Raw genomic sequence first — 288358 nt, 5'->3', positions numbered from 1 at the left:
ATTAGATGCCAATCGATTAATTGAACTTTTTAAAGAGTACCAAGATGTTTTTGCTTGGTCCTATGCTGATATGCCAGGTTTGGACCCCAACATTGTAAAATACACATTGCCTCTCGATCCTGCCATTCCGCCTAAGAAGCAGAAGCTTAGGAGGACGAAGCCGGAATTATCCAAGAAGATTGAGGAAGAAGTCATGAAACTGTTGAAAGTCGATTTCATTGAAGTTACTCATTATGTTGACTGGGTTGCTAATATTGTTCCAGTCATGAAAAAGGATGGGCAAGTTCGGGTATGTGTCGATTACCATGACTTGAACAAAGCAAGCCCCAAAGACTATTTCCTATTACCCCATATTGATGTATTGGTTGATAGTACGGCATGATTCGAATTATTCTCCTTCATGGATGGTTTCTCTGGCTATAACCAAATTCGGATGAAGGAAGAAGATAAGGCTAAAACATCTTTCATCACCCTATGGGGAACATTCTGTTACAAGGTTTTGCCCTTCCGCTTGAAGAACACAGGGGCAACTTACCAAAAAGCCATGGTGACACTATTCCATGACATGATGCATAAAGAGATTGAAGTTTACGTCGATGGCATGTTCGCTAAATCAAGACAAAGTGAAGACGACGTCGAAGTCTTGAGGAAAACTGTTTGATCGACTTATAAGGTTTAAATTGGGCAAAAGGACACTATAAGTGCCATAACTTGTGTACGGTGCTCACTTTGGTGCCATAACTTTTTTTCGGATCACTTTGGTGCCAAGTCGGAGGAAAAACGATTACTTAAGTGTCATAACTTTTTTTTGGATCACTTCAGTGCTAAAATTTTTGAAAAACAATCACTTAAGTGCTAAAATTTTTTAAAGACGATCATTTAAGTGTTAAAATTTTTGAAAAACGATCACTTAAGTGGCAATCTCCGGCGAGACTCCGGCGAGCCACGTCAGCTTCAGAAATTAATAAAAAAAATGCCACGTCAGATTTCCGGCGAAAAATTGTGTACGGCATCGGAGTTGGCACTTAAGTGATCGTTTTTCAAAAATTTTAGCACTTAAGTGATTGTTTTTCAAAAATTTTAGCACTAAAGTGATCCAAAAAAAAGTTATGGCACTAAAGTGAGCGCCGTACACAAGTTATGGCACTTGTAGTGTTCTTTTGCCGTTTAAATTGAGGCTTAACCCTGCAAAATGCATATATGGGGCAAAGTTTGGAAAGCTTCTTAGATGCATGGTCAATAATAGGGGCATCGAGATAGATCCCTCCAAAGTGAAAGGCCTTTGAGCTGCTTTTGGATTGAATCCGAGCCACTTTAGGACATTTGTATCATGCATCTGATGCATACATGACATATTTCCATATTTGTTCATTTTGCAGGTACTCAACTATGCCTCAGGGAGGCTATTCTAATTCCCAAGGAGTCAACCTCAAAAAATAGTTCCATGAAATCAATCTTCTCCCTAGAGCTTAGGAAGTAGATCCTATTTGTGAGGGTCTTTTCTGTCCAAAAGATATTTTAAGTTTGAAATTTTGTCAAAAAAAAAAAATCCCCAGAGGAGTTAGCGAATCATTATTCTTAAAATCATTTCCAAATGATTTAACCAAATGATCTTTTGAAAAAATAAAAAGGGACTTCTTAAACGTGCCGAATGGAAATGCCTTGGATGATAAAAGGCAAACCTTTGACCAAACACGTCCCTATACACATTTTGAGAGAATTGAGCGAAAAAATCATGTCCTAGGACGTAGGGTTCGTTCACGCTGAATACATGGATTGAAGTGATAAAATGCATTTCACTTCTCTATCCTAAACACTCACTTTATCCTTTGCTAGCCACTTTGAGCCAAATAAGGAGAACTTTCAAAATACCCATGTCAAGAACCACCCCACAATGGAGCAAAATAGGAGGTTTTAGTTGATCATTTTTGGAGCAGAAAGGTTAAGAAATATTTCATTGCTTTCACTTGCATTAATCTTCTTGTGTTAGCTCCAGGTGAATTCTGGCGGAAGCTCAAGAGCTCCAGGTGAATTCTGGCGGAAGCTCAAGACATCCCAAAGTGAGGAAGAGCATTCATTTCGCTACCCTAAATACAATTATCCATTGCTTAACCAATTTGAGCCTAATGCAATTCTTTTTGAAACCTGAGTGGTGATTATTTCCCCACGCGCTGGGGCAATGCATGTGATTTTCCACCAGAATAAAGTGCTGGTAAAAAGATAAAAGCATCTCAAGTGTCTTAGATACTCAAAAGAAAAGCAACGAATTCAAGAATAAGAAGTCTTTCCCCTTCTTCCAAGCAATAGCCAAGGAGCTTAATCAGATTTTTGTGCTGAAGTCTGACCAACAGAGTGACCTCATTCTTGAACTGTTGCAGACCTTGATTAGAACACCCCTTAAGCCTCTTCACAGCAATGTCTTGTCCATTTTCAAGTTTGCCCTGCAGTCAAATTTTCATTTGCAAGAAACAACGTTTTTCTCCTTGTAGTGATGTAATTCCCAAATAAACATTGACAAATTGTTTTTTTTCCAGCTACCCGATACACTTTTCCGAATCCCCCTTCTCCAAGCTTATTGCCTTCTGAAAAGAAATTTGTGGCAGCCCTGATCTCGCTTATTTTGAACCGTAAGCTTTCAGTTTCGACCTCATCTTTTGCTGAAGAAAATGCAGAGCAATCAACATGAGATCTCCAGGATCCGATAAAAAAAAAAATCAAAATTTTCTTGTTCTTGACATGCCATTTGGGCTCTCTTTATTATTTAATGTTTCAATGCCAAAAGGCAAAGACTCACCTTCATCTCTTTTCGCTATCAGGAGTACGAGGACGCTGATAACAAGTACTGCAGACACACTTGCGGAGACCGCAATGATCACAGTCGTCGTTGAATTGCTCTTTTCAACTGCAAGAGCAAAGCCCATAATGTTTTTTGATCATTGCTCACTGATTTCTAAGTAATATACTGGAGAAATTACTAAAGCGCCAATCTGAATGCGGCAACGAAACGCATGTTGCAAACATATAACAAGAAGAGAGTACACACCACAACTTATGGAGAGTATTAAGATTCGAAATTTATCACATTATGTTTTTTCTTCACTGCTCACTGATTACTAAGTAATACACTTACGGCGCCAATCTGAATGCGGAAACGAAAGGCAGGTTGCAAACACATAACACGAAGAGAGTACGCACTACAAGTTATGATGTGAAGTATATACATCACGCCACTCTTCGATAACTCAAAGGAGAGTTATTCGGATATCTGGATTTTGTCATCTTACCAAGTTTCGTCTAATGGAGAGTATTGAGATTCGAAATATATCACATCATGTAAGCAAAAAAAAAAAAAATATATGCAAACACCGTGTACCTAACTCCTAAACAAGAGCAAATGTTTTTTTTTTGTTTTTTTATCATTGCTCATTGATTACTAAGGGCGCGAATGACAACATTTCTCTTTCCCGGCCTATTTCTGGCTAGAAATTAAAAAATCTATTTCTTTTTCCCGGAAGAGTTTCTAAGCAAAATGTAGCGTTTGATAATGATACAAAATTTTTATTGCCGGAATAAAAATTGTTTGATAATGACGCAAAATTTCTATTCCCGCCGGCCGTTGAACGGCGGCGACGGCGACAACAAGAGGCTGCCAGCGAGCGGTGGCGGCGGACGGCCGGCGGACGAGTGGCGGTGGCGATGGGCACTGGCGGATGAACGGCCAGTGAGCGGTGGTGGTGACGGGTGGCGGTGGATGGGCGGTGGGGGGTGGCGGTGGATGGTTGGACGGCAAGCGGCGGTGGCGGGCGGCGGCGGCGGCTGGCCGGCAGCTAGCGGCGAGTGGGTGGCGATGGGCGGCAAGGGTGAGCAACGAAAGAGAGTTGTTATTTCTATTTCTGTTTCAGAAACAGAAAAATAAAATATTTTAACTTCTTATTTCTGTTCCAAATCTATTTTTGATCCAAAATTTGTCCCAGAAATAAAACAATGAAATTATTTTACTAAACGGATTTCCGTTTCAAATCTATTCCCAGAAACAAAAAAAAATAGAAAAACAAGGAAACATAATAGTTATTATTCGCATCCTAGTTAAAACACTAGAGAAATTACTAAAGCGCCAATTTGAATGCGGCAACAAAACGTGTGTTTCAAACATATAACAAGAAGAGAGTACAAACAAGTTACGATGTGAAGTAACTTGTGGAGAGTATGAAGATTCGAAATATATAGCATCATGCAACAAAAAAAATATTTTTAAATTATTGTTATCCGCTAAACAAACGAATCCTAAAATATTATTTCAATAAGTATAAAGGAGGACTCTTAATGAAATAAATGTACTATGTCTAAGCTAATAAAATTATGTCACCGGAAAAATACAATCATTAAAAAATTAATCACATGAGATTTATAAGAATATCATCATCCTATATCAAGTATCTTTGCCGAGAATGTTCCTTTAGCACCGTGAATTGGATTTTTGCCAGTGTTCCCCACACTATCACCGTCCCCACAATATCGTATGTAACGATTCGAACACGGGTTTTGGGGTATATGGTTTAGTGTTTTAGATTTAGGGTTTGGGGTTTATGATTTGAGTTTTGACATTTTGGGTTTAATGTTTTGGGTTTGGGGTTTTAGGGTTTGGGTTTTGGAGTTTGGGTTTTGAGGTTTGGGGTATAGGGTTTAAAGTTTAAGGTTTTAGGGTTTGGGATTATGGGGTTTGGCGGTTTGGGGTTTTAGGGTTTGGGTTTATGGCTTTAGGATTTTGGGGTTTAGTGTTTCGGGTTTTGGGTTTTAGGGTTTGTGGTTAGGGTTTTAGGATTATGGTTTTAGGGTTTGGAGTTTATGGATTTAGGGTTTTGGGTTTAAGGTTTTAGGTTTCGGGTTTAGGGTTGAGGGTTTAAGGGGGGGTTTGGGGTTAATGTTTAGGGTTTTAGTGATTCGGATTTTGGGGTTTAGGGTATAGGATTTATAGTTTAGGGTTTTAGGTTTTGGGATTTTGGGGTTTGGGGTTTATGATTTAGGGTTTGAGATTTTACGTTTTAGGGTTTGGGTTTATGGTTTTAGGGTTTGGGATTTAGGGATTCGGGGCTTGGGGTTTAGGATTTTAGTGTTTTAGGGTTTGGGGTTTAGAGTTTAGCATGATAATATCTTGTGAAAGAGAGAGTTGATCTTGTTTCTCTTTTTGTTCATGGGAACAAGAAGTAGATTTTTTTACTTCTTGTTTATGTTTCAAATCTATTCCCTGGCCACTTTTTTATTCTGGGGAACAAAAAATAGAAAAAAAAGAGACGTTATTAAATAGGCCCATAGACTATTTGATCGCAAGAACTATCATCTGTTATAGTAACAAGATCACTATCACCTGCAAACTCCACCGAAACTCATTTACTCTTGTACTTCAGATAGTCTCTCTTGTAGTGCCTTACCTCATCATAACATCAACCATTCTGGACATTGGACCTCTATATAGAACAACTCTTCCATGTGCTACTTTCAGACTTTATATGTTTCTCTATTTCTAATAACCAAACCTTGCATCGTATGTCATGCCCCGAACCCCATCGAGTACATGACATCTCTCTTCGGTTGAATCAGTGCGACGTCCCAGGAAACGTCGCCGACCCAAAACGAACCCATCGAAGTTTAATCGTGGCGGCAACAACAAACACCCAGATAATGATTTACCAGGGGTACTAGGGAGAGTAAATTGCCAAACCACCAAATCTTACGATATACCTCGATTTAAGTACGATATCCATTTACAATATAAACTTATGCCACAACCGCCATGAACAAACCACAAAGCAAAATATGCACACTGAACTACCAAACTGCAAACCACTGATATCACAGAAAGATCAGTAGCCTGGGTAAGCACTACACCAAAATGGGACACTTCCAAACTCTTCCTCAGCTCCAAAACTAATCCCTACGCCCTCTAGATGGCGTCCACTCTGACTCACTCTCTTCGGAATCCTCATCCGAATCTTCATCAGGCACATGCTCATCCGATGACTCCGAATCGGCCTCAATCTCGATCGGGTATTCAACAACATCATGATCAGTGTGCATAACAATCCCAAAACGCTGCGGCGGCGGCGACGGAGACGGAAGGTTCATGGCTCGGGCGGGTGCTCTGAAATAGTTTGGTTGATACAACCATGAGACACTTCTCAATAAGTACACAACCTAAACCTTATCTAGGCTACCACGTATTCCAGACAAGTCTAGACACCGAATCAAGCCACACACAAACAACGTCCACACAATCGTACTTACCTGATTCTCAATACACGCAACCTGCACATTAGTCTTACAATATCACTATTCCACTCACATGCATGTTCTAATGACATTTCATGCATTTGTTCCCGTTTCATCACATCTTTTCCACCCCACTCGCTAGTGACCCGTGTAATGGTACCGCCTCAGGTTCACTGCGACCAACTTATCACAACACTCCAGGGCCCACGTAATGGTACCGCCACAGGCTATGTATCTTGCCCGCGTAGTGGTACCGCCTCAGGCTCAACATCCGTCACCTAGTGCACAACCCGTGAAATGGTACCGCCTCAGGTTGGCTATATTCACAACACTTCTCGGCCCGCGTAATGGTACCGCCTCAGGCTGTGTATCTTGCCCGCGTAGTGATACCGCCTCAGGCTCAACACCTACTACCTACGACACAACTCGCGTAATGGTACCGCCTCAGGTTGGCCGTCTTCCGATAAAACCGGGCATCGTCCCGCGTAGTCATACCGCCTCAGGACGGATCAATTCCTCGCGTAATGATACCGCCTCAGGGATTTCCATTATCACACGTACCGCACCACACACGATTTCTCACTCATTCACATGCTCAACACTCACATGCCAACGTATTGGCCATTCACACTTGGCCCATGCACGCATCAAACCACGTATTTCTCATGCTCAATAAGCATCCAACACGGCCAATTGACAATCAATTCAATTCGGCCCGAGCATGCACATAACAAAGCACATTTCAATCCATCAAATCACGGTACAATAAACACACAAGGCCACTCACGGGCCCACAAACACAGCCACGTTCATAGGCATAAATTCGATATTTCCAAGCATATTAAACACCACAATCCAGCCACACTACCACACACCAAACCGACACCATTTGTCCTTAAATCGAGCCCTAAGCTCGTCAATTCCATCCCACAACGTCCGACACTCTATTCAGTCTCACTCCAGCCTCGAAACATCCTCATTTCATCCTCAAATCAACTCATATAACACACATTCAAGCATAAATTCCAATCACGAGGGTAACAACTATTCAACCTCGACACCTCCACCATGCCGCTCATAAAAAATGAACATCCATAGAATCAGGGTAAATCTGGGCAGTTTACACAGTGACCGAAATCCCATCAAAATAAATAGTAAACGAACTCCGAAAATTCTAAATTTTGAATATATCATAAAAAACATCTTGATAATAATTTCTTATGAAAAACACGAAATCCGGTTCAATCTGCAATCATGCCTTTTTGTCCCTCGAAATCAGACCAGAATTAGTTCGCTCTAACAGACTATTTTGTCCTCAAAATACATTTTTTTCAACACCAAAATCACCTTGAAAAGCATTTAAATTTTTATATGTCATAGAAATGAAAGTCACCAAAAAATTTTGTGAAGGAAGTTTATTGAAAATAGATCTGGAAAATTTTATAAAAATTCGGCAAGACAAGAAGGTCGGGATGAACAGTGTTCCGAGCAGTTTTAATACGGTCTGAAAATGGGTTTTCGTGCAACCGAAATGACCTCCAAAATTCCAAATTTAAAATATGTTATACGTCAAGATGTTGGGAGCAACTTTTATGAAGAAAACTTCCTCAAATTCGGCCCACAAAATTTTCTACAAAAATAGCAAACCGGATGGGTACAGTAGTCACAAATCCGAGTTTTGAACCAAATAACCAAGATTCAAGTTCTAGCTCACACCCATGGATGTCCAACCCACAAAACTCATTCCCAGATGTCTAATCCAACACGCAACAGCCATGATTAGCCACCAACAACCACGATCAACACCCTAATCAACCCCTAAACTATCCTAAACCACGTCTAAACGAGTCTGATAATACCCGATGTCCTAGGCAAGGGTTAGATTGCGACTTACTTGGACTTTAGGCTAGCTTGGCTAGAGTGAAATGGGGTGGCGGTCCGCGGCCTCCTGGCGGCGATCTATGACGGCGAGCGGTTCGGCGACGGCGGACGGCGATCGGGTGGACGGTGGCGCGGCGGCGGCGTGGCCAAGAGGGAGAGAAGGCAATCGGTGAGGGGGAGAGGGGAGAGAGAGAGTTTGCCGTGAGGGAGGGAGAGAAATAAGAGGTGAGAGAGAGAAAATGGGTTTAAATAATGCACCCAATAATTGAATTCCCTTTATGGCCAAAATGACCATCTTGCCCCTCTCTGTACTTTTCAATCAATGGCCGAGATCAAATCTTTTCCAAAAATATCCAAGGGTAATTTGGGAATTTCATAAAATTCAAAGGGCAAAATTGTCCAAAAATTGTAATTTCTAAAGTTAGGGTGAAATGACCAAAATGCCCTTCCCCAATAACAGTTGGCCTTAACAAAGCTCCAGGGGTAAAATGGTCATTTTCCATCCTTCGCCGAAATTCAGTTTTTTTGAAGGATTCGAACAATTCCAAGACTGAACATTCCAATAACAATGTCGTCCAAATGTCCTGTAGTGACTTCCTAAATTTTTGATGCCCAATTTGGTCTTTAATTAAGAACTGAATTTTATATAACGTAACTTGAGCGTGTCTCATACTAACGGATGGCTTTTGGGGAAATTCGCATATTCAGCCCGTGACTGATACTAAATCAAGTCACGTGCAAGTTCATTCGGATCGTGACGACCTCAGTTGTCAACGTAATCGCGAGTATCGATCGCTAGTTCCGACGGGCGCGATCGTTCGGTATAGGTTCTTGATCGTTCGTCAACTCACCTCGTGGTCAAACGGAATCACCCGTGATCAACTCGTATGACAATGACGAACCGGCCCATAACTATCCTAAGATCGGCCTACATTGGCTCAAAATGTCACCTCGACGATTCTATGGTCGAAAGTCAGTTCACGATCGAATTTCTTTAGTCGCGCGAATTTAAATCCCTAATTAGCCCTTCCCTAACGGTTAGTATCCCAGGAATGATCAGTTCCGAGCGAGACCTATCTACAAGTACGTTCATAAAACCACTCACTTCATAAATCCCAAATTGGCAAATTTCAGGATGTCACAACTCTTCCCCCTTATAAAAATTTCGTCCTCGAAATTTACAATTCAACCTACTACTCGAACAAATGGGGGTATTGACGTTGTATTAGCTCCTCACTTTCCCAAGTCGCACCTTCTGTCCCGTTATGTTCCCATACAACCTTGACCATCGGAATCGTCTTGTTCCTCAGGACTCGCTCTTTCCGATCCTCGATCCTTATTGGTCTATCAACATATGACACCCTGTCGTCAACTTCTATTTCTTCATAGTTTAACACATGAGTTAGGTCCGGTTCATACTTCTCTCTCCAACTTCATCCCAACATACGGGCGTTCTACATGCTCTGCCATACAGCGCTTCAAATGGCACCATCCTAATACTCTGCTGAAACTGTTATTATAAGCAAATCCTACTAAGGGCAATTGTTCTTCCCACTTACCTTGAAAATCAAGCACACATGCCCGAAGCATATCCTCTGAAGTCTGAATCGTCTTTTCAGACTGTCCATTTGTTTGCGGATGATAAGCTGTGCTAAACTACAGCTTTGATCTCAACGCCGTCCGCAGACTTTTCCAAAAATTGGCGGTGAACCTAGGATCACGGTTCGACGTAATCGTCACTGGTACCTCGTGCAATCGAACGATCTGATGCACATACAATTCATCATATCGATCCTATGCGAAGTCCCTTCGCATTGCTAAGAAATGTGCTGACTTGGTCAATCCATCGACAATTACCCATATAGAATCATGGCCTCTTTGGCTCCTTGGCAATCCCATCACAAAATCCATAGTGATATGCTCCCATTTCCACTCCGGGATTTCCAAAGGTCGCAACAACCCTCCGGGTTTACAATATTGCGCTTTCACTTATTGGCACGTCAGGCACTTAGCCATGTGCTTAGCGATGTCTACCTTCATACCATTCCACCAGTAATACTGCCTCAGATTCGAATACATTTTTGTACTACTGGGGTGGATGCTATAACTACTACGATGCGTTTCCGATAAAATCTCTTCCTTAAGTTCCGCATCGTCAGGCACACATAATTGTTCACGAAACTTCAGTATCCCATCTTCGGATACTTGGTAGTCCAGTTTCCTCTTAGTAGCATCTATCTCCAAAATCTTCCGAGTTTCTAGGTCCGTAGACTGCAAAGCCTTAATCTTTGCTGGATCTACTGAGATTCCTTCTCCAGAGATCACATGCTACTCGATTGAGCCAGAACTCGCACTTGCTAAACTTAGCATACAGTGCGTTTTCTCTCAAAGTCTGCAAAACCTTACTCAAATGAAACCCATGCTCCTCCAGGCTCTTCGAGTATACTAGTATGTCGTCTATGAAGACTATGACAAATTGGTCCAAAAACTCTTTGAACACCCGATTTATTAATTGCATAAATGCAGCAGGGGCATTCGTTAACCCAAACGGCATTATTGTAAACTCATAGTGTCCATATCTCGTCCTGAATACCGTTTTCGGTATATCCTCCCTTCTAATCCTCAACTGATGATATCCCGTTCTCAAATCAATCTTAGAAAAAATCGAAGCCCCTTGCAATTGATCAAATAAGTCATCAATCCTTGGCAGAGGATATTTATTCTTAATCGTCACTTGGTTTAACTGCCGATAATCAATACACAACCTTAGTGACCCATCCTTCTTCCTCACAAACAAGACTGGCGCTCCCTATGGAGACGCACTTGGACATATAAAACCTTTGTCCAGTAACTCCTGCATTTGCACCTTTAATTCTTTCAACTCCGACAATGACATTCTATAAGGTGCCTTCGAGATTGGCTCAGTCCCAGGTGCCAATTCGATTACAAACTCTACTTTTATTTCTGGTGGCAATCCCGGCAATTCCTAAGGAAAGACATCGGGATTATCGCACACCACGGCTATGTCCTCTAGCCTCGGCTCCTCAGCCGTCGAATCAACTACAGTTGCTAGAAATCCTTAACATCCTTCGTCCAACAACTTAGTCATTTCTAGCAACGAAATCCATGATATCAAGGTTACCACTCGATTTCCCACAAATTTGAATTCCCGATGTCCAACAGAATTAAATTGGATCACCCTGATACAACAATCTATTACAGCCTTCTGCTTAGTCAACCAATCCATACCCACTATCACATCAAAATCATACATCGCTAGAACCGCTAAATCAATTCTCTCTTCCCTATCACCAATTACAATCTTACAGTTTGGGCACCCCAAAGAGACTAAAATCTTGTCATTCAAGGGAGTAGTAACACATAATACAACATCAAACAATCGCAACTCCATACCAGTCAATCTAACAAACTGCTCAGACACGAACGAATGTGACGCCCCCGGATCGAATAAAGCATATGCAGCATGATCACAGAGAAAAATTGTACCTGTGACCACGCCTGGCGCATTCTTAGCTTCCCTTCTAGCCATCGCATATACTCGTCCTTGAGCCGGTGGCCTATTCTGGTTCGTGGGTAAGGGCGGCCCAACTTGATTTCCAACTCGGGGCGGTGGCGGCAGCACAGACGGCCTAACTTGTCTATTATTGGGACAGTTCCTTACTTGGTGGCCCACTCCGCCACACCTATAGCATATAATACTCCTACTCGAACAAGGTCCAGTCCCATGCCTTCCACCACACAACTGGCACACTGTGCCCTGATAGCAGTTCGATTTTCCAATCTTCCTCTTAGCGGAAGGAATAAAATGCTGATTTCCCGATATCGGTCTCTTCCCAAGATTCTGATTGTCCCTAGCCGAAACATACCTCGACCCAGAAGCAGCGGCTCTATCCGCTAAATCACGCTCAATTGCTTGAATCCGCTAGTAGATCTCATTATTATCCTTTAAATTCAGAGAAATCATCTGGCTGCGAAGGTCCGGCTTCAAACCATCCCAGAACCTCCGAGCTCTGTCCAATGGATCCTCCACCATCCTCGGGGCAAACTTAGATAACCGAGTGAACTCAGCCTCATACTGGTCCACTGTTCTCTACCCCTGACGAAGCCTCATGAACTCCGCCAACTTCTGTTCCCGGGCACTCTTAGAGAAATACTTACCATTAAAGGTTTCCACAAACATCGCCCAAGTCTGGACGGTATTAACCGGGAACACTCTTCCTCTGGTGGCTTTCCACCAATCATTTGCATTTCCTTGCAACTGATACACTGCTAACGTTACTTTCTCCTCATCCGTACACCCCAATACGTCGAAAGCTTTTTCTAATTCTTCTATCCAAAGTGATGCAGCCTCAAGGTCGCCTCTACCATCAAACTTAGGAGGCTTTAACTTCAAAAACTGCTCGACTAGCTGATGCATTAGTCGATTCGCATTTACCTGTCCCTGTCCTTGATTTCCATTGTTGCCATTAATGGCAACAGCTGCAGCGGCCTCAACCGCTTGGGCAATAGTGACATCTCGCTCCTAAGTCTGCCTGCCCATCAAAGTCCCAACTTCCTCGAAGGCCTTTAAAATTCCATCCACTCAGGGGTTTACTGCAACTCTAGCATTAAGTCCGAGATCCTTTACAGCTCTAACATCAACTCTGGGATCCTCTATAGCTCTAGCTCGAGCACCACCTCGACCCCGTACTCCTCTTCCTGCACCCCTTCTTGTACCCCTTCCTGTTAATCTCTTCCTACACCTCTTCCTTCGCTGCTCATCGTCATAATTCTACCACTCTCCCACCTGCTATAATTCCATACAGGAATTAGAGACCTATGCCAACTATACCGGTCTAGTCCTAGGCAGTGAATTACGACAATAATCCACTTAGCAGGCAATTCACCATCACAATACAAATCACAGTCAATAAGTTTCGTGTACATACCTCAGGTCCAGACGCACCTGCACTTCAATCATTACAACACTCAAATCAATCAGCAATCACCACAACAGTCTGGCAATACGCGTAGCGCTAGACAAACTTATGGTTCACTAAGGTCTCCCTAGCCAACTACCGCTACCCTAGATGGCTACCCCAGGGTTCCCACTCCTTATCACTCCAGGCTTCTACCGACTTAGATCGAGCTGTCCTCGCTCAGATACCAATTCAACACGTGATGTCACGCCCCGAACCCCATCGAGTACACGACATCTCTCTTCGGTCGAATTAGTGCGACGTCCTAGGAAACGTCGCCGACCCAAAACGAACCCATCAGAGTTTTATCGCGGCGGAAACAACAAACACCCAGACAATGATTTACCAGGGGTACTAGGGAGAGTAAATTGCCAAACCACCAAATCTCATGCTATACCTCGATTTAAGTACGATATCCATTTACAATATAAACTTATGCCACAACCGCAATGTACAAACCACAAAGCAAAATATGCATACTGAACTACCAAACTGCAAACCACTGATATCACAAAAAGATCAGTAGCCTGGGTAAGCACTACACCAAAATGGGACACTTCCAAACTCTTCCTCAACTCCAAAACTAATTCCTACGCCCTCTAGATGGCGTCCACTCTGACTCACTCACTTCGGAATCCTCATCCGAATCTTCATCAGGCACATGCTGATCCGATGACTCCGAATCGGCCTCAATCTCGATCGGGTATTCAACAACATCATGATCAGTGTGCATAACAATCCCAAAACGCTGCGGCGGCGGCGACGGCGACGGAAGGTTCATGGCTCGGGCGGGTGCTCTGAAATAGTTTGGTTGATACAACCATGAGACACTTCTCAATAAGTACACAACCTAAATCTTATCTAGGCTACCACGTATTCTAGACAAGTCTAGACACCGAATCAAGCCACACACAAACAACGTCCACACAATCGTACTTACCTGATTCTCAATACACGCAACCTGCACGGTAGTCTTACAATATCACTATTCCACTCACATGCATGTTCTAATGACATTTCATGCATTTGTTCCCGTTTCATCACATCTTTTCCACCCAACTCGCCAGTGACCCGCGTAATGGTACCGCTTCAGGTTCACTGCGACCAACTTATCACAACACTCCAGGGCCCGCGTAATGGTACCGCCTCAGGCCATGTATCTTGCCCGCCTAGTGGTACCGCCTCAGGCTCAACATCCGTCACCTAGTGCACAACCTGTGAAATGGTACCGCCTCAGGTTGGCTATATTCACAACACTTCTCGGCCCGTGTAATGGTACCGCCTCAGGCCATGTATCTTGCCCGCGTAGTGATACCGCCTCAGGCTCAACACCTACCACTTACGACACCACCTGCGTAATGGTACCGCCTCAGGTTGGCCGTCCTCCGGTAATACTGGGCATCATCCCGCGTAGTCGTACCGCCTCAGGACGGATCAATTCCTCGCGTAATGATACCGCCTCAGGGATTTCCATTATCACACGTACCGCACCACACACGCTTTCTCACTCATTCACATGCTCAACACTCACATGCCAACATATTGGCCATTTACACTTGGCCCGTGCACGCATCAAACCACGCATTTCTCATGCTCAATAAGCATCCAACACGGCCAATTGACAATCAATTCAATTCGGCCCGAGCGTGCACATAACAAAGCACATTTCAATCCATCAAATCATGGTACAATAAGCACACAAGGCCACTCACGGGCCTACAAACACAGCCACGTTCATAGGCATAAATTCGACATTTCCAAGCATATTAAACACCACAATCCAGCCACACTACCACACACCAAACCGACACCATTTGTCCTTAAATCGAGCCCTAAGCTCGTCAATTCCATCCCACAACGTCCGACACTCTATTCAGTCTCACTCTAGCCTCGAAATATTCTCATTTCATCCTCAAATCAACTCATATAACACACATTCAAGCATAAATTCCAGTCACGAGGGTAACAACTATTCAACCTCGACACCCTCACCATTCCGCTCACAAAAAATAAACATCCATAGAATTAGGGTAAATCTGGGCAGTTTACACAGTGACCGAAATCTCATCAAAATAAATAGTAAACGAACTCCAAAAATTCTAAATTTTGGATATATCATAAAAAACATCTTGATAATCATTTATTATGAAGAACACGAAATCCGGTTCAATATGCAACCATGCCTTTTTGTCCCTCGAAATCAGACCAGAATCAGTTCGCTCTAACAGACTATTTTGTCCTCAAAATACTTTTCTTTCAACACCCAAATCACCTTGAAAAGCATTTAAATTTTTATATGTCATAGAAACGAAAGTCACCAACAAATTTTGTGAAGGAAGTTTATTGAAAATAGATCTGGAAAATTTTATAAAAATTCGGCAAGACAAGAAGGTCGGGATGAACAGTGTTCCGAGCAGTTTTAATACGGTCTGAAAATGGGTTTTCGTGCAATCGAAATGACCTCCAAATATTCCAAATTTAAAATATGTTATACTTCAAGATGTTGGGAGAAACTTTCATGAAGAAAACTTCCTCAAATTCGGCCCAAAAAATTCTCCATAAAAATAGTAATCCGGACGGGTACAGTAGTCACGAATCCGAGTTTTGAACCAAACAATCAAGATTCAAGTTCTAGCTCACACCCATGGATCTCCAACCCACAAAACTCATTACCAGATGTCTAATCCAACACGCAACAGCCACTAACAGCCATGATCAGCCACCAACAACCATGATCAACACCCTAATCAACCCCTAAACTACCCTAAACCGCGTCTAAACGAATCCGATAATACCCGATGTCCTAGGCAAGGGTTAGATTGCGACTTACTTGGACTCTAGGCTAGCTCGGCTAGAGTGAAATGGGGTGGCGGTCCGCGGCCTCCCGGCGGCAATCGGTGACGGCGAGCATTTCGGCGACGGCGGACGGCGATCGGGCGGACGGTGGCGCGGCGGCGGCGTGGCCAAGAGGTAGAGAGGGCGATCGGTGAGGGGGAGAGGGGAGAGAGAGAGTTTGCCGTGAGAGAGGGGAGACAAATGAGAGGTGAGAGAGAGAGTTTGCCGTGAGAGAGGGGAGACAAATGAGAGGTGAGAGAGAGAAAATGGGTTTAAATAATGCACCCAATAATTGAATTCCCTTTATGGCCAAAATGACCATCTTGCCCCTCTCTCTACTTTTCAATCGACGGCCGAGATTCGTTCTTATCCTGAGATCGACGGCCGAGATCAAATCTTTTCCAAAAATATCCAAGGGTAATTTGGAAATTTCATAAAATTCGAAGGGCAAAATTGTCCAAAAATTGTCATTTCTAAAGTTAGGGCGAAATGACCAAAATGCCCTTCCCCAATAACACTTGGCCTTAACAAAGCTCCAGGAGTAAAATGGTTATTTTCCATCCTTCGCCGAAATTCAGTTTTTCTGAAGGATTCGGACAATTCCAAGACTGAACATTCCAATAACAACGTCGTCCAAATGTCCTGTAGTGGCTTCCTAAATTTTTGATGTCTAATTTGGTCTCTAATTAAGAACTGAGTTTTATATAACGTAACTTGAGCGTGTCTCATACTAACGGGCGGCTTTTGGGAAAATTCGCATATTCGACCAATGACTGATACTAAATCAAGTCACCTGCAAGTTCATTCGGATCGTGACGACCTCGGTTGTCAATGTAATCGTGAGGATCGATCGCTAGTTCCGACGGGCGCGATCGTTTGATATAGGTTCTGGATCGTTCGTCAACTCACATCGTGGTCAAACGGAATCACCCGTGATCCACTCGTATGACAATGATGAACCGGCCCATAACTATCCTAAGATCGGCCTACATTGGCTCAAAATGTCACCTCGACGATTCTATGGTCGAAAGTCAGTTCACGACCGAATTTCTTTAGTCGCACGAATTTAAATCCCTAATTAGCCCTTCCCTAACGGTTAGTATCCCAGGAATGATCAGTTCCGAGCGAGACCTATCTACAAGTACGTTCATAAAACCACTCATTTCATAAATCCCAAATTGACAAATTTCAGGATGTCACATCGTATCTTGCGTGAAATCATCTTTTTCGCCACTTCTTTTGCCACTTCATAGAAACAAGGTGGACTTTGTATCTTCATGTAAATCGTAGTGAGCCCCCTTAGAAGGGTATTAGTGAAGTTTTGGTGGAGATGCTAATAACATCATGCCTTATTTCTCATCGAGAAAGGCTTTATTGTTGTTCTTCAAGTCCATCATGAATTTGTTAAACTCATCCAAATGGGCTCTGATTGATGTACCTTCAGCCACCTGGAATTGAAACATCAATCCTTCTCTTTGACCACCTCATCAACACCTCATTTGACACATCAAACAAGATTATGCTCTTCCACTTCCCCATCAACTCTATGTTATCGATCCCTTTCATCGTTTCTGGTAACTTATCCTTACCGTCCAACGGCTTCACCAAACTTTGGATTGTTAACATGGCACATATCTTAATGCTCCACAACCCAAAATTGTAACTTCTGATGAGCTCCTCAATCTCGCCTCTTGCTCCGTACATAATCATATATATAGTATTCCAGACAATGATCATACAAAACTCTTAAATCAATTTTAGAAATCCTAACTTTAACTTTGATACCAAATATTGTGAAATAGTGCAGTAGTTAATGGATCTTGCAGTTTAATATCAAACACAAGGTAACAATATTGTCGGGAAAACTCTATATGGTATTTTAATGGATCTTGCAGTTTAATACTTACTAGATAAATGCAGATGTTTATTCTGATTAAGTGGTGATAATTTCAGGAAGGCTGTGATAATATCGTTGATCTCCGTTTAGTTCAATTAAGGACATTTACAAGGATGATAACCTTAACAAGAGCAAAATAAGTCTGATATAGCAAGTATTTCGTAACGACTTGGAGCTATCAAGATTAGGTGGTCATCCAAGTAAAGCCTCTGGATACTGATATGCTTAGGAAGACCATTGGATAAGAGATCGCAAGTCATTTTGAAAGAAATATGTTGAACACCAATGGACTAATGACAAGAGCACGTGCCATTGTCAAGTGCTGAGGGGCAACATATCATGCAAATATCAACTCCTAGAATGTGCTAATAATCCATTCATCTTAAGGATGATCGATTATAGCCGTTGACAAGCTAGGAATCTGTAGCAAGAGGACTACAGATTAGTCAGAGTAGAGTTGATTGTTTTGGTCGTAAGTTAGAATGAACAGCTGACATAAAAATACCAGCGGATTCTATTTTGGGGAAACCATGCTTTTGCCAATGAAAACAGACTGTCGGGCAGCTTGAACCTTGGCAACGGCCCCTATGAACTCCCAACAGCTTTTAAGTCATGGGACAAGTTTCTTGAGTTTTCAAGCAATTTATTCACCCCCTCTAGATTATATTGTTAGCTCTAACATGAATTATTAGAGAAATCAACAAGTTATAAGGACACCCGAGATTTTACACAGTCCACTTCGAGTATCAAAGAATGGATAGGTTGCTATCAGACTGGATCAGATTTTATTAGAAAAGTGATGGTGTAAAACTCGGCTTTGTCCCCTTCTCTTACCCTAAATAAATATATAAATAAACTTAAATCCAACAAGAAACAAGTTCAAAATAACTAAGGAAAAAAAAGTGCATTATTCCACAATATAGAACATGTCTTTATCGATAAAAACAAGTGGTATTACCATGTGTGACCATATAGATTTTAATAAGTGAATATTACCATGATAGAATCCAGAAAAATTTGATCATGAACAACTTTCATTAACACAGTCAAAATTTTACAAATTTTTATTTTTGTTGTGCATATCACCGTTAAACTATTTCTTATCATTTGTCTTTTACATATAAATAATGAGATTACTGGATAAAAAAAAGCCCTCATCGAAGATTTGCCAAAATGAAATCACAATTACATTTCTCATTGCGAAAATTTAAAAGATGAAATTTAATTAAATCAAACTGTTGATTAAACTAAGTAAAAAAATTAAAATGTCAGATAAATTTTGTTTGTTTTAGATTGATAAAAATTAATATCATTCTAAGTGTTTACGAAAAAAATAGCAACATGCGCCAACGTGCAAACATTTTTTAGGTTGCTTTTCTTAGTGTATTTTTAGATATTCCCATATCATTAAACACTAACTTGGTGGATAGGTAACATTGTTACGTCGAAAAGAGTTAGAGACAAAAAAACATACGTTAACTCGAAAAGTAATTATGCTAGAAATAAAGAGAAGACAAGACAAACACGAACAGAAGTAAGACTATTCTTCGGTGCAACATGGAAAATTCGTTTAGACTCTATTGAAAGCCCTCGAATTTAAATTCACAATATAAATACTACAAACTAAATGATCCAATCAAAATTCACCAAATTTATCACAATTTGAGCTATAACGCGCTTATTCAAGTCACTATGCGACGTTTGTGGGAGCATCATTATCCATGGATCGACAAAAGTTCATAGGTTATTATTGTTGGAGAAATTTAAGTAAAACTAAAGCATAGGTGTAAAAGAAAATTTATACAAGTGGTTTAATCCACTCTTAATTTACGGATTATAACTACTTGCTCTCTCAAATCAATGATGTATATAGCCACTTGTGCAAAATATTTTTTATATAGAGTTTGAGTTATTATTTTGGCCCCAGTCTTCGATCTAATAAAAAGGAGAGTTGCACGGAGGAAGACAAGCAATAAAAACACAAATGTACCTTTACGTCCGGTTATCGGAGCGGGAGGCGGAGGCACTGGCTCCGGCAGGAGGCTGGCGTAGTAAAAGGCGTATAACTCGTACCTCACGTTGCAGCTCGGAGTGACCACCTTCCCACCTTGCTTCTCCTGAACCAGATTGCTGATCCCGAACTGGAGGCACGTGTCACAGTCTGAAGCTGTCAAGTCCGGAGTGCATTGCGCGAGTGTGTACAACTTCTTCGAGTTCGTGAAGTCCGCCTGTGCCACCGCAACCGTCTTCGCTGACCCGCCAGCCGAAGCCCTCGTGGCGACGTCATTCAGCTTTTCTCCCAGGAGCTGCGCGAACCGAGTTGAGTCGATGACATTCTCGGTGTTAGACGCATTCGCATACGGCTCTCGCTCCATGACCGAGAAGATGGGCTGGTTCGAGTACCGCAACATGCACTCAGCGTACCAGATTACGGAGACTCGCTGGTTGGGGCATTTTTGGAGGATCTCCACTTTTCCAGTGGCCACGCAGTCACCGCACATTCTGGGGCTGAGGTCGCCGCGGCAGAGGAACAGCCCGTAGGCCCGGTCCGGAGGGCTTCGGCCCACGGCGGCGCTGTCGAAGCCATTGGAGCTGTTGATGGCGGCGGTGGAGAGGGAAGAAAGGAGGGTCTCGAGGTTTGACTGGTAAGTGGAGTTGGGAGTGAAGAGGGCGGTGTTTGAGCAATTATGACCAACGTAAATAGGTTTAAGTTCAGTACTGAAAATTCTGATGACGAAGAAGGAAAGAGAGAGGGAGACGGCGAAGCAAGATTTCATGGTTGGATTGATGATTGTATTGGCTTAGCAGGATCGGCACAGAATTATAGGAACAACAACGTTTGAATTGTCGTCCCAAAAGTTTTCTCCATCCTACAGGTTCCATGAACTTGCACGCCATGACTCCATCGAAAAGTCTTCTACAACTTTATGACGGGTGTGTAGTTTCTAGACCCCACGTATTTTAATTAATTAATTAGATAAATAGAAGCAAAAAATCTAAGACCACTTGTACGCAGAGAACCCAACTTGATTGAGAGCGATTTTGGAAGTTGTAGATGGACTCTCTGGCGATGAGCAAACCATGGAGGATCAAGGTGGCGAATTTGTAAATACACAACTTTTGGTGATTCTAGATATTGGGTGCTCTTTTCTAATTGACGCGTTTTAATTCCTTTTCGAGTTTATAAACTGTTAGATAAGCGAAAGATAAAAGATAAATGAAATTGACAAAATGAGGAGTTTGATGTGAACTTTTATTGAGAAAACAATCAATTTGAATTTGTGGAAAATTTCCAGCAAGAAAAGAGAGAGAGAGAGAAAGCTGATAAGTTTTTCCTTGTTCCCACTAGGCTCTTTCTCTAAATATACGGAGCAATCATCTAGAGAGAGGCGACATCCAAGCCTATCAATGACACGTCCACTTGGATTCACCTCCACTCAAAGTTTAAACCAATGAGATGTGAAGCCTGTGAACCAACTAATATAATATTAATTCCTCCACACTCTCAAGGACAGAAACAAATGTTAGAATAGGCTTAGAGATAATACATTACTCCGCTAAAATTATTCTAGGACATGAATATTTTTTCAGCTGTTATCCTATCATTATAGATTTTGGATTTTGCACAACATTACAATTTACCCAAATCAATGCTAGTGTATCCCAAAGTCATGTTGATCTAGGGAATTATGCTTGTGCGAAGTAGATATCACGGCTCTGCATCTATGAATAATCATGTTTTTATATGAATAATCCTGTCCTCATGTACTCGCCGTCTTATTTTCTTGTTATGGCTAAACGGAAATAACGAATGCACTTGACGTTACTATGGCTAGATAGCAGCACATTACTAGACTGTTCGCCAATAAGTGCGACATGCAACAGAATTCAGTTTCAAAGCCAACATTTGTAATCGTGTTAATCATCTAGCGGTGAGTACAAATATCCTTTATACAAGCGATGAACCTGATAATTCAGTGTAGTCGTGTTTGTTCCTTAATAGGAGAAGCCACTATGTACTTCATGCGCACGATCCCATGGCAACTAGCGGCCTTTAGGTGCTTGTTGATTGTTCATTAATGATCCCTGTGGAAGGCCAAAGATCTCAAACTCTCTGTGAGACTGTCATGAAGGACTTTCACTCACATACCGATTCACTGAGGGTGCACTTCAGTAACTGACATTTCATTGATGGACCACGGCATAGACCTACCGGTGGATTCATCTGACTTGAGTTTTTTCAACTGTCTTTCCATGCTTCTTTGGAGGAAGAAGGCTGGTTGTCGAGGCCGTGGAAGCTTAACAGAGTGGCTGCTGAACATAAGGACTATGCTTGCCATGGTGGGTCTATCAGCTCGATTTTCCTGAACACCTAGTAAACCAATGTGGAGGCATCTAAGCACTTCATCTATTGAAAATGAGTCGCCAATGAACGAATCTAACACTTCAAGTGGCATGCCGGCTCTCCAATGCTTCCACGCCTGTAAAATTATTTCAGTGCAGGAATTTAATAAATTCCTTGAAAATTATATAACTCCCATCGAAAAGTCTTCTATAACTTTATGATGGATGTGTAGTTTGTAGACCCCTCGTATTTAATAAATTCATTAAATAAATAGAAAGCAACGGTCTAAGATGATTTCTGATGCGGAGGATCGGTCCCACCCCCTCCTGACTGGAACTCGTCAGGTTTCTAGTAGAAAACGCCTTTTGCGATGGCTGGTCAATCACTCAAGTGTCACGGTCCAGTCAATTTTAATTTAGTTAGTTCTTGAATGAGAATCAAAGGTCACTTTGGTAAGCCGAGAACCCAACTAATTGAGAGCTATTTTGAACTCTGTAGATGGACTTCCTGGCGACGAGGGGAACCATGGAGGATCAAGGTGGGATTTTGATCAGGCAATAGGTATGCCTATAACCGAAAGGTTAGCAGATATCGTATAATTGTTTATGCTACTGAGCGACCAAACAGCCCCTAACCGACCAAACAGTACCCGTTTCTATTTTTTTGTTCTTGGGAACAAAAAAGAACATAAATTCGTTTGGTAAATTTTGGGTGCGAATGATAACTATTCTGTTTCAGAATGAATTCTTGAAACATAAATAGAAAAATTCTATTTATGTTTCAGAAGGAATTCCTGAAACAGAAATAGTTTTTTTCTATTTCTGTTTCTAGGACGAGTTTCTAAGAAAAGAAACCCGTTTGATAACGACTAAAATTTTCTATTTCTGGAAAAAAAACCCATTTGATAACAACATAAAATTTCTATTTCTTGAAACAAAAACCCGTTTGATAACAACACAAATTTCTATTTCCCGGAACAAAAATCCATTTTTTTAGAAATGGAATAAAAAAATAAGAAAATCGGGAAAATTCCTAAAAATCAAAAAAAAAAAAAGAAAATCCATAAAAATTGAAAATTTCCAGAAAATAAAAAACAGTCGGATTTAGCGAAAATAGGAAATATGTTGAATTTTTTTAAAAAATGAAAAAATAAAAATATAAAAAAATTTCAAAACTTCATAGAATGGCTTTAGAATACCTGTGGCCACCTACTTTGAGTGAAATTTAAATTTTTTGAGGTGTCCAAAAAACTCAAAAAATAAAAAATTTCAAAACTTCACAGAATGATTTAGAATACCTTTGGCCACCCACTTTGAGTGAAATTAAAATTTTTTGATGTGCCCAAAAAAATCAAAAAATAAAAAATTTTAAAACTTCAAAGAATGGCTTAGAATACCTTTGGTCACCCACTTTGAGTGAAATTTAAATTTTTTGAGATGCCCAAAAAAATCAAGAAATAAAAAATTTCAAAACTTCACAGAATGGTTTAGAATACATGTGGCCACCCACTTTGAATGAAATTTACCCAAAAATTTAAATTTCACTAAAAATGAGTGGCCACAGGTATTTTAAGCCATTCTGTGAAGTTTTGAAATTTTTGATTTTTGATTTTTTTGACACCTCAAAAAATTTAAATTTCACTCAAAGTGGATGGCTACAGGTATTCTAAGCCATTCTGCGAAGTTTTGAAAATTTTTATTTTGTGATTTTTTTGGGCATCTCAAAAAATTTAAATTTCACTCAAAGTTGGTGGCTACAGGTATTTTAAGCCATTCTATGAAGTTTTGAAGTTTTTTATTTTTTGATTTTTTTGGGCACCTCAAACAGTTTAAATTTCACTCAAAGTGGGTGGCCACAAGTATTTTAAGCTATTTTGTGAACCTCAAAAAAATTTCCTATTTCCTCGAAATCTGACTTTTTTTATTTTCTAGAAATTTTTATGAATTTTTCTGGAATTATTATGGAATTTATGAAAAAAAATATTGAGATTTTTAAGACTTTTCCGAATTTTCTAATTTTTTTTACGAATTTTTTTATTTTTCTAAATTTTCTAAATTTATTTATTTTCCTGCCGAGAATGAAGCGGACTAAACCGGTTTGGATCGGTCTGACCAGGTCAAACCGGGGCCAAATTTAGGAAGAGATGTGTTTTGAAGTGAGAAATAGGTTCTTTTAGAAATGGTTCTGATTTTTGGTTTAGAAACATAAAATCTGTCACGCCCCGAACCCCAACGGGCTCGCGACACCCCTTCGACGTTCCAGGACGTGTTGTTGACCCAAACGAAACATCCAAAGACTTACATAAGCGGAAGCGAAATTTAAGCACCCAGACAATTAACAATGACAAAGGGATAGTAATAACACGAAACAATAATTGCATAACAATAGAAAGCAGTCACTTACAACATTCGGCCAAACAATCAGACATTAAGCTCCTAGGGTTAAAATCCACCATCATCATAAAAAAGGAACAAGTGATCGGGTAGGTTAAACTAACTACACAAAAAGCGCTTTACAACAAAAGATTTTAAGCCTAGCACCAAACACCCCTACGACGCCCAATCTGAATCAGACCCTGCAGACTCGGAATCCGTATCTGAGTTAATCTCTATTGACTCCTCTTTGGGCTTCGACACCATCGTCTCCTCCTCGGGCTCCAACTCCATGGGTTCCTCTTCAGGATCAAACTCCATGGGTTCCTCTTCAGGTTCTTCTTCTGGTTCGGACTCCTCAAATTGCTCTTCTAGCTCGGGATCCACAGGTTCTGGCACGGGCTCAGGTACTATAGGTTCAGGCTCAGGACTAGGGTTCTCCAGAGGATCTTCGGGGTCCAGGACTTAGCCATCAGGAGCATACTTGTCTACGGGCTCCCAATCCACAACATCCTCGCCTCCATGCTGTTGTCCCTTAAAATCACGGATTGGGCCGATCGTCTCCAACCCGTCACGATAGAACCACACCAAGTAAGTGTGATGCTGCAAGTCCTCTAAGCCCACATTTGCCTATACTATAGTAAAGTGCCTAATATAAGTCTGTTGTGGACATACATGGTACTCGGTCTCATCGTGCGCAGTATACACGGGGACCCCAAAATGCCGAGGCGGCATGGTCAAGGTCGGGGTTGGGGATCTAAAATGGTTTGTTATAATACAATGAGAATAAATCTCAATAAGCAGACAACCTAAACCCCACATAAGCCAATGCATATCCAGACAAGTCTCAACATGCAGTCTAACAAACAACATATAGAAATCCACATAAATGTACTTACCTCGCCATCAAATCATATGCCAACTCTGCACAATAGTCAAATCACGATAATGCAATAATAGCTCGAGAACATATCACAATCACTTGAACACTATACATACTTGCATTCAGCCAATCCAACCAAACATATTTCGCACACGTATCCAACCAACTAACCACGACCCGCGTCAACACGCCTCAAGTCCATTCACACAGCCCGCGTCAACACGTCTCAAGCTTAGCCCTCCGATCAATCTGGGCTCAGTCCCGTGTAACCACGCTTCAGGACATTTCTCTCGACCTGCGTAAACATGCCTTAGGTCCTTTCTCACAGCCCGCGTCAACACGTCTCAGGCTTAACTTTCTTTCCAATGACCCGCGTAAACACGCCTCAGGTCTTTTCTTGCCTTTCTCGCCACACCCGCATAACCACGCCTCAGGTTGGCAACCCTCCGATCAATCAGAGCTTAGTCCCGCGTAACCACGCCTCAGGACATTTCTCAAGCACATATGCCACAACACAAATCACCAAACTTACACCATTATCAATTTTAGCACATCATAACATCCAAATTCCAATCATAAGCTCACCAATCCGACGTTCAAGCCGGCCACAGTCAAGCACCCAATTTCACCCACAAATACCACAACAAAATATCCATTGAACCCACCATAATCAGCCACTAATTAAGCCCCAACATCATCACAATTTAATCTACCAACCGGCCACATTCAAACCTCAATTTTACCCCTAACTTAGCCACTAATTCAATACTAATCAATCCCTAAACAAGTCTAATAATATCCAAAGTACTAGGTAAGGTTTAGGGAGTCACTTACCTAAGTTCTAAGCCCAAGGGAAACCAAGCAAGGGGAGCAAAATTGACGTTTAAAGCGGCGTCGGGCTCGACGCGGCGGTCGGCACAACGGTTGGCCAACAAGCAAGGCCTCGGCACGGCCCTTGGCATGGTCCTTGGCCACGGGCGAGGCGCTTGGCCATGGCAAGGCAAGCGGCCAGGCGAACGGGCGAGTGGTCGAGTGAGCGGTCAGGCAACGACTCGGCAAGCGAGCGGGCGAGCGGCTAGGCGAGCGGATGATGGGTGGACAATGACGACGGGCGAGTGGCTAGTGAGAGGGCGAGCGGCTAGGCTAAGGCGACGGGCGAGCTGGGCGACGGCGACAAGCGGCTAGGCACTTGGCGTAGGCAAGGGTAGTGGCCAGGCGAGCGGCTGGGCCACGGGTGAGCGTGCAAGCGTGTGGCTGGGATGGCTGGCGAACGAGCTAGGCGAGTGGTTAGGCTGGCTGGCAAGCGAACTGGCTGGCGACCGGGTCGATAGGGCGACGGCGACGAGCTCGGCCAGGCACGCGGGTGAGCTGGGCAATACGGCGACGGCGACGAGCGGCTGCTGGGCGGCGACGGCAACAGGTTGCTGGCGAGCGAGCAGGCGAGCAGCGGCGACAGGTTGGGCGAGCTGGCGGCGACGGCGATGGCGTTAGGCGAGCGAGCAGGCGAACAGTAAGTTGGCTGGCGAGACTCGCAGCGGTGTGCTGTTAGACGAGCTGGTGACGACAGTGACGACGTGCGGTGATTGAACGGTGGCGACGGTGGTGGTGGTGGCTGGTCGAGCGAGCGGCGACGCAAGGTGGATGGCGAGCAGCGGTCGACGGTGAGCAACAAGGAGGAAGCAGGAGCAGCAGCGTGGCGAAGACGAAGGAGAAGAAGAGAAGAAGAAGAAGAAAAGGAGAAAAAGGAGGAGAGAGAGAGGTCTGCATGGGCAGAGGGTGGAGGGCGCGGCAGAGGAGAGAGAGAGAGAGAGAGAGAGGAAAAAGTCAACTAATGAGTGCGATCCAACGGCCCACGTTCAAACTTGTTGACTGATCTAACAGTCACAAAAAACCCAAATTATAAATTAAGAAAAGGCCAAAAGATACTAAATAAAATAAATCCAGAGGGAGGTCTACTAATCAAAATTCGCACCCGATCCAAATTTCTCTTTTCACTAATTCCGGGCAATCTCGAGGCTGGCCACATTAATATTGACACCGTCCAATTAAATTCGTCACGAAACTCCGAGAAATTCGACATCCAAGTTCGGGCTCTAAAAAACGGCCAAATTCGATCGACTATGATTTTAGCGAAATCTTAAATTTAAAATAACCCAAGAGTGATCAGTTCCGGACGAGATTTTATTATAAGCATACTGATGAAATATACGTTTTATAAATCCCAAAAATGGGTCGAAATTCGGAATGTCACAAAATCAACTTTTTTTTGTTCTGATTTCTTGTCCATAATCAGTTCTGGAATGAAAAGTTGTCTCAGAAATAGAAAAATGGTATTACGTTAGCAAACGGGTTTCTATTCCAAAACTGTTTCTGGGAATAGAAAACTAGTTATGGACAGAACCAGAACCGTTACCATGCGCACCCTTTTTGTTCCCGGACACAAAATTTGTTCCTAAAATCAATTTTGGAACAAAATAAAAAATAAAAAATAACAAGTTCATTCATGATTTTGGGAACAAGAATCATAAATGGAAAAGAAATTTTTTCTTCTTTTTCTTCTTCGTGGCCGGTCTTCTTCATTTTTCCTAGCTTGTGGCCGATCAATGGCCATCGGCCACAGGCTAGGGCCGGCGAGGGAGTCGTGGTTCTTGCCGGCAAGGGCGAGGGTGGCAACGAGGGTCCAGCCCTTGCGGTCGCCAGCGCCAGCGACCTAGCCATGGGCCAAGGAAGGAGAAGATGAAAAAAAGAAAAGAAAAAAAAAGGAAAAAAAAGAAAGAAATATTAAAAAAAATTCAAATATTACTATTAAAAAGAAATTTTGCGTAGTTATCCAATGCATTTATGTTCTTTTTCTATTCTAGAAATAGAAATTTTGGGCAGTTACCAAAGGTGCGAATAATAACCATTCTGTTCCAGAAATCAATTTCTGGTCAGAAATTGATTTTTCTATTTCTATTTTATAGACGAATTTCTGAGCCAAAATATGTGTTTGATAACGACACAAAAATTATATTTCTGAAATAGAAATTCTTTTGGTAACAACACAAAATTTCTCCCTCCCAAGCGGCCGGCAAGTGGGAGGCGACGGACAGCGGATGGCAGGCGGTGGTGGGAGGTGGCCGAAGACGGGAGGCAGGCAGCGACAGGAGGTGGCCGGCATTGGGTAGTAGAGGAAGGCAGCGGTCGACGGCGACGGGAGGCAGAGGACGACGACATGAGGCAGCTAGTGGGTGGGCGAAGGCGAGAAATGGGTGATGTTGGGCGGCAGCAGGAGGTGGGTGATGTTGGGCAGTGACGGGAGGTGGGCGGCGTTGGGAGGTGGCTGGTATTAGGCAGCGGCGGGAGGCGGGCGGCAACGGCAGGAGTTGGGCGACGAAGGAAAGTAGATGGCAAGCGGAGGATGGCAACAAACAAATGAAGAACGACGGCCGGCAGGCGGCAAAGGATGACGCCCGGCGGAGGTGGGAGGCGACGTGGGACCAGTGGATGGGCGGCCGACTAGTAGTGAAGGCGAGTGATGAGAAGAGTTTTTATTTCTCATTTCTGTTCTAGAAAATAGAAAAGTTAAAAAATTTTACTTCTGATTTCTATTCCAAACCTATTTCTGGAGTAGAAATTTGTTCCAAAAATAGAAAAATGAAATTGCTTTACTAAACGAATTTCTGTTCCAAACATGTTCCTGGGAACAGAAAAATAGAGAAACAGAGAAACATAATGGTTGTCATGCACGCCCCAAATGCCTTCAAATGCTTAGAAATTGTTTCCGGGAATGAAATAAAAAAATCATTTCTAAATAAAAATTATTTTCTATAACAGAATAGTTACTAAATGCACTCTTATTGTTCAGCCGTACGGAAAAGCTTTTGCTTTGGCTTGAACACACGGTGATTTGTACCGTGAGTTTTATATCCGTAAATACTTTGGATTTGTGCTTAATTTAAGTGTGAGAAATACTCGAGCGTGTGACTGATTATAGCTTTGATTATTTGATTATAGTAGATTATTTGTTGCTGGCTCTCTCCGTAGTTATAAGTACCGATATTCGGACCGAATCACGTGAATCTTTGATGTTTTTTATTATTCCTTGTTTATTTCTCAAGTGATTTTATATTGACTGAAATTGCAAAATCCGATATTTTGCACATTAATATACAATAGATAGTTTAAATCATGCAAAGCCAATAGGTAGTTTTTGTTTCTTCGGAAAGGTCAGAAGAGATCTAGACAAGTCAAGACAAACCGGTGTGAGATTTTCCTGAAAGTCAAGGAACCCTGAAGTTCATTAAATAACGTTGAATCGACAGGAGTTGGGGTTAGTTGGGCCATCAATATCCGGGTGTAAAGACGAGTAAGATGGACGGTGAGGATGGAAAATAGCATTTGTCCTCGTACGACGTTGATTGACCAAAGTCAATTGCGCCAGTTGCACTCTTCCTTGACTCGAACGCGGGGAGGCTGGAAGAAGAAAAGTCAACATATGTAACCCGGGGATGTCGTTGTAGAGAGACACAGAGAGAGATGGGGATGGAAGTAATTTTGGTGACGCTTGTAGCTTTGAATTTTCCATCAAATTATTGCAAACAGAGGAATACTTCTGATAGATTCAATTTGAATCATAAGATTTGATGCAACACGGCCTAAGGAAGGATCAGACCCTTCGAAAATATTTCACTCGAGTTACTCTTTTTAATTGGAAAAGAAAATGAAATTAATTTTTTTTTCTAGGTCGTTGTGACACTCTATTCTAATTCACTCAAGATATTACTCACTTTAATCCATCTTGTACCGACCCCATGGTTTTGTCTCTAGGAGACCACCCATCTTTATTTTTTTTTTCATTAGACACATTTAACATTGGATTTCCAATGCTAAACTCTGTCATTTTATTAAGAAGTGCCTCTTATGAGTTAGTTCCAGATTCATATGCAGTTCAAAAGTCACTTTTATATTGAGTTTTCATCTGATGCATAATCTAAAACATTCTTCTTATGAAAATTCTATGGCCTTGCTTAAAAAATGGGCATTTGACGTAAAGGAAAAGCAACTTTGTCCTGATCTCCTTGAAATTTGAAATGACATTGTCAAAAAATCTCAAAGAGTTCCTCTCCCTGTGTAAACTTTGGGAATCTACTTTACACAAAGGACGAAGAATGGTATCGAGCACGTGTAAGAGACAACGAAACATGGAAGTTAGTTGATTCGTAAAAGAACATTCAACGAAACATGGAAGTTAGTTGATTCGTAAAAGAACATCATGCTGCTATTTAAGCTTAGTGATGACCACTTATCATCCCATATAAAATATTTTTATGCTGCATTCACTTTTTCCCAAGGATATGTAATCGCTGGCTCTAATATAGCTAGGCTATGGAGCTTTAGGACTCATTAGTTCAACAAGGGAGAAACTAGCATTGGAAGATGGTGTTGAGTATGGCAAAAAGTTGTGGAATAGATCTTTGATCCGGAGGTTGAGGAGTCCGAATCAGTGTTATTAATTAAAGTGCATGGTTTGGTCCATTCTCTTGCTACCATTGTGGTACGAAATGATTGTTCTATTGTTGGCTTTGATACTGTAGACATTTCATAAGGAATTCGGTGCATTTTGTTCTCTAGCACTTCATCAAAGGATAATTCAAATTTCGCGTGCAACTAGATTTCACTTTAAAATTGATGATGGAATTATTACTAAAGAGTTTTCTAGACTATGCATCTCCAAGTGTTATCACTTACTATTTGGGTTTGATATATGGTCGTTTTGCGGAGCTGCCAAGTTCCAGTGTCAGTTGTGGCGCTGGTGCCAATGCTTTGTAGATGACAGTCTCATTATAGAACTTGTAAAGCGCAAGACTCTCCATTTTGCCTTATCGCTTGGAAGATTACCAGTAGCTGCTTGCAATCCATCACCATCAAGTTTGCCGTCCACTGTATGGACGTGTATAACCGCTTCGACCTCGTGATATCAACATCCTTGACTTGTAATCCACCGCCATCAAGTCTGCTGAACCCATCGGTCGCCATTCTCTTGGCCAATTCATTGGTCGTGTCCTTTGGTTTTGGGCTGTTGACCACATTCATGAATAGGGAAAATTATCAGAAAAGTTATAAACCTATTATACTTATGTTAATTTAATCTTGAATCTTTCAATTTGGACAATTTAGTCTTAAACGTTTAAGCAATTTGTCAATTAAGTCATTTCGGCTAATTTTGGTCGAAAATTATTGATGTGGACGTTAGCCATCCTTCGTAGCACAGTTAGCGCTGATATGGACAAAAAAATTGAAATTTTTTATTCTTTATTCTTGTATTGTTTTTCATTTTGGCACACAAAGGTTGCCAGCGACCCTCATTGGCCACTAGTGGCAAGGTTCATGGCCCTCGACCAAATCTGGCGATGGCCTTCATGCCCACCTTGTAGCCAGCGGGGCCTTGATGGCCTTGCTCGAGGCCTTCGCGGCCCCGCCAGTAGCAAGGCAAGGTCATTGCAGCCGGTGAGGGCCCTCACCCAATGTTGCCAACCACAAAGAAAAAAAGAAAAGAAAAGGAAAAAATACAAAAAAAAAATTAAAATTTGAAAAATTAAAAAATTGTTCATATTAGTGCGGGTCATGTCATGTAGAACGACTGGCCTCAACATTAGTAATTTCTGGTCAAATTTGGCCGGAAGGACTTAGTTGGCAATTTGCCAAAAGGTTTATAACTAAATTGGTTAAATTGAAAGGTTTAGGACTAAATTGACACAAGTGCAATAGTTTGACACTTTTTTTTTGTAATTTTCCCTTCATGATACGAAGGTGAGGCTTTTCTTGTTCAACGGAGAAAATTGATTAGTTCGAGTAATGCAACATGCACTTGTCTTACCAAGAGATCATGTCTTCCTCATTAGGGCAGGCACAGAGTGTTTCCTTGCTCGCATTCGCTATGTAGTCACCACAAGTGGTGGCGTGGACGTCACCATGGCAGAGGAATAGCCCATAGGTGCAGTCAAGTGGGTTTTTGCTAGTGGTGGTATCGGTGAAGCCGTCGACATCAGTGGCCGCAGCGGAGGAGGGGGAAGAGAGGAGGGTGTTGAGATTTGTTTGGTAGGTGAAGTTGGGAGTGAAGAGGGTGGTGTTTGGGCAGTAATGCCATAAATAAATTGGTGCAGCTTCAGTAGTGTGAGTGCAAATGCTGAGAAAATTGAGGAAGAAGAAGAAGATGAGAGAGAGGTGAATGGTGAAGCAAGAATTCATGTTTTGATGATTGGATGTCTAAGAAGAGACATACAGAAGACACTGATATAAGGTAGTGTCAAATTAGAACTTTGGCTATGTATGGATCATAAGTCTACCCCCGCAATTCAAGTAAATGTATGTGTGAATAGTGGAGGGTGAGCCCCCATTGCAAGACTTTGATTATACAAGCCATTTAGGTTGCTTGTACCATAAGTCAGTCAAGTCAACTGAGTTGGAGTTTCCCCTTTTTTTGTTCTGCAAGCGAAGACTTGCAAAGAAAATTGAAGTCAAGGACACGTTGGATCTCATTTAACGTGTGCAGGGTGATAGGCAAGGTCCGCCTCTCAAGCCCAGCACATCTTTAAAAAAAAAACAAAAGTTAAATAAGGAAAGAAAAAGAGGGCTGAACGTTCACAGCGGTATAGAGGCGAGAGTAGTGGTGTTTTTCTGTCGTAAAAGAAAGAAAGAGGGAGAGCGCACGCAGCTTCAGAGAGGAGTAGATTCGGTGAGACTTTGTTGGAATTGGCTGTAATTTTAGTATGTTGATCTGTTTTGTTAGTTGAAATCCTTCTCCAAATTGTCTCTCAATTTCTCCAACTGTGGGTAGAGTTTTCTTGCTCCTTTGTTGATCCATCTTTGTGGTGATGCTATATTGATGTATTGTTAATGTGTGGAGCCTCTAGCTATTGGCTAGAGATGAACTATTGTGTATCATGCTATTCTTAATGATTAGTGGAAGTTTTTAAGGGGTCTTGTGGTTTTTCCCACGTTGAATTTTCCACCTAAAATTTTTAGGTGTTACTTTCTACTTCGTCTTTAATCTACAGCGTTATATTTACTGGTTTGGGGTTGATATTGTTGGAATATTGTAACTAGTTGCTATTGAGGTTGATTTGATATTGGTTGGTTGAGTTTTGGGGAAGATATTGATTCTAAACAAGTTTAAGTTCTTAGTGAATTGTTGTCGTCTTTCTCCACCAAAGTGGTATCAAAGCTAGCGTTGATGGAGGAAACCAATAGGACCAAGTTAAATGCCTCAACTTGTTCTATTTGGAAGCCTTGGATTGAAAACATATTGTACTGTAAAAATTTGTATGAACAATGGGGATAAAGCTAAATGAGACAAGGAAGATAAAGAATGGGAGCGAATTAATCGGAAAATGATTGGCTTTATTCGACAATGGATTGACGATAATGTTTTATATCATGTTGCTTAAGAAACAAATGCTGAAATATTGTGGAAGAAATTACAAGATCTTTGTGAGAGGAAGATCTCACAAAATAAAGCATTTTTAGTCAAGAGACTTGTAAATTTGAGATACAAGAAAAGAAATAGCATGTCTAAGCACTTGAGTCAATTTTAAGATATTGTAAATCAATTGAAAAATCTGGAAATTGATCTTGGTGATGAGAGTTGGAGGCATGCTTATTGCATGGTACTTTCTCCAAAAGTTGGGATACATTGGTTGTGGCATTAAACAACTTTGCTTCTTACATTGTGCTTTCTATGAACATGCTCAAAGAAAGTTTTTTCAACAAAGAAATAAGGAAAAAGTTATTGCACTCAACTCTGCTCCTTATGGTATGCTTGTTTTAGGGCCATAACTTTTTTTTCGATTACTTGAATGTCATAAATTTTGAAAAACATTCACTTGAGTACTATTACTTTTTACAAATGTTGATATAACTTTCAATTGATTACTTCAGTATCGTAACATTTATAAAACATTCACCACAAGTACCATGCAAAGTCGGATTTTTGGCACTTATGGTGAACATTTTGTAAAACGTTATGATACTTAAGTGAATGTTGTTTAGATATCATGACACCCAAATGATCGAAAAAGAAGTTATGACATACAAGTTAACGTTTTTTAAGAAGTCACGATACTTCTTAAGTGATCGAAAAAAAAATTATGGCACTCAGTGAGCATTGTATGAAAGTTATTGCAATTGTAATGTCATTTTCTCCTTTTTTTGCTTTCATAAGGATTGTCTATTAAGTAATGGATTGTCGAAAAAGAAAATGATGACCCCGAAATTAAGGCAATACTATGCAAATGTTAATATCACCAATCCACGTGCAAGCCCACGGATTATAAAGAAAAGAATGGGAGCTGTGGCCGAGGACCTATTTTTAAGAGAGAAACCATGCTTTTTGTTTGGAACTTTGTCAAATCTTCACCAATTTTTTGTAGTTAAAGGTAATGAAGACGGTGAACCAGATGAAAATGTTGCTCTTGGCATATTCTTGCACTTGAGGCGAATTTTGCAAGCTCTTAGTGTAAATTTATTTGCCATTTTGGAATTCAGAGGTACTAAAGGTTGTCTTTTAAAACTGTGTTTTAGCTTGTGAAGAATTGTGGTGAAACTTGAAGTCCAGTGGGATGGAACTTGCTTTTGGAGCGCCCATTACATCCTGGTTGAGGGTAGGACATTTAAGACAAGTCCTAAGTGTTGCCTAAGCCAAAGACTCAATTGGACTAATGGAAATGGTGGAATTAGGGCTTTTGAAGGTGTTGCACGTGGGCGTTCGTTTCTGGATGAATTGTGGGGGCTGAATTATCTTGGAGACTAGAAACCTGGTGGTAAGCTCCTTTCAAGGTTCTGAGATTGTTTTAGGTTGGGTTGGTAGCTCGAATCAAGCTTAGTTGGTCGAATTTAATAATAATTTTTTACTTGGGCGGTGCAAATTGGGGATTAGCTTGCTGTGCTTGGTGGTTACAGCTTGTGCTTGGAAGTTTGGTAAGTGAAATTCTTGGTTTAGAGTTTGATTAATCACCTCAATAACCAAGGTATTCAAATTGGCTAAGTATAAATTGTTTTGGAATGGTCTAAATGTGAAAATTTGACATTCAAAGTTATGATAAATGACTATATAAGTGAGATATCAAATCTGTCAAATTTGATGTTTGGTTGATTTTATAATTAAATGAAAAGTTAATGCCTGGCTAGCGGGAAATTAATGTGCTTTAAATTGCCATGTGGTGAGTTATGCCATGCATAACGTTACTAGACCCTAGCCATGACCTTTTTCGCATCTTGATTGATGCCCCTATTGAGGGAGACTTGTCACCCTCTTGAGGAGAGATCTTGAGATGGTTAACGGATTACCAAGTAAGCACAAACAATCCCTCTCATGAGGTGGTGCTAGTTGTTGGCCCGAGTTCTCCCAAAGCTAGCCAAATGCAACTTGGTTTCCTTAATTAATTATGCAATGTTATTTTTAATTTAAGAGCTACCACTAATCTATTAAAAGCTTGTTAGAGAACAAGTAAAATGCGGAATATCGTTTTACTTTTGCAAACCAAAGACTCACGCCCAGGGACTTATTTACGCTAAATGTCTATCTAACACCTAATTTAGTACCTTTTTCTCTTTCTTGAAAGCATTTAATCATGCGATCTTTTCAAAATTTAAAATCCTAAGCACGCACATCTAGATGACCACACATTATCAAAGTCGTGTAACACAATACAAGTGCATTAACCATCAAAATGACATCATACAAAGTAAAGTACGACAATATCAAAATCAATTAAAGTGCAATAAGAAAATCCGATACAAGTTGGGTAAAGAACATACATCATCTTATTGTTCAGCCTCGAGCCTCGGGATAGGACCTTCGTAAGTTGTGCTGATAATTAAATTTGCAAATGCCCTAAATTAAGCAATGCATGTCTCCTAAAGCTAAATGAGATAACGAAGCATCAAACGAAATAACATATAATGAAACATTAATTAAACCTATCTCTAAAATGCAATTACTAACAAAATGCAAGTTTGATTTATTTTTTCACTATTTCATTTATCATTTCTCTTGTCATTCTCATTTCTATTTATGATAACATGATTAGATATCTAAACTATACTAAAAACGTGTCCATAAATTACAAATCAACAACCATGATGAAAATTCAATAAATATGAGGCGAACATGCAAATATGACTCGGGAATCATGCAATTAATGCAATGGGACCACCCGGGACCGCAAGGGACTCTTAAAGAAGCCGAATGCAAACTCAAACCCACTGTCCAGCCCATTAGGTATGCTGGACAGTGATCTAAATATGCTCATTTGCCGCTCTCCAAACAGTTCCAAACAAACATGGAATCTTGATGACAAGTGAATGAGAATGTGTGATTACACTCAAACGTGAGATTACAAGAAAATGAGCCTAACATTCTAGGGACCTCGGCCAAAGCATGGACCGAGACACACATGCAAGGTTTCAAGACAAAAAATCAAGGGAAATGGCTAGACGAAGCTACTAGGGGTCACGGCCAAGGGAGGAGGAAATGGACCGGTTTACCAACAGACTCACGTTTAACATAACCCAAAAAGGTTAAATCATATGTACTAGATGCCATAACCGTGTCGATTGACCGGTAGACCAAAGTAGTGGATTCGCAATGCGTGTGAGGGCTATGCGACCCGCCATACCTCACCTTTCGACTGCAATCCCATGGTCGTTATTCTTGACGAATGAGTTCGCACGCCTAACCCTTCAGTTGGAGAGAAAGTTTTTCTCTCCTCTCTCCAAAGAATACTTTTGAATTTTATGCCTTAGAGTTCAGGCAAAACAGTTTAAGAACATGCTCAAGTCCAATAACTTAAAATGGACGAAAGTGCTTTACGTTGAATACGTGAAGCAAGGTGGCCTAGGTTCTCACCCAACTCACAACACTTAGAACACCTAAATTTTGGTGATCCAGTTAGTCATTATTTGCATAAAAAATTAGGGATCAATCTCGGCCCTTAAAAAAATTAGTTAAATTGCAAATAGATATTAGGAGCATTTGCATCAGTAATTAGGTCCATATAATTGCATTTACACTGGACCGGCGGTGGATAAACTCAAGTGAATGGTTTTGAGCTTAAAGGGATTAAGCCCGCGGTGGCTAAAATCACGTGCGTCAAGTCAGAAAAATCTGATGAAAATTCAAGACATTAAAGATATTATATTATCAAGATTTAGCTATCACATGTGTAACATCCTCAATCCGACGACAATTAATTAAGTATCATTGGACCGTTTATCTTTGATCAAGTTGACTCAAGCCAAGCAAGAGGGTAAAGCCCGTTTCGCCACATTTGACCCTTGATTGATTTTTTTTAGAAGGTTGCACATTAGTGTGCTTTGTGCATGATTGGTGTTCTATTTTTGTTAACCTATAGTTTTGTATTTAATGCATCTTCTAGAAGCTTTGTTTGAGGTAAGACCAAAATTTGGTCTTGGCTGATTAGGGGTTGGCGCCACTTTTGGGGGAAGAGAGGGGAAGAGACCAAATTTGGTTGGTTTCTAGTTTGGTTCCCCTAGTTAATCCTTAACCTTGCACTTGAGCCTACTTTGCTAGCTATGATTACCTAAGAGTGAGATTTGATGGAGATATTTCAAGATTACTTCTTATTCATAAATTTGCTTGGTTGGGAGCAAATTATGGACTAGGGCTAGGCTTGGTGGTTGGGCCATTATTGCACCTTGTATTATTGGGGTCTTCTTGCAAGACCACTTAAGGGAAAAGCTTCTCACTCTCTCATTCACTCTCATTTTCACTCTCTCACTCACTCTCATTTTTCTCTCTTTCTCTCCCTCCTTCTCTCCCTCTCATGCCACCCTCACCGCCGACCGCCGCCGCTGCTCACCACTGTTCGTCGTGCCATCACCTTCCGTCCAGTGTTGCGCCACGCTAAGCCGTCCATGCTGCTCCGTTCGTCCGTCCAAGCCGCTCGCCGTTGCCATTCGTTCGCCATCACCGTTCATTCGTCTTTGTCCGTAGTTCAAATGGTTTCGTAAATAATTCTTCTAATCCATTAATATGACGTTATTCTACACGTTTCGGACTTAGGTTTAGTCTTGTTTGAGTTTGTCCCATCATGTGTGTTTTTTATGTTTAATTTGCTGTTGCATGTTGGTTTAGACCTTTTGGAATGAGTTTTGTGGGTTGAAGATTTATAGGTATCAACTAGAGCTTGAATCTTTGAAGTTTGGTTTTGAAACCCAGATTTGTTGTTACCATACCTCTTCGGTTTACTATTTTTTTAGAGATTCTTGTGGGTCGAATACGAAGTTATGTTCTTCACAATAGTTGTTCTTCACATCTTGAATTTTAACATATTTTAAATCTAGAATTTTTTGAGTTTATTTGGGTCATACGAAAGTTCATCTTCAAACCGTGTTTAAACTGCCCAGAAATATAATTTTTCTGACCTTCATGTCTTTTCGATTTTTTTATAAATTCTTCCAGGTCTATTTTCAATAAGCTTCCCTCACAAAATTTGTTAAGGGCCTTTGTTTTTATGACATATAAAAATTTCTAGGCTTTTTAAGGTGATTTGGGTACTGAAAGAGATATATTTTGAGGATCAAGTAGGCTCTTCTAGTGAGCTGATTTCGGGTCTGACTTCAAGTGACAAAACAACATAATTACAGATTGAACTAGGTTTTGTGCTCTCCATAAGAAATGTTTATCAAGTTATTTTCTGTGACATATCCAAAATTTATAATTTTTGGAGTTCATTTACTATTTATTTTGAAGGTATTTCTGTTACTGTGTGAAGCCACCCAAATTTACCCAATTTCAAAGATGCACTATTTTCTTTACATGTGATTATTTTAGTGTATTTTTATGTGAGCGGGATTTAAATGTTCTAACTATGTGAGTATTAAACACTCTTGCATTGGCCTAATGAAAGATAATAATTGGCCTGAGTGCTTGATATGCTTGAGTGATCACATAAATGGTTCCGTATCCGTATGATTGCAGAGAAAGATGCCTGATGGATTTTGGATGCCTGATGGATTTCGGTTGCCACTTAATTGAATGCCGTCTTCGAATGAGGTCGAGACGTTGCCGTGCCCGATGGGGCGGGATGATGCCCGGTTACGCCGGATGGCCACCTATGCGAGTGTCGGTCATGGCCATGAGTAGTCGTAACAATCGGAACACATGTGGATGCATTGAGCATGACTATGTGATATGAAGTGTTCTCGATTACTATGTGTACTTGTTGCATGCCATCTAGAAGCGAGGCTTCGCATGTGATTGTTTGGCATGTTTCCGAGGCGAGATACCTTCCTATTTGAGGCTTAGAGGTTCTACTTATTGAGTTTTACTTATTTGTTGTTGTTCGCTTCTTTTCAAGATTGTAGGTATAAGTAGTCCCTCCGTCCGTTTTGGGTACCCCGTTACTAGGGAGGTAGACGTTACCGAAGTTGTGATACCAAGGGGTGATACTACTTATTAGAAGCACACCACCATGGTTTGGGTCAATGAGGGCCTAGCACATCTTGTTCCTCACTGTTTCATGGCCCGGTACTTATGGTTAGGCGAGGATCTCCTCGATCCTCTTCGAGGGTGTGGCAGACCCTGGGTGATCTTGACGGAGCCCCATTGGACCCCTTGTGAGGGAATCCTCCCGATGGCGCCGTGAGTGACCCGGCTCCAATCCGGACTACGACCCCAAAGAGGAGCCATAGTATGCCTGAACGTGGAGGAAGCCATGTTCTTTTTGGTAGTTGCCCTTATAGATAGATGTTGCGACCTACCTCTCGAGGGCCGAACTCGATAAAGCAGGTTTAGAGATAAGTGTTCATGAAACGGTCCATATGGCACATCATAAAAGATGGTTTATTAAAGCATAAATCTTTTGGTCATCCATATGGTCCATTGATCATGAACGTGGATTTTCCCTAAATCCATACCTCGAGTGACAGCAGATTGATTTTATCTTTTTTAGGAGTCGCCACTAGCATAGGTCGGGGGTTGGCTAGAATACCCAACCGAAACGCGGGAGTTTTGTTTCGATTTTCACGAAAACCAAAGATCATGAGTTCGGGGACTAGCTTACGTTAATATTTCTATTAACGCCCTTTCGGTACTGCTAAACTTATCATGGTTGTTATCTAAGTTGTCATGCATTTATTTTTTACCATTTTCATGTCAAAGTCTTAGTCCCACTAGGTGATCATGCATTTTGTTTTTTGTGTTTTCATTTAAGATTCTAAACTAATCCTATCTTAGTCTAGAAAAAAAGAAAGAAACAATCAATTGTATTGAAAGACATTTCGTAAAGTAAACACTCAAAGTATTGAAAAGACGAACTAATTCTAAGTGCGAGAAAGTAAAACCCGCAACTCATCGGGTGTTTATTACAACACAAATTGAAAACCCGAGACATAATCGGGGATGAATGAATTGAATACAAATTGAAACCGGATCGGACATCAGTCTATTGACACCACCAAGTGAATATAAATTGAGACAGGATTAGACATCAGTCAATCGCCTTGGTCTTTTACAATTTTGGATCATCCTCCCATGGACCGTCTCTCGGGTGTCGGCGTTTACATTCACAACATACATTCACGACAAACAATATACAAAGGAATAACCAAAGAAAAGCAATGGTGCAAACAATTCATTAGTCAAGCACGGGCCTCAGGATCGGCCTTTGTTTTTCATGCATTTCGATTCACCACCCACCTAATCATCTAACATTACTTGATCAATGGTTAATGATAATGGGCTACCATTTGCATTCACAAAACGACAACTCATATCAATTAGCCCCTAGAGACGGGTTCTAAATGACCATAATGGGCTACCCGCCGAACATGCACCGGGCCTAACATTCATCTAACAAACACATGCATAGCAACGAAATAAGCATGCATTCAGGTCCATGGGCCTTATTTCTCAACCAATCAAGCAATGGGAAGTGGGCTTCATAAGGAGACCGCTCATTCAGTTATTATCTAATTCGGATTGCTTCTGTTCAGATATGATTAACTAACCTAATGATGTCCAAATGAAGTGATTCATGTGTCGTTAGAAAGCTTATATCATGAGGATCAAAAGTTAAGAAGACCATTTTTTTTCTAAATCCCCACCGATTTTCACGAAAATGACAAATTCACTCTCGGTGACAGACTGGACATGGTTCTGTTAGGGATTTCAAAATAATGGCGGGAAAAATAACAAACTTTATCAAAACCGTGTGAAAAATTTTATACAGTTAGGATTCTCCGTGTGTGACAACTTTCATGTTTTACGTTATTGCTAAAAAGTCCTCCAAATTTTTATAAAATTCATTTTTCACCAAGGACTCATTTGCAAATCGAATTTTAACCTGAGAAGACCTTATATGAAATTTTTAGCAAATTGACCCTCTAAAAATTGCTATTAGGCCCTCCAAATTTTCAGTCAACATAATGAGACCCCAAGGAACAACTTTGTAGTTTTGAGTTTTCGCAAAGGAGGAATCTAAATTTATAAAATTCGGAGAAACATCTTTTGAATTCCAAAGGAATGAAAATCAGATCTGAACACAGATACTGATTAGATCATAAAAATTCATTTTTGAAATCCAAATGAATTCCGATTTAGATGAAATTAGTATCACTGGAAAGATCTTGATCTCAGTGTGAACTTTCATGAAGAAACATTTTTCATATTTTGAACACATGAATTTATGAAAATCGAAGAACACATGAAGATTAGTCAGAAACTAGTCTGTCACCAGATCTATGCATATATGACGTTGCAGATCGTACAATCCTAACATGCTTGGAATTTTATGAAAATTTTATGATGAACAGATTAAGATGTGTCCTACGACTTTCATGAAGAAATTTTCTTCAAAAAACGATCGTAGAAAATCATAAAAATCATAGAACAGCACAACGTCAATCAGGAAATCATCAGAACAGACTTGAACATCACATTCCAGATTCTGATCCTAACTTCCGAAAGAGTTTTGACATAGCAAAATAAGTCTGATTGAGGCATGCAATATATCAAATCGAAGCTTGAGACGTTCTTTACGACTCTCTAGTGGCAAGATTTCGACAATATCGAGCTGAAATCAGCATCTCAAACATGCAGGTTTCTCTGTACACGAATTTACAGAACAACATCCAAGTGTACTTACCTTGTTTAATGATGCTTCGACACGCAATCGAGCGATCCGGTCTCCGTATTCAGATCAAGAGCAGCACGGAGAAGTCTCGGAAAGCTCGACAAACCTATGAGAATAGAGTGCACAAGCTATAGTGAGAACCGACTCGATTTCGCGCTAATGAACTAATAACGAAAAATCGAATCCACAGAAACGATCCGGTGGCTGTTTAGCAAGAAGCTTGCCACCACAGCCACGTGAAGACACCAAGGAATGCTGCTGGAGGTTCGCGAACGCCGGAAGGATCGCCGATCAGCCGATTCAGCCGCTTGAACCGGCTGATTCAATCACCGGCGACTATGCCGTGATGTTTCCGTGGAGGAGATCTCGCCGGAAAGATGAGTTTCGGCCACCAGCAAGGACAGCTGGTCTTGCGACCAGCCTTGTGCCGCAGTGGGGGACGGCGGTGAGGCGGTGACTCGCCGAAAAACAGCCGGCGAGAGGTGGAAAGGCCGGCGGCCGAGAGAGAGAGCAAGAGGGAGAGAGATACGTGAGCTAGAGAGAGAGAGAGAAGAGAGGAGAGAGAATTCAGATCTGAAAATGAGAGTCCCTCTCTCAATTTTGGAGGGAAAAAAAAACTATATACTCCCCTCAACTTATAATTCTAGCCCTTAGATTGATCCAATGGCCTAGAATGCATCCTTAATGATTAAGAATATTCCATAAGGGCTAAGGATTGGTGACATGGCATTATGGATGGACATGATCAATTCTAAATGAATGGCCATGATTGATTTGCTTATCCCCTAATTAATTTGCTTAATCCTTAAGGAAGGGCATTTTAGTAATTTCACTTAGGGCATTTTCGTAATTTTCAATTAAGGGCATTTTTGTCATTTTTGGGCTCAAAAGGATGTGGTCGGTCTTGGCTGGTCGGAATGGACCGCCGATTGCCGGATTTTCGATCGGAAAATGGCCAGTCCGATCGGACCGGTTCAATTCGAATCAAACCGGGTTGAACCGATTTGTCCTGAGTTTGGCCGGGTTGAACCGGTTCAATCCTCGGTTCTATTTGTTCCAATTTTGTACAATTTGATCTCTATCATGATTAATTGACCCCATTAATATTGAATTCAATCAAATTGGATTGAACCGATTTGAAATTCATGCACAAATTGATCCAATTTAACTTGTTTAGCTCAATTGTTCTTGAATTTGGGTAATTGCATGGCCAAGCTAGACTAACAAATTTAATTGAAGTCAAATTAGCAAAATTGAGTCTTAATTCATCAAATTGAATATTAGTCCAGAGTGGGTTACGTTGAATTGCACTAATTGGACCAATTACTCTTAGACTTCTTAATCATTGGATCACTAAATTGATCAAATGGGCTCAAATTCATGTGAATCTTCCAAAAATGATTTTGAATTTGGATTTGATATAAGAAATTAGGCTCATTCGTACCTCAATTGCGCAAATCATGAAGAATTGATCCACATCACTGATTATGCCCTAAATTGGGGGTTTTTTCTTTTGGCTTGAAATCACAAAATTGGTTCCAAAATTGAATATAATATGACCTCCAGATCAAATGTCGTGAAGAAAACTAACCTAAAAAATGACTAGAAATGAAGTAATTTCATTTTTGGCCGATTCGAACCAAATTCCGCAAATTGGGAAAAAGTTGATTCTAAACCGATTTTTGTAAAATTTCAAATGCCAAAGGCAAATTGAATGTAAAATAAGATGATTTTTGGATTTTTGTATTTTTCAATTTTTTTGATCAAAGGTTTGACCAAAAGTCAAACCCTAGTTGACTTTTCACTAGGAGTTTGATTTTATAATCAAATCTTTGAATTTTTCTAGAATTTTCACTTCTAAAGTGAAATTAAACTTGAAAGGAGTCTTTTTATGCGAAAAGCCCCAATTTAACCCGGGGTTGACTTTTGGTCAAAGGATTGACCAAAAAATCAACTCGAAAGTCAACCGTTTGACTTTTCGGGTTTTTGCATGAAATGAATAGAAAATTGTTTACAGAAGCTAGGCCAACAAACAGAATTAAAAAATGATACTTTTTGTTCAAGAAACGGGTTCCGTCGCAATCAGAAACTATAATCTCGAATTTTCTACTTTTAATGACGCGTCGGCTAAAAATTAGGTATCAACAGCTGCCCCTCTTTGAGTGAGAGTTCGAAGAGGTTCCGCTCAAAGATCAATTGGCACCTGCAAATTTTTAGTCGACTCCACTTAGGATATGAAAGAAAATAGAGACAAAGACATTTGATCAAAGTCTTACCTGAAGCACTTACCATTGGATTGTTAGGTCATTCACGTGTTCTTCTCTCTCTCATGGGGTGGAATGAAGGGAGAAAAAAAAAAGAGTTTTGCAAGAAATCTATGGCTTAAGGATAACCAAGAACCTAAAGGGCAAGGTTTAAGGATGACCTAGAACCTAAGACAGTTTAAAAACCAACGGAACGGTATGAAAACCGAAAGCGATGCATGGTTTAGGATAATCAAAAACAAAAAATGAAGGGTATGGTTTAGGCTGACCAAAAACCGAAAATGAGGGATATGGTTTAGGCTGACCAAAAATCGAAAATGGGGGGTATGGTTTAGGCTGACCAAAAACCGAAAATGGGGGTTATGGTTTAGGCTGACCAAAAATCGAAAATGGGGGGTATGGTTTAGGCTGACCAAAAACCGAAAATGGGGGTTATGGTTTAGGCTGACCAAAAACCGAAAATGGGGGATATGGTTTAGGCTGACCAAAAACCGAAAATGAGGGGTATGGTTTAGGCTGACCAAAAATCGAAAATGGAGGTTATGGTTTAGGCTAACCAAAAACCGAAAATGGGGGGTATGGTTTAGGCTGACCAAAAACCGAAAATGTGGGGCATGGTTTAGGCTGACCAAAAATCGAAAATGGGGGTTATGGTTTAGGCTGACCAAAAACCGAAAATGTGGGGTATAGTTTAGGCTGACCAAAAATCGAAAATGGGGGTTATGGGTTAGGCTGACCAAAAACCGAAAATATGGAGTATGGTTTAGACTGACCAAAAATCGAAAATGGGGAGTATGGTTTAGGGTATGGTTTAGGCTGACCAAAAACCAAAAATGGGGGGTATGGTTTAGGCTGACCAAAAATCGAAAATGAGGGGTATGGTTTAGGCTAACCAAAAACCGATCCACTAGGAAAAGATATTTTGAAAGAAGTTCCGAGATTATTTAATGACACATCAAACAGAATTGTTCACATTTTGGTAAAGGACACTGATTTCCTTAAGAGGAAATTTTAACAAAATGATCTTTGAATAACCATCTAAAGAGGTTAGATAAAAAAATGCAAAATTGGAAATAACCTAATCAAAAAGGTCTTTCGCACTGGCTCTCATAAAGGCTTTGATTCCCAACCATTGATGTGGGAAAGCTATTCAATTCTCACTTGTGATGCCTCACGAACCTATGTCATAGGTTTTCGGAAACGTTCACATTGAATACAAATTGATTAATCAAAAGGTCTTTCAAAAGGACTATACTATAGGCTTGGTCATGGGCTTACACAAAGGGTATTTGCTTTGAGGCCAAGAAAAGAAATATACCATCAACATCTTCAGCGGGTTTACAAGTCAAGAACCTTGAAGATAAGACAAGATAGGATTACTTCCACTCCTTCTAGTGGTAGCTTCTTTGTGAAATCTTTACGTCAACTCAAACGATCCCAATCGGAAGAGGCTTCGGAGAGGGTTGTAATGTCGGTTCGGGTTAGGCTCAAAAGGCTTGAAATTTTGTAGAAGGGGTTTGAAAGAGAAATGATGATTATCTTGACATCATTACCAATTCATCCAAATTTGACATCATTTGACTCTTGAAAACCAAATTGTCTCGAGAGTCCATTTTTCTTGCAACATAAGAGCTTTGCTCTTTCTAAGCATCTTTTGCAATGGGAATTTCGTTTTCATCATAAGCATGTTGCTTTTTGCTTTTGCTTTTGCTTTTGATACATTTTCTTTTTCATGGGCATTGGCCTTGTTTTTACTAGGCACACTACTTTTTCATGCCCCTTAATATTTATCTTTTGAGCTCTTTGGACTCTTGAGACACTCTATACATATTCACCAATTTTTCCAAATTTTCTTGGTAAATCATATGCATTGCCCCAATGTCGGGAGATAATCAACATTTTGGGCTTTGAAATGAACATGCTTAAGGCTCAATTTGACTAAGCAAGGGATAACTATGTTTGGGTAAAGGAAAAGAATGCTCTTCTTCACTTTGGGATGTTTCGAGTTTCCATAAAGATCCACCTGAAATTAGCACAAGAAGGTTGATGCAAGTGAAAGCAATAAAATCTTTCTTAATCTTTTTGCTCAAAAAATGATCAACCACAACTTTTTAACTTGCCCCCAATGTGGGGTAGTTCTTGACAGGGGTATTTTGAAAATTCTCCCTATTTGGCTCAAAGTGGCTAGCAAAGGATAAAATGAGTGTTTAGGATAGAGAAATGAAATGCCTTTTATCACTTCAATCCATGTATTCAATGTGAATGAACCCTACATCCTAGGACATGGTTTTTTTTTTTTTCGCTCAATTCTCTCAAAATGTGTATAGGGACGTGTTTGATCAAAGATTGGCCTTTTATCACCCTAGGCATTTCCATTCGGCATTTTTGAGAAATTCCTTTTTTTTTGTTTTTTCAAAAGATCATTTAGTTAAATCTCCCGTCTGTGGGAAATTCTGATGCATGATGTGTTTACCAATGCGTGAATGAACAATTTGAAGAATGTCATTTGAGATCTCTTGAAAAAAATGATTTCAAATTTCTCTTACGATTATTTGAAATTTGAACTTGGAACATCTTTTTAGTTCAAAACAATGTGTCTGAAATTCCGCATCTAGGACTTGATTGTTTTATAAAGCATTTGAAGACAATGCTTTCAAATTTACCTTGATCATGAAACCAAATTTTTTATCCAAGAGGTTTTGAAATGGAATGGCTTTGAAAGCTCATTTTTTAGAATTATTCGAAATATTTTTTTTGAAAGATCATTGAGGAAAAGGATACTTGTTCTGGGTTGGACAATTGATCCTACATGAATACAAAGGAAATCATGTCAATGAATATCCTTTGAAAGATGACAACTTGGAACAACACAACTTTACCCTTGTATTTTCCTTCCATTGATCGATGTCTTCCTATCAAGAGAAAGGAAACTGAGTCAATAAATGATATCAGAAGAGGTAAATTGGAACCGATACAGCTTTACCCTTCATTTGAGTCCATGTAAACGACTCTTTGAGCTTTCTTGATTGTTGACAACTTAGTTGATTGTACTAAAGCCATTTGCCCCAGTTGGACACTTTTGCGTTCAAAGAATCTGGTATGTTCAATGCTCTTCCTTATTTGATTTCCATTGTCTATTGTTTGAATCTTTTCTTTTATTCACCTTCATGTAAAGAAAAGATATGTCAATTTCGATTCTAAATAAATTTGAGCTTAAAAAAAGAAATGCTCCCTTTGATGATGACATCATCCTTTTGTCACGTCCATATTAGTCAACCGTCTTGACGCCTTATCTACAAGATAAACGGATGAACAAGTCAAATCAGATACGAGATATTCTCATTGGAATGAGTACTTTTACCTTTTTGAGACACTGCTCTTTGATATCATTTTGATTAGGTAAATAGAAGCCAAATTTATGCATGATTGTTTGGAAATCATTTTTGAAAACAATTCCAAAAGGCATTTGAAAATCTAACCCTCAAATCCTTTGGTCCATTTTGATTTAAAAATCTAATCTTCAAAATTTGTTGGGGGATCAACCACACATTCATGATATGCCCAAAAATTGGTTTTGAAACCATGCCAGAAAATGTTTTAGGAACTTAGTCCTCCCTCGGACATCCTTTGTCACGCCCTGTACCCTACGAAGCGCTAACATCCCTACCTTGGTCGGTTATGGTGCAACGCTCTCAGGTTGCGTCGCCGACCCAAACCCAATCAGAGAACAGACACAAGCGAAAATCACGTATATAAATATATATATATACACCCGTACATATAAACACATGAGACCACAGATAAAACATCATACAAACAGGAATGTACATTTCATTACTCACTGAAACCCCTTTTTTACAACATTTACGAAAACACCACATATATATATATATATACAGACCAAAAGGATCAGTGAACGGCCACTAGACAAAAAGGTGTAGGTGGCTGGGGTGAGTCTAACTAAACCTAAAAGGAGGACCATAGTCAAAAAGGTAACATCCTCCCGACCAAACTCAGGTCTTGCCTACGGCTCCCAATCAGGATCTGAGGAATCGGCAGACTCTTCCGAAGAGCTCTCAGAGGGTTCAGACTCTTCCGACTCCATGCCCTGTGCGATGATCCGCTCGTCCTCGGAGTCCAGCTCCAACTCTGGGTCTAGGTAAAGACCTAACTCATCATCCAATCCTAGCTCTTGATCAGAACCTATCTCGGCAACTTCTCCGTCCTCATCCGGGTCCTGGTCCATTGGTTCCGGCTCTGGCTCCTCATCCATCAACTCGGGGTCCTCATACCACATCTTCGATATCGGATTCACATTGACCTGCTCGTCTATGGCCTGGGGATCCACAATCTCGCCATCACCCATCTGAGGTATCATTACCCCACCTATATCTACCGGAACGTCGAATGTCCTGAGGGGTCGCCCGATATTTCCATCTGTATCTTGCAGGCACCACGCTACGTACTCCTGAGTCTGGTAAAAATACTCACCCACGTTCACAAACACTACGGAGTGATATCTCACATACGCCTCCTCGTTTCCAGCGGGGTACACTCTTGAAGTCGTATGGATCCGCGTCGGAATCCCAAAAAGCGGTGGCGGCTTCGGCATGCTCAAGGCTGGGGGTCTGAAAATGTGGGTTATTACAACCGTGAGACGAATCTCAGCGAGTACAACCCCTAAACCTAGGCTAGGCTAACATGCATTCTCCTGACAGGCATACACAATCAGCATAACAATACAATTCACAATCATTCTTTGACCTGGGCCCTCGGCCCAGATCACTTACCTGGTTGCCCCTGCAGGTTAGCATTACAATATAATGCTCAGTTCACATATGCGAACACGCTATCCACACATACGTCATATGCATGCTCACGCTCATCAGTGTTCGTATCACAAGTCATTCACCGAGTCCCGCACACTCACATACTGGCCCATGCATTTCTACGCATGCATATGTTATTTTCATGCCAAATTCATATCTCAGCCCACTGGCCCACACTAGCACACTGGCGAATGCTCAATTTATTATTACAACCCGAAGGCCATGACCCGAAGGCCCACAACTCTTCGCGGCCAGCGTAAAAAACGCATCACATGGCCCAGTGTCTCTCGCTTGCTACAAAGTGCATGAGGCGCAACACCGATCTCCTTACGAACCAAAGCCTGCTACAAAGTGCATGAGGCTGGTCGTCTTCCAGACATGCCGGGCATCGTCCTGCTACAAAGTGCATGAGGACGGCACGACCCGAAGGCCTTAAGTGATCACACGGCATACTGCCCATTTTTTATCTGAACCCGGCGTAAACGCATCGGGCAATTAGGTCATCACATGCTCATGGCAGGCGCGCATTTCCGCATAATTTCATCATATGGCCCACACTCGGCATACACAATGCGTGACCAAGACAAATGCAACATGAGCATCAATAAACCATAGGCACTAAGTCAAATCCATATCACCACACCATGCCCAATTCACAAATAGCATGCTCACTTGACCAATTAATACCGTGCGGCCCAATTTCCAATACACAATTCAAGCCATCAATTGGCTAATCACACTCCGCACGATTCAGCCACACGAGCACGCAACATGGCATTTCACAATTAAACACAATTGATTACCAATAAATCAACAGCCAATCATTCTGGGTAATCCTGGCCATTCAGCCTATAATTCTTGTTGTCCGATAAAATCCGGCACATTCCTCAACAATGCGGACAGCCACTATCTCCTCAATCCGGGCCCAATAATTATCTATAATAATCCCACTAAATTCCTCGAATTTTATTTCCACCAATCAGTCCTCAATCCAGTCCGAAATATACACCGATAATACCTAAACCAGTTCAGAATACGCACTATCAGTCCTAATCCGGGTTTAGGAGGTATACTCACTTAATTTCTAGACCACGACGACGAGGAACGGCGGCCGATCACTCATGAACAGTGGAACCGACGGCGGCGTTCCCGGCGACGGCGTACGGTCACCCGTACGTACACTGTACGGACCGTACGGACACTATACAGACGGTGACGTACGGCGACGTACGGACGGGCTGGAGGTCACAGCGGCAGCAGCTCGGCCGATTGAGCTCCGGCGCGGCGGCGGCTTGCTCCGGCGGTCCTTTGGCCGGATGGAAAGAGAGAGAAAAAGAATGGGGACGAGGGAGAGAGAGGACAGATGGGATGAGGGTGAGGCTAGGCGGCGCCGGCGTCCAGTAGCTTCGGCGAACGGCGGCTCCGGCGGTGCTCCGGCGTACGGACGGCGAAAATGGCCGAGAAAGAGGGAGAACGGCGGAGGAGGGGCTGCTCGGTGGTGTTATGGCCGAATGAGGGGGAGAGGAGAGAGAGTCTGGTCCAAGTTGGTCAAATAAAGCAGCCCAATCGCGCCACGTGTCGCCGATCCGGGAGTTTTGACCAAAATACCCCTAATCCGACGGTCCAAAATCAATCCAGCCCAATAATTGATGGGCAAAAGGGTCTTTAGCCCCCAATAATTGAGCTGATAATCCAGATTTAATTACCCCAAAATTATCCCAAAATTCGGAACTGAAAACGGCCCAGGGGCAAAATGGACATTTTTCCGGTCCCTGGGCGAAATTCCAATTTTTGGCTATACCAACTCCAAAAGGGTGTGGCCATCATAATATGGCGTCGAAATCGCGAAAATAGCTTCTTAAGCCCTCGAGAATCGATCGCAAAGTCTTGGGCAATAAAATAATATTATTTTTCACTTCCGAGCCAAAACTCCAATTTTTGACCGTAACAACTCCAAATGTGTGTGGCCACCCTAAAATGACATCGGCCGGGAAAACTAACCTCATACGGCCTCAAAATCGACATTGGTGACCAGAGGGGCAAAATCGTAATTTTTTGACTTCCGGGTCGAAATTCCAATTTTTGCCCGTACTATCCCCAAACGTATGTGGCCAGCGTAATATGACGTTAGAATCGTGAAAATAGCTTCTCAGGCCCTCGAAGTTTGATGCCAAATTCCGGGTCAAATTTCTTGACCAAATCTCGCTAAATTTCCAATTTTCAGGGTCTCTCACTAACGGGCGGCTGTTTAGAGGTTACGCGTATCGACCTAGGGTTATCCGAGTCATGACGGTCCCGACCATTGAGAAAATGAGAAATTATCACTAGTTCTAGAGGTCACGATCGTTCGGTTCAAGTTCAGGACTGGTTGGCCACGTGTACTTTCAGTCGTGCAGAATCACCTGCGATTTGATTGTACAACGTTTGCCTTGGCCAAACCACATCCATCACTTTTTCCTAAGATCGGCCCACGTTGGCTCAAAACATTCTCTCATCATTTCTCGTGATCGGTGTCCAATTCACGATCGGGTCCCTGATCCACGTATCATTTTTCTAGTTAGCCATACCCTATTGGTTAGTATCCCGAGAGTGATCAGCTCTAGGCGAGACTTACTAAAATGAAATGCGAAATAACATCAATTTTATTGGTCCCGGAATTACATCGAAATTCAGGCTGTTACATCCTTGCTCCACAAATATTTGAAACTAGGAAGCGTGCGGAAGTCTAATCCTCAAAGCATCATCATAGGACTAGTTTGGTGTACTTCCACACGTCCTTAATAAAACGTGCATATACCTTCTTTTTGAAATTCAAATGATGAGGCCATATTACAATATATGCTACCTTGGACCAACGGCTCAAGATCCAAGTGTCCATTACAAATCAAAGATTGAATTGAAAGAATCAATTGAACTAACAATTTGATCCCACGCAGGGGCAAACAAATGAAGCGATAACGAATGCAATAGACTTAGAAGAAGGGTAAGAAGCATCCCTATTCAGCAAGGTTGATAGGTGCTTTGGATGATTCAGCTTTATCATGGGTTAAGATAGCGCCAATAAAGTCTTCATTAAAGAGATATGCCATAAAGTCGAAGGAAATCTCTTCTTCTTGTAACATCATGGGAGGTCCGGAAAATGTCTCTTTCAAAGATGGAGATAATAGCCTCTCTCGACTGTTTGTCTTTTTATTTTGGTATTTGCGATCACCTTGGTTCTCATGTGTGACATCCTCAAATTCGACCCTATTCGGAATGTAATGAAATGATGATTTTAATCGACGCACTATTAGTAATTCTCGCTCTGAATTGATCACTCATGAGAGACTAACCGATTGGGAAATGCTGTTAAGGAATTAAGTACGCACGACCTGAGAACTCAATCAGGGATTGACAATTCGACCATAAGGATTGACGAGGGACAATTTTGAGCCATTATAGACCGATCAATGGATGGTTATAGAATGATTCGCCAATAGCATACACTCGGATCGCGGGTGATTCCGCTTGACCGTTGTATATATTGCGAACGATCCTAAACCCATTGACTGATGATCGCATACTTTGGAACTAGCGATTGATCCCTCGCAATTACATGACAATCGAGATCATTCATGGTTCGAGAAAACTTAAACGTGGTTTGATAGCGAATCAACCACGGGTCGAATTCGCGTAACTCCTAAAAGCCACCCGTTAGTTTGAGATATACTAAAGTCGCAATTGGTTGATTTTTACCAAGAATTAGAATCCGAATTTGGATGTCGAATCTCCGAGGATTTCAAAACTAAATTATTGGACATCGCTTCATTGATTTGCTCATTTATCGGTTTACTCAAAATTCTCGGAAAAGGATTTAGCGGGCCGAGAATTTGAGCCCACAAGGAAGTGGGCCGGATGAAGGCACATTAGGCCTCAAGCCCAATGTGATTCGGCCACATGGGCCCAAGGCAAACCCAAGTGGCCCAATTTAGCCCATTGAACCCAATTTCAAGCTCAATTTCAATTCAAGCCCAAGTTTGAGCCCATTAGCATTTTCAAGCCCATTCATAATCCGTTTGAGCCCAAATTTGATTATACGAGCCCGTACCAAATTCTAGCTCGTATAAGCGTATAAGTATTTTTATACCTTGTGAAATTACCAAAATGCCCTTCTTGCATTTATGACAAAGAAACCAAAGAAAATGATGAAGAAGACTTTGGGGGTTTGGCATTTATGTGGGGGGAATGATGATGAAGACTTATAGGGCATGCATTAAAGAAGAGAAATATCTCTCTTGTTCCCTCTCTTCTCCCTCCCGCGTCCATTCCTCTCTCTCTCCTTTTTCCTCTTCCACGGCAACTTCCCCTTTTCTCTTTTTTTTGTTGTTCCTTTGGCTGAGCAAACAGAACAGCCCCCTTGCTGTTGTGTTGCTGCTGTGTTGCTACCGTGGAGCAACCAACAGCCACGCCGTGACTCCCCGCCACCGTGCGCAACCCGTCCGTGCCGTTTTCCGTCGCCAAATCGCCTCACCGAAGCCAAACCGGTTCTGTGGCTGCTGTCCAGCCGAGACCCAGTCGTTGTCGTCTTTTCGTGTCAATTCCGGACCGTGCAAAGCGTAGCCCTCGCCGCCGCCGACGCACCGGTGTCTTCGGAATTTTAAACGGGTGAGTTATCGCCCAAATCCCTCGCTTAGTAGGTTAAACTTGATTAGAGCGGATTAGTTTAAGTTAATTGTGCTTAGTACTAATTGATAGGGATTAGTGATAATCTATTGGATTAATTATATTATTAATTTATTAATTTTCGGAAATTAAATAATAATATTTTATTAATTTTCGGAATTAAAAATATTATTATTTTATTAATATTTTTATGGAAATTCCGAAATTAAATTGTGTTTATTTTAGGCTTAAATTGTGATGCCTAAGCTAGAATTTGCCTTATATATTGGTTTGTATGCTAAATTGAATTGTTTGGTTAATTTTAAGTATAGCATGTCGGGTACTTAATTAATAAACCCTGAGGTGTCGGGTTTATTTGTTAAGTTTTATGTGAGAAATATGCTGTGGATACTTGAATATAGAAGCATGCCAAGTTTGGGAATTTATTGATATGTGCATAATCACGTGTGAATATTTTAGTACATTTTTATGTGTGAAAGTTGGATATTTCAACGAATTAGCACGGATTATGTTTGCATCGGCTATTGAAAATTATAATGATGGAACCTGAGTGTTGCTATGTGTGCATGATCACCTAAAGGTTCCTTTCGTGCCCGGTTATATCGGAAAACCGTATACCGGATGACCGCCAACCTAGGGTTTGGCCGTGGCCCTAACGGGTATCCCCGATTTGGTAATTGGAAGCCGTCGCTGGTAGCAGGGGAGACGTAGTCATTCGCGAATCGGATTCGGAATGAACCCATTTATGGGATATGCCGTCATTGTGGTTGGGTGAGACGATGCCGTGCCCGACGGGGCGGGACGATGCCCGGTTATGCCGGAAGACTGCCAACCTGATGCGAATAACGCAGGTTGTGCCGTAGCCCCTGGTGTGGCTGTAGTAATTGGAATACGCGTGAAAAATTGTGGAAGCATTGCGCTTGATTATGGAATGAAATTGTTAGACACGTTATGGGACGGGCCGAAGCGGTTTCACTTTATAATCAGGACACGTGTGAATACATTGTACTTGAGAAAATTGATGCGTATTCTGATTGTATTATATGCTTATTGCATTATTATGGCATACGGTGAATCATAACGTACAGGGCGTGTGCATGTGCTCAGGGCAAGGTAAGGTTGCCTGTGATTGTGTTGTGAAGTACTTGTATGTTCTATATTGAGTTGTCTGCCATCGATGTATCGTTGCATGTGTTAGGTACATCCGAGATGAGTTGACCTCCTAGTCGAGGCTTAGGTCGTGAACTCGCTGAGATTTATCTCATTCGTTGTTGTTAACCACTTTTCAGGTCATCCGATATGAGTACACGTACCGTTCCTTGGGAACCGGCTTTTTGAGGGAGAACACCTTTTGAGGTTATCCTCGTAGATAGAGGAGCTAGGTTAACCCCTACCTGTTATGGTTGTAATCGGGAAGGTCCGCGTGGTGGACTTGTAATATATTAACCCGATGTATTGCTGATGATGTTGTTTAAATTGAGGTGTGTTTTCCTGACTATTCCTGTTGTTGTGATTGGGAGTTTTTAGTTCGCTTCCGCATGCGTTTAATCGTTAGTAATTCGATTGGGTCGGCGATGCATCCTGGGATGTCGCATTTATAACGACCTTGGTGGGATGTTAGCGCGCTCGAGGGTCGGGGCGTGACATCATGGCTTCCATGGTAACCTAAACCTTTCTTGTTCTTCATAACAGCTTCAATTGGTTTCAAAATGCCTTGGGAATGCTTCCCCAAGCCTTTTCCGAGAGTGTAGCCGTTTTCAAGCAAAACTTTACTTGACATGATGGCGGGCTTTGACATTTGAGGAATTTGCATAATCGCTCCAACAGGCACATGTGCAATGGAGACCAACTCGAAGGAGTGGCAATTTGATTCTTCCTTGATTTCGGGCTCAACATATGGAATGGCGGTATCATGGAACACCTTGAAATTCGTCTCAGCATGTATGGTTATGAGTTTGCCATCTACCACGAATCTTACTTTTTGGTGAAGGCTTGAGGGCACAGCTCCAGCATTATGAATCCACGGTCTACCAAGGAGCAAACTAAAGTTGCTTGGTAAATTTAGTACTTGGAAAGTGAGCGAGAAAAGAACAGGTCCAATCATGAGTTCCAACTCAATTTCGCCGATAGTTTCTTTCTTCATTCCATCGAACGCTCGCACAGGTGTTTTGGCGGCTCGAATTCTATCTTCATTTACTCCCAATCGTCGTAACGTAGCCAATGGGCATATGTTTAGGGCTGAGCCATTATCAATGAGAACTCGCAACAAAATCATGTCACGATGTTTTATGGATATGTACAACGCCTTAGAATGGGAACGCCCTTCAGGGGGGAAGTCCTCATCAGAAAAAGATATTTGATCCTTCAAAAGGATTGCCCCAACAAATTCTTTGAGTTCAGCATTATCCATAGAGTCAAGCACATGTACTTTATTTAACACCTTGAACAAGGCATTCTTATGTTTCTCGGATGACTTGAATAAATCCAATAACGAGATTTGAGCGGGCATCTTCCTCAATTGGTTCACTACATTGAATTCACTAGTCTTCACCACGGCTAGAAATTGCTTAGCATCCTCTTCAATCACAGCTTTCTTTGCGACTCCTTCTTTGGGTAGACAACGACGACCCGATCGAGTGACAACATCAATTTCATTTGCTCCGTACTTCCATGGAACAGCTTTTTTTATCAAACTTGGGAGTAACTTCAACAGTTATTTCTTCGCCTTCCATCAATGGTGGTAATTCAATCACAACAGGCTCAAAATCATCCCTCGTGATCTCAATTGACTCAAAGTCTTTAACTAACAAATCAATAACCATAGGTTCCACACCCATCGGCTTGATTTCATAATACGCGGCTTCTTTAGACAAGTTAACCACTACGGGTTCAATACCCATCGGTTTGCTCTCATGATCATTCTCTTCGGAGAGGTCAATCGCAACGGGAGTGATCATAGCCACCATCTCTTCATCATCCATTCCTCCCCATTCGTCGGGAACAATATCCTTCGGGTCAATAAAGAAACTTGGCGGAGGTGAATATTTGACAAAAAAGTCGTATTTCCCACTTGGTTGACCTAGAGTATCAACCACTTCACCATGCTCACGAGCAGCTGTTACAAATTCACGATCCCAATGAGTCTTCTAGCACCAAGCTCGGAATCCGTGTCAGAAACATGCTCCTCGTCTTCATTAACGGGTATAGGTTCAAAGACTTTAGATGTGCGATCCACGTTTTCATCATTCATGCCTCCCCATCCATCGGGAACGATATCCTTTGGGTCAATGAAGAAGCTTGGAGGTGGCATGTATTTGACATAGAAGTCATACTTCCCGCTTGGTTGGCCTAAGGTATCTACTACTTCTTCGCACTCACGAGCAGTCTTCATGAATTCAAGGTCCCAATGGGTTCTTTTGACATTGAGGTTGGAATCCACATCAGAAACAATTTCTTAATCTTTTTCGAATAGAAAATCATCGTCAATAACTTCTAAAGTTTCTATTTCTTTGGTCAAGACTTTAACGGATCCATCTCCATTCTCCTCCTCTTCTAACTCATAAAGGAAGTTCTCGGACGATACATCAATCATAGCCGTCATCAATGTGGCATTTGATTCTTCTCCCATACACCGGATAACCCCCATGTCAATTAATTTGGAAATGCATGTCAACTTTTCTTCTTTCGAGATGTCACCTCCTTTTTCATAATGCCTAGCTAGCATCAAGATCTCATACAACTTTGGTACATCCACCATAAAAGACTTCTTATCTTCATTCATATCTACATATTCACACATTGGGTATGATCGGGTAATGGATTTTGTTGTATATTCGGTTCGGGATACTTAAAAGACAAGATCCCTTTGTCAATCAAACTTTGAACCTTAATTTTCAATACTAGGCAATTGCCGGTGCTATGGCCTTTCTCGCCCATGTGGTACTCACATGATTTCGTAATGTCAAACCCAACGAACTTTGGAGGATTATCTCGGGGGACTTCTTTTGCAACCATTCTCGTCTCAAGAAGCATGGGTAGAAGCTTTGATAGTGGTCTTGGTAAAGGTGTAAATTGACGAAGCGGGTTACGCTTACGTGGCTTCTTATTGGACTCATGATGTGGTTGAATATAAATTATGTCCATTTTCTCATCACGTCCTTGGTTACATTCTTCATTCCTAGAAGATTGCTTGATTTCAGACTTTTGCTCTTTGTATTTTCGTTTTCCCTCATCCTTCGAATTAATGTCATTTGTCTCCAATCTAGTACTAGATGGTAATTCCATAGCAATTTGATTCACACGATCCATGAGACGTATCAACATGCCACACATTTCGTTAACTTGACTCTGAAGATCCGCAAGAGTATGCATAATCTTGGTCGGAAGTAGTGGAGTTATGAACGCTTCAAAGTCTGCAAATGTGGCAGTTATTTCACCAATTCGATTTTCCATATCGGCAATTCGATCGTTCTGTTTTTCGATATCCATTTGAAGATCCTTCGCGCAAGTGGGGTTGGGCATTCTCCAAATACCTTGTAAACGAAATGAAGATCAAGTTAGTATGTGGAAAATAAATTGAAACGAAAATGTAAAACCCTTCAATTTTATATTTTCTTTGGATGAAATAGGAATAAGAAATATTCTCATGATCCCAATACCATGTGAACGAGCTCTCATCAAAATTTCTTCGCAAGAAATTATACAATTGAAGGGGTAACACGCGATGATTAATCAAGATGCCCCATCTATATTCCATTTGGAATCCTCGGGAAAGCACATAAAAGGGAAATTTCACTAATTACAACGAAATTCATGAAATATAATCCCTATACATCAATCTAGAAACAAAAGGAGAATCCTATTACATCATTACTAACATGAGTAAAAAGGAAACCCTATACATCAAATCTATAAAATGAAAATTACATGAAAGGAGATTTCCTCATGGAATATAACTAAACTCCTAATGGATCTTCTTTAGGTGCGAGGCGAATTTGTTTGTTTTCTTGGGTCAAACGTTCAATCTCGGCTAAAGCCTCATCCTTTTCCCTAAGAGCTCTTGCGGCTATAGCTTGTTGTTGAGTTGGCTTTTCGGGGACATTAGGGAGATCCACTTTAAGCTCGGGCTCGAGACGACGTTGTATGTACTCCGGCAATGCATGATGTATCTTCATTTCCCCTTCCAATTCTGACTCGTCGGTAATGAGAATCGGCTCCGGGTGGCATTTGTACCACATATCAATGATGGGCTTGATCATTTCCTTCAAATATGCTATTTGGTCCTTTTGGATGACATCTTTGCGATAGTCAAAATGATATAACTCCAACTTGAGGAATGGTGGAATCTTTTGAAGCACGTGATATTGACGGATCACCCTAAAAGGGTAATATGACGTAGACCCCGTTAGACCCAAAAGTGGGATTGGGTTGTCGGATCCGTTATTAAGGCGCACCTTGGGATTTCCAAGCCAATGAACATGCCATTGGATTTGATTTGGAATAAGGTTCTTGAAAAAATTAAACCAAGTTGAGAATGACCAATAAGGAAAGATTTCTTCCTTTTCTCGGAAGAGCGAGATAGGATGACAATCTTTGGACACATCTATGATTTTCAAGCTCAAACCGAAGTCTTTGAGGTGAGAGACCAACCAAATTTGGAGTAAACCTATTGGGGCTCTAAAGATACCATTTCTGTTTTGTTTGAACTTATTGAGTGATACAAAGGTCTCTAAAGATACCATTTCTGTTTTGTTTGAACTTATTGAGTGATACAAAGGTCTCACCTAGGATCATATTGGAGAATATTTTTGAACATACACACTTGATTGACAATGTGAACTATCAAAGGATCCATGGTCTTTTGGTGAATGGAAAAACCACAAAACCAAAGAATGTGAAGAGAAAGACTCGAGGAACTTGATTACTCGCTTCTTTTGGCAAGCTAGAAAAATGTTGTTCTAAGAATGTAAAAGGGAGTGCATTAGAATTTCCTCTAAGAACGCCTTTGATTTGGATAATGTCAACTCCTAAGAATTGGCTCAAAAGAGTTATAGGATCTATATCTATCGGAGGACTAACTAGGCCAAAAGACCCGACCCTTCCAATGGCAATATCGTACTCCTCAATTGTAGGGGTCAACTCATTTCGACCAAACACAAAAGTGGATGTCTTTGAATTCCAAAAATGAGACAATGCCTTAATCATGGCGATACGAGGCTCGACGTATAAAAGAGCGGGAAGATATCCGATCCTCTTTTCCACGTAGTCCTTGTGCTTTGGCTCAAGACTTTCCCACATGACCACGAGAGCTCTAGGTATGGGGATGATTCGAATCTCTGACATATCCATTTTGACTAACCCTAATTTGGGGCATCGAGATTAATCACCACGCATTATAGAAAGAAATATAACGTGGAATTGAAATGGCGTAATTGAAATTGCAGAATGATACAATCAACCTTACCGTGAAAAAAAATGGCAAACACATCGACACATCGCATAAGGACATGTGAGTTTTGACATCTAAGGGTATGATTCTAAGGTTTAAGGTCCCTACCTTAATTAGATAAGAAGAGTTTACCCACCTCTACTAACGTCGGTCGGTGCACTTCTTACTAATCAAGATGAGCGGTATTGAAGAATGGATTACCACATGCATTCACATGTGGATTCCACTCTTAATACCTCCTAAAGGTGCCCTAAAGCGATCCGGGGTTTTAGACCGCAGGATGTGGGTGCATTGTGTTGTGCTAAAGCAAGTAAACGTGCATTTAAATCTAAAGCAAACAACACTTCAACATAATCTCATACATTCGACATTCATCCGAACGCCACCTACAAAACAAAGGGTTTGCATTCACTCCACCCCTTATGTCTCCCACCTACAAAACCATTTAATACATTGTTAGTGGACTAACCTCATTTTCCACGTGACTTCGACATGCAGTCGATGCTACAAAATGTAGACAAGTGAGATAACAACCAACAAGTTTATTACGGCTTTAATCCATTTAGGTTTGTAACCTATTCCCTAGCGGAGTCGCCAAGCCTGTCGCGACCTACCTCTCGAGGGCCGAACTCGATAAAGCAGGTTTAGAGATAAGTGTTCATGAATGGCACATCATAAAAGATGGTTTATTAAAGCATAAATCTTTTGGTCATCCATATGGTCCATTGATCATGAACGTGGATTTTCCCTAAATCCATACCTCGCGTGACAGCAGATTGATTTTATCCTTTTTAGGAGTCGCCACTAGCCTAGGTCGGGGGTCGGCTAGAATACCCAACCAAAACGCGGGAGTTTTGTTTCGATTTCTACGAAAACCAAAGATCATGAGTTCGAGGACTAGCTTACGTTAATATTTCTATTAACGCCCTTTCGGTACCGCTAAACTTATCATGGTTATTATCTAAGTTGTCATGCATTTATTTTTTACCATTTTCATGCCAAAGTCTTAGTCCACTAGGTGATCATGCATCTTATTTTTTGTGTTTTCATTTAAGATTCTAAACTAATCCTATCTTAGTCTAGAAAAAAAGAAAGAAACAATCAATTGTATTGAAAGACATTTCGTAAAGTAAACACTCAAAGTATTGAAAAGACGAACTAATTCTAAGTGCGAGAAAGTAAAACCCGCAACTCGTCGGGTGTTTATTACAACACAAATTGAAAACCCGAGACATGATCAGGGATGAATGAATTGAATACAAATTGAAACCAGATCGGACATCGGTCTATTGACACCATCAAGTGAATACAAATTGAGATAGGATTAGACATCGGTCAATCGCCTTGGTCTTTTACAATTTTGGATCATCCTCCCATGGACCGTCTCTCGGGTGTCGGCGTTTACATTCACAACATACATTCACGACAAACAATATACAAAGGAATAACCAAAGAAAAGCAATGGTGTAAACAATTCATTAGTCAAGCACAGGCCTCGGGATCGGCCTTTGTTTTTCATGCATTTCGATTCACCACCCACCTAATCATCTAACATTACTTGATCAATGGTTAATGATAATGGGCTACCATTTGCATTCACAAAACGACAACTCATATCATTAACCCCTAGAGACGGGTTCTAAATGACCATAATGGGCTACCCGCCGAACATGCACCGGGCCAAACATGCATCTAACAAACACATGCATAGCAATGAAATAAGCATGCATTCAGGCCCATGGGCCTTATTTCTCAACCAATCAAGCAATGGGAAGTGGGCTTCATAAGGAGACCGCTCATTCAGTTATTATCTAATTCGGATTGCTTCTGTTCAGATATGATTAACTAATCTAATGATGTCCAAATGAAGTGATTCAGGTTTCATTAGAAAGCTTATATCATGAGGATCAAAAGTTAAGAATACCATTTTTTCTAAATCCCCACCGATTTTCACGAAAATGACAAATTCACTCTCGGTGACAGACTGGACACGGTTCTGTTAGGGATTTCAAAATAATGGCGGGAAAAATAACAAACTTTATCAAAACCGTGTGAAAATTTTTATGAAGTTAGGATTCTCCGTGTGTGACAGCTTTCATGTTTTGAGTTTTTGCTAAAATGTCCTCCAAATTTTATAAAATTCATTTTTCACCAAGGACTCATTTGCAAATCGAATTTTAACCCGAGAAGACCTTATATGAAAGTTTTAGCAAATTGACCCTCTAAAAATTGCTATTAGGCCCTCCAAATTTTCAATCAATATAATGAGACTCCAAGGAACAACTTTGTAGTTTTGAGATTTCGCAAAGGATGACTCTAAATTTATAAAATTCGGAGAAACATCTTTTGAATTCCAAAGGAATGAAAATCAGATCTGAACAAAGATACTGATTAGATCATAAAAATTCATTTTGAAAATCCAAATGAATTCAGATTTTGATAAAATTAGTATCACTGGAAATATCTCGATCTTAGTGTGAACTTTCATCAAGAAAGTTTTTTCATATTTTGAACACATGAATTTATAAAAATCGAAGAACACATGAAGATCAGTCAGAAACTAGTCTGTCACCAGATCTATGCATATATGACGTTGCAGATCGTACAATCCTAACATGCTTGGAATTTTATGAAAATTTTATGATGAATAGATTAAGATGTGTAATACGACTTTCATGAAGAAATTTTCTTCGAAAAACAATCGTAGAAAATCAGAAAAATCATAGAACAGCACAACGTCAATCAGGAAATCATCAGAACAGACTTGAACATCACATTCCAGATTCTGATCCTAACTTCCGAAAGAGTTTTGATATAGCAAACTAAGTCTGATTGAGGCACACAATATATCAAATCGAAGCTTGAGACGTGCTTTACGACTCTCTAGTTCATCACTTCGCAAGATTTCGATAATATCGAGCTGAAATCAGCATCTCAAACATGCAGGTTTCTCTGTACACGAATTTACAGAACAACATCCAAGTGTACTTACCTTGTTTAATGATGCTTCGACGCGCAATCGAGCAATCCGGTCTCCGTATTCAGATCAGGAGCAGCATGGAGAAGTCTCGGAAAGATCGACAAACCTATGAGAATAGAGTGCACAAGCTATAGTGAGAACCGACTCGATTTTGCACTAATGAGCTAATAACGAAAAATCGAGTCGACAGAAACGATCCGGTGGCTGTTTAGCAAGAAGCTGGCCACCACAGCCACGTGAAGACACCAAGGAATGCTGCTGGAGGTTCGCGAACGCCGGAAGGATCGCCGATCAGCCGATTCAGCCGCTTGAACCGGCTGATTCAATCACCGGCGACTATGCCGGTGATGTTGCCGTGGAAGAGATCTCGCCGGACAGAGGAGTTCCGGCCACCAGCAAGGACAGCTGGTCTTGCGACCAGCCTTGTGCCTCCGTGGGGGACGGCGGTGAGGCGGCGGCTCACCGGAAAACAGCCGGCGAGAGGTTGAAAGGCCGGCGGCCGAGAGAGAGAGCAAGAGGGAGAGAGATACGTGAGCTAGAGAGAGAGAGAGAGAAGAGAGGAGAGAGAATTCAGATCTGAAAATGAGAGTCCCTTTCTCAATTTTGGAGGGAAAAAAAACTATATATCGCCCTCAACTTTGAATCCTAGCCCTTAGATTGATCCAATGGCCTAGAATGCATCCTTAATGATTAAGAATATTCCTTAAGGGCTAAGGATTGGTGACATGACATTATGGATGGACATGATCAATTCTAAATGAATGGCCATGATTGATTTGCTTATCCCCTAATTAATTTGCTTAATCCTTAAGGAAGGGCATTTTAGTAATTTCACTTAGGGCATTTTCGTAATTTTCAATTAAGGGCATTTTTGTCATTTTTGGGCTCAAAGTATGTGGTCGGCCTTGGCTGGTCGGAATGGACCGCCGATTGCCGGATTTTCGACCGGAAAATGGCCAGTCCAATCGGACCGGTTCAATTCGAATCAAACCGGGTTGAACCGGCTTGTCCCGAGTTTGGCCGGGTTGAACCGGTTCAATCCTTGGTTCCATTTGTTCCAATTTTGTACAATTTGATCTCTATCATGATTAATTGACCCCATTAATATTGAATTCGATCAAATTGGATTGAACTGATTTGAAATTCATGCACATATTGATCCAATTTAACTTGTTTAGCTCAATTGTTCTTGAATTTGGGTAATTGCATGGCCAAGCTAGACTAACAAATTTAATTGAAGTCAAATTAGCCAAATTGAGTCTCAATTCATCAAATTGAATATTAGTCTAGAGTGGGTCAAGTTGAATTGCACTAATTGGACCAATTACTCTTAGACTTCTTAATCATTGGATCACTAAATTGATCAAATGGGCTCAAATTCATGTAAATCTTCCAAAATTGATTTTGAATTTGGATTTGATATAAGAAATTAGGCTCATTCGTGCCTCAATTGCGCAAATCATGAAGAATTGATCCAAATCACTCATTAGGCCCTAAATTGGGGCTTTTTGCTTTTGGCTTGGAATCACAAAATTGGTTCCAAAATTGAATATAAGATGACCTCTAGATCAAATGTCGTGAAGAAAACTAACCTAAAAAATGACTAGAAATGAAGTAATTTCATTTTTGGCCGATTCGAACCAAATTCCGCAAATTGGGAAAAAGTTGATTCTAAACCGATTTTTGTAAAATAAGATGATTTTTGGATTTTTCAATTTTTTGGGTCAAAGGTTTGACCAAAAGTCAAACCCTAGTTGACTTTTCACTAGGAGTTTGATTTTATGATCAAATCTTTGAATTTTTCTGGAATTTCCACTTCTAAAGTGAAATTAAACTTGAAATGAGTCTTTTTATGCGAAAAGCCCCAATTTGACCAGGGGTTGACTTTTGGTCAAAGGATTGATCAAAAAGTCAACTCGAAAGTCAACCGTTTGACTTTTCGGGTTTTTGCATGAAATGAATAGAAAATTGTTTACAGAAGCTAGGCCAACAAACAGAATTAAAAAACAACACTTTTTGTTCAAGAAACGGGTTCCGTCGCAATCGAAAATCATAATCTCGAATTTTCTACTTTTAATGGCGCGTCGGCTAAAAATTAAGTGTCAACAAAAGAGGAGCTGGGATTAACCCCGACGCCTTTCATTTGAATCGGAAAAAGGTCTGTAGTTACGGGTTTGTTTTTTTTTGCTAATGTCTGATTGTTAACGATGCGTATATATATATAAAGAAAAATCGAAATATAGAAGAGATTGGTAAATCTTAGAAAAGAGTTTAATCCAAACGTTTTCGCTTGTTGGAGCTATTAATTATATTAAAGAATTCAAGAGGTTCTATATCTCTGAAATAATCAAAGAATTCAGAAAGTTCTATGAAAGTAAATATAATACCATAAAATAAATGTATAGTTAAGGTGATGCTATATAAAAATCTTACTAAATATAAGAATGAAGTATATGTGAAAATTAGACTGATGACAAATTCAAACATTAAATAAAAGAACGAGCATTATAACTTAAGTAAAGACCATAAGCAACATATAAAATTAGAAGTAAAATCACTAAACCAACCTTGTAGGTGGTAAGGGTAAAACAGTAAGAAGAAGTAATGATATATAATGAATGCAGAAAATTGCTTTAAAATAAATAGCAAACCATCCACAGGCGGTTCAACCTGCCGTCTGTGGGGTATGTAAACTAAATTGCTGTAATATAAATTGTAATTAAGAAACGATTACTAGTATTTAAACAGTACTGAAAGATTACAACAATAATATTGAAAGATTATAGATGAAGTATTGAATACAAGTGCAATATAAGTAAAATCATTTGTATCCTCATATCATGAAGAAGATCTGGAACATAAGGAGTTTCAGGGATATTGAAGGAGCTTACTAGATATTCAAGGTATGCGTAAGCTTGGAAAGCTTCTTGAGATGTATGATCTCTTATTTCTTCCAAAAAGGAACTGCAGAAAGAGGTGGAGAAATCCGAAGGATTGAGAGGTTCTGAGAGTGTATCGAGGTTGGTAAAATTTTTCTCTGTCCAACTATGATGGATGAAGTTGGATTATAAAGACCATTGGGTCATTATTAGAAAAGGTTCACGGGTAATACTGTAGTGTACAGTAAAAAGTGAATAGTAGAAAGGGTTCACGAGGTGTACAGTGGTACAATGATTGTTAAAGTCAAAGTAGACAGACCTCTTTCAGCCAACATAATTACGAAAATTTTTGAAAATTTATAAAAGTAGGCAAGACTCTTTCGGCGTCTTTTGTCCTTATCTTCAAAATCTGGACAAAACTTTCGATGGCTCTTCTTCTTCGTCTTCATCATTCACAACCCCCCATGCAATGACTAGTATGCCAGGGATGCCATAACAATCATCTTCATTGGAATTTCCACTATGGTGGGAGTGCGAAGAGCTGGAGTCTTCTAATTAAGAAAGGGCTTATTTCAGCATTCCTACTAGTTATTGGTGAAACTTAGCGAATGCCAATTTTGATCAAACAAACCCTTTATCATGAAGAAATGGAGTGATATTATCAGAACTGATTGGATTGGCTCCTCTAGAAATTAGCCATTCTACAACAGCTTGTTTAACTCTATCGAAGAATTTGAAACCATCCCACCATTTGACCTTGAATCTTATGATCAAGATGGGAACTCCTGTTTCCATAGCTTTTCTATAATAAAAATGCCAACCAAGTACCCATGATACTCCGAAGTAATAGAAAAAGAGCATCAGTTTAGGAAAATTTTTCTCATATGGAAGGGGAGTGATTGGTTGATGAATATTTCATAGCTGGGTTGGACTTTGGGGTGAAGAATTTCATCAATGGGTCTAAGATGTTCCCATCATCTAATGAACCAGTATGGAATTTGTTGAATATCAAAATTTTCAAAGAAGAATAACCAAGTATGAGAATTGTTGGCATTCTTTCTTCAAAAAGTATCCCACCAAGCCTGTTGGTAATCAAAATATGAGTATGAAGACTTGTATGGAACGGGTTCAGTCATTTTGGTATCAAATTTTTTCAAGGTTATAGGATCAGGTTTCCATTGGGAAGGATGGATGACCCTATGAATTCTCGCAGTTGAGTAATTTATATGACCCTTATCTGAAAAATGTTGGAAGGTGACAGACTTGGTTTCTGTCAATATTTTTTCATAAAATTCCATAGTTTTGTAAGGATTGTGGGGAGTATAATTAAAATTAACAGAAAATAAATTTTTTGCAAATATATTTGGGTCTTCATGGTAAAACTCATTTTCAACATTGCAAATATTTTGAAATATTGTTTTAGCAAAGAACTTTGATTTTGGAGGGATTTCCTAAGTTGGCTGAATAACCACCTCGCTAGAAATCTTTTTTCCTATTACCTTTTGATTGGCTATAGGAGAGGGAGAAGGATTTGTGCTTACCACTTTTGCTGAAGGTTGTGGTTGGCTATTAAAGGCTTTATGAAGGAGTTGTAATGCTTCTTCATGGGATATTTTTGTAATATCAAAAGGGGTATTTGAAGGAGAAGCAGGTGCTTTTTTGACCTGATTAGAAATAGTGGTAATATTCAAAGATGAATCAGAGGGCTTGGTTGCTTGAAGCCAAGACCTGATATTGGTTAACTTTTTCTCCGGGACTTTGGCAATTTCTTTGCCTTTATCTCTGCTGGTTGGCTTGTTGGGAGGATGTATTTTTCCTGTAAAAATTCTTTTGTGAGAAAATCTGGTAGTGAATTTAAAGAGTCATTTATAAATTCAATATCAAAATGGAAAACAGATGGCAAAAATCTATTTAGAAGCAGTATTTTGAACATCTTTTTATAAAACATCTTTTGCAGATTTACAATCAATTCGTAATAAAAACTTTTGATTCAAAAGATCTCCTCGAAATTTAGAAATAGAAAGAACAATAGCAAGAATTTCTTTTTTGATAGCAGAGTAATTCTTCTGATAATCATTCCAATGTTTGGAGACAAATTGAACGATTTGTTCTTTATTGTCTTTTGATTGTTTAAGAATTCCTCCATATCTAATTTAAGAAGCATAAATTTTTACAATTTTGAAAGCAGTTGGATCAGCAAGATGTAAACAAGGAATTTCCTCGATAGTGCGTTTGATTTGTTTTATAATATCAGTTTGGACTTGAGTCCAAGAAGTAGGATCTTTTTTAAGTCTTTGGTGAAGAGGTTTATAAATGATATTGATATGGGGAAAGAAATCAATAATATAATTTAAACTTCCAAGAAATCTTTGTAACTGGGTTTTGTCTCTGATTTCATTAGGAAATTTTTAAGAAAATGCTATTGATCTTTCAATGGGTATGATAGTTCCTAGATGGATGTAGTGTCCTAGAAACCTGTGACATTCTGAATTTCGATCCATTTTCGGGATTTATGAAATGCATATTTCTTTAATACGCTTTCAGTTAAATCTCACTCGGAATTGATCACTCTCTAATAGACTAACCGTTAGGAAATGGCTAGTTAGGAATTAAGTACGTGGACCTAAGGACTTGGCCATGGATTGACACTTCGACCATAAGGATTGACGAGGGAATATTTTGGGCCGTTATAGGCCGATCCAAGGATGGTTAAGGAACAATTCGCAAATGTCATGCAATTGGATTGCGGGTGATTCCACATGGTCATTGTATGAATTTCAAACGATCCTAAACCTAATCCGAACAATCGTGTCATTCAGAACTAGTGATTGACCCCTGTAATTACATGACAACCGAGGTCACCACGGCTCGAGTAAACTTAGATGTGGCTCGATATCGAATCAGCCACGAGTTGATACGCGTAATTCCTAAAAGCCGCCCATTAGTTCGAGATACTCTAAAGTCGCATTGAATTTGGCCATTAATTAGAATCCGAATTGGGTATCAAAATTTCAAGATTTTCACGACTAATTTATCGGACGTCGTCTCATTAAAGTGTAGCTAATTATCGGGTTGATCGGAATTTTAGAAAAAGAAAATTTGTGGACAAAATATTATTGAAATAATGTTGAACCTTTCTCTCTCCTCTCTCTCTCCTCTCCTCCTCCCCCGCCGAACCCCCACGCCGCTGCTGACCTTGCTGCTTCTGCTCCCGCTGACTTCTCCTTCCTTCACGTGCGGTTGGAATGACGAGTAGTCGTCACGTGCGGTTCGGAGTTCTGGGGAGATGTCGGGCATTGGATGTATCATCCTTTTGGATGCCCTATTGTAGAGGAGTTTAAGTTAACATCCCTTTTGTATCTGTGGCCTCGTTAGGAAGTGGCTTCGTGTGAGGCTTGTAAATGTGTAAACTTCCTAGGGTTAACATTGTGAGTTTTTGTAAGTGACTTGCTGGTTTTTATGTGAAGTGTTTTCTTGACTATCCCGTTAAATTGTATGTTGTATGGAGAGTTTGTATTTGCTTCCGCTTATGCTATTCGTTAGTGTTCGGTTTGGGTCGGCGATAAGTCCCCGGATGTCGCGTACATTACGACCTCGGAGGGATGATTGCACGCTCGTAGGGTTCCGGGCGTGACATCCCCGTTTATTTGGTATCAGAGAAAGGTTAGCTCGATCCAAGTTTGGTCGAGACCTGGAGTGATTAGGACGATGACTTTGGGGTAGTCAGTTAGGGAGACCTATTTGATCACAAGTTTATAATGTTTAATGCATGCCTTGTGATTATGTGCTTGTGATTGTTGGGTGCTTGCTTGGTGATGAAGTTCTTAATTGCAGGCGTAACAAGGAGTAAGGTATGATCGAGAATTCTACTAGTTATATGCCTTTGATCCTTGTTTCTAGATTGATTGCGTTGTGGTTGCTCGTTTTGTGCTTATTGTTGTGATTCTATGCCTAGAACTGCTAGACTTGAGTAGATGGCTTAAGTCTCTAATTCCTGGACAGAATTATAGCGGTTTAGGTGTCTGGTGAGAGAACCTTGTGAAAATGAGCAGTCGAAGAAGGGGGAACAAGAGGCTAATCGAGTTCACGAGCTAGAGCTGTGGAGGATCACAGAGTGGATGAGATTTTGAGGGCATTTGCGGAGGTTGGAAACTTGATGGGTAGGCAGACTCAAGAACGAACTGTTACAGTTACTGCTGCTACTGAGGCCGTTGTTGCCGCTGCCAATGGGGCTAATGGAAATAATGGGAATAACGGAAATAACGGGAACAATGGCCAACATGAAAATAAAAATCGTCATATGTACCAACTGGTGGAGCAGTTCTTAAAGCTGAAACCGTCCAAGTTCGACTGAAAGGGAGATCTCGAGGCTGCTACTATCTGGGTTTAAGAATTGAAAAAATCCTTTGCACTACTGGGGTGCATAGAAGAAGAGAAAGTGACTCTGGCAGTGTATTAACTTCAAGGTGTAACAAATGACTGGCGGGAAGCCACCCGAGATAGGGTTTTCCCTGTAGGCACGGTTCCAAACTGGACTGCCTTTTTTGAGACATTAAATGGGAAGTATTTCTCTGAGATTGCACACGAATAGAAAATGGTAGAGTTTCTACGGTTTCGTCAGAACCAGATGATAGTGGATCAATACGAGGTAGAGTTTGCAAGATTGTCTAAATTTGCACCGAGTATGGTGGAAGATCTTGTGGACAAGGCGAGGAGATTTCGAGATGGACTAAAGTCGGATCTCTGTAGTTAGCAGATATTACTAAAATTAAGGGATTACAATGAGCTATATGAGAGGGTTCAAATGGTTGAGCGAGACATGATAGAAAGGGACTGCCGCTTCTGGATCGTGGTATGTACCGGTTAGGGACAATAGAAACTTTGGAAATAAGCCGATGATTGGGAATAGGTGATTTGTCCCTCCAGTAAGAAAGAATTTTGAAAAGCCGAACCACTACTCCAACGTCGCATGTCGGTCTTGTGGAAGGAGGCACGGGAATGGCCCTTGTCCAGGTGGACCTGGAGCGTGTTTTGGAAGTGGCCAACATGGTCACCAAGTGAGAAATTGCTCGAACTGACATATGAGGCCCCGATGCAACCACAGCAACCGCAAGCAGGACATCAAGCGGGAGCTGCCCTGCAGAATAATCATAATCGACTACGGGCATAAGGAAATGTGTACATTGTGGCTGGGAAGGAAGCGGAGGATTTGTCTTAAAGGTCTAAATGCGATGTGTGAGGATATTTGGTGTATTAGAAGTGATTTTTGAAATTATAGATTTGAATGGCCATGTAAAACATATAATTGCTCATGGTGAATAGACGCAATTAATTTATGGATTTTGGAATTATTGATGATATCCTTTGACAAGATTTGGATGAATAAGTTATCGCTCGGATGAATGAGTTATCGCTCAAGATTTCTCTCGGTGTCTCTCCTCTCACTCCCCCTTTTTTTTTCTTCCTCCCTCTCGCTGGCTTTATCCTCCCCGTTCTCTCTCCAGTCACTCCAGTCAAACTCTCTCTTGACTCCCCCTTTGCATGTGCAAACTGTAGTCTTTCCCTTTTCGTGTGTCTGTGGATGGAGACCAAAGAGAGAGAAAGAAAGGCCTCCCTCTCAGTCCATGGAAGAGTTCCCCCTTTTGTTTTTTCCTTCCTTTCGCTTCTGTGCGTGTGCAGAGGGAGAGCTGTCCATGGGGAAAAGCTCCTCTTTTGTCTTCTCTCCCCTCTTTTTTTTTTCTTTTAAAAAATTTTATAATGCTTTTTCTTAATAAAATAAAAATAGAATAAAAGGAAAACATGTTTCACCAAATTCTATTAATACAAATGTGCCTAGTATCTATGTGCTATGTAATTTAATGAAAATATTTTTGTTTAGGGGTTAAAAATTAATCCCTAGTTTTCTATACAATTAGACCTTAAATGACTAGGCAAAATTTAGGTGTTAACAATTGCTCCTCTTTGAAGGGGAGCTCGAAGAGGTTACTTTCAAAGACAAGAAACACCTAAATTTTCTTGTGAAAGGTAAGGGAAAGTTGGCTACACACAAGAACAAAAGAAGAAGAAAAATAAAATAAAACAAAACAAAATAAGATTAGAATAAAATAAGTAAAATGAAATAAAATGAATAAAATGTGGTTTAAAGTTGGACCACAAACATTTGGAAAATATGGTTTAATGATTGGACCACAAATTTTTGGAAAGCGTGGTTTAAGGTTGTATCACAAACCTTTGAAGCGTGGTTTAAGATTGGACCACAAACCTTTGGAAAGCATGATTTAAGGTTGGACCACAAATCTTTGAAGCGTGGTTTAAAGTTTTGACCACAAACCTTTGAGAAGCGTGGTTTAAGGTTGGACCACAAACCTTTGAAACCGTTGTTTAAGATTGGACCACAAATCTTTGAAAACGTGATTTAAGGTTAGACCATAAACCTTTGAAAAGCGTGGTTTAAGGTTGGACCACAAACCTTTGAGAAGCGTGGTTTAAAGTTGGACCACAAACCTTTGAAACGTGATTTAAGATTGGACCACAAACCTTTTGGAAGCGTGGTTTAAAGTTGGACCACAAACCTTTGGAAACGTGGTTTAAGGTTGGACCACAAACCTTTGAAGCGTGGTTTAAGGTTGAACTACAAATCTTTGGAAAGTGTGATTTAAAGTTGGACGACAAACTTTTGAAACGTGATTTAAGGTTGGACAACAAACCTTTAGAAAGCGTGATTTAAGGTTAGACCACAAACCTTTGAAGCGTGGTTTAAGGTTGGACCACAAACCTTTGGAAGCGTGCCTTAAGGTTGAACCACAAACCTTTGGAAGCGTGATTTAAGGTTGGACCACAAACCTTTGGAAAATGTACTTGGGTTTACATACTCGTAGGTCGGATTGGATTACCTAAAGGCTCTCTATCAGCTGGGCTTGAAAAGACTCAAATGATGAGCACTCGGGATTCTCGCCCAAGGATTTGATGGATTGCCTAGTGGTTCTTCGCCAGCAGGGCTTAAAAGGACTCAATGACTGAACATCCGGGGTTCCTCACCCGAGAATTTGATTGATTGCTTAAGTTACTCATGAAGGACTTAAGGTGCCTAAGTTTCTCATAAAGGGCTTGCCATAAAGAGCATGGCTCAAGGACATACCTATGAAGGCCTTTCTTTTTTTTTTCTTCCTTTTTTTACTAAAGAGGATAAAAATACTTACTTGATGTTCGCAAGAAAAAAAAAGGAAACTCCGAGCTGGAAAAGCTCATCGGGTTAATGAGGGGATGTCACGCCTCGAACTCCATCCAGCTTGCGCGGCATCACTTACTCAAGTCGAATTAGTGCGACGTCCCAGGAAATCGTCGCCGACCCAAAGATTTCATCATAGTAAATTCGCGGCAAAAACAAATCATATTATCCCGAACAATAATATTGGAGAACCAGGAAGAAGCAAACTACTAAACCACCAAACAGAATACTATACCTCGATATATAAATATACAACATCCAATTATGGTACACACTCGAACGGATAGTACACACCCGAACGGATTTCCTAATTACACCACCAACTATTCACATCAAACACTCACTAATTTAATATGAAACCCATAATACACGCACACTAACTGGCTTCTACGGATCGCGTCCTCGACCTAAAAAGGGATTAGCAGCCAAGGTATATTCTACTCCTGAATGCTCGGAATGCATCGGGATCCCCAAAACGCTGCGGCGGTAGCGGCGGAAGGTTCAAGGCTCGGGCGGGTGCTCTGAAATGATTTGGTTGAAACAACCATGAGACACTTCTCAATAAGTCACAATCTAAACCCTACCTAGGCTACCACGTATTCCAGACATATCCAGACACAACCAAGCAATAAACACAAACATCGTCATCTACACGATCATACTAACCTGGACTCTTGGCATAAACAGCCTGCACATTAGTCCGCAATCATAATAAACAACTCTCACACGCATCTCAACCACACGCACTATAAATCACTCGCATTCTCAAGCCCACGTACACATCGAACACACCACATTTCCAATCCCACATTCCACACTCGGTCACGCACCAATCACATCATTTTCATTAACTTGCCATCGCGACCCACGTAAACACGCCTCAGGCCCGATCTCACTTTCCTCAGCCCGCGTAAACACGTCTCAGGCCCACACGATCGCGCCCCAAACATCACACACCTCGGTCTGATCCCATTCCTCAGCCCGCGCCAAATGCGACAGGCCTACGTGACCAAAACCTGAGCTTACAATGCCTCGGTCCAATCCCGGTCTCACCCGAGCTGATCATGCCTTAGACCGATTTTCACTTTCCTCAGCCCACGCCAAATGCGACAGGCCTACATGATCGTGGCCCGAGCTTATAATACTCGGCCCGATCCCATAGTCGTATCACGACCCGCGTAAACACGCTTCAGGCGGGTTCAATTCCTCGCGTAAACACGCCTCAGGGATTTAGTGATCACACGTACACACCAACATACCGGATTTTATCTGAACCCCGCATAAACACGCCTCAGGGCCTTTTAGTGATCACACGCACGTCGCACATCACAAGTCTCACACGTGCACACACTCGAGCATCAAATACGCGCACTCAGATGCGCCCAAGTCAAACACTTCAATCCAGTCACACCACAACATACAACCAACACCCAAATCGGCATTTTTCACACTCAAAACGACCATATTTCAATCCCGGCCCTTCACGACACTTTCATGAAATTTCGAGCCGGATCTAATGGCGCAAACCACATGCCCAACAGCACATCACAGCACTTAGAACAGCAAATCACAGCCATCGATCGGCCTCTAAAATTCCACCAAAATTTCCCGATTTCCATCCTAAGGCCCGATACTCCAATCAACCCCTAAACTACACCCGATCGCGTCTAAACGGGTCCGATAATACCCGATAAACTAGGCGAAGGTTAGATCGCGGCTTACGGAGCTCTAAACTAACACGGTTAAAGTGAAAGCGGCGGCAAAACCAAGATCTAACGGCGGCTTGCGGCGGCGGTGACGATCGGCGGTGATCGGGAGGAACGGCGGGCGATGGTGACTTGGGCGGCGGCCGGTGGGAATCACGGCCAAGAGAGGGAGACCGAGAGGGAGAGAGAGAATCACGGTGGGGTGAGGGTGGCGTGAGGCTCGGCGGACGGGCGGTGCGGCGGCGCGGCACGGCGGCGGTCCGGACGGCGGCGCGGCGGCGACACAGCGGGAGAGGGAGCTCACAGTAGAAGGGGGAGAGAAGAGAGAGAGAGGGAGCCGTGGGGGAAGGGAAATGAGTGAGGAGAGAGAGAGAAATTTGACTTAAATAGTCAAATTTTGACCAACTTGGCAAATTACCAAAATGCCCCTCTATAATCTTTTCATCTGACGGTCCAGATTCGATCTTATCTTGAGATCGAGGCCCAGATCGAATCTTATCCAAAATATCCAAGGGCAATCTTATAATTTCTCAAAAAGTCCAAGGGCAAAATTGTCTTTTCCAAATTTGATGGCATAATGACCAAAATGCCATTTGCCCAAAAAACTAACCCTTTATTAATTCCCAAGGGTAAAATGGTCACTTTCTCCGTTTCTCGCAGAAATCGAACTTTTTTGAAAATTCCGAAGAAATCCCGAGTTGCACGTTCCAACTACAACGTCGTCCAAAGGCCTGCCGTGACTTTCCTAATTTTCTGATGCCCGATTTGGTCTCTAATCAATAATCGAATTATATATATAACGTAACTTGAGCGTTTCTCAAACTAACGGGTGGCTTTTGGGGAATTTCGTCTATACGACCCGTGACTGATACTAAATCGAGTCAAGTGCAATTTATTCAGACCGTAACGACTTTGGTTGTCAATAAAATCACAAGGATCAATCACTAGTTCCGATGAGTACGATCGTTCGGAATAAGTTCGGGATCGTTCGTCAATTCATTTCAGGGTCAAACGGAATCACCCGTGATCCACGTGTATGATAATGACGAATCGGCCCATCACTATCCTAAGATCGGCCTACACTGGCTCAAAATGTCACCTCGATGATTTTATGGTCAAAATTCAGTTCACGGTCGAATTCCTCTAGTCGTACGAATTTAAATCCCTAATTAGCCTTTCCCTATAGGTTAGTATCCCAGGAATGATCAGTTCCGGGCGAGAACTAGCTACAAGTACATTAATAAAATAATTCATTTCATAAATCCCAAATGAGCGAAATTTCGGAATGTCAATATCTTCCCCCCTTACAAAAATTTCGTCCTCGAAATTTACAATCGAACTAACTATCAAACAATTGGGGGTAATGACGTCGCATCAATTCCTCGCTTTCCCAAGACGTGCCTTCAGTTCCGTGATGTTCCCACACCACCTTAACCATCGGGATCGTCTTGTTCCTCAAGACTCGTTCTTTTCGATCCTCGATCCTTACCGGTCTTTCGGCGTACGACACCCTGTCGTCAACTTCTATCTCTTCGTAGTTCAGCACATGTGTTGAGTCCGGTTCGTACTTCCTCAGCATTGATACGTGAAACATGTTATGCACCTGCGATAGGTTTGGTGGTAACACAAGGTGATACGCTAATTCTCCAATCCTTTCTAATACCTCAAAAGGTCCTACGTACCTCGGACTCATCTTTCCCTTTCTTACCGAACCGAGATAATCCCCTCATGGGCGACTCCTTCAAAAATACGTGATCTCCTACTTGAAACTCCAAAGGTCTCCACCTTCTGTCTGCATAACTCTTTTGACGGCTCTGTGCTATTTTCAGCCTTTCGCGTATAATCTTAAGTGCCTCAACCGACTGTTGGACTAACTCTGGCCCGGTGATAGTCCTTTCTCCCACTTTGTTCCAACACACGGGTGTCCTACATGCCCTGCCATACAACGCTTCAAACAGCGCCATTCCGATACTCTGCTGAAATATACGCGAATTCCACTAAAGGCAATTGTTCATCCCACTTGCCTTGAAAATCCAGCACGCATGCCCGAAGCATGTCCTCTAAAGTCTGAATCGTCCTTTCAGACTGACCGTCCGTTTGAGGATGATAAGCAGTGCTAAACTGCAGCTTCGACCCCAATGCTGTCTGTAGACTTTTCCAAAAATTGGCAGTAAACCTGGGATCACGGTCCGACATAATTGTCACTAGCATCCCATGCAATCTAACAATCTGTTGCACATACAAATCAGCATATCGATCTAGTACGAAATCCTTTTGCACAGCCAAGAAATGTACCGATTTAGTCAATTAATCGACAATCACCCAAATGGAATCGTGGCCTCTTTGGCTTCTTGGCAATCCCATCACAAAATCCAATGTGATATGTTCCCACTTCCATTCTAGGATTTCCAAAGGTCACAACAGCCCTCCTGGCTTACAATGTTACGGTTTCACTTGCTGGCAAGTCAGACATCTAGCCACATGTCTGGCTATGTCTATCTTCATGCCATTCCACCAGTAATACTGCCTTAAGTTCTGATACATTTTCGTACTCCCCGGATGGATACTATAACTGTTACGATGCGCCTCCGATAAAATCTCTTCCTTAAGCTCCGCATCGTCAAGTACACATAATAGTCCTCGGAATTTCAACATCCCATCCTCGGATACTTGGAAGTCCGGTTTCCTCTTAGTAGCATCCATCGCTAGAATCCTTTGGATTTCTTGATCCGTAGACTGTAAAGCTTTAACTTTAGCCTGGATTTCCGGCTCAATCCTAAGCGTGGCTAACAGGCTCGAGACTCGACTCACCTCGAACTTAAACTCTGAGTCTCGCACTTTCTCTAACAAAGTCTACTCTTTGACCATCAAGTGCGCGATGCTTGACTTCCGACTCAAAGCATCCACTACCCGGTTTGCCTTTCCGGGGTGATATAAAATATCACAGTCATAATCCTTCAGCAACTCCATCCAGCGACGCTGCCTCATATTTAAATCTTTTTGCAAAAATAAATACTTGATGCTCTGATGGTCGGTATAAATCTGAAATCTCTCCTCGCATAGATAATGTCGCCAAATCTTCGGGGCAAACACTATTGCGGCTAACTCTAGGTCATGCGTCGGGTAATTCAATTCATGTGGCCTCAACTGCCTTGATGCATAGGCTACCACTCGCCCATGTTGCATCAATACACATCCCAACCTTTTCAACGACGCATCACTATATATCTCGTACCCTCCAGGTCCCGACGAAATAGTCAACACCGGTGCCGTCGTCAATCTATACTTCAACTCTTGGAAACTCCTTTCACATTTATCTGTCCATTCAAACCTCGTTTCCTTTTTCAACAAATATGTCAACGGTGTTGCTATCGTCAAAAATCCTTCTACGAAGCATCTATAATATCCAGCTAAACCCGAAAAGCTTCGAACTTCCGTTACTGCCGTTGGTCTCGGCCATTCCATTACGGCCTCAATCTTTGTCAGATCTACCAAAATTCCATCTCCTGAGATCACATGTCCGAGAAAAGCAATTCGATTAAGCCAGAACTCGCACTTGCTAAACTTAGCGTACAGTGCGTTCTCTCTTAAAGTCTGCAAAACCTTGCTCATATGGAATTTATGCTCCTCAGGACTCTTCGAACACACCAATATGTCGTCTATAAAGACTATGACAAATTGGTCTAAGAATTCCTTAAACACTCTATTCATTAAATCCATAAACGCAGCAGGGGCATTCGTCAAACCAAACGGCATTACTGTAAACTCGTAATGACCATACCTCGTCCTAAATGCCGTTTTCAGTATATCCTCTTTTCTAATCTTCAATTGGTGGTATCCTGTTCTCAGATCAATCTTAGAGAACACCGAAGCCCCTTGCAGCTGATCAAACAGATCATCAATTCTCGGCAAAGGATATTTATTCTTGATGGTCACTTGATTCAATTGCCGATAATCAATACACAACCTCAGTGACCCATCTTTCTTCCTCACAAACAAAACCGGCCTTCCCCATGGAGACGCACTTGGACGAATAAATCCTCTGTCCAATAATTCCTGTATTTGCACCTTTAATTCCTTCAACTCTGATAACGACGTTCTGTAAGGTGCCTTTGAGATTGGCTCCGTCCCAGGTGCCAACTCGATCACAAACTCCACTTCCCGTTCTGGTGGCAATCCCGGCAATTCCTGAGGAAAGACATCGACATAATCGCGCACCACGGCTATATCCTCTAGCCTCGGCCCCTCAATCGTCGAATCAACTACAACCGCTAGAAAGCCTTCACATCCTTCGTCCAACAATTTCGTCATTTCCTGTGACGAAATCCAAGGAATCGATGTCCCTCCTAGATTTCCTTCAAATTTGAATTCCGGATGTCCAACAGGATTAAATTGGATCACCCTGCTACCACAATCCATTACTGCCCTCTGTTTAACTAGCCAGTCCATTCCTACTATCACATCGAAGTCATACATCGCTAGGACTGCTAAATCAATTCTCTCTTCCCTATCACAAATCACAATCTTACAGTCCGGGCACCCCAACAAAACTAAAATCTTATCATTCAATGGGGTGGTAACATATAGCATAACATCAAGTAATCGCGGCTCCATACCAGTCAATTTAACAAATTGATCAGACACAAATGAATGTGATGCCCCCGGATCAAATAAAGCATATGCAGCATGATCACAGAGAGAAACCATACCTGTGATCACGCCTGGCGCATTTTCCGCTTCCCTTCTAGCCATTGCATAAACTCGGCCTTGGATTGGCGGCCTATTCTGGTTCGGGGGTACAGGCGGTCCAACTTGATTTCCAACTCTGAATGGCGGCGGTAATGCTGGCGGTCTAGCCTGTCTATTATTAGGGCAGTTCTTCGCTTGATGGCCCATTCCACCACATCTGTAACATACCGTATTCCTACTCGGACAGGGTCCAGCCCCATGTCTTCCCCCACATGACTGGCATACAACGCCCTGGTAACGATTCGACTTCCCAATATTCCTCCTACTCAAAGGGACAAAATACTGATTTCCCGACATCGGTCTCTTCCCAAGAATCCTATTGTCCCTAGCCGAAATGTACCTCGATCCAGAAGCGGCGACTCTATCTACCTGATCCCGCTCAAGAACTTGAGCCCTATCAAATATTTCCTTATAAGTCTTCAGGTTTACCAGTAACAACTGGCTGCAAATATCAGCCTTCAATCCGTCCCGAAATCTTTGCGCCTTATCATCAGGATGTTCTACCATTCTCAGCGCAAACTTAGATAACCTCGTAAATTCCGCCTCATTCTGATCTACCGTCATCTGGCCTTGGCGGAGTCTCATAAATTCGGCTAACTTTCTTTCCCTGGCACTGGCTCAGAAATACTTCTCATAAAAACTTTCAGTAAAAGCAGCCCAAGTCCATGCTGTACCTTCCGGAAAAACCCTATCTTTGGTGGCTTTCCACCAATCGTTTGCATTGTCCTGCAATTGATATACCGCCAGAATTACCCTCTCATTATCATTGCACTCTAATACCTCAAAAGCCTTCTCGAGTCCCTCTACCCATCTAGGTGCAGCCTCAAGGTCACATTTTCCAGAGAACTTAGGCGGGTTCAACTTCATAAACTGCTCGACCAATTGATGCATTGGTCTATTCACATTCACTTGCCCCTGCCCTTGATTTCCATTATTATTGTTGATTTCAACAGCGGCCTCGGCAGCTTGGGCAATCGTAGCAGCTCGTTCCTGAGTCTACTGGCCTATCAGATTACCGATATGTTCTAGGGTCCTCATGACCGCTTCCATTCAAGGATCCTCTGCAGGTCTAACATCAACTCTAGGATCCACTGCAGCTCTAACATCAATTCCAGGGTTTTCTATCGCTCTAGCACCCAATCCAAGGTCTTCTACTGCTCTAGCTTGAGCACGACCTCGACCTCCAGTTCCCCTTCCTGCGCCCCCTCTTGGGACTCTTCCTACACTTCTTCCTTCGCTGCTCATCGTACCAGCTTTCTACCACTCTACTACCTGCTATAATTCCATCAAGGAATTAGTAACCTAGGCCAACTAGATCAATCTAGTCCTAGGCAGAGAATTACGACAATAATCCACTTAGCAGGCAACCATCGTCACAACACCACAACACCATCAATGAGGTTCAAACACATACCTTAGGTCTAGACGCACCTGCACTCAATCATTAGAACACTCAATTCAACCAGCAACCACAACAAGCAGTCTGGAACTATGTGTAGCACTAGGCACATCTATGGCTCACTAAGGTTTCCCTAGTCAGCTACAACTATCCTGGGTCTCCTCTCCTTATCACTCCAGGCTTCGATCACCTTAGATCAAGCTAACCTGGCTCTGATACCAATTCAAACCGGGATGTCACGCCCCGAACTCCATCCAGCTTGCGCGGCATCCCATACTCAGGTCGAATTAGTGCGACGTCCCAGGAAGTCGTCGCCGACCCAAAGAGTTCATCAGAGTAAATTCGCGGCGAAAACAAATCATATTATCCCGGACAATAATATTGGAGAACCAGGAAGAAGCAAACTACTAAACCACCAAACAGAATACTATACCTCGATATATAAATGTACAACATCCAATTCTTTACAACCAAATACTTCCAACACTCATCAGATTTACATCAACTGATAGTACACACCCGAACGGATTTCCTAATTACACCACCAACTATTCACATCAAACACTCACTAATTTAATATCAAACCCATAATACACGCACACTAACTGGCTACTACGGATCGCGTCCTCGACCTAAAAAGGGATTAACAGCCAAGGTATATTCTACTCCTGAATGCTTGATGTGCATCGGGATCCCCAAAACGTTGCGGTGGTAGCGGCGGAAGGTTCAAGGCTCGGGCGGGTGCTCTGAAATGGTTTGATTGAAACAACCATGAGACACTTCTCAATAAGTCACAACCTAAACCCTACCTAGGCTACCACATATTCCAAACATATCCAGACACAACCAAGCAATAAACACAAACATCGTCATCCACACGATCATACTAACCTGGACTCTTGGCATAAATAGCCTGCACATTAGTCCGCAATCATAACAAACAATTCTCACACGCATCTCAACCACACGCACTATAAATCACTCGCATCCTCAAGCCCACGTACACATCGAACACACCACATTTCCAATCCCACATTCCACACTCGGTCACACACCAATCACATCATTTTCATTAACTTGCCATCGCGACCCACGTAAACACGCCTCAAGCCCGATCTCACTTTCCTCAGCCCGCGTAAACACGCCTCAGGCCCACACGATCGCGCCCCGAGCATCACACGCCTCGGTTCGATCCCATTCCTCAGCCCGCGCCAAATGCGACAGGCCTACGTGACCGAAACCCGAGCTTACAATGCCTCGGTCCGATCCCGGTCTCACCCGAGCTGATCATGCCTCGGACCGATTTCCACTTTCTTCAGCCCGCGCCAAATGCGACAGGCCTACATGATCGCGACCCGAGCTTATAATACTCGGCCCGATCCCATAGTAGTATCACAACCCGCGTAAACACGCCTCACGCCGCTTCAATTCTCCGCGTAAACACGCCTCAGGGATTTAGTGATCACACGTACACACCAACATACCAGATTTTATCTGAACCCCACGTAAACACGCCTCAGCGCCTTTTAGTGATCACACGCACGTCGGACATCACAAGTCTCACACGTGCACACACTCGAGCATCAAATATGTGCACTCAGACGCGCCCAAGTCAAACACTCCAATCCAGTCACACCACAACATACAACTAACACCCAAATCGGCATTTTTCACACTCAAAACGACCATATTTCAATCCCGGCCCTTCACGACACTTTCATGAAAATTCCGAGCCGGATCTAATGGCGCAAACCACACGCCCAACAGCACATCATAGCACTTAGAACAGCAAATCACAGCCATCGATCGGCCTCTAAAATTCCACCAAAATTTCCCAATTTCCATCCTGAGGCCCGATTCTCCAATCAACCCCTAAACTACACCCGATCGCGTCTAAATGGGTCTGATAATACCCGATAAACAAGGCGAAGGTTAGATCGCGACTTACCGAGCTCTAAACTAACACGGTTAGAGCGAAATCGCCGGCAAAACCAAGATCTAACAGCGGCTTGCAGTGGCGGTGATGATCGGCGGTGATCGGGAGGAACGGCGGGCGACGATGACTTGGGCGGCAGCCGGTGGGACTCACGGCCAAGAGAGGGAGACCGAGAGGGAGAGAGAGAATCACGGTAGGGTGAGGGTGGCGTGAGGCTCGGCGGATGGGCGGTGCGGCGGCGCGGCACAGCGGTGGTCCGGACGGCGGCGCGGCAGCGACACGGCGGGAGGGAGAGCTCACGGTAGAAAGGGAGAGAAGAGAGAGAGAGGGAGCCATGGGGGAGGGGAAATGAGTGAGGAAAGAGAGAGAAATTTGACATAAATAGTCAAATTTTAACTAACTTGGCAAATTACCAAAATGCCCCTCTATAATCTTTTCATCCGACGGTCCAGATTCGATCTTATCTTGAGACCGACGGCCCAGATCGAATCTTATCCAAAATATCCAAGGGCAATCTTATAATTTCTCAAAAAGTCCAAGGGCAAAATTGTCTTTTCCAAATTTGACGGCAAAATGACCAAAATGCCCTTTGCCCATAAAACTAACCCTTTATTAATTCCCAAGGATAAAATGATCACTTTCTCCGTTTCTCGCCGAAATAGAACATTTTTGAAAATTCCGAAGAAATCCCGAGTTGCACGTTCCAACTACAACGTCGTCCAAAGGCCCTACCGTGACTTTCCTAATTTTTTGATGCCCGATTTGGTCTCTAATCAATAATCGAATTATATATATAATGTAACTTGAGCATTTCTCAAACTAACGGGTGGCTTTTGGGGAATTTCGTCTATACGACCCGTGACTGATACTAAATTGAGTCACGTGCAATTTATTTAGACCGTAACTACTTCGGTTGTCATTAAAATCACGAGGATCAATCACTAGTTCCGATGAGTACGATCGTTCGAAATAAGTTCGGGATCGTTCGTCAATTCATTTTGGGGGTCAAACGGAATCACCCGTGATCAACGTGTATGATAATGACGAATTGGCCCATCACGATCCTAAGATCGGCCTACACTGGCTCAAAATGTCACCTCGATGATTTTATGGTCAAAATTCAGTTCACGGTCGAATTCCTCTAGTCGTACGAATTTAAATCCCTAATTAGCATTTCCCTATAGGTTAGTATCCTAGGAATGATCAGTTCCGGGCGAGAACTAGCTACAAGTACATTAATAAAATAATTCATTTCATAAATCCCAAATGAGCGAAATTTCGGAATGTCACAATCTTCCCCCCTTACAAAAATTTCGTCCTCGAAATTTACAATCGAACTAACTATCAAACAATTGGGGGTAATGACGTTGCATCAATTCCTCGCTTTCCCAAGTCGTGCCTTCAGTTCCGTGATGTTCCCACACCACCTTGACCATCGGGATCGTCTTGTTCCTCAATACTCGTTCTTTCCGATCCTTGATCCTTACCGGTCTTTCGGCGTACGACACCCTATCGTCAACTTCTATCTCTTCGTAGTTCAGCACATGTGTTGAGTCCGGTTCGTACTTCCTCAGCATCGATACGTGAAACACGTTATGCACCTGCGATAGGTTTGGTGGTAACGCAAGGCGATACGCTAATTCTCCAATCCTTTCTAATACCTCAAAAGGTCCCATGTACCTCGGACTCATCTTTCCCTTGCTTATCGAACCGAGATAATCCCTTCATGGGCGACTCCTTCAGAAATACGTGATCTCCTACTTGAAACTCCAAAGGTCTCCGCCTTCTGTCTGCATAACTCTTTTGACGGCTCTGTGCTGTTTTCAGCCTTTCGCGTATAATATTAACTGCCTCAATCGACTGTTGGACTAACTCTGGCCCGATGATAGTCCTTTCTCCCACTTCGTTCCAACATACGGGTGTCCTACATGCCCTGCCATACAACGCTTCAAACAGCGCCATTCCGATACTCTGCTGAAGACTATTATTATACGCGAATTCCACTAAAGGCAATTGTTCTTCCCACTTGCCTTGAAAATCTAGCACGCATGCCCGAAGCATGTCCTCTAAAGTCTGAATCGTCCTTTCAGACTGACCGTCCATTTGAGTATGATAAGTAGTACTAAACTACAGCTTCGACCCCAATGCCGTCTGTAGACTTTTTCAAAAATTGGTAGTAAACCTGGGATCACGGTCTGACGTAATTGTCACTGGCATCCCGTGCAATCTAACAATCTGTTGCACATACAAATCAGCATATTGATCTAGTGCGAAATCCTTTCGCACAGCCAAGAAATGTGCTGATTTAGTCAATCTATCGACAATCACCCAAATGGAATCGTGACCTCTTTGGCTCCTTGGCAATCCCATCACAAAATCCATTGCGATATGTTCCCACTTCCATTCTGGGATTTCCAAAGGTCACAACAGCCCTCCTGGCTTATAGTGTTATGCTTTCACTTGCTGGCAAGTCAGACATCTAGCCACATGTCTGGCTATGTCTACCTTCATACCATTCCACCAGTAATACTACCTTAAGTTCTGATACATTTTCGTACTCCCCGGATGGATACTATAACTGTTACGATGCGCCTCCGATAAAATCTCTTCCTTAAGCTCCGCATCGTTAGGTACACATATTAGTCCTCGGAATTTCAATATCCCATCCTCGGATACTAGAAAGTCCGGTTTCCTCTTAGTAGCATCCATCGCTAGAATCCTTTGGATTTCTTGATCCGTAGACTGTAAAGCTTTAACTTTAGCCTGGATTTCCGGCTCAATCCTAAGCGTGGCTAACAGGCTCGAGACTCGACTCACCTCGAACTTAAACTCTGAGTCTCGCACTTTCTCTAACAAAGTCCACTCTTTGACCATCGAGTGCGCGATGCTTGACTTCTGACTCAATGCATCCGCTACCCGGTTTGCCTTTCCGGGGTGATATAAAATATCACAGTCATAATCCTTCAGCAACTCCATCCAGCGACGCTGCCTCATATTTAATTCTTTTTGCAAAAATAAATACTTGAGGCTCTGATGGTCGGTATAAATTTGAAATCTCTCCCCGCATAGATAATGTCGCCAAATCTTCGGGGCAAACACTATTGCGGCTAACTCTAGGTCATGCGTCGGGTAATTCAGTTCATGTGGCCTCAACTGCCTTGATGCATAGGCTACCACTCGCCCATGTTGCATCAATACACATCCCAACCTTTTCAACGACGCATCACTATATATCTCGTACCCTCCAGGTCCCGACTAAATAGTCAACACCGGTGCCGTCGTCAATCTATACTTCAACTCCTGGAAACTCCTTTCACATTTATCTGTCCATTCAAACCTCGTTTCCTTTTTCAACAAATATGTCAACGGTGTTGCTATCGTCGAAAATCCTTCTACGAAGCATCTATAATATCTGGCTAAACCCGAAAAGCTTCGAACTTCCGTTACTGCCGTTGGTCTCGGCCATTCCATTACGGCCTCAATCTTTGTCAGATCTACCAAAATTCCATCTCCTGAGATCACATGTCCGAGAAAAGCAATTCGATTAAGCCAGAACTCGCACTTGTTAAACTTAGCGTACAGTGCGTTCTCTCTTAAAGTTTGCAAAACCTTGCTTAGATGGAATTTATGCTCCTCAGGACTCTTCGAACACACCAATATGTCGTCTATAAAGACTATGACAAATTGGTCTAAGAATTCCTTAAACACTCTATTCATTAAATCCATAAACGCAGCAGGGGCATTCGTCAAACCAAACGGCATTACTGTAAACTCGTAATGACCATACCTCGTCCTAAATGCCGTTTTCAGTATATCCTCTTTTCTAATCTTCAACTGGTGGTATCCTATTCTCATATCAATCTTAGAGAACACCGAAGCCCTTTGCAGCTGATCAAACAGATCATCAATTCTCGGCAAAGGATATTTATTCTTGATGGTCACTTGATTCAATTGCCGATAATCAATACACAACCTCAGTGACCCATCTTTCTTACTCACAAACAAAAGCAGCACTCCCCATGGAGGTGCACCTTTAATTCCTTCAACTCCGATAACGACGTTCTGTAAGGTGCCTTCGAGATTGGCTCCGTCCCAGGTGCCAACTCGATCACAAACTCCACTTCCCGTTCTGGTGGCAATCCCGGCAATTCCTGAGGAAAGACATCGGGATAATCGCGCACCACGGCTATATCCTCTAGCCTCGGCCTCTCAACCGTCGAATCAACTACAACCGCTAGAAAGCCTTCACATCCTTCGTCCAACAATTTCGTCATTTCCTGTGACGAAATCCAAGGAATCGAGGTCCCTTCTCGATTTCCTTCAAATTTGAATTCCGGATGTCCAACAGGATTAAATTGGATCACCCTGCTACCACAATCCATTACTGCCCTCTATTTAACTAGCCAGTCCATTCCTACTATCACATCGAAGTCATACATCGCTAGGACTGCTAAATCAATTCTCTCTTCCCTATCACAAATCATAATCTTACAGTCCGGGCACCCCAACAAAACTAAAATCTTATCATTCAATGGGGTGGTAACATATAGCATAACATCAAGTAATCGCGACTGCATACCAGTCAATTTAACAAATTGATCAGACACAAATGAATGTGATGCCCCAGATCAAATAAAGCATATGCAGCATGATCACAGAGAGAAACCGTACTTGTGATCACGCCTGGCGCATTTTCCGCTTCCCTTCTAGCCATTGCATAAACTCGTCCTTGGGCTGGCGGCCTATTCTGGTTCGGGGGTATAAGCAGTCCAACTTGATTTCCAACTCTGAATGGCGGCGGTAATGCTGGCGGTCTAGCCTGTCTATTATTAGGGCAGTTCTTCGCTTGATGGCCCATTCCGCCACATCTGTAACATACCGTATTCCTACTCGGACAGGGTCCAGCCCCATGTCTTCCCCCACATGACTGGCATACAACGCCCTGGTAACGATTCGGCTTCCCAATATTCCTCCTACTCGAAAGGACAAAATACTGATTTCCCGACATCGGTCTCTTCCCAAGATTCCTATTGTCCCTAGCCGAAATGTACCTCGATCCAGAAGCGGCGACTCTATCTACCTGATTCCGCTCAAGAACTTGAGCCCTATCAAATATTTCCTCATAAGTCTTCAGGTTTACCAGTAAAACCTAGGCGAAGGTTAGATCGCGACTTACCGAGCTCTAAACTAACACGGTTAGAGCGAAAGTGGCGGCAAAACCAAGATCTAACGGCGGCTTGCGGCGGTGGTGATGATCGAGCGATGATCGGGAGGAACGGCGAGTGACGGTGACTTAGGCGGCGGCCGGTGGGACTCACGGCCAAGAGAGGGAAACCGAGAGGGAGAGAGAGAATCACGGTGGGGTGAGGGTGGCGTGAGGCTCGAGGGATGGGCGGTGCGGCGGCGCGGCACGGCGGCGGTCCGAAAGCGGCGCGGCGGCGACACTGCGGGAGGGGGAGAGAAGAGAGAGAGAGAGGGATCCGTGGGGAAGGGGAAATGAGTGAGGAGAGAGAGAAATTTGACTTAAATAGTCAAATTTTGACCAACTTGGCAAATTACCAAAATGCCCCTCTCTAATCTTTTCATCTGACGGTCCAGATTCGATCTTATCTTGAGATCGACAGCCCAGATCGAATCTTATCCAAAATATCCAAGGGCAATCTTATAATTTCTCAAAAAGTCCAAGGGCAAAATTGTCTTTTTCCAAATTTGACGGCAAAATGACCAAAAGGCCCTTTGCCCATAAAACTAACCCTTTATTAATTCCCAAGGGTAAAATGGTCACGTTTTCCGTTTCTCGCCGAAATCGAACTTTTTTGAAAATTTCGAAGAAATCCCGAGTTGCACGTTCCAACTACAACGTCGTCCAAAGACCCTGCCGTGACTTTCCTAATTTTCTGATGCCCGATTTGGTCTCTAATCAATAATCGAATTATATATATATAACGTAATTTGAGCGTTTCTCAAACTAACGGGTGGCTTTTGGGGAATTTCGTCTAAACGACCCGTGATTGATACTAAATCGAGTCACGTGCAATTTATTCATACCGAAACGACTTCGGTTGTCAATAAAATCACAAGGATCAATCACTAGTTCTGATGAGTACGATCGTTCGGAATAAGTTCGGGATCGTTCGTCAATTCATTTCGGGGTCAAACGGAATCACCCGTGATCCACGTGTATGATAATGACGAATCGGCCCATCACTATCCTAAGATCGGCCTACACTGGCTCAAAATGTCACCTCGATGATTTTATGGTCAAAATTCAGTTCACGGTCGAATTCCTCTAGTCGTACAAATTTAAATCCCTAATTAGCCTTTCCCTATAGGTTAGTATCCCAGGAATGATAAGTTCCGAGCGAGAACCAGCTACAAGTACATTAATAAAATAATTCATTTCATAAATCCCAAATGAGCAAAATTTCGGAATGTCATAATCTTCCCCCCTTACAAAAATTTCGTCCTCGAAATTTACAATCGAACTAACTATCAAACAATTGGGGGTAATGACGTCGCATCAATTCCTCGCTTTCCCAAGTCGTGCCTTCAGTTCCGTGATGTTCCCACACCACCTTGACCATCGGGATCGTCTTGTTCCTCAAGACTCGTTCTTTCCAATCCTCGATCCGTACCGATCTTTCGGCGTACGACACCCTGTCGTCAACTTCTATCTCTTCGTAGTTCAGCACATGTGTTGAGTCCGGTTCGTACTTCCTCAGCATCGATACGTGAAACACATTATGCACCTGCGATAGGTTTGGTGGTAACGCAAGGCGATACGCTAATTCTCCAATCCTTTCTAATACCTCAAAAGGTCCCACGTACCTCGGACTCATCTTTCCCTTTCTTACCGAACCGAGATAATCCCCTCGTGGGCGACTCCTTCATAAATACGTAATCTCCTACTTGAAACTCCAAAGGTCTCCGCCTTCTGTCTGCATAACTCTTTTGACGGCTTGAAGGCTGATATTTGTTAATAAGTGTCTCCGCCTTCTCCTCTTCCCCCCGCGCCGGTCCCTTTCTTTTCCCCTGTTTTCCCCTGTTCGCGACGTCACGTCGACGCACGGCGGTGCCGCTCCTCGCCGTCGCTATCTGGCCAGAGGAAGGCCGAGAGAACACGCCGACGGGACTGGCAATATGCCAGTCCCGTCCTCCCTGTTTTCCCGGCTGAACCGGACCCCCCCTCTGCTCTGCTCTGCACCGGCCTGCCATGGCCGCGAAAGTCGCGGGGCAGGTAGGCCGGTGTAAGCCGTCGTCACGCCGACGCACAAGGGTACAGGGCCACCGTCGCTGCCTATAAAAGGCTAGAGAGAGAGAGGGAGCCTGGTCGGCAATTTCAAAGAAAAACAGAGAGAGAGAGAAACCGAGAGAGACTGAGAGAGAATAGAGAGAAAAAGAGAGGAGAGTGGGTGTTTACAGGTCCTCAGCCGCGTCGCCGTCGCCCCTCGATCAACCGGAAACCCCCAGACGCGCCGTCGACGGTGAGCTCTCCCCCCGGCCTGAACTGCCTCTATTCTGCTCTGTTTTTCTGCTCGGTTTGGCCGGGACCCACGCCGGCCGTTTCGCTCGAGTCCTGGCCCATACCGCCATCCTTCGCCGTCTGTGTGTCGCCATCGTAGGTGAGGTAAGTCGCCGGAGCCAACCGGCTCGTCGGAGGAGGTCAAGATTTCCAGTTTTTCACCGCCCCTCCACCTGTTCGACAAAAAGCCTCAATGAAACCAATTTTTGTTTTGGTCGCCGGCCGGCGAACGGTGGTCAGACGGTGACCCCGGGGGTTAGAGAGGCTTGGTATTGGTCCTAGGGGCCGAGTCGGAGGCGATGCCGGTCTAGGTCCGTCGACGAGAGGCCGATTTTCAGCTTCGCCGGCGGTTGCTCCCACGGGTTCGGCCTGACCCGGTTCAGCCGACCCGACCCGGGTCAATGATGGGGTCAGATCCGTTGACCCGGGTCGGTCCGACCGACTCGGTTCAGTAGGTTCCGACCCGGTCCGAACCCGTTTTTTTATTATTTTATTTATTTTTAAAAAAAAATTTAAATTTTTTTTAAAAAAAAATTAACAAAAATTTTCTTTTCTTTTTTCTTTCCCTTTTTTTTAAAAAAAAAGAAGTTTCGTATTTATTATTTTATTTTATTTTTTAAAAAAATTTTATTTTTAAAATTTTTTTTTGTGATATATTTGTTGTTTTAATTTATTGTGATATTATTTTGCAAGTTTTTGTCTTGTTTAAATTAGACAAGCCTGAGTTTGCGCAGTAATATTTTGCATGTTTCTTTATTACCGTCGTGTTTTTATGCATGTTTTTTTTTAATACAATTGCATGAGTTACTGCATTTTGAATGTCATCTGACTTAGTTAAGGTTAGAACCTTAGGCTGCATAAATTGCTGTGTTCCTGACTACTGATCGTTTTGATTACGCACTCGTTTGATCACCTCACATGTTAGGAGAAATGTCCTAAAATCAATCCAAATTGCCTGACAAATGTTTTCAAAATTGAACAGGGTAAAAAGGTACCGAAAGGGCATTAGTTATCCAACTAGTGTAACCAAGTCCCCGAACTCAGTTAATCTCTGGTTCGCAGGAATAGGATGATTCTCCCATCACCCTATTTGGGTTTCTAATCGACCCACCCCAAATTGATTAGTGGCGACTCCTCGATCTAAACCACTTGCATGTTAAAAATTTAAACCCTAAGTCACGATATGGTATGGGCTTGGGAGAGCTCGAGTTAAGTCCTAAACCTAGACTTAGCACGTACCAAGCGAAATCCCCTCTTTTTTAAATGTTCAAAAAAGAGACTCCGGGAGGTCGGTCGCGACATGGCTTATCAACTAGCTTTGCTGCCGAATTTGTCTCAAGTTCACAACATTTTCCACGTGTCCATGCTGAGGAAGTATGAACTGGATGCAACCCACATGCTAAATTTTGAAGAAATAGACGTGGACGACATGGTGTCGTACGTGGAAAGACCTATCTGGATCAAGGACATAAAGGAGCAGGTTTTGAGAAACAAGACGATCCCGTTAGTTAAAGTCATTTGGCAACATCACAGTACGGAAGGGGCCAATTGGGAAAGCGAAGAAATTATGAGGCGTTAACACCCTCATTTGTTTGAGTGATGTAGTTTAGTTGTAAATCTCGATGACGAAATTTTTATAAAGGAGGAAGAGTTGTGACATCCTAAATTTCGACCCATTTTAGGGATTTATGAAATGCATATTTCTTTAATGTGCTTTCAGTTAAATCTCGCTCGGAATTGATCACTCTCGAGTAGACTAACCGTTAGGGAATGGATAGCTATGAATCAAGTACGTGGACCTAAGAACTTGGCCATGGATTGACACTTTGACCATAAGGATTAATGAGGGAATATTTTGGGCCGTTATAGGTCGATCTAGGGATGGTTTCGGAACAATTTGCAAATGTCGTGCAATTGGATCGCGGGTGATTCCACATGGCCATTGGATGAATTTCGAACGATCTTAAACCTAATCCGAACGATCGCGTCATTCGGAACTAGTGATTGACCTCCACAATTACATGACAACCAAGGTCACCATGGCTTGAGTAAACTTAGATGTGGCTCGATATCAAATCGGCCACGAGTCGATACGCGTAATTCCTAAAAGATGCCCGTTAGTTCGAGATACTCTAAACTTAGATCTTGATGTATAACATAAATTAAAACTAGAATTTTTGGAGATCATTTAGGGTAATTCGAAAGTCCATTTTTGAACCGCCTCAAAACTACCGGAATTACTGTTCACCCGACCTTTTTGTCTTTCCGAAGTTTTTCTAAAAATTTTCAGGTCTCATTTCAACAAATTTCCTTCACGAAATTTGTTAAGAACGTTTGTTTCTATGATATATAAAAATTTCAGATCTTTTGAAAGTGATTTGGGTACTAAATAATATGTATTTTGATGGTCAGGCGGCCTGTCCAACCGAGTTGAATTTCATCTGACTTCAAGTGACAAAAATAAGTGTTTACAGTAGGAACTGGGTTTCGAGTTCTTTGTAAAAAAAGGTTTATCAAGTTGTTTTATACGACATATCCAAAAATCAGAATTTTTGGAGTTGATTATTATTTATTTCAAAAGGATTTCGGCGGCTGCGCAACTGCCCAAAATTGCCCCGGTTCTATGCATACTCTATTTTTCTCTCTCTTGGGGACGTTTTCAGCGATATTACCACATAGGAAAGGCATGACTTTTGCTGGCTGAGTACGGATTTAGTTAACATTTGGCTAATTCACAAAGATAAGAATTGATAATGATTGTTGAGGTGTGTGCATGGTCACGACACATTCCATCTAGGCGGGAGTTCTAGATGATGCCTGACGGGAGTTTGGACGCCATCTAGTACCCGGGGTTGCCGGGGGGTGTTCGATCCCAGACGATGCCGATCGCGGTGGAGGCCGGATCGATGTTCCTAAGTGGAATGCCGTTGGGTACCCGGCTTGTCGGGGGGTGTTCGATCCCAACGTTGCCGTCGCCGACGTAGCGGGACGATACCTGGTTACGTCAGAATACCGGCAGGAGTTCGGTAGTTAATAATTTGGACTTAATGAGTGCAATTTGCATTAGGGGATCCTTTGCCTGAGTTAATTGATGAGCACATCTGGATTATTAATCATGTTATGCTTGATTATGCCATGAATTACCTTTGCGTGCTTGATGGACAATTGGCCATGTTATGGTGATATTCTAACATGTAGGGGTTGTGTATGTGCCAAGGCGAGATAAGGACGCATGTGATTGTTTACGGCACGTTGGTTGTTAGAATTGCATGTTTAGAATTGTTCAGAGGTATGCATTAGCCTAAGTGAGGCTTAGGTAGTTGCTTATTGAAATTTATCTCATCCCCCGTTGTTAAACATTTTTAGGCTTGGAATGATGAGTAGTTGTCACGTGCGGTTCGGAGTTCTGGGGCAATGTTGGGCATTAGATGTATAATCTTTTTGGATGCCCTCTTGTAGAGGAGTTTAAGTTGACATCCCTTTTGTATCCGTGGCCTCGTTAGGAAGTGGCTTCGTGTGAGGCTTGTAAATGTGTAAACTTCTTAGGGTTAACATTGTGAGTCTATATTAAAACATCATCTATATAGACTATGATGTAATCAGAATATGGGTTAAAAATGTCATTCATTATTCTTTGGAATTCAGAAGGGGCATTTTTTAGGCCAAAGGGCATGACATTCCATTCATATTGGCCAAAAGGAACAGTAAAAGTTGTTTTATATCTATCCTTTTGACAAATTTGAATATGCCAAAATCCAGATTTCATGTCGAACTTAGAAAATATTTTTGCATTGTGTAATCTATTTAATAAATCCTTTTTATTGGGAATTGGATATCTTATGCATTTTAAGGCTGTATTTAACGGTTTATAATTTATAACTAATCTTGGGAATCCTCTTTCTAATTCAGCGTTTTTGTTGACATAGAAAGCTGAACAACTCCGAGGTGATTGACTCTTTCTAATGAGTTTCTTTTCAAGAAGTTCTTTTATTTCTTTTTGGCAAAAATTTAAAACTTCATGATTCATTTGAGAAGGCCCAGCTTTGGTAGGAATATTTTTCTCAGAAAATTCCGGTTCATAAGGCAAATCAACTATATGACATTTTCTTGACCAAAAAGCATTGGGAATAGTTGAACATATGGACTCCTCGATTTGATACTTAAGATTGGAAATCTTTTCTCAAGATTTGTTTCAGAAAGATTTTTCTCAATCTTTTTGTGCCCTAGATCTTCTTTTAAATATAAAAGATGAGTTTCCTTATCTTGAATAAGGCAATCGATTTCAGAAATAGAATGTTCTTGGAGTATTTAAATTTCTGATTTTGGGTTTTGTTATAAAATCAAAACATACTTTCTTTCTCAGAGTTTTAGTTTCAATACCTTTGTTTGTGACTTTGAAAGGCTATATTAATTCTATGAAAAGTGTTCCTACAATTACATTTTGTTTGAGACATTTGACAAGAAGAAAAAGGTTTTTGTAAGAAATTTGATCTTTTATATACTCAGCTTCTGGAATCTTATAATTTATTTTTAGTTTATTCCCTGATGCTAACTTGAGAGATTGAGTCATTTTTTCAAAATATTTCGTAGGTATAAGGCCTTCTTTTATACAATTGAGGTATGCACTTGTATCAAAAAGAGCTGTTGTTTCTAAAATAAATTCACTATTGATTCTTATAGTAATGTTAATTATCCATTTTCTGGAAGTAATTTCAGAAAGCATTAATAGAAAGGTTGGATCAGAAGGACCAGATTCTTGGTTATCTTCATCCTTTTCTTTTCCTTTTAAATTTTTTTTTATCTAAAATTTATTGTTGCATTATTGCTTGAGTAATTTTGAGATCTTGAATTTCTTGTTTTTGCTGATTGATTTCATAATTTAGGTCACTTATAGAAATAGGTTTAGAATCAATTTTCTTTCCTTTACTAAGGATAGTAGAAATATTATAAGGGGCGTCCGAATATAAAATAGATTTAGGGTTTTTGAAATTATTTAAATATTTGATTTTTGTTTTAGGATCAATAATTTGATTTATGATTTGTAAAAGAATTTCTTCTTCTTTTGTTAAAACATTTATTTCAAAATTGGTCTCTTCTTCATCTTCTCCTTCTTCTTCAAAAGAGAAGGTAGAGGAGGTTTCTATATCATAAATTTGAAGACCATTTTCAAAGTCAGTTTCATCAGAAGAGCTACTATTAGTCTCAGCCATGATTTGATTCAACTGATTGATAGCTTCTTTGTCTAAATCAAGTTCATTCAGTTTTTTGCTAATATTTGCAATATCTAGAGGTGTAACCTTTCTTTCCACAATTATAACATGTAATATTTCGAAAACTTTTCTTAAAATTTTTTGTTTTGTCAAAATCTTTCTTTTCTTTTTTCTTACAAAATTTATTGTTGAATTTTTTCTTATAAGGTTTCTTTTGATCCTTTTGTTTAGAAAGACATTTTCCAGAACACTTGGATTTAGATTTTTCAAATGATTCAAAGGAGGGATCATATTGAGCACAAAAATCTCCTAATCCTTTTTTAGAAAGTTTTTGTTCCTTTTTAATTTGTTTTTGAAGACGTATATTTGTACACATTTGGGTGTCTATTTTATAAACATAAGAGGTTAATTCACCATAAGAAAGATGGTTTTATGGAATTTGATTTCCATATTCTTCTCTTATCTTATTGCAAACTTGTTCTCCTATGAGTTTTAGTAAACCAGCAAGAAATTTTTTTCCAAAAAGGTTGGTTACAATCTGTTCTTTGGAAAACTCTTTGGAAAAAGATTTTTTTATATTCTCTAAATTCTCCTAAAGACCTGCATTTCATATTAGATAAGACATCATGATTCTTATCTCATATATGAGACGGGTCTCCTAGGAAGTGTTGGGATATGAAAAATATTAGAGTATTGACAGCATCTTGGATAGGTTGATCTTCTTCATCGACTATCCTTTGGCCAAAATCATCTCATTTGTAAGCATTGAGAATTTGGTTTCTTTGTTCTTCGGTTAGAAAATTATCCCACCATCCTTTGAGCTGACCAGTGAATCTTGCTATTAAAAGGTAGGCTACATAATGATCTGAAGTATCAGGAATGATTTTATGAGTATTAGCAAGCATAACCATTTGGGTTAGTATGTTCATAAGGTTTTGCTCAGAAACACCATCAATATTCCATTCATAAATAGCATTAGCAGAATAGGATTTGGGTTAGTACATCAGGAGGTGTTGCTCTAGAAAACTATAATTTTGGGGATCTTTCCAAGTGATTCTATTTATTTTAGGAATGGACTTCGAATCGGATTTATCTAAGACATTGATTTGATTAGGAGTATCTTTGACACTAAGATTTTGTATCTTAGGGGTATCTATTATTATTAAAAGATCATAATTTAAAACTGCTTTTCCTTTAATAAGGATTTTTCTTCTATCTTCTAAGGCTTTGGCAAAATTTAGACTGGGATTTTTTGGAATTTCAAAATTTTTAAAAAGAGGTGTTTTTAAATTCTTTGAATCAAAAACAAGTTTGGAAGAATTGTTTTGGACTGAATATTCTATTCTATCCAATTGTTTTCCTATAGTATTGAGGTGCTGATTGGAATAATTATTTTGTTCAACTATCTTTTTGATTCCTATGCCATCTATTTCTAAAGCTGTTTTGAAAGGAGAAGCTATAATTTCAGTATCTCTGTGCTGGAGTTTTATTTTTCTAAGAGGAGGGTGAATGGATTCAATAATTTGGCCATTTTCTAATTTCCATTTATAAAAATGATCTAAAACTGAAATTTGTTTTTCTTTTAAAAATTCATTTTCAAACCAATCAAAAAAGAATAATTGAATTTCATGTTGATACATGTAATCATAATAATCCTTTTTGATTTGGATTACTTGATCTTTAAAATTAGTGAAGAACCATTCTCTGATCTGTTTATTTCTGAAAGAATTAAACTATTGATTTGAAAGGATTTTGTTTGGCCCAAAAACAGATTCTAGGACGTTGATCTCAGGATCTTCCATCTCAGAAGGAGTGGGATCACGATATTCTGGATTTTGATGATAAACGGGTCTAGAGATTCCTGACGTGCTATCTATGCCACTGATATTTGGAAGAGGAGGAGCACTTGTTGAAGCTTCATCATGAATATTAGAAGGAATATTTAGGACAGTAGCCATAGATCTTCGAGAAGAAGTGGAATGCCATGAAGGGATTGATCCAATGTCGCAAGACCTTCTAGGGATGTCGACTGATCTTCTAGAAAACTATATGGTTACTCTTCCTTCAGGATGTTGGATAATATTAGTGGTATTAGAATTGTGAATAATTTGCTGGGGAATTTGGTTTTCTAATTCCCATTGTTCAGGAAAGGTTATTTGGTTCCAAGGAATAGTCTTGGGAATTGTAATATTGGCTTTAGAAATATCAATTTGTAAAAGAAGGGTTTCTCTATTGGAACTCAATTTTAAAATTTTACTTTCGAAAGCAAAATTCAGAACTTTGTAATAAACTCTATAAACAAGTGCAATGGGAATAGATCCTTCAGCTATGGAGTAATTATGAGTTTTTATTTGAAGAGTTAAAGATTTCAAAATATTTTTATCTGTCAAAAAAACAGTGAATCTTGGCTAACAATAGAAATGAATAGGTACACTACAAAGACTGGTTTCAACAGCTCCAAGAATGGATTCGTCATATTTTAAAAGTCTTGCATCTCTTAAAACCAGGAGTAAAGAAGTATCTAATCCTTCTTTAGTAAGAGGTTTGGCCCCTACTTGGACTAAACCTGTGTGCATATAATTCCATTTTTGGGAATGCTTCTTTATAGAATCCGTATTTAAAAGTTGTATAGAAGCAAAAGAGTTAGAAAGGGGAACATCTCTTTCTTCAGTAACAATGACATAGTCATTATGTCCAAAGAAGTTAAATTTAGAATGTTTATAAATTTGGTTAAGCTTAACTTTTGGAATAATCCAGTTTTCTATTGATTTATTAAAATCTTCTTGTCATGCCCCGAACCCTACGGACGCGCAACATTCCGCTACAGTCATTATTGATGCAACGTCCCAGGACTCGTCACCAACCCTTCATTTTATCTTTTAATTACGCATGCGGAAGCGATCACAACATTTCCCAGACAACAACAATAAATAGGGATAGTTAGGAAAATACATCATATAGCCAAACCAAAACACCATCTTAATATTCACTTGATTAACCCCTGGGAACATTTTTTACATGCCCACATCGGCCATTCCACGAAAGTCTACAAAATATATAAAGCTGGGCTAAATCTACTTCACTAAAAGGTCAATCCCAAAAATTAACTTCCAGGCACCTCGAACCGTACCGGGTGCGTCGACAAGCTAAGGTCCTGAAAATATTTAACAACCACAAATGAGATAAAGATCTCAATAAGTTAACGGCCTAAGCCTCATGTAGAAGGCCAACTCACCTCGGGGGTTCCTAATCAAGCGACCACACGAGGACAAGTCATTAATCAATCACAAACATTCTTACCTTACCTTGGCACACACATTATGCATGACATAGATTGTCCAATGCCACAACGATGCAACAAACATATCATAGAATCGGAACACTTACAGAAATTTTCCGTGCATCATGCATCCACACTGTCGTGTGTCTCGATTATAAGATAAAACCACTTGGGCATATCCCATACCATGCTTAGCAGTATTCACCCCATAATCAAGCACTATGCAACATGCGTGTTCCATTTCTTAATTTCTCATGACCCCTCAGGTCTACTGCAACATCAAGCGATACACAGCGAGATGGAAGTCTTCCGGGATGATCGAGCATTCGATGAATCGAGCGCGATCTACAGCAGACCCCGATAAACCAGGCATCCGATAAATCAGGCGCGATCTACAGTAGACCTTAACAAATCAGGCATCCAGTGAATCGAGCGCGATCTACAGCAGACCCCACTAAACCAGGCATCCGATAAATCAGGCGCGATCTATAGCAATCCCCAATAAGTCAAATATCGTCAAGCGGTATCCAACAAGATGACTCCAACATGTGACCACACGAGCACTCGAACATTCAAGCCAATTCTTATCTTTTCATTTAGCCAATACATTGATGAATCGTGCTCACATCAATGCCACACAACAATGCCAAGTGGTCACACATGCAAATGGTTAATCGACTTTGTAAACCTCATTTCAAAAACATGTTTTCTTTCTTAAGGTATCAAATTCATTTTGTAAACATAGAGATGAAAATAATTCATTTTTGAAAACTCGAAATCCTTTCTCTAGGCATCAAATTCATTTCTCAAATGTAATTATAAAATAATTTATTTTCAAAGATTCAAAATCTTTTCTTGAAATTAATCATTCAATTCAATTAGCCATTTACGCTAATTTATACGGTGAAATCCAACCTCGGAATCACAATCCAAGCATAAAACAATTGCAAATCGATAATAAAAATTATCCGAAAATATTAATATTTAATTTTCGGAAATTAAATATTTTATTAATAAATATATATTATTTTATTTTATTATTTTTTAAAAATAAAAAATTATTATTTTATTACGAAAATTAATTTATTTAATAAAATAATCACTAATAATAAAATAATTGATAACTTATCATCAAAATAGCGATAACTTATCGCAAACACAACAATAACCTATCACGCAAATAATCATAATTTATCAAATAATTACCGATAACTTATCGCTAAAAACATCGATAACCTATCGTTCCTTCACCAATAGCCTATCACTGCATCCATTGTAACTTATCAATCAACGATAACCTATCACCAAAAATTATCTAATAATTTTCCAATAACCTATCACCTAATCTCACTTAACTAACCATAATCTTAACTTAAACTTAATTTAAACTATCCTAAGCAAGTTTAACACCCTAAACGAAGAATTATGGGTTAACTTACCCGTCTAACTACAGCGATTACATGAGAACGACGGCGGCGACGATGGCTGTCCGCGGCGGTTTCCGGCTTGGCGCGGTGAGCGGCAAATAGCGACGGTTCGGAAGTGACGAAGGAGCGGCTGCTGTGGCTGGTCGGAGGCTGCTCGGGGGCTGTTCCCGGCGTGAATAGCAGCTGGTGGCGGCAGCTAGGCGGCCTGAACAGGGGCTACAAGCGGCGAGGTCAGACGCGGGTGGACGGGCGAGTGACGCAACTCGCGCGTGGCTTGGGCGAACCGGCGACAGCTGCTGGGGTGCGGCTGGTGGGGGCTGCTCGGACAGAAAGTGAGGCCGAGAAGGGTGGTGGTTGGCGTGTTGGACAGCAGCGGTGAGCGGCGAGGACGGGCGGAGGCAGAACCGGCGAAAGGCGCAACACGCTTGGCTGAAAAACAGCCGGCGACGGGTAGTTCAGGGGTAGCTGGGGCAGCGTTGCTCGACCGGGATGAAGCTGGGACGGCGGCGGCCAGTGGCGGAGACGGACGACGGACGGACCGGCGGCGTGCGACGGGCGGCGTGCGGCGTGCGGCGTGCAGCTTGTCCCGGCGAAGATGGGCCGGCGGGCATGCATCAAGAAGCAAGAAACAGAATGAAGAAGAAGCAGACGCACCAAGAAGAAGCAACGGCCAAGAAGGAAAAGAAGAAAGAAATAAAAAGAAGAAGAAATGATGGGCTTTGGTGGGGAGTTGGTGGTGAAGTCAGCGGGGGAGTCAGAGGCGTGGGGGTTTCAGCGGGAAAGAAGGAGGAAGAGAGAGATAGGAGAGAAGGGTGTGGGTTCATCATTACCCTACAAAAACTATTTCTTCCAATATTTTCTTTTGAAAATTTTCAAATTTTGTTCACCAAATTGGATTGAATTTTCAGGATATCACACTTCTATACTAATTTTTTCTCTATTTATTAGTCCTTGATCTACGGACATTTGTGATAAAGAACTAGAAGAAGATATTGATCTTCTTAATAAATTCATAGCAAAAGACTACTTTCTTCTTTTTGATAGATTTCAAACGATGCTGACCAACGGACTCATTACCCCTCTGGATTTTCCCGTCGGAACCACAATTGATAAAGTATTAAAATAATCAAAACTTTTAAATAAAGATTCTGAAGATTTGTTTCAGAAAGATTTTTCTCGATCTTTTTGTGCTCAAGATCTTCTTTTAAATATAAAAGATGAGTTTCTTTATCTTGAATAAGGCACTTGTATTTCAATACTTCATCTGTAATCTTTCAATACTTTTATTGTAATCTTTTGATATTGTTTAAATACTAGTAATCGTTTCTTAATTACTATTTATATTACAGCAATTTAGTTTATATACCTCACAAACGGCAAGTCGAACAGCCTGTGGATGATTTGTTATTTATTTTAAAGCAATTTTTTGCATTCATTATATATCATTACTTCTTCTTACTACCCTTACCACCTACATGGTTGATTTAGTGATTTTACTTCTAATTTTATATGTTGCTTATGATCTTTACTTAAGTTATAATGCTCGTGCTTTTATTTAATGTTTGAATTTGTCATCAGTCTAATTTTCACATATACTTCATTCTTATATTTAGTAAGATTTTTATATAGCATCACCTTAACTATACATTTATTTTATGGTATCATATTTACTTTCATAGAACTTTCTGAATTCTTTGATTATTTCAGAGATATAGAACCTCTTGAATTCTTTAATATAATTAATAGATCCAACAAGAGAAAACGTTTGGATTAAACTCTTTTCTAAGGTTTACTAATCTCTTCTATATTTTGATTTCTCTTCTATTTATCCCCCAGATCCTAGGCAAGTTATGGTTATAAAGAATATATATATATCAAGTGTGTTTTTGTATATGTGTTTTTCCTGCTATCCGCTCATTGTTGTTGTTGGGTGATTTGGATGTTTAAGTATGCTTCCGCATGTCCTTAATTGTTAGATAAAAAGAATGGGTCGGCAACGCCTCCTGGGATGTCGCAATACAATGACCTATGAAAGGGATGTCGCGCACCCAAGGCTCGAGTGGTTTAGGGCGCGGGGCGTGACAACATGGCAGATTAAAAATCAGAGATAATCTTCAGGGTATGTGTGCATACATGGTTATATCAATTATGTGGATTTTGGGAAAATTCGGTTAATATTGAAGGAAAGGAAGAAAGAGATTCGGCCATGAGGGGAGTATTTGGGCGTGTGCATATGCACGGTCCAATAGGGAAAGAAGCAAAAAGTGAAAGAAGGAAACTGTGATATTCTTGAAGGTGGCCCCACGATCTCTAGAATATTGGCAGATACAAGAAAAGAGAGTATAAGTAGAGGGGCTCTTTCACAAGACAAAGGGAGAGGCCATCAATATTGAATACACGGCCCCATTGAGAGGAGAGAGACTACGCAAAGAAAATTGGAAAAGGAGAGAACGACTACCTTGGGGTCTCTCTTTACAGGCTCAGAAGAAAACAGGAAAAAAGCGGGGAGCGGGGCCGCAGTCTTTCTAAATAAGAGAGGGCAATAGAGAGGGAAGAAGCCAAGGCCAATTCTTCATCAACAGCTCATCTTCATGCATGTGGAGTCTGGATTCAAGTGAAAGCTTTGCCTCTGTGCTCTCAACACCTCACGTTAGTGCACCCTCCCCAAGCTGCCACGCAAGGTCTGCTCAAATAGCATTGCATCTCAATATCCCAGCGAGTACTCCTGGGGCCAAGCAGTTGATCTTGACATAGTCCAACCTCGGTGATTTGGTGCTATTCCTCTTACGATTCCTAAGCCTACATCCAGAGGTGTCCTGCGGTTCTCGTGCCGGTCCAGCAAACTTCACCGCGTCTAGCGCCTTGCAAGCCCAGTCAAGTCCCTTGTGTTTTCGTTATTTTACAGGTGTTGCGAGAAGTCAGTTCACGACGAGCACCAAGACGACCCCCGTCGTCGTTGCATCAGCTGAACCGCGGATGATCAGTAAGTCCACAAGCCACCATCTCAGCCATCCACCACCGCAACCCACCATCTGTTGAGTCCAAGATCCGCAAACCCAATCCGGAGTCAAACTCAAACTTGGAAGTTATCCGAAAATTAGGTAAGAACATTATCCAATATTGTTTCAAATATTTAATTGCCTAATTTGATTGGTTTAGATATCTTCGGTGGATTAGTTGATATTTTTGAATAATGCATGATATATCCGCTAGATTTTAAAATACCACAAGTAAGGAAGCTTTCCTAAGTTAACAACATGTTTGGACGACAATGTGATCTCAACCATGAGATACGATACTCGGTAGCACGAAAAATCATTTTTCTATCCATAACCACTTGGATATAATAATAGATTTTATTTATTCCCAAATTTAAACAATAACTTTCCATCAATATTCATAACTACATGGATACGATCGTTGGTTTATATCATTTTCCTGATTCAAAGATGATAAAATAAATCTTGCGGATTGCGTGGGTGGTTGGCGTGCGATTGCTATCTTTGTTTGATTTATTTCCCCTTTAAAAAGAAAATCTAAAAAACACTAGTTAGGTTTTAAATTACAAATTTTGCATGTTTAGGGAATCCTAAATATATCTAGAAGAAAGGATAATTGCTTAATTTAAATTGGGATTTAGGGTAGTTTATCTCCTAGTTTGAATTAGGGCTTATTCTATTCCTAATAGATTATTAAGGGCATTTTAGAATTTCGAATTTTCATAAAAATACCCAAAAAGAAGTCATTTTAGGATAAGTTAGAGTGTCTTTCCAAAATAGATTGCATGTTATTTTAGGTGTTTTGTTGACACCTATTTTTAATTTGCCCAAAATAAATTGCACAAAATTTAGGAGTTAATTTTCTTTAATTCCTAAAACAAAAAAAAATATTTCTATTTAAATGCATTGCATATAGAATTTAGGCACATTTGTATTAATAGGGTCTATTACCCAGCCCTTTTCTTTTTCCTTTTTCTTTCCTCCCGCGCGGGCCCAGCCCATTCTCTTTTTCTTTTCTATTTCTTTTCCACGCGCAGGCCCAGCCCGCTTTTCTTTTTCTTTTTCTTCCCCGCGCGTTGCTGGGCCCGGCCCGGCCCAATCTCTTCCTTCCTTCTTCCCCCCTGCGCCGAGCGATCCCTTTCTCTCCCCTGTTCTCCTCTGCCGCTGACGCATAAGCGACGAGCGGCAGAGCAGCCCCGCGCTGTCCCCATCAGGCCAGATAATGGCCGACGAAGCACGCTGACGGGACTAGCGTTAATGGCCAGTCCCGTCCTCCCCGAAAACCCGGCCTCCTCTCCCCCTTCTTCCTCTCTTCTTCCGCGTCTGAACTGGCCCCCCCTCTGCACCGGCCTAAATGGCCGCAAAAGTCGCGGGCCAAAGTAGGCCGGTGCAGGCCGTCGTCACGCAGACGTAACGGAGCAGGGGGGCACCGTCGTCGTTGCCTATAAAAGCCGGAGAGAGAGAGGCCCGGTCGGCCATTTTAGAGAAAGACAGAACAGAGAGAGAGAATCAGAGAAAAAAGAGAGAGAAAGAGAGGAGAGTTGGCTTTTACAGGTTCCCAGCAGCGTCACCGTCGCCCCCCGATCAGCCGGAAACCCCCCCAGACGCGCCATCAATGGTGAGCTTTCCCCTGGTCCGAATTGCCCCTGTTCTGCTCTGTTTTTCTGCTCGGTTTGGCTGGGACCCGCGCCGGCCGTTTCGCGCGAGTCCCGGCCTATATTGCCGTCCCCCGCCGTCCGTGTGTCGTCACCGAAGGTAGGTTGGGTCGCCTGAATCCTCCGGTTCGCCGAAACAGGTCGGAATCTCCTGTTTTTGGTCGTGCACACCATCTGCTTGACAAAATTCCCCAATGAAGCCGGTTTTAATTTGGTCGTCGGCCGGCGAGCCGACGGTCGGACAGCGACTCATGTGGGTAGAGGGGCTTGGTATTGGTCCCAGGGGCCGAATTGGTGGCGGCGCCGGTCTGGGTCGGCCGGCGAGAGGCCGATTTTCGGCTTCGCCGGCGGCTGCTCACACGGGTTCGGGCTGATCCGGTTCAACCGACCCGGGTCAACGCCGTGGGTCGGATTCGTTGACCCGGGTCGAATTCGTTGACCCGAGTCGGTCGGACCAACCCGGTTCAGCTAACCCGACCTGGGTCAACGACCGGGTCGGATTCGTTGACCCGGGTCGGTCGGACCGACCCGGTTCAGCTAATCCAATCCGGGTCAATGCCCCGGGTTGGATCCGTTGACCCGGGTCGGTTCCGACCCGATCCGGATCCACTTACCTTTTTTTATTTTTATTTTTAAAAAAAAAAATTTAAAATTTTTTTTAAAAAAATTAAAAAAGTATATTTTCTTTTCTTTTTTTTCTTTTTCCTTCACCGTTTTTTTTATAATTTTTTTTATTTAAAAAAAATTCGTATTTATTTTATTTTATTAAAAAAAATTTCAAATTTTTTTTTTGTGATATATTTGTTGTTTTAATTTATTGTGGTATTATTATGCATGTTTTTGTCTTGTTTAAATTAGACAAGCCTGAGGTTGCGCGGTAGTATTTTACATGTTAGTTTTTATTACCGTTGAATTATTATGCATGTTTTTAGTACAATTGCATGAGTTGTTGTATTTTTGAATGTCATCTGACTTAGTTAAGGTTAGAACCTTAGGCTGCATGAATTGTTGTGTTTTTTACTGCTAATCGTTTCTGATTTTGCACTCGCTTGATCACCTCACATGTTAGGAGAAAGGTCCTAAAATCAATTCAAATTGCCTGACAAATATTTTCAAAAAATGAACAGGGAAAAAAGGTACCGAAAGGGCATTAGTTATCCAACTAGTGTAACCAAGTCCCTGAATTCAGTTAATCTCTGGTTCGCAGGAATAGGGTGATTCTGCCATCACCTTATTTGGGTTTCTAATCGACCCACCCCAAATTGATTAGTGGCGACTCCTTGGTATAAACCATTTGCATGTTAAATACTTAAACCCTAAGTCGTGATATGGTATGGGCTTGGGAGAGCCTGAGTTAAGTCCTGAACCTAGACTTAGCACGTACCAGGTGAAACCCTCCCTTTTTTGCATGTATTCGAAAAAAGCGGGGAGGTCGGTCGCGACAGACTGGTGACTCCACTGGGGACTTGTTTTTTTAAAGTGGACTTAAGCCAAAAAATTTTATCCTGTTAAAAAATAATATTTGTTTGGCAGCGAGGATTCCAGGTATGACCCTGACATTAAGGTGTTATTTGTTTTTGCAGGTTCAAATTAATTATTTATGAATTGGTGTGCATGCTTTAATGATTTAGCACTACACTGTTGCACACACAATCACGCTGCCGGACCTGGGCCGCGATAGGGCATTTTAGGATGGTGTTAAGAAAGATACGACCTCGAACGTGAGCCCGCAATGTAGAGGTTGCCTTTCTTTTCCCTTAAATTTATTTCTAAAAAATCGTAAAGAAATATCTTTAGCCGCTATTCGCATAACTATAAGATATTCTTTTCGATTTGACCGAGGTTAAAAGGACTTGACACCAACGCGAGACTGCAACGGTCAGGCACCCTTTTAATTTCATTTTACTGAGCCTGTTTAGATAGAAATCGAACCTTACTCCTCATGTGCATGTTGTTGTGATTGCCATGATTCCTAGTAAAGTAAGTTTTCTATTCATGCACTTTGCAATTTATTTATTTTTGTATATCCCGGTCGATCCATGATTAGTCTAGGTTGTGGATTTAATACCGTAATCGTTTTTGGAAGAAATAGTTGTTAAAACTTTTTCTGAATATTTACTTCCAATTCATGCTCTTGTTTTTATAAACATATTACAAATAATTGTTTTCCCATGCAATTTCTTGTCGTTTTCAAAAAAGGAAAAAATTGTGTATAAATAATAAAAAACGCACCCCGGGAACACTACTAGTACTTCGGCCTGGTAGTACCCGGGAGTGAAGGTGGTCCGAGGCGACCGGGGTTCGAACCCCGGGGACGCTGATTGTAATGAATATATAAATAAAAACCTTTTTTTGCTTCCCCTATTTTTTGCAAATAAAGAAAATACATGATAGACAGATGCAATACTAGACTAAGTCATAGACATATCATTTATAAGATTTTATACTCATTCGTTGCCATTTTTTTAACAGGTAATTACGAATTATACCAACCCGCCAAGTAAAAATGACTGAAAAAGATATGACAACTCGTGTGGCGGACATGGAGACCGAAATGAAGCAAGTCTTCGCCTTTCTTCGACAACTCTCAAAACAAGTGGAACATCTGTCAGTCCGCTTAGACCTCACCATGACTCCGCTTCGTTATCCATGACCAGGGGTGATGATTCAAATGGAGCCCTCCAGTGTCAACCAAAAGGGTAAAGACGTCATAGCTGACAATGTCCACAAGTCCCCTGATCCTAAGGAATTGAACACCCTATGCCTAAAGTTCACGCAACGTGAACAATACAAACCCAGTATCCCTCCACCCCAAAGGCGAAATAACAAAAAGCAGTTCATGCCACTCCCTTGGCCTATGTCTCAAATCCTGGCTATTCTCCTGGAAAAGAGGTTGCTTGCTAAAGAGCCAAAGCATGAAAATCCTGAGCGTTTTCCCAACTACGATCCCTCCAAGGCATGTGACTATCATTTGGGTGAAATGGGACATTCTGTCAATGACTGTGTTGTCTTGAAAAATAAGGTCCAAAAATTGTTGGATGCAAAGATGTTTTCATTTCGCAACGCACCATCCAATCAAGCAGGAGGCGCGGATGCCGTCATTGAGTAAACTGAAGACTCAATTTTACTTTCTTAGAATAGAGGCATATTTAATAGTTTGAATCCTCCTATGTGGGAGCTTTTCTTGCTTTCTAAAGTCTCAGCTGTTTTCTAAGATTCCCAGTTTTCTGAATTTTTTATTATGCTTGGAATTTTAGTATTGTAATTTCCATTCCAACAAATGTAATTCGCCTGAATCATTCAAAAGAATTACAAATGTTTTGTTTTGAGGGCCTGAAGAAGTATCCCAAACCGGCCCGTTGATGATATCCAGCCATGTAAAGGAAAGTGTTCTAAGGCCCGGGCTTCTTCATGCTTCCTCGTTTCTAAGCTTTTGAAAATAAAACAAACGTTTTATCATTTTTCAAAAGGTCAAAAAAGAGTGGTGATGGAAAAGTATGCATGCTCATAGCCCTATTTGTTTTCCTAACTCGCTCACTTCGTATCTCAGAGCATACTCCTTTTTGATTTATTATTACAAAGGGGACACTTGAAAATGACACAAACTGAAGAGCACATCAGACCCTGATGATGCTAGCGGACCAACTCATCTGATAGGGACAGTCCGAGCGAAGATCATCCAATCTTCAAATAAAACATGGGGCAAATCTTATTACTACCAGTTGGTGATATCAGCCCCAAAGAGTCAAAGAGAATGCTGAGCATTCCTTGATTCCATGATGAGCGAAACATCATTTCATACAAAAGTCGGGGGCAAATCAAGAAAAGATTACCCTTTTTGAAAGAAAAATGTATGTCTGATTCCTTAACAAATTTTGGAAATGACATTCCATCCCTTTTCTTTTGCAAATAATGAACTGGGGAACATGCTAGACTCTGACGTGCTAGCAAGCCGGATAGAGCACCAATATTGGGACCTCTCGAATGAAACACGACGAAGGAATGCTTAATTGGGAGAGTAGACTAAGGGGCATGCAATCCCCCAGTCCATAAAAAAGGGTGTATTTCGTTCCTAAAGTTCATCCACTTTAGCATAGAAATGACATATCTTTTCCTTTTACATAGGGCAAAATTGAGTAAAGAACACTCATGGTGCAAGCAGCTGGAAAGGACTTTGCATACGACAAAATGGCGTCAAGGCCGATCTTGACAACCACGGAAGTCTCGATGGTAGTCACGCCCACATCCATCAAAGACCTTTAAAGCAGAGATTAGCTTTGCTGCGAAGATCCCCATGCAAGCAATTGCACATGCCTTGTGCAGTCACGAATCAGAGCATTTACAAGAAACTCCTCAACATGTCGGGACTACATTGACACAGCATGCGCTGACAATAGAACCCTCTATTTGGAAGCACCCCTAACTATAGAGGATTTCATTCGAGCTTCGAGACCAAGAGTATGGAGAAGCAGACTGAGACAGAGAAGGCTGAACAAAGTAAAGAGGAAAAAAGACTCTGCTAGCTTTGAAGGCAAAAGGGAAGTCGGGTAATTTGTATCATTCTCAATTTACCCTCAATCTTCTCATTTCTAACATAAGCTCCTGTTTTTGTCAGAAGGGAATTATCAACATCCGAGAAAACTTAAGGAGCTGTCAATCTAATCTCAAATGAAGGGAATCACGAAGGGTAATGTTGTATCGTTCCCAATTCATGTTTTTCAAAGAACCGTTCATTAACATGGTCTTTCTTATTATCTTGCAGGTTTGCCTCACTGTTACAACACAAGTAAGTATTTTTTTCCCTTAAAAGCTTTAAGAGTTGAAAGAATCAAAAGAAAGAGGAAACATGTTAAAGTAGATGAATGCTTAACCCTCCCCCAAGTGCATCGCATATTTTTTGGAATGGAATTTTGCATGGTAATTTTACCTGTTTAATTCACCAATTCCACGTGAAAATTTTGACAATTCGACGAATGGTGTCGAACTGCTCCGATGTATTCAACGAGGTGTGTCAGGATGCTGAGAGGCAATCCTTAGTCTATACACATTCTCACATACCAAACTCTTGCAAGATGAGCGAAAAGGTTTTACTTCTACAAGGTAAAGAGATTTCTCGCATAAGGTACGGTAGCCAAAATGACGAGAGGCGGTTTATTTCTCTGCCCCATACACTACCATTAATCATTTGCTTGACCATTTGAGCCCATATACTTGGAGGTTCCTTTCAAATTGCCCCTGTCAAGAACCACCCCACATTGGGGCAGCTTGAGGCAAACTAGTATCACAGGGAGGATTCAAATTCAGAGGGAGCAAGAAGAGCGTCCCTCCCTTTCGATCACAGCCTCCTTGGCTTCGGCCTCATCGTCTTCACGGATCCGGCGGTCCTCGACAGAGTCCTACAAGACAAGCACACCATCCACGGCCGGACGGTCGAGGCTAAGAGGGCTTTGTCAAGAGAGAAGCAGCAAACTAAAGCCTGTTCAAAATGCCAACATCTTATTGATAACAGTGATGTTTTCACCTAGGAACTGAGCAAGACAAGAAGGATGAGGAGTTTGTAATATCTAAAATTTTCTATGATCATCAGCTGCAACAGCTCGCACAAGGTGAAAAGATGAATAGAAATTTTCTTGCTCTCATTTGCATTAATCTTTGAGTGTTTTTATTGCAGATGAACTCTCGCGATAATTTAAATGCCCTAGGATGATGAAGAGCAGCTCTTCTTCTATCCCATACACTTATATCCTTTGCTAGTCCAATTGAGCCAGCGATTTCATTTCGTATGAACCCAATTGGTGATCATCCGCCACACCGGGGCAAGGCAAAAGTCACCACAGTTTGAGCGTCAGGGTCCAAAGTATCAAATGAAGATGAAGACTCCAAGAGCCTAATAACATTGTTCTGTTAAAACTTGTTTAGGCTAGTCTTGACAACACCAAAAGAACAGCAAAAAATGTTGAAAACTAGGGGCATGAAAAGGCAGTGTGCCTGGTAAAAGCAAGGCCGATGCCTATGAAGGAGAAGAAGAAAAATGGATGAAAAACAAAAGATGAAGAGAAAGGAGTCCCTAATTTCTGGGTAACTGCTATGAAAAATAATGAAGTTTTAGCTAAGGAAATCTCAGAAAAGCAATTGGGACAGAGATTGAATGGAATCCAGGAAAATGCTCGACGCAGAAGCTCCTCAAGAAAAAGCTATCCAAGAAGTCAAAGCACGGGATTACCTAGGGAGTTTTCCAGAAGGATCCTGACGGCGGAGAAGAAGACTGGTGACAATGCTAAATGATCACCAATTCTCACCCTCACACATATTTTTTGAGCCCAACGATCATTTCGTTCCTCAACCTATAAACCAAGTCCACGCTACATCCCTCATGAAGTCTTTTCTGACTAGGGCACTTGATTTAACATGGAACTTCAAATGTTTATAAATAACGCTCGAGGAAGTGCGAGTAAGACTATTTTCATCTCGTTTTGTAGGGTTCTTGACTTGTAAACCTAGAGATAATTGCAAAATATTTTCTTTCATGGCCTTGACTTGGACAGTCACCTTTGTTAAGCCATTGACCAAGCCAACATTACGACCCTGAAGAAGACCTCTCAGATTGGCAGCGTCATACCGCTTGCGAGAAAACTCAGACCCTTGCGGATGTGATAATGGTCAGATTGAGTGTTTTCGATGTTCCTGCCTTAATGGTCGGGACAAGCAATCCTTTTCAAATGAGAGTGAGTGGAGAGTCCTTTCTGACTGAAGGTCCCTCATTCAGCACCTCGAGAAGTCCACCTTGTGAGCAAAAATTGTCTTGATTGACCCTCGGTGGATGTTTGGTGATGCAAACATGGCAAAATCATCATGCATGAACTTTCAAATACACATTCTGGAATAGCCTAGCTTGTCTATCCTTGATGAATGCACACATGTTTGCGCTCATCGTCTTTGACAGCTCAGAGTTTTAACCCCCAGTGATAGAACACGAAAATTCGAGCGCTGGAGAAGCCCTCATTATCATCCCAAAAGAGATGCCCCGAAAAAGGTCGGGTATTCAGCAGATGATGCGTTAAACCTCCGGGTAAGAAATCTCAGGTATTTCATCAGATTTCTTTTCAAACTACCCAGAAGGTAAACTGGGTGTTTCTTTGAAAAAGAAAAGCATCTTGACTAGCTGGTCAAGATATTTCATACGATGTTCCAGAATAGCCTTAGTTGTCTATTTCTCCGAGGAATGCGTATGTCTTTGCAAAAAAACTTGTCTAATAGGAGACACGCCCTTAAGAGGCAGGAACGTGCCCAGGTAAGTACAATTTACCCATGCCTGATTCAAAAAATCCATGTACCTACGATTGTTATGGTACCCTCTGAACATTGGATTGATCCCTTTGTTCACTCTTTGAACATTGGATTGACCCATTTGTTCACCCTTTGAACATTGGATTGACCCCTTTGTTCACTCTTTAAACATTGGATTGACCCATTTGTTCACCCTTTGAACATTAGATTGACCCCTTTGTTCACCAACTGAATATTGGATTGACCCCTTTGTTCACCAACTGAACATTGGATTGACCCCTTTGTTCACCCTTTGAATATTGAATTGACCCCTTTGTTCACCCTTTGAACATTGGATTGACCCCTTTGTTCACCAACTGAACATTGGATTGACCCCTTTGTTCACCCTTTGAATATTGGATTGACCCCTTTGTTCACCCTTTGAACATTGGATTGACCCTTTTGTTCACCAACTAAATATTGGATTGACCCCTTTGTTCACCCTTTGAATATTGGATTGACCCCTTTGTTCACCAACTGAACATTAGATTGACCCCTTTGTTCACCCTTTAAACATTGGATTGACCCCTTTGTTCACCAACTGAACATTGGATTGACCCCTTTGTTCACCAACTGAACATTGGATTGACCCCTTTGTTCACTCTTCTGAGCATGGGACTGACCCCCATTGTGACATCCTGAAAATTTTCTATTTGGGATTTGTGAAATATTTGGTTTTATAAATATACTCGTAGTTAGTTCTCGCCCGGAACTGATCATTCCCGGGACACTAACCTTTGGGGAAAGGCTAATCAGGGATTTAAATTCGTGCGACTAGGAGAAAATTCGATCGTGAATTGATTTTCGACCATAAAATCGCCGAGGTGACATTTTGAGCCATTGTTGGCCGATCCAAGGATAGTTAGGATCAGTTCGCCACTGTCATAGTAGTGGATCGCGGGTGATTCCGCCGGACCACGAAATGAATTGACGAATGATCCTGAACCTATACCGAATGATCGTACCCCTCGGATCTAGTGATTGATCCTCGCGATTTAAATGACAACCGAAATCGTCACGAACCGAACGAACTTGCACGTGACTTGATTTATAATCAGTAACGGGTCGAATATGCGAATTTCCCCAACGAGCCACCCGTTAGTTTGAGAAACGCTCGAATTGCGTTTAATAAAATTTAAATTATTTGTTTGAGCCCAAATTAGACACCGGAAAATTAGGAAGTCACAACGGGACGTTAGGACGATGTTGCAGTTGGAATGTGTAATTTTGGATTGTCCCGAATCCTTCAGAAAAATTCGATTTCGATGAGAAATGAAGGAAGTGACCGTTTTGCCCCTAAGGCTTTCTAAAGGGTTAGTTTTATGAGGCAAGGGCGTTTTGGTCATTTTGCCCTAAAATTTGGAAAAGACACTTTTGCCTTTGGACTTTTTGAGAAATTCCAAGATTGCCCTTGGATATTTTGGGCAAGATTCGATCTCGGCCGTCGATTTCAAGATAAGATCGAATCTGGACCGTCGGATGAAAAGTAGAGAGCAGGGTATTTTGGTCATTTGCCATTTTGGGTAAAAAATTTGACTAAGTAAACCTTGACCCATTCTTTCTCTCCTCTCTCTCTCCCCCCACCGTGAGCTCTTCTCCCCGCCCCCCTCTTCGGCCATTTCTCTCTTTTTGGCTGATCACCGCCGAGCCGCCGCCGTGCCGCGCTGCGCCACCGCCTCGCCACCCCCACGCCACCGTTTCTCTCTCCCCCTCTCTCTCCCGTGAGGCCGTGAGTCCCGGCCAAGGAAGCCGAGATTAGCGACGCTCGCCACCGCCGCGCCGAACCACCCGCCGTCTGCCGCCGCATATCGCTCTAGCCGAGATAGTCTAGAGCTCGGTAAGTCGCAATCTAACCCTTGCCTAGGACATCGGGTATTATCGGACTCCTTTAGACGCGGTTTAGGGTAGTTTAGGGGTTGATTAGGGTGTGGATCGTGGTTGTTGGTGGCTGGTCGTGGCTGTTAGTGGCTGTTGTGTGTTGGATTAGACGTCTCGGAATGAGTTTTGGCGGTTGAAATCAATTGTGGTTCGAATCCGGGAGGTTTGGTGTGATTCTCGGATTCGCGGTTATTGTACCCATTCGGTTTGCTATTTTTGTGGAGAATTTTGTGGACCGAATTTGAGGAATTTTTCTTCATGAAAGTTTCTCCTAACATCTTGAAATATGACATAATTTAATTTAAGAATTTTTGGAAATCATTGGAGGCCATTTGGAAGTCCATCTTTGGACCGAAATTAGTGTGCCGGAAATACTATTCCTCCGACCTCCGGGTCTGTTCGAATTTTTATAAATTTTTCCAGACCCATTTTAAAAATACTTCCTTCACAAAACTTGTTGGCGACATTTGTGAATATGACATATAAAAATTTCAAGGCTTTCCAAGGTGATTTGAGTACTGGATGAGATGCATTTTTATGGTCAGGTGGCCTGACCGGACGGGTTGATTTTCATTTGACTTCAAGTGATCAAAAGAGGTGTTTAAAGTTGGAACTGGGTTTCGAGTTCTCACGGAAAATGTTTATCAAGATCTTTTACGCAACATATCCAAATTTCAGAATTTTTGGAGTTCGTTTACTATTTATTTAAATGGGATTTCGGTCACTGTGTAAACTGCCTAATTTTTACCCCGATTCTTTGGATGTTCGTTTTTATGAGCGGAATGGTGGGGGTGTCGAAGTTGAATAGTTGCTGCCCTTGAGACGGGAATTGATCCTGAATGTGTGTTTGTATGTGGATGGTGTATTTGTAAAGTGGTTGTAGTTGTTGGTTGATTTCTGAATGATTGTTGGGCTGAATATTGAGTGGTCGTATGCCCTGTGTGTATGGCCGTGAGGTGTGTGGTGTGATTGCGAAATGAGCTCACGTGTCAAGCATGTGTGATTGTGTGGTGTTTGTGTGGCAAGGATGTGCATTTGCGAAGTGAGTGTGAGGCGTGAGATTGTGTGTGGCCGTGTGATACGTGTGAAATGAGTGGAACGAAATTACGGGAATGTATGATTGGTTGGAAAAGTGATACCGTGAGGCGTGTTCGTTTACGCGGGGTAAGTTCCGTCTTGAGGCGTGTTTGTTTACGCGGGACGATGCCATCCCTGACGAGGTGACGATGCCCGGCCCGACGGGGTGACGATGCCTGACGAGGTCAGAAGACCGTTGGCCTGATACGTTTTACGCGGGCGCGGTAGTGATGGAAAAGTTGAGAGTGAGCCCGATTTGGTTTGACGCGTGAGGTTCGTGAAAGTCGACGCATGGCATGAGTTAGTGTGTGAGTGTGGTTTGCCTCGCGTGATATGGTGCTGGATAAGTATGGATATAAATAAATTGGATGTATTATTGTTTGACATGCAGGGATGTGCATGATGGATCCCAGGTAGGATCGCATGTGATTGTTAGTACGATTGTGTGGATGTTGTTTGTGTGTTGCTTGATTCGGTGTCTGGACTTGTCTGGAGTACGTGGTAGCCTATGTAAGGTTTAGGTTGTGAACTTATTGAGAAGTGTCTCATGGTTGTTTCAACCAAACCATTTCAGAGCACCTGCCCGAGCCATGAACCTTCCGTCGCCGTTGCAGTGTTTTGGGGCTGTTGTGCACCCTGATCATGATGCTGTGGGATAGCCCGATCGAGATTGAGGTCGAATCGGAGTCGTCGGATAAGCATGTGCCTGATGAGGATTCGGATGAGGATTCCGAAGAGAGTGAGTCAGAATGGACACTATCTAGAGGGCGTAGGGATTAGTTTGGAGCTGAGGAAGACTTTGGAAGTGTCCCGTTTTGTTGTATTGCTTACCCAGGCTACTGATCTTTCTGTGATATCGGTGGTTTGCAGTTTAGTAGTTCATTGTGCATATTTTGCTTTGTGGTTTGTAAATTGGCGGTTGTGGCATAAGTTTATGTAGAAATGGATATTATGCTTAAATCGAAGTATAGTTGGTGATTTGGTGGTTTGGCATTTTATTTTCCCTAGTACCTAGGTAAATTATTATTTGGGTGTTTGATGTTTCCGCCGCGATTAAATCTGATGGGATCGTTTGGGTTGGCGACGTTTCCTGCGATGTCGCACTAACTCGACCGAAGAGGGATGTTGTGTACTTGATGGGGTTCGGGGCGTGACATCGTAGTTGAATTGGTATCAGAGCGAGGACAGCTCGATCTAAGTTGGTCGAAGCCTGGAGTGATAAGGAGTGGGAACACTAGGGTAGCCATCTAGGGTAGCCGTAGTTGGCTAGGGAGACCTTAGTGAGCCATAGGTGTGTCTAGCGCTACACGTATTTCTAGACTGTTGCGGTGATTGTTGATTGAATTGAGTGTTGTAATAATTGAAGTGCAGGTGCGTCCAGACCTGAGGTATGTGCTCGAACCTCATTGATTGTGATTTGGTGTTGTGATGGTGGATTGCCTGCTAAGTGAATTGTTGTTGTAATTCCCTGCCTAGGACTAGACTGGTAGAGTTGGCCTAGGTTTCTAATTCCTGTATGGAATTATAGCAGGTAGGAGAGTGATGGAAATTGGGATAATGAGCAGCGAAGGAAGAAGTGTAGGAAGAGGAACAGGAAAAGATTCAGGAAGGGGCGTAAGAAGAGAAGTACGGGGTCGAGGTGGTACTCGAGCTAGAGCTGTAGAGGACCCCAGAGTTGATGTTAGAGCGGTAGAGGGTCTCGGAGTTAACGCTAGAATTGCAGTAGACCCCAGAGTGGATGGAATTTTAAGGACCCTTGAGGAAGTTGGGACTTTGATGGGCAGGCAGACTCCGGAGCAATATGCCACTATTGCCCAAGCGGTTGAGGCCGTTGTAGCTATTGCCATTAATGGCAACAATGGAAATCAAGGACAGGGGCAGGTAAATGGGAATCGACTAATGTATCAGCTAGTCGAGTAGTTTCTGAAGTTAAAGACCCCTAAGTTTGATGGTAGAGGCAACCTTGAGGCCGCATCACTTTGGATAGAAGAATTAGAAAAAGCCTTCGAGATATTAGGGTGTACGGATGTGGAGAAAGTAACGTTAGTAGTACATTAGTTGCAAGGAAATGCAAATGATTGGTGGAAAGCCACCAGAGGAAGAGTGTTCCCGGTTGATACCGCCTAGACTTGGGCGATGTTTGTGGAAACCTTTAATGGTAAGTATGCCTCTGAGAGTGCCCAGGAACAGAAGTTGACGGAGTTCATGAGGCTTCATCAGGGGCAGAGAACAGTGAACCAGTATGAGGCTGAGGTCACTCGGTTATCTAGGTTTGCCTCAAAAATAATGAAGGACTCATTGGATAGAGCCCGGAGGTTCCGTAATGGATTGAAGCCGGACCTCTGTAGTCAGACGATATCACTGAGTCTGAAGGACTATAAGGAGAATTATGAGCGGGCCAAGGCAAATGATTATGAAGTGATAGAAAGGACTGCCACTTCTGTGATCGATGATAGAGAAGAAAGGATAAACCTAGCAGTTCTGGCTATGTATGGCCTCGATGTAATTGCGGACATAGATTGGTTAGTTAATCAAAATGCCGTGATGGATTGTAATGGCTGGGTGATTCAGTTTAGTCCGGCTGGACACCCTAAACCCGAGTTAATGGGGAGTTGAGGAGGAACCTCGATACCATTAGTTTTACCAGTAAAAGCAACTAAATGGTTGGATGAGGGTTATAAAGGTTACCTAGTAAGTGTGGTTGATTTGACGACAGAGGAAGTGCGGCTAGAGGACATAGCAGTGGTGTGTAATTTTCTGATGTCTTTCCTCAGGAATTGCTGGGATTGCTACCAGAAAGAGGAGCAAAGTTTGTTATCAAGTTGGCCATAGGGTTGAGCCAATCTCGAAACTGCCTTATAGGATGTCATTGTCAAAATTGGAGGAATTAAAAGTCCAAATGCAGGAACTACTGGACAAGGGTTTCAGTCGTCCTAGTGTGTTTCTATGGAGAACGTCGGTCCTATTTGTAAGGAAGAAGAATGGGACGATAAGGTTATGTATGAATTACCGGCAGTTGAGTCAGGTGACGATTAAGAATAAGTATCCATTGCCGTTGATTAATAATTTGTTTGATCGATTGCAAGAAACCCCAGTGTTCTCTAAGATTGATCTACGTACCGGATTTCATCAATTATGGATCAAGAAAGAGAATATTCCGAGGCTGCTTTTAGGACGCGGTACGGGTACTATAAGTTCACAGTGATGCCCTTTGGTCTAACCAATGCCCCTGCTGCCGTTATGGATATAATGGGTTTGGTGTTTAAGGAACTTCGAGACCAATTCGTCCCCGTTTTCAGTAACAATTTACTAGAGTATTCGAAAGAAATCCTGAGGAACATGAAGTACATTTGAGTATTGTGCTACGAACCTTAAGAGAACACGCGCTCTGCACCAAGTCGAGTAAGCGTGAGTTTTGGCTTAGCAGGGTAGCGTTCATTGGACTCGTAATGTCGGAAAATGAAATTTCTGTGGATCCGTCAAAGGTTGAGGCCGTGACTAAGTGGCTAAGACTGGTATCAGTGATAGAGATTCGAGGTTTCTTAGGCTTGGCCGGTTACTATCGACGTTTGGTAGAAAGATTCTTATCGATAGCCAGGTCATCGACGCGACTGTGTATGAACGAAACTAAGTTTGAGTGGGATGAAAAATGAGAAAGGAGTTGTCAGGAGTTGAAGCATAGGCTGACAACTGCCCCGATCTTGACTATGCCGTCTGGATCAAGAGGATTTGAGGTTTATAGTAATGCGTCATTAAGAGGACTGGGATATATAATGATTCAGCTCGGAAGATTAGTTACATATGCGTCGCGCCAGTTAAGGCCGGATAAAATGAATTATCCGATGCATGATTTAGAGTTGGCAGCGCCGATGGATAGAACTTCTTAAGGACTTCAACTGCGACGTCCTTTGCCATCTCGGGAAAGAGAATCGAGTAGCGGATGCCCTAAGTCGAAAGTCGAAGTATAGCGCTCATGATGGCTAAAGAGTAGATCTTGTTGGAAAGGCTAAGAGACTCAGGGTTTGAGTTCGAGGTGAGTCTGATATCTAATCTAATGACTGCATTGAGAATCGAACCGGAGATCCAAGCAAGGATTAAGGCGTTGCAGTCTACAGACCTTGAGATTCAGACGAGTCTAGAAATGGATGGCGCAAAGGGAAAAATGGACCTTCAAGTGTCCGAGGATGAAATTCTGAAGTTTCAAGGACGATTGTGCATACCTGATGATGCGGTAACATTATCGGTGGAGTGATCTGAAAAGGAATGTGGCCAAGTGTTGTCGTGCCAACAAGTGACAGCGCAAAGTTGTAAGCCCAGAAGATTATTGCGAACCTTGGAAATCCCAAAATAGAAATGGGAGCATATAAATACGATTTATGTGACGGATCTACCAAAGAGCCAGAGAGGACACGATTCTATTTTGGTGATAGTAGATCGATTGTCCAGGTTAACGCACTTCCTGGCAGTGCGAAAGGACTTCGCATTGGACCAATATGCTCAATTGTATGTGCAACAGATAGTTCGATTGCGCGGAGTTCCAATGACGATTACGTCGGACCGTGACCCTAGGTTCACCGCCAATTTTTGGAAAAGTCTGCAAACGGCATTAGGATCAAAGCTGCAGTTTAGCACAACTTATCATCCGCAAACGGATAGACAGTCTGAGAGGACGATTCAGACTTTAGAGGATATGCTTCGGACATGTGTGCTTGATTTTCAAGGTAAGTGGGAAAAACAATTGCCCTTAGTAGTAATTGCGTATAATAACAGTTTTCAGCAGAGTATTGGGATGGCGCCGTTTGAAGTGCTGTATAGCAGAGCATGTAGAACGTTCATATGTTGGGACGAAGTTGGAGAAAGAAGTACGAATCGGACCCAACTCGTGTTAAATTATGAGGAGATAGAAGTCGATGACAAGTTGTCGTATGTCGAGAAACTAGTAAGGGCTGAAGATCGGAAAGAACGGGTTCTAAGGAATAAGACAATCTCGATGGTCAAGGTTATTTGGGAACGCCACGAGACAGAAGGCGTAATGTGGGAAAGTGAAGAGCAAATGCAACGTCAATACCCCATTTGTTTGAGTAGTGGTGGGATTTGTAAATTTCGAGGACGAAATTTTTATAAGGGGGGAAGAGTTGTGACATCCTGAAAATTTTCCATTTGGGATTTGTGAAATATTTGGTTTTATAAATGTACTCGTAGTTAGTTCTCGCCCAGAACTGATCATTCCTGGGACACTAGCCTTTGGGGAAAGGCTAATTAGGGATTTAAATTCATGCGACCAGGAGAAAATTCGATCGTGAATTGATTTTCAATCATAAAATTGCCGAGGTGACATTTTGAGCCATTGTTGGCCGATCCAAGGATAGTTAGGGGTCAGTTCACCACTGTCATAGTAGTGAATCGCGGGTGATTCCGTCGGACCACGAAATGAATTGACGAATGATCCTGAACTTATACCGAACGATCGTACCCCTCGGATCTAGTGATTGATCCTCGCGATTTAAATGACAACCGAAATTGTCACGAACCGAACGAACTTGCACGTGACTCGATTTATTATCAGTAACGGGTCGAATATGCGAATTTCCCCAACGAGCCACCCATTAGTTTGAGAAATTCTCGAGTTGCATTTGATAAAATTTAAATTATTTGTTTGAGCCCAAATCGGACACCGGAAAATTAGGAAGTCACAACGGGGCGTTAGGACGACGTTGCAATTGGAACGTGTAATTTTGGATTGTCTCGAATCCTTCAGAAAAATTCGATTTCGATGAGAAATGAAGGAAGTGACTGTTTTGCCCCTAAGGCTTTCTAAAGGGTTAGTTTTATGAGGCAAGGGCGTTTTGGTCATTTTGCCCTAAAATTTGGAAAAGACACTTTTGCCCTTGGACTTTTTGAGAAATTCCAAGATTGCCCATGGATATTTTGGGCAAGATTCGATCTCGGCCGTCGATTTCAAGATAAGATCGAATCTGGACCGTCGGATTAAAAGTAGAGAGTAGGGCATTTTGGTCATTTGCCTTTTTGGGTCAAAAATTTGACTAATTAAACCTTGACCCATTCTCTCTCTCCTCTCTCTCTCCCTCCACCGTGAGCTCTTCTCCCCCCCCCCCCTCTTAGGCCATTTCTCTCTCTTTGGCCGATCACCGCCGAGCCGCCGCCGTGCCGCGCTGCACCACCGCCTCGTCACCCCCATGCCGCCGTTTCTCTCTCCCCCTCTCTCTCTCGTGAAATCGTGAGTCTCGGCCAAGGAAGCCGAGATCACCGCTGCTCGCCACCGCCGCGCTGAGCCGCCCGCCGTCCGCCGCCGCATATCGGTCTAGCCGAGATAGTCTAGAGCTCGGTAAGTCGCAATCTAACCCTTGCCTAGGATATCGGGTATTATCGGACTCGTTTAGACGCGGATTAGGGTAGTTTAGGGGTTTATTAGGGTGTGGATCGTGGTTGTTGGTGGCTGGTCGTGGCTGTTAGTGGCTGTTGCGTGTTGGATTAGACGTCTCGGAATGAGTTTTGGCGGTTGAAATCAATTGTGGTTCGAATCCGGGAGGTTTGGTGTGATTCTCGGATTCGCGGTTATTGTACACATCCGGTTTGCTATTTTTGTGGAAAATTTTGTGGACCGAATTTGAGGAAGTTTAATTCATGAAAGTTGCTCCTAGAATCTTGACGTATGACATAATTTAATTTGAGAATTTTTGGAAATCATTAGAGGCCATTCGGAAGTCCATCTTTGAACCGAAATTAGTGTGCCGGAAATACTGTTCCTCCGACCTCCAGGTCTGTTCGAATTTTTATAAATTTTTCCAGACCCATTTCAAAAATACTTTCTTCACAAAACTTGTTGGGGACATTTGTGAATATGACATATTAAAATTTCAAGGCTTTCCAAGGTGATTTGGGTACTGGATGAGATGCATTTTTATGGTCAGGCGGCCTGACCGGACGGGTTGATTTTCATTTGACTTCAAGTGACCAAAAGAGGTGTTTACAGTTGGAACTGGATTTCGAGTTCTTCACGGAAAATGTTTATCAAGATCTTTTACGCAACATATCCAAATTTCAGAATTTTTAGAGTTCGTTTACTATTTATTTAAATGGGATTTCGGTCACTGTGTAAACTGCCCAATTTTTACCCCGATTCTTTGGATGTTCGTTTTTATGAGCGGAATGGTGGGGGTGTCGAAGTTGAATAGTTGCTGCCCTTGTGACGGAAATTGATCCTAAATGTGTGTTTGTATGTGGATGGTGTGTTTGTAAAGTGGTTGTAGTTGTTGGTTGATTTCTGAATGATTGTTGGGCTGAATATTGAGTGGTCGTATGCCCTCTGTGTATGGCCGTGAGGTGTGTAGTGTGATTGCGAAATGAGCTCACGTGTCAAGCATATGTGATTGTGTGGTGTTTGTGTGGCAAGGATGTGCATTTGTGAAGTGAGTGTGAGGCGTGAGATTTTGTGTGACCGTGTGTACGTGTGGCCGTGTGATACGTGTGAAATGAGTGGAACGAAGGTACGGGAATGTAGGATTGGTTGGAAAAGTTATACCCTGAGGCGTGTTCGTTTACGCGGGGTAAGTTCCATCCTGAGGCGTGTTCATTTACGCGGGGTAAGTTCCGTCCTGAGGCGTGTTCGTTTATGCGGGACGATGCTGTCCCTGACGAGGTGATGATGCCTGACGAGGTCAGAAGACCGTTGGCCTGATACGTTTTACGCGGGCGCGGTAGTGGTGGAAAAGTTGAGAGTGAGCCGGATTTGGTTTGACGCGTGAGGTTTTTGAAAGTCGACGCATGGCGTGAGTTAGTGTGTGAGTGTGGTTTTCCTCGCTTGATATGGTGCTGGATGAGTATGGATATAAATGAATTGGTTGTATTATTGTTTGACATGCAGGGATGTGCATGATGGATCCCAGGTAGGATCGCATGTGATTGTTAGTACGATTGTGTGGATGTTGTTTGTGTGTTGCTTGATTCGGTGTTTGGACTTGTCTGGAGTACGTGGTAGCCTATGTAAGGTTTAGGTTGTGAACTTATTGAGAAGTGCCTCATGGTTGTTTCAACCAAACCATTTCAGAGCACCCGCCCGAGCCATGAACCTTCCGCCGTCGTCGCAGCGTTTTGGGGTTGTTATGCACCCTGATCATGATGTTGTGGGATAGCCCGATGGAGATTGAGGCCGAATTGGAGTCGTCGGATAAGCATGTGCCTGATGAGGATTCGGATGAGGATTCCGAAGAGAGTGAGTCAAAATGGACACTATCTAGAGGGCGTAGGGATTAGTTTGGAGCTGAGGAAGACTTTGGAAGTGTCCCGTTTTGTTGTATTGCTTACCCAGGCTACTGATCTTTCTGTGATATCGGTGGTTTGCAGTTTAGTAGTTCATTGTGCATATTTTGCTTTGTGGTTTGTAAATTAGCGGTTGTGGCATAAGTTTATGTAGAAATGGATATTATGCTTAAATCGAAGTATAGTTGGTGATTTGGTGGTTTGGCATTTTATTTTCCCTAGTACCTACGTAAATTATTGTTTGGGTGTTTGATGTTTTCGCCGCGATTAAACTCTGATGGGGTCGTTGGGGTCGGCGACGTTTCCTGCGACGTGGCACTAACTCGACCGAAGAGGGATGTCGTGTACTTGATGGGGTTCAGGGCGTGACATCGTAGTTGAATTGGTATCAGAGCGAGGACAGCTCGATCTAAGTCGGTCGAAGCCTGGAGTGATAAGGAGTGGGAACCCTGGGGTAGCCATCTAGGGTAGCCGTAGTTGGCTAGGAAGACCTTAGTGAGGCATAGGTGTGTCTAGCACTACACGTATTTCCAGACTGTTGTGGTGATTGTTGATTGAATTGAGTGTTGTAATAATTGAAGTGGAGGTGCGTCCGGACCTGAGGTATGTGCTCGAACCTCATTGATTGTGATTTGGTGTTGTGATGGTGGATTGCCTGCTAAGTGAATTATTGTTGTAATTCCCTGCCTAGGACTAGACTGGTAGAGTTGGCCTAGGTTTCCAATTCCTGTATGGAATTATACCAGGTAGGACAGTGATAGAAATTGGGATAATGAGCAGCGAAGGAAGAGGTGTAGGAAGAGGAATAGGAAAAGATTCAGGAAGGGGTGTAAGAAGAGAAGTACGGCGTCGAGGTGGTACTCGGGCTAGAGCTGTAGAGGACCCCAGAGTTGATGTTAGAGCGGTAGAGGGTCTCGGAGTTAACGCTAGAATTGCAGTAGACCCCATAGTGGATGGAATTTTAAGGACCTTTGAGGAAGTTGGGACTTTGATGGGTAGGCAGACTCCAGAGCGATATGCCACTATTGCCCAAGGGGTTGAGGCCGCTGAAGCTGTTGCCATTAATGGCAACAATGGAAATCAAGGACAGGGGCAGGTAAATGGGAATCGACTAATGCATCAGCTAGTCGAGTAGTTTCTGAAGTTAAAGCCCCCTAAGTTTGATGGTAGAGGCAACCTTGAGGCTGCATCACTTTGGATAGAAGAATTAGAAAAAGCCTTCGAGATATTGGGGTGTACGGATGAGGAGAAAGTAACGTTAGTAGTACATCAGTTGCAAGGAAATGCAAATGATTGGTGGAAAGCCACTAGAGTAAGAGTGTTCCCGGTTGATACCGCCCAGACTCGTGTTAAAATATGAGGAGATAGAAGTCGATAACAAGTTGTCGTATGTCGAGAAACCAGTAAGGACTGAAGATCGGAAAGAACGGGTTCTAAGGAACAAGACAATCCTGATGGTCAAGGTTATTTGGGAACGCCACGAGACAGAAGGCGCAACGTAGGAAAGTAAAGAGCAAATGCAACGTCAATACCCCATTTGTTTGAGTAGTGGTGGGATTTGTAAATTTCGAGGACGAAATTTTTGTAAGGGGGGAAGAGTTGTGACATCCTGAAAATTTTTCATTTGGGATTTGTTAAATATTTGGTTTTATAAATGTACTTGTAGTTAGTTCTCGCCCGGAACTGATCATTCCTGGGACACTAACCTTTGGGGAAAGGCTAATCAGGGATTTAAATTCATGCGACTAGGAGAAAATTCGATCGTGAATTGATTTTCGATCATAAAATCGCCGAGGTGACATTTTGAGCCATTGTTGGCCGATCCAAGGATAGTTAGGGGTCAGTTCGCCACTATCATAGTAGTGGATCGCGGGTGATTCCGCCGGATCACGAAATGAATTGACGAATGATCCTGAACTTATACCGAACGATCGTACCCCTCGGATCTAGTGATTGATCCTCGCGATTTAAATGACAACCGAAATCGTCACGAACCGAACGAACTTGCACGTGACTCGATTTATTATCAGTAACGGGTCGACTATGCGAATTTCCCCAACGAGCCACCCATTAGTTTGAGAAATGCTCGAGTTGCGTTTAATAAAATTTAAATTATTTGTTTGAGCCCAAATCGGACACCGGAAAATTAGGAAGTCACAACGGGGCGTTAGGATGACGTTACAATTGGAACGTGTAATTTTGGATTGTCTCGAATCCTTCAGAAAAATTCGATTTCGATGAGAAATGAAGGAAGTGACCGTTTTGCCCCTAAGGCTTTCTAAAGGGTTAGTTTTATGAAGCAAGGGCGTTTTGGTCATTTTGCCCTAAAATTTGGAAAAGACATTTTTGCCCTTAGACTTTTTGAGAAATTCCAAGATTGCCCATGGATATTTTGGGCAAGATTCGATCTCGGCTGTCGATTTCAAGATAAGATCGAATCTGGACCGTCGGATGAAAGCAGAGAGTAGGGCATTTTGGTCATTTGCCTTTTTGGGTAAAAAATTTGACTAATTAAACCTTGACCCATTCTCTCTCTCCTCTCTCTCTCCCCCCACCGTGAGCTCTTCTCCCCCCCCTCTTAGGCCATTTCTCTCTCTTTGGCCGATCACCGCCGTGCCGCGCTGCACCACCGCCTCGCCACCCCCACGCCGTCGTTTCTCTCTCCCCCTCTCTCTCTCTCGTGAAATCGTGAGTCTCGGCCAAGGAAGCCGAGATCACCGCTGCTCGCCACCGCCGCGCCGAGCCGCCCGCCGTCCGCCGCCGCATATCGCTCTAGCCGAGATAGTCTAGAGCTCGGTAAGTCGCAATCTAACCCCTGCCTAGGACATCGGGTATTATCGAACTCGTTTAGACGCGGATTAGGGTAGTTTAGGGGTTTATTAGGGTGTGGATCGTGGTTGTTGGTGGCTGGTCGTGGCTGTTAGTGGCTGTTACGTGTTGGATTAGACGTCTCGGAATGAGTTTTTGCGGTTGAAATCAATTGTGGTTCGAATCCGGGAGGTTTGGTGTGATTCTCGGATTCGCGGTTATTGTACCCATCCGGTTTGCTATTTTTGTGGAAAATTTTGTGGACCGAATTTGAGGAAGTTTAATTCATGAAAGTTGCTCCTAGAATCTTGAAGTATGACATAATTTAATTTGAGAATTTTTGGAAATCATTGGAGGCCATTTGGAAGTTCATCTTTGAACCGAAATTAGTGTGCCGGAAATACTGTTCCTCCGACCTCCAGGTCTGTTCGAATTTTTATAAATTTTTCCAGACCCATTTCAAAAATACTTCCTTCAGAAAACTTGTTGGGGACATTTGTGACTATGATATATAAAAATTTCAAGGCTTTCCAAGGTGATTTGGGTATTGGATGAGATGCATTTTTATGGTCAGGCGGCCTGACCGGACGGGTTGATTTTCATTTGACTTCAAGTGACCAAAAGAGGTGTTTACAGTTGGAACTGGGTTTCGAGTTCTCACGGAAAATGTTTATCAAGATCTTTTACGCAACATATCCAAATTTCATAATTTTTGGAGTTCGTTTACTATTTATTTGAATGGGATTTCGGTTATTGTGTAAACTGCCCAATTTTTACCCCGATTCTTTGGATGTTCGTTTTTATGAGCGGAATGGTGGGGGTGTCGAAGTTGAATAGTTGCTGCCCTTGTGACGTGAATTGATCCTGAATGTGTGTTTGTATGTGGATGGTGTGTTTGTAAAGTGGTTGTAGTTGTTGGTTGATTTCTGAATGATTGTTGGGCTGAATATTGAGTAGCCGTATGCCCTGTGTGTATGGCCGCGAGGTGTGTAGTGTGATTGCGAAATGAGCTCACGTGTCAAGCATGTGTGATTGTGTGGTGTTTGTGTGGCAAGGATGTGCATTTGTGAAGTGAGTGTGAGGCGTGAGATTTTGTGTGACCGTGTGTACGTGTGGCCGTGTGATACGTGTGAAATGAGTGGAACGAAGGTACGGGAATGTAGGATTGGTTGGAAAAGTGATACCCTGATGCGTGTTCGTTTACGCGGGGTAAGTTCCGTCCTGAGGCGTGTTCGTTTACGCGGGGTAAGTTCCATCCGCCGCCATATATCGCTCTAGCCGAGATAGTCTAAAGCTCGGTAAGTCGCAATCTAACCCTTGCCTAGGGACATCGGGTATTATCGGACTCGTTTAGACGCGGTTTAGGGTAGTTTAGGGGTTGATTAGGGTGTGGATCGTGGTTGTTCGTGGCTGGTCGTGGCTGTTAGTGGCTGTTTCGTGTTGGATTAGATGTCTCGGAATGAGTTTTGGTGTGTTGAAATCAATTGTGGTTCGAATCCGGGAGGTTTGGTGTGATTCTCGGATTCGCGGTTATTGTACCCGTCCGGTTTGCTATTTTTGTGGAAAATTTTGTGGACCGAATTTGAGGAATTTTTCTTCATGAAAGTTGCTCCTAACATCTTGACATATGACATAATTTAATTTAAGAATTTTTGGAAATCATTGGAGGCCATTTGGAAGTCCATCTTTGGACCGAAATTAGTGTGCCGGAAATACTGTTCCTCCGACCTCCGGGTCTGTTCGAATTTTTATAAATTTTTCCAGACCCATTTCAAAAATACTTCCTTCACAAAACTTGTTGGGGACATTTGTGACTATGACATATAAAAATTTCAAGGCTTTCCAAGGTATTTTTGGTATTGGATGAGATGCATTTTTATGGTCAGACGGCCTGACCGGACGGGTTGATTTTCATTTGAATTCAAGTGACCAAAAGAGGTGTTTTCAGTTGGAACTGGGTTTCCAGTTCTGCACGAAAAATGTTTATCAAGATGTTTTACGCAACATATCCAAATTTCAGAATTTTTAGAGTTTGTTTACTATTTATTTGAATGGGATTTTTGTCACTGTGTAAACTGCCCAATTTTTAGAGTTCGTTTACTATTTGAATGTGTGTTTGTATGTGGATGGTGTGTTTGTAAAGTGGTTGTAGTTCTTGGTTGATTTCTGAATGATTGTTGGGCTGAATATTGAGTGGCTGTATGCCCTGTGTGTATGGCCATGAGGTGTGTAGTGTGATTGCGAAATGAGCTCACGTGACAAGCATGTGTGATTGTGTGGTGTTTGTGTGGCAAGGATGTGCATTTACGAAGTGAGTGTGAGGGGTGAGATTGTGTGTGACCGTGTGTACGTGTGGCCGTGTGATACGTGTGAAATGAGTGGAACGAAGGTACGAGAATATAGGATTTGTTGGAAAAGTGATACCTTGAGGCGTGTTCGTTTACGCGGGGTAAGTTCCGTCCTGAGGCGTGTTCGTTTACGCGGGACGATGCCGTCCCTGACTAGGTGACGATGTCTGGCCCGACGGGATGACGATACCTGACGAGGTCAGAAGACCGTTGGCCTGATGCGTTTTACGCGGGCGCAGTAGAGAAGGAAAGTTGAGAATGTAGGATTCCGTTCTGAGGCGTGTTCGTTTACGCAGGACGATGCCGTCCCTGACGAGGTAACGATGCCCGGCCCGATGGGGTGACGATGCCTGACGAGGTCAGAAGACCGTTGGCCTGATGCGTTTTACGCGGGCGCGGTAATGGTGGAAAAAATTGAGAGTGAGTCGGATTTGGTTTGACGTGTGAGGTTTGTGAAAGTCGACGCATGGCATGAGTTAGTGTGTGAGTGTGATTTGCCTCGCGTGATATGGTGCTGGATGAGTATGGATATAAATGAATTGGCTATATTATTGTTTGACATGCAGGGATGTGCATAACGGATCCCAGGTAGAATCGTATGTGATTGTTAGTACGATTGTGTGGATGTTGTTTGTGTGTTGCTTGATTCGGTGTCTGGACTTGTCTGGAGTACATGGTAGCCTATGTAAGGTTTAGGTTGTGAACTTATTGAGAAGTGTCTCATGGTTGTTTCAACCAAACCATTTGAGAGCACCCGCCCGAGCCATGAACCTTCCGCCGCCGTTGCAGCGTTTTGGGGCTGTTATGCACCCTGATCATGATGTTGTGGGATAGCCCGATCGAGATTGAGGCCGAATCGGAGTCGTCGGATAAGCATGTGCCTGATGAAGATTCGGATGAGGATTCCAAAGAGAGTGAGTCAGAATGGACACCATCTAGAGGGCGTAGGGATTAGTTTGGAGCTGAGTAAGACTTTGGAAGTGTCCCGTTTTGGTGTATTGCTTACCCAGGCTACTGATCTTTCTGTGATATCGGTGGTTTGCAGTTTAGTAGTTCATTGTGCATATTTTGCTTTGTGGTTTGTAAATTAGTGGTTGTGGCATAAGTTTATGTAGAAATGGATATTATGCTTAAATCGAAGTATAGTTGGTGATTTGGTGATTTGGCATTTATTTTCCCTAGTACCTAAGTAAATGATTGTTTGGGTGTTTGATATTTCCGCCGCGATTAAACTCTGATTGGGCCGTTTGGGTCGGTGACGTTTCCTGCGACGTGGCACTAACTCGACCGAAGAGGGATGTCGTGTACTTGATGGGGTTCTGGGCGTGACACCCATGTTCACATCAAATCCTTGGGCGAGGACCCCCAGGTGCTCATCGTTTGAGCCTTTTCAAAACCTGCTGGCGAGGACCTACCAGGCAAACCATCAAACCCTCGGGCGAGGACCCCCAGGAACTTTGTCAAAATGAAATCCAGTCAAGGCGACCGAAGATAAGTTCGGGTCCTAGGCAAACGATTTCCCCAGTCAAGGCGACCGAAGAAAGGTTTGGGTCCTGGACAAACCAAATCCAGTCAAGGCGACCGAAGATAGGTTCGGGTCCTAGACAAACCATTTCCCAGTCAAGGCGACCGAAGAAAGGTTCGGGTCCTCGACACACAATATCAACTATCTGGAATTACTCTACCCTTCGGCAAGGTAAGTGGCCCCAGGTATGTTTTTATTTGCTTTAGCAAGCATCATCTTATCACATCAAAAATGGGACTCACGGTCTCGCCAAAAATAGCATTCATTGAGCATACATGGGCCAAATTTAGGTGTCATTTTATCTTTGAATGTAACCTCTACGGGCTCAACCTCTGCGAGCTCACCTTCAAAGAGGGGCAGCTGTTGACACCTATTTTTAATTTGCCCAAAATTAATTGCACAAAATTTAAGAGTTAATTTTCTTTAATTCCTAAAACAAAAAAATATTTTTATTTAAATGCATTACATATAGAATTTAGGCACATTTGTATTAATAGGGTCTATTAGAGTTTTAAAAAAAAAAGAAGAGAATTTCCGAGTTGGGCCGGGTCGGGGCCGGGCCGACCCGGCCCTTTTCTTTTTCCTTTTTCTTTCCCCCCGCGCGGGTCCAACCCATTCTCTTTTTCTTTTCTTTTTCTTTTCCCCGCGCGGGCCCAGCCCGCTTTTCTTTTTCTTTTTCTTCCCCGCACGTGGCTTGGCCCGGCTTGGCCCAGTCTCTTCCTTCCTTCTTCCCCCCTGCGCCGAGCGGTCCCTTTCTCTCCCCCTATTCTCCTCTGCTGCTGACGCAGAAGCGACGAGCGGCGGAGTAGCCCCGCGCTGTCCCCATCTGCCGCTGACGCATGAATTTCACTTGAATAAAGTTTTGCAGACTTTAAGAGAGAACGCATTGTATGCTAAATTTAGCAAGTGCGAGTTCTGGCTCAACCGAGTAGCATTTCTCGGACATGTGATTTCTAGGGAAGGAATCTCAGTGGATCCAACGAAGATTGAGGCGGTAATGAAGTGGCCGAGACCGATGATGGTAACAGAGGTTATAAGCTTTCTGGGTTTGGCAGGATATTATTGACGCTTCGTGGAAGGATTTTCAGCAATAGCAACACCGTTGACACATTTGTTGAAAAAAGAAACAAAGTTTGAGTGGACCGACAAATGTGAAAGGAGTTTTCAGGAATTGAAACATAGATTGACAACGGCACCGGTGTTGACTATTCCATCAGGACTCAGAGGATACGAAATTTATAGTGATGCGTCGTTGAAAGGATTGGGGTGTGTACTCATGCAAAATGGACAGGTAGTGGCTTACGCGTCAAGATAGTTAAGACCACATGAGCTGAATTACCCGATGTATGATTTGGAATTAGCCACTATAGTATTCGCCCTTAAGATTTGGCGACATTATCCATGCGGAGAGAAGTTTCAAATATATACAGATCATCAGAGCCTTAAATATTTATTTTCTCAAAAGGAGTTAAATATGAGGCAGCGTCGGTGGAGGGAGTTGTTGAAGGATTACGACTGTGATATATTATATCATCCCGGGAAGGCCAACCGGGTAGCCGATGCATTGAGTTAGAAGTCAAGCATCGCATACTTGATGGTCAAGGAATTGACATTGTTGGAAAAAGTACGAGACTCGGAGTTTAGATTCGAAGTAAGTCAAGTCTCGAGCTTGCTAGCCACGTTAAGGATTGAACCGGAGATGCAGACTAAAATTAGGACTTTACAGTCTACGGATCAAGAAATCCAAAGGATTCTAGGGATGGATGATACCAAGAGAAAGCCGAACTTCCAGATATCCGAAGATGAGATACTAAAGTTCCGTGGACGTTTATGCGTGCCTGACGATGTGGAACTTAAGAAAGAAATTTTGTCAGAAGCGCATCGTAGTAGTTATAGTATCCACCCAGGTAGTACCAAAATATATCAGAATTTGAGGCAGTATTATTGGTAGAATGGTATGAAGGTAGACATAGCGAAGCATGTGGCCAAGTGTTTGACGTGCCAGCAAGTAAAGGCACAACATTGTGAGCCCGGAGGGTTATTGCGACCTTTGAAAATCCCAGAGTGGAAATGGGAACATATAACTATGGACTTTGTGACAGGATTACCAAGGAGCCAAAGAGGCCATGATACTCTTTGGGTGATTGTCGATAGATTGACAAAGTCAGCACACTTTTTGGCTGTGCGAAAAGACTTCACATTAGATCGATATGCTGAGTTGTATGTGCAACAGATAGTTCGTTTGCATGGGGTACCAGTGACGATTACCTCAGATCGTGATCCTAGGTTTACCGCCAATTTTTGGAAAAGTCTGCAGACAGCATTAGGATCAAATCTCTAGTTTAGTACAGCTTACCATCCACAAACGGATGGCCAGTTTGAGAGGACAATTCAGACTTTAGAGGATATGCTTAGGGCATGCGTATTGGATTTTCATGGTAAGTGGGAAGAGCAATTGCCCTTAGCAGAATTTGCATATAATAATAGTTTTCAGCAGAGCATCGGAATGGTGCCCTTTGAAGCGTTATATGGCAGGGCTTGTAGAACGCTTGTGTGTTGGGATGAAGTAGGAGAAAGGACTATAACCGAGCCAGAGTTAGTTCAACAATCAGTTGAGGCTGTTAAGGTAATTCGCAAAAGGCTGAAAACAGCTCAAAGCCGTCAAAAGAGTTATGCAGACAGAAGGCGAAGACCATTGGAGTTTCAAGTAGGAGATCATGTATTCCTTAAGGTATCGCCCATGAGAGGACTGTCCAGATTCGGTAAGAAAGGGAAGTTGAGTCCGAGGTACGTGGGACTTTTTGAGGTTTTAGAAAGAATTGGAGACTTAGCGCATCGCCTTGCACTTCCGCCAAATTTATCGCAAGTGCATAATGTGTTCCACGTATCGATGTTGAGAAAATATGAACCTGACCCAACTCACGTGTTGAATTATGAGGAGATAGAAGTTGATGACAGGGTGTCATATGTCGAGAGACCAGTAGGGATTGAAGATCGGAAAGAACGGGTTCTAAGGAATAAGACGATCCCGATGGTCAAGGTTGTTTGGGAACACCACGGGACAGAAGGCGCGATGTGGGAAAGTGAAGAGCAAATGCAACGTCAATACCCTCCACTTGTTTGAGTAGTTAGTTTGATTTGTAAATTTCGAGGACGAAATTTTTATAAGGGGGGAAGAGTTGTGACATTCTGAAATCCAACCCACTTGAGATTTATGAAATGAATAGTTTATGGACGTGCTTGTAGTTAGATCTCGGCCGGAATTGATCACTTCGGGAATACTAACCGTTAAGGAAAGGCTAATTAGGAATTTAAATTCGCACGACCAAAGAACTCGATCGTGAATCAACTTTCAACCATGAAAATTGTCGAAGGGACATTTTGAGCCAATGAAGACCGATCCAAGGATAGTCAGGGATCAGTTCGCCACTGTCATATTAGTGGATCGCAGGTAATTCCGCTTGACCACGAAATGAATCGACGAATGGCCCCGAACCTATACCAAACGATCGTGCCCATCGAAACTAGCGGTCGATCCTTGCAATTAAGTGATAACCGAAGTCGTCTCGACTCGAGTAAACTTGTACGTGGCATGATTCAGTATCGGCCACGGGTCAAATGTGCGAATTTCCCCAAAAGCCACCCGTTAGTTTGAGATTTGCTCAAGTTGCGTTATGTAAAATTTAGTCATTAAATTAGAGACCGAGTTGGGCATTGGAAATTTAGAAAGTCACGACAGGGCATTTGGACGATGTTGTCATTTGCTTGGGTAACCTCGGATTTGCCCGAATCGTTCAGAAAAATTGAATTTTGGCGAGAAATGGAAAATGACCATTTTACCCCCGAAGGTTTGTTAAGGCAAAGTGTATTTGGGGAAGGGCATTTTGGTCATTTCGCCCTAGCCTTAGAAATAGAGATTTTTGGACAATTTTACCCTTGGACTTTTTGTGAAATCCCCAAATTGCCCTTGGATATTTTGGAAAAGATTCGATCCGGACCGTTGATCTCAAGATAAGATCGAATCTAGGCCATTGATTTGGATCGTGAGAGAGGGGCATGATGGTCATTTGGCACCGCAATTATTGACCTTGAATTATTTAAGCCAAATTTCTTTCTCTCTCTTCACTTTCTCTCTCTCCCTCTTGGCATTCTCTCTCCCTCTCCCTCCCGGCCGAGCCTCCCTCACCCCGCCGTGACCGTGGCCAACCACCTAGGCAGCCGTCACCGCCGCTTCCCAGTCGAACCGGATCGCCGCCGTCCGCCCTTGGACCCGCGACCGCGCCACCACCACGCCTCACCATCTCTCTCTCATGTTCTGCCTCACCGAACACCACCAGCCAGCCCTCCCCCAGCTGTCCTGTTCAGCTGTGGGAAGCCAGCAGACCGCCAGCCACCGCCGCTCGCCGTACACCGCCACCGAGCCGCTTGCCGCTCTCCGTACGCCGCCGTGAGGCCACCGGCTGCCGTCCCCCTTTCTACTCTAGCCGAGCTAGCCTAGAGTTCGTTTAAGTCGCCCCCTAAACCCTATTTAGGATGTCGGGTATCGATAGACGCGATTAGGGGTTAAATCGGGTTAATTAAAGGCCGTTTAGGGGTTATTTAGGGGCTGTTTAGGGGTTAATTTAATGGACTGATTTGGGGGACTTGAATTGGTTGAGTTGTGGGTGAATTTGTGAAGTTTCGGGACTGAATTGATGCTGGAGTGAATGCTGGAAATTGGGACTCGTATTGACGAGCATATGGTTCGATTTAAGGGCAAATTATGTTGGTTTGACGTGTTGTGATGTGGCTGGTTGGTAGGGCTTGATATGGCTTGAATTGAGCATGGAAATGTTGAATTTGCGCCTATGAATGTGGCTGTGATTGTGGACCCGTTGGTGGCCTTGTATGTTTGTTGAGTGGTGAATTGATTGATTTTAATGTGAACCGTTATGTGCACGCAAGGGCTGAATTGAATGGTTTGTGAATTGGCCATGTTTGAGTGTTTATTAAGCATGAGAAACATGTATGGTTTGGTGCGTGCACGGGCCAAGTGTGATTAGCTAGTACATTGGCATGTCGGTGTCGAGCAAGTGATTGAGTGAGGAATCGTGTGGTGATGTTGTATGTGTGGTGATAAAAATCCCTGAGGCGGTACCATTACGCGGGGAAATGATCCGTCCTGAGGCGATACGACTACATGGGACGATGCCCGGTATTACCAGAGGACGGCCAACCTAAGGCGGTACCATTACGCGGGTTGTGTCATAGGTGGTGGGTGTTGAGCCTGAGGCGGTACCATTACGTGGGCAAGATACACGGCCTGAGACGGTACCACTACGCGGGCCCCGAAGTGTTGTGATTATGAGTTGGTCACAGTGAACCTGAGGTGGTACCATTACGCGGGTCACTGGCGAGATGAGTGGAAAGTATGAGTTAGTCACAATGAGCCTAAGGCGGTACCATTACGCGGGTCGCTGGCGAGTTGGGTGAAAAGAATGTGATGAGGCAGGAACGAATGCATGAAATGTAATTAGAATGTGTATGTGGTTGGAAATTGTACTATTATGGCTAACGTGTAGGTTGCACATAGGAAAGGCCCAGGTGAGTATGAATTGTGTGCCTACTATGTGATGGCTAAGTGTGGTTGTATTTGTGATTGTTTGGAGGTACGTGATAGCCTAGGTGGGGTTTAGGGTGTGTACTTATTGAGATGTGATCTCATGGTTGTTTCAACCAACAATTTCAAAACCCCGGTCGGAGCCATGAATCTCCTACCGCCGCAACCTGAGCGTTTTGGAGGACCGATGCACACCGACCACAATTTTATAGAGTACCCTATAGATGATAACATGACCTGGGTTAAGCATACCACGGTAGTTTGGGTAGATATAGGACTACCCCTCTGGTAAGCCCACACGTACACTGCCTGGATGTTCAGAGATGGGGTGGATGAGTTTGGCCCCGTCCGTGGCTTCGACGTCCCCTTTGATGGAGTTGGGGATTGGGATCCATCATCTATTCCCCTTCCTGATGGCGAGATGACTAGTTTGGAGACTAGTCTAGCGCAGTCCGGACTTCAGCCTGCGCCTGCAGCACATGAGCCTTCTGGGGCCGAGCATGAACCGGAGCCGGAAGAATCCCAGGCGGGGTATGATCCGATGGACGTGGATCTCGAGGTCATACCAGAGGAAGAACCAGAAGAAGAAGAACCTGAGGCAGAACCTGAAGAAGCCCCAGAAGATGAGCCTGAAGAAGAACCGGAGGACGCACCCGAGTACGAGCCAGAGTATGAGCCCATGTACGATCCCGAGTTTGTGCCAGAGGACGAGTCAGACGAGGAGCCAGAGGAGGAGGAACGGGTCGAGGTTCCAGCGGAGTCGGGTGATATAAATAACCCGATTGAGATCGAGGCCGAGCCGGAGTCCTCAGAGGAGAAGACGGTTCAGGGGGATTCAGATTCGAGTGCCGAGGAGTCGAACTCAGAGTGGACGCCGTCTCGTGGACGTAGGGGCTAGTATAGGGGTTGGGAGTAGGCTTTTTGAAGTGTACCATTTTTGGTGATAGGGTACCCAGGCTATCGATCCTTTTTGACATCGGTGGTATATAGTGTAGAAGTTCGGTGTGCTTGTATATATAGTGGTTTTGTAAATTGTGGATATCATATAAGTTTGAATCGGTAATGGATGTGTTTATCTCCCCTTTTTACCCCAGTTGTTGTTGTCCGGGTATTTGTGGCTTTCGCTGATTGATACAAATCTCTGATAAGTTTAATTGGGTCGGCGATATCCTGGGACGTCGTGTTATTCGACCAAAGCAGTGTGTCGCGTGCTCGATGGGGTTCGGGGCGTGACAATATATATATATATATATATATATATAGCAATAATTTGATTCAAAAGAGGAAACCTACACCAATTAGGAAACTTTCCTTTTTCGGACCCCTGTGCTGTCTAGTCGCTAGGAAGTATGAACCACGTCCCAACACACCCCAGAGAAAGCCTAACAGAGATGGAGCACTTAAAGGTATAGAGTTTTAACAAACACCGAAAAGCCAACTAGTTTTGAAAGTGAAGAAATGTGTAGTCTGGTGGGTCAGTTGACGAACGCTTCCTATCCTCACAGCTCTCTCTTCTCCTGAAGAGTTTTCTCTCCTATCCCCTTGGTGATAGGTTTTCCCCAAAACCGACATTCCAGTAAACTTTTTCTCCAAGCCACCCGGTAGCTGAAGTTGTGTTCGATTGGAAGGATGTCTGCTTGAGAGGCTGCAGGGGGAGCACGCATTACTCTTCTCGGCCTGCCTGTGGGGTTGTAGCTTTAACACCAGGCACGGCCCTTTCCTGTCCTGGGAAAAAGGAGCGACTGGCCTTGGTTCCTGCATAACAAAGAGGTAACAATTAGAGCTCAGTAAGTCAGAGTTATAGAGTGTCCACAATCAGTTTAGTCTTAGCCTTGCATTATAAGAACGGTGGAAAGTATGGAAGGGGATTATGATGGCGAGGCTCACTTGGCTGCCCCATGTAAAAGGCTAGGCAACATATGGTCTAAAAGTGAGGACGCGGTGGTTGAAGATGAAATACCAGCTGAGAAAAACAAAAGGATTGTGAACTAACGATCGGGAAAAGTGCCAAAAAAATCCTAAACCTTTTGCACTGGTGCCATTTTAGTCCTAAACCGTTTTTTTGGTGTCAATTCAGTGCTAAACCTTTTGTATTTGTGCCAATTTAGTCTTAAACATTTTTTTGGTGCCAATTGAGTCCTAAACCGTTTGCATTTGTGCCAATTCAGTCCTAAACCTTTTGTCTTTGTGCCAATTCAGTCCTTTCGGTCAATTTTGGCCGGATTTTGCTGATGTGGGCGCCGACCGGCCGGCGGCCGGTCACCAGTGTTGACGTGGATAACTTTAATAATATTTTCATATTTTTCTGAATTTTTTTGAATTTTTTTATTTTTATTTTTGTATCGTATACAAGAATAAATGAACAAAAGATAGTTTTATAGTTCATAAAAATGTTTAGATATAAATTATTGATGATAATGAAATTATTTTTCATTAACTAATTATTTCAAACGATACGAGCAATTGGTTTTAGGAAAATGTTTTTCAAATTATTTATTTTCTGTGAAATAAACTGAGCTACTGTCTTTACAAGTATTAGCATGTTGGGGAGTAATGAACGTAGATTTCGTTTTTGCTCCCTTTGACCGCATGTAAATTGTCAATTTGTACATGCAAGTACTTACTATAGATTTCTTTATGCTCTTGAAACACGTATCGTTGCGCAAGCTCTCAACCTTTTAGACTTTTAATGTTCCTTGGTTCTTATCAGGTCCTGTATTCCAAACCAATACTAGATATCATTTACAAAGCAATTAGAAGTATAAATTAAAAGTCAATCCAATTAGAAATAGCTAGCTGCTTTATTACAAAGCAAAAAAGAAACCACCACATTACTACCAGTTTATTAGCGACTACAAGCACACTCATCAAACAATTCATGTAAAACTAAATAGTACTTCTGGACACAACATACGCGAAATATCCTTGAGAAGCAAATGAAATCATGCCATGAACAGATGTCCCTGTGCTTCATCGAGGATAGACTTCTGTAATCGTCACTCCGTTGATCGATGGAGGCATGGATCCTCTTGTAAGTTGATCATGCCCCTGGGCTTTCCCTATGATGTTAATCGGCAGTTCTGTTTGGCTTCAGAAGAAAAAGACCGGTCCTTGTGGCAACGGCAGACTAAGAGTTTGGCTGCTTAGTGCGAGAACAATGTTCGCCGTGGTCGGTCTATTAGCCGGATCTTCCTGAACACATAATAAGCCGATATGTATGCATCTGAGCACTTCGCTTTTAGAATAAGATTCCAATGCCGGATCCAATATTTCCAAAGGCGCATTGTCTCTCCAATGTTTCCAAACCTAGAGCATGTCAATTGTACACAACAAGTGAACCATGGAACGATTTTGTTTATTGAGAGCCAAAAGAACAATCAAATCATATAAAAAACTTACATAGCTCGCAAGATCCTCGCCTCCATCAGATTGGTAGTAGTAGTTATTCCTCTTGCTGCGTATGATCTCGAGGAGGAGGATGCCAAAGCTGTAAACATCAGACTTTTGAGAGAATTGCCCGTGCATCGCATATTTCGGGGACATGAAACCTCTGAAAACCACCACCAAAGCCATACAGTTAAAGTAACTTTATCTGTACTAATCCCTTTTCAATTCTTAACAAGAAGCTACCTAACGGTGAACTTCGAAGAATGCAAAACTTACTAGGTTCCTACGATTCTTCTAGTGCTTGCGTTAGTTTGATCAACTCCAAAAATCCTCGCCATGCCAAAATCCGAAATCTTTGGGTTCATATCGTTGTCCAGCAAGACGTTGCTAGCCTTTAGATCTCGGTGAATGACTTGAAGCCGAGAATCTTCATGAAGATAGAGCATTCCTCGAGCGATGCTCGATATTATCTTGTAACGTCTTGGCCAGTGCAATTGTTTGCTTTTCTCAGGGTCTATTAAGCAATTTAAGGATGTGAACGAGAGTAAGTATCATCTAGGAAGCCTAGTACTTCGATTCAAAATGTTATATACGATCCAATAAACGAGCATATGATTATTCACTCATACATTAACCTAAGAGACGAACTTAAAGCAAGTGAAGTGGAACAAACCGAACACAAAGTAGTCGAGACTTTTGTTGGGCACAAACTCATATACGAGTAGCTTTTCCCCTCCTTCCAAGCAAAATCCGAGCAATCTCACTAGATTTCGGTGTTGAAGCTTCGCCACCAACACAATCTCGTTCTTAAATTCTTCGACACCTTGCCCTGAGCTTTGAGAAAGCTTCTTCATAGCTATTTCTTGTCCATTGGGAAGCCTACCCTGAAAAATTAGTGAAAGGTGACAAGATCTCATGAATTCTTGATTTTAGGATAATGATTTTCTGAACTTTTAAACAATATGCAACGTTATCTATTGAACCATATTTTGATTTCAACTGGGTCACCAAAGATTTTAAATTGTTCGCTATGTTGTTATGCTTCTTTAACATCCACACACAAGTCATTCTCGTGGCTAGAGAGACGAAATTAGAAACTTTAGACTTCTTCAGAAAAAGAGGATGATATAGCCCATTTAACGTCCATTTCGATTTAAGTGAGCTGAAACTTCATGACATGAGATTGATTCCATAATGGTTAAGTTGTCAGTGTACATAAGTAAGACCAAACCGAGCATCAAGCGACTTCTGAAAGTATTTTATGCCGTTTACAATCACTAATGTACCTGATACACCTCCCCGAATCCACCTTTGCCAAGTTTGATTTCTTGAGAAAAGTTGTCCGTCGCTGCAAGTAAAATATCCCAATCGAATTGCAAGGACTTCAAGGATGCGATCTTGCTTACACCTTCATGAGTGAAACAACAAAGCCGCTTAGACTTGTACTTGTTTTTCCATGTCTTAAGGTCATACCTTCACAATCTTTATTTTCTCGATTAAAAGTTCCAATCTTTTGCTTTTTCTTTTCTTTTTTTTTGGGGAGGGGGGGGGGGGGGGGCGGGTGGGGGGTGGGGGAGACGAGGCGCGGGGTGGGGCGTCCGAAGGCAACAACAACTGATGAAGAGAAGCACAACAAAAACGGCGGCCGCAACGATGATTGCAGCCAAGGTACCAGATCAGATAATTGTTTTTCTCAGCATATCTAAAATCATCAGTCAATTGCAATCCTAAAAGAGTGAACTGCCAGGATGCCTATGGGAATCATTACAATCTCCAAAGCGTTGATTACGAGTAAAAGAACAAAAATAGTTTATGGAAAACTTCAAACTTGCCTTAAATGGCTTGTTAACAAGTTCCTTGAAGGCATTCTTTAACAAAATCTAATTAAATTGAAGAAGGTTTCCATGTACTTTTGAAACTCGTACTTAAAATTTCATTTGGGTTCTCATACCTCTACCCTTGCAATGCACAAATTGCATGAATTAGCACATAAAGTAGGATGATTCTATTATTCTGCATAAAAAAGAATTTTTCCTCCATGCTGGTAAATTTCTAAAAGAGTTGTAAGTATAAAAAAAGTGTTGGTACAAAAATAAATTGTCAATCACTAGATCTTTCATTGACTTGTTAGTAACTTATTGACATTTTTTATGAAATTACCAATTATTTTTCACATTTTACGAATGATCAATTGTTCTTACAATCTTAATTACTGTTAATTTTCGTTATTATAAATGCATTAAACTCACCTGCTACTGGTTGGGGGGAAAAATAATATCACAAATGTCATAACTTTCGTATGGCAATCATAACTTTTTTTTCGATCACTTGAGTGTCATATCTGTGCTCACTTGAATGAAATAACTTTTGTTTTCGATCCTTTGAGTGTCGTATAACTTTTCAATCGATTTCTTAAGTGCCATTACTTTCTAAAAATGTCCACCATAAGTCATATGTCAAGTTGGATTTCCGACACTTAGATGAACGTTTTTAAAAAGTTATGAAACTCAAGTGATGAATTGAAAATTATTATAGTCAAGTGAACGGTTTTTAGAAGTTATGGCACTCAAGTAGTCAAAAAAAAGTTATGACTGGCACTTGAAGTGTCCTTAATTATTCCATTAGTCGGGTGAAAAACTTGGGGAAAAGGGCACCACAAATGCCATAACTTTTTTTTTCGATCACTTAAGTGTTAATAACTTTTTAATCGATCACTTCAGTGCCATAACTTTTTTAAAAACTTTCATCCGAAGTGTTATGCCATGTTGGATTTCTGGTACTTGAGTGAACTTTTTTAAAAAATTTTGCCACTTAAGCGATCGATTGAAAGTTATAATAGTTAAGTAAACGTTTTTTAGAAGTTATGTCATTTAAGTAATCAAAAATAAAGTTATGGCACTCAAATTAGTGCCATACAAAAGTTATAATACTTGTAATGTCTTATTCCAAAAACTTGGATTACTACTATATATTTGTGGACTTTTTTTCCAATTTTAACTTTTTCTTCCCACATTTAGTGGAGTACACATGTCGTACTAAGAGCGCGGTACACCGGGTGGATGCGATATTTTCTCTCACGCCCACTGTTGAGAAATTGACACATGCCATATTTGAACCAAGGACGAAGTTTAGACATTTCTATAATAAATTTCAGAGTTTGGGTTAAAATTAAAAAATCTGGAGCAAATTAGGCTTTCTTTAATATAATTAACTAAAAAATTAGTAAGTATGAAATCTAAAGTGCAATTTCAAGAACTAAAATTTAAAATGCTTAATAGTCTCGGTCATAATGTTACTTTTTCCACGAGCCTTAACGGAACGTACCTTGGCCGATATTTCTATCGGGAGCTGGCGGAGCAGCTGGAGGTGGCAGAGACGACGGTGGCCGACTGGGGTTCGACTCCAAAAACGGGTACAAATCCCATCGGAAAATACAGCTCGGCTTATAAACACGCCGCCATGTTTTCCGCGGCAACATTTATCATAATCATCAATGGCTTCAGACAAGCAACTCGCGCATTCGTTTGCTGACAAGTCGAGACTACACTGCGTAAACGAGTAGATGGTCTGGTTGTCTGGCAACTCGGTCTGCCCCGTCGCAAACTTGAGCTTCGAAGAGCTGTTCGCGGCATCGAGCGCTAGCCTCTGCGTCAAGTTCCTCCATATCGAATTGAACTGGTCTTGGTCCATGGTGATGTTGCCCACGTTGTAAAACCGAAGGTTAGGATCCGTTTGCACTATGCCATATTGGGTGTACAATTACGAGCTTTTTGTCGGTTTTTGTTGTGAGGAAAGGTTGATGTTAAAGTGTTTTTGAATTTCTGAAGATGAACATCAAACTTTGATTGTGACCTTACACATATTATATAGTATGCCTAAATAAGCATGAAGTCCATTTATGTAAAATGAAACAAAGAAGACAGTCTTTTCCTCGAACCCCGGCAGGATTTTTCAATCATACATTTGATTGGCGGGTTATAAATTATGAAAATTACTCATAGGAACTTAACCAAAATTGGATATATGTTATATTCATACTTGTAACTCACCAATCATAGATATGATTGAAAGCTAGGGGGAGTTTCTTCTAACATGGCAAAAAAAAAATCCACATCAAATTCGTTGCAAATGAATTTCTTCTTGATAGTAAGTGGCAATGATGTCGTTGAAAGCAAAGCGAGGTGATGTCACATACTCAAATAATTGTAATTTGGGTTAATACAACGAAAAATTTCAAACTGATATGCATGTGATAAATTTACCCCAAATTAATTTTTTGACCATGAAAATCCTAACAAATTGGTATACCTATAACAAACTTATCCCAAACTATTTTTTTGACCACCAAAAACCCTAAACTTGTACACATGTGACAATTTTAGCCTCTGTTAGCTTTTGTCAAATTTTTTTGACCGTATTAGTTTGGCATTTTTCGAGATATTAACTATATGGAATTTAACGTGGACTTGCCATGTCACCATACCATGTCAGCAAATTTAATAGTAAAATTTGACGGAAACTAATAGAGGATAAAATCCTTACAAAAAAAAACTAACATAGGATAAAATTGTCACAGTTATACCAGTTTGAGATTTTTTATGATAAAAAAATTAGTTTTGAATAAATTTATCAAAAGTGTTTAAATTTGTGATTTTTCGTGATATTAACTTTCGTATTTTTTACAATCATAGTCAACTCGTCAAAATGGGTCCCACAAATTGATGTATATCTGCCATTATGTCTGCCTAGCTTGCTTGTAGGCGTCAAGAAAAAAATTAAAGGAAAGATTGGTGTATGGAAAAGAAATCGATTGAGCCCACCGATATCGTTCAACCCCAAAATTAGGAAAAGGTAAAGAACTGGCGGGTAGGGGTGAGCATGGTCCGGGTTGGGCCGGTCCACCCCCTAACCCTAGGACCAACCCGTACAGTGTTGGTCCTCAATTTTTTAGACCGAGGACCAACCCTATTGAGCCTGGGACCGAGGACCGGACCAACCCAATGGGTTCGATCCGGTTCCAGGGTCAACCCGGGACCAACCGATAATTTTTTTGTTTCATTTTTTGTACTCTAGACTCACCCTTTGAGTCAAGACTCACTCGCTCGAGCGGCGAGTGCGGTGAGCGGTGAGCGGCAAGCAGGCCGAGCGTCGAGCAGCGAGCGGTGCAAGCGTCGAGCGGCCAGAGGCGAGCATCGAACGGGGCAAGTGGGAAGTTTTTTTCTCTGATTTTGGCAAAGTCAAGACTCACCCGCTCAAGCGACGAGCGGCGAGCGGGGCGCGGCGCGCGCGGTGAGTGGCGCGAGCGTCGAACGGGGCGAGTAGGAAGTTTTTTCTCCGATTTTGGCATAGTCAAGACTCACCTGCTCGAGCAACGAGCAGCGAGCGGCGAGCAGCCAGAGGCGAGCGCGGGCCGGGGCGAGTAAGAACTTTTTTTTTGCTTCGATTTTGGCAATGCGAAGAGTTTGAACTCTGAAGAGTGAAGACTAAAGAGATACTGTCACTATACAAGGAAGACTAAAGTAAAGAGACGATGTTGTCAGTAGACTTAGTACCAAAGGAGGATCGAGTACCAGTGGTTGACGCCGTGACTATTGACTAACACCGTTTTGGACGTGTGAGGGTGCGAATGGTAACCATTCTGCTCCAGAAATCAAATTCTTGCTAGAAATTGATTTCTGGAATTCTTGCCAGAAATTGATTTCCGGAGGAGAAATCTGTTTAGTAAAATATGACTAATTCTGCTCTAGAAATTGATTTCTAGAACAGAAATCTGTTTTGATTTGTTGATTTTTTTTTTTGTACCTAAAAAAATTTAAATTTTATTCAAAGTGGGTGGCTACAGGTATTATAAGCCATTCTGTAAAGTTTTGAAATTTTTTATTTTTAAAATTTTTTTTGGGCACCTAAAAAAATTTAAATTTCACTCAAAGTGGGTGGCCACAGGTATTCTAAGCCATTTTGTGAAGTTTTGAATTTTTTATTATTTTATTATTTTTTATTTTTTTGGGCCCTTCAAAAATTTTAAATTTCACTTAAAGTGGGTAGCCACAGGTATTCTAAGTTATTATGTGAAGTTTTGAAATTTTTTATTATTTTTATTATTTTTTGGGCACCTTAAAAAATTTAAATTTCACTCAAAGTGGGTGGCCATAGGTATTTTAAGCCATTTTGTGAAGTTTTGAAAATTTTTATTTTATTATTATTTTTCTTTTTTTTGGGCACCTCAAAAAATTTAAATTTCACTCAAAGTGGGTGGCCATGGGTATTTTAAACTATTATGTGAAGTTTTGAAATTTTTGATTTTTTTTATTTTTTTAAAAAAAATTCACCAAATTTCATATTTTCCCGAAATCTGACTTTTTTTATTTTCTGGAAATTTTTATGATTTTTTCTAGAATTTTTCAATTTTTATGTATTTTCTAAAAAAAAAAATTATGAGAAAATAGGGAGAATGCATTCCGGAATCAAGAAGCTACAAAAAGTAGCTTCTATTTTTCTTGCCAAAAGCTCATTCCGGAATAAAAAATGCATTCCGAAATCAAGAATGCATTTTGGAATCAAGTATTTTTAACAAACGCATTTTTATTCCAGAATGCAAAAATTGCTCCAGAATGCATTCTGGAAATTTTTTAACAAACGCCATTCTGTTCCGGAATGCATTCCATGCGCACCCTGAGTCTGTGAGAGCTGTTTCCCGCTTTTATTTTTTGCTACATAAAAAAAATTATAAATAATATATTAAATATATAATATATATAATATATTTTAGATATATTATATATAATATATATAGTCCGGGTTGGTCCGGGTTGGACCGACCCTAAACTACCTGGACCGAGGACCAACCCACACAGTGCTGGTCCAGGGATCCCAGGACCAAGGACCGACCCAATCCTCCTGGGAACCGGACCAGGACCGACAGGGTTGGGCCAGTCCAGGGTCGATCCAGGGTCGGTCCAGGACCGATGCTCACCCCTACTAGCAGGCCATTTCAGTCAATTCCCATAATACCCTCAACCTATTCCATGGTTCACATCTTTTTGTACCTTCTTCTTCACGGGCTCTTGGCGGACAATTTGTACGAGTAGTCCGTTCTAGATGCCAATGGAAATATTTGCAACGTCAATCGAGTTAAAAGGATGTGAACTAGTTTGTTCGGCTCAAAAAAGGACGACACAATGTTACTGTTGTGAGCACACAGTAAAAGCTTAAAACCTTTACTTGAAGAGATCTCTAAAAGGGAGTTTAAATCCGAACTCGTCAACACCTTCATACGTGCATTTCAATAGCCTCCTCTCATATGTGAGCTCAGTATTAGATTTGCTACCCTTTAATTCAAGTGTATCCTCTCTAAAAAGGAGAGTCCGAGCATGTTAACATATCAAGCGTGACTCATATTCACTTAAAAACTTAAGCCAATGAGTTATGGACCAACTAGGATATATTAACTGCTCTACATCACATCAATTCTCTGATGTGAGACTTTCTAATATAACTCACACGTGCATTTCAATAGTTACTGTGTTGGTTACTTTGGAAATAGCATTTGAATAAATAAATACACGTGTGCAAGTTTCAAATACGCTGCTCTTGGGAACATATAATTAATTCATTGTAGAGTAGTTTTTTTTTTGTCGTAAACTGATTAACTTCTATTTGATTTGAAAACGCAGAGCCCATAAACTGGGCTTCCTTACAAAGTAAATCCAACAATATTTGGGGAGGGGAAGAAATCCAGTCCGTCGACAGAGTTTTATGGCACTGAGCTTTTGCAGCCCAGTTTGCAATGGAGTTGGCTTCACGATGGCAATGGGTGATACGCAACTGTGAGAAGCTGGAGGACAGATCAAGGCATTGGGAGATAATTGCATGTGCATCCCATGGAATAAGGTCTGAGTTTTCCATAGCTTTAACCAAAGTCAGATTGTCTGACTCTAACTCAAGGGGATAATGTCTTCGAGGGAAGAACTTTAGGGTTTCCAAGAGAGCCACAAATTCTGCTTGAGAGGCTGAGGAGACATGGATTTGTTTTGCAAAGCCATCGACAAGTGTCTCCTTTGAGTTTCGAACGATGCAAGCGATTACGCCTTCCATGGAGCTTTTGACGAAGGATCCATCAATATTGACCTTTAAAGATCTGCCCTTTGGGGGTTTCCAGATCTCAGAAGAGGTGGGTGTGTCAAGGTCCGATTTTTGCTTTGAATTCCATCTCCTGTAATTGCTGAGAGAAGTTAGAGCTCCTTGTAGTGCTTGAATTGGGTCTGGGAGTTTCTTTCGAAAGATAAATGTGTTGCGATAAGTCCAAATAAACCAGAAGATGATTGCAACAAGTTCCAAAGAAGGTAGGTTTCCTGTACTTTTAAGGAATTGCATTAGCCATGTCTCTATTCTGCTTAACCCTTGGGAAGATACCTGAATGTTTAGGGATGGTTGAGCCCATATTCCTCTTGTCCAGGGACAAAGAAGAAGGAGATGCTCTGTGGATTCCACTTGGTCTTTACACAGTGAGCATAATGGATATGGTACTATTTTTCGCTTGTGTAAGTTCTCCATTGTGGGTAGACTATTCTGACATGCATTCCATAGAAAGAACCTAATTTTAGGGATGGTTTCTATTTTCCAGATCTTATTCCACAAAGCTCGAGGAGCCGAGAAAGATGAGGAGGCCTTTGGAGCTTTTCGGATATTCTCAGTAAGTCTTATGTAGTTGTAGCCACTTTTTACTGAGTAATTTCCTGTTGATGAATATGTAAACACCAGTTTGTCATGAATGGAGTGAGTGCATAGAGGAATAGCGAGAATTTCTTTCACTGTTTCCTCTTTGAACATATTTCGAAGAAGAGGTACATTCCAGGAATTTTCTTCATTGTTTATAAGCTCTACTACCTTTTGTGGGTCATTTTCATTCGATGGCCCTCCAATTACTCCTCTTTTCAACCATCTGTCCTCTCTAATACTAATTGCTTCTCCTATTCCCACTGTTGACATTGAAGATTCTAAGATTGAGTCTCTTCCCAATAGTAAGCTTCGCCAGCCCCAAGAGGGTCTATGCCCTTTCCCAGCATGCCAGAAACTCTTGTTTGGGAAGTAAATCCGTTTAAAATTTGACCCCATAAAGAGGACGATTGATGCATTAATCTCCATGCTTGCTTTCCTAAGAAAGCCTTGTTAACAGAAAGTAAATCTTTGAATCTCATGCCTCCATTGTCTTTCCTTTGTTTCAAGAATTCCCAACTCTTCCAATGATTTCCAGAGTGAGATTCTCTGTTTTTCCACCAAAATGCTGTCATTCTCTTTTCAATCGCTTTACATATCGAAACAGGAATCTTGAAAATTGACATTGCATATTGAAAAAAAGCCTGCACTACTGTTTTTAGAAATATCTCCTTCCCCGCTTTAGAAATTAAAGATTCCTTCCAACCTTCCAGTTTTTTGTTAACTCGACCAAGTATCCAGGCAAACATATTCTTGTTAGACTCTCCCCAATCCGACCGAATTCCAAGGTATTTTCCTGTTTTATCCAGTTCAAGGATACGCAGTTCATAAGCCATATTTGCTCTTAAGGTCTGTGGGCACCCTGAGCTAAAAAATATTCCTAATTTGTTTAGGTTTATCTCCTGTCCAGTAGCAAAACAATACTGATGCAGAACATCTGATACATATTGGCATTCTTGAATTCTCCCATTCAAAAAGAAGATGGAGTCATCCGCAAAAAGAAGATGTGATATGGTAGGGCAATAGGAGTTAAGTTTAATACCATTTATACTGCCATCCTCTACTGCTTTCTTCATCATAAGAGATAAAACATTTGCTACCAATATAAAGAGATAAGGGGATAATGGATCACCTTGCCTAAGTCCTCTGGAAGGCTGGAAGTAAGGGAGTGGATTCCAATTAAATTTAACACTGAATGAGACTGAAGATACACATTGCATAACCCAATGAATCCAATTTTCATCAAAGCCAAGTTTTCTTAAGCATGCCTCCAAGAAATCCCATTCTGCTCTGTCATACGCCTTTTTCATATCAAGTTTCAAGACCGCTTGAAATTTTTTCCTCCTCTTCTTGACTCTTAGTTGATGCAACACTTCCTGCACTATCATAATATTGTCCTGGATAAGTCTCCCACTTACGAATGCACTTTGCTCTTGAGCTATTAAATTCGATAACCAAGGTTTGAGTCAATTCACCATTACCTTGGATATGATTTTGTAGGCAAAATTGCACAAACTAATGGAACGGAATTGATTGAGAGTTTCGGGGTTAGGAACTTTTGGAACTAGTGTAATGTGAGTTCTATTTAAATCAGGATTCAATTTTCCTGATATGAAAAAAATTTTAACTGCTGCAAATACTTCAAACTGAAGAGTCTCCCAGTGGAACTGAAAAAATTTCCCATTAAAAGCATCTGGTCCAGGGGCACTTAGAGGACTTAGTTGGAAAACAGCATGCTTGACTTCTTCCAAAGTGACCTCAGCGGTTAGTGATGCATTCATAACTTCATGTACCATTGTAGAAATGACGTCTAAAACCGGAACAAAATTTCTCTTATCCACTGAACGATATAGGCTTTTAAAATAATTTGTCATTTATTGGTGTAAGAGCCTTTCATTATGAATCCAAGACCCCTCTTCTGTTTTGAGTATAGAAATTATATTCCGTAGTCTCCACTATATAGTGGTTGCATGGAAGAATTTCGTATTTTTGTCTTCCCATTTCATCCACTTGATTCTTGAGCGCATTCCCCAATGCATTTCCTCTTGCCTCCATAGAGATTCTATCTCCTGTTTCAATGTTCCTTCTGTGTTTCTATTTGAATGAGTTCTAGTAGAGTTGGTTATATCTGTCAGTTCCTTTTTTAAAGCATCAATTCTCCGAGAACAATTCGCAAATCTTTTTCTGCTCCATCTTTTCAGTTTAACATATACTACATGAAGTTTTCTTGGAAAGTCTGCTACTTGTTCAAGGATTGAGGACCAAGCTTCATTAACTACATGGATAAAATCATCAGCTTCGAACTAGTAATCTTCTACCCTGAATATTCTGTTCTTTTTAACTAAATATGATGTTATGGTTAATAGAAGTGGGCTGTGGTCCGAACCAATTACTGGAAAAGCATAGGCTACTGCCTCTGGGTAGAGGACTCTCCATTCTACAATGCTTAGAACCCTGTCTAACTTTTTCTTTACAAAATTGTCCCCTTCCTGTTTATTTGACCAAGTAAAAGTACATCCCTTGCATTCAATGTCCATTAGCGCACAGGAATTCAAAAACTCTCTAAAAGCAAACATACGATAATATTAAGCTTTTCTCTTCCCTTCCTTCTCCCAGTGATTAAGAATTTCATTAAAATCTCCCATAGAGACCCAAGGCAAGGTATTAAGGGAGCTTTTCTGGATAAGCTTGGTCCAAAGTAAGTTCCTCTCTCGATAATCAGTAGGGGCATGCACTAGTGTAACCCTCATCTGCTGTTTGTCTTCCTAAATTCACATATTAAGTCCAGAAACTCAGCTATAGCCATTCCTATATTAACCTTTACTTGATCTTCCCATAAAATAGCTAACCCTCCTCCAATTCCTTCTGGGTTAACAACAAAGTGATTCTAGAAATTGAGACGCTTCTTTACTCGTTTTACTACTACTTCCTAATTCTTAGTTTCCATTAGGAAAACTAAGTTGAGCTTCTCTTTAACCACCATGGCTCTAATATTTTGGACTGTCAAGGGAGTGCCCAGACCTTGACAGTTCCAACTTAGGATCTTCATTTGTTATCCAGTGGCTTATTAGGGCTAGCCACCAAAGCCCATTTTGTTGCTTCCTCAGTCGCAAGGATTGGAATCTCTAGAAGTTGGGACTCATCCAACAATAAAGAGCTGAATTTTCTCTGCCTTTTTGCTATAGGGGTTTTTGGCCCCTTGCCAATCTTTATGCCACTACTATTAGGACCAAGGGACAGCTTTACCTTGGGAGAAATCTGCTTTTGAGTAGGGCCAGTGATCATCTTAATCTCCTTTCTAGTTTCTTTTTTCCTTTTCCCCTGAGTAGTTTCTTGGTCTACTTCAAATAGCATATTCTCAGGTCTAGCTTCCTCTTCAGCAGCTTCCATTCGAGATGATTAAGCACGTTCCTGAGGAGTAATTTGGCCTTGATGCATTGGAGTTTCAGGAATTATTTCTCCAATAAGATATTCTAGTGTCTCCTTCCTATAGAAAACTTTCCAAAAGGGACTGTTCTCCTGGGATTCAGCTCTCAGCCAGCTACCAAAGCTACTTCCTAGGTCAGTTGTGAATCTTTTTTCTTCATATGGGATTTCTTCGCAGTAATTTGCATATTGACCTATTTTCCCACACGAATAGCAAAAGTGGGGAAGCCTTTTATATTTAAAGTCCAACCAAATTTTCTTGCCCTCAAAGGTAGCAATAGTACCTACAATTAGAGCTTGATGTAAGTTTAACTCCACTTTAACCTTGGCTATTCTTTGAGCTATAGGCCATGAGCATCTATTCTCACTTCTTTCACCTGGCCTGCTGAGCTAACTAGAGATTCTACTACTTCCAAGGAAAACCATCCGATTGGCAAACCAAGTATTCGAATCCAGAAGGTACATTTCTCAAACTTATAACAGTGGGGAGGAGTATTTGGTTCACAATCATGAAGTAGCAGTAAGTGATTTGAAAAAGACCCAGGGCCTCCCTCTAGCACCCTAGATTTTTCCAATTCGTTCCTGAAGGTGAAACTGAATATATTATGCCCCCGAGGTGTGATTTCCACATTTTCATTTTTCCATGCTCATTTCATTGCCGTTTGAAAGGCCTGGAAATTGATACTAGGATTTTGGCATAGCTGACCCATTAAGATAGACTGGCATTCCTCTATTTTCTCGGTTGATACAATTCCTGAGATGTCTTTATCTGAGAGTAACGTACCTAGTTTTTGCAGAGAAGAGCCAATCGAGCTGAGGCCTCATCATCATCTTCCATTTCTGAAAGATTGGTACCTTGATAATTGATTTGAAGGCAAGTATAGAAATGGGGAAGAGGGTAGCGGCTAGGGTTTTTTGGGAAGTGACATCAAAACCCTAAATGAAAAAAGGGAGGAGAGAAGAAATGAAGCACCAAAAGCTGCATGCGAATTCATGGTGATGATTGAGCAAACCAGTAGGGATTTTGTTAGGGTTTGTAAGTTGAGGGAGCCATTGCTACACAGACGGTAGAGGAGAGCTACACAATCGGTAGAGGAGAGCTACACAGTCGGTAGATGTAGAGTAGTTCACAGTCACTATGATCCTTTTCTAAGTGCATAGTAATTCGTAGATCAAGGTGGTGAATCGGAACAATTGTGTAATTCAGGTGAGTGACCCAGTGTACTTAGTCCCATGGGCATGAATTTCTTTTACGAGCGTTAAATTTACCTATGTATGTACAATGACCAATCTATTTAACATCTATACTGTAAAGTGTAGTGCAAGAATTTATTCAGGCTATCCCTGAATGAGAACTAACGCACATGCAATCTCGAATGACCATGTTTTTAATTATTCATTAATTAACGAAAGCAATAGCAATTCATCCTTCGAATATGTAGTAATTTGCAGGGCATGCGGTGGCAACTCTTGTCCAAGATGGACTTTCTGTGGACTTTCGGTACCTGTGCCCCTAATTTATTTACACCCCAGCTTTGTAAGCTTTAATGTGCCGAGACATGACTGATGCGCATCTGCTCCCAGTGTTCACAACACAAGTTACTCTGTCTCTGTCTCTCTGTCTCTCTCTCTCTCTCGTTATCGAGGAATTAGGAAAAAGAGATGGAATCTGCAAACTAACTCAAAACTCTAACCAACGATCGACTTAAAAAGAACTACAGATTCACGGACAATCGCAAGGAAGAGATCGATGGGCGTACGTACATCGTAGTTCGGCTGGTCCTGAGGCGGCTCGAGCACGTAGAACAAACCAGAGCAACCTCTCAGCGCGTCGACGATGCTATGGCCGTCACAAAGGATTGGAGCGGAAGATCTTCAGCTTCCCCGCATCGTGCGACAGCTCCTTCAGCCGATCGACACCGACAGTCTGCACGACTCCGGTCATGCGGGAGGCTTCCTCCCATGTCCCAATTGACGAGTCTTCTACGCAATATAAAGTAGCCGTCGGGGCACATTGGTCGTCCCATGGGAGACCCGTTTGTGAATTAAGTGCACTTGGACGAAAAACGCGTCCGCTTTCGTTCCAATTTTATTTATTTCTTTCTTTCTATTAAGTTTGAGTCGTTTACGTAACCCGATCCAATTAAAGGATTCGTATTTATTCTGACGAAAAGGGTTTGCTTTGAAGAGGAATAAAAAGGGCGTGGGTCTTCTTCAGTGAAGGTGAGCCGCACAAGCAAAAAAACGCCCGCACCGGGAAGACTACTTGAAGCCGCACGGTCGACTCTCGTGAAAGGACGCTCGCGAGGAAAGAAGAGACGCGCCGCGACGCCCTCGTCGATTTACACGGAGGAGTCTCGAACGCAGTGATTATCTCGTGTAATGAGTTTACGTCCAATTGAGTTTGTTTATTTGTAACCACTTGAAATTTGAGTATAATCTAAATGTGGGATATATTCGAGCGTATGAGCGAATTGTAACTCTGATTCTCTGATTATAGTAGATTATTAATACTAGCCCTTTCCGTAAATGTAGGTATCGATACTCGGACCGAACTATATAAATCGCTTGTGTGTTTATTGTTCTTCGTTATATCTCTAGTGATTTTTGCATTAACTTAATTTGTAAGATCCCGTCGTTTTCGCGTTTAACATTTCAACAACTTGTATCAGAACTATGGATCGGATTTTTTTGGATTGTGATTTGAGACTTTTGCTTGTCTAATTAAGTCAGTGTGAAATCACCGAAAAAACAAATGAGGAACAATAAAGGACACCAAAAACTTACGTGGCTCGGTCCGAATATCGGTATCTATATCCACGAGGAGAGACAGCAACAAGCAATACACTATAATCGAAGAATCATACTTTTAATCGTTTACATGTTTGATTATTTTTCACACTTAGATTACACCTAAATCCAAAGCGTATATAAATAAACAATTCAATTAGATACAAAACTCACGGCACAAGATCCTACGTGTTTAGACATCCTCCGTGCGCGACCAAAGAGAGAATCACTGCATAGTTCACTTTCTTTCTTGTCCCTCGGCGTTTTCTTTTTTTCTTTTTGGTCGAACACACGTTTTCTTTTGTACGGCCAAAAATGAGTTCAATCCCTTTTTGTCCGATAGCGGCCAATATCCCTTAGTTGTTGAAGACGTCCACTGTACAATATATAATAATGATAACTATTCTGTTCTATAAATTAATTTCCGATCAAAAATAAATATTTCTATTTCTATACCATAGGCGAATTTCTAAGCCAAAATACGCATTTGATAACAACGCAAAATTTTTATTCCTAAAATAAAAATTCGTTTGATAACGGCACAAAATTTCTCACTCCCGAACGGTCAGCGGGCGCGCGGCGCAAGCAGCGGCGGGAGGTGGCTGGCGTCAGGTTGCGGCGGACGGTGGGAGGTGGCCGATGACGGAGGACGGCCGCGGCGGCGGGAGATGGTTGGCGTCGAGCGATGGTAGAGGACGGCAGGAGAAGGGCGGCGTGCGGTGGCGAGCAGTGGCAGACGCCGGTGGACGGCTGTGGCCAATGGTGGGAGGTGGCCGATGTCAGGTAGCAATAGGAGGTAGACGACAGTGGCTGGAGGCGGGCGGTGGGAGGTGGGCGGTAGTGGTTGGAGGTGGGCGGCGGGAAGTGATCGGTGGCGGTGGGAGGTGGGCAGCAGGAGGTGGCCAACAGCGGCGAGAGGTGACCAACGGCGACGGCGAGTGGGCTGAAATATATAAGAATATATAAATGTGGTAACTTACAAACTACTAGCTAGCTGAAATAAATGTATGAAGCTCATGTATACAATTGACTTTCAAAGACATAATGTAGTGATCTTTATCGAATCGCTCGTCAATTAATTAATTCCACAAAAGTGCCAACTTTATATTCAATTCGTTAACCTAGAAGCAAAGGTGCATTTAGAATATTAACTAGTAGACTATAATACCCTCAATGCTATGCATTTGTGGAGCTAAATGCTTTAATTGGTAATTCACCTGCTGTATATGTAATAAATTCAATCATTAGACATCAAGACTAACAACTTTCGTATGTAACTTAGCATTTCCTGTGCACCAATAGTTCATGACTTTTTTTATACTTTTCCCCTAATAGCATATGTGCCAGATTTGTGAGAAGCATGCCCGACGAGACTATGGTGCAACACATATGCAATAAAAACCAATACAGTGTACGCGGACTTTTCCGTGATTTACGTATCGATACGGGATTCTGGATAATTACTGCAGCCATGACAACGTCTTTAGTTATGACTGTTATGGCCAAGCGGCTTGCAACGAAGACCATCCAGATTACGATGTACTGGCTGCTTGGAACATGCTCGTGACAAGCTGCTTTCGGAATGTTATGGAATTGTGGCCCAACATCAACTTAAAGATTGCGGAATAAGATATGAGGCGTACTCATTCCGCGAAAATTAATAAGTTTGGTTTTGGTGATGACTCTTACACTATGGATCTATACCATAAGTTTATTTCCTTTCACAAGCAAGCATTGTGAAAGAAAATAGTTTGGCTATAATGTTTGGTTTTAGACGTAATAGGAATTATAGTTTGGCTATAATGTTTATTTCCAAAATGCCCTTTCATCCTACCGCATTGTCATGGATGAATAAAATTGTTAAAATATTTAAATATTAAATTATGCATTCAGCTATCATATTACACTTTTAGAGCAGTTGCTAATGGTTTCACGAAATTTCACATAGCATCGGAACAGGAGGTCCTAAATTCAAATCTTCCAAGCCCCTAACTACTTCCCCAATTTCAAATTTCCACGTCTTAGGCTTAGGCAAAACTTTAGCCTAAATATTAAATCATGTTTTCGATTATCAGCTTAAGCTCAAAATCTCAGATCTCACAAATATTAATTGAAAGTTAAAATTAAAAGTCAATCCAACTAGAAATTGCTTGCTCCTTTAGTACAAAGCCAAAAGGAAACCACCATATTTCTACCTGTTTATTAGGGACTACAAGCGCACTCATCAGACAGTTCATGTAAAACTAAATTGTTCTTCCGGACACAACATGCACATAATATCCTTGAGAAGGAAATGAAGTCATGTTCATGTGCTTCATCGAGGGTCGACTTCGGTGATCGAAACTTTGTTGACCGATGAAGGCGCAAAGCCGCTCTTAAATTGATCTTGTCCCTTGTCATTCCCTACGATGTTATTTGGCGGTCCCGTCCAGCTTCGGAGGAAAAAGGCGGGTTCTCGTGGCAATGGCAGAGTAAGAGTTTGGCTGCTCAACGCAAGAACTATGTTCGCCATGGTCGGTCTATTAACCGGATCTTCCTGAACACATAGTAAGCCAATATGTATGCATCTGAGCACTTGGCTTCTAGAATAAGATTCTTCCAATGCCGGGTCCAATATTTCCAAAGGCGCATCGTCCCTCCAATGTTTCCAAGCCTAGAGCAGCTCAATTGCACACGACAAGTGAACCAAGGAACAATATTGTTAATTAAGAGCGCAAAGAACAAATAAATCATATAAAAAACTTACATAGCTCGCGAGATCTTCACCTCCATCAGATTGGTAGTAGTAATTATTCCTCTTGCCGCAAATGATCTCATGAAGGAGAACGCCGAAGCTATAAACATCAGACTTCTAAGAGAATTGCCCATGCATCGCATATTCCGGAGACATGTAACCGCTGAAATCCACCACCAGAACCATACATGTTGGGATGCGTTTCATCGATGCTAATCCCGTTATCAACCAGAAGCTACGTAAAGGTAAACTTTGAAGAATGCAAAACTTACTAGGTTCCTACGATTCTTCTAGTGCTTGCCTTAGTTTGATCGACTCCAAAAATCCTCGCCATGCCAAAGTCCGAAATCTTTGGGTTCAGATCATTGTCCAACAAGACGTTGCTGGCTTTTAAATCACGGTGAATGACTCGAAGCCGAGAATCTTCATGAAGATAGAGCATCCCTCGAGTGACGCCCGATATTATCCTGTAACGTCTTGGCCAGTCCAATTGTTTGCTTTTCTCGGTGTCTGTGCAGTGATTTAAGGATTTGAACGACAGTTAGTACCATCTAGGAAGCCTAGGAGTTACATTCAAAATATCATATCTGATCTAGTATACGAGATATGATTATTCGCTCATTCGTCGATATCTTACATTAACCTAACTGATTAACTTCAAGCCAGCGAAGTGGAACAAACCGAACACGAAGTAGTCAAGACTTTTGTTGGTCACAAACTCATATACAAGTAGCTTTTCCCCTCCTTCCAAGCAAAATCCAAGCAATCTCACTAGATTCCGGTGTTGAAGCTTCGCCACCAACACAATCTCGTTCTTAAATTCTTCAACGCCTTGCCCTGAGCTTTGGGATAGCCTCTTCACAGCTATTTCTTGCCCGTTGGGAAGCCTACCCTGAAAAAATTTGTGTAAGGTGACAAGGCCTCACGAACTCTTCGCCTTTTTTTGTTGTTGTAATTTTAGGATAATTACTTTCTGAACTTTTAACCGATATTCAATGTTATTGAACTATCTTCTGATTCAATTGCGTATAACATTCACAAACAATAGTGCCGTGGACACTTTCTAAAATAATAAGTAGATGTTGGCCTCGAGTCATTAACATGGCTAGAGAGACAAAATTATAAACTTTATTCTGACAATTCTTCGAAAAAAAAGAGAGATATAATATAGCCCATTTAATGTCTATTTCGATTTAAGTGAGCTGATAGTTCATATATGGGATTGGTTCGATAAAGGTCGCGTTTTTAATGTAGCCAGTAAAAATACACTGCATCTGCCTCTATTAGCGAAAAAGCACTTCTAACAAAATTCAGTTACCTTATTGGATCGAAATAAATTCCAATCGCGACATTTTGTAACATCATCATTTCAATTTCAAATCCAAACCAAGCCTCAAGCGACTTCTGAAAGCATTTTACGACGTTTATAATCATTGATGTACCTGGTAAACCTCCCCTAATCCACCTTCGCCAAGCTTGTTTTCTTGAGAAAAATTGTTCGTGGCTGCAAGTAAATTCTCCCTATCGAATTGCAAGGACTCTAAGGAGGTGATCTCGCTCACACCTTCATGAGTGAACAATAAAGGCGTTTAGACTGTACTTGTTTTTCATGTCTTACGGTCATAGCTTCACAGTCTCTGTTTCTCAATTGAAAGTTTCATTCTTTTGTGTTTCTTTTTTTGAAAACGACAATAATTACCTCTTTCTTCTTCTCCTGCTTCATCTTTCTTCACTGCAGGCCTCCTCCGAAGGTAACAACAACCGATGAAGAAAAGCATCACAAAAACAGCGATTGAACCGATAATTGCAACCAAGGTACCTGATCAGATAATTGTTTTCTCAGAATATTTGAAACTATTAGAATATCTAAATAATAAATCACGCTATCATCTAATAGTTTATACTTTTAAAATAGTTGGTCGTGATCTCAAAAACTTCTCACATGATATCAGAGTAGGAGATCCAATCTTTCTAGACCCCATTTTGCCTCCCCTATTTAACAACTTATTCTTTTAGAACAGTAGCAGTGGTTTCACAAAATCTTATAGTTTGCACGATTTATTATTTAAATATTCTAATAAAAAAATAGTCAATTGCAATCCTAAAGGAGTTCGACCAAAAAAAACTACCTAAAGGAGTGAATGCCCATATACCTAATATGGAACGTTAGGATTTACAAAGTATTGATTACCTATAAAAAGAGAAAATTAACGTAGGAAAACTTCAAACTTAATTTAAATGGCTTGTTAACAGGATCCATGAAGGCATTTATTAACAAAATTCAATAGCTATTACTCTACTTAAATAAGTGATGAAGGTTTACATATGCTTTTGAACCTCATACTTAAAATTTCATTTAGGTTCTCATACTTTTGCCCTTGCAATGCACAAATTGCCCGTACTAGTACATAAACATAGGACGATTTTACTATTATGTACAAAATGATTTTTCTTCCGTAGTGGTAGATCTCTGAAAAAGTTAGTAAGTGTCAAAAAACCTATTGGTACAAAAAAGAATTACCAATAGCCTGATCTTCCGACGACTTATTGATAACTTACCGATACTTTATGAAATTAGCAAATCATTTTCACAATTTGTGTATTACCAACTGTTTTTATCTTTTAACAACATTAATTTTTTTATTGTAACTGTTTTATATTCACCAACTCCTATATGAGTGACTTACCAACTTTTTTTCAATTAAATTAGCGACTAGTTTTGGCTTACTAACTTTTATTTGAGTTAATTACCAATTTATTTGGTTTTTCTTTCGTTTATCAACTTTATCATTTAACAGTTTTTATTTGTCTTTCTTATAAGCAATTTAAATTTATCAACTCTTATTGGAATTTACTAACCTTTATTTGTTGACTCCCAATTTTATCCCATTAGATTTCTAATTATTTTTGTTTTACATACTCTCATTTGAGTAACTTTACCAACGTGTATTTATTTTTTAAAAATCTAGCAACCCTTTTACTAAGTTACTAACCTTTTTGTGCCTTACTTACCAACCCGTTCAAATTACAAACTTGTTTTAGAAATTACCAATCTCAATTAAAGCAATTACTAATTTTTCTCCAATACCAACTCTTATTTAAGTTGGTTATCGATGTTTATTCTTTTTTTATATTATGAACTTCTCTTATCTCGTACAAAACAAAAACTTCTCTTACATTTTACAATAAATTATTTACCTTTCATACTAACTCCTTAAGTAATTTATTCATTATTATATGATATTATTTAAGTCAACTTACCATCTTTTTTCCATTTGAGTTAGTAATTAATTTTGGATTACCAACTCTTATTTGAGTTGCTTGCCATGTTTTTTTTTAATTTACTAGCTTTTCTATTGAGTTATCACTTTTATTTGCCTTGGTTACCAACTTTTTAAATGCACCAACTCTTTTCATAAATTACCAACATCAGATAGAGTATTACTAGCTTTTCTCTGATTAAGTTACCAACTACAATTTCGCATTAGTTACCAATTTCGTTTAGTTTTTTATTTACCAACTTCTCTTATTTTGGATAAAAAGCTTCTCTTGCCATTCATAACTACTTTATTTGCCTTTTCTATTAATAGCTTAAATTTTACCATCTGAATTTTATTTGTGTGATTTACTTGTTTTTCCTGATTAAGTTATAGACAAGTTTTGGATTGAAAATTTTCATTGAAGTTGTTTAACATTTTAAATTAACTAACTCTTATTAGAAATTACCGACATCAATTATAATGATCACCAATTTTTCTCCAATTAAGCTACCAACTATTTTATGTTACCAACTCTTATTTGAGCTAGTTACTAACGTTTACTCATTTTTTTTTCAAATTACCAACTTATCTTATATATGAAAAAATTAATAATGCCTTATCTTTTACCAAAATTTATTTACCTTCTTATCAACGCCCCAAATTTACCAACTATTATGGGAAATTACCAACTTACCTACTCTTCTATGATTAAGTTATCATTACGCCACCGACTATCATTTGAATTGCTAATCAACATTTATTTGATTTTTTGAAACCTACCGACTAATCTATTGAGTTACCACTTTTATCTATCTTGCATGCTGACCCTTTTTCTATGATTGAATTACCAACTAGTTTTGTATTACTAACTCCCATGTGAGTTAGTTACCAACTTTATCTTTTTTAAATTACCAACTTCTCTCATCTCTAACCAAAAAAAAAAGAAGATCTTTTCTCTTTTACCATTAATTATTTACTTTTCTTACCATTGCCCTAAGGTTACCAACTATTCTACAAAATTACTAATCTTTTTTTAAGCGACTTACTAACCTTTTTTTTATTAGAAAAATCAATAAAAAAAGTCAGTAAATTAACCAAAAATGAAATAAAAATTTCTAACTCAAATAGGAGTTGGTAGCTCTAAACTAATTGAAAAATTATCAGAGAAGAGTTGATAAGTCAGTTAAATTGAAGTTAGTAGTTTCATATAATAGTTCGCAAATTGAAGATGTAGTTAAGAATGGGTTACAAAAGTTGGTAAAAGATAAGAAAAGTTGGTAATAAAAAAAAAACAAGGTAAGTAACTTAAATGAGAGTAGCTAATCCACAATAAAGACTTTTTTGGCAGCGCCAAAATTGATCGGATGGACTGAATTGACACTAATGTAAAATGTTTATGACTCAATTGGCAAAAAAAAAAAGAAGGTTTCGAACGGAATTGACACAATTGCAATAGGTTTAAGATTTTTTTGGTGATAAATCTATAGTATTGGTCATAACAAGCGATGTTACTTTTTCCATGAGCTTAAATGCAAAGTACCTTTGGCGATATTTCCACTAGGAGCCGGGGGAGCAGTTGCAGGTGGCGGAGAAGACGACGGAAGACTGGGGCTAGACTCAAAAAACTTGTGCAATTCCCATCGGAAAATACAGCTCGGCTTGTAAACATAGCCGCCTTGCCATCCACGGCAACAATTATCATAATGATTAATGGCTTCGTCCAAGCAGCTCCCACAATCGTTCGGTAACAAGTCGGGACTACACTGTACCAACGAGTAGATCGTCTTGTTGTCCGGCAAGTCGGCCTGCCCCGTCTTGAACTTGAGCTTCGAAGAGCCATCCGCAGCTTCGCTCTCTAGTCTTTGCGCCAAGTTCCTCCATATATCATCAAACTGGGCTTGGTCCATGGTGATGGTGTTGCCGTGGTTGACAATTGTAAGGGTAGGTTGCATTTGCAGTTTGCCGTAGATCGGAGTGTCCAAGTATCGGATAAAGCATGGGGGGTCTCCGGTTCCCCAGGAGTAAGCCACCTTCTGGTTAGGGCACTTCACGACCAAATCTTGGACTGCGGAGCTCACGCAGCTCGCGCAGATAGCTGCCAACGTATCCCCTCGGCAGAAAGCGATGGCGTAGATGGTGTTTGGGTTCTCGCCCATGCTCGTGGCATAGGACCCATCATGTGCAGACACGTTGGAGGAGAGAGAGCTGAGGACAGCGTCGCGGTTCTTTGCATAGGTGCTGTTAAACGTGAAGTTTCCGATGGTGTTGTTGCAAATTGGTGGGTCGTATGAGTAGGTTCGGATCGGAACAGTCAGCGAGATGAGGAAATAAAGAGTGGATGATAAGTGAATCATGTTACGGTTGGTGTTTTTTTGCTGCTTTCAAAGGTTTTGCATGATGCAGAGCCGGAGATTCTCAGGCTAAATATTGCAGACGTTTCGGTGCGTGGGGGTGTCGTGTGTGTTGGGCTCATATGCACTGACAACGAAGCTTTTGTTTCGGAATCAGAATGAGAAGAAACGAAGAGGAATTGGTGGGACCATTCAATTCCCAAAACACTCTCAACGTATCCCATAGTTTACTCATCGTTTTTCCTTCCTCTTCACGGGCTCTGATTCCAACTGGAAAAGCAAATGGTAATACTTGCAAGGTCAATCGAGTCGTTCGGGTAGTCGCCGCTCGATGCCAATGAAAGTACTTGCAACGTCAATCAAGTTAAGGATGTGGACTAGTTTTTTAGGCTCGGAAAAAGGATGTAAAGAGAAATCACAACGCGATTACACCGTGCCATTTACTCCGCAATTAGCATGTAATGGCCGACTGCACGCGTGTCGTGCGGTTGCGAAGAAAATGTTAGGTGCCCCTGATTTTCTGCAGTACAATACTCCACTAATTGGTCAGGCAAGGTGGTCCTCCAGTGAGCTAGAAAAGACAAACGAGCGAAGGCTGTCCAGGCATCCGAATCACGCCTCCGATTTGTTGTCTGCCCTCTCCGTTTACTCTCTCGAGATGAACGAGGAGGAGACCAAGGCCCTCCGCTCCCACAACAGGGGGAAGAAAAGATGAGGAATTTGTGGGACCCTTCAATTCCCAAACACCCTCAACTTATCCCATAATTTACAAATTGTAGATGATAAGCAACACCCTCAACTTATCCCATAATTTACAAATTGTAGATGATAAGCGAGTCATGTTACGTATTGGTGTTTTTTTGCTGCTTTCAAAGGTTTTGCATGATGCAGCGTCGGAGATTCTCAGGATAAATATTGCAGACCTTTCTGACACCGAAGCCTTTGTTTCGGATCCAGCGGGCCCACCAGAATCCTTCAATTCCCGGAACACTCTCAACGTATCCCACAATTTACTCATCGTTTTACCACCTTCTTCACGGACTCTGATTCCAACTGGAAAAGCAAATGGTAATACTTGCAAGGTCAATCAAGTCGTTCGGGTAGTCGCCGCTCAATGCCAATGGAAATACTCGCAACGTCAATCAAGATCAGGATGTGGACTAGTTTTTTAGGCTCGGAAAAAGGACGTAAAGAGAAATCATAACGCGATTACACCATGTCGTTTACTCCGCAATTAGCATGTAATGGCCGACTACACGTTTGTCGTGTGATTGTGAAGAAAATGTTAGGTACCCCTGATTTTCTGCAGTACAATACTCCACTAATTGGTCAGGCAAGGTGGTCGTCCGGTGAGCTTTGTTAAAACAGCTCAAAATCGAGACTAAATCTAACAATAGAGATTAAACTCACCTAATATTTTCATGTAGATAAGGACCATAACGAAAAGGAAACGTTAGTCAGCAAACACGACTCTTATGGCCCAGGTCAAGATGCTTTTGCGTGACAAGACTGAACCACGTGCTGGTGTTTTCTTATTAGAACTTTAGCATCCACTCACCAACTGGTTTGGCAGAACAAAGCCAATATAAATGTCAGGATTGAATTTAACTTTTTACTTAATTTCAGTCTTGTCGGGTATGCTCTTTAATTTTTTTCTAACTCTAAAAACACTAGATATTAACAGAAATACTCGTCGACATATAGATTCGCTCATTTATAATCTTTTTTATATTTTTTTTAATGTTTGGATAACATTTTAATTTCAACGGGGCAGTACAAAAAATACCTTTTGTTAGAGTAATTAAATATTAAATCACGTTTTTATTTAACAGTTTAAGTTTTTAGAACAGTTGATAGTGATTCCATAAAATCTCACATGATATCAAAACTGGAGGTCCTGATGTTGACACCTAAATTTCGGCGTATCATTTAGTGGTTAATTGCATAGAAAATTATGGATTAAATTTTAACCCCTGAACAAAAATATTACAAATCGCATAGCGTAAAGTTTAGGTTCATATAGATTAACTGCATTTCGCATCGGATCGGCGGTGGTAAGCGAGCTTAAAATTCATCACGTAAATCGAGCTAGGGCACCGAACGAGACTCGGCTCACTCGGAAAGCATGGGTCGAAAATCACACGTAAAAGGGCTTGGTTGTTTTAATTTGAGCTTAAATTAGCCCATTATGCTTAATTAAAGAAAAGCCCAAATTAATTCAGCCCATTTAGAATTAAATTAAAGCCTAAACCTAAGCCCATTAGGACTAGAAAGCCCGGCTAATTGACCTAGGTTTACATTATAAATATATGTTTATGTTTCATAATCAAGGGGAGGCTCATAATTTTTCAGATTGAATTTTCAGAAAGACACGAGTGATACACGTGAGATTTGAGGGAGAGAGAAAGACTCGGCCGCGTACGTGCGCAACAGCCGCCGCGTCGCCCCGCCGCCGCTCCTGCACCGCCCGTACTTACTCCGTGTTCACCGCTGCCGTTTGCGCCTCCTTGCCATGCCGTGCCCATGCTGCTCCCCGGGCCCCCATCTTCTTCACGGTCAGACCTGTGACCGTGAGGGTCACACTGCTGCTGCTGTTGCTTCTTACCTGCGCGGACGACGACGCCGAGCTACCAATCTTTGCTGCTCACGAAGCCACCTACTACTGCTCTCAGCCCGATCCACCTGCTTCTTTTGCTGTCCTGACACGACAACTTCAGCCCGACGTCCCTGCATGACCAGACCGGTTTTGCCATCGAGTTATCTTCCAAGTGACAAGTGAAGACTTTGATTGTTGGGCTTTGAGAATCAAAGTTGAATAATCAAAGAAAATCGTTACGAGAGCAACCAGATTCGGTCAAAGGTTGAGTGGTCATCAAAGCTTGTCATTGGTCAGAGTCAAAGACCGAAGAAAATTCTCTTTGGGATCACTCAATTTCTGCGGAGCTTACCGTCGCTGACTACCACCGTGAGCCATCTCGTCGCTATCCGTCACCGTTCAGTGCCGCCTTAGGTGAGTTGCTGCTGCCACTCCGTCCTGACGCCCAACACCTGCCGCTGCTGTTTCGTGACACCCAAAGGCTGCTCATCGCCGCCGGTGTTGTTCCGTGCAAGGTCAGTCCTTGCTGCCACCACATTCGCCGGTCCGTTTGCCGTCAGTCCTCTGATCCGCACTCCCGATCCGCCGGCGATTCGAATTTGGAAAGTTATTTGCGCATTTAGGTAATTATCATATCCCGATTTGATTCGAATATTTGGTTGCCTAATTTGTGCTTATTGATATCTAATTTTGCATATTTGGATAATAAACATTATTCCAATTAAGATTTTATTTCTTTTTTTGAAATCTTGGATATCTATTACTTTTCAAATTTGGATAGAATTTAGAATTTTCAAAATCTTTTGAATATATCCAAGATATTTAAGATATCTAAATTTTTTCAAGATGTGATCGATTAGGAAAATTTCCTAATCCGCAACCGCACACGTGAAAATAAATCTATCTATCAGGCTTTAGATAGAGTTATTTCCATAGCGGATATTTCGAATTTTAGGATCGATCTGTCAGGCTTCAGATCGAAACTTAATTCGAAAGATTTAGCAGTTATATTTTTTACTTGATTTTAATTTCGAATTTTGATAAAAAAAATGCCAAAAATATTACTCTAGAATAGGTTAATTTCTTTAGTTTAAAATTGCATGTTTAGATAATTGACATTTTTAATTCCGAATTTCATTAAAGAAAAAATACAAAAAAAATAATATGCCCGTCATTAGAAATAGATCACGTCGTCGCATGACATATAGTTTGCATGTTAGGTTGCATTAATCACATGTCAATTTTTGCACGTCATTACATATAGGTTAGCTTTCATTTAAATAAATCAAAAAATCAAAAAAGAAAATTTCTGCACCTTTGAACTCTAAGTCAGGATTTATCAAAATTGTCCAATTGAGTATTTCTCTTGAAATTGGTACCGAAAGGGCGTTAGGGAATCTAGCGTAACCAAGTCCCCGAATTTATAATTTCTGGTTCGCAGAAATAAAATAGTACTCCCGCTATTTTATTTAGGTTTCTAATCAACCTACCTTAAATGATTAGTGGCGACTCCCATTGAAAATATTTGCATGCTCACAATTGGACCTAAGTTGCGATTTGGTAGAGTTTGGGAGAACTCTGTTGAGGAAAACTCCTATTGATTTTGATGTTGACAAAACCTTCTGTGTTATTGTAAATCTGATACTTATTCTGAACAATTTTATTCCAGGTCTGTATATTCTGGAAGCTCAGAAGAAAGTTATTCAGACTTTACAAACTATCAAATATGTTTTTGAAGACCCACATAATCTAAGTTCTGAGATTCAGAAGCAGAAGTTATTCAGATGCAGAAGCAGAAGTTATTCAGATGCAGATGCAGACGAAGAAATTATTCAGACGCAGAAATTCTTCAGACGCAGACGCAGAAGTTCTTCTGATGCAGACGCAGAATTTCTTCAGACGCTTGAATTCAGAACGTAACACAACAGCTAGTGATCTGGCATGGATTTCACAGAAGGAATGTTCTGATTGTCTCAATCTGAATCAAATTGATTGACAATTAAACATCATGACAAGAATGCATTACAACGGACAAAGTTCTACTTATGGAAACCAAGATTCTGATTGTATGGGTGACCAGAATCAGCGGGATTCAGAATCTGTCAACCAACGGCTACTCAATCCTTACTATACAAATCTGTCCAAGGTAAAGATTGGAAGATGATCCTCTGAGTGCTGTCCAACGGCTAGTTTGGAAGTGGAGGAGTATTTAAGGAGATCAATGAGCAGCAGAAGAATGTATAGAATCAAGAATCAACAAGTCCAAAGTCTGAGCTTAATCCAATCATTTCTCTTGTCGTTCTGAGCCAAACATTAAGATCTTGAGGGACACTTTGTAAGAGTGATTGTGTGAGATAGAGAGTCCTATCATACACAAGAGTATTAACACTCAGAAGTTGTAATTCCTCTTGATTACATAGTGAAATCCAGCCAGTAGGCTGTAAGCGTGGGAGAGTGGACGTAGGCTTGCTATAAGCCGAACCACTATAAACTTTTGTGCAGATTCTCTTTCCCTTATCTCTTACTTTACATTCTGCACATCAAGAGCACCGTCTATATAATCTGTCTTGAATCTGAATTTTATTCAGACTCTTCTGTGATTTATTTTGTTTCCGCATAAATTACTAAAAATTGTTTTAGATCACCTATTCACCCCCCTCTAGGTGATCCTTGCTAGCTACATCAATTGGTATCAGAGCAGGTTGCTCATTTATTGAAGTGTCTTACTTCTAAGCTAACGATCTATATGGCTAGCTATGGTGCTCCAGGGCTCATTGAAGGACTGAGCAACAACAGACCACCATATTTCGATGGCAAGGAATATAGTGTCTGGAAGAATAAGATGAAGGCATTCATAAAGTCAATTGATCACATGCAATGGGATGTCATCATCAGAGGTGTCAATCCAAAATCTTCTGATTCAAAAGAAAAGGCAGATGCAAGCAAAGCAGCAGATCCTCCATTATCTCAAACTGAGATATCCAAAAGAGAAACCTTAGATTCCAAAGCAATTTATTCTCTTTATTGTGCCTTATCACCTATTGAATATAAAAAAATTGCTGCTTGTGAATCAGCTAAGGAAATCTGGGATACTCTCCTTGTTACTTATGAAGGAACAGATCGAGCCAAGGAAACTCAAATCAATCTTTTGCTTGGTCAATATGAATCTTTCAAAATGAAGCCTGGAGAATCAATTGCTGATTTGTATGACAGGTTTACTGATATAGTAAACGGTCTTGCTTATCAAGGACAACCAGTTCCAGATGCAATGAAAGTCAACAAACTTCTGAGAGGACTGACAAATCAGTGGGACAACATCAAAACATCTCTTCGAGAGACACAAAGGATCAAGCCTCTATCAGTGAATGAGTTGATTGGAACTCTTCAATCATATGAGACTGAGAAACGAAATGAGGAGATTGAATCCAAAGGTAATAAATCAATTGCTTTGAAGACTAACATTGATTCTGATGCAGATTCTGAAGATGAAGACGTTGATGATGAAGAACTAGCTCTCTTTATAAAGAAGTATAAGAAAATGAAGATCAAAGGAAGAAACCTCAGAGGTAAGAAGCCTTTTGAGAAGAAGAAATCTTTCGATGAGACAGAAAGATCGAAGGATGTTATATGCTTTCACTGTAAGAAACGTGGACATATCAAACCAAATTGTCCACTTCTGAAAAAGAAGACCAAGTTTGAGAAAGCAAAGAAGGCCTTAAAAGCAGAAACCTGGAGTGACACAGAGTGTGAAGACAGTGATGAAGATTTCTGTCTAATGGCTAAGTCAGACTCAGACTCAGATTCAGATTCTGATCCCAAAGTGGAGATTGAGGTAAAACATTCTGACATGCCTATTGAAGTATCAAATTACATTGATGAATTATGCTTTGAATTCAAGACTGCTCTTAAATGCATCTCTTCTTTGAAAAAGGAAAATTCATCACTGAGGCAACAGGAAGTTTCACATAAAGAAAAAATCGATTTCCTTTAAAAGGAATTTCATCAAGTCAAGGAAAGTCGAGATTTTCTTTCCAAAGAAAATGCAGTTTTGAAAAAGCAAGTTTCAGAAATTACTTCCAAATTTTCAAAGGGTTCAGAAACCTTGAAGCATATCCTTTCTATCCAAATTCCTTACTACAACAAATCTGGTCTCGGATTTGTGAAGGAAAGTGATAGCTTGATTGATTTTCCAAAGGTCAAGGAGAGATTGAAACAAAGACCTCCTCGACAAGCTTATAAAAATCATTTCAAAAGGAATTTTGTAAAACCTGTTGGCCGAAGTGCACTCAGGTGCTCAAAATGTGGAGATCCACAACATTTTGAGAATGAATGTCCTAAGGTCTGGAGACCTGTTCGAAGAGATTTTGTTAAGACAGCCTATACTAATGCTCAAGGACCCAAACAAATTTGGGTACCAAAGAAAACTTGAGTTGTTGTGATTTTTGCAGGTTACCACAAAGAGAAAAAGGAAGTGGTACCTAGACAGTGGATGCTCTAGACATATGACAGGAGATCCAAGCATATTCGCAGATCTACACAGTCTGAATGGTGGAAAAGTTTCCTTTGGAGGAAATACCAAAGGAAAAATTGTTGGCAAAGGAACAGTTGAAATTGGAGGACTCATAATCAATGATGTCTCTTTGGTGAAAGGACTCAACTACAACCTGATAAGCATAAGCCAACTATGTGATACAGGCTTCAGAATCAACTTTCAAGAAGATACATGTTCAGGGACAAGCAAAGATTCTTTTCAAACATTTACAGGAAGAAGACATGGCAATATCTATCTTCTAGATGTCAAACCATACTCCACTCATTGCTTGATCTCAATCAAAGAGGATGAAGATCTATGGCATAGAAGATTGGGGCATATCAGTATGAAACAAATCTCAAAGATCTCAAACAAGAAACTGGTTCGAGGTCTACCAGATTTGAAATACAAGAAAACAGAGTTATGCAATGCCTGCACTCTAGGAAAACAAGTAAGAAGTTCTTTCAAGTCTATACATCATGTTTCCACTGATCGTGCTTTGCAGCTTCTTCATATGGACCTATTTGGACCAACCAGAACACAAAGTATTGGTGGTAAGAAATATTGTTTAGTCATTGTTGATGACTTCACAAGATTTACTTGGGTGTTCTTTCTTGCTCATAAAAATGAAGCATTTTCATATTTTTCAAAATTTGCAAAAAGAGTTCAGAATGAAATGGGCTATTCCATTTCCTGCATTAAAACTGATCATGGGGGAGAATTTGAAAATCAAAGTTTTTCAGATTTTTGTGAGGAAAATGGCTTTCAACACAATTTTTCTACTCCTTATGCACCAGAACAAAATGGTGTTGTGGAAAGGAAAAATCGTTCTTTGCAAGAAATGGCAAGAACTTTGCTGATTGAAAGCAAAATTCCTTTTTATTTCTGGGCAGATGCAGTTTTTACAGCATGCTATATCATTAACAGAGCTTTTCTCAGACCCATTCTTGAGAAAACCCCCTATGAGCTTTACAAAGGTAGAAAGCCCAACATTTCATATTTTCGTGTGTTTGGTTGTAAATGCTATATTCTGAAAAATCCAAATGACCGCACTGGAAAGTTTGATGAGAAAGCAGATGAAGGATTTTTCCTTGGATACTCAACTTCAAGTAAAGCATACAGAGTCTACAACAAGAACTCTCAGACTGTTGAAGAATCAATGAATGTGAGGTTTGAAGAAAACATTCAGACTCACAAAGATGAATCTGAACCATCTCCCAACATTCAAGAATTATCAGAAGATCATCAAAAATCAGTATCAGAAGGCAAAGAAGATATAATACAGACTCAACCAGAAAGTTCAGAGTCTGCAGATTTTCAGAAGGAAAAATATGACAAAAACTGGAAACATAAATCCAGTCATCCGAAGAACCTCGTTATTGGAGAAATAGAAGATGGTATCAAGACAAGATCCAAACACAAAGAGAACATCAGCAACTTGGCTTTGATATCAGAAATAGAGCCAAAAGAAGTTGGTGAAGCTTTATCAGATGAAAGCTGGATCGATGCTATGCAGGAGGAACTTCAGCAGTTCAGAATCAATAAAGTATGGGAGCTTGTGCCAAGACCCAAAAATCATCCAGTAATTGGAACAAAATGGGTATTCAGAAACAAACTGGATGACAAAGGGAAAGTTACAAGAAACAAAGCAAGACTGGTTGCAAAAGGCTATTCTCAAGAAGAAGGCATAGACTATGATGAAACATATGCACCAGTTGCAAGGTAGAAGCCATTCGGCTACTATTAGCTTATGCTTGTTTCCATAACTTTAAATTATTTCAGATGGACGTGAAAAGTGCCTTTCGAATGGATATATCAAAGAAGAAGTATATGTGGAACAACCACCTGGTTTCAAGAACCAAGAAAGAGTGATCATGTCTACGACTCAAGAAGGCTCTTTACGGTCTGAAACAAGCACCAAGAGCTTGGTATGAAAGGTTAAGTAACTTCCTTCTGCAAATTGGTTTTACCAAAGGTAAAGTTGATACAACTTTATTTGTTAAGAAAAAGGGTAAGGATTTCCTACTCGTTCAAATTTATGTTGATGATATAATCTTTGGATCTTCTAACGAATTGCTATGCAAGGAATTCTCAAAGAATATGCAGAACGAGTTCGAGATGAGTATGATGGGAGAATTATCATTCTTTCTTGGCCTTCAAGTGAAACAAACCAAAGATGGTACATTCATTTGCCAAGAGAAGTATGCAAAGGAGATTATCAAGAAGTTTGGATTACAGAATTGCAAGAAGACAGACATTCCCATGTCTCATTCATCCAAACTGGACAAAGATGAAAATGGTAAAAAGGTTGATCAGAAGGTATATAGAAGCATGATAGGCTCTCTATTATATCTAACTGCATCTAGACCTGACATTCTTTTTAGTGTCTATATGTGTGCAAGATTTCAATCAGACCCAAGGGAATCTCATTTTTCTGCAGTAAAGAGAATAATCAAATACATTAGAACATATCCAATGTTAGGTCTTTGGTATTCCAAAGATTCAGAATTTACTCTTACTGGATATTCTGATGCTGATTTAGCTGGATGTAAAGTGGACAGGAAAAGTACTTCAGGTACATGTCAATTGTTTGGGAATATGTTGGTATCCTGGTACTCAAAGAAGCAGAATACAGTTGCACTTTCTACAGCAGAAGCAGAATATGCAGCACTGGGGAAGTTGCTGTGCACAGATTCTGTGGATGAAGCAGCAATTACAAGACTTTGATATTGAAGAATCAAGTGTTGCAATCAAATGTGACAACACAAGTGCAATCAATTTGACAAAGAACCCGATTCTTCATTCTCGAGCTAAGCATATTGAAATCAAGCATCACTTTATTCGAGATCATGTTCAAAATGGTGATGTAAATATTCAATTCATTGATTCTAAGAATCAATTAGCTGATATATTTACAAAACCTCTTGATAAATCTTCATTTGAATTCATAAGAGAGAAACTGTGCATTACTTATCCATTTACTTGAAGTGTTTGATAGACAGGAAATTTTTCAGACTCAAGTATTCTCAGTCCGAACATTTTTCAGACTCACAAAGAAAGGTACGTTCCTTATTCAAATTTTGGCGGGTATATAATTGACTTTTTTGGCAGGATATTTTTATAAATCGTTATACTTGGAAGCAAATCAGGTATGTATTCTAATTTATCTGATAAAATCTGCTTAATATATTGTTATGTTTGGTTAAGTTTTAGAGAGTATATTTTCTTCCTACTTGTTTGGGATATCTTTTAATTTCTAAAAGTACTTTTTCCTTCCAAAAGTTATCCACCTCCTTTTTAAACCCGTCCTTCTCTTTTCCAAACCCTATCAGTACGATCTTTTTCTCTCAAAAACCTTCCGATATACAGAGACTCTCCTCTTCTTCTTCCAAAAGATCGAAACTTTCGTCTCCAAAGGTGACCATAATGCCGGTCAAGATGGTGGCCCATAGAAGATCTTCTCGTATCCTCAATCAAGACTCAAAATCTACCGCACCGGCGGAATATTTGGAAGTTTCAGACTCAGAATCCGATCATCATGCAGACCCTTCTGAAGCGTCAACACCTCAGCGACCATCTCCACCGAAATCGTATGGTAAAACTGATTTTCGGTTCATAAACATTAAACGTGTGTGGGGGAATTATCAAAGGTTGAAAAGGAATAATGCCTCTGAGTTGGCTCTTCGTGCTTGTCTGAAAGACAACGATCTTCGCTCTGAAACTCACCTTGTGAAAATCTATTCTGAATACTGCACTAAATCAGGGCAAGTTCCAACCAGCTCTACTCCACAAGAAACTTCTTCCAGAAAGGGCAAAGAAAAAGTTGGAGAAGTTTCAACTCCATCTGAAAAGAAATCGGTTCATGTAAGCCCTAAGACATCTAGTGCTTCAAAATTTGTTGTTCCAGATGATGATGCACGATTTTTTGAGAATTTTGAGATAAAAGTTGGAATAGCATCTGGCTTGCCTGGAACAGGAGGCTTATTCAGAAGCACTGCGCATCAGATGTACTACAGGCTGTTACTTGATAGATGAGTAATGAACAATTGAACTGTGGATTTCGAGTATTTGGAGAAGGCTGGAATTTCTGTACAGAACCTGTTTGAAAAATTAGGGGTTTATGAATTTTGCCTTCAATCTGCCAACACTTATGCTGAATTAACTGCCTACTTTTATTCAAATCTTTCAATTCTGTCACCAAATTGGTTACAGTTTACTATTGGTGACAAGAAAGTTGATTTAAAGGCGCATGAGTTGGCAAGGATAATTGGAGCCACACACTCCACTTTTACTCCATTGGCAGTAAATCTTGAAGAGGCTTCTCAGCTAGCTTCTGAAAATCCGAATTTTGCTCAAGGATCAAAAAGACATCTCTCCTATTCTGACTTATCCAGACGATCCGTGATCTTGCATAAGATCATAATAAACTGTTTGAAGCCAAAGGATGCCTCAAAAACTGACCTATCGAAATCAGAGATAAAGCTCATTTGGGCTATCTTGACAGGTCAATCCTTCTCTCTCCCTCACCTCATAATATTCCATATGTACAGAGCATTACAGAAGGATAAGGGTCATCTGCCATATGGAGCTTTGATCACTCGTATCTTCATGTATCTCAATTTATCTATTCCTGGTGAGCTGCGAGAAACTATGCTTCCTCTTATGTTTGTTGGAGAAAAAATGCTCTCCAAAATGAAGAAATTTGAAGATGTAAGGGACATAGTAAAAAGAAAAGAGGCTCAAAAGTCAGAGGCAAAATCTGTTGGCAAGAAAGTTCAGAAAGAAAAGGAGCAAAGGAAAAGAACCAGTTCAGCAAGCAAGCAAACTAATTCTCCAACCCCAATCAAAGTGTACAGAAAGAAAAGAAAAACTCTTCTGCATGATGAAAATGATGAAGCAGAAGCAGAACACTTTGAATCAGGTCACACTGCAGAACCAGAACATGTTCCTGAACCAGTTCCCAATGTTTCAGAACCAATTCATGAAGAACATGTTTCTGAAGTTCAATCACCTGTTCAGGGGGAGATTTCACCAGAATCAGCCACAGGGTACAATCAGTCTCAGGAAGCTAATGACCAAGGTCAGCCATCTGAAAATCAGAACATCCTTTCTATTCTGCTCGAGATAAAAGACAAGCAGGCTGCTCTAGAACAAAATTTGCAGAACCTACAGAAAATTGTTGAGGAAAACACCAAGGCTCAACAACTTCAAACAGCAGCATATAAAGCAGAATTAGAGGAAGCCATTGCTATGTGCTCATCCAACATGGATAAGGCCATAGGTCAATGCAGTTCGAAGATTGAGGAGGCTGTCTCAATATTGGAAAATTTTCAACTGATTCGTACTCCTAAAAAATAGCCTGTTTTTCAACATTTCTCTCTATTTTTTTGGTCTGTAATATTTCTCATACTTCTTGTTAGACTGGTTGATTTCTTAATATCAGTGCATTATCCTATCTATTACTATTCTTTTTGTTGATGACAAAAAGGGGGAGAAATTATATTGCAGATTTACAGGTTATTCTCAAAGGAAGAAAGACACAGATATCAACAGAGTTTGCTATTTCAATCTGTGTTTATTGAGCTTAATATGTTTATTTATTTTCAAAATAATTCAATCTGCAAAGAAAGTTTTGTCACCATAAAAAAGGGGGAGATTGTTGAGGAAAACTCCTATTGATTTTGATGTTGACAAAACCTTCTGTGTTATTGTAAATCTGATACTTATTCTGAACAATTTTATTCCAAGTCTGCATATTCTGGAAGCTCAGAAGAAAGTTATTCAGACTTTACAAACTATCAAATATGTTTTTGAAGACCCACATAATCTAAGTTCTGAGATTCAGAAGCAGAAGTTATTCAGATGCAGAAGCAGAAGTTATTCAGATGCAGATGCAGACGAAGAAATTATTCAGACGCAGACGCAGAAGTTCTTCTAATGCAGACGCAGAATTCAGAACGTAACACAACAGCTAGTGATCTGGCATGGATTTCACAGAAGGAATGTTCTGATTGTCTCAATCTGAATCAAATTGATTGACAATCAAACATCATGACAAGAATGCATTACAACGGACAAAGTTCTACTTATGGAAACCAAGATTCTGATTGTATGGGCGACCAGAATCAGCGGGATTTAGAATCTGTCAACCAACGGCTACTCAATCCTTACTATACAAATCTGTCCAAGGTAAAGATTGGAAGATGATCCTCTGAGTGCTGTCCAACGGCTAGTTTGGAAGTGGAGGAGTATTTAAGGAGATCAATGAGCAGCAGAAGAATGTACAGAATCAAGAATCAACAAGTCCAAAGTCTGAGCTTAATCCAATCATTTTTCTTGTCGTTCTGAGCCAAACATTAAGATCTTGAGGGACACTTTGTAAGAGTGATTGTGTGAGATAGAGAGTCCTATCATACACAAGAGTATTAACACTCAGAAGTTGTAATTCCTCTTGATTACATAGTGAAATCCAGCCAGTAGGCTGTAAGCGTGGGAGAGTGGACGTAGGCTTGCTATAAGCCGAACCACTATAAACTTGTGTGCAGATTCTCTTTCCCTTATCTCTTACTTTACATTCTGCACATCAAGAGCACCGTCTATATAATCTGTCTTGAATCTGAATTTTATTTAGACTCTTCTGTGATTTATTTTGTTTCCGCATAAATTACTAAAAATTATTTTAGATCACCTATTCACCCCCCTCTAGGTGATCCTTGCTAGCTACATCAAACTCGAGCTAGGTTAGTTAATTTAATTGATCTAGTAATCCATTAGCCAAAAATCGGAGAACCCGATTTTTTTAGGTCGCGACAGCTTGGCGACTCCGCCGGGGATTTTAAAACTTGAATTTTTTTTGAAAATTTAAGGAGGACTTAAGCCAAAAAAAAATTTCATGGAAAAATCACTCGACTTGACAAAATTTGATTGAATTCTCATTCTTAGGTGTTAAATGGTTTTGCAGGATGGGAGTTATAAGGGGAGTAGTGATTGGCTAACCCTTTGTTCTGCAGGCTTGGTGGAGTGGAATTGTGATTTAATTTTTGCACTATTGAAGCGGTGTTTGCATATAACTGTTGTGCATGATTTACAGTATTTGCACTACACCACACACAACCTGTGACCGGACCTAGGTCACACCCATAGTTTTAAGATGGTATATAAATGGTTCTTTAACCTTGGCGGTAAGACTTCGCTAAAGGTTATCCCATTTGGATCCCGAAAATTTTTCAAAAAATGGCTCAAGGGTCGCCCTCATGCACGTGAGGCTACAACGCATGGAGGTTAACCTTGTCGACCGAACCGAGCCGAAGTGATTGGACCCGACTAGTCATGACTATTGTATGCGAGGCTGCGACTAGTCATGATGATTGTACGCGAGGCTGCGACGTGTCGTTCCGTTCATCATTTCACTTTGCAAAAGCCATTAGGATAGATAAATTAAGGTTTAAACTCACGATCCATGTGCATGTCTCTGTGATTGACATTTTCTCCCTAAAGACGGTAATTTCTCGAGCTTTATCTTTGATTTTCTTCATCTTATTTTGAGTCGGTCCATGATTTAGGTTGAGTCATTTGGCACGTGGTCTATATAAGAATGGGTCGCCTTGATATCCGTTTCGTGCCTACTCCGAAGCTAGAGCTCAAGAAGTTATGGAGCCAGTTGAAGCCAGATGGTCAGCAGTACGTTCTCAAGCGCATTGGATTCATGCTGCCAATCCTAGACATAGATGTTCAGAGCGGGATCATGCAAGCACTCGCTCATTTTTGGTGCCCCGAGACAACCACATTTGTGTTGGGAGGTAAGTTTGAGCTCACACCGACTCTGGAAGAATGCAGTATTGCCATTGGGAAATCGATTGAGTTGGATATAGTTGAACCACCTATTAAGGTAGATCCTGTGGTAGTGCTTGCTGAATTTTTGAATTTGACTAAAAAGGAAATTGAAAAAGTGCTAAAGGGTAATTGTCAAGCATGCCCATTATCTTTTCTTATTGAATGTTTCGAAAATAACTCCGTCCTCATGAGATCTAAAATTTTTATCTTAGTTTTTTTTGGACTCATCATTTTTCCATTCCGTCAAAATGCTATTGATCCCGTCATGGCTTGGACGGTAAAACTAATATGTGGTGGAGTTAGTTTTATAAACACAATTCTGGCAGAGACTTTTATATCTCTGACACGATTCAAGAAAGGAAAAGATAGAACTTTTCGAGCCCCGATTGAGCTTTTACAAATCTGGCTTTTCTCACACCTTTCTCAATTTGGGGAAAATATGACTGTATTTGAAATGGGCATTACTGATAACCCTATTTTAAGGTTCAAACAAATACAAGATCAAACTAAGAGTTTGCACTATACACAATGGGTCCATCTGTTCAAGGATCCAAGCTCTAAGATTTTCCTTTGGCAAGCTGTGTGGTTTCGGGAGGTTGAGGCTCGACTATACCACGGCGATCAGAAGCCCGTACCTCTGATGGGCATTTATGGGGGAACCTGCTATCAGCCCCTTCAGGTTACACGTCAATTCCGAGTTCTGCAGAATCTCCCACCTCCACTCAGGCTCAATGAATTTCAAGTCCAGTTCGAGAAAGGCGAATCCTACAGAGTCGAGCTTAGGCGTCATTCTGAGGCTTGGCAGAATTGTTCCACTCAGAAGCTGATTTGGCCCGCGGATGAGCCCACCGGAAGGATGAGAAGTCACTTTGCCACGGCCCGGTATATTCAGCATCATACCATCCCTGCTGAGATACTCCCGAAGATCCCGGTCGTGACAGTACGGCATACCCTTCAGACTCAAATCAAAATCAACGAAGAAAAGGCGACGAAGGCCCAGGATAAGGCAAATGCTCTGGCTGAAGAGAATGCACGATTACGGCGCGCCTTGAAGGCCCATTCGTCTATAGATCACGTAGCCTCTAAAAAGAGAAAGACTATCTGATTTCTAGCTCGATTTAGGGAGTTTTTCTTTCTTTGGAATGTTAGCTTACATTTGTATTTCATGCTACTGATGTTTTTTGGTAATAAATGTTGCTGAACGATTTTTATGAGAATTCTTTTGAGACATTTTCCATTTTGAGCAATTCAATGAAAAATGTTGAGCTATAATTTGTAAATTTTGGAATCGGTCTAGGTTTTTATTGAATGAAGCAATTTGGAATTTCGGGATTTACTGGACGAATCGGTCGTTCTAAAGAAATTTCATCTTGAAGGTCTAGAGGATGTCATGGACCGACTCGTTATTCTTACTTGTCGTATTTATTCCACTGTTGCTTTTTGCAGGTAATTTGCCACGGATCCCCCTCATCCTCATAATACCCGATGACGATAACCAACGATTGGAAAAATTTGTCATCTACGGACTAATCTCGAGGCATGCGAAGGGACGGGAATCATGGACCCTCATATATGTGATGCAAGCCAATCCGATGACTCAGATGATTCTAATCCGAATGATGAAGAGATACGACGGAACTTGGAAATCCATGAGAAATCTAAGCCTCTGACCGCCGAAGAAACCATGGTGATCAACCTTGGCAACACGGAGAATCCTAGAGAGGTGAAGATTGGGGCATGTCTTCCTGAAGATGTGGCCAAACGCTTGACCCAGTTGTTGAAGGATTATCAAGACATCTTTGCCTGGTCTTATGTTGACATGCCGGGTCTTGATCAATCGATCGTCGAACATTGTATACCGACTGATCCTTCGGTTGAGCCTGTGAAACAAAGGCCGCGAAGAGCTAAGCCAGAACTGGCGAAGAAAATCAAGGAAGAGGTCATGAAGCTTCTTGACGTGGGATTTATTGAGACTACCAAATATTTCAGAATTGGTAGCTAATATAGTCCCAGTGATGAAGAAAGACAGTCGGGTTCGAGTATATGTTGACTACCGAGATCTGAACAAAGCTAGTCCTAAAGATGATTTTCCACTTCTGCACATTGATGTGCTTGTGGACAGCACAACTGGGTTCGAACTATTCTCCTTCATGGATGGTTTCTCAGGTTATAATCAGATCTTGATGAACGAAGATGATAAGTTGAAAACGGCATTTACCACTCCTTGGGGGACATTTCATTACAAGGTGATGCCCTTTAGTCTCAAAAATGCTGGGGCAACTTACCAGCGGGCAATGGTCACGTTGTTCCATGACATGATGCATAATGAGATCGAGGTCTATGTTGACAATATGATTGCAAAAACTCGACGTGGAGAAGATCACATAGAAACCTTGACGAAATTATTCGACAGGCTTCGTAAGTTCAAATTGCGCCTCAATCCGGCAAAATGCGTGTTCGGGGCAGCCTCTGGCAAACTACTTGGCTTCATTGTTAGTAACAAAGGGATTGAGATTGACCCGTCAAAAGTGAAAGCCATTTGTGAAATAAAATCTCCCTCTTCGGTGAAGGAAGTTCGTAGCTTAATAGGCAGACTAAACTATATAGCCAGATTTATTTCTCAGCTATCTGAGACCGCAAAGCCTTTCTTTAAACTCCTCAAGAAGAATGCGCTGGTCAGATGGGATGAAGAGTGTGAACTGGCATTCGACAAGATTAAGCACTACTTGATGAATCCACCGGTGCTTGTTCCGCCAACGCCGGGGCAACCTCTGATCTTGTACCTTACAATCCACAGTGAGTCCTTAGGTGCCATGCTTGCTCAGAAAAGTGAAGAGGATGGAAAAGAGCGTGCGATTTATTATTTAAGTAAGAAGTTCACCGCCTCTGAGATGAACTATTCCAAAGCAGAAAGAACGTGCGCAGCATTGGTTTGGGTACTACACAGATTGAGGCAATACACTTTGCACTATCAGATATTGCTTGTGACAGAGTGTGATCCCATCAACTACTTGCTCAATCAACCCGCTTTGGTTGGAAAACTGGCAAAATGGCAGATTCTCATCTCAGAATTTAATGTTCGATTCATGTCCCAGAAATCAGTCAAAGGACGAGTAATTGCTGATGTCTTGGCTGAAAAGCCTGGGAAAAATGAGGATCTAAATCCGCTAGAGGATAGAGTCATGCCAATTGATGAGTATGTATGGACCATGTATTTTGATGGAGCCGTAAACTTGTCAGGATCAGGTATTGGGGCAGTTTTAATATCTCCAGGCGGACAACATTATCCGGTCGCAGCGAAACTGATATTTCCTTATACGAACAATATCGCCGAATATGAAGCATGCATCCTCGGGTTACAAACTGCAATTGAAATGGGAGTAGCTCGACTTAAGGTGTTCGGGGATTCAACCCTCATTATTCTTCAGACCGTTGGTAAATGGCAAACTAGAGATGCTAAGTTGCAGCCCTATCACGTCTATCTGGAGGAGTTGGTGGAAGAATTTGAAAACATTTCGTTCAAATACTTGTCAAGGACTCAAAATAGTTTTGCCGATGCTCTGGCTACATTATCAGCAATGCTACGAGTGACAAGTGGTTTAGAAGTTGAACCTTTGAAGATAGAGGTCTTACAGAAACCGGCTTATTGCATGGCCACGACAGAAGAGCCTGACGGCAAGCCGTGGTATCATGATATCAAGGCATATCTTCAAACACAGGATTTTCCTGAGAAAAGTACCGCATCTGACCAAAAGTATATCAGGAAAATGGCGTCGAAGTTCTTCTTGAGCGGGGAATGCCTATACAAGCGTTCCTATGATTCGGTTTTATTAAGGTGTGTTGATTCAACCGAGGCTGTTCATTTGATGCTAGAAGTACATGAGGGAGTATGTGGTCCACACATGAATGGTGTTGACACCTATTTTTAATTTGCCCAAAATTAATTACACAAAAATTTAGGAATTAATGTCCTTAATTCCTAAGCAAAAAATTATTTCTATTTAAATGCATTGCATATAGAAATTAGGCACATTTTATATTAATAAGGTCTATTAGAATGTTTTAAAAAAAAAAAAAAAAAATTCGAGTCGGGCCGGGTCGGGGCCGGCCCGACCCGGCCCTTTTCTTTTCCCTTTTCCCCCGGGCCCGGGCCCTTTCCCTTTTCTTTTTTCCCCTCCGCGGGCCTGGGCCCTTTTTCTTTTTTCCCCTTTTCTTCTCCCCGCGCGAGCTGGGCCTGGCCCGGCCCAGCCCTTTCCTTCCTTCTCCCCCCTGCCGACTGTCGCTCTCCTTCCCATGTTCCCATCTGTTGCGGCTGCAGAGTGACGATCGGCAGAGCGGCCTCACCCCGTCGCTATCCGGCCAGCGCAGGGCCAAACGAGCACGCCGACGGGACTGGCATTAATTGCCAGTCCCGTCCTCCCTTGAAACCCGGCCGTCTCTCCCCATTTTTCGGCTCCTCCTCCTCCCTCTCGACACTCACAGATTCGGTCCCCCTGCTCTGCACCGGCCTAAGTGGCCGCGAAAGTCGCGGGGCAGCGCAGGCCGGTGCAGGCGGTCGTCAGCAGACGCAATGGAGCAGAGAGCGAGCGTCGTCGTCGGCTATACAGGCCAAAGAGAGGAGAGAGAGAGGGGGGGTCTTTTCTCGATTCAGAGAGAGAAACAGAGGGAGGGAGATTGAGAGAAAAACCGAGAGAGAGAGAGCAGAGAGAGAGAGTAGAGAGAGAGAGAGTGAGTCGAGGTCACGCCGGGGCTAAAGAAGAACCAGTAGCAGTCGTCGACGCCCCCAGACCAACCGGAAGCTACCCCTCAGAAGCATCGCCAACCGGTGAGCCTCCCCGGCCGAAAAACTACCCTGTTTTCCCCTGTTTTTTTGACGTGGTTGGGCCGGGACTCGCGCTGGCCATTTCGCGCGAATCCCGACCCATACCGACGTCGGTCCCGGTCCCCACTCGCCGTCGGAAGTGAGCCACAGTCGCCGGAGCCGACCGGGTCGCCAGAGGAGGTCAAAACCCCTCGGATTTTGTTGCGCCCCCCACCTGTTCGATGAAATGCCTCAGTGAGGCCGAGTTGGTTTTGTTTGCCGGCCGGTGAGCAGGCGGTCGGACGGCGAGCCGGGTGGTCGAAAAAGGTAAGTGGGGCTTGTGGGGTGAAGACCCAGGCCATGGGTGGCCTGGGTTGTCCGGCGAAATCGCCGGATTTCGCCGGCGAAGCTCCCGCGTGCGTAGGCACGCGGGAGCCGTCCCCGGACCGGCCTGCAGACCGGTCCGACCGGTCTGCATACCGGTCCATCCGGTCTGCAAACAAATAGGGCCGGTTCGACCCGGTCGAACCGGCCCTATTTTGTCTTTTTCCACCGGACCGGGACCCTACCGGGCCCGATCCGGTCCAGACCCGGGTTGACCCTTTGACCTGGGTCGGATCAGGAAATCCGACCCGGTCAACGCAATGGGTCGGGTCCGTTGACCCGGGTCGGTTACGACCCGGATCCGTCCGACCCGATTTTATTATAATATTATTTTTTTAAAAAAAAATAATAAAAAAAATTTTTTAATAAAAAAATTATTTTTTTTTTCTTCTGTATTATTATTATTATTTTTTCTTTCGAAAAAAAAAATTTAATTAAAAAAAATCTTTATTTTTTTATTTTTTTTATTTTTTGTTATATCTAAGTGTTTTAATTTATTGTATTATTATGCATGTTTTTGTCTTGTTTAAATTAGATAAGCCTTAGGTTGCGCAGTAATATTTTGCATGTTAGTTTTTATTATCGCTGTATTATTATGCATGATTTTAATACAATTGCATGAGTGTTGTGTTTTTGAATGTCATCTGATTTAGTTAAGGTTAGAACCTTAGGCTGCATGAATTGTTGTGTTCTTGACTGCTGATCGTTCCTGATTATGCACTCGCTTGATCACCTCACATGTTAGGAGAAAGGTCCTAAAATCAATCCAAATTGCCTGACAAATGTTTTCAAAAAATGAACAGGGTAGAAAGGTACCGAAATGGCATTAGTTATCTAACTAGTGTAACCAAGTCCCCGAATTCAGTTAATCTCTGGTTCGTAGGAATAGGGTGATTCTCCCATCACCCTATTTGGGTTTCTAATCGACCCACCCCAAATCGATTAGTGGCGACTCCTTGATGTAAACCACTTGCATGTTAAACACTTAAACCCTAAGTCGCGATATGGTATGGGCTTGGGAGAGCCCGAGTTAAGTCCCGAACCTAGACTTAGCACGTACCAGGCGAGCCCCCCTTTTTTGCATGTTGTTTAAAAAGGGCTCGGGAGTTCGGTCGCGACAGACTGGCGACTCCACTGGGGACTTGCATTTTTTAAAGTGGACTTAAGCCAAAAATTTATCCCGTTCAAAATGATTTTTGTTTGGCAGCAAGGACTCCAGGTATGATCCTGACATTAAGGTGTTATTTGTCTTGCAGGTTCGAATTGATTGTTTATAATTTGTTGTGCATGCTTTAATGATTTAGCACTACACCGTTGCACACACAACCATGCTGCCGGACCTGGGCCGCGATAGGGCATCCTAGGATGGTGTTAAGAAAGATATGACCTCGAACGCGAGTCCGCAATGTAGAGGTTGCCTTTCTTTTCCCCGAAATTTATTTCTAAAAAATCGTAAAGAAGTATCTTTAGCCGCTATTCGCGTGACTATAAGATATTCCTTTCGATTTGGCCGAGGTTAAAAGGACTTGACACCAACGCGAGACTGCGACGGTCAGGCACCCTTTTAACTTCATGTTGCTGAGCCAGTCTAAATAGAAATCGAACTTCACTCCTCATGTGCATGTTGTTGCGATTGCCATGGTTCAAGGAAAGGTATATATATTCTATCCCTTCTCATTTTTTATATATATACGGTCTACTTATTCAATTGATTTGTTACTGTTAGGCCACCCGTTGATTGCAGTCTATATACCAAGGATACGCTTATTGCGGAGCTTGTCCGTAAAAATAAGCGCCTCCGAGAGACCGTGATTTCCCCATCGTTTATAAAATGAGTATCCGGGAATGGCGCCCTTTTGTTAAAATCCCTTGTCTTTTATATTTTCCTAGTATTTATGTTTAGGGGTTTTGGTTTTCTCCTGTAAAAATGTTTATGGGTTGTACAAATGTTAATATAACTCGGGCTGTTTTTTATGCTTTAAATAAAAATTTTTTTTGCCCCTTGATGACACCATCGCGGCCTTCGGCCCAATGGTATCCGGGGATGTAGCGTCACGGTCCGAGGCGACCGGGGTTCGAACCCCGGGGACGCCGCCTGTAATGTTAATATTAATAAAAACCTTTTTTGCTTATTTTTTCTTTGCAAATAAAGAAAATATGCAATAATAATATGAATAAGTCATAGAATGATTCTTTATTAGGCATTATACTCATTCATATACGCGTTTTCGCAGGTAGCTACAAAAAATGGCCGAAGAAAACGTCCGTCTCAACAACATGGAGGACGAGATAAAGATGGTCTTCAATGCGATCCAAAATCTCACAAAGCAGGTGGAATCCATTCAGGGCAAACTCACACCCACGCCTGCAGCAATTGAAGTGGTGTTACCACCACCGTCTACTGGAAAAGACAAGACCTCCGCCAGCGATAGCAACGTGCCCCCGCTAGAGGACGATCCGCTTCCCCTTGCTGTCAGGAAGCCTGAACTTGAAGCTGTACCGATGACAGAACAGGACAAACGCCTTGCAAAGGTCGAGGAGATGCTGAAACAGCTACAAGGCCCGCAAAATGCTGTCCCACTTGACCTGTCTATATATAAACGGGTCAAAGTACCAGAAAAATTCAAGATGCCGGAATTCGAGAAGTATGATGGCACTTCATGCCCCAGACATCATTTGCACATGTATCATGTGCGGATGACCCAGTACGTTGACAACGAACCCCTCATGATTCAGACCTTTCAAGCGAGTTTGACGGGGCCAGCCCTGACATGGTATATGTCGAAGGATGTGGATACTTTTAAGTCTTGGGATGATGCCGCTGATGCATTCCTCAAGCATTATCAATTCAACCTCGACGTCACGTTTACTCGTGACGATCTGGAACGCGCTGAGAAGAAGAAGAGTGAGTCCTTCAAAGAGTATGCCACCAGATGGAGAAACTTGGCCGCCCAGGTCACCTCACAACTCACTGATCATGAACAAGTGAAGTTGTTCATAAAGTCTCTTCCATATGAATACAGACACCGCCTGGTTGGTGCCACTGCTGAATCCCTTAATCGTCTTGTTCCTGTGGGCGAACGAATTGAAATGGGACTGCGTGACGGATGGTTCACAGACCCCGCTTCCACAAGTAAAAGGCTCAACACGCAAAAGGAGAAGGAGCCCCTGACGGATGGGAACATTGCATATACCCATACTGTTCATCCTTCCCGGACGGTCCAAATGAATAGTGAGCAGCAGCCGACTTCAAGTCGCCAGCTTCCGAAGCAATATAAGAAAAGGCAATTCACTCCGTTGCCTGGATCCCCTTCTCAAATCCTGGCCATACTCCGGAAGAAAAACCTGCTTTCTACCGAGCCAAAACGTCCCAACTCAAAAAGCTTTTCGAATTATGATCCGTCCAAAAAATGTGACTATCACATGGGCGAGATAGGACATTCGACGGACGACTGCTATACTCTTAAGCACCGAATTCAAAACCTGCTGGATACCAAGACTTTCTCATTCGAAACCAGTGAAGGGAATGGGTGCAAGCCCGCTTGAGTAGAACTCCTCTCATCCTTTTGCATGAATTCCTGGAAAAGGGGCTATCCTTGCATTTTGTTTTTTGTAGTCATTTCTGCTTCTTGGAAGAAATGTCTTTTTGAATTCACCCTCTTTTGAGGTTGTAAATCCGTGTATTGTAAATAAATAATGTTTTGAGGGCCTGAGGAAGTATCCCAAACCGGCCCGTTGATGATATCCAGCCACGAAAAAGAAAGTGTTCTGAGGCCCGGGCTTCCTCATGCTTCCTCGTTTCTAAGCTTTTGAAAATAAAACAAACGGTTTATCATTTTTCAAAAGGGCCAAAAAAGAACGGTGGTGGAAAAGCGTGCATGCTCTTAGCCCTGTTTGTTTTTCTAACTCGCTCACTTCGTGTCTCAGAGCATACTCCTTTTTGATTTGTTATTACGAAGGGGACATTTGAAAATGACACAAGCTGAAGAGCACACCAGACCTTGATGATACTAGCGGACCAACTCATCTGATAGAGGCAGTCCGAGCGAAGATCATCCAACCTTAAATGAAACATGGGGCAAATCTCACTACTACCAGTGGGTGATATCAACCCCAAAAAGTCAAAGAGAATGCTGACCATTCCTTGACCCCATGATGAGCAAAACATCATTTTGTACAAAAGTTGGGGGCAGATCAAGAAAAGATTACCCTTTTTGAAAGAAAAATGTATGTTTTATTCCTAAACAAATTTTGGAAATGACATTCCGTCCCTTTTCGTTTGCAGATAATGAACTGGGGAACATGCTAGACTCTGACGTGCTAGCGGGCCAGATAGAGCACCAATGTTGAGACTTCTCGAATGAAGCATGACGAATAAGTGCCCAAATTGGGAGAGTAGACTATGGGGCATGCAATCTCCCAGTCCATAAAAAAGGGTGTATTTCGTTCCTAAAGTTCATCCACTTTAGCATAGAAATAACATATCTTTTCCTTTTACATAGGACAAAATTGAGTAAAAAACACTCATGGTACAAGCAGCTGGAAAGGACTTTGCATATGACAAAATGGCGTCAAGGCAGATCCTGACAACCACAGAAGTCTCGATGGTAGTCATGCCCATGTTCGTCAAAGACCTTTAAAGTAGAAATTAGCTTTGCTGCGAAGTTCCCCATGCAAGCAATTGCACATGCCTGTGCAATCAGGAATCGGAGCATCCACGAGAAACTTCTCAACATGCTGGAATCGCATTGACACGTCGTGCGCTGACAGTAAAATCCTCTATTTGGAAGCACCCCTGATTATAGAGGATCTCATTCGAGTTTCATCACCAAGAGTATGGAGCAGCAGATTGAGACAGAGAAGGCTGAACAAAGTAAAGAGGAGAAAAGACTCTGCTAGCTTTGAAGGCAAAATGGAAGAAGGGTAATTTGTATCGTTCTCAATTTACCCTCAATCCTCTCATTTCTAACATAAGCTCCTGTTTTTGTTAGGAGGGAATTATCAACATCCGAGGAAACTCAAGGAGTTGTCAATTTAATTTCAAATGAAGGGAATCACGAAGGGTAATGTTGTATCGTTCCCAATTTCTGTTCGTCAAAGATCCGTTCATTAACACGGCCTTTCTTATTGCCTTGCAGGTTTGCCTCGTCGCTACTGCAGCGTGAGTATCTCTTTTCCTTAAAACTCTTTTTTAATAGTTGAATGAATCAAAAGAAAGGAAACATGTTAAAGCAAATAAATGCTTAACATTCCCCCAAGTGCATTGCATGTCTTTTGAAAGGAATTTTGCATGGTAATTTTACCTGTTTAATTCACCAATTCCCTGTAAAAATCTTGACAAGTCGACGAATGGTGTCGAACTGCTCCGATGTATTGAACGAGGTGTGTTAGGATGATGAGAGGCAATCCTTAGCCTATACACATTCTTAAATACCAAACCCATGTAAGATGAGCGAAAAGGTTCCACTTTTACAAGGTAAAGAGATTTCTCACATAAGGTACGGTAGCCAAAATAACGAGAGGCAGTTCATTTCTCTGCCCCATACACTACCATTAATCCTTTGTTTGACCATTTGAGCCCATACACTTGGAGGTTCTTTTTAAATCACCCCTGTCAAGAACCACCCCACATTGGGGCAGCTTGAGGTAAATCAGCATCACAGGGAGAATTCAAATTCAGAAGGAGCAAGAAGAGCGTCCCTCCCTTTCGATCACCGCCCCTGTGACTTCGGCCTCGTCGTTTTCACGGATCCGGTGGTCCTCGACAGAGTCTTCCAAGACAAGCGCACCATCGACGGCCGGACAGTCGAGGCTAAGAGGGCTTTGTCAAGAGAGAAGCAGCAAACTAAAGCTTGTCCAAAATGCCAACATCTTATTGATAACAGTGATGAGCAAGACAAGAAGGATGAGGAGTTTGTAATATCTAAAAATTTCTATGATCATCACCGCAATATCGCACAAGGTGAAAAGATGAATAGAAATTTTCTTGCTCTCACTTGCATTAATCTTTGAGTGTTTTTATTGCAGATGAACTCTCACAATAATTTAAGTGCCCTAGGATGACGAAGAGCGGTTCTTCTTCTATCCCATACACTCATATCCCTTGCTAGCCCAATTGAGCCGGCAATTTCATTTCGTACCAACCCAGTTGGTGATCATCCCCTACACTGGGGCAAGGCAAAAGTCACCACAGCTTGAGCATCAGGGTCCAAAGTACCGAATCAAGATGAAGACTCCAAGAGCCTAATAACATTGTCTGCTCAAACTTGTTTAGGCTAGTCCTGACAACACCAAAAGAACAGCAAAAAAAATGCTGAAAACTAGGGGCATGAAAAAGCAGTGTGCCTGGTAAAAGCAAGGCCAATGCTCATGAATAAAAAATCAAAGAAAAAGAAAAAAGGAGAAGAAGAAAAACGACGAAAAGATGACCCCAAAGGGTTAAACTTGAGTTCTTCTTCGATACAAATTCCTACTTTAGGAACTCTGTCTTGACAAAGATCTGTCACATGATAGAATGGTATCCAGGAAAATGCTTGACGCATAAGCTCCTCAAGAAAATGTTGTCAAAGATGCTAAAACACGGGATTACCTAGGGAGTTGTCCAAGAGGATCCTGATGATGAAGAAAAAGACAGGTGACAATGCCAAGATGATCACCAACTCTCACCCTTACACACATTTTTGAGCCTAACGATCCTTTCGTTTCTCAACCTGTGAACCGAGCCCACGTTACGTCCCTCATGAAGTCTCTTCTGATTAGGGCACTTGATTTAACGTGGAATTTCAAATGTTCATAAACAACGCTCGAGGAAATGCGAGCAAGACTATTTCTATCTCGTTTTGCAGGGTTCTCGACTTGTAAACCCGGAGATGATTGCAGATAATTTTCTTTCATGGCCTTGACTCGGACAGTCTCCTTCGTTAAGCCATTGACCAAGCCTACATTATGACCCTGAAGAAGACCTCTCAGATTGGCAGCGTCGTACCGCTTGCGAGAAAACTCAGACCCTTATTGATGTGATGACGGTCAGATTGAGTGTTTTCGATGTTCCCGCATTAATGGACGGGACAAATAGCCCTTTTCAATGAGAGCGAGTGAAAAGTCCTTTCTGACTGAGGATCCCTCGTTCAGCATCTCAGAAGTCCACCTTGCGAGCGAATATTGTCTTGATTGATAATTACCCTCGGTGGATGTTTGTTGATGCAAACATGGCAAAATCATCATGCATGAACTTTCAAATACACATTCTGGAATAGCCCAGCTTGTCTATCCTTGATGAATACATGCATGTTTGCGCTAACCCTCTTTGACAGGTAAAATATCCTCAAAGACTCAAAGAACATATGACCTTTGGAGCGTCTCCAAAGATGTCACAGAAAATTTCTTCCGCTCCCCAAGTGGAATTGACACAGCATGCTTTTGCTGCTCAGAGTTCTAATCCCCAGTGATAGAACACGAAAATTCGGGCGCTGGAGAAGCCCTCATTATCATCACAAAAGAGATGCCCTGAAAAAGGTCGGGTATTCAGCAGATGATACGTCAAACCTCCGGGTAAGAATTCCCAGGTATTTCATCAGATTTCTTTTCAAACTACCCAGAAGGTAAACGGGGTGTTTCTTTGAAAAAGAAAAGCATCTTGACTTGCTAGTCAAGATATTTCATACGATATTCCAGAATAGCCTTAATTGTCTATTTCTCCAATGAATGCGTATGTGTGCACAAAAACTTGTCTGACAGGAGACACGCCCTTAAGAGGCAGGAACATGCCCAGGTAAGTATATTTTACCCATGCCTGATTCCAAAAATCCATGTACCTACGATTGTTATGGTACCCTTTGAACATCGGATTGACCCCTTTGTTAACCCTCTGAACATCGGAGTGACCCCGTTGTTCACCAATTGAACATCGGATTGACCCCGTTGTTCACCCTCTGAACATCGGAGTGACCCCGTTGTTCACCAATTGAACATCGGATTGACCCCGTTGTTCACCCTCTGAACATCGGAGTGACCTCGTTGTTCACCAATTGAACATCGGATTGACCCCGTTGTTCACCCTCTGAACATCGGAGTGACCCCGTTGTTCACCCTCTGAACATCGGAGTGACCCCGTTGTTCACCAATTAAACATCGGATTGACCCCGTTGTTCACCCTCTGAGCATCGGAGTGACCCCGTTGTTCACCAATTGAACATCGGATTGACCCCGTTGTTCACCAACTGAACATCGGATTGACCCCGTTGTTCACCCTCTGAACATCGAATTGACCCCGTTGTTCACCAACTGAACATCGGATTGACCCCGTTGTTTACCCTCTGAACATCGGATTGACCCCGTTGTTCACAAACTGAACATCGGATTGACCCCGTTGTTCACCCTCTGAACATCGGATTGACCCCGTTGTTCACCCTCTGAGCATGGGACTGACCCCCATGTTCACATCAAATCCTCGGGCGAGGACCCCCAGGTGCTCATCGTTTGAGCCTTTTCAAGACCTGCTGGCGAGGACCCACCAGGCAAACCATCAAATCCTCGGGCGAGGACCCCCAGGTACTTTGTCAAAGCAATCCCCAGTCAAGGCGACCGAAGAAAGGTTCGGGTCCTACACAAACAAAATCCAGTCAAGGCGACCGAAGAAAGGTTCGGGTCCTAGACAAAAGCAATCCCCGTCAAGGCGACCGAAGAAAGGTTTGGGTCCTAGACAAACCATTTCCCTAGTCAAGGCGACCGAAGAAAGGTTCGGGTCCTCGACACACAATATCAACTATCTGGAATTACTCTACCTTTCGGCAAGGTAAGTAGCCCCAGGTATGTTTTTATTTGCTTTAGCATGCATCATCTTATATCGCATCATAAAAATGGGATTCCAGTCTCGCCAAAAATAACATTCATTGAGCATGCATGGGCCAAATTTAGGTGTCATTTTATCTTTGAATGTAACCTCTACGAGCACAACCTCTGCAAGCTCACCTTCAAAGAGGGGCAGCTGTTGACACCTATTTTTAATTTGCCCAAAATTAATTACACAAAAATTTAGGAATTAATGTCCTTAATTCCTAAGCAAAAAATTATTTCTATTTAAATGCATTGCATATAGAAATTAGGCACATTTTATATTAATAAGGTCTATTAGAATGTTTTAAAAAAAAAAAAATTCGAGTCGGGCCGGGTCGGGCCGGCCCCGACCCGGCCCTTTTCTTTTCCCTTTTCCCCCGGGCCCGGGCTCTTTCCCTTTTCTTTTTTCCCCTCCGCGGGCCTGGGTCCCTTTTCTTTTTTCCCCTTTTCTTCTCCCCGCGCGAGCTGGGCCTGGCCCGGCCCAGCCCTTTTCCTTCCTTCTCCCCCCTGCCGACTGTCGCTCTCCTTCCCCTGTTCTCATCTGTTGCGGCTGCAGAGTGACGATCGGCAGAGCGGCCTCACCCCGTCGCTATCCGGCCAGCGCAGGGCCAAACGAGCACGCCGACGGGACTGGCATTAATTGCCAGTCCCGTCCTCCCTTGAAACCCGGCCGTCTCTCCCCGTTTTTCGGCTCCTCCTCCTCCCTCTCGACACTCACAGATTCGGCCCCCCCTGCTCTGCACCGGCCTAAGTGGCCGCGAAAGTCGCGGGGCAGCGCAGGCCGGTGCAGGCGGTCGTCAGCAGACGCAACGGAGCAGAGAGCGAGCGTCGTCGTCGGCTATACAGGCCAAAGAGAGGAGAGAGAGAGGGGGGGTCTTTTCTCGATTCAGAGAGAGAAACAGAGGGAGGGAGATTGAGAGAAAAACCGAGAGAGAGAGAGCAGAGAGAGAGAGTAGAGAGAGAGAGAGTGAGTCGAGGTCACGCCGGGGCTAAAGAAGAACCAGCAGCAGTCGTCGACGCCCCCAGACCAATCGGAAGCTACCCCTCAGAAGCATCGCCAACCGGTGAGCCTCCCCGGCCGAAAAACTACCCTGTTTTCCCCTGTTTTTTTGACGTGGTTGGGCCGGGACTCGCGCTGGCCATTTCGCGCGAATCCCGACCCATACCGACGTCGGTCCCGGTCCCCACTCGCCGTCGGAAGTGAGCCACAGTCGCCGGAGCCGACCGGGTCGCCAGAGGAGGTCAAAACCCCTCGGATTTTGTTGCGCCCCCCACCTGTTCGATGAAATGCCTCAGTGAGGCCGAGTTGGTTTTGTTTGCCGACCGGTGAGCAGGCGGTCGGACGGCGAGCCGGGTGGTCGAAAAAGGTAAGTGGGGCTTGTGGGGTGAAGACCCAGGCCATGGGTGGCCTGGGTTGTCCGGCGAAATCGCCGGATTTCGCCGGCGAAGCTCCCGCGTGCCTAGGCACGCGGGAGCCGTCCCCGGACCGGCCTGCAGACCGGTCCGACCCTGTCTGCAAACAAATAGGGCCGGTTCGACCCGGTCGAACCGGCCCTATTTTGTCTTTTTCCACCGGACCGGGACCCTACCGGGCCCGATCCGGTCCAGACCCGGGTTGACCCTTTGACCTGGGTCGGATCAGGAAATCCGACCCGGTCAACGCAATGGGTCGGGTCCGTTGACCCGGGTCGGTTCCGACCCGGATCCGCCCGACCCGGGTCGGTTCCGACCCGGATCCGCCCGACCCGGATCCGCCCGACCCGGTTTTATTATAATATTATTTTTTTTAAAAAAAAATAATAAAAAAAAAATTTTAATAACAAAATTTTAAAATTTTTTTTTTAAAAAAAAAATTTTATTTTTTTTTCTTCTGTATTATTATTATTATTTTTTCTTTCGAAAAAAAAAATTAATTAAAAAAAATCTTTATTTTTTTATTTTTTTTATTTTTTGTTATATCTAAGTGTTTTAATTTATTGTATTATTATGCATGTTTTTGTCTTGTTTAAATTAGATAAGCCTTAGGTTGCGCAGTAATATTTTGCATGTTAGTTTTTATTATCGCTGTATTATTATGCATGATTTTAATACAATTGCATGAGTGTTGTGTTTTTGAATGTCATCTGATTTAGTTAAGGTTAGAACCTTAGGCTGCATGAATTGTTGTGTTCTTGACTGCTGATCGTTCCTGATTATGCACTTGCTTGATCACCTCACATGTTAGGAGAAAGGTCCTAAAATCAATCCAAATTGCCTGACAAATGTTTTCAAAAAATGAACAGGGTAGAAAGGTACTGAAATGGCATTAGTTATCTAACTAGTGTAACCAAGTCCCCGAATTCAGTTAATCTCTGGTTCGTAGGAATAGGGTGATTCTCCCATCACCCTATTTGGGTTTCTAATCGACCCACCCCAAATCGATTAGTGGCGACTCCTTGATGTAAACCACTTGCATGTTAAACACTTAAACCCTAAGTCGCGATATGGTATGGGCTTGGGAGAGCCCGAGTTAAGTCCCGAACCTAGACTTAGCACGTACCAGGCGAGCCCCTCTTTTTTGCATGTTGTTTAAAAAGGGCTCGGGAGTTCGGTCGCGACAAATGGTCATATGCTAGCAAGGAAGATAATGAGGATGGGTTATTACTGGCTCACTTTAGAGAGTGATTGCATTCAGCATGTCCGGAGTTGTCACAAATGCCAGATCCATGGTGACAAGATTAAAACTCCTCCGAATGAATTGCATCAAATGTCTGAACCATGGCCATTTTCTATGTGGGGCATTGATGTGATTGGCGCAATCAATCCTAAAGCGTCAAATTGACATCAGTTTATCCTGGTCGCTATCGATTATTTTTCGAAGTGGATCGAAGCTATGTCCTATACAACAGTGACGGCCCGAAATGTGGTGAAGTTCATTCATCGAGACATCATTGCTCGATATGGTGCACCTGAGACCATAATTACTGACAATGGGTCGAATCTAAATAATAAATTGGTGGATGATCTGTTCAAGGAGTTCAAGATCAAGCATCTGAATTCCTCTCCATACCGTCCGCAAATGAATGGAGCAGTCGAAGCAGCCAATAAGAATATCAAGAAAATCTTGTCTAAAACAGCTGAGAACTATCGTGATTGGCATGAGAGATTACCTTTTGCACTTATGGCATATCGGACTTCTATCTGGACATCTACAGGGGCAACTCCATATTCTCTTGTGTACGGTATGGAAGCAGTTCTACCTGTTGAGGTTGAAATTCCTTCATTACGTATTCTTTCACAGGTACAATTGTCAGAAGCAGATTGGATCCAACAGAGATTGGACCAGTTGAACATGATTGATGAGATAAGGCTTAAAGCTCTATGTCATGGCCAATGCTACCAACAACGAGTTGCTAAATCTTTCAACAAGAAAGTCAAGCCTCGACATTTTCAGGTAGGTGACCTTGTCCTGCGGAAGTTATTGCCAATAGTTCCTCTTGCAGAAGGAAAATTCGCCCCAAACTACGGTGGCCCGTACATTGTGAAGAAAGTCCTTCCAGGAGGGGCTTTGATTTTGGCTGAGATGGATGGTCGTGTTTTTTCCAGTCCAGTTAATTCTGATTCGGTAAAGAAGTATTACACTTGATTTGTACTCATTCTGACTTTGTTTCTATCAAGTTTCAAATTGAATTTCATGAATCAATTGCTGTTACTAAGCTTTGTTTGAGGAAGGCTTTTGATTTGGCAATCTGTTTCTGTCCTAATGAAGCGATCATATTGCATGAGAGACTTCAAGATGACGAAAGGCAAGACATTTCCATACACGTTCTGAATAATAATCCCTAGTGCGAGTTGAGTGAAAATTCCGTGCTAACAAGGTAAAGGATTATCTCACGAAAAGTATGATGACCGAAATGATGAGAGGCATTCATTTCCTCTATCTAAACACTACAGGTTATCATTTGCTTAACCCCTTTGAACGGAGTTTCATTTCTTACCCCTGTCGGGAACAACCCCATACTGGGGCAATTTCTTAGAAAGTTCAAAATGGTTAGAATTTTCTTGCTTTCACTTGCATCAATCTTCAAGTATATTTATTGCATGCAAGTTCTGTATTAGCTCGAGTGCCTTAGATATGACGAAGAGCATTTCTTTCTATATCCCTACACATTATACCCTTTGCATACCCAATTTGAGCGGTGAATTCATTTCAACCCGATTGGTGATCATTCTGGTGATAAACAAATGAAATCATCTCAAAGCAAGTTCAAGGTGACTTGCGGCAAATGGGAGTTAGAAAGAAAATTCATCAGAAAGGACGCAAAAGGACTCCATTAAATTGAAGTTCTCTCTCTCGGAAAAATCTCTCGAAAAGAAAATCTCTCTAAAAAAAAGAGAGAGAGAAAAAGGAGGGAAAGAAAAGCTTCAGCAAGAACTGAGTCGATATACAAGATCAGTCTTCAAGGAAAAGACCGTTTGAAGGTTCATTTGTGGAGCAATTGCTAGAGATAGGTCAATGGTACCAGTATCATAATTGGATGATCACCAATCTCCATGTTCATAATACCCCCCTTTGATGAAATAAGCCATTCATTTCAAGTCTACCCGAACCTACGTTACAACCCTTACCGAAGTCTCTTCAGAATAGGGCACTTGAGTTAACGTAGAGTTTCAAATGCTTATAAATGTTGCTCGAAGAAGTGCGAGCAAGATTTTTCTATCTCATTTTTGCAGCATTCCTGATTTGTAAACCCGGAGCAGCTGGTGATATCAATTCTTTCAATAGCCTCGACTCGAAGAGTCCCTTTTGCTAAGCCATTGACCAAACCCACGTTTTAGTCCTTATAAAGACCTCTCAGATTGGTCAAGTCATACTGATTTTGAGAATATCCGAACCCTTGTCAAGCACGATGAAGAGAGTTTGAGTGATTCTTATACCCGCATCAAAGGTCGGGTCAAAAGCCTTTCATTGAGAGTGAGTAGAAAGTCCTTTCTGATTAAAGGTCTCTCATTTAATGAGATCAAATTGTCAAAAGGACGAAATGGTTGTTCTTATTGATAAATTCCCCAGTAAAGCTTGGTAATGCAAGTAGATTCATGAATTATGTTTTCTCTGCCCCTGCGCATGTGTTGTTTTAGCCTTTTCTCAGGTAAAAATAGGTGCAATGCAATTGGCTTTGCCATTTTTATAACACAAGAAGAAATCAGGTACGTCTACTAATTATTCTTCATTGTTTCTCTTTTCCCAGAATGTGAGACATGATCTCTTTCATATGTTCGCCAAGTGGAACAGGTGACATATCATTTGGTGTTGCCAAGTGGAATACGCGGCACACCCCATTTTATGTTCGCCTAGTAGGATAGGCCGCATAATATCTCATTTGGTGTTGCCAAGTGGAGTACGCGGCACACCCCATTTCATGTTTGCCCAGTAGTACAGGCAGCATAATATCTCATTTGGTGTTGTTAAGTGGAGTACGCGGCACACCCCATTTTATGTTCGCCCAGTAGAACAGGCAGCATAATATCTCATTTGGTGTTGCTAAGTGGAGTACGCGGCACACCCCATTTCATGTTTGCCCAGTAGTACAGGCAGCATAATTTCTCATTTGGTGTTGCTAAGTGGAGTACGCGGCACACCCCATTTCATGTTCATCTAATGGAAGAGGTGACATAATCCTTTTAGTGATTGCCCAGTGGTATGGGCAACACATCCCATTCTTTCTTTATATCATGCGTTATTTCGCATCCGTAGGAAACTACAAGTAACAGATAGGCAATCCAGTACCTCGAGAACCTTACTTCCAATGGACCAGAAGTTTGGAGATCGAGGGAAGTCAAAGCATTATAAAACTTTCCCTCACTTGGACGCTTTTTGTGCAATCCGTATGTAAGGCTCTTTCACCGCTCTACACGAAGTGAGAAGCCTTAGCATACGTTCTTTATTGTTTGCATATCATGCATCATTGCATTAAAAAAAAAAATCATTCATCATTTTGCATAGTTTAAATTTAGGTCTCAGTCTTTGAGCGAAACCTCTGCGAGCCTCCACTCAAAGAGGGGCAGCTGTTGACACCTAAATTTCGGCGTATCATTTAGTGGTTAATTGCATAGAAAATTAGGGATTAAATTTTAACCCCTGAACAAAAATATTACAAACCGCATAGCATAAAGTTTAGGTTCATATAGATTAACTGCATTTCGCATCGGATCGGCGGTGGTAAGCGAGCTTAAAATTCATCACGTAAATCGAGTTCGGGCACCGAACGAGACTCGGCTCACTCGGAAAGCATGGGCCGAAAATCACACGTAAAAGGGCTTGGTTATCTTAATTTGAGCTTAAATTAGCCCATTATGCTTAATTAAAGAAAAGCCCAAATTAATTCAGCCCATTTAGAATTAAATTAAAGCCTAAATCTAAGCCCATTAGGACTAGAAAGCCCGACTAATTGACCTAGGTTTACATTATCAATATATGTTTATGTCTCATAATCAAGGGGAGGCTCTCATAATTTTTCAGATCGAATTTTCATAAAGACACGAGTGATACACGTGAGATTTGAGGGAGAGAGAAAGACTCGGCTGCGTACGTGCGCAACAGCCGCCGCGTTGCCCCGCCGCCGCTCCTGCACTGCCCGTACTTACTCCTGTTCACCGCTGCCGTTTGCGCCTCCTTGCCGTGCTGTGCCCATGCTGCTCCCCGGGCCCCCATCTTCTTCACGGTCAGACCTGTGACCGTGAAGGTCACACTGCTGCTGCTGTTGCTTCTTACCTGCGCGGACGACGACGCCGAGCTACCAATCTTTGCTGCTCACGAAGCCACCTACTACTGCTCTCAGCCCGATCCACCTGCTTCTTTTGCTGTCCTGACACGACAACTTCAGCCCGACGTCCCTGCATGACCAGACCGGTTTTGCCATCGAGTTATCTTCCAAGTGACAAGTGAAGACTTTGATTGTTGGGCTTTGAGAATCAAAGTTGAATAATCAAAGAAAATCGTTACGAGAGCAACCAGATTCGGTCAAAGGTTGAGTGGTCATCAAAGCTTGTCATTGGTCAGAGTCAAAGACCGAAGAAAATTCTCTTTGGGATCACTCAATTTCTGCGGAGCTTACCGTCGCTGACTACCACCGCGAGCCATCTCGTCGCTATCCGTCACCGTTCAGTGCCGCCTTAGGTGAGTTGCTGCTGCCACTCCGTCCTGACGCCCAGCACCTGCCGCTGCTGTTTCGTGACACCCAAAGGCTGCTCGTCGCCTCCGGTGTTGTTCCGTGCAAGGTCAGTCCTTGCTGCCACCACATTCGCCGGTCCGTTTGCCGTCGGTCCTCTGATCCGCACTCCCGATCCGCCGGCGATTCGAATTTGGAAAGTTATTTGCGCATTTAGGTAATTATCATATCCCGATTTGATTCGAATATTTGGTTGCCTAATTTGTGCTTATTGATATCTAATTTTGCATATTTGGATAATAAGCATTATTCCAATTAAGATTTTATTTCTTTTTTTGAAATCTTGGATATCTATTACTTTTCAAATTTGGATAGAATTTAGAATTTTCAAAATCTTTTGAATATATCCAAGATATTTAAGATATCTAAATTTTTTCAAGATGTGATCAATTAGGAAAATTTCCTAATCCGCAACCGCACACGTGAAAATAAATCTATCTATCGGGTTTTAGATAGAGTTATTTCCATAGCGGGTATTTTGAATTTTAGGATCGATCTGTCAGGCTTCAGATCGAAACTTAATTCGAAAGATTTAGCAGTTATATTTTTTACTTGATTTTAATTTCGAATTTTGATAAAAAAAAATGCCAAAAATATTACTCTAGAATAGGTTAATTTCTTTAGTTTAAAATTGCATGTTTAGATAATTGACATTTTTAATTCCGAATTTCATTAAAGAAAAAATACAAAAAAAATAATATGCCCGTCATTAGAAATAGATCACGTCGTCGCATGACATATATTTTGCATGTTAGGTTGCATTAATCACATGTCAATTTTTGCACGTCATTACATATAGGTTAACTTTCATTTAAATAAATCAAAAAATCAAAAAAGAAAATTTCTGCACCTTTGAACTCTAAGTCAAGATTTATCAAAATTGTCCAATTGAGTATTTCTCTTAAAATTGGTACCGAAAGGGCGTTAGGGAATCTAGCGTAACCAAGTCCCCGAATTTATAATTTCTGGTTCGCAGAAATAAAATAGTACTCCCGCTATTTTATTTAGGTTTCTAATCAACCTACCTTAAATGATTAGTGGCGACTCCCATTGAAAATATTTGGACCTAAGTTGCGATTTGGTAGAGTTTGGGAGAACTCGAGCTAGGTTAGTTAATTTAATTGATCTAGTAATCCATTAGCCAAAAATCGGAGAACCCGATTTTTTTAGGTCGCGGCACCTGAGTTTAAATCTTTTTAAGTCTCAATTGCCTCTCCAATTAAATATGTCCACGCTTACACCTTTTACCTAGGGGTGAGCGGTTCCCGGTCTGGTCCGGTCCAACCCAAGAATCGGGAACCGAACCGTGAGGATCGGTTCCCAATTTTTAGGACCGAGGACCGGACCTGCTAGTCTTGGGACCGTGGACCGATTCCAATGGGACTAATATTAAATATTATTTGTGAATTGGGAACCGATTGTTCCGTTCTTTCCTTTGTAGTTTTGATTTGATCCCATAATGCCATGGAAAAAATTGAAAAAATATATATAATATATGAAAAAATTGAACAATCGGTTCCAATGGGACCAATATTAAATATTTTTCATATATATTATATATTATATATATGAAAAAATTAGAAAAATATATATTTATCGGTCCGGTCCGGTTCCCACACTAGAACCGGGAACCGGACCGCCCGAAAACCGGTTCCACTTTTAGGAACCGGGAATTGGACCTATATTCTCGAGAACCGGATTAAATCAGTCGGTCCAGTCCGGTCCGATCCGATCTCGATTTGGGCGGTCCATCTTGCTCATCCCTACTTTTACCGACAAGTACCATAAGAGGATGATCTTTAGGAATGTCAATATGTTTCCTATAAGCTTATAAATCTATTCTTTTCGAAAGAATATGTAGGACTATTACATTATTATTGCTGGGAGAAAACCAAAAAGTAAAAAGGGGAAACTTTTTCTGACTTTGACGGATTGACCAAGGGCAAAGAAGCCGAGTGGGTAATGCCAGTGGGAATGGGAGATTACGATATGGTAAAAGGACGATTGCAAAGTCTCTGTGGCAACAATTCAATATAGAATACTTCTGATATGAAAAGGAAATAACTTGCAAATTGAATGGATCAACCGTATATTGAACTCCTAGGTGTAACCTTGACCCTGAATTTCGATTTTCAGTTGGCTATTAACCACTAATGATAAAATTTCACTATTGAATTCTCTACGATACTTTGACAACGATGTCGACGGCGAAAGCCGCAAGATGCATGTCACCTGGGTGGTGGGGGGCGGCAGAGCTGTGAGGAGGGAGAGATTTGTTTTGTGGTTTTTCTCGTTTTGGCTAGAAATTGGTGTATCGGTGTATTTCGTTTTTCATGTTCAAGTTTGATGTTCAAGTTTGCTCTTCATGTTATGTTGACACGTTGTTAATTAAAAGCTTCATGAATGATTGAATGCGGTCGAACAGCAGCATTAACGCGCATCCCTGGAGAGGGGGGCCGGCTCTCCAGAAGTCATTAGCGAGGGCTACCCAGCAAAGGCGGGTGGCGGACGCCAACCCTCTGAAATAAGAAAATCAACTGTGTTTTCTTATTCTTGCTATTTCTATACGCTCTTGCAGGGGTGTTCCATGGATTTTCAAATAATGGGTAACCCTCATAAAAATAAACAAGAGTTTCCATTCTATTTTTCACCTTTCCACCACATATTCTCTAGCTAGATTTCTAATCAACTTACCAAGAGTTTAGACCTTTCAAAAGCATAAACTCATCTTAACGGCAGTTCGCATCAATCTTACTTCCAAATTTAGCTTCGATGTTTGCTAATTTAAGTGACATGATATATAGAAATGAAACGGGCGGTGGGTTGACCGATTATAACTGGACTAAGCATTCGTTGCACCATTGAAAATTGCAAGTCCCTAAAAACTTCAACAGCCTCCAATTTTGTTGTTTCAACTTGAAAAACTGACACTTTCGCTATGATTGGTGGAGTACAACGTCAACATTATTCTTTCTCGACAATTAACTTGAAATGTTTAATGAGTTAAGAGAACCTTCCAACTTAATCAATAAAAAATAATGCTCCGTTTGGTTTGCAAAAAAATAATAATTTAAAAATCATTTTCCTATAAATGAACATTCGTATTGCTTAAAAAATAAATGAAAGAAAATATTGTCATCGTCCACGAGAATCTTCAAACATAAATTGTTGTTGATAATGGAAAAAAAATTCATTGGCTAATTATTTTAAGCGATATAAATGATCATTTTTAAGAAAATATTTTTTAAATAATTCATTTTCCAAGAAACTAACGGAGCCTAATTGAGAAATGATTTTACATTTGTTATCATTAGCCTTTTCTTTTTAATTTGCCCCCTCACTCGTTCGATAATCATCATTAGGGTGAAAAACTTGTGTTTGAACGAATTCAAAGCGGTGGTCCAGAACCGAAGTACGGACTTTGGTTAACATCATATTTTCAATAAATAATTAAATTATTTGTGTAGGGATAATACTAAACTATAAATCTTGTTAAAAAAATAATGTATGTTCAAACTCGTACTTACCTAGATTTTGAACACTTGCCCCTATTAATATATGAAATATTCAATTATGCGCAATGATTAATAATAAACTATATATATGTTCCCTCGAATACTAAATTTTTTTTACTCCTCTCGAATTGTTAATAATTTCATTTTACGTGATTATCATGCCCACATAGGGTCAACCTCATCAGACCTCACCGGCCCTTGCCTTTGGCCAGTTGCTGGAGGAAGAAGGGAAGGAAATAAAAAAGAGAAAGAAAAGAAAAAAAAAGAAAAATAAATAAAAAATAAAAAGAAAATAAAAATTCAAAAAAATATTAAAATATTATTTAAAACTATCCATGTCAACACCTGGCGTGTCATGTAGGACGGCCGATGTCTATGTCAGTGATTTTCTACCAAAATTGACCGGATGGACTGAATTATCACAAATATAAAATGTTTAGGATTCAGTTGAAAAAAAAAAGATTTCGGACTAAATTGACATCATTAGTGACTCTTTTAGTAATTTTCCCTGCCCATGTAAGTGTGTTGTCGTAGATCTTGACTTCTGTGAGAACACGTTTATCTTTGACATAAGTTTGTGAGGTACTTGATTAATCACAGTAGCATTTTAAATGCTCTATAGCTTAGAAAGCACGTGATATAGAGCCTAGCTTTCGAACACTTGCCCATAATATTTTATGTGAAATATTCAATTAAGCTAAACGATGTGTTCCATCAAAGACCGACTTTTCCGCTCCTCTCGAATTATTGATAATATATTTTTTTTCTGCATGAATCATCATGCCCACTTACGTATCGTTGATCTTGACTTATGTGATAACAAGTCTATCTTTGTCTTAAGGCCAGGTCACTATGATTTCATATTGACTTTAAGCAATTGCTACGAAGTTTGCAGACTATATTGTATAATATTTTATGACCCATGATTGAGAATGGAGTAGACAAGGACACTAACGAAAGGAAACAATAGAATCTTCGAAGTTTGACTTCTTCCTATACGGATTCTTGTGGCCCTGGTCAAAGAATATCGTGTGCTGTGTTTTGTTATCAGAATTTTATTATTCACCCACACACACACAAATAGGAGAGGAAAGTTATTCAAAAAGTTCTAAACATATTGTATTTTTATCATTTCAGTAATAAATTTTTCAGTTTTGCCAATTGAATTGTAAACCCTTTTACGCCTTGTCAATTGAGTCCACCTGATCAATTTTAATCAAAAATTGCTGATGTGGACATCAGTAATTCCATATAAAATGGTTGACGCTGACATGGATTAATTTTTAATAATGTTTTAATTTTTTTAGGAACTTTTAATTATTTTTTTCTTCTTTTCTTATTTTTTTCTTTCTTTCTTTTTCCTTTTCTTCTTCCAAGTTCAGCGATGGTTGCCGGCCGTGCCACGTAGGATAGCCGGCATCCACGTCTCGGCTAAAATTGGTCGAATGGACTAAATTAGCAAAACTTAAAAATGTTTATGACATAATTGACAAAATTAAAAGATTTAGGACTGGACTGACAAAAGTACAATAGATTTATAACTTTTTGGATAATTTTCCTCACAAGTAGGTGTCGCGAAACAAAGCAAATAAACTAAAATATAAACGTTTGACTGTTATATAACATTAACTCCACTAATAATGCACCATGCGGTCCACTATGATTTCATATTCACTTTAAACAATTGGTGCGAAGCTTCAGAGTATATTATATAACATCGTCTTATAACCCGATGATAGAGATTGGAGTAGACAAAGGACAATAACGAAAAGGAAACAGTAGAATATTCAAAGTTGATTTTTTGCGTGACGAGACTGAACCGTAGAAGAATTTCTTAGTATTGTCGGATACGCGCTTTGATTTTTTCTAATTCTAAATATACGAGATTTTCATAATATGTAATGGTCGACATATAAATTGGATTATATAGAATTTATTCATGATTTTTTTTTGGAATTTAGATATTTCCTTAAGTTTCGACGGGGCAGTAAAAAAAGTACGTTTTACTTGCAAATTCCATCGGGGAGGGTGATCTTTGGGATGGACAATATTTTTCTTATCAGCTTAGAAATCTATTCTTATGAAAAGAATATGTAGGATTATTACAGCATAATTGCTGGGAAAAAACCAAAAAAAAGAAAAGTGGAAACTATCTTTAACTTTGACGGATTGACCGAGAATCAAAGAAGCCTAGTGGGTAGTGCCAGTGGAAATGAGAGAGCACGCGATACGGTAGAAGGACGACCGCAAATTCTCTGGAGCAAGAATTCAACATAGAAGACTTCTGATATGAAAGGGAAATAACTTGCAAATTGAATGGATCAACCGTATATTGAACTCCTAAGGTGTAAACTTGACCCCGAATTTCGATTTCCAGTCGGCTATTAACCACTGATGATAAAAGTTTGCTATTTAGTTCTCTACGAACCATTGACAGCAATGTCGACGGCGAAAGCCGGGAGATGCGCGTCACCCGGGTGGTGGGGGGCGGGATGGCCGTGAGGAGGGAGAGATGGGTCTTGCGGTTTTTCTTGTTTTGGCTAGAAATTGGTGCATCAGTGTATTTTCGTTTTTCTTGTTCAAGTTTGCTCTTTTTGTTATGTTGACACATTGCTAATTAAAAAGCTTCATGATTGATTGCGCGCGGCCGAGCAGCGGCATTAACGCGCATCACTGGAGAGGGGGGCAGGCTCTCCATAGCTCATTAGCGAGGGCCGTCCGGCAATGGCGGGTGGCGGATGCCCACCCTCTGAAAATAAGAAAATCAACTTCGTTTTCTTAGTTTTGCTATTTCCCTACACTCCGTTAGGAGAAGATATCAGCACATCATATTGTTATGTAGTGTGGAGCGACATAAAAAAAAAATGGGTTTCGGAGATTATATTTGATCGTGAATACAAGTTATTGTGGAGGAGAGAGAAGCTAATAAATTACTTGAATAACTTGATTTGTCCATCATGTTAGATGATGAAGTAACACATGCGATCCTGAAGTATTTTCTTAAAAAAAAAAAATGGACTCTTTAGAGCAAACTGCGTATATCAAAAGCTTGAATTTAAGTATTTATTGGTTCGTGTGCTGTGCAGGGTGTTCCATGGATTTCCAGATAACGGGTACATGAGTCTATACCCTCATATTATAAAAATAAACAAGAGTTTTCATTCTATTTTTTACCGTTCCACCACATAAACTTATCTTAAAACAGCAGCTCGCATCGTCTTACTTCCACTTTCAGCTTCGATCCTTCGGTAATAATGTCATCTAGGGTGTGGATCCGTCATGGAAGCTTCGTTTATTGATGTCGGTGATGAGCGATGAACAGCGGCAGTCGACATTTCTCTACCACTGGCATCTGTCAAATATGCAGGCCGTGTCGGCATTGGGAGGGTCGTGCTCTGGCTCCCGAGCATTAAAACCACCGAAGCCATGGTAGGCCGTCTCGCTACGTTCTCTTGAACGCATAACAATGCAACGTGGATGCATCTTAACATTTCGCTTCTTGAACTGCCATTTAACATCAGATCTATAAAGCGAAAAGGTGTTTCCTTTGTCCAATTTTTCCATGCCTGCAGCCCACAGTCACGAAAGCAAGTAAATGGGTTTTGTAATTTCACATGCGCAAGTAGAAGTACTATAGATTTTCACTAACTAAATTGTTGGACAAAACTCCACAACTTTATACTCACGTAGCCCAGTAGGTGCTCTGAAGTCCCCGAAATGCTGAAGGTTGAATTCTTCTTGCCACTGATGATCTCCAATACCACTACGCCGAAGCTATACACATCAGTCTTCACAGAGATCTCTCCATGTCTTACATATTCAGGAGCCATATAGCCACTGTTACACGTTAAATAAATGGATCCAAGAATGATCAATGGGGAGACTGAAATTGGTGTTTGTTTTAATTGTATATTTTCCTAGAAAGGTTGCAACAGACGAAGGAGCTTTAGTTAAGTTTATTTGAAACTTACAAAGTTCCTGCTAATAGTGCGGTATTTGCTCTAGTTTGGTCCGTAACGAATAGCCTTGCCGTGCCAAAATCAGTTATCTTGGGATTCATGTTCTCATCCAGCAGAACATTGCCAGGCTTCAGATCACGGTGTATGATCCTAAGGCGCGAATCCTCGTGCAGATAAAGAAGTCCTCGAGCGATTCCACTTATTATACCGAAACGCTTCTCCCAAGTTAACAACATACGTTTGATTGAATCTGCAAAATAGACATCATTTAGGATATTAATTGTTCTACGTGTAATGCAAGGTACTACCAAATGGTTTGATGCAAAAATCTGTCCAATCAGTACATTAACTATCATTGAAATGGAAGCGATAAATTTGAACGTCCAAATTCGTACCAGAAATGAATCCTTCAAGGCTTGAATTGGGTGCGAACTCAAGAATAAGCAGTCTTTCCCCTTCTTCCAAGCAATAGCCAAGGAGCTTAATCAGATTTTTGTGCTGAAGTCCGACCAACAGAGTGACCTCATTCTTGAACTGTTGCTGACCTTGATTAGAACACCCCTCAAGCCTCTTCACAGCAATGTCTTGTCCATTTTCAAGTTTGCCCTGCAGTCAAATTTTCATTTGCAAGAAACAACGTTTATCTCCTTGTAGTGATGTAATTCCCAAATAAACATTGACAAATTGTTTTTTTTCCAGCTACCCGATACACTTTTCCGAATCCCCCTTCTCCAAGCTTATTGCCTTCTGAAAAGAAATTTGTGGCAGCCCTGATCTCGCTTATTTTGAACCGTAAGCTTTCAGTTTCGACCTCATCTTTTGCTGAAGAAAATGCAGAGCAATCAACATGAGATCTCCAGGATCCGATAAAAAAAAAAATCAAAATTTTCTTGTTCTTGACATGCCATTTGGGCTCTCTTTATTATTTAATGTTTCAATGCCAAAAGGCAAAGACTCACCTTCATCTCTTTTCGCTATCAGGAGTACGAGGACGCTGATAACAAGTACTGCAGACACACTTGCGGAGACCGCAATGATCACAGTCGTCGTTGAATTGCTCTTTTCAACTGCAAGAACAAAGGCCCATAATGTTTTTTGATCATTGCTCACTGATTTCTAAGTAATATACTGGAGAAATTACTAAAGCGCCAATCTGAATGCGGCAACGAAACGCATGTTGCAAACATATAACAAGAAGAGAGTACACACCACAACTTATGGAGAGTATTAAGATTCGAAATTTATCACATTATGTTTTTTCTTCACTGCTCACTGATTACTAAGTAATACACTTACGGCGCCAATCTGAATGCGGAAACGAAAGGCAGGTTGCAAACACATAACACGAAGAGAGTACGCACTACAAGTTATGATGTGAAGTATATACATCACGCCACTCTTCGATAACTCAAAGGAGAGTTATTCGGATATCTGGATTTTGTCATCTTACCAAGTTTCGTCTAATGGAGAGTATTGAGATTCGAAATATATCACATCATGTAAGCAAAAAAAAAAAAAAAATATGCAAACACCGTGTACCTAACTCCTAAACAAGAGCAAATGTTTTTTTTTTGTTTTTTTATCATTGCTCATTGATTACTAAGGGCGCGAATGACAACATTTCTCTTTCCCGGCCTATTTCTGGCTAGAAATTAAAAAATCTATTTCTTTTTCCCGGAAGAGTTTCTAAGCAAAATGTAGCGTTTGATAATGATACAAAATTTTTATTGCCGGAATAAAAATTGTTTGATAATGACGCAAAATTTCTATTCCCGCCGGCCGTTGAACGGCGGCGACGGCGACAACAAGAGGCTGCCAGCGAGCGGTGGCGGCGGACGGCCGGCGGACGAGTGGCGGTGGCGATGGGCACTGGCGGATGAACGGCCAGTGAGCGGTGGTGGTGACGGGTGGCGGTGGATGGGCGGTGGGGGGTGGCGGTGGATGGTTGGACGGCAAGCGGCGGTGGCGGGCGGCGGCGGCGGCTGGCCGGCAGCTAGCGGCGAGTGGGTGGCGATGGGCGGCAAGGGTGAGCAACGAAAGAGAGTTGTTATTTCTATTTCTGTTTCAGAAACAGAAAAATAAAATATTGGTGCCTATTATCGTTGTATACTTTCCTAGAAAGGTTGAAACAGACGAAGGAGCTTTAGATAAAGTTCATCTGAAACTTACAAAGTTCCTGCTATTTGTGCAGTATTTGCTCTACTTTGGTCCAAAACGAATAGCCTTGCCATGCCAAAATCAGTTATCTTGGGATTCATGTTCTCATCTAGTAGAACATTGCCAGGCTTTAGATCACGGTGTATGATCCTAAGGTGCGAATCCTCGTGCAGGTAGAGAAGTCCTCGAGCGATTCCACTTATTATTCCGAAACGCCTCTCCCAAGTTAACAACATACATTTGATTGAATCTGCAAAACAGACATCATTTAGGTTCTTAATTGTTCTGCGTGTATTGCAAAGTACTGCCAAATGGTTTGATGCAAAAATCTGTCCAATCAATACATTCACTATCATTGAAATGGAAGCGACAAATTTGAACGTCCAAATTCGTACCAGAAATGAATCCTTCAAGGCTTGAATTGGGTGCGAATTCAAGAATAAGAAGTCTTTCCCCTTCTTCCAAGCAATAGCCAAGGAGCTTAATCAGATTTTTGTGCTGAAGTCTGACCAACAGAGTGACCTCATTCTTGAACTGTTGCAGACCTTGATTAGAACACCCCTTAAGCCTCTTCACAGCAATGTCTTGTCCATTTTCAAGTTTGCCCTGCAGTCAAATTTTCATTTGCAAGAAACAACGTTTATCTCCTTGTAGTGATGTAATTCCCAAATAAACGTTGACAAATTTTTTTTTTCCAGCTACCCGATACACTTTTCCGAATCCCCCTTCTCCAAGCTTATTGCCTTCTGAAAAGAAATTTGTGGCAGCCCTGATCTCGCTTATTTTGAACTGTAAGCTTTCAGCAATTTTGACCTCGTCTTTTGCTGAAGAAAATGCAGAGCAATCAACATGAGATCTCCAAAATCCGATCAGAAAAAAAATCAAAATTTTCTTGTTCTTAACATGCCATTTGGGCTCTCTTAATTATTTAACCAAAATCTAGAATTGGTTTCAGATTCTGCACCATCTCTCAGAAGGGGAATATAAACCAAAATCACGCCGTTCGCCCTCGCACACTACTTTAATCCTTATGCTAAGCTTGATAAGAAATCATCCAATACCAACTACAATGCAGAACGCAAACCTACCGATAAATCCACTAACCAGATGTGACCTTCCATGGATTATGTCTTCTCCTTCTAATAAAGCAACACACGGAGACAATAACCATCACGAAGAGAACTGCCGAACCCACCACAGCAACCACGATGCGTAATGACTTCGAGATATTACCTGTCAACATCAAGCAATGCGTTTAATCCAATTTGAAATTGAAACTCATGATTGTTAGCATTTCAGATTAAAATGATTCTTTCTATAGTACGGACATCCAAACATTGGGCCCTACTAATCCCTATTAATACATGGACAGGCAATTTCACGGGGGAAGGACACTAAAAGTGTCAAAAGTTATGTACGGCGCTCACTTTGGTGCCAAAAGTTCATTTGGATCATTTAAGTGCCAAAATTTTTGAAAAACGATCACTTAGGTTCCAACTCCGATCAGTTTGGCCGGAAATCCGATGTGGCATTTTTTTATTAATTTCTGAAGCCGATGTGGCTCGCCGGAGATACAGTCAGCACGTACAGTCAGCATTTTTTATTTTAAATAATTTTTTTTTCTTTTTTCCTTTTTTTTTCTTTTCTTTCTTTTTTCCTTCTTTTCTTTTTTTTCTTTTCTTTCTTCTCCCTTTGGTCACCGGCGGTGGCGACGTCCGGCGGGGCGGCCGTGGCCTGGGCGACGGCCGGCCTCGCCGGATCTGGCGAGGGGAGCCCTCGCCCATGCAAGGCGAGGCCGACCTCGCTGGGGCTTGCCCGCCGTCGCCCAGGCGAGGGTCGGCCGGGCCTCGCCTGTGGCGGGCGGCGGCAGCCTCGTCCGGGCAAGGCCAGGCAGCCGGTGGCCGGCCTCCGGTCACCGGCGGTGACCAAAGGGAGAAGAAAGAAAAGAAAAAAAGGAAAAGAAGAAAAAAAAGAAAAAAATTTAGAAAAGTATTTAAAAAATCGAAATATATACGTGGAAATGCCACGTAGACTAATTTTTTTTTAAAAAAAATCCAACTAAGATTAAAAATTTAATTATAAATGTCACGTATTAATTTGGCAGGAATCTCTCGCCGTTGGCACCAAAGTGATCATTTTTCCTCCGATTTGGCACTTAAGTGATCCAAATGGAACTTTTGGCACCAAGGTGAGCTCGTACACAACTTTTGGCACTTCTGCTGTTCTTCCCTCCAATTTCATGCGTATCGGATAAGACTTTATCCCACATAGCAGGCGCGGACTCTGAATGAGAGTTGTGATTCATGAATCTAAAATCAGCAGTAACCTTAAAATTGAACCAACCATTGGTGACTTGAGCATTTGCAGGTGGAGGAGCAGTGGGGTCGGCCTCGGTGACTGCAGTTGGTGGTGGCGGAGATGGCAGTGGATTGCCGGGATCGGAGTCGAAAAACGGGTACAATTCCCATCGGAAAATGCAGCTCGGCTTGTGAACAAAGCCGCCTTGTTTTCCATGGCAACATTCTTGATAATCATCTATGCAATCCGACAAGCAACTCTGGCAATCAACCTGAGACAAATCGGGGCTGCACTGCAACAGCGAGTACAAGGTTTGGAAGTTCGGCAACACCTTGCTCCCTGCCGCAAACTTGAGCTCTGATGTCCCCATCGAAGCCCTCGCTGCCAGCTCCTCCGTCAAGTTCCTCCATATCCCATCGAACTGATCCTGATCCATGTGGAGGTCGGCGGTGTTATTATAGGGTATCGTCGGAAATGTCTGCTTTACGCCATACATTGGACCATCATTGTAACGGATGATGCACGGAGGATTTTCCCCCCAGGAGCACGCAGCTTTCTGGGTCGGACAATTGCTAATCAAATCTTCAGCAGCAGAGGTTATGCACTTGATGCAAGTATCGTTCGAAGAGTCGCCTCTGCAGAAACTGAGCACGTAAACAACGTCCGAGCCGTTCCCTACGTTCCCGGAGTAGAACCCGCCATTCGAAGTCACTTTGCTAGGCAGAGAAGAGAGGACGATTTCCCGGTTCTTGGCGTAGTCGCTGGTGGCCGTGAAGAAGTTGCCCGTGTTGTAGCAGTATTGAGCGTCCGAGAGGTCGAGCATTAGGATGCGAAGACTGAGAAGGACAGAAGGAAGATGGCGAAGAAGAAAAGGAGGGATTGAAGGAGGCTGTGCAGACATGGTGGTCGCTGCTGGCTGCTTCAGCTCCATTGTTGAAGATGAGACGTATGAGCCTGGATCAAAAATGGGGTTGATAGAGATTGAAGGAGACGGGGACAATAGGGGGAGAAGACCATTACAAGACCTTCAACTTTAGTTGGTCCCCGTCAAAGCGCGTTTGCGTGACAAAGACACAGTCAAGGAATTATTTTTTTTTGGGTCAGAATCAATCAAGGAATTATTCACCGGCTACAATTCCACAAATTACGGAGGCTAAGGTTCGTTTGTTTCGGAAAAAACTTAATGATAAAAAGAAAATATTTTTGAGAAAAATAATTTGCAGGAAAATGTGTAGTTTTTTTTTATTTTGTGATACACAATGGAAATCGTTTTCTAATGTTTGGATTTCATTGGAAAATGATTTCAATCACATGACTTTATTTCAGGCAAAAAAAATTATTTTTATTTTTTTTAAATTCGAAATTTTAATTATTTTTAATTTCTCTTTTTTATTTTTTCTTGTCTTTTATTGAAAAAATTGGAATTTTTTTTATTTTTTAATTTTCTTTTTCTCTTTTAATTTTCTTTTTTCTTTTATTTTCTTTTTCCACCTTCCTCCACTGCAATCAGCCGGCGATGGCCACAGGCGAGCTTGAGCTCGCCAGCCTCGCCTGAGTTGCGAGCTCGCCTGGATTGGCCGAGCCTAGGCTCGCCTAGATCGAGCGAGCCGCCAGCTCGCCGGCCTCAGTGGAGCCCAGACTCGCCTGGATTGGCCGAGTCTCGAGCTCGCCACCAAAGGTCGCGACCTCGCTGGCCTAGGGCGAGCTCGAGGCTTGCCACCATAGGCCACCGCGAGCTCGCCGACCGTCGCCATGGTCGGCGAACGGCCTGAGGAAGAAGAAAAAGAAAAAGAAAAAGGAAGAAAAGAAAGAAAAAAGAAAGAAAAAAGTAAATAAATAATAAATAATTCGATTTTTTAAAAAAATATAATAAATGATTTTTTAAAATAAATAAAAATTCGATTTTTTAAATGAAATATTTTTATAAAAACAATCGTTTCATTAATTAAGGACAAGAGCTTGAATGCCGAGGACTTGCGCATGGCCTTTATGTATTCGGGCCAGAGGGTCGGGACTAGAGCTCGAGTATTGGGGACTTGAGCGTAGCCTTTATGGACCCGAGTTTGGGTGTTGGAGCATTGGGTATAGGCACCAGGGGTTCGGGCTCAGCCTCGATGGACCCGAGCGTGGGTGCTGGGGGCCCGGGCCTTGGACACCGAGGTCTCGAGCCTGGCTGCCGAGACCTTGTCCTCAATGTCAGGACTCGAGAACCAACGTTGGGGTTTTCGTGCTCAAGCGTAGAGTTTTGGGTCCAAGTGTTGATAGCTAATCATATTTCAAAAAACGTTTTCCAGTTTTTTCAAAGGGGAAATCATTTTCCTGAATTTAAGCTTTGGTAATGAAACATTTTTGTTGATTAGGAAAATATTTTCCGTTGACTTATTTCTCTAAAAAAATTACGCGAAACAAATGCACCCTAAGGCAATAAAATTTCTATTTTGTAGTATGTCGAATGTTTGTATTTAATGACAACCACCATTCATTCTTCAGACGACGAAGTCAATTATATTTGTATGACTATGTTAGAAAATATAACTGCGAAAACTTACAACCTGTTAGCTAGCTAAAAGATATTTACGAAGCACATATATATATATATATATATATATATATATATATATATATAACGGAATTTCATGGATATAATATAGAGAACTCTATCAAATTGATCGTTAGTTAATTTATTCCACAAAAGTGCCTGCCTTATGTTCAATTTGTTAATCTAGAATCAAGGGCTCGTTTAGAATATCATTTATGCAATACCCTCATTACTATGCATTTGTCGAATTAAATATGGTAACTCACTTGTTTTATATGTAATAAATTTAATCTTAGACATCAAGAGTGACAACTTTCAAATATAACTTAACAGTTCTTGTACACATGCGATTACATATTAAAATGTGATACCGTTTTTTCTCTTGTTCAAAGGAAGTCTTTATCACTAATCCAACCAAAGGCAACTGAATTATTAGTGCAACTAAGTTCTAAAACTCGTCACAAAAGTGCAATCAAGTCTTAAAACTTTTAAAAAGTATAATCAAGTTCTAAAACTTGTCAAATTGATCAAATCAAATCTTTTTGTTGATTGCATTTTTCAAAAGTTTTAGGACTCGATTGCACATTCATGACAAGTTTTAAGACTTGATTGCAGTCTTTAAAAGTTTTAGGATTTAATTACAATTTTGTGACAAGTTTTAGAACTTGATTGCACTTTTTTGAAAGTTTTATGACTCAATTGTACTTTCGTGACAAGTTTGAGGACTTCCAATGTACTTATACCTATTTATTTTTATAAGCAATATGAGTTATTTTCCATGAAACTAATGGAGCCTAAGTCCTATCATAAGATTCTAAAATGGCATGAACTAAGCAAGGCAATAATTCTCCGAAAGCTAAAGGATAAGCGGTAATTATTAGGTGAAAGAAACAAACAAACATAAATTAAAGGATATAACTAATGTCGGATACAAGCTAAGCATTTTAAAAGTGCTTGGACATCCCTGTACATGAATATGACTTTAGATTGTTCAATAAAACAACGAAGACATATTAATAGAGAGAAACAAAGGTAGAGACTAACTATGGCTGATTTTCAGAGAATTGGAGCTACCGGTGTTGGGCTATATTGCATGTGCCATATCGTGAGGGGCATGCCCAACATGACTCTGGTGCAACAAATATGCAATAAAAACCAATACAGTGAAGGACATGATTTCTATTACTGTGCATGCGACCTCTCCGAGATTTACGTATCGAAATGGCTGATTCTGGGACACTACTACAGCCATGACAGTGTCTTCAGTTATAACTGTTACGGCCATGCGGCTTGCAATGGAGACCATCCGGATTCCGATGTACTAGCTGCTTGGAACATGCTGGTGATGAGCTGCTTTCGGAATGTTAATGGAATTGGTGCCCAACCTCAACTTAAAGATTGCAAAACAAGATTTGAGGCCTACTCATTTCGTCCAAACTAATGAGTTTGGTTCAGTGATGACTATTACATTATAGATCTTTGTTATATGTTTATTGCCATTTACTGTGTTTGCTTCCACCAATGTAATAGTCGTAATAGGTATTATTGTTGGGCTGCAATGGCAATTTTCAAAATGCCCCTTGCTCTTTTCTCCCTGCCACTTTGTCGATGTTGGATGATATTAATTAAAAGTAAAAATTTAGAAGTCAATCCAGCTAGAAATAGCTGGCTCCTTTAGTACAAGAGAAAAGGAAGCAACCGCATTACTAGCAGTTTATTAGTGACTACAAGCGCACTCATCAAACAGTTCATGTGAAATTAAATAGTACTTCTGGACACAACATCCACATAATTAGCTTGAGAAGCAAATGAAATCATGCCGTGAATAGATGTTTACGTGCTTCATCGAGGGTAGAGTTCGGTGATTGACACTCCATTGACCGACAAAGGCGCAGAGCCGCTGGTATTTTGATCTTGTCCCTGGTCATTTGCTATGATGTTATTCGGCTGTTCCGTCCAACTTCGGAGGAAAAAGGCGGGTTCTCGTGGCACTGGCAGACTAAGAGTTTGGATGCTCAGCATGAGAACTATGTTCGCCATGGTCGGTCTATTAGCTGGATCTTCCTGAACACATAGAAAGCCAATATGTATGCATCTGAGCACTTGGCTTCTGGAATAAGATTTTTCCAGCACCGGGTCCAATATTTCCGAAGGCCTATCGTCTCTCCAATGTTTCCACGCCTAGAGCAGTTTGATTGGACACAACAAGTGAACCACGGAACAATATTGTTGCTTGAGAGTGCGGAACAATTTAATCATAAGAAAACTTACATAGCTTGCAAGAGTTTCACCTCCATCAGATTGGTAGTAGTAGTCATTCCTCTTGCCGCAAATGATCTCAAGGAGGAGGACGCCGAAGCTGTAAACATCAGACTTTTGAGAGAATTGCCCATGCATCGCATATTCCGGGGACATGTAATCGCCGAAAACCACCATAAAAAACTTACATGTTAGGATGCCTGTCATCTATACTAATACCCTTATCAATTCTTAACCAGAAGCTACATAATAGTATAATTTGAAAAATGCAAAACTTACTAGGTTCCTACGATTCTTCTAGTGTTTGCCTTAGTTTGATCAACTCCAAAAATCCTCGCCATGCCAAAATCCAAAATCTTTGGGTTCATATCATTGTCCAGCAAGACATTGCTAGCTTTTAAATCATGGTGAATGATTTGAAGCCGAGAATCTTCATGAAGATAGAGCATCCCTCGAGCGATACCTGATATTTTGTTGAAATGTCTTGGCCAGTCCAATTGTTTGCTTTTCTCGGGGTCTATGTAGTGATTTAAGGATATGAATGAGAGTAAGTATAATCTAGGAAGTCTAGGAGTTAGATTCGAAAGTTCATATATGATAGAGTGAACAAGTATTCACTCAATCATTTATATCGGACATTAACCTAAGAGATGAACATAAGGCCAGTGAAGCAGAACTAACTGAACACGAGGTAGTCGAGACTTTTGTTAGGCACGAACTCATATACAAGTAGCTTTTCCTCTCCTTCCAAGCAAAATCCGAGCAATCTCACTAGATTCCTGTGTTGAAGCTTTGCCACCACCACAATCTCATTCTTAAATTCTTGGACACCTTGCCCTGAGCTTTGGGATAGCCTCTTCACAGCTATTTCTTGCCCGTTGGGAAGCCTACCCTGAAAAAAATTGTGCAAGGTGACAAGAATTCGTGAACTCTCCACTTCTTTTTTGTTTTATAAAATTGTTTGGTTACGTTGTTCACGCAATAGGGCCGTGGACTCTTTTTATGCTAAAAATAAGTGGGCGCTAACCACAGTCACTCTTAGAGACAAAATTGGAAACTTTGTTCTAGAATTCATGAGAAAAAGAGAATGATATAGCCCATTTAACGTCCATTTCCATTTAAGTGAGCTGAAAGTTCATGACATGGGATTTGTTCAAAAGTGGTTGACTTGTCAATGTACACAGTAAAAATACACTAATCTACCTCTATATAGCGAAGAAGCACTTTCAAAAAAATTTCAGATACCCTACTGAACCAAAATAAAGTTCAAGGACGACATTATATATCGTCGTCATTTCAATTTCAAATCCAAACCGAGCATCGAAAGACTTCTGAAGGCATTTCACGACTTCCATAATCACTAATGTACCTGGTAAACCTCTCCAAATCCACCTCGGCCAAGCTTGTTTTCTTGAGAAAAGCTGTTCGTGGTGGCAAGTAACGTATCCCAATCGAATTGCAAGGACTTCAAGGATGTGATCTCGCTTACAACTTCATGAGTGAACAACAAAGTCGTTTAGACTTGTGCTTGTTTTTTTGCGTCTTACGGTCATAGCTTCACAAACTTTTTAGTTTCTCAATTGAAAGTTTCATTCTCGTGTTTATTTTTTGAAAGGACAATCATTACCGCTTCCTTCTTGCACCGCTTCATATTTCTTCTTTGCTGGCCTCCTCCGAAGGTAACAACAACCGATGAAGAGAAGCATGGCAAGAACGGCGGCTGAGGCGGTAATTGCAGCTAAGGTACCTGATAAGATAATTGTTTTTCTCAGCATATTTGGAAACATCCGTTAAGTGCAACCCTAAAAGAGTGAGTGCCCAGCACCCCTAATAGGGATGATTATGATTTCCAAAAAGTGTTGATCACAGATAAAAAGATAAAAATAGTGTATGGTAAACTTCATAGTTACTTCAAATGGCTGGTTAACAAGTGCCTCGAAGGCATTCTTTAGCAAAATCCATTAGCTATTACTCCACTCAAATAAACTGATGAAGGGGTTTACATACACTTTTGACCTTGATACTTAATAATTTCATTTAGGGTCTCATACTTTTTCCCTTGCAATGCACAAATTCCCCGTATTAGCACTTAAACATAGGATGATTCTACTATTCTTTACAAAAAAGGGGACTTTTCTTCGGTGCCGGTAGATTTTAAAGGAGTTGTTAAGTGTCACAAAACTATCGGTACAAAAAAAAAATCACCGATCACGAGATCTTCCTATGACTTATTGGTAACTTACGAACACTTTTATGAAGTTACCCACTCTTTTTCACAGTTTGCAAATTAGCGGTTGTGTTTATCTTTATTTTTCTTTGTTAGAAATGTCTAAAACTTACCAATCTTATATGAGCGACTTACCAACTTTTTCCTGATTATTGACTAGTTTTGGCTTACCAACTTTTATTTGAGTTACTTAATAAGTTTATTTGGTTGTGCTTTCATTTATCAACTTTTTTTTTTTATCATTTATCAATTTTTGCATGTGTTTCTTACAAACACTTTAAATTTATGAAATTTTTTAGGAATTTACCGACATTTGTTTATGTGGCCTACCAAGTTTTATTCCATTAGGTCACAAATCAGTTTTATTTTATGAACTCTCATTTGGGTTGCTTACCAACATGTATCTTTTTAAAGAAAAATCCAACAATTTTTCTATTGAGTTATTTACTTTTATTTGCTTACCAAATATAGTCTTGCATTACCAACTCTTATTTGAGTTAGTTATCAAAATTTATTGAGTTTTTTTAATACTAACTATGAGAATGAGCTGTAAAATATATTTATGATTGTAATTAGCTAGAATCAAGGATTATAGGTAGCTAGTTTAGAGGATATATTTTTTAAGATTCTTTCTTTCTTTGTATATATATACGCCTCTAGGTCATTGTAAACGAATGAAGAAGAAATACAGAAAAGTGAGGAATGTGGTTTTCTTCCTCGAAATATCTTTGTGTTAACATGGTATCAGAGCTAAGGGTTTGCTCTTTGTGAGTACTGTGCGTGAATCTTCGATTACGGCGGTCCCGCTTTCTCTATTGCGCCGTTCGGCGTGTGTCCTACTCGATCTTCTTCATCTTTGTCATGATTGATTTTGGATCCATGGAGGATCAGAACCCTATTGGAGTGGTGATTCCCCATCAGAACCAAGGGGGGAATTCGACCACGGAAGCTCTTTTGGAGAATCTGACTGCCAGATTAACTCGGATTCTCACTCAGAACCAGACGCACCCTCCTCCTCCATCACCAACACCGCATAATGATTTGGTTTCATCTCAGATTGCAATTAAATTGGATGGAGCCAACTATGGATTATGGTCTCAGGTTGTTGAGATGTACATCACTGGTAAAGATAAACTGGGATATATCAATGGAGACCTTCCTCAGCCACTGCCTACAGATCCTGGCTTTCGGAGGTGGAAAACAGAAGACTCGACTGTGAAAGGATGGCTTATCAACTCCATGGATTCGGCGTTGATCGGCAATTTCATTCGCTTCCCAACAGCGAAATCTGTCTGGGATGCAGTTGCAACGAATTTCTTTGACGGAACGGATGCCTCTCAGGTTTATGACTTGAAGAGGCGTGTTGCTCGGATGCGACAAGGAGGAGGACCAATTGAGGCGTACTACAACAATCTTCAAGGCTTGTGGAGAGAAATCGATTTTCGCCGTCCGAACCCAATGCGGTATCCTAAAGATATTGAAAGATACAATATGGCTATACAAGAAGATCGGGTATACATATTTCTTGATGGGTTGGACGACCGTCTTGACAAGGTCAGAGCAGATGTTTTGCAGATGCAGCCGTTTCCTACTGTTGAAGAAGCCTATGCACGTGTCCGTCGAGAAGACATGAGACAAACTGTAATGCTGACCAACAGTGACACAGTACATGATTCGGCAGCCATGGTATCTCGGGGGAATAGGACGAATGTCAAAGCAAATCAAGAACCGCTGTTGCAAATAGCGAAGCCAGGAGTTACGCAGGAAGGGGGAAAGCCTAGCTCGGCAATACGCCAGAAAATTTCTCCGGGGGGAGGTTGCTCGAATTGTGGTAATTCTAAGCATACTAGGGAGACGTGCTTTAAGCTTCATGGGTATCCAGATTGGTGGAAAGAGTTGAAAGCTCGAAAGCAAGCAGAAGGAAAAGGGAAAGCTTCTTTAGCGACTGCTGAGCCTCAGCTGTCACTGATACCTCACGTTGATCCTCAGAATTTGATGTCAGGAGGTAACCATGGAAGTGCTTTGGTTAGTTCTAATCAGATTGATTGCAATCACTGGGTTATTGATTCGGGAGCTACTGATCACATGACATTTACTCCTGATGACTTTGTTCATACTTCAGAACCAAGACGTGACAGTATCTCAAATGCTAATGGATACACCTATCCTGTGACTGGGGCTGGAGTTGTTGCGATTTCTCCTGTTTTTTCTCTTCCTAACACCTTGCTTGTCACTTCATTATCGACCAAATTGATTTCGGTAGGACAAGTTACTGAAGATTTGAATTGTGCTGTTATAATGTATCCCCACTTTTGTTTGTTTCAGGATATTCTCACGAAGGAGATAATTGGGCGTGGTACTAAGAGAGGGGGGCTGTATTATATGGATGACTTCAGTTCCGGGAGTGCAAATCATGCTAGCGGTACATCCATCAGTAGAGAAAAACATATTTGGCTTTGGCATCGACGGTTGGGACATCCGTCATTTGGTTATTTGAAGCTATTATTTCCTGAATTGTTTTTGAATTTGAAGGATTTAGATTTGCAATGTCAGACTTGTATATTGGCTAAGAGCCATAGAGTTCCTTTTCCTATAAGTTTGAATAAAAGTGAAGCTCCTTTCTCTTTGATACATTCAGATGTTTGGGGTCCATCTCCTATTACTGCTGTTTCGGGTTGTAGGTGGTTTGTGATATTTGTTGACGACTGTACTAGAATGACATGGCTTTTCTTGATGAAAAGTAAGAATGAGGTAGCCAAGATATTTAGAAATTTTCATATTATGTTACAGACCCAATTTAGTGGACAGATCAAAGTTCTAAGAAGTGATAATGGTGGAGAGTACATGAATGAATACCTTAAGGAGTATTTTCAACAACATGGCATGATCCATGAGTCATCCTGCTCTCAAACACCTCAGCAGAATGGTGTGGCAGAGAGAAAGAATAGACATATCCTTGAGACAGCTCGAGCTCTGTTGATTGAAAGTCATGTGCCTCAGAGATTTTGGGACAATAGTGTGACTACAGCTATCCATCTCCTCAATCGGATGTCGTCTAAAGTGTTAAACTTTCAGACACCACTACAGACTTTGTCTACATATGTGCCTTTACCTTCAGTCCTGACCATCCCTCCTCGGGCGTTTGGATGTGTTGCATTTGGTCATATCCCGAAGAATCAGCGGACGAAACTTGATCCTTGTGCATTGCGATGTCTGTTCTTGGGGTATGGTACACACCAGAAGGGATATCGTTGCTATGACCCTTCTACCTGGCGAACCTATGTGACTATGGATGTCTCGTTTGTGGAAGCTGAATCCTTTTATCCGGGTTCCCATTCTTCCTTTCAGGGGGAGATACAAATAGAAAGGGCGAATTGGTGGAAGTTTCCTGGTAGTATATTATCTGGAGGGGTGGAGAAAGTATCGTCTGAAGGGGGCGGAAGAACATGGTAGTATATTATCTGGAGGGGTGGAGAAAGCATCGTCTGAGGGGGCGGAAGAGGCATCGTCTGGGGGTGTGGAGAAGACATCGTCTGAGGCGATGGTATCATCTGAGGGTGGCCAACTTCTACAAGAGCAAAATCACGAAGAACAGCTTCCCTCTTCTCCAGTACCCGACTCAACTCCTGAGAATATTCCTGAGGTAACCTCTCCTACTCCTTCTTGTATCTTTGATGAACTTAATACTTCTGTGGGATATAAATTACCTGCTAGACACAATCGAGGTAAGCCTCCAAATAGATATTTGCCGGATGCTGAAGAGAAGAGATGTACATATCCTATTGCAAATTATGTGTCAACCAAAAGGTTGTCAAGCCCAGTAAAGGCATTTATATCGAACGTGTCCGCAGTTCGTATTCCAGAAGGGGTGCAGGATGCTCTGAAAGATCCCAAGTGGGTTCAAGCAATGGAGGAGGAGATGGTTGCATTGAAAAAAAATGAGACCTGGAAGCTAGTAGATTTACCCAAGGGAAAGAAGACTGTGGGATGTAAGTGGATCTTTTCTGTGAAGTACAAAGCAGATGGATCGATTGAGAGGTACAAGGCAAGACTAGTAGCAAAGGGGTATACGCAAGCTTACGGAATTGACTATCAAGAGACATTTTCTCCGATTGTTAAACTTAATACTGTTCGGGTCTTGTTGTCTCTTGCAGCTAATTTAGACTGGCCACTACACCAGTATAATGTCAAGAATGCATTTCTTGACGGTAATCTCGAAGAAGAGATTTATATGGATGTTCCACTAGGTTATTCTTCATCCTCATAGCTTGAGGCGGTGTGTAAGTTAGAGAGATCATTGTATGGTCTGAAGCAGTCTCCACGAGCATGGTTTGGCCGGTTCACTTTGGCGATGAAGAGGTATGGATATTCCCAAAGTGACTCAGATCACACATTGTTTCTAAAACGACATCAAGGGAAGGTAACAATGTTGATTATCTATGTTGATGATATGATTTTCACTGGAGATGATTTGATAGAAATATTTAAGCTCTAAGAGAAACTTTCTGAGGAGTTTGAGATGAAAAATCTTGGGGGTTGAAATACTTCCTAGGAATTGAAGTAGCGAGATCGATAGGGGGAATATTTCTCTCACAAAGAAAGTATGTGCTAGATTTATTGGCAGAGGTGGGAATGTTGGACTGCAAACCTGTAGACATACAAATTGTTCAAAACCATAGACTTGGGGAGTATCCAGATCAAGTGCCAACAAATAAAGAAAGATATCAAAGGTTAGTTGGCAAACTAATTTATCTATCGCATACTCGTCCTGATATTGCATATGCGGTGAGTATTGTTAGCCAGTTTATGCATGCCCCAAGTGAAGATCATATGAATGCAGTGTTGCGTATACTTCTCTACTTGAAGTCTTCTCCAGGACGCGGTTTGAAGTTCTTAAAAAGGGGTCATCTTGAAATCGAAGGATTTACTGACGCAGACTGGGCCGGGAGTGTTCATGACCGAAGATAAACTTCAGGATACTTCACTTTTGTGGGAAGAAACTTAGTTACTTGGAGAAGCAAGAAACAGAAAGTAGTAGCATTGTCAAGTGCAGAGGCTGAATTTAGCGGGATGGCCAAAGGGGTGTGTGAGCTCCTATGGCTTAAGAAGTTAATGTCAGAGATTGGGTTCGCTCCTAAAGCCGAGATGAAGTTGTTTAGTGATAACAAAACAGCAATTGATATCTCTCATAATCCAGTGCAACATGACCGTACCAAACATGTTGAAGTGGACCGTCATTTTATCAAGCAAAACTTGGATGCCAAAGTGATTCGATTTCCATTTGTACGATCTGATGATCAGTTGGCAGATATTCTGACGAAGGCTGTATCAAGCAGGATCTTCTATAGCTCACTTGACAAGTTGGGCATTCACGACATCTATGCACCAACTTGAGAGGGAGTGTGAGAATGAGCTGTAAAATATATTTATGATTGTAATTAGCTAGAATCAAGGATTATAGGTAGCTAGTTTAGAGGATATATTTTTTAAGATTCTTTCTTTCTTTGTATATATATACGCCTCTAGGTCATTGTAAATGAATGAAGAAGAAATACAGAAAAGTGAGGAATGTGGTTTTCTTCCTCGAAATATCTTTGTGTTAACACTAACTTCTCTTATCTCAGATTAAAGAAAAACTTCTCTTATCGTTTGTAACTACTTTTATTAAATTTTTTTTATCACTAGCTTAAATTTACCAACTGACCTTTATATGTGTGATTTACTTATTTGTCCGTAATTAGTTTACCGACTAATATTTGATTAGAAACTCTCATTTGAGTTGTTTATTTTCTTAGTTATCATCTTTTTAAATTCATTAACTTTTTGACTAGAAATTACCAACCTCAATTAGAATAAAATCAATTTTTCTCCGATTAAGTTACCAACTCTTATTTGAGTTAGTCACTAATGTTTATTTAGTTTTTTTTTTGAAGTACCAATTCTCTTATCTTTGACAAGATAAAAAATCATCTTGTCTTTTACTAAGTTTCATTTATATTTCTTACCAACGACCTAAATTTACCAAATTTTATATAAAATTACCAACCTTTTATGTGACTTACCAACTTTTGTTTATTAAGTTATGAGCTAATTTTTCTTTATATAAATAAACATATAAAGTAGATATCTTTAAGTTTTCATAACACCCACGGCTATGTACTCAAAATTAACAAGCACAATCATTTCGGTATTCTTTTGATGCAATATCGCTTTGTCAATGCTGCGGTCCGGCACAATAGAGAGAAAAGAAGAGGAGTAGCCATGGCCGTGACCTTGAAGCTCAAAGATGCTCGCAACCGCAATCCCTATTTCGATATATACCATTTACCTTTTAAATATATAATTTGCACTTTGAACTTGAGTTTGAGTACGGGTCATTAAATACCACATGCCATACTTAATACGATGGTTTTACTTGGTGAAGTTTGTTTCTTACTTTCTCTTTTATTGAAAGACTCAAATTTTGATTTTTTTTTTCTCTTATGTCAAATATCTGAACATTTTCAGAATTTAGAATTGTTGACATGTACAGTATTGTAAAAAATTTATATTTAAAAGTGTACGCTTTGTTCTAAAAAACTTGGTATCCGAGCAAAACATGCTTGAGAAAGATGGATCGACCCTTTGTTCCACCTTTCCCCCCCTTCCTTTAAGCATGTCTTTTTCTGCATCCGAAGTACTCTACTCACCATTGCTTTTTGTTTTTTGTTTTTTTTTACCGTTTCTGATTAGCATAGCTGGTTGGGGGTGTTGGAGAACTCCGATTAGAAATGGGAGTTCACCCAATGGCATGCAAACTGTTCCAAATCAGGGACACTTGCATAAATTAAGAGCTGATTTATGAAATTTACAATATATTTCATGGATTTTCAGGTAATCAGACCACTAATTCGTCCTGTATTGCTTTAAGTTTGTGGTTTTTGATCCATTATATTGATTGACATCAAAAGCCACACGACAAATTAAATTTTTTTAGAGTATTAAATATAAGGGATATGCCTTCCCATGGTAGGAACAACCATTGCCGGTGCCCTCCTCTCTCTCCCGGCCCTTACCTAATTACCCTTTATATGTTTTTCTTTTTCTTCTTTCAGAATTACAAGGGTATTTCTTTACATAAATTTATTTTGATTTTTTTAATAACAATCAGCCACATCAGCACCCTACATCCACCCGATGTACCATGTGTATCGACTCTTGAACCCCTCAAAGTTCGACATGTGTCACCGGCTAAGGGAATAAAAAATATAAAAATTGAAAAAAAACCACAAGAAGTAACTCTCGTCGATGGTCTACGGTTGTAACTCATCGGAACTCTCTCATCGAAGGTCTAACTCTTGTCAACTATGGTAACTTGTCGACGTTTTCGTCGACAGATGTACTTGTCAAGATTTAGTTCTCTTGACGAGATAATAAGCTCATGAGGTTTCGCTTTTACAAGATTTAGTTCACTTGTCACTATGAGTGGATGCAATATTTTCTCCTACGGCTATTGTTGAGAAATTGACACCATGTCATGTTTGAACGAATTATGAAGTTCATAAATTTTTATGAGATTTCAAAGTTTGGGATAAAATTCAAAACCGCTCCCAATTTAGGCTTTTATCTAATGAAATTAACTCAAAAATTAGTAAGTATAAAATCTACGGTCCAATTTCAAGAACCAAAATTTAAAAAGCCAGCTACTGTAGAACTTTTACTTCAGAAGACAAAAACTCTATAGTCTCCGTCGTACTAAGCGATATTACTTTTTCCACGAGATTAAACGCCGTACCTTTGGCGATATTTCCACCGGGAGACGGCGGAGCAGCTGGATGTGGCGGAGAAGATGACCATGGACTGGGGTTCGACTCGAAAAACTTGTGCAATTCCCATCGGAACATACAGCTCGGCTTGTAAACATAGCCGCCTTGCCATCCGTGGCAGCACTTATAATAATCGTCAATGGCTTCGTTCAAGCAACTCCCGCAATCATTCGGCAACAAGTCGGGACTACACTGTAACAGGGAGTAGATCGTCTCGTTGTCCGGCAAGTCGGCCTGCCCCATCACATACTTGAGCCTCGAAGAGCCGTCCGCAGATTTGCTCGCTAGTCTTTTCGTCAAGTTCCCCCAAACTGCATCGAACTGGTCTTGGTTCATGGCGATGTGGCTGGCGACGTTGGCCATCTTATAGGTAGGACTCGTTTGCAGTATCCCGTAGATCGGAGTATCCGAGTATCGGATAAAGCACGGCGGATCTCCAATTCCCCAGGAGAAAGCCGCCTTCTGGTTAGGGCACTTCACGACCAATTCTTGGACCGCGGAGCTCACGCAGCTCTCGCAGATATCTGCTGACGAATCCCCTCTGCAGAAAGTGATGGCGTAGATGGTGTTTGGGTTCTCGCCCGTGCTTGTGGCGTAGAACCCATCATGTGCAGCCACGTTGGAGGCGAGAGAGCCGAGGACAGCATCGCGGTTCTTTGCGTAGGGGCTGTTCGACGTGAAGTTTCCGGTGGTGTTGTAGCAGATTTGCGCATGGGATGGGAAGGTTCGGATCAGAACAGTCAGCGAAATGAGGAAATAAAGGGTGGATGATGAGCGAGCCATATTACGGCTTTGGTGTTTTTGGTGCTTTGGATGGTTTTGCTTGATGCAGAGTCGGAGATTGTCAGGCTATATATTGCAGAGGTTGTGGTTCGTCTTTGTGGAGTATAATTCACTTGCAAGCGAATATGGGGAGGATAAAAAAAAAAGGAGAGAGGAAAGTACAATATGTCGGCAAGTCAAAACCTTAAACCAACGAGCTAGATTTACTAAAACTACTTTACAAAACGGATTTACGAGGAGATATGTTAGATTGTCGGCGACCCTTAACTTAATAATTTGGCCATGTTTAAAAGTCAATAACAGCTCGACATGGTTTATTAAACAAATCAGTCTTAATAAGTTTAGATCAGAAAAAAAAACCCGTGATGTTGGCTTAATGATTTAGAATTTTCGTTTGGCCATATGCATTAGATGAATGGAACAAATTCGATTCCCCGCACAGATTATTATTCATGTAAGTAAAATGGACTTTTCCTCCTAAGCAAGAGGTTAAACTGCTTTATCAAAGATCTCATGCAGACTTCGGCTTCGCTTTGATGTTAAACATATATACGATATTCTCTCCTCCTTGGAAAAATAAAGATATGAGGGGATTAGAGGAATAGGATACGCGGACACCAGTATGTTAGAATAAGAAATGCATTCATTGAGTCAACTGTCACTGTGGCGTTGCATTGATTATTAGAAAAGGAAAATATCAGGAAAAAAAATCCTTTGGTCATTAGAACAGGAAAATATCACAACAGAAGGAATAGTATCAGGATCAAAAGGTGTGGCGTGCAGTTGGGGGAAGCCAGATCCTGTCGTGTTGCGTTTGATCATCACTTGACTCAGTCAAGAAGAACGCAAGAATGCTCTCGCCCCCGTGCCCGCCAAGCGAGGGCAAGGGCTGTCTAGGGTTTGGACCGTGGGATCGGTATCATGGTCGCCCGCCAAGCGAGGGCAAGGACTGTTTCTGATGTTCGTGGCCGCCAGCGCTAGCGAGGGACATTGTCGGATCACATCAACTTGCACAACTATCGTACTGCGTGACGCGTTTTACCTGTACGTAAGCGATTCATAAAAAATAGCTACCGGAAAATTGGTACACTTAAGCATCTCCTGATGCCAATGGAAATACAAGCAATGTCGATGGAGTTAAGGGTGTGAACTAGTGTGTTCGGCTTGGGAAAGGACGTGACGAGAAATTACTGCAGATGTTGCTATGTCGTGCGGGTCGCCGTATTCCAATACTAATTATCTTCTCTTGCTCCAGGGCAAATACAAGTGTTTTCTATTCCTCTCAATTTCTTCCTCTTTTCAAATAAATCAATTCTTAACTTTTTTCACTCTTTTTTTTCACCTCTTACTATTTTATTTTTGGGTTAATAGCTCGAAAAACTCTAAACTGGTACATATATGACAAATTTACCCAAATTAATTTTTTGACTACCAAAAACCCTAAACTGGTACATTCGTGACAAAAGAAAGCCTTCGCGAACTCAATCAAACGAGCAATTCAAGAGATAAGCTTCATGTTCTCCTGCTCGGAGAATGGGTGCAGAATTGGTTGAGGAAAGGGTTTGCCCTACTGAAATCCTTCGTTAATTTTTATTAAATTTTATCATCAAATTACTGAGTTGAATAACACACGGCAATTGCCGGGTATATCAGTTTGAGGTTTTATTTCTCCGTTTATCAAGAGTTTACCAATTTGTGATTTTTCGTAGTATTAATCCAATTTAACGGAAAGTAAATATATCATATGTGTACCGGTTTGGGATTTTTTATGATTAAAAAATTAGTTTGAGGTAAATTTGTTATAAATATATTAATTTGAGATTTTTCGTGATATTAAAAAGTTAGTTTGAGGTAAATTAGTTTGGGAGTAGGCAAGCCTAGGTCTCGTGGAAGACTTCTCTCCCACGTGCATGCGGGGTACTCCCAGCCTAGGTCTTGTGGAAGACTTCTCTCCCACGTGCATGTGGGGTCCCTTCGCTGACTTGAGGCCACCTGGAAGCTCGCGTCTCCCCTTCGTTGACTCACGCAATATCTGCCCTTTTTCCCGTTGACTTGAAAGTTGCTTTGCAATTCACATTTCAATTACAGTTTACTTCATTTAAAAATTGCACAATTCTAACAGGATTGAGATTGAAAATATAAGGAAATCAAGTTGCGTAAAATGCACGCCCACTCTTCATGATCGCTTTGACTCAACGTGGCCAAAACATTGCGTTGTTTAAAATGACGTTAGCATTGGAATGAGGGGGGCCGCTCCTTAATTTATATTTAACCGGCGAAATAGGGGGAAAGAATCGAAATAAACATTGAAGTATTGAGATAAAAATTATATTTAAGGAGTTGATCGACTAAGGAATTAGTAATTTTAAATCGTCATAAGATAAAACCGAACTCCAATTCAAATTTAAAAAAAGTGTAAGAGATTTAGGAAATTGCATTCTTATTCTTTAAACTATGTCAAATTACGATTTTATCCATCATTAGTATTGTGTGATTATGATCCGTCTTACAAATTCATAAATGCATTAGTACGAGTTATTATTGAGAAAGTGCTAAGGATTCAACCTCCTTTTGACTCCACTTATATAATAAAAAGATTAGAAGATAACTACTCATGTACATCATTTTCTTGAATATTTATGTGTGTGTCTATATATATATTTTATGTTTGATATTTAACTATTCTTTTGTACTTTGCAAGACTTTTCTTAGGAAGTGGTTCGTGAAAAAAGCTGCAGCTCCTAGGAAATACACAATGCAAAAAATAACTTATGTTAAGGATGTTTCAAGACATTTTTTGTTAGAAAATTCTGAGTTATGATGTTATTTGACAGTAGGTCACGAAAAACCCCAAACTAATACACCCGTAATAAATTTACAGTCCGTTAGCTTTCATTAAATTTTATCATCAAATTTCCGAGTTGGATGACATGTGATAGTTAACAGATGTATCGGTTTGGGGTTTTATCCTCCATTTGTTATAGGTGTAATAGTTTGCGTTTTTTCGTGATATTAATTAAATTTAACGGAGAGTAAATTTGTCACAAATGTACCAATTTGGGATTTTTGGTGGTCAAAAAATTAGTTTGGGGTAATTTTTTAACAGATTTACCGGTTTAGGGTTTTTCGTAGTATTGACCCTAGATTAAAAGAAAGACAGAGAAATGATTTGATTATTTCCACTATTAGAAAATGATTTGCTCACCCAAGCCTAAGTTTTCAGATTGTAGATTCTTAAGCAGCTTGGTTTTTTGGAAAGGTCTTCACCTGGTAATTGAAAATGGTGTCTGTGTTTGTCATTTTAGCCTATGTATACACTTGCTAAGTACAGAGAGGCTGCTCATGGAAAAAAAAAAAGTGCACAGAAGATAGCAAAAGAAATCATCAAATAAACAAAATTGCACAAATCTGACAAAATTAATATTGCAAATTAAAGGGAAAAATGTGGCGTAAAATACACACTTTTCATGATTGCAGAAGAACTTGTACAGGGAATCACTTCCCGATGTCAATGGAAATACTAGCAATGTCGATTGAGTTAAAGATGTGAACTAGCTCGTTCGACTCGGAAAACGACCTAATGAGAAATTACAACCAGTGTTACTATGTTGTGCGGGTAGTCACATCGCAATACTAATATCCTAATCCATACAAATGAATTCTTTCGTCTCAATTTCTTCCTCTTTTCAAATAAATCAATTTTTAATTATTTTCCACATTTTTTTGTCACCTCTTACTGTTTTATTTTATACTATCACTGGGAGTATGCAAGAATACATCAGTTCACTTGGATGTCTGCATCTCCCTTCGCTGACTCGAGTAACATCAGCTCCTTTTCCCTGTTGACTTGACTTCGAGATGCTTAGAAGATAGCAATTACAATGTATCTTTTCTAGCAAATGGAGAATTAAAAGGATGGAACTTATCAGAAGAATAATTTTATCTTGTGATCCGTAATGTAGAGTATTATTCTTGCCAATTTTTTGTTTTAAATTTCGAGAATTAGGGCCTATGATGTTGGTCATAAAACCATTGCAAACAATGCCATATTATATTTCCCACACAATATAATTAATTGTCAATTTACATTTACAATGAACAGTTGAGGTGTTAGAATTGTATTTCGAATTTGCATCATCAAACAAAATCCAATCCGTAGAAGAGAAGTACAAAATGGACTTTGGTACATGTTTTTGGTAAAAGTAAATACAGATGTTGATGAAGTTGCATACTAATCGGGATTGGATTCCTAGTTTGAGTTGGCTAAAATAGGTATATATGTATAAAATTCGGTTTTTGGAGTCTGAAGGCCTTGATTTTGCAGAGTGCTGTCTCGAGGGCTTTGTAATTTTACACCAAGTGGAGAAGCTTGCAGTGGTGTGCAATTTTTTTGGCATCTGTCTTCTTTTAAGTGTTTGTAGCAGTAAAAATATTGTGGTACTATTTTTGGTATTTATATGTGAGAGTGAGTGATTGTGTCTAGAGGATTCTAAGGAATAAGCACATTGTGAGATTACTCGGTATAATTTGGAGTTGTGAAACTGTTTAAGTGACTCGAGTGTGATTATAATCACTTATTGCTTGATATATAGTGGAATCCCATGCTGCTTTTCCCGTACGATAAGTCACATTGATCGAATCACGTAATTTTGGTGTTCAATTTTGTTTTGTTCTCTTTATTATTGTGTTTGATCCACTTGTTCCCGTAACATGAGGTATTTATTTGAAAAGTTTTTTTTTTGTTATTCTTGTAAACATCGAGTTTTTATTTATCAAGCTTAAAAAACAAAAAGTCAAAAGTCAAAACAAACACCCATACATCAAAACAAATGTTACTATTAGGGTTTTGTTCTTTTTTCTCTCCATCGGCAAATCCCCTCATCTCCAAAAAACTCTTTCCTCTTTTGAAGCTCTCCCGTAGTCTCTCAACTTCGGTTTCCAAAGCTAAGAGCCTACTTAGTCTTTGTTTTTTTTTTCTTTGCTTTGATTGTCTTTTCTTTTCTCTCCCGATTTGTTTTGGGAATTTGTGTGTGTGAATAAATTTCTGCAGTTGAACTTGGGTGAACATGGAAACCAATCCGGTCATTCATCTAGTCAATAGCCATTGATGAGGATGTTTGTGACGTGGGCTCCACAACCTCTCTGAGATTAGACTGTTCTCATCTCCCGATTTAAATTTAGGTCTACATCAGGGGGCTTTATTCTCCCGAACTGGATCTACATATAGAACTGGGAGTTCTTTATAGGTATTTGATTTGTGTTTTTTTAACATATTGATGTTGGTGTCTCTACACGGTGATAGTGATAAAGAGGTTGCAAATAGAGTGGGAAATCTCGGCGTGCTCATTATTGAATCTTGTGATCGGCCAATGGACGTTTACGGTGGCAAATCTGTTCTTAAGCGATGAGAGTGTGCTTCTAGTTATAGATTGTGCTTTGTTATTTTCATTATGGCATTTGCTTTGTTCCATACTTATCTTTGATTTGCTACGCTTGAAAGCCTTCTATGCACCTCTCCAATATTACTATAAGAAATGAATGGAATATTTCTTTCAACCAAAAATAAAATAAAATCAAACGCCCATTAAATGAAGAAGAGGTTAAGTGTGCTTTTGGATCCCATAGAGTCACTCAATATCCTCGTCTAAATTCTCCGCGAAACTGACAATAACATTGTGATATGTAAGAAAAGCTAAAGAATTGAGGTAACTTTGAATGATGAATAAAATGCCGGTTACCTGCCCATAGAATAATCTATAGTAACGGTTCGGATGTTACTACTGGCTACAATTATTATGTCGCAATGACGTGCATTATTGCTGTGTTACATAACGGGTTTATGTGTATATGTGATTTGTACGAAAAATTATGGGACAACTTGTGTGAATGGTCACCTCCTAATACCAATGGAAGTACTTGCAACGTCAATTGAGTTAGCAATGTGAACTAAGTTCGTTTGGTTTGGAGAAAGAACGTGTAACGAGAAATTACGGTGAAATGTTATTATGTTGGTAGCCCCGCAATTGGCATATAATGATTGAATGCACTTGTGCAGCTTTCGGATACCTATCTTCGGAGGACACAGAATTACTTCATCGCAGAGTAGCTCGTAGTCATTACCATCGTTTTCTGAGTGTGTTCGTCGGCTAGGGTAGTGAATGAGAACAACAGTGCAATTTGGGTAAATGAACCGATATAGACGGTCCCATGGGAATGAATTTCTTTTATGAGAGACAAATTACGTACGCATGTACAAGGACCAGTCTACTTTGACGTCCATACTTCAAAGTGGGTAAAATTGTTCAAAATTTTCAAAACCTATTACAGTTTTACCAATTCAGTCCTAAACCTTTTAATTTTGCCAATTTATTCCTAAACTTTTTGAAAATTTGCCAATTGAGTCCCTCTGAGCGGTGCTGAGGTCACGAAGAGACCATCCCGACAATCGGAACCTCAGCACCGCCCAACGGGTCAGTGACCCTCGTCCGCCACGGGCAAAGGCGGCCTCACTTGCAACCGGTGAGGCCAGGCGAGGACCACATGACCCTCGCTCGCGGATGGTGAGGGTCTGATGGTCATCGCCAGCATCACCCGATTGCCCGTGAGGGCTGCTAGGCCCTCCCCAGCCACAGTAAAAAATATTAAAGAAGGAAAAGAGAAAAATAAAAGAAAAATAATAAAATTTTTGAAAATTTATTAAAACATTATTAAAATTTATCCATGTCTGCACCCGCCTTCCTACGTGGCACGGTCAGCATCCACGTCAACAAATTCAAGCCAAAATTAGCCGGATGGACTCAAATGATAAATTTTCAAAAGTTTTAGGACTTAATTGGCAAACTTGAAATGTTTACGATTGAATTGAAGAAACTGTAATAGATTTAGGACTTTTTGAATAATTTTCTCCTTCAAAGTGTAGTACAACAATCTATTCTGGTTATTCGTGAAGATGTACGCCTCTGATCTCCAGGTTGAATTGCCGAGCAGCTGTCCTCCACTCAATTAGTAAACCCGAGATAACTAGCATTTCATCGTAAACGGTACAAGAGGAGGATCACGAATTCTAAAGGTTAGGATGCAACAAGAGCATCATGAATTCTTCGGCTGCACATCAAGTGAATAAGTTTCAGTGTGGAGATTCTAATCTAGTACCAAGCATGGTAATCATCGATCAAGCAAGGGACAAGCGATGATTTGGAGGTGAAATACGTCGTCATAGACATAACTAAGAAAAGGGAGGGCGTAACAATTAATGTTGCAACCGAGCTGAGCATGTTAAAAGGCCCGGGGCATTCCAGTATACAAACATATTTCGTATTGTCTAGTGAAACAGCCAAGAAAACGCGAGGACAGATAGAGAAGCAAAGGTATAGAGAAACGAATGTGGTTTCTCTTGAGAGAATCGTGGTTACCATTATCGGTCTTCATTATATCTGCCGGATTGTGAGAGGCATGCCCGACTAGACCGCGGTGCAGCAAATATGCAGCGAAGACAAATACAATGAGGGAGATGATTACTATTTCTGTTTATTCGGACTTCTGATTGATTTATGCATCAATACCGCGGAATCTAGATATAACTACTATGGACATAACACGGCTTTCAATTTTCAATGCTATGGTCATGCGGCTTGCAAAGGCGCCCTTGCTGATTATGATTGTACTAGGTGTTGAAGAAATGCACATCCTCTCTTCTCTAAAAAAATCCTGGAAATTTCTAGGTTACCTAAATATTTAGGTATTATGTTGAAAAATATTTAATGAAGGGTGTAGAAAAGTAGGCTCTAAAATTATCTAGAGAAAGATAGAAATATCTATCTAGACATCTAGGGAGATGTTTTCTCGATATTTGTAAGGAGACGTTATCTGGAAACATCTAGGATATTTCTAGGAAGGTATTTTACTAGAAATATCTAGATATTTTAGGAGGCATAGCCACCTCCTTCGACCTATAGATACCCAATCACCCTCATTTGTTGAGCTTGAGCTTGACACCTATCTAAGCGTGTGTGACTAAACTACAGTTCCTTGTCCAATTGACTTGACTTCCAGATGGCGTTCTTGTATTGTGATAACTGCATCCGCAGTGAAGTTGCTCGTCGAGGGTTTCGTTTGCGGTGTATGTTCCCAGGTTTTATTCTTACGTGATTTTCTCTTTTTCATGAATTAATAACAGCAATTGCCCAAATTTAAATATGCCGCTTGATGCGATTCACTTATTTCACCTTGAATTACAAAGGGAAACATATTTCAAAGACAGAATGATCTCACTTTGGTAGGAGGAATTCCAAAGGAAAGAAGGGATGTAAATAATTATGAGAGAAAAGAAGAGAAAAGATTATAAGATTGAGTTAATATGTTGTTTTGATGCTAGTGAGAAAAAGAAAGTAAATATCCTTGGTATGTATTTAGAAATAGTTGTACAGCTAGAGTATAAGTGAGAACAAAGAACAAATTTCCTATCGTTATACTAATTCTTTCATATTTGGAGCCATTTGAAGAAATTTAAAATGTATATAAAAATGACTTTACCAATCCCTTCTAACCTCTTCTAATAATTCCTGCGTCTCTTTTGTTGTAAAATTAACACGAAAACTAACACGATCTTACATTGTTAAGTCTGTGCAAAATCATCGAAAAAATAAATGAGGAACAATAAAGGACACTGAAAAACAACAAAGGACACTGAAGACTTATGTGGTTCTGTTCAAGTGTCGGTATCTACATCCGTATGAAGAGATAGCAGTAAGCGATGCACTATAATTGAAGAATCATATTTACAATCTCTACACGCTCGAATGTTTTTCACACATAAATCACACCAAAACTCAAAGCGTTTATAAATAAACAATTCAATTGGATACAAAACTCACGGCACGAAATCCACCGTGTTTAGAACTCCTCCGTGCGCGACCAAAGAGAGAATCTCTGCATCGTCCTCTGTCTTTCTAGTCCCTACTCGTTTTCTTCTTTCTCTTTTTGGTCGAACACACGTTTTCTTTTGTACGGCCAGAAATGAGTTCAATCCCTTTTAGTCCTATAGCGGCCAATATCCCTTTGTTGTTGGAAGACGCCCACCGTACAACAAATAAGGAAACCATATTTTGATAGGTCAAATTGATCAACGAGTGAATGTTTATCTTCTCCAACGGAATAAAAACAAAACCTTTAATCGGACCGGGTCTCTCGTTCACGGGCTCAAATTCGAGACATAATTTAACATCTTTCCCTCTATCTAAGTAAGATTATATATTCTTTTAATATACTTTTCCTTCCCTCCGAATCCCTCCTAACTAACGGTAATGCTTAGAAGAGGGGAATTACAATGCATTTTTTCTAGCAAATGGAGAATTAAAAGGATTGTACTTGTTGGTCTTAAAACCATTTTAAACAATCCCATATTATATTTTCTGCACAATAAAATTAATTGTCAATTTACATTTACAACGAACAGTTGAGGCGTGAGAATTATATGTCCAATTTGCGCCATCAAACAAAATCTAATCCGTAAAAGAGAAGAACAAAATGGACTTTGGTACCTGATATTGGTAGAAGTAAATGCGGATGTTGATGAGGTCGTATACTCATTTACCAAATAAATCATCTCTCACTCTCTCCGAAGAAATTGCTCTTTGGGCATGGTCATTACCATGCTTCCTTAAATGAATATTCATGCCATTCCAAGAATTTTCCAAGGCTTCTTAATTAGGATTTATTCAGGACTGGGGACGTGCATGTCCAAATTCATGCGACTTAAGACTACGAGGAATACATCACATGTATGGGCAAAAATATTTGCGAAGTAAATAAAGGTCGACCATTAGAAAAGGTCAATGGAGTCAACTGGGACCATCTTCTTGGCTTGTTCTCCAAAAAGTTCTGTGGTCGAATATGAGGGGCGTTTTCCATACGTAAGCTCGTCTCGTCTAGTCACTCACTCTCACAGCTGCAAGCTGTCGAAAACTTCTATGTCATTACCAGCTGGTAAAGTCGACATCTTTTGTGAAGTATCTTTAGTGTTCGCCATGCACATGGACAACATTACACCGTCACCTCAAGAGCAGACGTCTCCTTCCATTTGCATTGATTACAGGTGTAAAAATGGGTCAAAGGCCTGCTTTGCGACCCATATTTAGTGGGCTGGTTATGTATGAGTTTGTCAAAATTTAAAGAATGAATTGTTATAGGTTTAGAATAGTAAAGCCTAACTAGACATGGGCTTGATGGATCTGGACTATACCCACCTGCAACTCATGTTAATGAAATGAGAAAATTCGAAAAGAAGAAACAAGTTTGAAGACCAGGAAAAAAATGTCGTCATATCTTTGATAATTCGACGGTTGTTTGGTCTATCATTTTTTAAGGACGAGATCACAACAATAGGGGCAGCCCTCTTGTCCCATGAAAGTTCTGTGCCGTTTAGTTACTCTCGGGGATGGCGACACCACAATGGGATTCGAAATGGCCATTTCTAAGCACACTTTGTATAGACCGTGAAGAAATATTCATATATTAAACTACACTTTTCTCTAATAACTCAAGTTTTTAGAGTGGAATTTTCTCTTCCATGATCCAATGCTGCTAAACAAAGCAGAAATTTCCTGTACTATCTTGTGCACAGTAAAAAAATATATTGATTTGAAATTTTTAATGGGGACCAAATCATGCAGCGACACTAATTTTCAAATAAATCCATACTATACAAAATCATCCGAATCTTCTATAAACAGAGTGAAGGGAAACTCAGAAACTACTCAGACTTTTATGAGTTTTCCATGATGAATTTATTGTAATCTTTTAGAATTATGAAACGAATCAATTGTATGTCTTTGCTTCATCTATTTTTCTTAGACCTCTTGAAGCTGGCAGTCCACATTTGAACTTGATGCCTTTATTATCAAATGACCAAGTGGGCATATTTGTGCCAAGATTATGTCATATAAGTAACTACTTGGGTTTAGAGTCTGGTTTTAAACCAAAAAGTGAAAAAAAAAACAAATTTAAATGACATTCTATTAATGATAACATTTTTTGGTTATTTGAAAAATATTTTTGATCCATTAATTTGAAGAGCTGGGTAGTTGTTACACCGTTCCTGCAGGTTACTATGTATGTGACAAGGAATTTCGCTACCTTAGGATAGTAAGAGTTACTACATTGTTTACCGAGGTTTCCATTCAAAGCTTATTAGGCTTCTCCTTCTGACCTTCCAGCACTGTGCAGGTGTCAGCAGGCAATGCTTCTGTCTTGAATCTTTTTCCCTTCTAAGATCTCATATCTTGTCGGAAAACCTCTGCCCAACTCCAAGGTACGCTCTGTCAACTGTTGATGCCGTGTTGGCTCCTATGCCACTAGCTATGCCCTGCTTGGTCTCCCAGTGGTGGAGAAGGTTCCGTAGTGCGTCATGAGCACCGGGCTAAGTGCCTAGTGAGCAACCGAAGGAAACTGATGACTTGAAGATGAAAGCACATAGTCAAGAAATAGAAATGTTGGCTCCTATGCCGCTAGCTATGCCCTGCTTGGTCCCCCAGTGGTGGAGAAGGTTCCGTAGTGCGTCATGAGCACCGGGCTAAGTGGCTAGTGAGCAACTCAAGGAAACTGATGACTTAAAGATGAAAGCACACAGTCGAGAAATAGAAGTCATACATAGGACTCTAGACTAATAGAAGCTGCTCATTGTTCACTAGTGGTATCCACGGAAGGCCAAGCATTTCAAGGCCTATGAAGCTATTACATAAAACAATTACTTGTATCATCGGGGGTATACTTCAGTAATTGTCACTCTGTTGACAGATTGGTGTATCGATCTACTAATGGATTGATCTCTACTTCGAGGGAAGAAGGCTGGATGTCGAGGCTGTGGCATAGCGACGGGCTGGCTGCTGAGCATGTGAAGTACTGTCGTCATGGTGGGTCTATCAATCGGATCTTCCTGAACACATAGTAAGCTAATGTGCAGGCATCTCCGCACTTCATCTCTTGAATCCAAGTCTAGGATGGCCGGGTCCAAAACTTCCAATGGCGTCCCGTCTCTCCAATGTCTCCATGCCTGTTTACAATCCATTAGAAAGAAAACACCCTAGGTAAATTGTACCATTAATTCAATGAAGTATACAATTAGTATTAGACAACTTATGTCAAGCAAAGTCGCAATACGAAAGTCATGTTAGTTTGGACAGAGCAAAGTGTACACGGACTTCTTGTACCGGAATTTTGGCCCAACTCAGTCGAAATACCAAACACTGCAGTGTGACATTTACATAAATAAACTAGTTAGTGACAATTGTATAGGCAACTTACATAGCTAGCTAGATCTTCACCCCCTTCTGATCGGCAGAAATAATCAATCTTCTTCCCGATAATGATCTCTAGAAGTAGGACGCCGAAACTATAGATATCGGATTTTACAGAGAATTTCCCATCCCTAGCATACTCGGGAGGCATGTAACCGCTGCAAATAAAAAAAACAAATCGATATAACGCACGTGCCTAAAATAGAGGACACAACAATTCAATCTAAGTGTGCTCGAATTGATGCAAGCGTACGAAGTAAATTTTATGAGAAGACATCTCTTGACATGACCAAATGATCAGCCAATGTAATGACAATTTAAAACTTACAAAGTCCCCACAATTTTATTAGTGCTTGCATGAGTTTGATCAACTCCAAAACTCCTAGCTGTGCCAAAATCTGAAATCTTTGGGTTCATGCCACTGTCTAACAAGACATTGCTTGCTTTTAGGTCACGATGAATGATCCGAAGTCGGGAATCTTCATGTAGATAGAGCATTCCTCGAGCTATTCCCAATGCTATCTTATAACGTGTTAACCAATCCAATTGCATACTTTTCTCAGGATCTGCATAATTAAAGATTTGTTTGCAGTTTAGTAATTGGTCTAGCTTGCTAAGATCATATACCTATTTTGAAATGCGATTTCATCGTTTTATGAGCAAGAAGACAACATATTAGAAGACACTTGCATACTCAACTTAACTTACCATATAAAAAGTAGTCTAGACTTTTGTTTGGCACAAATTCATAAACAAGTAGCTTTTCTTCTCCCTCCAAACAATATCCGAGTAGTCGCACAAGATTTCGATGCTGAAGCTTTGCGACCAACATAACTTCATTTTTAAGTTCTTCAGCAACTTGTCTTGAGCTCTGAGATAACCTCTTCACAGCTATATCTTGCTCATTAGGAAGCCTCCCCTGAAATGATTGCATTTTTTGCTTAGTTACTCGATCATCTTCATATCGAAAGCTTCCCAAATATCTAAAGTATTTTAAGATGCAGTTGTGAAAATGTTGCTGAAACGAAGAGCTACGTTGGATAATTGGTATGGTACAGAGCGATCAATATCTAGTTGACTCATTACAAAATTACTAAAAGCTATTGAGCGAAGTTGAGTTGGACAAGATATGTTATGGGTTTGAAGGTTTCTCCATAATGGACCTCTTCACGTGTAGTACTGGACTACTGCTGCACATTCCACCAGAAGATCTTTCGTTTCAGTTAGTTTCCTTTTCTTTTGACAATAGTCTTCGGACTAAATATAAGCGGTTCTTGATGCATTCAACTAAAAATACCTGGAAAACTTCACCGAATCCGCCTTCACCCAACTTGTTTAGATGAGAAAAATTCTTTGTAGCAGCTTGTATTATAGCTAAATCATATTGCAAGGGTTCCTCGCTTGTAATTTTATTCATGCCTACATGATGAAACAACACGAGACTGGTCAGTCTAATGAAAGCATAGTACTTATCCAAAGCCACGGACACAATGTTTTCAACACGAACTTAGTCATTTACCGGCTTCTTCTTGGACGAGCTCATGGGTCTTGGTCGCTTTCCTCCGAACGAAACAACAAGCAAGAGAGAGAAACACCATAAGTACGCCAACAGAAACTGCAATGGCAGTGATTCTTATCACCGTGGATTTATTGCTTCTTCCTGCATATGGAGGATCATGCTTTCAGTTGTGGTGATACCTTTAGTATGTTTTGAAGATATTTTCCAAAGGAGAAAAGTGTTTCTTTTGCTCTGAATAAAGACACACTGATTTATCGCCCTCTAAGTCCTATACGAATGCATCAAATGGATGGGTAACCAAAGGTGATTTGATTGACGGATGGCTAAAATCGGTTCACAATATATAAACGATTTGAGAATTTCATTATCACATGATTCGTCCACAGCTTGATCTGACACGAGAAATTTAAGCAATGCATATTTACAAATAAAGTTTATTCGGTAAATGATATGATACAAGTATCTAAATAAGTAGATCACATTTAAGTATCAAATATGAGTCCAACAAATTACTTTGTAAATCAAATTATAAGTGAGATTTAATTTCCCGTGCATTGTTCTAATAAAAATGCGTTCAATAGCCACCTTAAAAGTGCTCTTGCCACTCAAAGTCAACTTTCACTTTGAGTGGAATCCACCGATGGCAAATTGCTGCCAGTCCCTCGGGGTCCACTCATGCCCGTGTTTAGCGGAAAACGTATGCATCCACTCGCTCATGACTTGACTTTAAGATGGCATTTTTCGAGAAAATATTAATATAAAATCGATATATGCAAGTGAATATTATCATAAACTTTAAATGTGTGGTATTATAAAAAAATTTACATCATCAATGACTATGATTATGTTGACGTAAATAGACTAAGTCTATATTTTTCTTTTGTCCTATTTAGCGAAATTAAATTGACGATGTTATCACATTCACTTGTAAAAAGAAAATTGACAATTTCCCAAGCGAAAAAACAGCTATTTTAATTTCTAATATTGCTGGAAAGAGTGGGAAATTCTTCAAATAATAATAAAAAAAACTTGGTACCTTTAGGTCCAGTTGCCGGAGCAGGGGCAGAAGGTAGCTGGACCGGTGGTGGCGTCCCCACGGTCGCCACAGTCACTAACGCGGCGGCGTTGTAAAAGGGGTACACCTCAAACCTCACGTTGCAGCTTGGGCTCAACACCCTTCCTCCTGGCGTATCTTGATGGAGACGTGCGATCGCCGACCGGATGCATGCGCCACAGTCCGATGCCATCAAGTCGGGCGTGCACTCTGCAAGCGTGTAAAGCCGTCGCGAGCTCGCAAGCTCTGCCTCTGCAGCGGCCACTTTCTTCCCCGATCTGATGCTCGGGGCCGTACGCACTACGTAGTCCAACGTCTGCCCCAGGAGTTGCACAAACCGAGATCGGTCGTCTGTGATGTTCAAGCCGTTCATCTTTATCGACACAGGGACTTGTTGCATAACCGAGTAAATGGGCTGATTCGAGTACCTCAGCATGCATGTATCATACCAGATGATGGAGGTTTTTTCTCCGGGGCATTGCCGTATGATATCTTTGGCCGCGGTGGCTATGCAGTCGCTGCAAGTCACAGCGTCGATGTCTCCGCGGCAGAGGAAGATCCCGTGGGCCTGGTCTGGTGGGTCTTGGCCAGCGGTGGCATTGGTGAACCTGCCACTGCTACTGATGTTGTCGCCGGCGGAATCGGCGGCAGAGGAAAGTGACGAGAGGAGATTGTTGAGGTTTTTCTGGTAGGTGGAATTAGGAAGGAAGGGTTTGGTGTCGGGGCAATAGTTGCCGATTGGATCAGGTGCCGCTTCACTGACGTGAGAGATGCTGATGAGCAAATTGATGGAGTAGAGAAGACGGAGGGAGATGGTGAAGGAAGAGGTCATGGTGAAGGAAGAGCTCCTCTTCTGATGGATACATCGAAGGAAGAGATTTTCTTATAGTCTCTCTTTTTAGTCAATATAAGCTTGTATAAAAGTCCACTTTTGGTCCTTAAATTAGCATTTTTCTTTCAATCGTGTCCATGAACTTTTGAATTGTCTAATCAAATTCTTGATCTTACATTATTTTTCTATTCAAACCCCTCCCCTAAGTACCGATCCTCCAGGTCAACGGAGTCAACCTGGACAATCTTCTTGGCCGTATTTCTCCCCCGAATATGACGGGTGCTTTTCATACGTAAGTTGGTCTCAACTAGTCACGAGCTGGTACAGTTGATATCACACGGGAACCACTACAAAAAAACAAGGATTTTGCGACGAAAATTTGTGACGAAAAATTTTTTGTCGGAAATTACCAACGACTTTTGCGACGAAAACTAAATTCATTGGAAATTTCCGACGAAAAATCGTTCGTGGAAAAATATTTGCCTATAGACTATTTTCGTGGAAAATTTCGTCGGAAATTTCGTTGGAAATTTCCCACAATTTTTCTCACGAATTTCAAATTTTCGGCGATGACGGACTAATTTGAAATTCGTGGGAAATTTCCCACGAATTTTCCCACGAAATTGATTTTCGAAATTTTGAAATTCGCAATGGCAAGCTAATTTGAAATTCGTGGGAAATTTCGTTGGAAATTTCGTGGGAAATTTCGTTGGAAATTTCGTGGGAAATTTCCCACGAATTTTCCCACAAAATTGATTTTCGGCAATGGCAAGCTAATTTGAAATTGGTGGGAAAATTCGTTGGAAATTTCCCACGAATTTCAAATTCGTGGCAAAATATTTGCTTATAGACTATTTTCGTGGGAAATTTCGTTGGAAATTTCGTGGGACATTTCCCACGAATTTTCCAACGAATTTCAAATTTTCGGCAACGGCGGACTAATTTGAAATTCGTGGAAAATTTCCAACGAATTTAAAATTCGTTGGAAATTTCCCACGAATTTCAATTTCGTGGGAAATTTCCCACAAATTTCAATTTCGTGGGAAATTTGCCATGAAAAAAATTATTCGCGGCAAATTTGCCATGAAAAAATTATTCCGTTCATTATTCGTGGCAAATTTTTCCGTCCATTACTCGTGGCAAATTTGCGACGAAAAAATTATTCGCGGCAAATTTGCCACGAATTTTGCAACGAATTTCAAAAAAAAGGCATTTTTTGTAATATGTTCGAAATTCGTTGCAAAATTCGTGGCAAATTTGCCACAAAAAATCAAATTAAGCAGGGGATGCCGGAAACTTGATTTTCGTGGCAAAATTCATGGCAAATTTGCCACGAATTTTGCAACGACTTTCAAAAAAACGCATTTATTCTACTATAAAATCAAACATAGTAGAATAATTGCCTTTTTTTGAAATTTGTGGCAAAATTCGTGGCAAATTTGCCATGAATTTTGCCACAAAAATAGAACATATTAGAATAAATGCCGCGAGACTTGATTTTCGTGGCAAAATGCGTGGCAAATTTGCCACGAAAATAGTACTAGAATAAATACCGTTTTTTGAAATTCATGGCAAATTTACCACAAATTTTAAAAAAAGGCCGGCAAACAATTACCAATTTAAAAATAAAAAAAGTTTGCGACGAATTTTTTTTTGTGTGGCTAATTTGTTACGAAAAATTATTGGTGGCTAATTTGCGAAGGATTTAGCCACGAATTCGATATTACCAATTTAAAAAATAAAAAATTTTGTGACGAATTATTTTTCGTGGTAATTAGCGACGGATTTATCGATGAATTTGACATTACCAATTTAAAAAATTTGTGACGAAAAAACTCCGTGGCTAATTAGCGACAGATTTAGCGACAAATTTGATATTAACAATTTAGAAAATAAAAAAAATTTGCTACGAATTATTTGCCGTGGCTAATTAGCGATGGATTTAGCGACGAATTTGACATTAAAATTTTAGAAAATAAAAAAATTTTGCGATCAATTATTTTCCGTGGTTAATTAGCAACGAACAAAAAAGTTCATTGCAAAATTACATATTAATTATAAGATTCCAGAAGCTGAAATAACAAAAGATAATACTTCTTATAAAACTTCATTCCTTTTATACGACTTATACAACCTTTTAAAATTATCACTTTAGGGACTTATAGGGACTCCTTTTATAGGACTTATACAACCTTTTAAAATTACTAATGATGGTATCGAGACCAAATTTTTAAAAAAGGAAAATAATTTTTAATATTATAAGCAAACCACAAACCAAGAACTTAAGTACACTTCAGGAACAATCCATTTCTGAAATAAATTGTATTATCCAAAATAAGAAAACCACCTTCAATATTTAAAAGAAGACCTTGAACATAAAAGAATTGAGCAAAATTTTTCTGATTCTACTATTGAGAAAATAATTGCTAATCTTGAAATTTGCATAAAAAGTTCTATATGTTCGACACTTCCTAATGCTTTTTGGTCTAAAAAATATCATATAGTTGATTTACCTTATGAATCTTAATTTTTTGAAAAAGAAATCTCGACCAAGGCAATACCTTCCTAAATGAATCAGGAAGTCATGATTTTTTGTCAAAATGAAATCCAAAAACTTCTTGATAAAAATCTCATTAGAAAGGGCCAATCACCTTGGAGTTGCTCTGTTTTCTATGTAAACAAAAATACTAAATTAGAAAGAGGAGTTTCAATATCGGTAATCAACTATAAATCTTTAAATACAGCTCTGAAATGGATAAGATATCCAATTCCTAATAAAAAAGACTTATTGAATAGATTACACAATTCAAAATTATTTTATAAATTTGATATGAAATCAGGATTTTGGCAAATACAAATCAATGAAAAGGACAGATATAAAACTGCCTTCACTGTTTCACTACAAAAAAATAAGTATTTCGCCACGAAAATTAGCGACGAAAAAATATTTGTCGCTAATTTGCGACGGAATTTGCCACTAAAAAAAATTCGTGGCTAATCGTGGCTAATTTGTGACGAAAAATTATTCGTGGTTAATTTGCAACGGATTTAGCCACGAATTCGACATTACCAATTTAAAAAATAAAAAAATTTTGCGACGAATTTTTTTCCGTGGCTAATTTGCGGCGAATTTAGCCACGAAAAAAATCCGTGGCCGGAGACGGATTTAGCCATGAACTCGACATTATCAATGTAAAAAAATGAAAAAAATTTTGCGACGAATTATTTTTCGTGGCTAATTTGCGACGGAATTAGCCACGAAAAATAATTCGTCGCAAATTTTTTTCATTTTTTTAAATTTGTGAGGTCAAATTCGTCACCAAATTCGTGGCTAATTAGCTACGAATTTTTTTTCGTCGCTAATTAGCCACAAAAGATAATGTTCGTCGCTGATTTTGCTTCCCGCCCTCTCTCAAATCTGCCCGCTCTCACCCTAATTTTTTTTCTCTGTCTCTCTCTCTCTGCTATTCCTCAGATCCCCCCTCCGCCAAACACCTCTCGTCGCTCCCCCCTCCCCTCCGCCAGCCATGATGGCCACCCTCACCGCCATCGCCGTCGCCTCCTCCTCCGTCGCCATACGCCCGTTCTGCGCCCACCAGCCCTCCCTCGGCCCAGATCTGGGCGAGGTCGAGCGGTCTCGCCCATGGCCGCCGCTCGACCTCGCCCATGGCTGCTCGACCTCGCCGTCGCCCAGATCTGGGCGACGGCGAGGGCGAGCGGTGGCCATGGGCGAGGCCGGGATCCGGTGCTTCGTTGCCGAGGGCCGCCGGCGGGGGACTGGTTGATTGCGTTGTGGTCGGGGGCGCGATCGGCGGGCTCTGCATCGCCGCGCGGAGCCCGTTCTTCGGGACCGCGTTCGCGGAGAGCGAGAGCGGGGCGAGGTTCGAATCGGCGTGAGTTCTTTCTTGGGTGTTCTTCCTTCTTCTTTTTTTCTGGGGAAAAGGAAGAAAATGGAGAGGAGCACGCCGGTGAGGAAGCCTCACACTTCGACTTCAGATCTGCTCACGTGGTCGGAGACTCCGCCTCCCCACGATTCGGTCGCGCCCAGTTCGATCGCGCCCGGTTCGGCTTCCTCTCGCTCCAATGCTCGCTCTCACCAGGTGCGTCGTTCGCTATCACCTTCTGCCTTTTTTTTTATCTTCTTGGGCTTTCCTTTTTTAACGGGTTGTTCTGGGGGGATGATGCTGTTAGCCTTCGGATGGGATCAGCAAGGTGGTGTTTGGAGGTCCAAGTGACTGCAGAGAAATCTGAGAATTTGAACAAAAGGTTAGATCTGCTCTTCTTGGTTTTTTTCCCCTCTCCCTGTTTGTTGATGACGTTTTGTGTTTTTTCCCCTTAAATGCAATGTTTCATTTGGCGGAATGGGTTGCCACCGTTTTACCTAGTTGTCCGCATTCTCTCCATGTTCTCCAATGCTTTGGATTTTCTTTCTTTAGAAATTATGGTTGGATTGTGTAATATAGGTTCAATGTGGATGTGTAGTGATCGATTTGCGGGGAATGAGGGCAGAAACTTTGAATCCAACATGATAATCTTTACCACCTTCATTTAAATTACAAAAGAAGGGAAATTTTTTTGGGGGTGGCTGTTGATGGAGTAATCTTGGTCAATTGGGTGGATCTTAGAACTTCAGATGCCTTGGTAGGTCAAGCTTGCTCACCTTCATTTTGTGACGTTGCTGCTGGTTTCATATGTTTTCTAATGGATGTGAAAGTTGACTTATATTCAAATGTTAGAACATTGGTCCTTGAACGTTTTTAAAAAATCCTCTTACTTATTTTTTTATAGTTAGTTTCACGTCCATGCATAAATGCTTTTTTTAATATTTTGGACAAATTCGATATCTTTATTTATGTATCTATATTTCATCAGGTGTCGATAAAGGTGACTGTTCCTCATGTCTTGCCAAGTACCAAAGCTGCCAACGTTTTATGGTTGTCCCGCGTCCTTTTAATGTTTTAAATGTATTACATGATGTTCATTAGTGCTTAGCTACCTCTATGTACTATGAGATTGAATATCGAATACCATCATGTGAGACTTTGCAACTTATACATTGTAGAAATTAATATTGTTGCTAATTAGATTTAAAATCGAAATTGTCCCTAAACAAAATTCGTCGCAAACTTAGCGATGAATTTTGTCACGAATAGATTTCGTCGTAATTTAGCGACCCCACGAATAGATTTTGTCGCAATTGAAATTTTTGGTCGGAAAAATTAGCGATTTTCCACGATTTTTGTAACGAATAATTAGCGACAAATTTTGCAACGAAATTTCCCACGAATTTGTTTTCGTCGCAATTTACCAACGAAAATTGAAATTTTTTTGCGGCAAAATTCGTGATTTCCCACGATATTTGCAACGAATATTTTGCGCCAAATTTTCCAACGAATTTTGCAACTAATTTAGTCACGAATTTTGCAACGAATAATTAGCAACGAATTAATTTTCATTGCAAATTACCAACGAAAATTCAAATTTTCGTCGCAAAATTTTGCGAAAAAATACCGGGTTTTTCAAATTCGTAGGAAAATTCGTGGGAAATTTCTCACGAATTTTCCAACGAAATTCAAATTTTCGGCTTTTTTTACTATTCGTTGGAAAATTCGTGGGAATTTATATACGATTTTTCCAATGAATTTACCCACGAGTTTAATTTTCGTCGGAAATTACCAACGAAAATTGTAATTTTTTGTCAGAAAAATTCACGATTTTCCCACGAATTTTGTTTTCGTCGGAAATTACCAACGAAAATTGTAATTTTGGTTGGAAAAATTCGCGATTTCCAAAGATTTTTGCAACGAATAATTTATATACGATTTTTCCAACGAATTTACCCATGAGTTTAGTTTTCGTCGGAAATTACCAACGAAAATTGTATTTTTTTGTTGGAAAAATTCGTGATTTTCCCACGAATTTTGTCTTCGTCGAAAATTACCAACAAAAATTGCAATTTTTTGTCGGAAAAATTCGCGGATTTCCCACGATTTTTGCAACGAATAACTACCAACGAATTGTTAGCGCGAATTTTGCCACGAAATTTTGCAACGAAATTTGCCACGAATAAATTTTCGTCGCAAATTACCAACGAAAATTCAAATTTCTTTTTCGTCACTAATTTCGTTGGAAATTTTTGTTCGTCGCTAATTTCGTTGGAAATTACCAACGAATTTTGCCACGACGTTTCCAACGAAGAATTAGCAACGAATTTTCCAACAAATTTTTTGCGTCGGAATTTACCAACGAAAAATTAAATTTTTTTTTTCGGAAAAATTTCCAACACCGCATTACCGACGAATTTTTTTTCGTCGGAAATTCGTTTTACCACGAATAATTAGCAACGAATTTTGCCACGATTTTTGCAACGAATAATTACCAATGAATTTTCCAACGATATTCCAACGAACTTTCCAACGAATTTTCCAACTAATTTTGCCACGAATTTTGCCACGAATTTTCCAACGAATTTTCCATCGAATTTTCCAACGAATTTTCCAACGAATTTTTACAACGAATTTTCCGTCGAAAAAATTTCGTTGCTAATTACCAACGAAAATTTAAATTTTTCGTTGAAAAAATTTGCGACGACGAATTTCCAACGAATTTTTTTTCATCGGAAATTTCGTTGGAAATTTGTTTTCCAACGAATTTTGCCAAATTTTTCGTTGGAAAATTCGTTGGAAAACTCTTGTTTTTTTGTAGTGAACTTTTATGGGACCATCGCAAAATAAACATTTGGTCAAGTGAGTACAAGGATTGGTATACTGGAGCACTGATGGATCTACCAAGAAAATGTTGCGAAAAATAAGCAATCGAAAAAAAAATAAGAAAACTAAATCACATAATAAATTTACATGATTCGATTGGTGTGATTTACATCCACGGGTAAAACAGCATAGGAATTTCACTATAAATTAAATGATACAATGGAGATTACAACTATACTCGAGTCACTCAAGCATTTTCAGTGTTTCCTAGGGTCCAATTAAATCCAATAACTCATATAGTATTTAACTCTCACAGTTCCTCGAAAATAATCTCTCAATCTTGTATAAATGAATATACAAATCTTACTCAGAAAATTTAATTAGCTTCAAACACATAAATTGATGTAATTTCACGAAGAAAATGTTCACTACATGAATGGCGCAAATACCCACTCTACCCTCGTATCAACCCGGGCACACGAAGCTCCCACAAACAGAAAACATATAGCCAAGCAAAGTGGAGTAGCGGACTTCAACATGAAAACGTATATTCCATGTAATCCTAATTGAATTCGGTTGATTCAAGTTAACCAAGTCCAAATTTCCTTTTTCTATACTTGGCTGACTTCAACGTGAAAAATTAATTTGTGTGACCTTCTCTTATCTTTTTCTTTTTAATTTCCACAACCAAAAAGTCCATGTACTTCACTATATCCGGACCAAGTATTATTGATTGGGCTCAAACTCTAGACGTACTTTCAACTATCTCCACCTTAGCTCCATACCGAAGCCAAGTCATAATCGCTTTGCTGAAATCTGAACTTCTCTATTACTCTCCTACAACCCCTTATGGGCTCAATCGTCATAGACATTTCTCAAGTCCGAGCCATGCTTGAATTCTCGCTGAAAATTCTAACTTTGCTCCTACTCTCCCATAGCCTTCATGGGCTCAACCACCATAGACATCTCTAATGTCCAAGCTACGCTTGAACTTCATCATAACCGGAAACCTCATAAGAACACCAACTCCACCTGCACCTTTAAGGCTCCACGAGAATTCGCAAACACAACATCCCTTATCATAAATAAAGCAAATCACTATTGCATCCATATATGTTAGGAGATCGAATACACAAAACTCAGCAGTTACAACAATCGTTGGGTTCACTTGCTCTGCCTTGCTACAAGCACCACCTCTGTCGATCATCATGTTAGCACCTGCTACCTCAGGATTTTCTAGTTGCAACTCCACTTTGAGTTGAGTAGCATCTAGATCTATATAAACATTGCTACTATCAATCCTAGTCAGAATTATTGGAGATTCGTCAAAGTTTATCTAGTAAATGATTTGATACGAGTATCTAAATAAGTAGATCACATCTAATTATCAATTTATTAGTGAGTTCTATTTTCCCGTGCATTGTTCTATTTAAAATGAGTTCAAAAGCCACATTAAAAGGGGCTCTTGCACAGTCAAAGTTTGAGTGTAATCCACCAATGGCAAATTGCTGCCGGTCCATCGTGGTTTACTCATGGCCGTGTTTACCGGGGAATGTATGCATCCACTTGATCATGAGTTGACTTTAAGATAACATGATAATGAATGTTATCATTGAAACTCTGCTGTGGTTCACATTTCAATTATCAAACACCGCTTGTATAAGATAATTGACTAATTCCCAAGTAAAAAACAGCTATTTAATTTCTAATATTGCTGGAAAGGGTGGGAAATAAAAAAATATTTAAAAAAAAACAATATTAGGTACCTTTAGGTCCGGTCACCGGAGCAAGAGCAGAAGGAAGCTGGACCGGTGGTAACGTCGACATGGTCGCCACAATCACCATCGCGGCAACGTTATAAAAGGAGTACTCCTCAAACCTTACGTTGCAGCTCGGAGTCAACACCCTTCCTCCTGGTGTCCCCTAAGGGAGACCTGCGATCGCCGACTGGAGGCATGTGATGCAGTCTGATGCTGTCAAGTCGGGCGTGCACTCCGCGAGCTTGTAAAGCTGTTGCGAGCCCGAAAACTCTGCCTCCGCGGCAGCCACTTTCTTCCCCGCTCCACTGCTCGGGGCACTACATCGTCCATGGTCTCTCCCAGGAGTTGAATGAACCGAGAATGGTCATCTGTAACGTTCCAACCATTTGCCTGCATCGACACGGGGACTTTTTGCATGACCGAGTAAATGGGCTGATTCGAGTACCTTAGCATGCATATGTCGTACCAGATGATGGAGGTTCTTTTGCCGGGGCACTGCTGGCCAATATCTTGGGCCGCGGTGGCTACGCAATTGCTACAAGTTGCAGCATCGATGTCGCCACAGCAGAGGAAGATCCTGTAGGCTTCGTCTGGTGGGACTTTGCCAGTGGTGGCGTTGGTGAACCCGCCACTGCTGCTGATGTTGTTGCCAGCGGAATCGGCGGTGGAGGAAAGTGATGAGAGGAGATTATTGAGGTTTTCTTGGTAGGTGGAATTAGGAAGGAAGGGTTTGGTGTTGGGGCAATAGTTGCCGGTTAAAATAGGTGCCGCTTCACTGATGTGAGAGATGCTGATGAGCAAATTGATGGAGAAGAGAAGACGGAGGGAGATGGTGAAGGAAGAGCTCATGTTCTGAAGAATACATTGCATATGGCTTTAGTTGGTTCTTGAGGTTTTCTTGGAGTCTATCCTTTTAGTTCTTATAAACTTGAATAAAAGTCCACTTTTGGTCCTTAAATTTGTATTTTTCTTTCAATCGTGGCCATGAACTTTTGAATTGGCTAATCAAATTTCTCGATCTTAAATTATTTTTCTATTCAAGCCCCTCCTCCCCTAAGTACCAATTCTCAAGGTCAATGGAATCAACTTGGACAATCTCCTTGGTCGTATTTCTCCGAAAGTTCTTGCGGCCTAATATGACGGGTACTTTTCACACGTAAGTTCGTCTCAACTAGTTACGAGCTGGTACAGTTGATATCACACAAGTGGACTTTTACGGGACCATTGCAAAATAATCATTTGGTCAAGTGAGTACAAGGAATGGTACACTGGAGCAGTCACGGATCTACGAAGAAAGTGTTGCAAAATAAGCGATCGAAGACAAAATAAGAAAATTAAATTAGATACTAGATATACGTGATTCGATTTGTAACATCCTCAATTTCAGTCTTTGGAAAATGACTATGATTTAAGTTTGGTAGTTTTTCAATTGGAACAAAATTTTTACTCTTGTTTTGGAAAACCCAGTTTTGGATCCTTTGTACCCCTTCGTTTTGTTATTTTTATGGAGACTTTTGTGATCTGAATTTCCAAACACTTCATTCTTGAAAGTTGTTCCAAACATCATGAAGTTTTACATACTTTAATTTCAGAAATTTTGGACTTGATATGAGTGGTACGATGACTTGATTTTCAGACCGTGTAAAACTACCTAGAATGGGTACTTCGGTGATGTTCACCATTTCTTTATTTTCTACAAGCTTTTCTGGGATGATTTTAGATAAGTTTCCTTCACAAAAGTTGTTAAGAACTTTCTTTTCTATGACGTATATAAATTTGGGAATTTTTAGAGATGATTTGGATTCTGGACAGAGCTTACTTTGAGAAACAAGAATTCTGTTCCAACAAACTATTTTTAATCTATCTTTGAGCTACTAAAAATGGTGTTTACAGAGAGATCTGTCGCAACCTTCTCGGAGGTGAACCACCAAGGGAAGGCTAACGGACTTACTAAACGAGAACGAAGGTTTCTCTCACGAGGCATTGAACAAGGTGCGGCTCCTGGCAGGCTTCTAGGATGATGGGTAAGAGAGGAAGAAACCGAACTATGCATTGAATGGGGGAGAACGATTCTAAAATCTAAGCGGAAATAAAGACCTTGAGTGATAAGGTGCGCTGAAGTTGGGGTAGTTAGCTAGGAAACACCCCCGTGCATGTGAATGATTGATTGTGGTTGAATAGGTTGTGTGCTAATATTTATTTGTGACCACTGACCTATTCTTGTGTTGTAGAAAGACCCCTTAGAATACCGATATGAGTGCTCAGAACCCGACCGCGACCTCGACCTCGAAGGGGAAATAAATCAAGACCCCCGAATAGACGAAATTCTGCAGGCTTTAGCGACTGTGGGAGAACTGTTGGGACAGCAGGCCCAACAACGAATGCCTAATGCTGAGAATGTGGTAGCAAATGGAAATGAAAATGGAAATGGTGGCCGTACGATGCACGGATTGGTCGAGCAATTCCTGAAACTCCAACCCCCGAAGTTTATTGAAACTAGAGATCCCGAAGAAGCGGAATCCTGGATCGATGAATTACAGAAAGCATTTGAACTTCTGCGATGTTCCGAGGAAGATAAAGTCACCTTAGCAGCCTATCATCTGCAAGGGAACGCCAGCTATTGGTGGAAGGCGACTAAGGAAACCGTGTTCCCAGAAAATGCTGCTGTGAATTAGAATATTTTCGTTGAGGCATTCAACGGGAAGTATTTTTCCGAGTGTGCTCGTGATCAAAAAATGAAGGAATTCTTGCAACTTCAGCAGAACAACATGATGGTGGACCAGTACGAAGCAAGGTTTGCTCAATTGTCGAGGTACGCCCTTAAATTTATTGAAGATCCAGTGGAAAGGGCAAAAAGATTCTGAGATGGTTTGAGCCCAGACATCCAGAGACAGTTGGTGCCGCTGAACCTCAAGGATTACAACGAGCTGTATGAATGAGCCCAGCTGATGGAGAAAGAGTCCCTGGAACGAGCTGCCACTGCGACTAACCAAGGAAAGCCCTATCATCCGACATCTCAATCCAACCAGCATCATGACAAGAGACCGATGTCGGGAGAAAACCGTTTCTCCACTCCCAACAAGAAGATCAAAAATCAAAAGCCAATTTCCACTGCAAGCGATGCTTGACATACTTGCGGAAGGTTTCATGGAAATGCTCCGTGTCCAAAACAAACAGGAGCATGTTTCGACTGTGGTCAACGAGGCCACTGCATAAAGGATTGCCCGCAACGACAGCAAGTGAAGCAGTCACAACAACCACAGGTGATGCAACAAAAAGGAGTTCCACCATATGATAGACGTCCTCCAGATCAAGGAAGGATTTATGCAATTACTCAAGAGGAAGCGGAAAACTCCAAGAATGTTATTACGGAGACTTGATAAATCGGGTGACTGGAACTGTACTTGTACTATTTTATCATAGTATTTATGTACGACGTTTCAATGTACCAACATATCCAAGCAAGCATAAGAAATATTTAAGATTGGTAAAAGATAAATCAGAGTGGCGTAGCGGAAGCGTGGGAAAGCCAAAGTTTGAAGACATTCACCTAAAGAAATTTTTTGGCGTTTTCCGAAAAAGCTAAGCCAGGCTACCTTCAGAAAGGGAGGTAGAATTCAATTGTAATAATGGTTATCAGCAAAGCATCAAGATGGCACCATTCGAGGCATTATACGGTCAAGCTTGCAGAACTCCAGTCTGCTGGAATGAGGTCGGGAAAAGAAGGTCACGGGTCTAGAGCTAGTCCAACTCACCTTAGATGTTGTCCAGATAAGTAGAGAAAGACTTAGGACGGCACAAGTCGATAAAAGAATTAGGCTGACAAGCGCCAGAAACCGTTTAAGTTTCAGGTAGGCGACTATGTCTTTCTGAAGGTGTAACTAATGAGGGGTGTGTCACACTTCAGAAGGAAAGGTAAGTTAAATCCCATGTATGTTTTAAATTTCGAGGACGAAATTCTTTTAGAGGGGGAGAATTGTAACATCCTCAATTTCAGTCCCTGGGAAATGGCCATGGTTTAAGTTTGATAGTTTTTCAATTGGAACAAAATTTTTACTCTTGTTTTGGAAAACCCAGTTTCGGATCCTTTGTACCCTTTCGTTTTGTTATTTTTATGGAGACTTTTGTGTGATCCGAATTTCCAAACACTTCCTTTTTGAAAGTTGTTCCAAACATCATGAAGTTTTACATACTTTAATTTCAGAATTTTTGGACTTGATATGTGTGGTACAATGGCCTGATTTTCGGACAGTATAAAACTACCCAGAATGGGTATTTCGGTGATGTTCACCCTTTCTTTATTTTCTACAAGCTTTTCTGGGATGATTTTGGAAAAGTTTCCTTCACAAAAGTTGTTGAGAACTTCCTTTTCTATGACGAATATAAATTTGGGAATTTTTCGAGATGATTTGGATTCTGGACAGAGCTTACTTTGAGAAACAAGAATTCTGTTCCATCGAACTATTTTTAGTCTGTATTTGAGCTACTAAAAATGGTGTTTACAGAGAGATTCAGATTTCGTGTTCTCATGAAAAATATTTTTTAAGGCCTTGTTTATGACAAATTCAAATTTGAGAATTTTCGGAGTCCATTTACTATGTTTTCAAGTCCGATTTTGTGAACAGTGCAAAGCTGTCCGGTTTTGTCAGATTTCAAAGATTCAGCATTTTCTATACGAGAACGTTGGAATTTTGACTTGATGTCTTCTAGTGATTTAAATTAAACGTTATGATCTTTCAAATGAGATATGTTACACTTTTATTGGAGGTCATATGAAGGGGAAAATGAGGCTTTACATATAGTGGCAGAAGCTGAAATGTTTTCTTCTGGAATGATTCTATATGGAATCTTGATAACCGAGGTCATTCGGCCAAGGGGAGGGAGAGAGAGAGAGAGAAGCCGAGAGAGAGAGAGAGAGAGAGAGAGAGAGAGAGAGAGAGAGCCAATGAGGTGAAGATAAGGTTGGCCTTTTCATCATTTTAGTCCATTAATGTCATTAAATACATGCCATCATGAAATTTGACTAAGAGGCTTAGTCCATTAATGACATTAAATACATGCCATCATGAAATTTGACTAAGAGCCCCTCTCTTATTGGCTCAAGTCTAGGGTTTTCTAGTGTCTTCCAAGTCCTCTATAAATAGCTAGACAATTCCCCCCTCCCTTTTCCCTCTTCACACGCCAATCTCACCATCTTCTTCCTCTCCCTTTTTGTTTCTTGTTTTCTCATCTATTGGCTCGAGAAGCTCACGCCCGAATAAATCTCGAACCGGCCCGTGTTTCTTCTCGTTCCTACCTAAGAGCCCACGGTTTGACCTTTGTAGGCCTAAGTTTGCTCGGCCAAGCAAGAAGGAAGCAAGGAGAAGGCCCGAAATTTCCCGAGCTCACCCGTTTCTAGCCCGTTCTCTAGTTTTGTTAGTCGTTGAGTAAGTGAATTCCCTAATATCGGGAAAGGATGTTGAGATGCGTTGTGACGTGGTTTGCTTGGATTATTTATCAGTCGTTTGGTTGGTCGTAATTGGTTCATTTCCTTAGTTTGATCATGTTTCATGTTTGATGTTGTTTTGAGATAGAACCGAGTCTTGGTTGGTAAAATTTACATGATGTGGCAATGCGTGATGTTCTCTTGTTTGAACTTTACTATTGATCTGCCATCGATGCGGGTGCGGTAAGGGCCGACTTATGTTAATGGCGATCGATATATCCTCACTTGATATTAGTATTTTCACTTGCTGAGTCTCCCCGACTCACCCCCCGTTGTCTCCCTTTTTCAGGTCCGTAGGATGGCATCTTCCCTAGCCCACATTGGCGATCCCGTGGAGATGAGAGCCGAAGTGCTCACCGTGATAAATGTCAGAGAAGACCGCGCCTACCGCTGAATCACGATGCTTGTGATGTTCGATGAGGGCCTAACGGACTTGGTGCCCCATCCGTATGTGGCGTGGTATCACTACGCGAATGGAGAATGGGTTGATCCCTATGTGGGTTCAACGGTGCTTTGGCGGTGCGGGCGGGCCGGCTCCGAGACAAGACCACGGGTGGGATGTGAGATGGCTAGACGGACGAGACCGGGGTGGTGATGAAGAAGCGAGGAGCGAGAAGCCATAGTGGGTATAGGATAACCCAAGTCAAGTTTTGCTATCCTTAGTCGGCCTGTATTTAATATGTTTGCATGCGTTGTAAACATAAGGTTTGCTCATGATGCTTCTTGTCTTATTCTGCTGTGTGTATTGATTGTGATTGTCCCGAAATTATGCTTCCGCTTGTGTGTAAAGAGAGATAACAATAAACGGGACGTCATATGAATCACCTCGAGGTGGGGGCGTTACACGATTAGTTTGACTTACATCCACGGGTAAAACATCATAGATTCTATCATAAATTAAACAATACAACAGAGATAACGGTCATACTTGAGTCACTCAAACACTCAGTATTTTCTAATGTCCAATTATACCCAATAACTCACACGGTATTTAACTCTCGTGGTTCATTCAAATAATCTCTCAATCTCACATAGATGATTATGCAAATCGTACTCACAAAATTTAATTAGCTTCAAAGACATATATTCTTGTTGTATTTTCACGAAGAAAATGTTCACTTCATGAATGGCAAGAAGACTCACTCTGCCTTCACACCAACCGCAGCACACAAAGCTCCCACAAACAGAAAACATATAGCCAGGCAAAGTGGAGTAGCGGACTTCAACATGGAAACGTATATTCCATGTAATCCTAATTGAATTCGGTTGATTCAAGTTAACCAAGTCCAACTTTCCTTTTTCTATACTTGGCTGACTTCAACGTGGAAAATCAATTTGCTGGCTGACTTCAAAGAGGTAAAAAAGCGACAAAAAGATAGCCTTTTTTTTTTGTTGATTTTGAAAATGGTTGAAATGTAAATATAGTACCAAATAACTGATTTTGGCAATAGTGTAATTATGTAAAATTGTAAATAGTACCAAATAACTGATTTAACATGTTGAGAGAATAGATTAAAGAAATTAAAAGTTCATGGACTAGAATGAATATTTAGGAATAGTTCAAGGACCACATTGAATGTATTAAAAGTTCAAATATAATATTACACATAAGGTCAAAGTTTATGAATTATTAGTATCATTTTCTCTTTTTTTTTTCTTGTTAAAGTTTTCCACGCATGTTGAGTTGACACATGGCAAATTAAAAGTTCACAAATGATTGGCATGTGGCTAGGCAGTAGCTTTAACCGTAGTGCAGCTATACCTTTCTCTCAGTGGAATAGCCCAAAGTGAGAGAGAGAGATTAACACATCAAATTGTTATGTAGCGTGGAGCTCAATCAACATAAAAAATGTCTTTCGGACATTACATTAGATCGTGTATACAAGTTTAGAGGAGAGCAGCGAATAAAATAAATTACTTGAATAGCGTGAATCATATGATCATGTTAGATGATTGAATAATATGGGCAAAAGAACACTACAAGTGCCATAACTTGTGTACGGCGCTCACTTTAGTGCCATAACTTTTTTTTGGATCACTTTAGTGCTAAAATTTTTGAAAAACGATCACTTAAGTGCTAAATTTTTTGAAAAATGATCACTTAAGTGCCAACTCCGATGCCGTACACAATTTTTCGCTGGAAATTTGACGTGGCATTTTTTTTATTAATTTCTGAAGCTGACGTGGCTCGCCGGAGTCTCGCCGGAGATTGGCACTTAAGTGATCGTTTTTCAAAAAATTTAGCACTTAAATGTTCGTTTTTCAAAAAATTTAGCACTTAAGTGATCGTTTTTCAAAAATTTTAGCACTAAAGTGATCCAAAAAAAAATTATGACACTTAAGTGATCGTTTTTCTTCTGACTTGGCACCAAAGTGATCCGAAAAAAAGTTATGGCACCAAAATGAGCGCCGTACACAAGTTATGGCACTTATAGTGTCCTTTTGCCAAATAATATGAGTAAACCTATAATAACTTCTTCAACAAATTGACTTTTCAAAGTAACCTGCGTAAATAAAAGCTTGAGTCTAATGGATTTGTGTGACATGTAAAGTGTTTCATGTACTTTAAACAGCCAGGTCTATGCTCTGTACCCTCAATTATGAAAAAAAAGATAAAAGGAGTTTTCATTCTCCTTTCCACCTTTCCCCCCGCTTATTCCCCTATTAGATTTCTAATGAGCTTACCTAGAGTATAGACCTTTCAAAAGCATAAACCTATCTGAACAGCAGCTCGCATGTCTTGCTTCCAAATTCAGCTTCGATCCTTGGGTAATAATCTCATCTAGGGTGTGGATCAGTCATGGAAGCTTCGTTTATTGATGTCGGTGCTGAGCCATTTATAGATGAAGCCGACATTCCTCTACCACTGGCATCTGTCAAATATGCAGGTCGTGTTGGCATCGGGAGGGTCGTGCTCCGGCTCTCGAGCATTAAAACCACCAAAGCCATGGTAGGCCGTCTCTCTACGTTCTCTTGAACACATAACAATGCAATGTGGATGCATCTAGACATTTCGCTTCTCAAACTGCCATTTGACATCTAATCTATAAGGTGAAAAGGTGTTCCCTTTCTCCAATTTTTCCATGCCTGCAGTGTAGAGTCACGAAAGCAAGTATACGAGTTTTGTTATTTCACATGCGCATGGAGAATTATAGATTTTCACTAACTGAATTGTTGGATGAACTCCGCAATTTCGTACTCACGTAGCTCAGTAGGTGCTCCGAATTCCCTGAACAGCTGAAATATGAATTCTTCTTGCCACTGATAATCTCTAGTACCACTACACCGAAACTATACACATTGGTCTTCATAGAGATCTCTCCGTGCTTTACTTATTCAGGAGCCATATAGCCACTGCAACACATAAAACATATAAATCCAAGCATCATTAATTGGGAAACTTAAATTGGTGTATGTTTTCATTGTGTACTTTCCCAGACAGGTTCTAACAGACGACGAAGCTTCAGAAAGTTTATTCGAAACTTGCAAAGTTCCTGTGATTCGTGCAGTATTTTCTCTACTTTGGTCCAAAACGAATAGCCTGGCCGTGCCAAAATCGGATATCTTAGGATTCATATTCTCATCTAGCATAACAATGCCAGGCTTCACATCACGGTGTATGATCCTAAGGCGCGAATCCTCATGCAGATAAAGAAGTTCTCGAGCGATTTCTCTTATTATACTCAAACGCCTCTCCCAACTTAACAATGTACGTTTTACTGAATCTGCAAAATAGAGATCATATAGGTTCTAAATTGTACTGCGTGTAATGCAAAGTGCTGCCAAATGGTTTGCTGGAAAAATCTGTCCAACCAATACATTTACAACTATCAGTGAAATGGAAGCGACAAATTTGAACATCCAAGTTCGTACCGGAAATGAATCCTTCAAGGCTTGCATTGGGTGCTAACTCAAGTATAAGAAGCCTTTCCCCTTCTTCAAAGCAATACCCGTGGAGCATAATCAGATTTTTGTGCTGAAGCCTGGCCATTAGAGTGACCTCATTCTTAAACTGTTCTTGACCTTGATTAGAACACCCCTCAAGCCTCTTCACAGCAATGTATCGTCCATTTTCAAGCTTTCCCTGCAGTAAAATTTTCATTAACAAACAATGTCTTTCTCCATGTAATGACGTAATTCCCATATAAACATCGAATAAACTACCCAATACACTTTTCCGAATCCCCCTTCTCCAAGCTTATTGGCTTTTGAAAAGAAATCTGTGGCAACCCTGATCTTGCTTATTTTGAACTGTAAGCTTTCAGTGGTTTCGACCTTGTCTTTTGCTGAAGACAATGCAGAGCAATCAACATAAGGTCTCCAGAGTCGGAGCCGAAAAAAAGTTAAATTTATCTTTATGTTAGCATGCCATTTGGTCTCTCAGAAACGGAATAGGAACCAAAATTGTGGCGTTGTCCCTCCCACACTATTCAATCCTTATGCTAAGCTTGATCAGAAGTCACTCAATAACTACTCAAATGCAGAACACGAACAACTGATAAATCCACTAACCAGATGAGACCTTCCATGGATCACTTCTTTTCCATCTAATAAAGCAACAGACAGAGACAATAACCATCACGAAGAGAACTGTCAAACCTACCACAGCAATGACAATGTGTAACGACTTCGACATATTACCCGCCAACATCAAGCTATGTGCTTAATCCAATTTGAAATTGAAACTCATCATTGCTAACATTTGAGAATCGAACAATTCTTTTTATAGCACGGACATCCGAAAATTTGGCTCGATTAATCCTCATAGATACATGCAAAACTGACAATTTCACGTATAATATCCCTCGTAGCAGGCGTGGACTCTGGAAGTATAATTGTAATTCATGAATGTTAAATCGCCAGTGATTGTACAATTGAACTAACCACTGGTGACTTGGGCATTTGAAGGTGGAGGAGCAGGAGGGTCGGCCTTGGCAGTTCCAGTCGGCAGTGGCAGAGATGGCGGTGGATTGCTGGGATCGGACTTGAGAAACGGGTACAGTTCCCATTGGAAAAGGGATGATAGCACAATGCCTAAAGGGGAGCTCGAATAATTCCCAGAAGACAATTCTGGAGAGCATGAGATACACGTGAGGAAATAGCGAGACTAAAGAGCAAGAGTGAGAAAGCGCCGCCTCATTGCCGCGCTGCCTCATGCCCAGGCCGCCTCACCGTCATGCTCGCGCCGCCTGCTCACAGCCAGACCTGTGGCAGTGAGTAGCTTGCTGCCGCCGTTGCTCCCGCGCTGATCTCCACCTACCGCCGCTGCTGCCCCCCGCCGCGTTGCTGCATCCAGTCGCTGCATTGCCCGGCTTCGACACCACCACGCTCCCTAATGTTGACGTCGCAGCTTCCGTGACTGAGACCATCGAATCGAGCACTCTCCACCGTGGACGCCCCACATCCAAAGCTCCTCAGCCGAGTCCCAGTCAAGTCCACACTTGGTCTTGCTTTCTTGTTCAGTGGGTCCAACGAAGTCAACAGAATTCATTGGATCCAACTTGAATTATCTGCAGGTTTCTTTGGTCTTGCTGGGAAGTCCGATAAATCTCCTTGCCGGTTGTTGTGATTCCCTCTGATGACGAAGCCATGAAGTAGCGGCTCAGCGCCTAACTCCGCCGAGATCTCCGTGAGCATCCCTCACCATGAGCGTCCACATTGCTAGCTAGCCTTGGCCATGAACCACCATCGAGACGAGCTGCTCGTGATCCATCGCCAGTCCACCCCGTCCCGATCCACGAGTCCGATCCCATGCCATTCAAACTTGGAAAGCAAATATTCGAATTAGGTAAAAAGCTCATATAATTTGATTTTCGTGTATATTGTTTCCTTGTTTGAAATATTGCAATCTTGTGTGAATCTTTGAGTAATATTATCTTATCCATTAAGTTTCTGAATAGCCTTTAAATTAAGAATTATTTCCTAATTTCACAACGTGCATATGATCAACGGTCCGATTTCATGCCTGAAATATGACTCACGATCGCACGGAAAATTGTCAATCCGATCTCCCGCCCGAGATATGATTTGCGATTTTGCGGAAGATTGACTAATCTGATCCTCAAACCCCAAGATATGATTTGTCAATCTATTGTTTCTAAATTTAAATGGATATGGATAATATTTCTTTTGATTTAGTGTCATGTTAATTTGATTGCTATTTCTTTCCTTTTTTTGTTGTTGTTTGAATTGAATTGATTATGTTTCCATAAAAAAAAATCAAAAAAGATTAGTCAATAATTCGAAATCTATTTTTTATATAATATTGCATATTTAGAGTAATTTTCTCATTCCGAATTTAATAAAATACCAAAAATATTTTCTTAGAATAAATTAGATTTTCATTCCTAGGATAGATTGTAGGTTTAAATTAAAGTATTTAATTAATTTCGAATTTCATGAAAAATACAAAACTATCATATGCATGTCATATAGATTAATTGCATCATGCTTTCATGTCATCTTGCCACGTCATTCATACATTGCCATATGTCATTGCTCGCGTGTCATTAGAAATTGCACATCTAGGTTCATTTGTGTCATATTAGAATAGTCCATTTAACCGTCGCTAGAATTAGGACATTTAAATAAATTATATGTCGCATGTCATATTAGACGTTGAATGCATTGCATAAAATTTAGTTTTCATTGAATTGGAGAAAACCCTAAAAAAGGATTTGAGTGAAATTGTGTGTTAATTATAAATCATATTAGGGTTGTTGGTGTGATTTTCTACCTAACATTGCATAAGCTTTCGTTGCTTCGAGGTAAGTTTTCCTCCTTATATTTGCAATTTATTTACTGCTTTGCTTTATTGAGTGTTACATTATTGGTTGCGCATCCGCATGATCACATCGTATGTTAGTAGATAGGTTTAAAATCAATCCAAGCTGCTCGCAAATATTTTTGAAATAAAAGAGAAAAGGTACCGAAAGGGCATTAGAGTAATCTAGTGTAATCAAGTCCCTGAATCCATAATCTCTGGTTCGTAGGAGTAAAGTAATTCTCCCAATACTTTACTTGGATTCCTAATCGATCCACCAAAAAATAGATTAGTGGCGACTTCTGATTGAAATGATCTTGCATGTTAAGAACTTGAACTTACGTCGTGCATTGGTAAGAACTTGGGAGAGCCCGAATTAGACTTAGACTTAATAATCCATTAGCCGAACCCCTAGGTGGTGCACCGCCGGAGGTGAGGTCGCGACATGTATTCAATGTATAAAAGTTAGTTTACTAATATATATATTAGATTAGCTTAGTACATCTACATTTTTCTTTGTCAATGATTAACTTAAAAAGTTTAATGAGTTTAGAGAACCTTCTAACTTGTCAACTAACAACGATTAGAAAGCATTTTAGAGATTTTATCATTACCCTTTTCTTTATAGTTTTTCCACCTCCCTTTGATAATTGTCATTAGGTTGAAAAACTTGTGTTCCAGAAGCGAAGTGTGGACTTTGGTTAACATCAACATTTAATATTAACATCAAATCATTTGCATAGGGCTAATGCTATCCCGACTGCTTAAAAAAATTTATTATATACTTAATCCTTCACGATAAGCAGTCCCCAAAATTGCCTTAGACATAACCTGAGCAAGTCCTTAAAATGCTCTATCTCAGTCCTTATCGAACCTCGAAATCACTGGGAAGTAAAAATTTTAGAGAGTATTTCCTCTTCCTGGATAAGATAAAGATACAGGGCGAGTTAGGCGTGTAAGGTGTGCGAGTACCGACACGTTAAAATAAAGGACGCATTAGTGGAGTTTGCCCTACGGGATGGAAACAGACCACGGAGGTCCTTATAAAACTTCCTTCCTTTGGTGAGGTTACCTCTTAACCGAACACCAAGGATCCAAGAGAAGTCTCTAATAAGTACATAAATTATCGCAATAGTTGATCTTGACTTTCTATGATGACACGTTTATTCAGGCCACTATGATTCTGTATTTACTTTAAACAATTGTTATGAAGGTTAAGATTGTATCATATAACATAGGCTTATAAAGGATGATAGGGTATTGGAGTAGGTAAGGACAATTAGTCAAAGTGCCTTTGCGTGACTAGCCTGAACTGTTTGCTGTGTTTTATATAATCTTTTATTTTTGAAATTTCAAAATATTTATTAAATTTTGGGACAGTGAAAAATGCTTTTTACTTTAAAAACTCCGCAGGAGGGTGATCTTTAGGATGGAAAAATATTTGACTTAAGAGGGATTGACCAAGCGCAATGGAGCTGAGCGGGTAGGGCTAGCTGGGATGGGATAATAGAATATGGTAAACCGAAGCCGATTACAGTCTCTTAAGCAATAATTCAACATAAAATAACCCTGTAGATTTAGAAGTACATGATTTCTCGGTATGATTGCACCGAAAGTTTTGATATTGTAATAGAAGCCGTGTTGACCAGTCGATAAGGTTGACAGAAGAAAAGGAAGAAGTGGCCGCTTTACTTATAAAGAAGGAAAGCGCACGACCGAGAGTAAACAATAGGTGGGGCTCGTACGTCTAATGGATAGGAAAAGAGAAGACGAAGAAAAAGATAAAAGAGAAAAATTCGTTTTGAACACCCAATGAGCCGGATTAATTACGTTTTGCAGCGTCTAGTAAGGATGCAAGCCCCTAGTTCATATGATCATAGTAATTTTCGGAGTTAGGTGATGAATTTTGAACTGCAAAGCTTGATTTAGGAGTTGTTAAACTGTGGAGTTACATGGAAATGACAGTTTAAGGTGTTGGTGAGCCCTAATGCTTGATAGAAAACAATTTTGAAATAAAATTTAATCGGAATGAATTTTTGAAGTTTTGCGCTCAAATTTTGCGTAGTGCACAGTTTTGAATAACCGCTATGGATTAGCGTTTTGTTAGCGCGTAGAAGTTGTTTTGTTAGCGAATAAGCTTAGCTTAGTCAATTTGTAGTTATGATAGGTTTTACTCGGTTTTGGTATTATTTTCCGGTCAATTGATAGGATTTTGAGTTCGTGGGCTTGAAATAACTTTTGAATTTTGGTTTAGATTTTCCTAGGTGAGTGGTGCTTACCTCTTCCATGAATATATACCCATGTCTTGAAAGTGATAGAGATTTGATATATTGTGAGTTATGAAAAGCATGTTTGTTGCATAAAATATGGATCGGCCATTTACTACGTTTTGGTATTTAAGAATGGTTTAAGCAATGTTTTAGGAAAAGTGTGGCGAAATGTTAAATATATAAACTGATTAGTGAACTTGGTTTATGAAATAGATTGAGAAATGGTTTGTGAAATACATTTGAATTATGAAATGGATTCTGGATTTAGTTTGTGGATTATTGAAGGATGATGGTTTGATGCTCATTATCATTGTGAACCTAATTAAGGGTTTCTGGGTATGCATATTGGTTTCAGGATATCATTCTAGGCCGAGTCACCAGTTGATAATAGGTGGGGACCTTGTAGGAGAATATTGGTTGCCTTGTCACGAGGCGTTACGTTGTAACCATGGTTGGATATTGAATACGAGATTAATCAATGGATTGAACCATTTATATTCAGTCATGATATTTGTTGATTAAAGAAATATTTTTAATATGGATATGATCATATTAAAGTGATATAACTCATTTAGATCTTGTATGTGTATTATGTAATGGATTCGAGATAAGTAAGTCATGGTAATGTTTTATAAATGTGCATAGTAATGATCGATCTGCTTAGAAGATATATATACTGCTCAATGAGTTGTGGTTGCTCATCAAGAGCTCTATTGATTCTTATCAGACTAGGAGCACCAAAGCGAAATTTGAGCAATATTATGATCACATAATTTTTATGGGAAAAATACAATCGAGATTAGGTTGAACAGCACAACCGAAATTTTGGAAGGTAAAATATCATTTTTATCGAAAAAATTAATACAAGGATCACCGTAGCAATTGATATTGGTGGATCAAGTTTTCAATATTTAAAATTTAAAATTTAATGCACATGAGATAGTTTAAAAGTTTTAAACATATAAAAATTGATATCTTAAATCATGAAAAACTTGAGTAAAAAATAATAGTTAAAAAAATTATGAAAACTATTGTATATGATGCGTACGTTTCACTGAAACTTTCATAATAAAGGAAAATATTTACCATATAATTCATTTTTAAGGAAAATGATTAGTTTTCTTTTGTTTGATGGTTTAGATAAAGTGATTTCCTTTTTATTAAAATAATAAACTTGTTGTTTTCAGTCCTTGAAAAACGTTTTCTAGTAGATCGATTATTTTTATCATTCAAATACCGGAAAGTCAGAAAACAAATTCCCAAAAATAGTTTTCCTTCGAACAAACGGACCCATAGTGTTAGATTCTACGGAAAGTTCAAATAACACCACTAGTAGAATGAGACTTTGTATTGCGATACTTTTCTACATTGTGATTAAGCATCACGGTAAACACAATCTGTTACGTGACAATGTCACCGAGGGAGATCAAAAAGGCAAAAGCGGTTAAGCAACTAGGCAAGAGCAAGGGTAACCTGACAAAAAGATTGACAAGAGTACAAAAGCAAATTTAAAATATAGTAAATGAATAATATTTTCTAAATTATTCATTTTTTACAAAAACAAACGAAGCCAAAAAATGAAGGAAAAAGGCAAAAGAATCAGTGTTCTTTTGTGGTTGAAAAATCTTCAATTCAGCAATTAAATAATGTAATCGGGGGATTTGGTTCACACTTGGTTGAAAATATTTGCCGTGGTTATAGAAGCTTTTATACCTACACCTAGTTACCTATCCGTTAATCATGGAATTAGAGGACTTTCATGGTCGGACAAACCTTACAATGTGAGAAAATGAGGTTTCTTCTTTTCCTATTTATTAATTTATTTTTTTGCATTGGCGAGTAATTAAAGATCGATTTTTTATTACAGCTTTGTTTATAGGAGGAGCTGGCAAGAATGTAAGATCGCCAATTCGATTTGAGATTTTACCGTTTCCATCGCATTGAGACTATACCGTGAGTAAAGCGAAACAAAAGGACAAATATAGAATAAAAAAGAAAGGATTAATATCACCAAAAATTTCAAATTAGTACATTTGTGATAAATTTATCTGAAACTAATTTTTGAATTACCAAAAACCCAAAACTAGTACAACTGTAACAAATTTACTCGAAACTAATTTTTGAGTTGCCAAAAAGCCAAAACTGATAATTGTGACAAATTTACTCCAAACTAATATGGATATTCAAGTGAAATTACCATGTCAATTGAGTTATTACCAGGTGTCATCCAGCTCAGCATTTTCACAGTAAAATTGGCTGAAATGATTGTATTGATAAATTGTCAAAAGATTTTTGACTTTTTTGGTAATTATCCTAGTGAATCGTACATGCCAGATCGTGAGAGGCATGCTCGACAAGACTGTGGTGCAACAAATATGCAATAAAGATCAATACAGTGAAGGTGTTGATTGTTGTTATTGTTAGGGACGAGCATCGGTCCAAGGTCGACCTTGGACCAATCCAACCTGGCCAATCCCGGTTCAGGTCCAATTCTTAAGGGGATTGGCCTAGTCCAACCCAAACCAACCCTAGTCCTCCCTCTTCTTTCTTTTGCCATTCAAAATAAAAATCCTATTGCCTCTCTTCGCTCGCCTCATGAACGTAGCTTAATTGGTGATATCGCTCACCTCTCTTGGCCCACCTCACAAACGCAACTTGCTCACCTTTCTTCCCTCGCCCCATGAACGTAGCTTAGCTGGTGAGTTCTTGGTCTATGATTGATTTGAGAGCTTAAAGCTCGTGTAAGTTCTCGATTTTTGTTGGGTATTTATTTTTCCACTTTCACTATTTGTGCTTGATTTGAGAGCTTCAAGCTAATGTGATTTCCTAGTTTGTGTTGGGTAGTTATATTTCCCCTTTCGCTTCCTGGTTTGTGCTTGTTCTAAGAACTTTAAGCTAGTTGGAAAATCCCTATGATAATGCTTCCCGATCTATTGGTGTTTACAGTCTGGTTACTCAATATCTCATCATTGATGTATATGTAATTTGAAAGAGTATATTTGTTCTTTTAAGGAATACAAAAAATGAAACAAAAAAAGCTCTACTTGGTCCCAGGTTAACCTTGGAATCGAACTAGACCCATAGGGTTGGTTCAGTCCACAGTCCCAGGTTTAATAGGGTCAGTCTTCCATTTCACAAATTGGGGACCAACACTATGTGAGTTGATCCATGAGTTAGGTGCTACAGGACCATGCTTATCCCTAATTGTTGTGTGTGCGGACTTCTCCGAGATTTATGTATCAATACAGCCGATTCTAGATGACTACTACAGCCATGACAGCGTCTTCAGTTATGACTGTTACGGCCACGCGGCTTGCAATGGAGACCATCTGGATTACAACGTACTACCTACATGGAACATGCTCGTGACAAGTTGCTTTCGAAATGTTAATGGAATTGGGGCCTAATGTCAACTTAAAGATTGCAAATGAGATATGAGGCGATGACTATTACATTATGGATCTATGTTGTATGTTTATTGCCATTTACAATGTTTGCTTCCACCAATGTGATAGTCGTAATTGGTGTTATAGTTTGGCTTTAATGGCTCTTTCCAATATGCCCCTTGCTCTTTTCTTACTCCCACTTTGCCGATGTTGGATGATATTAATTAAACGTAAAAAATTAGATGTCAATCCAACTAGAAATAGCTTGCTCCTTTAATACAAAGAGAAACCGCAATACTACCAGTTTATTAGTGATAACAAGCGCACTCATCAAACAGGTGATGTAAAACTAAATAGTACTTCTGGACACAACATCCACATAATTTGCTCGAGAAGCAAATGAAATCATGCCGTGAATAGATTTTCATGTGCTTCATCGAGGGTAGACTTCAGTGATTGCCACTCCATCGACCGACAGAGGCACAGAGCTGCTGGTAATTGGATAATGTCCCTGGACATTCCCTATGATGTTATTCGGCAGTTCCGTTTGAAGGAAAAAGGCGGGTTCTCGTGGCACTGGCAGATTAAGAGTTTGGCCACTCAGCGCAAGAACTATGTCCGCCATAGTCGGTCTATCAGCGGGATCTTCCTGAACGCATAGGAAGCCGATATGTATGCATCTGAGCACTTGGCTTCTAGAATAAGATTCTTCCAATGCCGGGTCCATTATTTCCAAAGGTGCATCGTCTCTCCAATGTTTCCAAGCCTAGAGCAGCTCAATTGGACACAACAAGTGAACTGGAGAACAACATCGTTGATTGAGAGCACAAAGAACGATTAAATCATACAAAAAACTCACATAGCTCACGAGACCTTCGCCTCCATCAGAATGGTAGTAGTGGTTATTCCTCTTGCCGCAAATTATCTCGAGGAGGAGGACACCGAAGCTGTAAACATCCGACTTTTGAGAGAATTGTCCATGCATCGCATATTCCGGGGACATGTAACCACTGAAAACCACCACCAGAACCATAAATGTTGGGATGCCTAATGTCTATACTAATCCCATTATCAATTCTTAACCAGAAGCTACCTTACAGTAAACTTTGAAGAATGCAATACTTACTAGGTTCCTACGATTCTTTTAGTACTTGCATTACTTTGATTGACTCCAAAAATCCTCGCCATGCCAAAATCCGAAATCTTTGGGCTCATTTCTTTGTCCAGCAAGACGTTGCTAGCTTTTAAATCCCGGTGAATGACTCGAAGCCGAGAATCTTCATGAAGATAGAGCATCCCTCGAGCGATGCCCGATATTATCTTGTAACGCTTTGGCCAATCCAATTGTTTGCTTTTCTTGGGGTCTGTAGTGATTTAAACGACAGTATCATCTAGGAAGTCTATTAGTTAGATTAAAAATGTTATATATGATCGAGTAAACGAGTATACAATTATTCGCTCACTCGTCTATATCTCGTCTATATTGTACATTAACCAAGGAGATGAACTTAGTGCCAGTGAAGTGGAACAAACCAAACACGAAGTAGTCGAGACTTTTGTTAGGGACAAACTCATATACGAGTAGCTTTTCCCCTCCTTCCAAGCAAAATCCGAGCAATCTCACTAAATTCCGGTGTTGAAGCTTCGCCACCAACACAATCTCGTTCTTAAATTCTGCCCCACCTTGTCCTGAACTTTGGGATAGCCTCTTCACAGCTATATCTTGTCCATGGGGAAGCCTACCCTGAAAAAATTTGTGAAAGTTGACAAGATCTTTCACTCTTCACTTTCTTTTTTTAATTTTGGGATAATAACTTTCTGAACTTTTAACTGATGTGCAATATTATCTTTTGAACCATGTTTTGATTCAATTCCCAAAGATTTAAAATTGTTCGGTCACGTTGTCATGCTATTATAACATCCACACAATAGTGCCATGGACACTAGTTACGATCATAAGTAGCCATTGACCACCAGTCATTCTTATGGCTAGAGAGAAAAATTTAGAAACTTTATTATGAAGATTCTTAAGAAAAAGGGATGAAATAGACCATTTGACGTCCATTGCGATGTAAGTGAGCTGAAAGTTCAAGACATGGGATTGGTTCAGCAATGGTTAATGTTAGAATATTTAATTATCAAACCCCAAATTCATCTAATAACTTGAGATTTTGGAACATTTTTAATTTCACAAAATCTCACATGGCATCAGAGCAATTGATCCTAAATTCAAATCTTTCCAAATCCCCGTTTGTCTCCTTAATAAAATATTTTCACGCTTGTGAAGAGAGTGATAAAATATTTAAATATTAAACCATGCTTTTATATAAAAGTTTAAGCATTTAGAACAGTTGACGATGACCTCACAAAATATCATTTAATTGTCAAATTACATCAGTAAAAGTACACTGCATCTAGCCCTTTTTAGAAAAAAAGGCACTTTTGAAAAATTACAGGTACCTCACTGAACCAAAATAAAGTTCAAGGAGGATATTATATGTCATCTTTTCAATTCCAAATCCAAACCGAGCATCAAGCGATTTCAAAAGAATTTAATGATCACTTACGTACCTGGTAAACCTCCCCGAATCCACCTTCGCCAAGCTTGTTTTCTTGAGAAAAATTGTTCGTTGCTGAAAGTAAAGTATCCAAATCGAATTGCAAGGACCTCAAGGATGCGATCTCGCTTACACCTTCATGAGTGAACAACAAAGTTGTTTAGACTTGTACTTGTTTGTCATGTCTTACTGTCATAGCTTCACAATCTTTAAGTTTCTCAAATGAAAGTTTCAATCTTTTGTTTTTGTTTTTTCTATTTTTTTTCCCTGAAAAACGACAGTCTTACCACATTCTTCTTGTGCCGCTTCATTTTTCTTCTGTGCTCGCCCCCTCCGAAGGCAACGACACCCAATGAAGAGAAGCATTACAAAAACGGCGACTGAAACGATAGTTGCAGTCAAGGTACCTGATCAGATAATGGTCTTTCTCAGCATATCTAAAAGCATCAGTTGATTGCAATCATAAAAGAGTGGATGCCCAGATTCCAAGTAGCGATCAACACGATTTCCAAAACATAAAGGCATTTTTTTTAACAAAACCCATTAGCTGTTACTCTACTCACATAAATCCATGAAGGTTTACATAAACTTTTGACCCTCACACTTAAAATTCCATTTAGGTTCTCACACTTTTGGCCTTGCAACGCATAAATTGCCCGTATTAACACATAAACATAGGACGATTCTACTATTGCGTGTAAGAAAGGACTTTTCATCTGTAGATGTAGATTTCTAAAAGAGTTGGTAAGTATCAAAAAATTGTTGGGGCAAAAGGAATCTACCGGTCACCTAATCTTCCGATGACTTATTGATAGCTTACTGACATTATTATGAAAATTATCAACTATTTTTCATAGGTTGCGATTTGTTTATCCCATTGTAACTTTGTATTCTCTTGTCTAGTGGAGTGCAAGTGTCGAACTAAGAGTAGTTCAGGAGTAAATACACGTGGTACAATAGGCGGATGCAATATTTTATCCTTTGTCCACTGTTGAGAAATTGACACATGCCATATTGGAACGAAACAAGAATGTTGGACATTTCTATGATAAATTTCAAAATTAGGGATAAAGATTAAAACTACTCACAATTCAGGCTTTTTTTTTATAATGAAATTAACTCAAAACCTAGTAAGTACGAAATCTATAGTGTAATTTTAAGAACTAAAATTCAAAATGCTAGCTACTCTAGAATTTTCGCCAAAAGAAAAAAGAAAAAAAGAAGGGAACTCAATAGTCTCGGTCAGAGCAAGCTATGTTACTTTTTCCACGAGCTTAAACGCAACGTACCTTTGTCGATATTTCCACCAGGAGCCGGCGAAGCCGCTGGAGGTGGTGGAGAAGACGACAACGGGGTGTGGCTTGAGTCCACAAACGGGTAGAAATCCCATCGGAAAATACAGCTTGGATTATAAACACCGCTGGCTATCCTTCCGCGGCAACACTTATCATAATAATCAATGGTTTCGTCCAAGCAAGTCCTGCAATTGTTTGCCGACAAGTCAGGACTACACTGTAACAACGAGTAGATCGTACGGTTGTCCGGCAAGTTGGCCTGCCCCGTTGCGAACTTGAGCTTCGAAGTGCTGTCCACTGCTTTGTTCACCACTCCTAATGTCAAGTTCCACCATATCGCTGGGCTCATGGTGATGTTGTCGATGTTATCAACCAAAAGGGTGGGATCCGTTTGCAGTATGCCATAGATCGGAGTGTCCGAGTATCGGATAAAGCATGGATCGCCATCGGTTCCCCAGGAGAAGGCCGCCTTCTGGTTAGGGCACTTCTCGACCAAATCATCGGCCACTGAGGTCACACATTTCTCGCAGATATTTGTCAACGTATTGCCACGGCAGAAAGTGAGAGCGTAGATGGTGTTTGGGTCTTGGCCCGTGCTCGTGAAGTAGAACCCATCGTGTGCAGACACGTTGTTGGAGAGATAGCTGAGGATGGTCTCGCGGTTCTTTGCATAGGCGCTGTTCGGCGTGAAGTTTCCTATGGTGTCGTAGCAGAATGCTGCATGATGTGCGGAGGTTCGGATCAGAACAGTCAGAAAAATGAGGAAAGAAAGGGTGGATGATGAGTGAGTCATGTTACGGTTCGGTGTTTTTGGTGCTTTGAATGGTTTTGCCTGAAGCAGAGTCGGAGTTGTCAGACTAAATATTTCAGAGGTTATGGTTCGTGTTTATGTAGGAGAATTCAAAAATTGTCCAAAAAGTCTAAAGTTATTGTACTTTTGCCAATTCAGTTCTAAACCTTTTAATTTTGCCAATTGAATTCTAAACATTTTCACGTTTTGGCAATTGAGTCTATCCGGCCAATTTTAACTTGAAATTGCTGAGGTGGATGCCAGTAGTGCCATGTAGGATGACTAGCACTGACGTGGATGAATTTTTATATTTTTTTGAATTTTTGAATTATTTTTTCTTCTTTTTTTTCTTTCTTTTCTTTTTCTTCTTCCAACTCCGGCGAGGGTCGCTGGCCACAGGCAAGGGACGACAACCCTTGCCGGACATGGAAGATGAAAAAGAAGAAGAAAAAAAGAAAAAAAGAAAATAAATAATTTGAAAAATATTTATATATTATTAAAAATGTCCATGTTAGTGCCGATCATGCCATGTAGAACGGCCAGCATCCACGTCAGCGATTTCCCGCTAAATTGGCCGGACGAACTCAATTGAAAAAATGTGAAAATGTTTAGGACTTAATTGGCAAAAGTGCAATAGTTTTGGGACTTTTTGGATAATTTTCCTATAGTGGATAAGGTGAAGAAAAGAATACAAAGAAGAGAGATAAGTACTACTATATGTCGACAAGTAAAAACGCTTAAACAGAGAGCGAGATTTATTAAAAATTAGTTTACAAAATTGATTTATTAAGAGATATATTTGATTGTGAGTCATCCTTTATTTAAAAATTAATGATCGGCCCAATATATCATTTACTAAAGTTAAAACCTTAAACCAAGTAGATAGATTTACTAAGTCGAAACCTTAAACCAAGTAGCTAGATTTACTAAAGTCGGTTCACATTGATATTACTAAGAGATGAGTTAGATTGTCAGTGATCCTTGACATAATTGGGTCATATTTAAAAGTCAATAACAGCTTGACATATCATCTAATAAACTAATAATAGAAATCTGTTTTAATGACTTCGGTAATTTTTAGATTAAAAACTGTGAGTTTGGCATTATCAAAGTGAATTTTTTTGTCGTTTAAAAAAGAAAATCTTAAAAATAGAAGAAACATTAAGGATTAAAAGGAGTGGCATAGAGTTGGGGAAAGCCAACTCCGTCATGTTGCGTTGATTGTCACTTGACTCGGTCAAGATTTGGATGCAAGTAATAAGTTGATTATTTCGCATCAGCCGCCAATGCTGTCTAACAGAACCTGCAGTAATGGTTTCGATGTTAACGTTGATTATTTCGCATCACCCGCCAATGCCGTCTAACATAACCTGCAATAATGGTTCCAATGTTAACGTTGATTATTTCGCATCAACTTGCTTAACTGTCACATCACATAATGTGTTTAGGTGTATGAACTTGTATGGATAATCATCTCCCGATGCCAATGGAAATACTAGTGACATCGATCGAGTTGAGGGTGTGAACTAATTCGTTCGGCTCGGAAAAGGACGTAATGTGGAATTGCTATCGATGTTGCTATGTTGTGCGGGTAGTAGTCACATCTCAATACAAGTGCGAGTCTCATCCCCCAATTTATAGTAGTCTGCGTCTTCCGTCGCTAACATGAGTAACATCAGTTCCTTTTCCCATTGACTTGACTTCGAGATGGCGCATTGGTGGGAGTATTGCATCCGCGGGTAAGTTGCTTGTCCAGGGTTTCATTGTGTGGTGTATGTTCCTCGGTTTTATTGTTTAAGTGATTTTCTCGTTTTCAAGAATTATTAATAGCAATTCCCATAAATTATATGTGTCGCTTGATGTAACTTGCTTATTTCGCCTTGAACTCCAAAGGAGAAGAGTATTTCTAAGAGAGAATAATCTCGCTTTGGTAGGAGTATTTGATAGGAAAGAAGGGATCTAAATAATTATGAGAGAAAAGAACCGAAGTAATTTAAAGGGATTGAGTTAACATGTTGTTTGAATGCCAGCGAGGGAAAAGAAAAGAAAAGAAAAGAATGTATTATGACATAAGAACATTTGTTATGTATGTAGAAATAGATGTAAAACTAGGGTATCAGTGAGAAAAAAGAATAAGTTTAATAGATTTAGAAATAGTTTGATAGATGCAGAAATAGAGTGATAATATCAAGTGTAAACTGATTCTATCAAATAAATAATAAAATAAGCAAAGAGATAGAAAACGATGCACACAGATCGTTATAGTGTTTTGGCTTAAATCAAATTTACGCCCACTCTTCCAGACTTAACACCACCAATAGGCTAAAATCCACTAGTGATTGTGTGGGCAGTAACAATGAAGCATGTGTTGCTTTTATCAGAAGATACAAGCACCGCTTGCACTTGTACACTTCTCGAAACATAGATTACAGTCATTGTCGCGACCTCCCCGAACCGGCCCCGCCGCCTAAGGTGGTTTGGCTAATGGATTACTAGGTTAAACCTAGCTCGAGCTCTCCCAAGCCCATACCAATTCGCGACTTGAGTTTAAGTTGTTAACATGCAAATCGATTTCATCTAGGAGTCGCCACTAATCGATTTTTGGTGGGTCGATTAGACACCCAAGTAAAGCACGGGAGAAATGCTTTACTTCTACGAACCAGAGATTCAATGGGTACGGGGACTTGATTACACTAATTGACTAATTAGTGCCCTTTCGATACCTAATCTTGTTCAATTCACCACCTAACGTGTTCACACTAATTGGGAGTCTCAAAATTCCATTCCTAATTGAGCTAAGGGAAGCAACAATTAAAATCTAAACCTAACATGCGTAATCGACCACATGCGAAGTTAAGTTAAATACACAATTCAAAGTGCATGAATCGATCAATATGAAATAAAAAAATGACATTAGTCATGCAAAAAGGGCAGGAAAAGCCAATCCCAAAGCCTAAATAACATTTTTCAATTTTCGAAATTTTTTTTTTTTAATTAACACCATCAATTTTCGAAAATTTTGCTCGGGGGCACCATTTGATGGCTGATTCTTGTTCGTGTACATCCATGCCTTGAAGGATCATTTCGCGAACCACCGATAATCATCTCCACGCTGGATTAAATGCCGAGAAGCTATTTGAAGGCGTAAAAATTGCAACTACTAATGCTCAGCAATTCCAAATGGATCATAGCTCATTCCTCTTCTTGTCTTTTGACAATATTGTTTGGATAGTCCGCATCCATATATGTGGACCCGTCAAAGAGCTTCCCATGAGTTATAGATGCCACCAACCCAGGAAGTAGCCTTGGTGCCGAGGAATCTTCGTACATTTCTTCTTTTGAGAAGGTTGTCAAATTGATATGAGATTCTCCAAGATGAGAAATTTTTTGTGGACTCTGCTCTAAGAACAATAGGGATTACTTGAAGCACAAATTTTAAGAGCATTTCTTCATCCACGTTGACGATTGAAGAAAGAAGTGGATTCACAAATGTGACCCTAAGGTCAAATTTCAAATTTAGGAATGTTCAGATGTCATCCCTCCTCGGTCTCATTTCCCGAAAATGGTGACGCGTAAAGGCTTAGTGGATTCTTGAAATGGAGCTCTTTATGAACACTAGGGTATCATCGTCTATGCCAAGAGCCGCAAGTCCTTCCATCCTTCATCAGTGGGAGACTAGCCTTTTCCATATTGCTTCAAGGTAAGCATGAGAGATCATGATGATCTCTTACCATTAGTCAAATTTGCAATCTCCGTTTTTTAAGCTTCCAACCATTGGCTCGAATTCTGGAAATATAATCAAGTAAAGCTGGTCTTCACTTGTGTCGGGATCCCTATTAGGCACAATGTCATGGTGCGTATCATACCTTCACGCCTGAGAAGTCTTCTTCTAATGTCCACGATTGCTAGTAGCGAAAGGTTTCCCCGGTTTACAATGTCCAGAGAGACCTCAACAATGAAAATTATTCCTCCAATCTCGTGGTTCTTTGCAACAAAATGAGAAACTTTCTAATGAAACCATCGTGGAATCTCACTCCCAGCGATATTCAAGTTGTCCAAATGCTTTGGAGCAACCTTTTCAATTCTTCTCTTCACTACTAGGATGCATGCCTTGCAACCAACCAAGAATAAAATGCCTTAGACGCTTCATGGAGACCAGGGACATCAACTAAATTGCTACAATTAGTAAAGTCCAGCTCCATCTAAACCATCCACATTTGTCAAGTTGTACATGCGCTCCAACGCATTACAGTTCACCATATTTGATTCAAGCAAGCTCACGAGAGTGTGGAGGCAGATACAATGAGATAAATTGAGTTTTTTTTTTTTTTTAGAAGTACAAGGCTCCCTCAGACTGGATGGAAAGCTGGAAAAATCGTTACGACCCAAATCCAAATCCTGCAAGGAGGCAGTCCTTTCAAAATTATCGGGGATTCTTCCCAAAAATCCCCAAGCATGAGCACCCATTTCCTAAAGCCTTAGTTGCTTTGAATCCAGAAGTTGCCTCTATTCCAGTTTAAAATCTCAAGGATGCGAGCAGACTTCATCATGCAAATGTATGCATGAATCAAACGCCAATCCAATGTGTGTTCCAAGAGATTACTTATGGAGTTTGAGAAGACGGGCAGTATACTTTGAAACTTCAAGAAATTATGTCTTCTAGACCTGCCAATTTGTACTCTCTATGACGCAATTCCTTCGACGCTCATGCCTTGCTGCATGCGCCTCGAGTTCAAAGGGCCCACACTTTGGTTTTGTAGGGAAAGTGAATGCCAATCTCGAACAACCCTTTCATTTTACCTGTTTTCATAAAAAAATGGAAAACAAGTCAATTGCTGCATGAGAAGTTCTTATTGGAACGACGACATTTTACCATCCCAGAATGTTTCTCCCAAGTCTCCGTGGAAATTCAATCCATATGGGTGGATTGCAGCATCTCCAATTGGACCCAAGGCAAAAAGCTACTTATGACCTTGAATTTGAGTTGCATGATTTACAAAAACATTCAATTGGGTTCACAATCAATGTCCAAAACGCGAAACATGATTCCTACTAAGAATAAAGACGATGACAAAGTACAAAAAACTCTTGCATAGAAGAGTGCAAATCTCGTCCTAGCTTCTAAGTCCACTTCTTGGCGTGATCGAGCGAGAAGATTCCAAAGAAGGCCGTTGCGTATAACCTTCAAAAGGAAGACAATGTTAGTACGTGAATGGAAAAAGTGATCTCTCAATGAAGCCGCCTCTTATAACGAAAGCAAAGCGACGATACGTGCCCCATGATCCCTATTTGCGAGGATTTGGTATTTCGCCAAGGTTTCGTAGTAAAAGGAGACATTATTAAAAGATCAAATCGTGGCTATCAATCGAATGCCCATTCTATTCCAAAAGTTTAATGTGCAAGATGTGGCATCAATTGTGAAAAACTGATTTGTGATTTCGGATTTTTGGAAAGACGAGACAATTCTTGTTTTAAGAAAAATACATAAAATGTGATTTGAATTCCAATTCCGGAATGTGAACAAGAAATAATTTGTTGAAAATGTGATTTCAATTTTATGCCCCAAAATATAATCTTGACTTGGAAGAAATTCTATACAAACTGTGATTTTAAACCCATCATTGAAAATTTAGACAGGATCATCTGTTTTGTAGGGCCAAATCAGAGATGTTTGAGATTCATGCTCCAGGCTCACTGTCAAGAGTGATTGCCCGAAATTTTCAATTATGAGCTTAGATCACCTAGGGCATTCGCTTGATTTCCACGAATTTCAAAAATGAAAGTTTTAACCAAAAGTGAACAAGTAAAGAGAGAAATCATACTTACAGTGGATGACAAACTTTCAATCACATAAACATGCGAATGTAACGTGCAGCTCGACTTCTACTCTAGATGGCTTAACAAATTGGAGTTACGAGGGTGGGATGACTAGTCGCGGCCTCACGCACTAAGCCAAGTCCTCGTAACTCCGGCTCGGTCAAGAATGATACCCCGATGCGACGCGGCCTCGCGGGCAAAGGTAAGGATTCTTGACACCAAGAAAGAAGCTTTCGGGATTGAGTTGGACAACCTCTACTACGCGGCCTCGCGGTCGAAGTCGTATCCAACTCAATACCATCCTAAACATTCCTAGTGCAGCCCAGGTCCGGCAGCATGGTTGTGTGTGCAACAGTGTAGTGCTAAAACATTTAAAGCATGCACAACAGTTTATAAGCAAACAATGCTTCAAGCATCCGAAAAAATAACCATTCATTCCCCAAATCCCAAACCTGCAAAATAAGGGGTCAATGGCAAGAACATTCACGTTAGGGATGTATTTGAACAAGATAAATGGCCTAAGTCCTCTAAAAAGTCCCCAGCGGAGTCGCCAAGCTTTCGCGACCTCCCCGAACCGGCCCCGCCGCCTAAGGTGGTTTGGCTAATGGATTACTAGGTTAAACCTAGCTCGAGCTCTCCCAAGCCCATACCAATTCGCGACTTGAGTTTAAGTTGTTAACATGCAAATCGATTTCATCTAGGAGTCGCCACTAATCGATTTTTGGTGGGTCGATTAGACACCCAAGTAAAGCATGGGAGAAATGCTTTACTTCTACGAACCAGAGATTCAATGGGTACGGGGACTTGATTACACTAATTGACTAATTAGTGCCCTTTCGATACCTAATCTTGTTCAATTCACCACCTAACGTGTTCACACTAATTGGGAGTCTCAAAATTCCATTCCTAATTGAGCTAAGGGAAGCAACAATTAAAATCTAAACCTAACATGCGTAATCGACCACATGCGAAGTTAAGTTAAATACACAATTCAAAGTGCATGAATCGATCAATATGAAATAAAAAAATGACATTAGTCATGCAAAAAGGGCAGGAAAAGCCAATCCCAAAGCCTAAATAACATTTTTCAATTTTCGAAAATTTTTTTTTAATTATTTTTAAAAAAAAATTTAAATTTTTTTTTAAATTAATTTTTTAAAAATATTTTTTATGTTAAAATAATAATATAATATTAAATAATATAAAAACGGACCCGGGTCGGATCTCCACATCCGACCCGAGTCGAAGCCAACCCGGGCGCGCCGGCCCGGGTCCACTGCGAGGGCCTAAATAAAACAAAAGAGAAAGAAAAGGTCTAAGCCCAGCCCACTATGACTAAATGATTAAATAAACCTTCAGCCCAAATTAACCATTCGGCCCATCCGCAAAAAATGGCCCAAGACCCTAAAAAAAACTATTCTAACTAAACTAAAAAAAGAAAAGCCCAAAATCTAATAAACCCTAAAGCCCAACACCCACAAAAACCCTACCCGGTTGTGACCCACGAACCCGACCCGGTCACCGGCCGCCGACCCGACTCGACGAAACCCTACCCGGTGCGCCCGACTCGCCTGACCCGGCTCGAGGCCACCTTCGCACGTGTCGCCCAGTCGCGCCGGCCACGCGGCGCGAACGCCGGCCGGTTGGAACGCCGGCGCCTCCGAGCCTCGGCCTTCATGGCCGAGGTCACGCTCGACCAACGCCCACCGCCGCGTCCGTTGCCACCGCCCGGCGTGACTCGCTTTCGCCGGCCAGTCGAGACGCCGGCTCCCTCCAAGACCCAGCCTCTGTGGCTGGGATTTCCGGTCCGGCGGCCGAGCCAGTGCTCGGCCGTCGTTCGACCTGCCCCGACCTCCGCGGTCGAGGCTTTCTACCGTGCGACCGAGCCCTTGCTCGGCCGTGCCTCGACTCACGTTCACGTCGCTGCCCCAACGAGGGTCCGAGCGGCTGTGAACCAGCCAGATCCCGACAAGGGACTGGCTGTTCGCTCCCTTCCGTGTCCACGCTCGGACCGCCGTGGCGACCGGCAACACGCCGGGACCGACCGACGCCCCCAAAACCGCAGCGCAACAAAGCCAGATTCAAAAGTTGGTTCGGGCATACCATCAAACACACTGCGGGCATCGACGAAAATGAGGGATTTAAGCTCAATCGAGGTTCAAACACGTCCGAAATTCACACACAACAAACCCAGGCAAGGAGGACCAAGCTCGAGGTGTCACTGGCCGGAACTCGCGCGAGCCGGACGGCCGCGAGCTCCGGCCAATGAACCCGAGAACAGAAGCAAAAACAGGGGAGGGGGTGCCGTTGCGACGCTCCCTATTCGGCTTGGGGGGCGGCGAACGACGGCGAACTTGATGGATCGGACTACGTCCGGTCGCCTTGCACTCCCCCAAGCCGGAATCCTCGGGAAATTACCCCGAATCAAACCGAACAAGAAAACCCGACGAAGCTCGGAGCCGGGACCTACCGCGAGAATCGTCGGAGCTTCGCCGGCCGCGGTTGAGGCGCGACGGTCGTCGACGGGAGCCCGCTCGGCCTCGAATTTCTCTCGCCAACACTCTCGGCCTCCCTCTCTCCCTCGGATCTCTCCCCCGGTTTCTGTTCTCTCTCCACCCCCTTAATCTTGAGATCTCCCTCTCGGCTTTAAGGTCGGCCGGCAGGCGCGCATGGCCCCTGCCACCGCCAGCCCGCGCTGCCGGCCTGGCCCCGACCCGCGGATCACGCTGGGTGATCGCCTACTCCCCCACGCCCCTGCTCTGCCTCTGCCTCTGCCTCTCTGTTCATGCTGTGGCTGTGGCCTTTTTGCCACTGTTCCGGTCTTCTCCCCCCTGTACGCTCAGAAATGTTGACTGGGGGGGAGGTTTGAACAGTGCGCGGGCCGGGCCCGGGAGGAATGGGCCGGCCCACGCAAAAAATAAAAAAGAAGGAAGAGCTAGATGGGCCACACGAAAGGATGGATAGACTAACTTGGCTCGGAAACCCTTTTTTTTTTTTTTTTTTGAAATTTAAGTAAAATATGTCCTAATCGATCATGTTAATGCAAATGCACCTAATGTCTATGTGGCATGCAATTTAATGAAAATATTTTTGTTAAGGGGTTAAAAGATTAAACCCTAATTTTTATGCGATAAAACCCTAAATGATTTGGGCAAAATTTAGGTGTCAACAGTCATCAACAAATACAAGTGAATAATATTTACACTTGCAACATGGTAAGAATGTGACTATATCAAAGCTTGTAGGTCAAGAGGATCAATTTGCCGTTGGAAATTATGAACACAATAACTGGAAATTTGGTCGCCCATACAATTAAAGTTTCCTAATAATTATGAGATTTCGCCAAATAAAGTTCACTTTTCTTGGTAGTAGTCCATTCCACGAAATATGTAACAATCGATTAGATTGTTCTTTATATAATCCTTCCGGAGTTTCAGGCTCCCACTCATATTTGTCAAAAGAATACTTAGGTCTTCTTAACCAGATTGGTTAAACACACGAAAATGTAACCTTAAAAAATTTAGGGAAAAAACCACCAAAAACCCCAAACTTTGCCATCTGTGACACATTTACCCCGAACTTTTTTTTGTGACACCAAAAACCCCGAACTTTACTTTTTGTGACACATTTACCCCAATGTATTTAGTCCATGGGCATTTTCGTCTTTTTTGCTTTTTCTTTTTCTTTTCTTTTTTTTTCCTTTCCGGCGAGGGCTGCCCATCGCCGGATCCGGCGAGGGGGGCCCTCGCCGGCGTCGAGCGAGGTCCGCCTCGCCCGGGCGAGCGAGGTCCGCCTCGCGCCCGGGCGAGCGAGGGCGGCCCTCGCCGGGCCTCGGGCGAGGTCGACCCTCGCCGACGCCGGCGAGGGCGGCCCTCGCCGGAGCCGGACGAGGGCCGCCCTTCCGCCCGGCGCGGGCGACCCTCGCCGACGCCGGCGAGGGCCGCCTCGCCGGATCCGCGAGGGCCGCCCTCGCTCGGCGCCGGCGAGGTCGACCTCGCCAGATCGGGCGAGGGCCGCCCTCGCTCGCCCGGCGAGGGCGGACCTCGCCGACGCCGGCGAGGGTCGCCGCGCTGGGCGAGCGAGGGCGGCCTCGCCGACTCAGCGAGGTTGACCTCGCCCAACGCCGGCGAGGTCAACCTCGCTCGAGTCGGGCGAGGCCGCCTCGCTCGCCCAGCGAGGCGAACCTCGCCGGCGACGCCGGCGAGGGCCGCCTCGCCGGATCCGGCGAGGGCCGCCCTCGCTCGGCGCCGGCGAGGGCCGCCTCGCTCGACGCCGCGCGAGGGCCGCCTCGCTCGACGCCGGCGAGGGCCGCCCTCGCTCGACGCGGCGAGGGCCGCCTCGCTCGACGCCGGCGAGGGCCGCCCTCGCTCGACGCCGGCGAGGGCCCCCCTCGCCGGATCCGGCGATGCCCCCCCTCGCCGGAAAGGAAAAAAAAAAAGAAAAAGCAAAAAAGACGAAAATGCCCATGGACTAAATACATTGGGGTAAAATGTGTCACAAAAAGCAAAGTTCGGAGTTTTTGGTGTCACAAAAAAAAGTTCGGGGTAAATGTGTCACAGATGGCAAAGTTTTGGGTTTTTGGTGGTTTTTTCCCAAAAATTTAATATTGACAACACTATCTCTTAAGATTTGTGATTTGATAGATGTGAGTGTTGTTTCTGTTCAAGTGACTATTGATGACTCAACACCATTGAAACTATCCTAAGTGTGAAATGAAAGAACTTAAAAGACCGGAAGAACCTTAAGACTGAACAAGTCAAAGAGAACTAAGTTCGTGAGGGCTTGGAGAAATCAATAGGTAAATAGATCTGTGGAAGTCTAATTCACATACGTGCTCGGGAAAAATCGATGGAGTTTGATAAACACAAAAATTATATCCCAACTCGGAGATTCTACTCTTGCAAGCGACAAGATTGCTGAAAGATCTGATTGTATGGGTAATCAAATCTCTGGTAATTTTATCGCAATCTGCTATAGCTACATTGATCATTTAATGGTTGACTTCAAGATCGATGACTATAAAATGGATTAGTGAAATCCAATGTAGAGGTAGACAAGTTACAAGAATTAAAAGAACACCCCACAGACTTTATATGATCGATTGATTTGTTTATTGAGAGTTATACACTGATTGTTAATCTTTTGAGAAGTATATAAGTTCTATAGTAGTGTGTGTATTTTTGGTAGTGTGATTTATCAGCTTTGGACAGAAGCAGCGCAAGCTAAATCTGTAACATCTCAAGAGCTATTAATGAATTCCGACCTTGTTGATGGCTATTAGTCTAGAAGATTGGACGTAGGCTTATTCCAAGCTGAACCACTATAAATCTACATGCATATATCTCTATCTCATTCACTTGTTTTTTCATTTGTTTGATAGAAGCACCGCTCAGGTAGTTTTTGCATATATAGAAAATTGATTCTACTCAATTTCACAAAAAGTTGTCAAGTTTCTTACCACAAGATTATTGGCTTTAAAATACTTGCCATTTCTTTAGGATGTAATCCACAAGCACGACGCATAATTAATTGTTACAGCCAAAAGGCTCCTCTGGTCTAATGTGCAAAAACCAAAACCCGCCTCCTATATATACCTTTTAGCCGATTGTAACTAGGAAACGTACTCTAATGTGAAAAGCATTTCGATGCTTTCTGGTTTGTTTGGGCATCAAACCACCACCTATTTGGATTTGAAATTTCTACTTTGATCAGGTTTCCTTCACGGGCTCTCGAGACATATTCTCAACATCGGATAGATCTTTTGTGTCTTTCAACTTTTTTTTTTTGGGTCAATTGTCTTTCAACTTGTGCAAATACGTTATCGAAAGAAAGGTGGAAATGTCACAAATAAGACTTAAAAAAGAGTAGCCAAAACCATTAACATGTAAAATATATCCATCACCGTACTTAAATAATTTAAGTTTTTAGAGTAGAGGACTACGCGCTCAATTTCAGGTTATGTGAATAAGGATTTTTAAGTGCTCTTGAAGCATGAAGTTCTTTTTACTTGTGATGGATGAGAACATTATGCACTAGATGTACTTAAAGATCTCTTTCACAAGCGACCACCACGATGGTGGTTGTCTCCTCCGGTTACCAACATTAAATGGTCACCACGATCTCTTGGGCATGCGATCTATGGTTCTTTTTCTTTAGATATGTGGAGGACGACCTCAATCGACTACTAAGATAGTGGTTGTGGACCTGCATTGTGGGCTCAAGTGAGCACGGTCTGAGATCACAATGCCGTCAAACATAACCTGCAGTAATGGTTCCCATGTTAATGTTGATTATGTCGCATCAACTTGCTTGACTACCGCATCACCTAAACTTGTTTAGGTGTATATAAGCGATTTGTACGTAGTAATTGCGGGAGAACTTGTACAGTAATCACCTCCCGATGCCAATGAAATGTCAATCGAGTTAAGGGCGTGAACTAATTTGTTCAGCTCGGAAAAGGACATAATGAGGAATTGCTACCAATATTGCTATGTTGTGGGGGCAGTAGTCACATCCCAATACTAGTCTTCTCTCTTACTCAAGGGCAAAGATATCATTCTGATACTAGTGCGAGTCTTATTCCCCAATTTATAGTAGTCTGTGTCTCCTGTCTCTAACTCGAATAACTTCAGTTCCTTTTCCCGTGTACTTGACTTCGAGATGGCGCAATGGTGTGATTATTGCATCCGCAGAGAAGTTGCTTGTCCAGGGTTTTTGTGTGGTGTATGTTCCCAGAGGTTTTAACTTGTAGGGGATCAGGCGAAAAGAAGAAATGAAGAAGAAGAGAGGGCAGGAATATATGTGGACGAGCTAGAAAACCGATCCGCAACACCTTACAGTCATGCCATAGATACGTAGGTGCTGATTGAGGAAGAAGAAGAGAGAGATGGGGACGGGGAAACAGGACTTCGTGGTTGGATTGATGATGGAATTGGCTTAGCGAATTCCCCGAAGCATTACTGTCCGAAAAGTCTTCTACATAAATTTATGATGGATGTGTACTTTGTCGATAGAAAGCTAAAATCTAAAGAAGATCCGTGGTCCCACCCACTCCCTAACTGAAATCTCGGCTCCGCATTTCTATATACTGTCTAGATCTTTACCATTTATTCATGAAGTGGCCTATTTCTTTTCAATCGCTGCTCCTTCAAATGCTGGTTTAGTGAGTTCATACAAGCACTGAAGAGAGAGAAATAAAAGAAGTAAAACAGGTTTGGTTCGATTTCAAATTGAACTAAACCACAAAAATAGTTTGATTTGGTTCTTAACTATAATATGGTATGGTTTGGTTTCGCTTTTCTTTAAATCGTATTTAATGTGATGGGATTCAGCTTGACATCCAAAACCGCAACAAACCGTATTGTGTTCATTCCTATATTTAACTGGTTCGTGGGGTTTACAAAGTATTTCTGTGAGTCCAGGTCTTTGAATTCATGCCTCCTGGAGAATAATAAAAAAGAAAAAACACGAGAAAACTATCACTACTTTCAATTTAAAACCAATTTTCGCCTCCAGCAAAAAGCATCTTTTAAGGGCATGAAAGGTGGGATGTGTGTAGTATGCAATAGATCAGAGTGTTTGAGTGTTGGATAAAGCATGGCGGGTCTCCGGTTCCCCAGGAGCAAGCGACCTTCTTGTTAGGGCACTTCACGACCAGATCTTGGACCATGGAGCTCACGCGGCTCCCGCAGATATCTACCGAAGTATCCATTTGGTGTTGAGATGTGGTTCATACTCTCAATCAACAGGAAAGCATGGGATGATAAGAGGCAGCGTCCCCGCGAAACCAGAGAGTTTTTATAGTTTAGGTCCGTATTTTATTGGTAGTTTAGACTTGAGTCCACGAATAACTATTGTACTGCCTATATATAATTTATTTCTATTATAATTGACAATTGAAACAGAGAGGTGAGGGTACTAGTTATAGTGGAATCATTTGCTAGAACTCTTTCTTGCTTTTATTGTCTATTTAATTGTGTTTGGGCGCCTAATCCTAACACTCGGCACTAAGTGATGACATAGACGGTGTTCTGGATCTCGCCCGTGCTCATGGCGTAGAACCCATCATGTACAGACACGTTGGAGGAGAGAGAGCTTCGGACGGGGTTGCAAAGAACTGCGTAGGCACTGTTCGACGTGAAGTTTCCGGCGGTGCTGTAGCAGCATCGTGCCATGGGATGGGTAGGTTTGGATCAGAACAGTTAGTGAAATGAGGAAATAAAGAGTGGACGATGAGTGAGACATCTCACGGCTTGCTGTTTTTGGTCCTTTGGATGGTTTCGGCTCGATGCAGCGTCGGAGATTTTCTGGCTAAATGTTGCAGAGGTTGGGGTTTATGTTCATGTTGTCGAATTCACTTGTAGTCGATAAGGTGAACCAAAAAGAAAAAAAAAAGGAAAAAAACAGAGAGAGAAGTGATAAATGTCAACAGGTCAAGACTTTGAACCAGAGAGTTCGATTTATTAAAATTAGTATACAAAACAGATTTATTAAGAGATATGTCGGATCTTAGATTACCGTGTAAATAATTAGGTCATATTTGAAAAAATCAATAACAGCCCGACGTATTATCTAATAAACTAATTGTATGAAACGGTCTTAATAAATCTAATACCTTTTTAATATGAAGCCCGACAACGTTGGCTTAGTGCTTTGAAATTTGGCTTGTGCATATGAAATAAATGTACAGGACAAATTTGACTTAAAATTGAATTTTCTTGCCATTTGGAAAAGGAAATCTTGAACCTGATGATACGGTATCACGAGAAAAAAGGAGTGGCCTAGATTAGGGGGAAGCCAATTCTGTCGCATTGAATTAATTGTCA

The 288358-nt window shown here is 41.0% G+C and overlaps 4 protein-coding genes, 2 long non-coding RNA genes and 4 pseudogenes across 8 annotated transcripts; 2 read left to right on the top strand and 8 right to left on the bottom strand.

Moving 5' to 3' along the window:
- Nucleotides 1-12107: 12107 nt before the first annotated feature.
- LOC130139354 (cysteine-rich receptor-like protein kinase 25) lies at nucleotides 12108-20636 on the bottom strand. Its single transcript, XM_056316155.1, has 4 exons — nucleotides 19850-20636; nucleotides 12605-12701; nucleotides 12328-12530; nucleotides 12108-12214 (listed from the first exon to the last, which is right to left on the bottom strand). The coding sequence occupies exons 1-4, from the start codon at nucleotides 20634-20636 to the stop codon at nucleotides 12108-12110; spliced, it is 1194 nt and encodes a 397-aa protein (XP_056172130.1).
- Nucleotides 20637-139370: 118734 nt separating this feature from the next.
- Nucleotides 139371-227121, bottom strand: LOC115673777 (cysteine-rich receptor-like protein kinase 18). 3 transcript variants are annotated; one of them, XM_056316014.1, is made up of 7 exons: nucleotides 226188-227109; nucleotides 217814-217933; nucleotides 141282-141403; nucleotides 140669-140879; nucleotides 140272-140509; nucleotides 140008-140158; nucleotides 139371-139914 (listed from the first exon to the last, which is right to left on the bottom strand). In XM_056316014.1, coding segments are annotated over exons 1-6 (1506 nt in total). In that variant the 5' UTR covers nucleotides 227002-227109; the 3' UTR covers nucleotides 139371-139914; nucleotides 140008-140157. The 3 variants fall into 3 exon arrangements, with proteins under 3 accessions (XP_056171989.1, XP_056171987.1, XP_056171986.1); XM_056316012.1 differs by lacking the exons at nucleotides 139371-139914; nucleotides 140008-140158; nucleotides 140272-140509; nucleotides 140669-140879; nucleotides 141282-141403 and adding exons at nucleotides 157084-157579; nucleotides 157673-157823; nucleotides 157933-158170; nucleotides 158342-158552; nucleotides 159103-159224 and having other exon boundaries at nucleotides 226188-227121; XM_056316011.1 differs by lacking the exons at nucleotides 139371-139914; nucleotides 140008-140158; nucleotides 140272-140509; nucleotides 140669-140879; nucleotides 141282-141403 and adding exons at nucleotides 157084-157579; nucleotides 157673-157823; nucleotides 216466-216703; nucleotides 216868-217078; nucleotides 217556-217677 and having other exon boundaries at nucleotides 226188-227120.
- LOC115673786 (uncharacterized) lies at nucleotides 147796-153625 on the top strand. Its single transcript, XR_008817544.1, has 5 exons — nucleotides 147796-148337; nucleotides 148451-148517; nucleotides 148619-148687; nucleotides 152484-152595; nucleotides 152934-153625. It is a non-coding gene; the product is annotated as an uncharacterized LOC115673786 (long non-coding RNA).
- Nucleotides 206181-212353, bottom strand: LOC115669354 (cysteine-rich receptor-like protein kinase 14). The gene is made up of 7 exons (XM_056315986.1): nucleotides 211434-212353; nucleotides 210195-210323; nucleotides 209793-209914; nucleotides 209486-209696; nucleotides 209103-209340; nucleotides 206661-206811; nucleotides 206181-206540 (listed from the first exon to the last, which is right to left on the bottom strand). Exons 1-7 carry the CDS (start codon nucleotides 212317-212319, stop codon nucleotides 206232-206234), a joined length of 2046 nt encoding a protein of 681 aa, XP_056171961.1. The 5' UTR covers nucleotides 212320-212353; the 3' UTR covers nucleotides 206181-206231.
- Nucleotides 215529-216415, bottom strand: LOC130139303 (cysteine-rich receptor-like protein kinase 10; annotated as a pseudogene).
- An 11469-nt stretch (nucleotides 227122-238590) lies between the features above and the next one.
- On the bottom strand, nucleotides 238591-242726 carry LOC115673781 (cysteine-rich receptor-like protein kinase 44). The gene is made up of 7 exons (XM_056315992.1): nucleotides 241850-242726; nucleotides 240814-240954; nucleotides 240592-240713; nucleotides 240003-240213; nucleotides 239623-239860; nucleotides 239302-239452; nucleotides 238591-239050 (listed from the first exon to the last, which is right to left on the bottom strand). Exons 1-7 carry the CDS (start codon nucleotides 242697-242699, stop codon nucleotides 238754-238756), a joined length of 2010 nt encoding a protein of 669 aa, XP_056171967.1. The 5' UTR covers nucleotides 242700-242726; the 3' UTR covers nucleotides 238591-238753.
- Nucleotides 242727-246108: 3382 nt separating this feature from the next.
- Nucleotides 246109-247792, top strand: LOC115673787 (uncharacterized). Its single transcript, XR_004004871.2, has 3 exons — nucleotides 246109-246799; nucleotides 246891-246965; nucleotides 247572-247792. It is a non-coding gene; the product is annotated as an uncharacterized LOC115673787 (long non-coding RNA).
- Nucleotides 247793-259303: 11511 nt separating this feature from the next.
- On the bottom strand, nucleotides 259304-260660 carry LOC115673785 (cysteine-rich receptor-like protein kinase 10; annotated as a pseudogene).
- An 8651-nt stretch (nucleotides 260661-269311) lies between these two features.
- LOC115673778 (cysteine-rich receptor-like protein kinase 34) lies at nucleotides 269312-273823 on the bottom strand (annotated as a pseudogene).
- Nucleotides 273824-277449: 3626 nt separating this feature from the next.
- LOC115666668 (uncharacterized) lies at nucleotides 277450-278183 on the bottom strand (annotated as a pseudogene).
- Nucleotides 278184-288358: the final 10175 nt, after the last annotated feature.

The sequence above is a fragment of the Syzygium oleosum genome, unplaced genomic scaffold, assembly GCF_021117445.2.
Source record: "Syzygium oleosum isolate NSW1041296 unplaced genomic scaffold, Sole_v2.1 Sole_v2.11, whole genome shotgun sequence".
Classification (NCBI taxonomy): domain Eukaryota; kingdom Viridiplantae; phylum Streptophyta; class Magnoliopsida; order Myrtales; family Myrtaceae; genus Syzygium; species Syzygium oleosum.
This window is presented reverse-complemented; position numbering and strand designations above follow the sequence as displayed.

Bases quoted from the DNA above. Each gene is read 5' to 3' on its own strand.
- LOC130139354 (XM_056316155.1), bottom strand. From the start codon at position 20,636: ATGAAATCTTGCTTCGCCGTCTCCCTCTCTCTTTCCTTCTTCGTCATC. The intron at 12,702-19,849 runs GTACATTTGTGT...TTTGATGGGCAG, and splicing joins TCCGATAACCGGACGTAAAG to GCAGACTTAGGAGCGAGATG. The intron at 12,531-12,604 runs GTAAATGCGAAT...GTTTGATGGTAG, and splicing joins GAAATCAAGGACAGGGACAG to AGGCGACCTTGAGGCTGCAT.
- LOC115669354 (XM_056315986.1), bottom strand. From the start codon at position 212,319: ATGGAGCTGAAGCAGCCAGCAGCGACCACCATGTCTGCACAGCCTCCT. The intron at 209,697-209,792 runs GTAGCTGGAAAA...ATTTGACTGCAG, and splicing joins GATTCGGAAAAGTGTATCGG to GGCAAACTTGAAAATGGACA. The intron at 206,541-206,660 runs GTGAGTATAAAG...TGTGGGCTGCAG, and splicing joins CAGAGCACCTACTGGGCTAC to GCATGGAAAAATTGGACAAA.
- LOC115673777 (XM_056316012.1), bottom strand. From the start codon at position 227,001: ATGGCTCGCTCATCATCCACCCTTTATTTCCTCATTTCGCTGACTGTT. The intron at 158,171-158,341 runs GTTTGTTCCACT...ATCACTGCACAG, and splicing joins TCTTGACTACTTCGTGTTCG to ACACCGAGAAAAGCAAACAA. The intron at 157,824-157,932 runs GTAAGTTTTGCA...GGTGGATTTCAG, and splicing joins AGAAGAATCGTAGGAACCTA to CGGTTACATGTCTCCGGAAT.
- LOC115673781 (XM_056315992.1), bottom strand. From the start codon at position 242,699: ATGACCTCTTCCTTCACCATCTCCCTCCGTCTTCTCTACTCCATCAAT. The intron at 240,214-240,591 runs GTATTTTTAGTT...CAATCATTTCAG, and splicing joins GATTCGGTGAAGTTTTCCAG to GGGAGGCTTCCTAATGAGCA. The intron at 239,453-239,622 runs GTAAGTTTTAAA...TTTTATTTGCAG, and splicing joins AATAAAATTGTGGGGACTTT to CGGTTACATGCCTCCCGAGT.